The 278354-nt window shown below is 44.3% G+C and overlaps 23 protein-coding genes and 2 long non-coding RNA genes across 37 annotated transcripts in view; 16 read left to right on the top strand and 9 right to left on the bottom strand.

Moving 5' to 3' along the window:
• The first annotated feature begins 3721 nt into the window (after positions 1 to 3721).
• LOC148318824 (neurogenic locus notch homolog protein 1-like) lies at positions 3722 to 26100 on the top strand. The gene is made up of 34 exons (XM_088281001.1): positions 3722 to 3993; positions 4770 to 4851; positions 10692 to 10954; positions 11090 to 11428; positions 11801 to 11923; positions 12388 to 12621; positions 12759 to 12914; positions 12985 to 13170; positions 13243 to 13356; positions 13765 to 13878; positions 13966 to 14199; positions 14271 to 14381; positions 15378 to 15570; positions 15658 to 15803; positions 15886 to 15999; positions 16464 to 16583; positions 16665 to 16817; positions 16930 to 17158; positions 17235 to 17436; positions 17514 to 17667; positions 17873 to 18057; positions 18126 to 18258; positions 18344 to 18601; positions 18683 to 18795; positions 19215 to 19786; positions 20236 to 20676; positions 21337 to 21482; positions 21571 to 21784; positions 21879 to 21963; positions 22022 to 22184; positions 22562 to 22860; positions 23446 to 23593; positions 23664 to 23761; positions 23974 to 26100. The coding sequence occupies exons 1-34, from the start codon at positions 3933 to 3935 to the stop codon at positions 25090 to 25092; spliced, it is 7302 nt and encodes a 2433-aa protein (XP_088137127.1). The 5' UTR covers positions 3722 to 3932; the 3' UTR covers positions 25093 to 26100.
• A 250-nt stretch (positions 26101 to 26350) lies between these two features.
• On the bottom strand, positions 26351 to 27876 carry timm10b (translocase of inner mitochondrial membrane 10 homolog B (yeast)). The gene is given in 4 exon segments (XM_088281002.1): positions 26351 to 26696; positions 26698 to 26916; positions 27425 to 27520; positions 27635 to 27876. Coding segments are annotated over 4 exon segments (372 nt in total). The 5' UTR covers positions 27662 to 27876; the 3' UTR covers positions 26351 to 26666.
• A 239-nt stretch (positions 27877 to 28115) lies between these two features.
• Positions 28116 to 33498, bottom strand: psmd5 (proteasome 26S subunit, non-ATPase 5). Of its 2 annotated transcripts, XM_088281409.1 has the most exons (11): positions 33045 to 33497; positions 31647 to 31927; positions 31117 to 31261; positions 30494 to 30607; positions 30290 to 30418; positions 29979 to 30088; positions 29748 to 29890; positions 29479 to 29670; positions 29002 to 29111; positions 28783 to 28923; positions 28116 to 28687 (listed from the first exon to the last, which is right to left on the bottom strand). In XM_088281409.1, the coding sequence occupies exons 2-11, from the start codon at positions 31817 to 31819 to the stop codon at positions 28430 to 28432; spliced, it is 1515 nt and encodes a 504-aa protein (XP_088137535.1). In that variant the 5' UTR covers positions 31820 to 31927; positions 33045 to 33497; the 3' UTR covers positions 28116 to 28429. The 2 variants fall into 2 exon arrangements, with proteins under 2 accessions (XP_088137535.1, XP_088137536.1); XM_088281410.1 differs by lacking the exon at positions 31647 to 31927 and having other exon boundaries at positions 33045 to 33498.
• On the top strand, positions 32548 to 37907 carry LOC148318827 (surfeit locus protein 4). Of its 2 annotated transcripts, none has more exons than XM_088281412.1 (6): positions 32548 to 32873; positions 34493 to 34679; positions 35608 to 35684; positions 35761 to 35804; positions 35904 to 36090; positions 36565 to 37907. In XM_088281412.1, the coding sequence occupies exons 1-6, from the start codon at positions 32826 to 32828 to the stop codon at positions 36829 to 36831; spliced, it is 810 nt and encodes a 269-aa protein (XP_088137538.1). In that variant the 5' UTR covers positions 32548 to 32825; the 3' UTR covers positions 36832 to 37907. The 2 variants fall into 2 exon arrangements, with proteins under 2 accessions (XP_088137538.1, XP_088137537.1); XM_088281411.1 differs by lacking the exon at positions 32548 to 32873 and adding an exon at positions 33029 to 33188.
• Positions 37908 to 39177: 1270 nt separating this feature from the next.
• ass1 (argininosuccinate synthase 1) lies at positions 39178 to 61895 on the top strand. The gene is made up of 15 exons (XM_088280751.1): positions 39178 to 39288; positions 40246 to 40372; positions 41153 to 41221; positions 42710 to 42898; positions 43240 to 43296; positions 43367 to 43441; positions 44004 to 44074; positions 44156 to 44186; positions 50015 to 50105; positions 53687 to 53771; positions 54009 to 54073; positions 56275 to 56406; positions 57668 to 57824; positions 61319 to 61384; positions 61706 to 61895. Exons 2-15 carry the CDS (start codon positions 40271 to 40273, stop codon positions 61767 to 61769), a joined length of 1254 nt encoding a protein of 417 aa, XP_088136877.1. The 5' UTR covers positions 39178 to 39288; positions 40246 to 40270; the 3' UTR covers positions 61770 to 61895.
• Positions 61896 to 69523: 7628 nt separating this feature from the next.
• fubp3 (far upstream element (FUSE) binding protein 3) lies at positions 69524 to 84602 on the top strand. Its single transcript, XM_088280752.1, has 19 exons — positions 69524 to 69677; positions 72087 to 72198; positions 74027 to 74060; positions 74141 to 74190; positions 74304 to 74375; positions 75394 to 75451; positions 75668 to 75830; positions 75922 to 76020; positions 76498 to 76602; positions 76796 to 76898; positions 77023 to 77123; positions 77729 to 77861; positions 80469 to 80629; positions 80857 to 80930; positions 81028 to 81104; positions 81542 to 81598; positions 81937 to 81990; positions 82074 to 82201; positions 83011 to 84602. The coding sequence occupies exons 1-19, from the start codon at positions 69585 to 69587 to the stop codon at positions 83017 to 83019; spliced, it is 1683 nt and encodes a 560-aa protein (XP_088136878.1). The 5' UTR covers positions 69524 to 69584; the 3' UTR covers positions 83020 to 84602.
• Positions 84603 to 90313: 5711 nt separating this feature from the next.
• Positions 90314 to 96014, top strand: LOC148318830 (PR domain zinc finger protein 12-like). Its single transcript, XM_088281613.1, has 5 exons — positions 90314 to 90646; positions 92740 to 92930; positions 93008 to 93163; positions 94490 to 94616; positions 94804 to 96014. Exons 1-5 carry the CDS (start codon positions 90418 to 90420, stop codon positions 95295 to 95297), a joined length of 1197 nt encoding a protein of 398 aa, XP_088137739.1. The 5' UTR covers positions 90314 to 90417; the 3' UTR covers positions 95298 to 96014.
• A 257-nt stretch (positions 96015 to 96271) lies between these two features.
• LOC148318831 (uncharacterized) lies at positions 96272 to 97585 on the bottom strand. The gene is made up of 3 exons (XR_015839776.1): positions 96733 to 97585; positions 96571 to 96660; positions 96272 to 96496 (listed from the first exon to the last, which is right to left on the bottom strand). It is a non-coding gene; the product is annotated as an uncharacterized LOC148318831 (long non-coding RNA).
• fbxw5 (F-box and WD repeat domain containing 5) lies at positions 97265 to 106821 on the top strand. Its single transcript, XM_088281612.1, has 10 exons — positions 97265 to 97392; positions 98709 to 98904; positions 98985 to 99142; positions 100029 to 100212; positions 100334 to 100482; positions 101162 to 101515; positions 102105 to 102288; positions 102363 to 102510; positions 102926 to 103138; positions 105451 to 106821. Exons 2-10 carry the CDS (start codon positions 98718 to 98720, stop codon positions 105725 to 105727), a joined length of 1854 nt encoding a protein of 617 aa, XP_088137738.1. The 5' UTR covers positions 97265 to 97392; positions 98709 to 98717; the 3' UTR covers positions 105728 to 106821.
• A 962-nt stretch (positions 106822 to 107783) lies between these two features.
• traf2b (Tnf receptor-associated factor 2b) lies at positions 107784 to 119008 on the bottom strand. 4 transcript variants are annotated; one of them, XM_088282027.1, is made up of 11 exons: positions 118850 to 119008; positions 114823 to 115035; positions 114255 to 114333; positions 114051 to 114149; positions 111541 to 111702; positions 111399 to 111473; positions 111227 to 111301; positions 110477 to 110692; positions 109966 to 110269; positions 109141 to 109289; positions 107784 to 108555 (listed from the first exon to the last, which is right to left on the bottom strand). In XM_088282027.1, the coding sequence occupies exons 2-11, from the start codon at positions 114996 to 114998 to the stop codon at positions 108337 to 108339; spliced, it is 1554 nt and encodes a 517-aa protein (XP_088138153.1). In that variant the 5' UTR covers positions 114999 to 115035; positions 118850 to 119008; the 3' UTR covers positions 107784 to 108336. The 4 variants fall into 4 exon arrangements, with proteins under 4 accessions (XP_088138153.1, XP_088138155.1, XP_088138152.1 ...); XM_088282029.1 differs by lacking the exon at positions 118850 to 119008 and adding an exon at positions 117849 to 118237; XM_088282026.1 differs by lacking the exon at positions 118850 to 119008 and adding an exon at positions 117655 to 117820.
• On the top strand, positions 111997 to 116300 carry LOC148318834 (uncharacterized). Its single transcript, XR_015839813.1, has 3 exons — positions 111997 to 112558; positions 112860 to 114159; positions 114248 to 116300. It is a non-coding gene; the product is annotated as an uncharacterized LOC148318834 (long non-coding RNA).
• Positions 118110 to 125556, top strand: coq4 (coenzyme Q4 homolog (S. cerevisiae)). 2 transcript variants are annotated; one of them, XR_015839812.1, is made up of 10 exons: positions 118110 to 118246; positions 118822 to 118965; positions 120147 to 120243; positions 120328 to 120430; positions 120492 to 120621; positions 120786 to 120879; positions 120995 to 121217; positions 121464 to 121539; positions 121780 to 121829; positions 125176 to 125556. XR_015839812.1 is itself a non-coding variant. In XM_088282032.1 (7 exons), exons 1-7 carry the CDS (start codon positions 118159 to 118161, stop codon positions 121155 to 121157), a joined length of 819 nt encoding a protein of 272 aa, XP_088138158.1. In that variant the 5' UTR covers positions 118110 to 118158; the 3' UTR covers positions 121158 to 121428. The 2 variants fall into 2 exon arrangements, 1 of the variants encoding a protein (XP_088138158.1); XM_088282032.1 differs by lacking the exons at positions 121464 to 121539; positions 121780 to 121829; positions 125176 to 125556 and having other exon boundaries at positions 120995 to 121428.
• bspry (B-box and SPRY domain containing) lies at positions 121817 to 126488 on the bottom strand. Its single transcript, XM_088282031.1, has 6 exons — positions 126036 to 126488; positions 125110 to 125208; positions 124316 to 124546; positions 124205 to 124230; positions 123649 to 123773; positions 121817 to 123355 (listed from the first exon to the last, which is right to left on the bottom strand). The coding sequence occupies exons 1-6, from the start codon at positions 126411 to 126413 to the stop codon at positions 122820 to 122822; spliced, it is 1395 nt and encodes a 464-aa protein (XP_088138157.1). The 5' UTR covers positions 126414 to 126488; the 3' UTR covers positions 121817 to 122819.
• Positions 126489 to 128079: 1591 nt separating this feature from the next.
• zmynd19 (zinc finger, MYND-type containing 19) lies at positions 128080 to 133618 on the top strand. The gene is made up of 6 exons (XM_088282033.1): positions 128080 to 128364; positions 130049 to 130108; positions 130181 to 130287; positions 130457 to 130597; positions 131044 to 131224; positions 131318 to 133618. Exons 1-6 carry the CDS (start codon positions 128314 to 128316, stop codon positions 131459 to 131461), a joined length of 684 nt encoding a protein of 227 aa, XP_088138159.1. The 5' UTR covers positions 128080 to 128313; the 3' UTR covers positions 131462 to 133618.
• A 337-nt stretch (positions 133619 to 133955) lies between these two features.
• Positions 133956 to 135824, top strand: tmem141 (transmembrane protein 141). Its single transcript, XM_088281775.1, has 5 exons — positions 133956 to 134121; positions 134258 to 134324; positions 134663 to 134746; positions 134828 to 134938; positions 135090 to 135824. The coding sequence occupies exons 1-5, from the start codon at positions 134059 to 134061 to the stop codon at positions 135149 to 135151; spliced, it is 387 nt and encodes a 128-aa protein (XP_088137901.1). The 5' UTR covers positions 133956 to 134058; the 3' UTR covers positions 135152 to 135824.
• Positions 135825 to 138315: 2491 nt separating this feature from the next.
• sapcd2 (suppressor APC domain containing 2) lies at positions 138316 to 145121 on the top strand. Its single transcript, XM_088282230.1, has 6 exons — positions 138316 to 139246; positions 141168 to 141301; positions 143116 to 143262; positions 143354 to 143455; positions 143577 to 143696; positions 143801 to 145121. The coding sequence occupies exons 1-6, from the start codon at positions 138517 to 138519 to the stop codon at positions 143927 to 143929; spliced, it is 1362 nt and encodes a 453-aa protein (XP_088138356.1). The 5' UTR covers positions 138316 to 138516; the 3' UTR covers positions 143930 to 145121.
• Positions 145122 to 145955: 834 nt separating this feature from the next.
• hcar2 (hydroxycarboxylic acid receptor 2-) lies at positions 145956 to 149438 on the top strand. 2 transcript variants are annotated; one of them, XM_088281737.1, is made up of 3 exons: positions 145956 to 146780; positions 147921 to 148456; positions 148693 to 149438. In XM_088281737.1, the coding sequence occupies exons 2-3, from the start codon at positions 147923 to 147925 to the stop codon at positions 149044 to 149046; spliced, it is 888 nt and encodes a 295-aa protein (XP_088137863.1). In that variant the 5' UTR covers positions 145956 to 146780; positions 147921 to 147922; the 3' UTR covers positions 149047 to 149438. The 2 variants fall into 2 exon arrangements, with proteins under 2 accessions (XP_088137863.1, XP_088137864.1); XM_088281738.1 differs by having other exon boundaries at positions 147951 to 148456.
• A 285-nt stretch (positions 149439 to 149723) lies between these two features.
• Positions 149724 to 159283, top strand: LOC148318841 (PH and SEC7 domain-containing protein 4). The gene is made up of 18 exons (XM_088281828.1): positions 149724 to 149979; positions 150920 to 151109; positions 151196 to 151253; positions 153508 to 153883; positions 154701 to 154785; positions 154896 to 155103; positions 155226 to 155729; positions 155913 to 155993; positions 156072 to 156184; positions 156268 to 156326; positions 156401 to 156490; positions 156562 to 156605; positions 156681 to 156841; positions 156913 to 156983; positions 157233 to 157378; positions 157448 to 157592; positions 158203 to 158349; positions 158429 to 159283. Exons 4-18 carry the CDS (start codon positions 153563 to 153565, stop codon positions 158720 to 158722), a joined length of 2469 nt encoding a protein of 822 aa, XP_088137954.1. The 5' UTR covers positions 149724 to 149979; positions 150920 to 151109; positions 151196 to 151253; positions 153508 to 153562; the 3' UTR covers positions 158723 to 159283.
• A 7901-nt stretch (positions 159284 to 167184) lies between these two features.
• On the bottom strand, positions 167185 to 177093 carry pax8 (paired box 8). Of its 3 annotated transcripts, none has more exons than XM_088281161.1 (12): positions 176988 to 177093; positions 174829 to 174995; positions 171760 to 171901; positions 171446 to 171643; positions 171118 to 171194; positions 170908 to 171033; positions 170240 to 170415; positions 170007 to 170145; positions 169649 to 169888; positions 169387 to 169488; positions 168421 to 168507; positions 167185 to 167830 (listed from the first exon to the last, which is right to left on the bottom strand). In XM_088281161.1, exons 2-12 carry the CDS (start codon positions 174974 to 174976, stop codon positions 167760 to 167762), a joined length of 1506 nt encoding a protein of 501 aa, XP_088137287.1. In that variant the 5' UTR covers positions 174977 to 174995; positions 176988 to 177093; the 3' UTR covers positions 167185 to 167759. The 3 variants fall into 3 exon arrangements, with proteins under 3 accessions (XP_088137287.1, XP_088137286.1, XP_088137285.1); XM_088281160.1 differs by having other exon boundaries at positions 170007 to 170127; positions 171760 to 171925; XM_088281159.1 differs by having other exon boundaries at positions 171760 to 171925.
• Positions 177094 to 190503: 13410 nt separating this feature from the next.
• On the bottom strand, positions 190504 to 193336 carry LOC148318843 (ADP-ribosylation factor-like protein 3). 2 transcript variants are annotated; one of them, XM_088280978.1, is made up of 6 exons: positions 193240 to 193336; positions 192194 to 192337; positions 192010 to 192126; positions 191877 to 191927; positions 191151 to 191336; positions 190504 to 190869 (listed from the first exon to the last, which is right to left on the bottom strand). In XM_088280978.1, exons 1-6 carry the CDS (start codon positions 193240 to 193242, stop codon positions 190822 to 190824), a joined length of 549 nt encoding a protein of 182 aa, XP_088137104.1. In that variant the 5' UTR covers positions 193243 to 193336; the 3' UTR covers positions 190504 to 190821. The 2 variants fall into 2 exon arrangements, with proteins under 2 accessions (XP_088137104.1, XP_088137103.1); XM_088280977.1 differs by lacking the exon at positions 190504 to 190869 and having other exon boundaries at positions 190878 to 191336.
• Positions 193337 to 193787: 451 nt separating this feature from the next.
• wbp1 (WW domain binding protein 1) lies at positions 193788 to 201130 on the top strand. The gene is made up of 4 exons (XM_088280972.1): positions 193788 to 194034; positions 195202 to 195304; positions 195430 to 195597; positions 196680 to 201130. The coding sequence occupies exons 1-4, from the start codon at positions 193972 to 193974 to the stop codon at positions 197171 to 197173; spliced, it is 828 nt and encodes a 275-aa protein (XP_088137098.1). The 5' UTR covers positions 193788 to 193971; the 3' UTR covers positions 197174 to 201130.
• Positions 201131 to 201181: 51 nt separating this feature from the next.
• Positions 201182 to 205609, bottom strand: lman2la (lectin, mannose-binding 2-like a). 2 transcript variants are annotated; one of them, XM_088280970.1, is made up of 9 exons: positions 205360 to 205609; positions 205020 to 205138; positions 204577 to 204694; positions 204421 to 204503; positions 203813 to 203845; positions 203499 to 203660; positions 203268 to 203382; positions 202906 to 203028; positions 201182 to 202838 (listed from the first exon to the last, which is right to left on the bottom strand). In XM_088280970.1, the coding sequence occupies exons 1-9, from the start codon at positions 205559 to 205561 to the stop codon at positions 202696 to 202698; spliced, it is 1098 nt and encodes a 365-aa protein (XP_088137096.1). In that variant the 5' UTR covers positions 205562 to 205609; the 3' UTR covers positions 201182 to 202695. The 2 variants fall into 2 exon arrangements, with proteins under 2 accessions (XP_088137096.1, XP_088137097.1); XM_088280971.1 differs by lacking the exon at positions 203813 to 203845.
• Positions 205610 to 206067: 458 nt separating this feature from the next.
• mtfp1 (mitochondrial fission process 1) lies at positions 206068 to 210926 on the top strand. The gene is made up of 7 exons (XM_088280979.1): positions 206068 to 206266; positions 207016 to 207143; positions 207500 to 207732; positions 208011 to 209327; positions 209622 to 209762; positions 210460 to 210669; positions 210744 to 210926. Exons 1-4 carry the CDS (start codon positions 206197 to 206199, stop codon positions 208075 to 208077), a joined length of 498 nt encoding a protein of 165 aa, XP_088137105.1. The 5' UTR covers positions 206068 to 206196; the 3' UTR covers positions 208078 to 209327; positions 209622 to 209762; positions 210460 to 210669; positions 210744 to 210926.
• Positions 210927 to 218916: 7990 nt separating this feature from the next.
• On the top strand, positions 218917 to 277938 carry LOC148318847 (mediator of RNA polymerase II transcription subunit 13-like). Of its 2 annotated transcripts, none has more exons than XM_088280966.1 (31): positions 218917 to 219996; positions 238565 to 238802; positions 255346 to 255430; positions 256953 to 257036; positions 262894 to 263039; positions 263876 to 264073; positions 264390 to 264557; positions 264902 to 265058; positions 265137 to 265241; positions 265330 to 265977; positions 266113 to 266326; positions 266407 to 266485; positions 266556 to 266677; positions 267185 to 267281; positions 267363 to 267580; positions 268028 to 268206; positions 268370 to 269298; positions 269511 to 269690; positions 269768 to 269997; positions 270061 to 270259; positions 270548 to 270827; positions 271039 to 271291; positions 271400 to 271588; positions 271686 to 271909; positions 272003 to 272145; positions 272367 to 272525; positions 273178 to 273342; positions 274051 to 274214; positions 275463 to 275627; positions 276171 to 276280; positions 276752 to 277938. In XM_088280966.1, the coding sequence occupies exons 1-31, from the start codon at positions 219925 to 219927 to the stop codon at positions 276882 to 276884; spliced, it is 6333 nt and encodes a 2110-aa protein (XP_088137092.1). In that variant the 5' UTR covers positions 218917 to 219924; the 3' UTR covers positions 276885 to 277938. The 2 variants fall into 2 exon arrangements, with proteins under 2 accessions (XP_088137092.1, XP_088137093.1); XM_088280967.1 differs by having other exon boundaries at positions 267366 to 267580.
• The window catches only part of LOC148318848 (uncharacterized), a 163996-nt gene continuing 159494 nt past the window's right edge, over positions 273853 to 278354 (bottom strand). The window contains exons 5-7 of the mRNA XM_088280975.1: positions 274875 to 274944; positions 274663 to 274775; positions 273853 to 274246 (exon numbers count right to left, since the gene is read on the bottom strand). Coding sequence (XP_088137101.1) covers positions 274711 to 274775; positions 274875 to 274944 — 135 coding nt within the window. The 3' untranslated portion in view covers positions 273853 to 274246; positions 274663 to 274710. The remainder of the gene's footprint in view (positions 274247 to 274662; positions 274776 to 274874; positions 274945 to 278354) is intronic.

Below are 278354 nucleotides of genomic sequence, written 5' to 3' on the forward strand. Positions count from 1 at the left end.
ATTTTGATACATCTTAAAGGACATTATGGAAATCAGTCCTTGTCATACATCTAAATCTCAGATGCTAATGTGACTGGAAAGCCCCAGCCAACGTTGCCCTTTTAACCGGGTCTCAGCAAAGTTTATATCAGCGCTCATATTTTTCATTGATCGCGCAATAAAAAGGAACATCAAAGCAGTAACATTTTGTGTTTGGCAACTTTCCAACATGATTACGCCATGCTACGAATTTAGCAGCTTTCTCTAAAATCAGCTCGGATACTGTGCATGTTCTACATACATGCCGTGTTTATATAGCTTTCGTCAGGGATCCGGTGAAGTGAAACTTACTATATTTAAGTACATTGAAGTTTTTCAAGTAGCTTGAACGTAGCAGACTGCACCTTTAAAAAAATAATCAGTATTTTCAAACTTAAGCAATGTAAAAAATAAAATATAATTTGGTCTCGGTATCGCAAGATTTTCACCTATCACGGGTGGGTCGACAACGTCTGCGATGAACGGGGATGGCTGTATGTCGCCTCCGTTGTGGGGAGATGCTCAGGGGACTCTTGCATTCTCAGCTTGTGTTTCTCCAGTTGTCCTTTCTGTGCCACTTGTCACAGGCTTGTGAATAACAACCCATTTCCTGCACTTTCTCACTGTGGCCTTTAAAGAGTGTGTGCGCGTGTGCATGCGTGTGCGGGGACAGCACGGAGCCAGGCCTTCCTGTGCTTCATTGTCTGCCAGCACTCCTTTACGGACGCATACAAATGCAAACAGGCTGCGGCCATTTTGTTGTTGGCAAGTGTTTGCGGGATTCAACAGGCATGTGCTTGTGGAAGTCTGCGGGAGGGACGTGATGCATAGACATGAGTGCTGGGAAGTAAAGTACAAATACTTAGTCATTGTACTTAAGTAGATTTGAGAGCTGTGCTTTATTTTGCTGAAGACTTTTTACTTTTACTTCCGACATTTGAACACAGAAATCGATCAGTGCTTTCAACTCCTTAGTTTGTCAAAACAGGCCTGTTAACCTTTTTTAACGTCCCCAAAGGATGGTAAAAAAAAACACTCTTGAGATCTTGATTGAGAATTTAGGGTTTTAGGAAACAAAAAAAAAAGGAACAGGAGCAGTCGCAACATGGAGCAACACAAACCAATTACTCACATGTTTTTAAACGGGACAGAAACTGGCGAACACGCGTCACATTCTTGCGAATTTGAACTCTTGTAAGAGACCTAAAAATGGCGTTGGTGATGATGAAAACACGTTTTTTAGAAATGCCGTGTAGATTTAGGTAAACAGCATTTGGGAAGGAAATATGCTAGTTAAAAATCTAACTAAGTTTTGACATCTTGGCTTCGTTTACCTTTAAAAGCAGTGGCCCTCAATCCTGTTCCTTGAGTGCCGGTCGGTCTACTGTCTGTTTTTCATCTATCTCTGCTGCTACACACCTGAGCCAAATGATTAGATAATCAGCAAGGTCTGAAGAAGCTAGATAACCATACTGATCATTTGACTCAGGTGTTTTGCAGCAAGAGTTGGAAAACAGGCAGAACACCGGCCCTCTAGGAACAGGATTCAAGCATTGCCAGTTCTCTGCACGCAATAATTTTTGACAAATATGTATATTTTTTATTTAATTTAATTAATTTTTTTAATCTAAACTTACAAGTGTTTTGGTTTGACTTAACCCAAGTTTTTTTTTTTTTTTAACCACATGCTCCAGGCCGACTCCTTCACAGCGTTGTCTGGGCGTATTTTAGGATAAAAAAAAATGTAAACAGCGCAAATGCATTGGGCAATGGAGAAAGGTGATAATTGGGACACCTGAGGGCCTCTGTTCTCTGCTTCGGAGGCGTCTATATGCTCCTGAGACAAAACAAACAGAGGTGGAGGGCTTGATTGGGGGGGGGGGCTGTGCATGGTGTCAACGTTCGTCCGAGCCAAGAGCGCTTTCCCGCTCACTTATCTAGCAACAGGCTGTTTTCCTACAAACATTGTCAGAATCCGGTAAACGCCAACCCATCAAAACTGGCGCAGTGTGAGAAAGTGTCAACTTAAGTCTTAAGTCTTATCTTATCTTTCAAAGTGTGTTGTTTGGGGGTACTCTGTTGATGCAAAATGTAAGGAATGTAAATGAAAAGTAAAATATAAATATTATAAAAGACACATACTTATTTAAATATGTTAATGGCCTTGTTAGTTTACGCTGTATAATATTAGTAGTACATAAATGATCACTTTCGGACCGGTTCCGTGAAATTGCGTCATTTGTCACGACACGACTGATAATTGATCAGAGCACATTTAACTGTGTGTGCTGCGGCACAGTGGTTGGGAATCACTGATCTATCGTACACAAAGTTAGAAGGCTGTATTTGCAGCACTGTTTACACACTTCATAACAATAGTAAAGGACCACAGTGTGCTATTTTGAGACTTTATTGTCAGCGCTTGTGAATGGCAGACATCGAGGTCAAATGACATCACTGTATCGCCGCACCTTTTCCAGTGAACTGCCATCAAAGCTCCATTTCTACTTAGAATAAAAGCATTTAAAATGATGATGATGAGTAACCTCTAGGTTTGGGATTTCTATGATGTTGTTTCCTAAAGATTTATGAGCTTCCCCTTCCATTACAGAGCACATTCTCAGGGTCTTAAATTGTAAGTTGACAGTTGTCAAAATTCAGATATATTACTTTAGCTGTATGAGTGAAGAGGAGAAAGTGATTCCCACCATAAAGCCTCAATGAGCTCTGTCAGCTAGCTGGTTAGCCTACAATCAACTAGCTAGTTAACAAGTAATCGGGCTTCACAACCGCCACAACTAACTGACTAACATACTAACTACACGTACACAAACGCAGACCATGTAAATACAACACATCAGCTAACGGGTGAATGGGTGTATGACATCGCCGGACAAATTTCATATTGCCAACTCCTGCCACAATTTCTCTTATGCAACACATTTTTGCAGGGCGAGTACACACTCCCTTCCGAGTTCTTCTAATCCTTCCCGTCTTTCCCACGTTGCTCAGGCCTCTCCCCGAATTGTCATCTCGCCCAAAGAAGACAATTTGATACACATCCTTTTAAAGCGCTTCCGTCCTTGCATTTCCCGCGCAAAATAAATAAATAAATAAATTAATTAATAAAATTCACCAAGCGTCCATGCCTGAGGAGATGCTAACGGCAGAGCTTTCATAATTCATAAACATCGTTTAAAGCTCATTAGCTGGCTAATTTCCTATTCACATCAATTTTGCGTAATTTCCGGACGACAAAACACCTACTTAAAAGCCAAAATAGTTCAATTTAGCCATAAAACAGATTTGCCCTTACATTAGCCAACTTTGGACGAACAGAACGCTCGCGCGCGTGTGCGTGTACTCACGATATTAATGGTGGAAAATGTTTTGGAACAAAATCTCGGTCTCATTTATTTCGTACTACAAAATCCTGCCTGTTGAACGAACAAGTATCGACAGTTCGGTTGTTTTTAGCTAGCTAGTATATAAATCTCAGAATGCAAGTCTCACATTTTGCAGTTAAACAGTGCATTACCGTCAAGCGTGCTACCCCCCCCCCCCCCCGCGCACCCCTGGCCCCCTCCCTCCACACTCCACCAGCTGCGAAGGAAGGGAAGTTGGGGGGGGGGCAAAGTAGGAGGACCTGAGTGCAGCTTCAACACCTCATTAAGAGCTCTGCAAGCACAAAGTTAACATCGATGAGCTGACTCTGTGCTTCTTCTGCGAGGACTTACTGGGGGAAAAAGTTTTTTGTTGTTGTTTTTTTTTTTTTGCGTGTGCCTGCGTGGTATTTGACGTTTTTTCCATTTTTCCCACGCCGAACACCTGGAGTACACCCCCCCCCCCCCACTGTGGATCTATGCTAACCCTACGCGGGACTCAAGCGCTGTTTGTGAAGTAGAAGAGGAGGAATGTATCGTTTCTTTGCGAGACTAACATTTCTCCTTTCGGCCGTTGTTTTCGTCTCACAAGGTAAAAATTGTTATTCTGGACTCTTTTCTGTGTTGGAACGCTTGATATTGAGTGTCGTGTGCGCGTTTTGGGCACATTGGCACAAATGGGGCCTACGACGTGCATATTTGCAGTATGCCAGACACTTAATTAACTGAGCAAAAATGCGTAAACTTTGTATTATATGTCTATTTTACATTTCATTATGCCCCTTGAAAACATTGGCAGTTAAATGTAGTTTATTACGTGTGTTACTTAGTGGAAAAAAGTTTTACTAAATGTGTTGAATTTGGCCTGTTTTGGATAACATCCGCGGTAATCGAAGTTGGTGCGTGTGTTCGGGCCAGGGGGACGCTCAAGGGGATTTTTTTTGGGGGGGGGTTACCTTTTGTCTGCATGTGTGGGAGAGTATGAGTGTGTGTGTTGGGAGGGGGGGTCAGTATGAGTGTGGGGGAGGTAAACAATGCACGAGGCGAATGTTTTATGGCTCGTGCTGGACTATTTTCTTTTGTTCCCTGTTTGAGTCCAGCAGCTGCCGCTCGCTTTTTTGACCCCCACCCCTTCCCCTCCCGGCAAAGTGTGCTTAGCCCCCCTAAGGAAAGCCACGCACCATCAGGACGCATGCCCCTCATCTCCCACCTGTGTCCTTAAACACACCACCACATTTTCAATTCCATAAATCAGCATCATCGCAAATCTATCTACATTTGTATGTGTTGAGTTGCCTGGTGAGGGTTTCTAATGAGAATGATGCATGATATGCAATACAAATGAAGTTTGTTGTGTACATTCAACAGGTCTTAAATGCTCACTACCCACTGAGTCTTGCCTAAATGGAGGAAGGTGTGAAGCCGGCCCCAATGGAAATGGAGATTGCAAGTAAGTAAATCAAAATATTTAGTCGGTTGGGCTGTCTTGGAATCGGAGTGCTTTTGGGAATAGAGAATAAAGAGGGGGCAAGCTACATATTCCCCCGTTCCCATTCCAGCCTTTGAGCAGCCCCTGCGCCCGGCAACCAGAGACCCGGCGACCCTCCAATAGCTCCGGTGTATTTTTTTTTTTAATGTTACCCCGCCACAGGAGCCTACCGTTCCCTAAAAAAAAGGAAAGAATAGGGCTCAACGGGCCTGGAGATGTGCGGAAGGGCCAAAGGGACAAAAGCCCCCCTTCCCCACCGCCCGTTAATGAATGCAAGACCCCCTCAACTGCAAAGTGCGAGTACGCGTCCAGCCCTAAATCTTGTTTTTCTGCTCTTTCACTGGGGCGACAGCTGGGGCTCGCCCGCCGCCCGTCGCCCATTGTTGTGCAGTGGGGGAAAATGCTGTGTGACTAATCGGAGTGGGCCTTCCCATCATGCCACAGACACCCCAAACTCTCACCAAACCTCTGGCATCAACCCCTCCCAACCAGCACCCCTTCCCATCCAAAAGGCTTGTCTCCTGATTACTGAATGGATAAGCCCACCCCCCCCTGACCTCAACCCTTTGCATCACTCGTGTGTGATCTCCATTAGAAGGCCAGATGGCTGTGAAATCTAATTGGTTTGGATGTCAGCAGAGTGAGATTGATTGGACTAAACCGCTGAAATTTGAAGGCAAACAAATGGGAGTCGAGAGGGAGGGGGGCGAAGAAGTAAAGTTGTGGGCTATGTCTGTGGTTTCGATATTAAAGCGAATCATAGATTTTGGTCCTTTTGATCTTCCATGTGTCTGCTGAGCTGATTATAATGGTTACACTCCGGATTGGTTGCCAGACAAATAAGCATGCACACTCACATTTACACTTGTGAGCAATTCTGAATATTCAACGAACCGAGCATGAGTATTACTGGATGTTTGAATATATTTTCTACCACACTGCCCTGTTTGGATCTTAAATGAAGCACATGCAAGACGGAAAGCGGAGTTAAAATGATCTCTTGCTTCTTGTTGACGAGTCCATTGTGGCTCCGGGGTGGCCCCTCATCTTCCCCCTTTGGGGCATGTGGTCGCGGCAGGCGCCTCTTCTGCTCTGTGGGGACAAAAGGGTGAGCATTAAGGATGCGATGCTACTAGCCCGAGGCCATCAATTCACAGTATCTAATCTGCACACTCATCCCCCTTCACCCCAAACACACACTCTGTCCACACGTGTGCATACGCTCGCATCTACACAGGCGTTACTGTGTGGCTCAGTCCCAATTAAACAGGATAGACGCGCTGCCTGCGTTCTTCCTCTTCCTCCTATTAATCATCCTGAACCAAGCAGCTATCAGTCATCGAGAGCGCCGGGAGCTCAGCAATCAGCATTACTGATTTGATTTGCTGCGGCCAACCAAGCAGTGTTCGTGCATTGGGAGAATCCTATCTGCATGCATGGAAGCATATGGTGACACAATTGTAAAGAGTAAAGATCAAAATCCTCTTTGGGTTCCCCCAAAGGCGTGAGAACGGAGTGGAAATTCACTCGTCAGTTTAGAGTGGGCGTAAACTGGTAATCAGATGTCTTTTTTTTTTTGTTTTTTTCCAACGGTTTTACGGGGATTATATCCCTGTACTGAGACAATACTCCTGCCCCCTCCATTTCGGAAATGTGACATTTAGTCACACAAAATCCTTTTACCGACTAGGAACATGCGTCCATCCATTTTCTATTAAAGTTGCGAACGAGCTGGAGCCTATCCGATGATGTGCTAACCATGCTACCCCACCTGAAATATGTCAGACAATTGTAAAGAAAATACAGACTTTATGGTTAGGTCTCAAAGTGTCTCTTGCTCTTCCTCTAGTACAGTAACAACTTGACAAGATAATACGTGCAAACTGAAGTTGCAAAAGCAACAGCTGCTCTGCCGAAAAAAGGCTACTTTTAATTGTCCGGAATAAACCCAGGAAACACCTGCAACTGCTTGAAATCCAACATTTGACCAAAATAGACCGGCGGCCGTCGCCATCAGACTTCTCCGACCTTGCACTGAGCTGTCTGGTGTTGCACAGTAATGGTAAAATGTCTCCCTGGCAAAAGCCCATCTGCGGCGGGCTCCCAAGCACACAACCACAAAGAGATGTCCCTTTCTCCCTCAAGGAATGCCGCACTTCATTTGTCCTCCTAAAGGATTACCAGCATGGCACCGGCTCTGCTCCATGCGGGCCTAAACCCATCAGACGTGTCCAAGTGCGTATCAACTTTATTTAAGCTCTAAAGCCCCCCCCCCCTTTGGCTGCTCCGATGCTTTGCGCTTGCAGCAGTCAATGGGTATGCGGCTGATCCTGTTCAGGATCATGGCATGGGGAGGCAACCCTACTTTGGGAGGGCCGCTGGTCAATTGCCAGTTTCTGGATGAAAGCCAGCTCAGTGAACCAGCAGACGGAGGAGGGCCCCTAACTTATTTTATTATTGTAGCAAACAATAAAAACAAATGATTCCAAATATCAATCTACTGAATACACTTGTTGTAATTTTGGGAGCCTGACGATAAGCAGCTCCTAAACTCGAGCTGGTGTTGAAACCTCACAAGACGCACTTGAGACTGTTAAATGTGGAAGCGCTTGTAGTTGCTCATTGTTGCTCTGCAAGGCCAGAGGGCAAATGGTTCAGCGAATGTGCAAGATGCTCCATCTGTGCTTTAATTACGGAGGAACCTGACAACGCGACGGTGTTGGATTTCCGTTGAAAAAGACACAAATAGATGGCAAGAAAAATTGACAGCTGGTAAGGATGGCGTAGCGTGAAGTTGGAGGATGAAAGATCACCTAACTCAACAGAGAGACGCAGATCAGCACCTGTCAAATGAAAATCTTTCGTATTGCCCTTTTTTTAGAGGGTGAGGCAAGAAATAGCTCATGGCCCCGGTGAAACCCGCAGGAACAATTCACCTCTGACATTTTTTTTTCATTTTTTACTGTCATTTAACACCGCTACAGTGAGGTACATAAATATTGTTCGGCGCTGCAAAATAACAGTCTTCACTCTACTGTACGGCCGAATCGAGTGGGTACATGCGAGGTTATGATCGTAAACGAAAACAAGCCAAGTCATGAATTTGTTAACGAATCAAAATAAACTATAATAACCCTGAGTACATTTTAGCAGATGTGGAAGCCCCGTTTAAGATCCAAGCCAACAAGAATAAAATTGAAGGAATTTTTCCAACCAAATGTCCACTTTGAGATGAAAAGGAAATTTGATGAAGAGGAAAACAGTTCATGTAACCGTTTCATAAACTTTATAAAAGTCAGGTGCTAGGGTGTCAAATTCTAGCGTGCGCGGTTGACACAACATTCTCCACAGCGGTGGCATTTTCCACCGCACAATCAGTCTGGTTTTGTGTCGTCAGTGGAGCACAAAGTCGGCACCGAAAGTGGCAGATGGGAAGCCTGGCCCAGTCGCTCGGGAGGGAGTGTGGGGATGCATTGAGAGGGGAAAAGGCAAAAGACGCTGTCGCTCACACAAAAGTGCTTCGGGTCAGAGGTTGGGGGAGCATCTGCTCCGGGCCTTAGGGGGACATTGCATCGCCAGGAGAGACCTGTTGCCGTGGCGTGTGTGGGTGGATCTTCTTCAGGACAAAGACGATGCATCCAAAAAAAAGCAGTGTTGAAAAAAAACAAAACAACAACAAACCTTGATCTTCTTTGTATTTACAGCATGGGAACCTATAAAGCATTTATTGCATATCCTTATGATCCCGCTTAACATCTATGTACTACTAGCATACTCGCTGTCTTCATTAGCATAACAATTTAGCGCACTTGTAGTACGGCGAGGGTGCAGGAGTAGAATTGTCTCTTACTATAGAACTAGTTGGCTAAAAGTGGCAAAGACAATACTAATAAGACAGTCATACGACTCGTGTGTTGTGAGGACAAAGAACGTACGACGACATGGACCTTAAGCCGGTCAATATGGTTATCTAACAAATGCTCAAACAGCTTTTCATTTTATGTTGAAATGGAATATGGAATCAGGGACACTTCAAAGCCTCCCTGAATGCCTTGGCAGTCTTGTGCCGATTGTAACCGTCTGGACTCCCCGTGGTGCACACGGGCCCGTTAAGAGGTCTCACCTCTCTAAAGTCAACAAGAGAGGTTTCGGCAGCACCGTGTGACGCCGGGGCGGGGGTGCTAGTCGGCTGTAAAAGAGAAAAGTGCCAGAGAGGAACGGGGGAATATTAAAAAGGGAGAGAAGTTAAGACCTAAAGTGTGTTTGGGCTGAGAAAAAGGCCGAAGTTGCAACAGCTGACTTCACATGAGTTCTTCATGTCTCCAGAGGAGATGTTGGCTTGTGGGTAACGCCACCCCCAAGCGGGACAAGAGAGGGTGTGGGGAGAAAGGAGGAGTCTTGTCCAACAGCTGCCTTCATTAACATGCGCACCTGCTCCCTGTGGAGACACAAACAGATGCCCCCACCACCCAACACCCAACACACACACACACACACACACACGCCCGCACAGGGAGGCCCAAATTCAAATCATAGCACTTTTTTTGGGGCTGAGCGAATGGCAGCATTTCAATTTACAAGCGTAAACTCAGGACAAAGATTATTATCACCATTGCGCAATGCCACCTCTTTCTCTGTTTTTCAGACACCCTTAAAACACAAGTTTGATGTATTCAGAACTATGACTAAATCGTCTTCAATTTCGGAATAATGCAACTTTCTGATGTACATTTCCGTCCACACTCATCACACCTCATCCACCACCAACTTGGCCCTTTTGTTGCAACCTTGGCCCCAAAGCACAATTGTTAGACCACCCTCCTCCAAACCATCTGTCCATAGGTGTTTGGGTGAATGGTTGTTTGTCAATATGTGCTCTGCGATTGCCTGGCGACCAGTCATTTGGGACGGGATAATGAGGACAAGCGGTGTAGAAAATGAACGGTCAGTTTCAGCAAGCAGTGTGACTGTAGCAGCGTCTTTGCTTTTGTTTTCTGAATGGGAGCAAAGAATTTTGGCTAGAGGCTTAGAGGCTTCGTGGTGGCCGTCCACGGGGCGGCATGGTCCCCTTGATCTCTGCGCTCATTTGGGATGTGTGGACAATGCGGTGGCTGAAAGGTAGCCAGAATGGGCCAGACTCTCCTATGGGGTCCCTGGCCCCAGCACAAAGTATTTTCAAGGTTCAGAGGGAATCTAATCCGGAAGAACAACACCTCCGCCGGAGCGGGTGGGAAAATATGGCCGCATCCTTTCCGACTCACCCTCACATACAATGTGTTATCTCGTGAAGTGGGTTGGATGGTTGGTTCCTTAGCAGGACAACCAAAACATGTGGTGACCCTGAAAATTTTAAATAAATTGTTACTTCAAGTTAACACAGTTTTAATTGGATTTATTTGCCGACTTTCAGTGCCGGCCCGGCCGATAGTCGACCCAACTCTAAATAAGATTGAAAAGCAGGCGCCTATCACTTTATGGGGTGAAATTATGGATTTATATTCTTTGTGTTGACCATTTCAAAACAACGCTCAAGAATGAAATCCTTCAAGTATGCATGGTGAATTGGAGAGAATCATAATAAGGGTGCTGTGATTATGAACAATGCTTAACTGATTCGATTTAATATGTTTTTGACTGTCTGTCTTCAGATTCATGTTGATTGAAATAAAACAAAATAAAAAGTTGAAACTTGCATACCCAACCTCTGCTGGCTAATATAGCCTTAAGTTGTATTATCACTGTATTTGAAACACAATTTGGCAATTTCCCTCCTGTTAAACGAACCGCTTTCTACTGAACAGGTGTCCCAGTGACTACGTCGGCAACCGATGTCAATTTCCCAGCCCGTGCAGCCCGTCGCCATGCCGAAACGGTGGCGAGTGTCGCGCCGTTTCCCACGGCAACACCTTCGACTTCCGCTGCGTGTGCCGGCTGGGTTTCACCGACCGCCTGTGCCTCACGCCGACCAACCACGCCTGCATGAGCTCGCCCTGTCGCAACGGGGGAACGTGCGACCTCATCACGCTCACGTCCTTCCGCTGCCGCTGCATACCCGGGTGGTCAGGTAGGACTCTCAAATGGAAACCCGGACAGGGTTGTCAATCACTCACCATTTGTAGCAGGGCTCAGTCCTTCTATTCGCCCGGGATTACGATAAGAAATCTGATTGGAATTCATAAAGTTTTCTGTGGCTTTCCAGGCAAAACTTGTCAACACCCCAACCCGTGCGCTTCAAACCCGTGTGCAAATGGCGGCCAGTGCTCGGCCTTTGATTCCAACTTCATATGCACCTGCCCGCCCTCCTTCCATGGTCAAACGTGCAAGCAAGACGTCAACGAGTGCGCCCAGAGCCCGACGCCCTGCGTCAACGGCGGCATCTGCGTCAACGAGGTGGGCTCTTACCACTGCCGCTGCTCTCAGGACTACACCGGGCCACACTGTGAGACGCGCTACATGCCATGCAGCCCCTCGCCGTGCCACAACGGGGGCACCTGCGTCCAGAAGGGGGACAGCATCTACGACTGTAGCTGTCTGCCAGGTAAGGGACATGAGCAAGACTCAGCAGACTCGTTACGTTTGCTTTTCCAGCTGCATGATTTGGCCAAATGAAGGGTTGTGTGTGTTAACGTTGAAGTCACGCTGTGTGACCCTTGCGGGTGTCAGTGCTGGAATGCGGCAAGATAGCGAAGCCCGGCTGGCACCTGCTGAGCTGCAGGTCGATTTGTAATCATACTTGTGTGGCTGTAAAACACCAAAGACGTTTGCCATGAGGAGAGAGCACCTATCTTCACTTTAAGTACTCCGAGATAAGACAAGGAAGCGCAGAAGCAGCCATAATGAACTCCCGCTCAATTGCGGCCGGAGTCATTTTGTCGTTCCTTGCCTAATCGCATCATCACTGTGTTCTCAGGATTCACGGGTCAGAACTGTGAGCACAACATTGATGACTGTCCAGGCCACAGCTGTCAGAATGGCGGCGTATGTGCCGACGGAGTCAACACCTACAATTGTCAATGTCCACCTCATTACACAGGTAACCTACCAGCAAAGGCTTCAGAAGTACTACGACATCAAAGTTTCCTTGTGGCGGTCCCTGTATTTGCGATTTGGGAATTTAGCCCACTAAATCCACCGCGCTCAGGTCGCACTCATACAAAGCGTCAATACAATACAAAACATACATACATATTACAGAATGTAACTGTGCCACACGGATGTCATGTGGAGCAGTTTGGAATAATATGGTCATCCAATAACACGACAAAACGTAAACACCAGAGATGCTGAATAAATATTATTTATGGAGATCGCTACAAATATGTTTTGCTCGTTGAAATTGGCTTGCTCTCACCAACCAATCAGACAAGGGCAAAATTTGCAGACATTCTGGGCCATGATGAATTAGATGCTGGAACTAATCTTCCAGTTTTGTTGCCAATAGAGATCAGGGCCACCGTGGATGTTTTTCCTCTAACTCATCACCTTTTGGTCTTCCAGGCCAATACTGCACCGAGAACGTGGACGAGTGCGAGCTGATGCCCAATGCGTGTCAGAACGGGGGCACCTGTCATGACACTCACGGGAGCTACCACTGCGTTTGCGTCAATGGCTGGACGGGCGACGACTGCAGCGAGAACATTGACGACTGCGCCAGCGCCGCCTGTTACCACGGCGCCACCTGTCATGACCGTGTAGCCTCCTTCTTCTGCGAGTGTCCACATGGGCGCACGGGTATGACATTTCGCACCGCAGGGGGCAAAATAACTCACATTCTGTGCGATACTTGAGTAAATGGAGAGAGTTAAAGTCAAAACTCAGAAAACAATTTGGAGATGTCGCCGTGCAAATGGTGTGTCTGGGGCTCGTAGGTTTGCTGTGCCATCTGGATGACGCATGCATCAGCAATCCGTGTCAGAAAGGCTCCAACTGCGACACGAACCCAGTCAACGGGAAGGCCATCTGCACTTGTCCGCCGGGTTACACCGGCTCAGCCTGCAACTTGGATATCGACGAGTGTTCCCTCGGTACGCCTGCTTTCTTTTTCCGCCGAATTCCGTTCTTACGCAAGCGCCTGACATATTTTGCACCATTTAGGCGCCAACCCTTGCGAGCATGGCGGCCGCTGCCTCAACACCAAAGGCTCGTTCCAGTGTAAGTGTCTGCAGGGCTACGAGGGCCCCCGATGCGAGATGGATGTCAACGAGTGCATGTCCAATCCGTGCCACAATGACGCCACCTGCTTGGATCAGATCGGAGGATTCCACTGCATCTGCATGCCAGGCATGAGCATTTCGGAATTCTTCGAGAAGAAAGGAGCCACAATTGAACTAACGGTGTCTTGACCCTGTTCAGGTTACGAGGGTGTATTCTGCCATATCAACACGGATGAGTGCGCTAGCCAGCCTTGTCTCAACAGCGGCAAATGCATTGACAAGGTCAACTCCTTCCACTGCGAGTGTCCTCAAGGTAAGAAAAGACCAGAGAACATTCCTGAAGATGTTGGCAGTAAGAGTGGATCATTCAGCTTCCTGTTAATGATTATGCTAAACGATCTTGTCTGGCTCATGGGATTGAGGTAAACCAATGGTTTACTACCCTCAGTGAGAGAAACATTTGCATGTTTGGCGGGCATGGACGTTTGCGCTAGAGCTTAGCGCCAAAGATTGGTTTATGGTTGGCCAGGCTGAGCCCATTGTGTTTCCTGAAAGAAACCTTCGGTGCACAGGAAGGCCAGGGGGAGTGGGGGGGGGGTCTGTGAGTAGTTTTGTTGTGGAGTCGTTCATTTGTGTGGTTTCTTCAAGAGTGGAGGGGCGAAATACTTTTTTCCCACTTTTAGCCATGTTCTAAGTGGCTTTTGTGGAATTGCACCTGCAGGATTCTCAGGCAATCTGTGCCAGGTGGATATCGATGAGTGTGCCAGCACTCCTTGTAAAAATGGAGCAAAGTGTACGAATGGTCCCAACATGTACACCTGCGAATGTGCTGAAGGTACGCCGTCCGTTCTTTGCTGTGTCCTTTGTATATTTTCTTGATTTTTGCACTGGCTCTCCTCCTCAATTTGGTCTTTGGTTACAGGTTACACAGGGCAGCATTGCGAGACCAACATCAACGAGTGCTACTCCGACCCCTGTCACTACGGCACCTGCAAGGACGGCCTGGCCTCGTTTACATGCTATTGCCATCCCGGCTACACGGGCCGCCTGTGCGAGACCAACATCAACGAGTGTCTGAGCCAGCCCTGCAAGAACGGCGGCACTTGCCAGGATAGAGAGAACACGTATATCTGTTCCTGCCCCAAAGGCACCGCAGGTGGGGCCTCATCGGGTGAACAATGTGGATTGAACAAATGCAAGTTGCTTAATTTGTTCCCGACGGTCCAGGTTTCAACTGCGAAATCAACCTGGACGACTGCAAGAGCCACCCCTGCGATTACGGCAGGTGCATCGACAAGCTCAATGGTTACGAGTGTGCGTGTGAGCCGGGCTACACAGGTGAGTGCTGGGTGGAGTTTACAGGTGCGAACGGGGAGGTCCCCCGAGCATAAGGAGGGGGCGGACAGGACAGGTGGCTGGCAGGCACGCTCTGGCGGAACAATGGTGTCAGATTGCTCGTGTGTGATGGGGTTTGAAAGAAGCACTCTCCCCAACCCGATCCACCAAAAAGGAAAAACACTTTTGAAAAGAGTTGGCGAGGGAAAAGGAATTTTAATTGAACGTTTGTTGTGCGATTGCATGACATTCTAGTCAGGTGTTCCTCCTCTTCTTGGCCCGACAGAACCGGTTCTGACTGGTAGTGTCTGTGTGATTATGCTAAAAGCGGACAAGCCAGGACCAAGTGTGTGCGCGCAGGCTGCTGTGCGTTCCCCCTCCCCTTCGTCCCTTCTGTCTTTCTGTGCCGACATGGCGAGTGCGGACGGAGACGCGAGGGGACAGAGGACTATTGTAACTGACGATGAGGCAGTTGGACGCCTTTCCTCCTGATTGATGAAGAGTAAGAGAGGCTCGGAAGGAGGGGGTTAATTGTTACTCGGCCGTGTGTGAAATGGGTCGGGCCTTCTGTCCCTGTAAACAAGTCTTGTAAGGTTAGGTGTCCTTGGATTGGGGGGTGGTATGTGTGTGAATAGGGAGAGTAGTTACACCCCCCCCTCACCCCCCACCTCCTTCCTGGAGGCACCTCCCCCCTCCCAGGGCCCAAACGCTCCTTCTGCATATTCAACAGGCTGGCAGGCCTGAAAAGACCCCCCCCCCCAGGGGCCTCCGGGTTCGGCACACACTGAGGCTGCTCCTGCTCTTTTCAATTGAACGCTCAGGGAGTTTTTAGTGTTGGCTGTCTATTGTCCAAAAAGCCACACTGTTCACCTCAATGGGGGGGGCTCAAAGAATAGCGCTGCGTGCAGCTGGGATTTATGTGCAGAAGTTCATGTAGAGGCATTCGCGCCACAAAAATCTCTCGTTATTGCACCCGACGAAATGATTCCATCCTTTCAGGAACAATGTGCAACATCAACATTGACGACTGCGCCATCAATCCGTGTCACAACGGCGGCACGTGCGTGGACGGCATCAACGGCTTCACCTGCCTCTGTCCCGAGGGCTACGACGACACCACCTGCTTGTCCCAGGTGGACGAATGCGGCAGCAATCCCTGCATCCACGGCCGATGCCAAGACCTCATCAATGGGTGAGCGGCAGCCTCACGTCTCGGATCGTCACAAACCTGCAAATGAGTGAAGAAAACGCTGACATTTTTTTTTTTATCTCGCGGAAGCTATAAATGCACATGCGATTCTGGATGGAGCGGCCCAAATTGTGACATCAACAACAACGAGTGCGAGTCTAATCCATGCATGAACGGAGGAACCTGTAAGGACATGACCAGCGGGTACCACTGTACATGCAGAGCAGGCTTCACAGGTCAGCCACGGCGACTTTGCACTCCCATTTTCACAAGTGCGCCTTTTCTGCCACCTAACCAAGTCTAATCCCTCCGCCGCAGGACCCAACTGCCAAACTAACATTAACGAGTGTGCATCCAATCCCTGCCTCAATCAGGGCACCTGCATGGATGACGTAGCGGGATACAAGTGCAACTGCCAGCTCCCCTACACCGGTACGACACGTAGCCGTTTGCTTCATTTGCCGATCACTAACGGGACCTTCCGTCTTTCCATGCTAAAGGTTCATCCTGTGTTGTTTTACCAAACCTCATCCAGTCCTCTCTCTATCAGGGATTCTTGTTTTTGTCTTCAGCGTGTGGAAAGATGTGCCAGTCTGTGTAGGAGAGATAACATAGAATGTGTGTTTTCCTTGGCGCGGGGGGGGTGCGGGTGCGACGGCGGCGGAGGTGGGTGTAGTGTGCCACAGTTGCTAATATAAGCGGGAAAACTCCAACTTGCTCCACACCCCCATTCCCGTTTCCGCCACGTCCTGTTTCCTGTCTGTGGTCGCACAATAACAGGAAACAGGAAAGCCCTTCCGATATGATTAAGTCGTCATGGAAATGGATAAGGAAGAGGGATGGAAAGCGGGGCCCGTGCTCTCGGTGCCGCTCAATGTTTGTGTTTTTGTTCCCAGGTGAAAACTGTGAGACTTTGCTGGCCCCTTGCAACTTGAGACCCTGCAAAAATGGCGGACTCTGTAAAGAGTCTGAAGACTACCAAAGCTTCTCATGCAGCTGTCCTGCGGGGTGGCAAGGTGTCTATTTCTGTCCTTTTCCAAATGGGTTCGCCGCATCTTCCGGATCACGCAATTAACGAGGCTCTCCTTTAAATCAAGGTCAAACTTGCGAGATTGATATCAACGAGTGCGTGAAAAGCCCGTGCCGCAACGGTGCCTTTTGTCAAAACACGATGGGAAGCTACCAGTGCAAGTGCCTGCCTGGCTACGCCGGTCCCAAGTGCGAGACTGACGTCGACGATTGCAAGCCAAGTAAGGAGCGCATTTCAAAGCTCCAATCACCGTTGAAATTAGGCCCATGAGCCATCTCAAATCTCCCAAAGAACTTTTTGCAGCTCCAACATCCGCTTCCTCTGCCTTTCAGATCCCTGCAGCAACGGCGGTCTGTGCCGCGACGGCATCAACGCTTTCACGTGTATCTGCCTGCCCGGCTTTCGCGGCGGCAGATGCGAACAGGACGTTAACGAGTGCGAAAGTAACCCCTGTCGGAACGGTGCCAACTGCACCGACTGCGTCGACAGCTACACGTGCACGTGCCCTCCGGGCTTCGGCGGCATCAACTGTGAAATCAACACAGACGACTGCACCGACAGGTAGCTCACTCCTGCCGGCCACATTGCCAATTCCGGGGGGAATGTTTCCAATACGAATTCTCTTGCGTTTCATTAGCTCTTGCTTTAACGGTGGCACCTGTGCGGATGGCATCAACGCCTTCACCTGCCTGTGCCTGCCCGGATTTACCGGCAGCTACTGTCAATATGACATCAACGAGTGCGACTCAAGGCCATGTCTCAACGGGGGCACGTGTCTGGACAGTTTCGGAACATACAAGTGTACCTGCGCCCCGGGTTACACGGGCGTCAATTGCCAGGTACCGGGAGCGCACCTCGGTGTACGTTTCCACATCGCTTTTATGGAGTTGGAAATGAACATTTCTTTGTTTGACAGAATCTCATACGCTGGTGCGATTCATCCCCCTGTCAAAACGGGGGGACCTGCTGGCAAAAGGGGGCCTCCTACACCTGCCAGTGTCAAACTGGATGGACGGGCCTCTACTGTGACATTCCAAGTGTGTCCTGTGAAGTTGCAGCCAAACAGCAAGGTGGGTGGCGGTGTTGTTTTTACATTTTGGGATGAAAATGATGATTAGTTTTCATCACTTTTGGTCATTTCTATTCATGATAGTTTTAGTTTTTGTGAATTTAGTCGATGAAAACCCGTTCAAAATAGGCATGCGAGGTTTCCACCCAAGAGCAAAGACTTTCTGATCACTAACAGATTCACAAAGCGCTATTCTGTGCTCTCAGGTGTCGAAGTGGCTCACCTGTGCAGGAATTCGGGCCAGTGCCTCGATGCCGGAAGCACGCATTACTGTCGCTGCCAAGCAGGCTACACCGGCAGCTACTGCCAGGAGCAAGTGGACGAGTGTTCTCCTAATCCGTGCCACAACGGAGCCGCGTGCACGGATTATCTCGGAGGCTACAGTTGCGAAGTACGTGCTTGCGTTTAAGTTGAGCGTCGTTTTACGCTTCAAATGCTCACGTTTGTCTCTATCGCCAGTGTCTCCCTGGGTACCACGGTGTCAACTGCTCAAAGGAGATCAATGAATGCCAGTCTCAGCCGTGTCAGAACGGAGGCACTTGCATCGATCTCATTAACACGTACAAGTGCTCCTGTCCCAGAGGAACTCAGGGTACCTCATTGCACTTCGGCGTTCCTCAAATGACAAAGTAAGACGTCAGGATTTGGCCCTCACCCAACACTTCCGCCCCCCTCAGGTGTCCACTGCGAGATTAATCTCGACGACTGCGAGCCGTTCGGCGACCCGCTGACCCACGAGCCCAAATGCTTCAACAACGGTAAATGCGTCGATCGCATCGGGGGCTACCGGTGCGTTTGCCCGGCGGGCTACGTGGGCGAGCGCTGCGAAGGCGACGTCAACGAGTGCTTGTCGGATCCTTGCGATCCTCGGGGCTCTTACAACTGCATCCAGCTCACCAACAGTTATCGCTGCGAATGCCGCACCGGATATACAGGTTAGCCATTTTGACCCGACTCCGCGAGTCGCACGCGCGTCGTTGGTCACGAGCGCAACACAATGTCTTTTGATTTGCCAGGCCAGCGTTGTGACCAAGTTTTTGATGGCTGCAAAGGAAGACCTTGCAGAAATGGCGGCACGTGTGCTGTCGCCAGTAACACTCCTCACGGCTTCATCTGCAAGTGCCCGCCGGTGAGTGCAGTTCTTGAATCGGAAGCCGGTTCGTTTTCGAATTGTTTGTGGAGCTTTGGATCAAGTTGAATTCAAAAGGAGCACTGTAACTGTTCCCACATGTTAGTAGCGGAATTGCTCGATGTTGGGAAACTTGTCCAGTGAAAGAAAATATTCAATACCCGGTCCGGTGCATTGAAAGAGAGCGAATATCCTGAAAGTTAGAAAGTTCTCATTTGACTGTTCTCACTTTTTAACGTTTATTCTTTTATGAGTTTGGTCTCGTGCTCCTTAGGATACATTGCTTTATTTCCTTAGGTTAAAGCAAACAAACCCCTTAGTCATTTCCGAACCCAATCGGAATCGCTGACGTCTTGTGCGTTGTCATCCTTCCATGTCCATACTTGGATTGTGACCCACGTGTGCGTCTGTCCTATTAGGGCTTCACCGGCTCCTCCTGCGAGTACGATTCTCGCTCCTGCGGGAGTTTGAACTGCAGGAATGGAGGCACATGCGTATCAGGCCACCTGGGCCCGCGCTGCTTGTGTCCTCCCGCCTTCACTGGACCCGAGTGCCTGACCCCGACTGACAGCCTCTGCATCTCCAACCCGTGCTACAACGGCGGCACTTGCCAAATCATTCCGGACGCGCCATACTTCCAGTGTAGCTGTCCCAGCAATTTCAACGGCCTGCTGTGCCACATCCTGGACTACTCCTTCGTCGGTGGCTTCGGCCGCGACATTACCCCTCCTCCGGAAGTGGAGGTGAGCTGCGAGAACCCCCGGTGCGACGAGTGGGCCGGCAACCACATTTGCGACTCGTTGTGCAACAACCACGCGTGCGGCTGGGACGGAGGAGACTGCTCCCTCAATTTTGACGATCCCTGGCAAAACTGCTCGGCAGCGCTGCAGTGCTGGCGTTACTTCAACGACGGCAAGTGCGATGGCCAGTGTAACAGCCCCGGATGTCTCTACGATGGCTTTGACTGCCAGGGGCAGGAAAGGCAATGCAAGTAAGGCTGGAAATGGAGTTAGAATTTTGGCATGTGCCTCAATATTTATAGTCAACCCCTGCTACTCGCGTGAGATAGGGACTGGGCCCCCCTGCCCAGCCGTGAAGCCACTAAATCTGGAATTCAAATAATTGATTAATCGGTGAATTAGTTTGTCGATAAATTGATGGATTAAAAACATTTTTAATTTCAAATTGAAAGTGCACAAACATAGATTATGATTCAGTTGCTCTAAAAGCCGCACAAATTCAGCACGTAAAAATGGGGACCCCTGCTGGACAAAAATAATAGCTGCAACTCACTGGCATATCTTGCATTGGTGGTAATGTTTAAGAATGTCAAAATGTCGAATACATAATGGGATGCTCAAGAAATAGTATTTGATAGCTCCTCTGTAGATGTGTGACTGATTTGTGCAAGACTAAGCCAGACTACTTTCTGTCCCCCAGCCCGCTTTACGACCAGTACTGCAAAGACCACTACGCCGACGGCCACTGCGATCAGGGCTGCAATAATGCCGAGTGTGAATGGGACGGCCTGGACTGCGCAAACAACGTGCCCGAAAAGCTCGCAGACGGACATTTGGTTCTGGTGGTCCACATTCCGCCAGAGCAACTTAAAAATCGCTCTTCAGCTTTCCTCAGAGACCTCAGCGGCGTTCTTCACACCAACGTGGTCTTCCGCCGCGATGCTAAAGGCGAACCCATGATCTTCCCTTATTACGGCAACGAGCAGGACCTGGTGAAGCACAACGTGCTGAAGCGCTCCGCAGATGGTTGGCCTGAGTGGGCGACGATGCCGGCAAAGGTTTTGGGTCAAATGAAGGACGGCGTTTCTGCCATGGTCGGCCCTCGCAAACGCAGGGAGTTGGATTCTCTGCAAATCAAAGGGTAGGTACCACCAGGATAGCGTAGTTTTCGGACCTTAAGTCGCTCCGAAATGGAAGTCATTAACACATTATCAAGAATTCAAAAAAAAAAAAGCTCCGGACTAGGAGTCATATTTTTAGGGGGAAATGTATTTGACAAAAGTTGAGACCGAGAACAGTCGATCCTGGACTGGCACCCAAAATCGCCACACCGTCATCATGAGTTCCAGTTTTGTTTTTTAATTTAAAATGGCTTCCCTTGACGAGTATACGGTGTCGCATTGTGGCCCGAGGTCAAATGCTGCTTGCTTCTTCCACCTTTTGATGCTTTGTTGTGCCTGAGGAACGAGCGCGCCTCCTTGGGCTGACGCTACCTCAGTCTGTGGCCGTGAACAAAAGACACACATTAGCTGCCGTGACATCCTGATCTTTATTTTCCTTCTTCTTGATTTTGGGGGGCAAATACTTTTGCTGCATGACCGCCCCGTGGAGTGCGTGCGACAATATTCATCCACGAGCGTCAACACAATGAGGGAACGGGGATTTTGGGTGTGAGTTTCGCCTGCGTGTGCGACACAGGACCAGACAAACGAGGAAAACAAATGTGACTTTGAGTCCCAGAAGATAATCGTGACTTCATCGCCAAAGACTTTGCACGTTGACAATTCTTTCCTTCCTGCAGGTCCATCGTCTACCTGGAAATTGACAACCGCCAGTGTTACCAGCAATCCAGCGAATGCTTCCAAAGTGCCGCGGACGTCGCCGCATTCCTCGGAGCACTGGCCTCCAGCGGCAATCTCAATGTTCCCTACATCGAAGCCGTCACCAGTACGGAACTCTTTTGTTCCCGCGCAGGTTGCCTTCAGTTGTAAGACTTGAGTCACAAATTGCAACGGCGACTCGTTTTCTTTCCCAGGCGTGCGACCCACTCCTTCGAGTTCGCCGCTCTATCCAATGTACGTGGTCTTCCTGGGATTAACGGCTTTGGGTTTCATCTGCCTCGGCGTTTTGGTGTCACGCAAGCGACGACGAGAACACGGCCAGCTTTGGTTCCCAGAAGGATTCAAGGCGTCGGAACCCAGCAAGAAGAAACGCCGAGAACCGGTTGGGGAAGATTCCGTCGGACTGAGGTGAGAATTTATGGGAATGCATCCCCGAATAAGTGGGAGGCGGCGCACTGAATTCGCCCAAATCTTATCGGGTCTCTTCTTTTTCTTCAAACAGGCCGATGAAAATATGTGACATAAATCTCATGGACGACAATCAAAACGAATGGGGTGACGAGGATCCCGACTGCCGGCGTTTCAAGGTAACGCCATTAGACGGCTTTTTTTGTTTGGGCGGCCGATGATCGGCTTGTTGTGCAGTTTGAGGAGCAGTCCATGTTGGATCTGAGGGACCGGACGGACCAGAGGAAATGGACCCAGCAGCATTTGGATGCGGCCGACCTGCGTATGGCGTCCGTGGCGCCGACGCCTCCTCAAGGGGAGATGGAGAATGACTGCATGGACGTCAACGTCAGAGGACCAGGTTTGCTTTAGATTTTTTTCTTTTTGCTTTTCTCAGAGATATCGGACACCATGTCATGAGTAGAGCACGTCGCTGTGGTGTTTTTCTGGTTGCAAACGTGTTTTGCATCCCTGAGAGCCGTCACCGGTGTTTGAGGCCCCGTCGTTGACGGCGTCTCTTTTTGGAGTGTTTTAGTTGCACGCATTTCATTGGTTCTGGAAGATGAGGCAAGGTCTCGTGGGAGTGCGGCTTTTTTTTTTTTTTTTCCGTCACATAATGGAAGAGCATTTTGTTGTTCAGCCTGTCAACTTAGGTTCCTGGCATAGGTTGATGAAGAAAGAGAGAGCCATGAAATTTTGATCGTCAACTCATTGTTTGATCTCCTGCTTGTTTTCCAGATGGTTTCACCCCACTGATGATTGCCTCGTGCAGCGGCGGAGGACTGGAGACAGCGAACAGCGAAGAGGAAGAGGATCCTTCAGCGGAGATTATTACCGACTTCATTTACCAAGGCGCAAACCTCCACAACCAGACGGATCGCACGGGCGAGACGGCCCTCCACTTGGCCGCCCGCTACGCACGCTCTGATGCCGCCAAGCGCCTCCTGGAGTCCAGCGCCGATGCCAACGTCCAGGACAACATGGGCCGCACTCCTCTTCATGCAGCTGTGGCTGCCGATGCTCAGGGAGTGTTCCAGGTGAAAGCCTTAAATGGAGTCTCTGGAAACGTTTGTGAGGCGGCCAATTATTTTTAGAACTCATTTTGACATGGCTGGCAGTGAATGACTTCATTTGGTCACAATAAAGGTCCATCGTGAACACAAATACTGATTTGTGGCCAAAGCAGACGCTTGGAGCAATTCCAGTCGTTCTTTCTAAAATTTCAATTCACTCAACGACAGATTCTTTTGAACAAAGACCTTTCTTTTATATTTGAAAAAAAAAAAAACACAGCACGCTCATTCTGCAATTCCATTGTAGAACACAAACAGATCTCTCTGCGTTCAAGATTTGTTTGAAATAAAAAATATTTATTTATAAACTCGAGCTAAGTTGGATTGGTGGTGCAAAAAGTGTTTAACCAAAACAAATTGTATTCCGCTCAACTTTTTTAAATTATTATTGAGTAATGTGAGAGAGTAACAACACTCGAGTACAATTCTGGACATCCCGCATGAGCATTTGCGACCATTTTACTTTCTGCCTCGAGCCCTTTGCGGCCACATTGCATTTGTTTTTTTGGTTGTCCTAACAGTTAACTTATCAAGCGGTTATTTTTGCAGATTTTAATCCGTAACCGGGCTACCGATCTTGATGCGCACATGCATGACGGGACCACGCCGCTGATCCTGGCTGCCAGGTTGGCGGTTGAGGGCATGGTGGAAGAGCTGATCAACTGCCACGCCGACGCCAACGGCACTGACGATTCTGGTAGCTCAACCTTGGTCTACTTCGACACTCCATTTCAAGATGACTCACCTCTTTTTTCCCCTCTTTGCAGGTAAATCTGCACTTCACTGGGCTTCAGCTGTAAACAATGTGCAGGCTGCTGCGATCCTGCTGAAAAATGGAGCCAACAAAGACATGCAAGACAACAAGGTATGTGTATGTCATTTGTCACCGTAAGATTAAGTCTCGTAATTGGCCCAAAATAATCTCAAAGAATGGCCAAATATACTTTGTCAAGGACGTTCTTCGAATCGGGCAGTTCTATGCTAAAAATGTCCTGTTCTGGCGTGGGATGAGGTTGTATCGGTGCGCCAGTCACAGGCCACTGAATGAGACGCGTTCAATTTGATTTCGTTTTTCAGGAAGAGACGCCGCTCTTCCTCGCGGCCCGTGAGGGAAGCTTTGAGACTGCCCAGGTTCTGCTGGAGCACTTTGCAAACCGCGAGATCACCGATCATCTGGACCAGCTGCCCAAGGATATCGCTCAGGAGCGCATGCATCACGACATTGTGCGCCTGCTGAATGAGTACAACGTGGTCCGCAGCCCCGGCGTTCACGCCGCCCCTCTGAGCACTTCCTCCAGTCTCTCGCCGCCGCTCTGTTCCCCCAACGACTTCCTGAGCAACCTCAAACCCAACCTGTCCATCAAGAAGGTGCGTAAAGGAGGGAAAGACAACAGGGTGAAGAAGAAGAAGTCGCTGGACGGGAAGGGCAATTTACTGGACACGTCGGCCGTGCTCTCCCCGGTGGACTCCCCCCACGGCTACCTGTCGGACGCCGCTTCTCCTCCTATGACGTCACCTCCGGTAGCCCTTAATGCCCTTCAAGGGAAGGGCGACTCGCACATGGGTCCCATGAGCATGTCTTTTGATCCCAACCCTCCCCGCCTCTCCCACATACCGGCGTCCGGCCCTAATAGTCAGGGGAGCGCGTCGAGAGGTGGCGCCAGGGTCGGCCAGTGCGACTGGATGTCCAGGATGCACCCGGGCCAGCAAGGCACCTTCCACCGGGCCTCACCCATGTCTCACAACATGATGGGCGGCGTCAGCACGGCCACCTTGTCGCAGATCATGGGCTACCAGAACCTACAGACCAGCCACCTGGGCACGGCCACTCACATGATGCAGCAGGCCCAATCGCGCCAGCATTCCAACTCGATGACGCGGGGCTTCCCTGCTATGGAGCTGAACGGCGCTGGCGAGATGCAGCAAAACAACGGGCGCTCCCTGGCCATCCACAGCGTGATGCCCCAGGAGACGCAAATCGTCGGCGCTCAGTTCCTCACCCCGCCTTCCCAGCACAGCTATTTGGGAGCCATGGACAACACGCCCAACCACCCGTTTCTGACACCCTCCCCCGGCTCGCCCGACCAGTGGTCCAGCTCGTCCCCGCATTCCATGTCCGACTGGTCGGAGGGCATCTCGAGTCCCCCGACCAGCATCCACTCGCAGATGAATCTGATCCCAGAGCAGTTCAAGTAGACTTTTATGCAATGAAAAAGCAGGAGAGCCAACACTGGCGATCCCAACATGGTCCTGGAAATTTTTGTTTTGTTTCTTTTCGTACCTTTTTATTTATTTATGTGCTCTTTTTGTTTTACCTGAGAATATAAAGAAGATGCTTTTCTATTTATGCTTTTTTTCATTTGTTTTTCTGTAATTATGGGAAGAATGGACAACTTTAAAAAGGAGTGTGACACTCCCTGTTGTGTACACTGGCTATTTATTTTTTATTCACTGGATTGTTTTCTTTGACTTGTTCCCTTTTACAATGTTAAAGTGGGATTATGTAAATAAGACTTTTTTTTTTCCTCCTTTCAATATTTTCAGTATTAACTTTTCTTTTTTCACCAGACACGGATGCCTCGTTAGTAAATCGTATTTCGCCAAGTCTTGTCACTGAGAGTTTGTGTTATATGATCAAATTGATATGAAGGAACAGCGATTTTGCGTTCTGACTGCCATCTTACGGAGATCCTTTTGTTTACGTTTTCTGAGGATTGCGAGATGCAAAATGGGAGAAACCAACCTGAGCCGACTGTTTGATTGATTGAGAATGGTGCTCGATATTTGGTCGCAAATCAATGTTCACGGTTGCCATGTTTGACCTGTCAAGTGTTAACTTGCGGCCCCCCTTTAGTTGAAAATGTTCCAGTTCAAGTTAGTGTCAGTGTGGCATTTAGTTTTTCCCAAGAACAGCAAATGTGTGTTTATGGGATTTCTTGCATAATGTTTTCAAGATTTCGGGACCTTAATGACAACTTGCGTGCGCTTTGTTGTGTCGTGCAGGCTGTCAAAATGTCATGTTTTATAAACTAACTCAGAGGTTCAAAAATGTTTTAAATGGAGGTGTCATTTAAAAAAGGTATCAACCTTGACGCAAAGTTGTAGTTTGCAAATTACTTCCTGATTAAAAATGTTTTGTAAAAATGGAATCGATTCAATAAAAGCTGTTGCTTAAGATTTGGATCCCGGAGTTTTCACAAGGAATCGACTGACTCCTTTTTTCAATTATTTCAACAATAAGTTTCTTTCAATATTTATTTTGAATATTCTCAGTTTTGTTTATTTGGAATTCATGGAATGGAATGTCTAGACATTTCAACCCCTAAGTCTGTAGTTCACGCATTATTTGATATTCCAATCGTTATTTGACTACAACTCAAATGTTTGATATTTATTTGATGTCTGAATTATTCCAGTCTTATAGTTGAATTGATCTCAAATGTTTCATTGGGCATTTAGTTCAAGTGACCTTTATTTTAATTTCAACAATCATTTCGTTTCATGGTTATTGTTGGGTTAATATTTCTTTAAGACTATTTCGTCATTTCTAGAAAGTTAGCTGGGTATTTCAATGTCATACGAAGGTATAGTTAGTTGTTTTTTTTTTATTTGTCCCTCAATAAAAAAATAAATGCTAATAATTAGATTTTTGGATACACCTGTCACCATTTCAAGTGGTTCTGATTAACCCGAAAGATCAGCCGTTCAAGAAGGCATGACTTCCTGATGACAAGGTTCTCTATTCCAGAATTTTCCGTCAGCTGGAGCATTCATGTCTCTGTTGGTGAAATGTGGACGTCATTGGTCGGTCGCTGGCTGCGGCGACTGCAATTCTTGAGGCGCTGCCGTGGCATCATTAGCAGTTTGGGCCGCTTCTGCTGCCTTGGCGTTCTCGGCGGCCCTGCTCTCGATCTCGTCCATCCGACGCTGCATCATGCGGGGCATCAGCTGCACGTAGGTGCCCATCAGGCGGTGGTTGGAGCGGATCAGCTTCCCCGCGCAGTTGTCCATGCAGCGCTCCTGCACAATCACACATTATGTTCATGCATAAGACTTTGGAGTTGGAGTTTGGCTGAATTGAATTCAGAGGAGCAATTAATCAGCAGACAAATTTAACATTTATAATAAATAAGAATTTCTTTTTTCGTCCCGTAATGCTGACTGTAATAAAGAATGGGAATTGCGGGCAAAACATTTGTTGTTTTAAAGGTTTCATTCCATAGTATTGAAATTACAACTAAGAGAAAAATCGGCAAAAATTTGGTGGACTTATTTTCTTTTTTTTTTTGTTCGTTTGTTTTGGGTGAGATGGAATGTTTGTCCAAAATAAATTCTACATCTTCAGTGTAGCACTATGGGATGGAAAAGGGGAGGAAAATTTGGGAAAGATTCCCGTATATTTTAGGATTTTTTTAAAAATACAAACATATACAACGTGTACGTGTGTGTATGTATGTATATAATTGTTGGACCTCTCCACTGTATGCCTGTGACATGAATGGATGGAGAGGCTCTCCCGAGTCCTTGCCTCATCCATGGTGAGGTTCCTGTAGTTGAAGTTACTCGTGCAGCGTTGGAAGCAGATCTCTGTCATGCGGTTGTACACCAGAAGGAAATCACGCAGCTGCAAATCAAGATCAAAGTCACTACTATTACCAGAAAATTACGCTAGCAGGTGTCAAGTATTCCATTGCCAACGACGACCTGACAATTGACCAACCGAGCAAGGATGACTTACGTTTCTCAGTTGCTGCTCGTGATCCATCGCGCTTGTCCCATTCAGTAATCTTGTTCGCTCAAACACCAGCGCGATTATTAACTTGACAAGAACAGAGCAAGCAAAAATTTAATTCATTCAAAAGCCAAAAGTAATCCGAAGAGAGGAAGGCGATGCTCATACAAGGTAAAAGGACGAGGCGACTTTGGTTGCGCAGTGGCATGCTTTGTGGAACAGTTTGGTAGCTTCCGTTTTTTTTTTCTTTTCTTTTGGGTTTAGCGACTGTTTACATCGTGAAGTGGCGCATTACCGCCACCTACAGATCAAGATTGATAGTGTCAGTGGAGTTTTCATTCGATTCTCCCCATGCTAGAATGCTTCGACCCCACCTGTCACATGCCATCTCTCGTTACCTGTCAATCACTTCACGTTGCAAATTGTGGTGGAAGTCTTCTGAAAAAAACTTGGGCAGAAGGCCAAACCAGAGTCAGCAAAATTCCAGTTGGATGTTGAAGATTGTTTTATTTGGAGTTACGCTCACAAGTTGCAGATCTTTTCGATGATCCAAAATAGGACATTTTATGTTGATTATTTTTTTGTGGGCCAATACAAATGAAATTTGAAAGCTTCCAAAGTTTAATAAATCAGACACTAAAATTTTTTTACACAAAAATGCTTTGCGGCGGTTACTTGGCTGAAAAAATATTTCACAGGGGCAAAAATGAGATGGTCGAGGGCAGGACGAGAGGGTCGTTTGAATGTCATTATGAAGCGGGAATGAAGGTTGAACGTAAACATCATCTTGGCTGCTACGCTTCACTCGGCTCCTTCCGTGCTGATTGCGGCTACTGCAGACACGTAGTAAGGTCCTTCTCTTAGGTAGCTCTTGAGTGAAATGTAATTCTGGCTACCCAGAATCGCCGCTGCGCTCGACAAACTCAAGAGCGAGCCCACCAGTTCAAACTTGGCGTCTTTGGCATCCTTGCTTTGACCGGTGGAACGATCCAGGATGAATTCCATGAAACCGGGCGTGTTCACCATCAACCTCTGACCCCACGGTTGAGCGGCGATGACCTGATAGACAAAAGGCCACTGATAAACATGTGACGAGAAATGATTCATTCCATTTGTGTTTTGTGCTCTTTTGATAAAATCCCACGAGCGCTTACAGTGAAGACCCGTAAGGCGGCACAATGCAACTCCGGGAAGGGCTGAGTGCTGATGTCACGAATCATGTCAATGGGCTGCTTGGACAAAAGGCGGAACCAGGACTCTGTCAATGCCAGAAGGTCTTCGGTCTGCTGCTCCGGCTTGAGGGAGGGAAAAAAAAACGTCAAGTCTTTTTTCCCCCCTCCCACATAAAGCTTCTTGAGAGGACACAAACATACCGGCAGAGTAAGGAGATGCGAAATGGCCTCCAAGCAACGCACACGGAGTTCGGTCGCCCCGGCGCTCGCAAGCTGGCTCATCCTTAACATCACCGACTTAAATTTGTCACCTGAAGTCACACCGAGAAGAAATTTGAAGAGTAAATTGTATCATTAGTTGCGAAAAAACTTCATATTCACTCACTGTAAAATATTTACTCCAGTCACTGTCAATCATGACTTCATACAAAACTACTTGAAATTGTCAACGCTTTCATGGCTTGATGGTATACGGCCTCTCAATGGTCACTTTTGGTACTACAAGTAAAAAAAATCTGTCAACGTTTACCCTTGCTATACATGTGCCCACATTTATCACATTTGTAATATTGCAAGAGACAATTAGAGATCTTATCAATCTTTCAAAACACAAGTATCATGCATTTGACCATTAAAAAGAAAACGTCTAGAGCAGATGCGCCCTCAAATCCATCCCACCCGTTTTCTGCAGCACTTGCTTCCCTTCCACAGTCGAGCCCAGCAGTCCCAACGTGTCCAGAGCAACGCCGACCATCACGGGATCCGGGTCTACGGCCATCTCAAACACTTTGTTCCCGAAGATCGGGTAGTCTTCGCACACCCGCTGCGGACCTTGCACAAAGGATAGGACGCCGAAAAATTTCACGAAACCTGCAGAAAGGGTCCAGCAATCAGACATGCAGTCTTGACAGCCAACATGAAACGTTTTAGAGGGAGTATTTTGTTACCCGGCAGATACAATGAGGAGAAAGGATCCGCGTCTGCATCGATCATCATCTTGGCAATCTTGTTCATGACACGCTGACCTAATAAGTACTTTCGGCCATGCTCAGTTTGGGCAATCGTGGTCACCATCTCAATGGCCGTGGCCCTGAAACGTAAAAATCAACCTCAACTTTTTCATCCGCAAGGCAACTCTGAGTGACTTTTTGGGTTGTTTTAATGTCCGTTCTGATTACCTGATTAAAACATCGTCTCCTGTCAATTCTCCAATGAGCTGATCAATGATTTCGGGGCAGGCATAGAAACCGAGGGAACACGAGGATTCCGACAAGATCTCCACAACCAGCTGGGAATAAAAAAATCGAAATAAAACTAAAGTTACAAACAGACAATTATTTCATCCCCTGCTGAATCCTTTTTTGCCCACGTTTAACTCAAGTACAATAAAAGGAAGGAAAAAAAATGTTCCTTTCAATCAGTAAGCTTTTGTCATTTTCGTTGTTTCCAATTCAGCAAGGGATCAAATCATCTTTTTTTCCGCATATACCTCATAGACTCGATATCGGATGATGTCGCTGACGGTCATCACGTCCTTCAGAACATTCACCAAGTCACTGAGGATAAGTTTGTTAACGCCGCTTTGGGTGCGGCCTAGCTTGGACAGGGACTGGATGGCCTGCAGTCGTTTCGTTTACGTTAGGAAGCATCAACATCAATTCATTTGGAGGCAAATTGCAAAGTCGCCGCGTACCTGTTTTGCCACCTTCATGTTCTCCGTTGCAATGGAGCGCATCACAGTTACAATGATGTCACGACTGTTGAGGATTTCCACCGCGGCATCCGGGTGCTCTGCCATCCTACCCACCTGAAAAAAAAATAAAAACAGAGGACAGGTTAGTTACCCATCTGAAGTTGATCATTTGTGCTGCTTTGCAAATTGTTCAGGTCTAATTTGACCCATTCTGTATGTCATGTTTTTTTCCAAAAGTGACAAAATTCACACAAAAAATGAAAACATTTTCAAATATTATTTTTGCACAGGTGCTACAAAACAGGTTCTTGCAGCTCAAATTTGACTTTGTCTCTCCTAAAGCAGCTTTTGAGATCTACCACTGCATTTAAAATCAAGGAAAATAAGAGTAATCTTTAAACTGTGAAACTGCGCATTTCCATAAATGTGTGTATTTTTATCGGTCAGCTGTAACAGGACAGTCCTGACAACTGTCTGTGCTTCCACTGTATTTGTGCTGATGTGTATTTTTATGGGAAAGTCAATCTCAGTTAACTCCGAAGCCCAGATACTTGAAATCAACAAACAGAGTAAAAAAAATAAATAAATAAAACTTCATAGTTCACTGTCGGCAAGCTGGTTACCTGAGTCAAAGTCAGTATCTTGACAGTGTCGTTGGGGTGCGTCAGACCTGCTTGCAGCTCAGCTCTGTAGTTGTGGACCACCTGCAGGGGGCTGCAGGCCATTAAAATGCGTTGGAGGATGTCCACGCACAGTTCAACCTGCTCCCTGTCAATGCAGAAATTGCCAGTGGTCTCATTATGAGTGTCAATTGGAGTATTTCAATGACAACCATTAGGTGGAGGACTGCGAGCTACGTATGGCATTGCAATATCATTTATAGCATTACAATGACCGCAGAGCAATGTCGAAAACAAAAGCAATAGATTTTAGTCTGCACATAGACATTTTCTCAACATTTAAAACTGCTCCAGTGGCAATCTTGTTTTTATGATGACATCACAGAACTGTATAGATTAAAGGCAGCACATTTATTCTTGGCTCATATTTCAATACGTAATCAGAATAATAATGTCGCTGAATGTTAGAAGACTGACAAAGTGAAATACATGCTCATAACAATGACCGCGGAGAAAAATAGTGTCATACAAACCTTTCATTTGTGTTTAACAAAGAGAAGATCACTTCGAAGCGATGCCCGCTAACAAAGTCCCTCAAGTCACTCAAGGGTATGGATAAGAGTGCAGTTTTAAGGCACTGAAGCTCTTCAATCGGCACTTCTGTGTTGGAAATTTCTTCCAGCAAACTCTCGATCGAGGCAGCCATTCTGTCTTCTGTTTACATTTACAGCAGCGACTCTTCTTCTTTATCGTTTTATGGTGGGCGATGCACACGCCAAGTAGCATTCGCGCCGTCTGGTGGCCTAATTTGACGCTGCATTGGTGGTCACAAATGAATTCATCTGGGTGCTCATGTTAGGAATCCAATACATTTAAATAATTCACCAGGCTGCTCACTGAGATATAAAAAAAGGTTTATACACCACAAACATAATATTAATCACAATGCTGAGTTTCGACTTGTGGAGCCCACATAGAACATATTATTATAAAGAAATTTCGGGAGTTGACTTCCTATTAATGGGTTAACTATATCCCGGATTTGGGCAGTGGGAATATCCTCTTGCGTGTGACTTGTAAAAAAAAAGTGCACATTTTTCTGTGATTTGTAACACTGTGTGAAACACACTCGTAAATGGATAAATTTGTCTAAAAAAATAAGTTGTTATATTTATTGCGAGGACCAGTTTTCCAAGTATGCACCTTTGAAAACTAGTTGACCGTCCACCGTTTTAGACGGTCCCCAAAATAGTAGGCTACAGTAATGACGTATTCGTGCCTGACTTCCCACATTTTTAACACAACATTTTTTAAACTCAAGTACCTGTATTTTTATTTAAGTCCACAGTGTGGCTATTTTTGCCACTTTTGGTTATTATTAATAACATGTTAAAAAACACAAATCACGGCGTCAGACTCCCGGCGAGATTGAGTTCGCATACGTGGCACACGACGGTTGCAGAAGCGTGAAGGCTGAGCGGGGAGGAGGACCAGACCGCCAGCTTCTGGCTCGTCAAATCGCGGTGCATTGTGGGGCGGAGGCGGCCTTTCCTCAACACTGCAAAGAGCAGTAGTTCGGCTGCAGGCACATCTTTTTAAGTAAATAACGTCAACGCGGAGGGGAGTCTCGAGCAAGCATTGAAAAAGAGCCTCCAAAGTGTGTCGGATAAAGCCTTTCTAATTGGTATTAAACACCCGTTTGCTCGACAAACATGGGGCAGGAGGATCTCATGAGCACGGCCGAAGACGTGGCAGACCAGGCAAGTTGAATTATTAGCACGCGCCAGCTAGCTCCGTAATGCACGCTGCTGTAACCCTGCACTCGGGCCGAGAACCAAAAAAAAATGACGTCCTGACACTTAAATACTTCAAGACTAGCGTTTAGGTGAACGGCTCGCCGCCTTGTCGTCGATTTAATTAACATGACAAACCTGTTATGTGGCAATCCTATCGTCGTGTCGCCCTCTTCTTCTTCCACTTGCACTTCATTCAAGTGAGAAGTTGTCGCTTGTCGTCCAGTCAAGATGCAGTGCGTGTCGGCAGGGTGTCAGCCAGATGATAGCCGGTATCAAGAGGTACGAATACAAGTTGTTTTTAACAATTTTGCTACTGTTCGCGGATTTCAAGTCACCGGACTTATTGAGCAAGTTGCAGCTCACATTTGCCTAACTGGCAGTGTTGCGTGATTTTTGGCAAAGTTAGCCCCCTTTTCTGTGCCACGTTTTTTTAACGATAAAACTACTCTCAAATAGGCATTTATGTGTGTTTATGAGCACTCATTATCATATTGCATCTTAAGGCGAGAGCTGAAGTGAAAGATTAAAGGATGTTGTCTTAACTCTGTTTATATTGCACTATGTTGTTATTTTTACACTGTCCTCGCATTGCAAAGTTAAACTAAAGAATTTAAGTGTCGAACCGGGACTATTTGATGGAAACGTATTTGGATTGGCTCCCATTTTGTCCATTCATGCCTCACACTGTAGTCATGGAGGGACTTGTTGCAATGTGATTGGTTGGCAGGCACTGGCTGTGCTGACGTGGTTCTTGGATTGGGCGGGGCTAGACACCTGCGTAGACCTGTACTGAGTCCTCCGTCATCTTCTGAGTGTAATTGAGACTTTGTGAATTGAGTAAAATGAGTGTCTAATTTAATAATAGTAATAATAATATTTATAATTATAACTATAATAATACAAACAAATAAACAATAATAATAATAGGAAATAGTAACATAATAAAATATAATAGAATACAACTTTATTTACATTGTGCATTTCACCACAGCTGGAACTGTAACAAAGCACTTTACATATGATGTGATATAAATTAGACATATTAAACATATACAGTAGATACTAGTGATGGGTTGATGATGTGTCATGAAGCGTGTTCACACAATTACACACTGTGTTGATACTGTTTTGCTCTTGTGTCACTGACCCCTGACACCTGCTGGACGTCTGTTTTTTGCATAGAATTGGTGGGTCGAGGGTTTGTTTCTTTTCCCTGTAGTTCATCGGAGGCTCGATTTGATTTTGAAATTGCTTGTTGTTCTTATTCAAATGCTGTCGAGATTTGTTTTTGGGGAATGTTGATTCCCGAGCCTTGTGCGCAATTTGTCCAATTTTGATTGGCCCAAAGTAGGAACAACTTGTTCCGCCGCATGCCGCGTAATGACTAACTGGCAAGCAGATTCCTCTGTGAGCTTTACTAATTGCCGCCGCATAATTTGGCAACGGAGAATTCCTTCAGCCCGGGCAACCTGGCCCTTCCCAAAAGAGCAATTGTTTTGGGGTTCTGTTAAGCACGGCGGCCGTGTAACCTGTTGTTATGACTTGCTTGCTCATCCTCTCTTTTGTCTTTCCTGATTTTATAGTTCCTGCGGGTGACGAAACAGTACCTGCCTCACCTGGCGCGTCTGTGTCTCATTAGCACCTTCCTGGAGGATGGCATCCGCATGTGGTTCCAGTGGAGCGACCAGCGGGACTACATCGACAACACATGGAACTGTGGCTACTTACTGGCGACGTGCTTCGTGCTCATTAATCTATTAGGCCAGCTCGGTGAGTGGATGCTAAGATAATGCAAGATCAGAAACTCCTTGTTAGGCTGCAGAAGGTTGTTCCCAAGTTGCTATTTTAGCACTTTTAAATTGCCACCGAGTACTCCTTTGCTTTTCACGAGGCTGAACCAATAGGGTTTTTGTTATTTATTTTCAGAATAACATTCAGATCGGATAATAATGTACCTGAGTAATAAAATGATGAAGATCAAATCAAATGACTTTTTTTTGTTCCCTCAATGCAATTTTTTGAGGGGGCTGTGAATGAATGTTTGATTGACGCATTTTATATTGTAATATGTAAAAAGTTGAAAGTATTGGTCAATTTTAAGAGTTAATATTGTCTTTTTATTGTTGATCTTCACACGCACAGTTCTCCCAAATATTTGAAGCACGTTTGCGTCATATTTGATTGACCGAGCTGGGCACTTGACCCTTTTTTGCCAGTCAGTCCCCCGTCCTGCGGCCTTGGCCTCCCTGGCCTTATTCAAAAATGCTAAAGTCCTGGTAACTTGTTTTTTATCAAGCTGCTGCGTTGATAAAAGTGTTCAAACAATAGCGACTATTGTGCTAAATAAAGAATGAATTCCATCTTGAGGAATCTCGTGATGTTTACGTCGATCTCCGCGTGTCAGACGGCTGTAACGCGGCTGATCTGATTAACAGGGTGGAGCATGTAAACGGCGGATCGGAAAAGCTCACGTCAGATCTAAACAGGTGACCAGAGATCTTCATTCGGAATGATTTCAATCAGAATGACAAAAAAAAGTCTCCATGTCCTCCTCGTCCTCCTTCTTCTTCGTCTCATTCTTCTTTCTTCTTCTCCACAAACATGCCCAATACAAGTACGCACAGTTGATAGTGGCAAATTTTGTCGTTTTGCCATTTCGCCGGGTAGGTTGAGATGAACTTTTGCTGTCTCCTCACAGGTGGCTGCATCCTCATCCTCAGCCGAAATTTTGTACAGCATGCCTGCTTTGGATTATTTGGCATCATAGCTCTACAGGTGACATCAAATAGTTGTGAATGTGGAACAAAAACATTGTCTCGTATCTGAAATATATTTTTGTATTTGCCACCAGACTATTGCCTACAGCATTTTATGGGATATCAAATTTTTGATGAGGTAAGCCCTCCACATAGTTATCTGTCCAAGTGATTTATTTTTTTTTTTTTTTTGGAGGGTTGAGTGTGTAATTTTGAGTTTTCCTCCTTCCTCTTGAAGAAACCTGGCCTTGGGTGGTGGTCTCCTGTTGTTGCTGGCCGAGTCACGTTCAGAAGGGAAGAGCATGTTTGCCGGCGTGCCGTCCATGGGCGAGAGTTCGCCCAAACAGTACATGCAGCTGGGCGGCCGCATTCTGCTGGTTCTCATGTTCATGTCGCTGGTCCATTTTGACACCAATTTCTTCTCTGTGAGTACTCACACCACTTGTTAATTTCAATTAGAAATCTATGGCGTCCTCATCAAGCTTACTAAATGTATCTTTTTAAGTGCCATGACACAATTTTGTATGCAAAGCTGGTTCGCCACTGACTTCTTTATATGTACAATCCTTTTTTTTTTTCTTTTCTTATGGGTAATTCTGGCTATTACTGTCATTTCTGGACTACGGCACAAACCTTATTAAAAGCCACAACAGCTAAATTTAGCCATAAAAACGAATTTGTACAAATATTGTCTGCTTGCCTTTATTAGGTGCGAGTCTCCATGTTAGAACACAAGACATTTTTAGCCGAGCTATCGTGTTAGCGAAAGAGCGCAAAAAGACACTAAAGCTGAGGGTAGGGTGCATAGAAATGACTCTGATGGTTTGATCCGCTTGGTAAATTGTAAACCCCAACCTCCACGCCCGCCTTCCCCCTTGAACCTTTCCTCTGATCTACAGATCCTGCAAAATCTGGTGGGCACCGCCCTCATCATCCTGGTGGCCATCGGCTTCAAGACCAAGCTGGCGGCGCTGACACTCGTCTTGTGGCTGCTGGCGATGAACGTCTACTTCAACGCCTTCTGGACCATCCCCGTCTACAAGCCCATGCATGACTTCCTCAAGTATGACTTCTTCCAGACCACCTCTGTCATCGGAGGCCTGCTGCTGGTGGTGGCCCTCGGGCCTGGAGGCGTGTCCATGGACGAGAAAAAGAAAGAGTGGTAGGGAGAGAAGAGAGAAAAAAAGAAAGCAAATGCACAGCATCACCGACCGGGACTCAAAGACCCCCACCCCTCCTGCCCACCATCCCTCTCGCTCTCTCTGTTGGTTCACCTGGATACGCAGGGTTTGTTCTATATGTTTTCAATTATTTTTCGGCCAAAACCTTAGAATTTTTTTTATGTTTCTTCATGTCATTCTTCTCATTCGAACACGGTTATATTCTTTCTCAACTAATATACTATTCCCAAGAAGAAGGTGAAATAGGCCCGTATATTTCAAGTTAAAATTCTTCTTTGGTCTGTGAATGGTTGCACACGAACCTGTTTTATTGGCGTCATCATGGATTGGGATTTCCCAAACTTTTTTGACTCGCGAATTGAAATTAGTTTTTTCTCAGGATCCCAACATTGCAAAATTGTTGTTCATAATTAGTGAAAGCGAACACAGATGTGAATTAAAAATCCCTTTTGTTAAGAAAATGTGTGCCTGCTTGATGATCCAGAAAATGACAATCAGGGACCCGTTTAAAAATTGAAGTTTGGGAACTCCTGTTGCATGATGGACCTTCATACTTGGCAAAAGGGAGAAAATGCAGTCGTCGGGGTTGCCAGCATGGATGCTGATCATGTCCAGAATGAGAATCTATTGTGGGGACACTTAATTAACAACGACTTACTTGGACTCTCCGGGTTTCACGTCCCGCCTTCCATGCAGCGTTGTACTCTCAAGCCAAACAACTGACTGACAAGCCATGTTTGTCTCGATGGGGTTGTGCGTTTGTGTACATGATGTACAAAATGGTGGATTGACATGCTCCATTTGGAAATCACATTGCGGTTGTTAGAGCCAGGACTTGTCGTTGGGCGCCTTGCTTCCGTATGTCTCGTGAACTGTGTATGATTATAGAGGGGAGGGGTTTGGAGTTCCAGGTGGGAGGAGGCTCTATCCATGTTTTGTCAAATGCCATATTCTGCGATCCACAAACGCAAAGAGGACTAAGCAGATAATTTTTTTCTCTTTCTGCCTAGTATTTTTTGCCTTAGTTACATGAAAATAAAATATTGTTTTGATTTTCTGAATTTTATATTGTTTATTTTTTCCCTTTCAAATTTGGAATTTCATGTCAGAAAATAATTAAATCAAATACAGAGTGACTACTTAATGACAAGCCCTTCAAATGGTCCCAAAATACTGCAAATATTTTAAGTGGCAGATGGGTATTGAAAATAAAGGGACCCCCAAAACGAGCAATTACTTCCACTTCAATTCCTCTTCAAATACAATTTTCACTAGTCATTAAAAAAAAAGAAGTTTGGAGCTATTCAACTTTTGAGTGAAATTTTAGGATGAACCTAAAATGCACTATAGCCCTGGTAGGTGAACTAAACACTTGAATGCACATAACCAACTAGTTAGTGTTTCTATATTTTATGCACACTTTCTGTTCCCAACCCTATACGGAACTAAAAAGGCAAAATATATTCCAAGTGTCATTAATGGAAATGTTTTTTAATGCAGTGAATAGAAGTAAAATAACTGGCATAAAATAATCGAAAACAAACAGAAAAATCTACACAAGTGTACTTGTTACCACTGAATAAACAAGCATCACGAGGTTAAACACGGACCACATAAACCATATTTTTCGCCAAAAAAAATGTGAATGATGAGAAATTGCCTTATTGCCACAGAAATCACACGTAGTTTTACTGTGTTCAAGAATGCTGCATTCGAGAAAGGTGGAAACACAAAAAAGGTTACTTAAAAAAGGGACCACGAGCGAGTTCAATGTGGTGTTACTCACCGTGAAGGTAAAAAGCGAAGCCACCGGCGGCCATCTTACGTTGCTACTTGCCAATGCTGCATTCATGGAAGGGAGGGAAGTCAGATTAATTCCACTCGATTTTCCTACACATTTTTACGGACTCCAACGAAACGTCTTAATAATTTCCTTAATATACTATATTCCTTAGTTAATATGAATTCAGTAATATAGTATCTTCAAAACATTTCATTCATTACACCAAATAATTTTAAGCAGGGAGATAACTGCAGATCTTCATCCAGTCAGTACAAATCCGGTTGTGTCACATGAAGCTATTTTGATTCAGTAAATTAATGTAATAATGAAAAAAATCTGTGTAGAAATCGCCATTGTCCAGGACGTCACATTGACGCCGGTCGTTGAACTCGGAGTCTTTTTCTTCCGACTTTGCACCTCGGAACTCCCAGTACGTTCTAAAGTGTGTTCTAGTGCACTTTTCATAGTCGAAAGTTGTACATTTTTAATTTCCCACATTCATCGAATGCAACGTGATTCAAGTGACACGAAAGATATGACGTTGCGTGGCGAGGACCAATAATAGAGCAGTATCGGACCCAGCACGTGACTACATTTCATACCCAAGCGATAGGTTGACGTTACAACCTTGTTTGAGAAGGAGAGCATCTATTTTGGGGGTGAGTTTAGCCCGTTATTTTTTCGGTTTTATAATTCCCAATTGTTGCGGTTACCGTTGATTTTCGTTCGTGTTTTGTCGGCTACCAGAGGCGCTGCTTTTGAATTCGAGCGGACTGCATTTTGTAACGAGGGACAACACTGCAAATCTTCGTTTTCTTTTTTTTTCAAACGCAGATTTTTACTCTATTTTTTTGTGTTGTTTCACGCCTCCAGAATCGTGCCACGTGCCTTCTGTTGTTACTAAGACATGCGAGTTTTCGTTTTCTTTTTTTTTTCAAGCAGTTAAGCCCGAAAAGGCTCGATTTTACAAGGAGGCATTTGCTGCTTCTGTTAAATGTGTGCATTTTTTTGTATTTAATCCCATATTTTACAACACATATTTATCAGTGAATAGGTACATTGTCCAGTGGATAAACCGAATCAATTAGTGATGTAGCCAAACCTGCTGATACCTGTTACAGGATGAAAAAAATGTTTGCGCCGTTCATGTGGAACCTTTGACTTGTCACTCGCCACCCATTTATTTATTTATTTATTTATTTATTTAATCAAGCACTCCAAGTGAAAAACAAAATGTATCAATTTGAATAAAGTTGCAACAAGCCAACAAATGTTTGTTGTGATCATTTGTGGAATAAAAACTCATCCAACTCTAAGATGAGTTGCAGTGCACTTTTTTCCATGCTTTGTAAAGTGCAAAAAAGAAAATATCCTCAAACTGGCCTAAATATTCCAGAATGTAAAAAAATGTTTTATATGGTCTTTCTTCCTTCCATTTTCATCTGCACCGCAAAGTTCTAAGAAAATCTAAGGGAAATATGTGGTTGATTTTTGCATGTGTGTGTGTGTGAGTGATAATTCTTTTTCATTCCGGTGGCGATTGTTTGACACTGTGGTGCAATCCCGTTACATATTGACTCTGTTCACTAACTAATGTCCTTTCTCTGCCATCACAGCTTGCTATAGCAACAAGTGGCCATCATGTCTAAAGGTACTGTGGTTTTAGCCTACAGTGGAGGACTGGACACTTCCTGTATTCTTGTGTGGCTCAAGGAGCAGGATTACGATGTCATCGCTTACATGGTAAGATCTGATGCAAGTTTGCCTTTTCGGCCTCTTTCAACCAGCTGATCCAGTTTTGCTTGAGAGGCACAGACGGGCTTAGTTGGTTTGTGCTGCTCGTTTGTTGGGGCTACAATAGAATAAATAATGCCACTGCAACACGAGCAGGATTTTGCCATGTAAAGGCCTTTGGAATCAGCACATTTCTCTTCTTTTCGCACTGGATGTATAAACAACCGCCGCCTCTGTTGCGCTCATTGCTCATTTACAGTAGAGCTGAACACAACTAACTGCTCCTATAGGAAATTGTCAAGTGAGTTGGTTAGCAGAATTATGCAAAAATGACATTTTTTTGAAACATTGTGCTCAGGTGTAAAATAAATGTTAAATACTCATTTATATTCTCCAAAAATCTGGTTGTAAGATTTTATTTTTATCTCAAATTTCGCATATATTACAGCCAAATAGTCTTTATCTCCTATGAAAAATGTCCACTGTGCACTTTAACTGTGTAACAATTTAAAATTGGTTTTAAGTTGTACCGTCAGCAAAGAAAGGTTTGCACTCTCGAGCTTTACTACATCTCACATTCAAATATTAGAAATGCCACAACCAAAACGATGATTATGGAGTATTCTTAAATGAATACGTCTTTGTAAAGCAAGATTTTCTTTTGTATCGGATCTATGAATAACCTTTTATATGGATATGTGAGGTTTTCACATATTTGTTGCCATTCTTGATCGGACAGTGAAAGTTTGAATCACTGAGGTGTGTAATTGTATTTTCCTTCCTGTGTAGGCCAACATTGGACAAGATGAAGACTTTGAAGCTGCTCGCAAAAAAGCAGAAAGCCTTGGTGCCAAAAAGGTATGAGAGAGCATTTATTACATGAAATACACAAACCGAAATAAGACGACTGTGTCAGGAAATGAATTTATATCGAAACTCATAACATGAGGGATGGGCTCCGAAAATCTGTGATTATTGAGACCATAAAAACATTTTTATAACGTATAGTTTCCAGTCTCACAAATTTCCGACAAATTTGAACTCGTTGTTTTGGTCAACACTGAAGAAATTATTTCCTTTTTTTTCCCTTGTGGATCAGCACATTTTTTAAATCTATTTGTTTATTTATTTTTTGAGCCACAGAATATTTTAAAATGTGCCTAATTTGTATGCAATTATTCAACCAGGAGCTATAATTGTCGTTGCACCGTAGCAAAGTGGACACTTCGATGAATCGACTTGTTGGTTCGCTTCCATCCATCATTTCTACTGTCTGGAAAAAGAAAAAAAAAAGTTGAGTGCGCGATGATGCTGCAAGGGTGAAGTAGTTCCGCACGCAAGACAGGCGAGGCGCGTTCCTGTCAGTCATCAGTGAAACGGGCCTCCTGTGGCGTGATTATGTTGATCGCACTTGGAAAAGAAAAAGACTCGACAGTGGCGTTGCAGACAGTTGAGAAATGGGACTCCATTTTAGATTCTTAGTTTTCGTCACATTTAGTCTTTACTATTCGGGATAGTTTTTGTCTGATTTTAGTTGCCGAAAACTCCAAAAGGTTTTAGTCGGTTTTCGTCAGTCCATTCAATGCTCGTTGCTCCAAAATAAGCCGAGAACCAAAACGTTTTATTCTGCATGAGTTCACTTAAAGCAACATAAAATAAAAACCTTTTGACAACATCGACTTGTAGTAGACTTGTTCCAATACAGTAGCACAAGTCCAAACTCTATCAAACATGTCTTCTTTACTTTGAATCGCTTGCTGTTATCAGAACCAAGTAGGCCAGCGAGTGTCTCTGTCGCCGCGCTGCGTCAAAGGAAAGCGTGCGAGCCCAGACGAATGACCGCAGACGTTTGCGAGTTTTGTTGTGCCGGTGTGCGACATGAGCGTGTGGTGGGCGAGCCCAAACGAGGTTCGGTGGCACCCACATTGACATTTTTTGAAAGACAGATGACATGTCGGTCATCGTCTCGTCATCCTCATGGAAAAAAAACAAAATATTTTTGTCTTCGGCATCGTTGACGAAAACAACACTGCTCCGTTGAAGAGGACAATGGTGTTTTTTGTTTTTTTTTTGTATGAGAAGCCAACACAACACACAGATTGCTACTTGATCAGATTTGGGATGATTTCAGGGACAGATGAAAAGCCCCTTCCTTCCTTGCTTAGTCGTTTAAAAAAAAAACCCAAAAACTTCTTGTCCTCGGTCCCCAAAATAGCCCCGGGGCAAAATAATTTCAAAACTCTGTCCAAGCTGCTGAAAATGAGGGAAGCGTGACGAAAAAGGCGACGAACACTGGACTATTGCGCCCACACTTTTTTCTGCCTCCTCACCGCTTCTCCTGTGCAGGTCTTTGTCGAAGACCTTCGCTCCGACTTTGTGGAGGACTTCATCTTGCCCGCAGTCCAGGCCAACGGCGTCTACGAGGACCGATACCTGCTGGGCACCGCACTGGCTCGGCCCTGCATCGCCAGGCGCCAGATTGAGATCGCGCGGCGGGAGGGAGCCCAGTACGTGTCGCATGGCGCCACGGGAAAGGTGAGCTCGTTGTTTGCATTCAGCGCTCTTTTGCTTTTGCTCTGGACCATTTTTGTCATTGTGACCAGTGAAGTGTCCTTTCCAAATGCTGAAGTTAACCGAGCAATTACGTTTTCCACATAGGACCCGATATTTTTTTCCCCCCTATTTCAATCACTAAAATGATTTACAAACTGCCTTTTTTGTATTCATGAGGTCTAAAAATGAGCTTGACGCACCAAGAGAGACAGATTGATAAATACTTTATTCCTTGACCAAGTGAAAATGCATCTTTAGAAGATGTGCGCTTTCCAATCTCGCATGCACACACACGATTGTGGTTTTGTTTTTTTTCCCTTCAGGGTAATGATCAGATCCGTTTTGAGCTTGCTTTCTACGCCCTCTATCCAGGAGTTAAGGTGAGTCCGTTCATGTGCCGTCTGCAGCGAGCTTTGGATCGAGGCCCAAAAGTCATTGTGTGCTTTGCAGATTATTGCTCCGTGGAGGATTCCAGAATTCTACAACCGCTTTCGAGGAAGAACAGACCTGATGGAATACGCACAGGTATGATGGCTTCGCAAAAACCTTTGGCTTTGGCTGATTGTCACACCGAGATTTATGTTGTATTGTCTGGACTCGCACACATAGATTGTCATTCAGCATTTTGTACACTAGAGGGCGGTCATGACGCGCGCCACTATTTGGCTGCCTCGTTGCATACTTCACGTTCAGTCGATTTGTTTTCTGCAACCTTTCTGAGCCATGTTGCATATTTTCTCACGACACACCACGAAACAAGGTCGCAATAATATATCAAATGAAATAATGTTAATGTGGTCTTCGTTTAGTCACTGCGCAACGCTGCTATTATTCTCTTGCGTGAATGGCTTGTGGATAGAAAGGTTGCGCGTACCTTTTGCCGTCTAGTGGAAGAGCATTAATTGTTCTGCTCGTCATGCAAGTTTGCTGGCAAAGATAGATGAACAAAAAACATTATTAAAAAAAAAACGACGCAGATTTCTAGTGAATTAAGTGAAGCTGGATAAGCTTCTTATTTGAGCTAATTGCCTACTCTAAGAGTACACAGTGAATCCTCTGTTTTCATCCATTTTCTGTTGAACTTGAGAAACACGGCATCCCCGTGCCTGTCACCCCACGGGCCCCCTGGAGCATGGACGCCAACCTGATGCATATCAGGTAGGCCGATTTAAGACGCATTATGCATCGCATAGAATATGTTCATCCATTCCTCTCAATATTGTCTTGGTTTCTTGACAGCTACGAGTCTGGCATCCTGGAAAATCCCAAGGTAAGATATGTGATGCACATCATTAAAAAAAAAAAGTTTTTTTGCCAATACTTGGACATCGATGGTCTCCTGAGAAATGAATCAAACGTTCGAGAGCAGGTTGCGCGCTTCCACATTTGCACATTTCTGTAAGTGGTGAACACCAACTGAGCCCACATATGATGGACAAAATAAATTGTCAAGTGAGTGCGTGCTTATTGTCCTAATAGTGTTTAGTGCACTCCAAAATGATTCTCAACACACCTCACTTACGTCATTTTGCGATTGTGGTGAAAATATTTCATTTTAATAAAATAAAAAATGCAAACTCTTTTTGTTTGTATAACGATTCTTAAAGTAGCAACTTGTCCTTTCGGTCATTTCAACATCGAACCGGAAGTTTTTCCTCAATTCTGCCACATTTCAAGTCGTGTAGCCCGCAACGCGCGGCTCGTCATTTGTGTAGTGTCTCAGTCTGAACACTAGGTGGCATTACAGGTACATGAGAGAGGAGACAGAGAACAACATCTGGTGGAAATAAGAAAGGAACCTCTCGGTGTTAACCAGTCTTGTGCTTGATACTGAAAAATAGTTGGCAAGTTCTTAATTCAAAAAGTCACTCAATTACTCTGATTACTTTAACCCAAAAAGTAATGCATTCGTGTTGAAAGTAACTATTTTTAGTTACTTAAAAAAAAAATCTTTAATGCTACAATTTGTGTGCTTACAGCATCATTTCTGTGTTGTATGGAACATAAGTCATCATTGATAAAGCCCGTAGCTCAACTCTGCTTAGTAGCATAATGGTCGACTGGTCATTGAAATGCGTTGTCGCCTTGGTTTGACCCTCAAAGTGGCGCCGTAGGAATATTAGCGCCTGCACAAGTGACTCCAGAGACAAACGCCACTCTTGCTGCTGAGACTTTGTGTGAGTTTTGCCGGCGGTCAGAGGTGACTGCAGGACATCCAGGTTGCCCTCTGCGACCCACCAAGCTCCGATCTCATAGCGGCGGCGATGTCTGTGTGCGTCTCGGCTCACCCGGGGTCCTCGCCGGGCCCTGGGAAGAGACGGGGACACACAGACACTGACTTGTCGTCAGTGACGCTTCGACTAATTCCCGATTTCATGGGAGCTGGGGGAAGGAGGGAGGGAGGGAGGGAAGGGTTAGGGCATCGCGCCCAGCTGGGGCCTCCTGAGTTCCAGCCCCAATTCCTCGGGTGCTCATTGTTCCGGCGGTTTTGCGCCGCCGCAGGCTGCGACGTGGGAGGGAACCATTTCACTGTGACACTGTGACACCAAAATGTCACCGCTAACAGTACAAAGACGGCATGCCCAGACAGATGAGTCTCCCCCGGCGCGCACACACACACACACACACACACCCGATGGACGGGGTGTCACAAGGCGGCGAAGAGTCCCGCACTGCAGGAGTTGCGGCGCACTGTAACGCCGACCTCTGTATCTCCTTCTCTTTCCCACCCCTCCTGGGAGCTCGAGTGGTTGATAAAAGTTTTGAAAGAAATGCGAGGGATGAACTCGGGAGCATTGACGGGATTGTGTTTCATTCATACGAGAGGTTTGTCTTGGGCCTTGTACACGAATGCTGAGTCTGTTAATGATGTTAAATACAATGACATATTTAGGGGGTGGGGCTCCGCCGCTGTAAAAGAATTTGATGACATTTTCCTGGGCTATGATAGAAAGTGAAATATCCCAAATTAAACCCAGTCCTTTTTGAGATGCTGGTCAGCAGCTGGAACATTCCCCATTCCGATCAATCAAATGTGTGCTTTAATTTACGAGTGCCCCAAATTATTTTTGGGAGTCACAAAATGGATGAAAAAGTTCAAGTTAAAATTGATCTTGGGCTCATTTGTCTTTACACTACCGCCCCCCCCATAAATTGTATTGAACAGGGGTGTGTAGACTTTGTCTAATTGATTTATTTGTTTTTACTTTACTAATAAATGTTATTATTCAAAAATGTAGCAACCAATTAATTGCAATAAATATGGTGACATTCATGCAACAAATCTTGCGTTTCGGCCTCACAAGCAAGAACTGAACAAATTCAACTGAAGTTTAAAACAAAAATCACCAAACTTGACAAGCATTGGCTGATTTGACCCTGAAGGTCATCTAAAGTCAATATCTCATCTCTGCATCAGCCCGTCTCTCCTCCGGTTACTGCCCTTAAGGTTGAGCACCAAACTTCGCAACCCCCCACCTGTGGCACAAAATACTCCCACCACCCCACCTCCTCCACTTCCCGTCGCTTGTCACACTTAGACGAGGAAACGTCCCAATGGTCGATCATATGTTCTGCTGTAGATAAGAGCTGAACGGAGTTCGGGTTACTCTGCAATTAAAACGAAGAATCCTTCCTGATAGCATTTAACACAATGGCCCTGCTGACCCCCCCCCCGCACTCGTCTCGTAGCGTTAACTTGTGTGACGACGTGAGCAAGGCTACTCCAGCTTGTCAACCACCTGTCCGAATGTTCGACAAAGGTGAATGCCTTTTCAATGGCTCTTTTTATAAAAAAAAAAAAAAAAAAAAAGGAAAATCCAATTTCATATTCACTGTTGGACGTCTCCTTGCACCCGAGCAGTCGGGAGGGGGGGTGGGGGGGGTTGCTCCTCCACCACCGCCCTCGGGCAGCCTGACGCTCGTCCCGAGTCATTAAAACATCAGCTCACTCTTAATTATAGCCTCTATCAGTGAGCTTCCCCCCTGACCCGTTTTGTTCTTTGTGATGGGAAGTGGATGGACCACCGCTTGCGTTGACCAAAAGTAAGGAAGCGTAACGACGGTGGGTGGCGCGAGGAAGTGCAAACGTGTTTTCGGTCGCATGGCGTGTTGGAAAGATGGATGGAGAGACAGAAGAGCGCCTGTAGGGCAAGGAAGTGGAAGCTTGTTGGAGTAAGTGTGCACGTGAATGTTTGCTTTGAAGCAAAGAGGTCAGCTTTTGGGTCCCTTCAAGCGTGTGCGGCATGACCTGTAATACTTAGACCAGTCATTACCAAACACGTTGCCGTGGCGCTTGAGTGTGGGATCGTCAGGTGTGCTGCGGGAAATGATCCAGTTTCACTTAATGAGTCCAAAAATGTTTATTTACAGCAAATAATCTCTTTGTTCAGTGGCGTTTCGTGACAGGTGGATGAGAGAGAGAGAGAGAGAGAGAGAGACTGACTTTGCATGCTATTACGCAAGTTTCTTGAACACATTTTTTTTTGAAACTCATAGAGAGAAATATTTTTCCTGTCACCACCACGTTTCAGATCGAGAAAGGTTTCCACGTTGAAGTATCCTTGCGTCATGTCAAATTGGCAGTTGATGAGCATCCGTCTGTGACGGCCAAGAGTGAGCAACTACGAAAGTCTCATACTTTAGTCCGGAGTTGGTATCAAACATACTTGACAGTCCCAAAGACGAGTCTTCTGGGAGTGAGCAACCAATATCGACATCTCATTATGTGGATATTTTTTTTGGGGTCTCAGTTTGGCACGTTTGCATTTTAAAGAGAGAGCCGAAACGTGGTGATTTAAGCGTCATTTCCGAGCCATTGCACCAAAGATGTTTTGAGCGCGGCCCTCTCAACTCACCCTTTGGTGCGCTCAACATCCCCCTCCCAACTTCTCCCTGCCGCCGCTGCCTCTTTAGGCCCCGTTGGCTTCGATTGAAAATCAATGAGGCACGTAATATGTGGAAAGATAGAAATTGACTTGCTTTAAGTTCATGCGTCAGCCCTCTCCATGGCACTATGGGCCGCGTTTAGCACAACAATATGGCCAAAGCGACCACTGCCAAAGGAGTTGCTCTGTGCGACATGATGGTGCGCTTCACGCACCATTTGCCACCAATACCCGAGCCCCTCTGCCACCTCCCACCTTCTCCACCATCTCTACCTTTCCCCTCCTCCCCTTTTCTCCCAGGGCCACGGCTTTGGGACAAGTCCACCTGCAGGGGGTTTCATTTGAAATGCATTGATCTTCAAACACCGCAAACAAGCCCATTCTCTCACTTTTCGCTTTTTTTTTTTCCTTTGTATCCAGCCACCCTTAAGCGTGGGCTCCCATTTTATTTTTGCTACATTCACATTTGAATATTTAGGGCTCTCACGTCCCTCTGGGAATTTTGTATCATTTTTCTTTCTTCCGATAAATGAATCGCCTTTCCGTGGCCTCATCTTAGCTGAAAAGTCAGAGACCGTATCTATTTTTAGGGCTCAAAATAATAATACTCCCAGACATACTCTGCGGCATCCCCTGAAAAGTTGGCAAAACATTTTCACCATCACCACTTGTGCCGATGTGGGAGATGCTTGGAAAAGGGGTTCGTCTCAATTCTCTTAATTTCAAGCCTTGTCCTTGACAGTGACACATGAAAGACGGTAAATGACGGCAGTCTTCAAGAGAAAATCCAAATCTTTTTTTATTTATTTATTTTTTTATCCCTTCCCTTTTCATCGATTGCATGCAAACAAATGCAGCCCATCAAGACAACGTATCAAAAGGCTTTTTAGGTTATTCCTTCACCCAACTCCTGCTCACTCATTTGGCATCTTTTAGGCCACTGAGGCATAAAATGCCACAAAGGTGACATGGGCGCCTTCTCCGTCAATTTTGCTGTTTAGTTAAAAGGAAAAAGCCTTTGGGCTACTCGTTTTCACCTGACTGACGAACGCCGATTAGTTATTGTATGATGATTCCGTGTCTGGTAAAGCTTTCCATTTAAATGCACTCAGTAGTTATTTTGCATAGCAGCCCTACAATTTGCCGTCGCTCAGAGGCTGCGTAATTGTTGGCGGGACGCGCAACGCTCTCTTTTACCCGCGTCCCAGGCGAGACGACTTGTGCACGCAAACATTTGACAGCCGAGACAACTTCAGTGCATTTAGTTGCGCGGATGCCCATTTGTCGCGACGAAAGTGAAATAATAGGAGGGACGTGTCAGGCAGAAAATTGTCGACGGAAGATGAAAGTGGTGTCAACACAAGACAAAATGGATGTAGACAAAAACAAGTACGTCATCTAAAATGTTTAATGGTCACGTTCTTCTTCACTAAATCAAAGCATCTAAGCGTGCTTTCGGGACATGCGTCTTTGGGAATTGGGGTGCGGAATAAAGCCCTCCCCAAACTGTTAGATGAGAGAGAGCATTCATTTTTTATTTTGATCAAATAGTTAATGTATATTCATACAGGTGCATGTAAAAAAAAAAAGTACTTGAGCTATGTAACCTAACTGTCTTCACACCAAGCAGCAATTTGCTTTTTTTAGAATTAATACGGTCATTAAAAAAAATAAAAATAAATCATAATAATTTCAATTTCAAACTAAACATAAAACAAATACAATTGCATGTTATGTATTGATAACAACCGCATAACTTTGCTTTAAAATCCGGTGGCATGACACTTCATGGCAAACTCCATAAAAGGTGAGCGAGTGAGTTGTTCAACTCTTCTTCTTGGTGGCATCTGTACGATGCTGCCCCTGGTGGCCGTCGCACACACAACAGAAAGAGCACAACGTTGGCCTATACAAGATAGACGCATGCTTGGGCTTCTCTGTGGTGAAGGGCCACACATACTTTGTACAATTTAAAAAAAAAAAAATGGAATATTGATTTTTTTTTTTTTTTTTTTCTCCCACCCACTCCACTCCTGACATTTTCAAGTAACTACTTTTCACGCCTCATTATCTCTTTTCTTCTGCTAGCCATGTCTCAAGTTCACACAAACGTCTTCTTCTATAATGAGGTCTCAGAAGGTTGTTCATCAGTGGGAGTGAAAGTGTAACTTTTTATTTGAATATGTTTTTTTTTATCATTGTTCTTTTGCAGAGCCACGCTCCAACTGACCTCTATCAAATGACCAAGAACCCCGAAGACTCTCCCTCCTCCCCTGACGTACTGGAGCTGCAGTTCAAAAACGGTTTGTGTGTATTTCAGCTCTTCTGCCATTGCAGATCAAGTCACACGTGTTCCTTTTTATTTTGTTTTAATCTTCCCAAAACATTATTATTATTTACTAATTAATTATTCTACAAAAGATCAACATCTCTTTTATCTATACTTAAGTATTTGCCCTTTGGCCATTATTTGCATAACTAGGCTGCGGCAGGACCCCACAAGTTCCCTTTTTAAAAGTCATTTGTCTCAAGCGTTGATGTCCAGCCTGTCGGCCATTCTTGTTACTTAACATTGGCCACTGTCACCGCAGGGCTGCTGCTCCAACGCTGACCCCTTTCGCCACTTTATCACCGCTGACCACCCAGACTTAATATGCTCAACCTCGCCACATTTGCTGGCTGTGAACCTGCCAAGTTTGGCCCGAGGGCACACACACACGCACAAGCCGGAAGTCCTGCTAATACGTCAGCACCCCAAGGGAGACGCTCATTAGATATGTTGGCCGCGAGGAGTTCGAATAGCGGCAAGTGTCACATGTTTGCGCAAAAAGAAAATGGCAAGAAACATCCCGGCCGCACAGATGTCTTTTCATCTGCGAGTGGATGAAGAGTAACGATTGGGGGGGGGGCAACACACACTCTTGCGAATGTTCTCATTTTCTATTTGAGTTTGATTTATTTTTTTTTGTCCCGTTCAAAAAAGTGAATCAGTGACTGTGGCTTTCCTTGCCAACATGTTGTGGGTGTTGTCGTACATTTTATTTTGGAAAGGCAACAAGTGATTACAAAGTGAATTGTCCCTTCAGTCCGTGGCATAGATCGATGAACACAAGATAAAGATAAAGAATCATTTTTAGACCAATTCTGAGAATTTGAATCATCTCTTACGGCACACCTGATGATCTCTCATGGAATGTACAGCGGTTGGGAATGTCGGACTTCTGCGGGGACCCCCCCCCCCATGTGTTCAAGTCATGTCACCCGATGAAGCAGAGTAGCAAAACTGTGCCTGTTTTGTTTTTTTTCTGTCCTGTGCGCCATTTTCACACATTCTCTTTGGCTTTTATTAAGCGCCTTGTGACAAAAGCTGTTTTAGTTGTCCACACAAAGGCCCCGAGCCTGCTCCTCCCTCTGAGCACAAGATCAGCACAAGAATGTTTTTGCTTCACCCCCCCCCGCCCGCCTTTTTCATCCCTGCTTTTTCTCACCAAAGTTTTCTCACTGATTAAAAAAGAATATTTAACGACAGGAACCTTTTCCATTGCCCCCGTCCGTACTTCTCCCTCTCATTTTTTTTTACATCCCTCCCTCCTTTCTCACCAGAGAAATGGGAGAGGAAAGAGAGACAGAGAGGAAAAATGTAAAGCAGTAATTTTTCCTACAACTGTGTCTGCGCGCCCATTGTCTGCACTGTTAGGCGGCGAAAAAAAAAACCCGAAGAAAAGGATCACGGGGAGAAAGAGCGAGCGCCGTTTCGCTGAATGATGGAGCGAGTGAGCAAAATGCAGGAAAAAGGCCGGCCCCTCCACTCCCACGTTTGGCCACTTAATTTATTTGAACTTTGAATCTAATTATTAGCTATCTGGGAGCGGAGCGGGGGCTGTGGTGTTCAGAACAACCCTCTCCTGCACTTTTGCTTCCATGGGAGCAACGAGATTCCCGCGATATGCCAAAGGCCTGTCAACAAAGCCCTTGTCCAAGAAAATTTGTCAAGTCCTTTACTTGTCAGAGTCCCCCCCCCCCACTCCCATTGCTGTTGTATCAGCACCTTCCCAAATCAAGGAAGGACTCCCTTTTTTTTTTTTTTTTTCTGTGTCCCTCCCCTCAACGTTTAGTCTCTTGTTAAAGAGCACAATTAAGCAGAATGGTGACAGTGATGGATGCCAACGTGCGCGTCTCCTGGTCAACAAAATAAACTATCGATGTGCTTATCTGATAGCGAGATTGGTAAATTGGCCTCGCGCGCACACACTGACAGTGTCAGCAGTGAAGCGAGGGCGAGTGACAAAGCGGTGTGTTTAATTGAATTAGTTTAAGGCCGGCCCACAATTTCACAGCTTTCACATTCGTCGAGCCTTTGAATTTATTAGCTATTCTTTGTCGTCGCCTCCTTTTGTCATGCGTTTTAGTTGAGCATTATTCATTTCAATGACTTGTAATGAATACTTGTCACTCGATATTTATTTGATTTGATTTGTCATACCTAATGATTCCTTTTGCAGGTAAACTTTTACCAAAAGATTTCCCACACAGCTCGTGTTAGAGAATTGATTTGAATGACTCATCATGAAAAGTTGCCATTGAACGTTCTATTTTCATGCCTGGATCAAGTCAGGAGAAAAGCGCTAACTGTATGCATGGCCGGAGTTTTCTTTCTTTCCGTATTTTCATTACAAATAGGTGTTTGCGCTGTTGTGGGTGTGAACACCACCGACTTGATTTCCGGCCATTCCAAGCTGCTGCGCTCATTCCCTTTAAATTCAGCGCAGGTGAGGCGTGCCGTGTGGATTTCACAAGAATGACACACTCTCTCATTGCAGGAGATCGGCACGCGCAAAAGTATGCTTATGAGGAAACTGGAAGAAGTTCTCCACTTGCTGCCTCATTGCTTTCCACCCCTGACCATTTTTCTTTGTGTGACACCCGAACACCAATTTGTCAAGTATAGTCACCAAATTTTCAAGCGTGGCGGGCTCGTGTCGCAATAGAAAACACCCTCGGTCCACCGGCGCCGTCTGCCAAATTCCCAAACACCGTCAACAAGACTTTGGCCGGCAAAATGAAGATTTACCCGTATTTATGCTGCGGGCAAGTTTGTCTGCGAAAAAGTTTGATTTGTCCATCCATCTTGTGTACCGCTTCTCCTCACGCGGGTCGCGGGGGGTGCTGGCGCCTATCCCAGCTATCTTTGGGCAGTAGGCGGGGGACACCCTGAACTGGTTGCCAGCCAATCGCAGGGCACACAAAGACGAACATCCATCCGCACTCACACTCATACCGAGGGGCAATTTCGAGTGTTCCATCGGCCTGCCATGCATGTTTTTGGAATGTGGGAGGAAACCGGAGTACCCGGAGGAAACCCACGCAAGCACGGGGAGAACATGCAAACTCCGCACGGGATGGCCGGAGCCGGGATCGAACCCACGACCGATGCCGTCTCTCACTGTGAGGCCATCGTGCCGCCAGTTTGATTTGTCATCCCTCACAATTATTTTTCAGGGATGTGCTTACCAAAACTTTTGTATCAAAAGTCGATAAAATAATATTTGTTTGTTTTCCTAAAAATATTTGCGACCTGCGCAAACTGATCATTTATTAACTCCTATTTCAACTTCCGTACAATTCCTTGCTTAAAAACAACACTCATAAAGAGGAAATGTGCTTTTCCCCATTTTTCATTGAAGCCGATGAATCGGTTCTTCCTTCAAACTTTCCAATGCACATTTATGAATGCAAATTGTTCTTCCACTTCAGTCTTGCACGTTTGGAAAAAGTAAGCACGACTCAAACAAAAACACGTCCTTTGTAATGATATGCTTGTCTTGGGTTATTTTCTTTTCCTCGTTTGTAAACTGAAATGAAGTGATGTTTGTTTCCTCTCTAGGTGTCCCGGTCAAAGTGGTCAGTGTGAAGCAAGAAATAACCAAAGACACACCTTTGGATATCTTTTTATTCCTAAATGAGATTGGGTAAGCATTTCAGTTTTTTTTCTTTAATTTAGTATTTTATTTCAAGTGTGCTTGATTGTTCTCTCTAATTTTACAAGAAAAAGGCTTGCAAGTTTTTCTTTCATTTCTTCATTTGCTATTCCATGAAAATATATTTTGCGTATACGAAAAGCAGAAAGTGTATAACCGCTGACGAGCCAAATGATTTCAGTGACATTATTGAGTATTCCGCGTTGTTATTTTCTGTGACTCCCTCAGAGGAAAGCACGGAGTGGGTCGCATCGACATTGTGGAGAACCGTTTCATCGGCATGAAGTCCCGAGGTGAAAACAATTACGCTTTCACGTTCCCCCGCCCAACCTTTTCATATTTCCCTCACTCACGTGTGCTCGCCGAAACGCATCTCCGTCGTTGAACCTTTTCTTCCATTCAAGCCTTCCTTTTCACATCGGGTGCTTTTACGCAATTTGCAGTTATTTTACATGAGCGCTTTGAGTCGGTAAAAGCAAAATGCGTCTTCGGCAAGTGTTTGGAATTATAGACTTGCATTCACATTCGTGTGCGTGCCACGGGAGAAAAACAAACATTTGACTGTGCACGAGACTGGCGCGCACCTTGCTCCGCAGGACGCAAAACATCTGTCCGTCACTTGTGCAGTGTGTTGTCACTTCATCTTTGCTTGTGACAAGCATCACAAATGGTAGAAAATAAGTGGGCAAAAGCTCACACACACGCTCGCACACCCACACACACACACGCTCGCACACCCACACACACACACGCTCGCACACCCACACACACACACGCTCGCACACCCACACACCTTTTCACCGCCATTCAGCAGCCACGACACAACATTGGCAGGTAGAAATGGGGGAAGTGGGAAGCCCACTTTTCTCTCCCGTCGGCAGCACAAAAGAAGCAAGCGGCAGAGCATCGGGAAGAGGTGGAGGGCAAGGTGTCAGAGTGCTTGAGTGACTCCCACTGAGTGCTTTCGACGCCATCCTCTCGTAGAAAGATGGTCGGCTGGTGGATGTCAGACTTTTTCTTTTTTTGTCAGGTCATATTTATTTGTGTCAAAGAATGTCGCCACATCACAATAACGCCGTCTGACCTCTGACCTTTTTGTACGCAGCCCAAGATGGTCGGAAATCACTGTTTGGAGACTATTAAAGAAGAGTGACATGTCCCACTCCCCTGAAAACAAGAGCGGGAAAATAGAAAAATCAAAAGAAGGAGAAGCTGTCCTCATCGTATGAACAGTCTTGTATAAAGTTCCCGAAAGTCATCCTGGGCTAAAAGTCCGTTTAAAAGTTGAAACTTAAAAGTACCCTTGTGAGGAAATGCGAGACAGATAATGGATGAAACTTAAACGTGCAAGTAGTAGTGATCAATAATTGGGGGGAAAAAAAGAGAGGCTTCAGCTTTGTCATGCCACTCTCAGTTAAATTTTATTTTCATTATGATGTGGGATTTGATGAGCAAACACAAAGTTATTTGTGCCGGACAGAAACGTGCCTTTGAGGTTTTTTTTTTTTCAAATGCTTTCTGTATGTGTTGCTGCACCATTTGTGTTCAAATCTGTTAGTGCCGCTTTGTCGTATTTCACGGCTCCAAAAGTTCGTCTGTCGTCTTGGTAAATAAGTTTTGCATACCTGCAGTCACCTCATGAGATTAAAACCTGGAAAAGCTCCTTAAGCCTTCACTCAACTTTCAGATCGTTTTCTCCATTGTTCTTCTCCTGCCGTTAAGCCATTTTTAAGCCAAGTTTACTTGGAGGCACTTTTAACTTATTTATCTGATCGAGGCGGGCGGAAATGTCCGTACGCGCCTCGCATTGGATCGCCAAAAGGCCACGAGCCCTTCAAGCTCAGGTGGAAGCTTTGGACAATTAGCGATGAGGCTAAGCTGGGCTTCGGCAGTAAGTGGTGGTGTTTGGCCTAGAACCATCTCGTCCCCCGCTCCTGCTTTTTCTTGTTTTTTTGGCGAGGGGGTTGTAGGCCTGAGCTGACATTTGAGTGACAGCTTCATTTCTGCTGTCAGCCACCTCATTTTTTTCAGCCCCTCCCCGACCAGAGGGGGTAAATTGCAGGGTATAGTCGGAGCAGCGGTCCACGCCGCTGGCTGGCAGGGGCCGCCTACCCTGTCATTTAGCCTGCATGGACACACTCGCCCATATTTAGCAAGGAGCTGTCTGTCACGTGGCAGATGACTAATATTCATGTGTTCAGAGAGAGCTGCGAGCAGCCCCCTCCCCGCCGACCCCACAAAAAAGATCACCCGACGATAGGTCGTCCCGATCAACCCAAATTGCGAAATGCGTTTTGCGATTGACAACATTTGAAGCTTTCCTCAAACCAATTTCATTGGAAATGAAATAAAGAAAGGGACTTTTCTTGGAACATTACTATTATAGCTTTCAGATATTATGACTTTATTCTCACAACTTTTTTTCTTCTCAATATTTTGGCGCAATTAATTCTGATTATCTTAATGATTAATTGTGTTTGTATTTCTTTGTCAGGGATCTATGAAACTCCCGGAGGTACCATTTTGTTGAAGGCCCATCTCGACATTGAGACGTTCACCATGGACAAGGAGGTGCGCAGAATCAAGCAAGGGCTCGGGATCAAGTTTTCCGAACTGGTCTACAACGGTACGTCACTCCAATATGGAATAAAATTGCGTTTAGTGAGGATGTGCGTGGAGCTCGAGTGTCTTAATCCTCCCTTCTGCTCAGTATCCGGTCTCCTTCATCCACATAATAGAGGCGCGACGATTCTACCCTCCGGAGAAAGGCGGCGAACACGCACACGCTCATACTTAAGAGATGTTGCCCTAAAAAGCAGACTAGAGAAAAAAGTTTCATTATCGGTTAGTTTATTTCAAGAAGGAAAAAAAAAGGATGAGTGACTTTAAGACTTCCTATGGCCTGCAGACGACCATGTCTCTTGTCAAATATTTTTGATATATTAGTCGTCTAGTTTTTCCAAGGGAGTTTGTTTGAGGGGACACAAGACTCAGTGGAAACGGACTTAAGTGTGAATGTAAACAAAATCGAAAATAAAGTCGAGATAAAGAGTGAAACAAATCTTTTTTTCCATAAATATACATTCAGATCAATGTGGAGGACATTTTGCAAAAGAATGTTGAGAAAATTATGACATTAAATAATATATTGTTTATTGAATGAATTCTCAATGGATACTGGAAATACATTTCAATTTACTAACAGGACTTCTGATCATGTGAATGCTCGGTGGGCCGGATTAAAGAGCGAGCCGACCCATTGGATTTAAAACATTAATAACACAGCAGATAGAAGTGTGTGTGTGTGTGTGTGTGTGTGTAACAATCCACCTGTCCTGCATCTCTTTTCCATGACCACAAGATTGGGTGTCCTCCAGAGACTTTGTATTCCTCTCCCGGCTGAGAGATGGATTCAAAGTATAAAACAAGTGCAATCTGTAAAATGCACACATGCATTTCATTTTCCAGCACACACGTTTGTTGATGCAAATGGGAAACAAGTCCAATTAAATGACAATAATTAGAGAGATGAAAAAAAAAAGAGCGTGGAAGGCTTTGGTCTTTGCATGAGGACAGACGAAGAGGTGGAGGTCAGGTGCTGATCAGAGGAGGACCCCTGCCAAGTGTTGCGGGACCTCCTCGAACAAATGCAAACGCCAGCCTCCTCCATCTGTCTGCAAAACGCTAAAGGGGAGCTCTAAAATTCAACCACACACACACACACACACACACACCATCCACAGATCTGTTGGTCAACTCCCAATAAAGGAGCAGCAATCCCCTTTTTTTTTTTACAGGTTACGATGCTATTCCATTTCAAACAAAATGGCCCCCTGCAAAATAAACAATCCATCCCAGTAGACTAAAGGTGTTGTTTCCTCTCTCAGGCTTTTGGTACAGTCCGGAGTTTGACTTTGTCCGCCACTGCATCGCCAAGTCGCAGGAGAACATCGAAGGCAAAGTGCAGCTGTCCGTCTTCAAGGGCCAGGTTTACATTCTTGGACGAGAGTCTCCCAAGTCGCTGTATAACGAGGAGCTGGTCAGGTAAGCAAAGACGTTCGAGCAGCGTCCACGGTGTCTTTGTGGATGTTCAAGCAGCCGTCAAACAATATTTTGACAGGCCATGTCGTGCATTCAATTGAATCGAAGTTGAAAAAGATCTCCAAATCGTCCATATTCTGTTTTTATGTCCGATTTGATTTGTACTTTTTTTGTACTTTGAAAAACTCATCCCAGTTTCACAGACCATAAAGGGGGAAATCAACCCCAAAATATTCGTATGCGCTCACCCTCGTCTAAACTCACAATTCTTATTCATGTTGCGTTTGTAGAAAGGCAAAATCCATCCGTTTGTATCCATCTCAGACTGTCGCCATTTCGCCACTCGCTGTGGACTGAAAATGACATCACAGTTGCTCAGGGGACAACCAATCACAGCTCACCTGTCTTCTGGAACTGAGCCATGATTGGCCGTGACTTGAGCCCTGAACCAGGATGTCATTTTCAGTCGACAGAAAGTGACAAAATGGCCGCCCTCTGTTCGGAATATCACGTTTGGACTAATGGGGCTGCATAGAACATATTATTGTAAAAAAAAAAATAATAATAAATTGGGACTTGACTTCCCCTTTAATCAGTACGACGGCTGGTTTTAAGGACAAGCATTCGGGTGCTAGGTGACACGTTGTCAGCCGCGTATGGTCCTTCTCTGGACGGATGTCGGGCGGCACAGGACCGCCGTCCCGCACATTGGCCGGCCCGCCTGTCGTCAAGTTAGCTCGCCCGAGTACGCCCGCGCCCTCCGTCAACACACTATACACATAAAGACATCAGAGAAGCGTCAAGCTCAGTTCCTGAAGGGCCAACCGCCCCCCTGATCCCTCCTCCCCTCTTCAGCACACCCCTGTGACCTCGCAGCCGCGCTAACAGTGGGTTTGTTCAGGAAGGTGACCCCCGATGCCCTGCGGGCAGGCTCAGCACTGACCAAAGTAAAAAAAAAAAAGCCCTCCATATGCCTCTGTGTCCCCACTTGAGTCACACACACTCCGCTTGTCCCCTCGAGTCAGGCAGCTGATCATGTTTTCAGCCAGTGGAGAGAAAGAGAGCTGATGTTGAGCGGCCTTTTAAAAGGAAAGTTGCAAAAGTGTCATGCTTGTTAAGCAGGTCAGGAAAAGCGATGCCTCAAGTGCACGGCCGTTTAGTTTCTCACACTGCTTTGGCAAGCAGAGAAAAGGAGTCGCTGGGGGGGGGGAATTTCAATTTCTTCAATCGCACAATCAGCGAGGTGTCCTCTTGACTTGCTGTGTGTTGTAATGTGCTCACATTTTTTTTCCTGCAGGAAGCATGCAACAGGCACCTCGACATTCTTCAGTTTTAATTTATTTACAGTCACAAACTATAACTATAATTGCAAATACTGTAAAAAAATCATAATGCAAAGGTTAGTCATGTATGTCATATTTAATAACTTTAATTGGTTCACTAGTCCAAAAAAAAGTAAACCAGGGAAATGAAAATAATGAAACCTTGACAATGGACCTTGTGTGCATTTCTTCTGGTTGAAATCTCTGCTATTTTTGGGGGGGCGGGGCTTTGGGGCCTGAGAATAAGCGCCGTTGTTGGCATAAAGTCGCTCGCTACCTTGTTGTGTGGTGTGAGGTGTTGTGTTTCACCATCACTAAGTCCTCAGGCTCTGCTGACAGATGGACCCTGAGGTTCCCCACAAAAGAGCTCACTACAAATGACAAAGGCATCCAGTAAAACGCACAGCCCACTTCACGTGTCACCTGGAAGTGTAATCTATACGTTACTAGAGCGCAATCGAAAAATTTGCGATTATTGAACAAAAATTATTTTATACATAACACATTATAAGACAAAGATAATGTCACTCAAACATCCTCCCCCCACCAAAAAAAAAAAAAGCTAATTTCTGCTGATTTTTCTCTTTGTTTTGAAACTCAAGACTAAAATGAAAACGTATTGTAAAACTGACAAATGTTCTCGCTGTAATTCATATCTTTAAAGACCAAGTGAAGTAAGCTTGACACCCCCCCCGTATTTTGAGTCATCAATCTATTCCAAGAATACGTTTTGTTTTTGTTTCTTTTAAATGCAAACGTCCTACATTGCCACGCCCTAACAACGAAAAGGCTTTTGTTCAGCAAGCTCTGGTATTTTTCGGGAGTGACGTCATTTTCCGAACGACGAGTCGCCGGTCGCTATTGTGATGCATTGCCGGTGAGCGGCTCAACTGCCATTGTTGTGGCGTTATTCGCCGCAATACCTCGGCGGTGTGTGGCGATGCATTGTCCGCATTCTGGGAAGCATCTGTTTGAGTGGCCAAAACAAAAAAAAAGGGCATTTGTTTTATATTATTATAAAACATTTGTGTATTCTGGCTCTTGTATGCTCTCGAATCATATACGTTGAACTGGCAGTCAGACATTTTTCATTGCACAACGGCAAAACACACACACACCCTCCAACCCCCCGTCGGCATCTCGCTGTCTCTCCGTGCGCAATCGTAAACGGCATCATTAGCACAGTGGTGACACGGCCCGTCACTGCACCCATCTGAGAGCAAAATGTCACCCTGCTCGCCTGTCTGCCCGCTCGCCTCTCAATTAGACGGCAGGGTTTCCGCCAGCAACACACACACACACACACGCACACACACGCTGCCATATTCTCCTAAGCCACTCACTCATAATGGCGCTCAGGTGCCAGGCAGGGAGCCTTGAATTGAGAGTTGATGATTTAGTCGTCAGACTTTCTTTTTGATAGTGTTTATCCTATCATTTGTTCGCAATTTCCTCTTTGGCTAAGTGCTCGCAAAGAATGAGCGGCAGGCGAAAACACTGGGCGGCCGAAAGAGGACTCGGGCCAGGCAGTGTATTAAGCACGGCAGGTAGAAAACTGCCGTAATTACCCACGACGGCGGCGCACGCCTTTGTGCGCCGCACACTCGGAGGGATGGCGATACAGAAGGAGACATTGATTTATTTTCGAGGCCTGCGGATGAACCCAAAAAAAAAAAAACCTCCAACTTTCTGGGTTCTAGGACACCTTACAAGGGAGACATTTTTCCAACCAACTCCTCATAAACTTCACGCCAGCTGATTTCCATCCTGATTTTCAAAGCCAGGTCATTGTTTCAAATAGATGAAGAATCCGTTTTTTTTGTCAGCAAACAGGTGAAAATGTTGCTCATTTTTGTGAAAACAGATTGTTGTTTGATTTTATTCCAACAAATATATTTTTAATAATCTGCTCCGAAGACCCCATTTTGAGAACCGCCGCATTAGAAACTCATCTGGTCACCTTGATACGATGGGATTGTTTGATCAAATTGAGCGTCTATCATTTTATTTATTTATTTTTGTCCAATATTGACTCGTTGGTGGCAAAACATGCTAAAGTGGCGCAGCGATGGAGGAATCGATAGGCACGTGATTCCCACCCAACGCTTTATCAATGATCCAGTTATCCCAGCAGTTAACGAGGCTCCAAAAACATTTCCCATTTTGTCTGTCTAGCATGGATGTGCAGGGCGACTACGACCCGTGCGACGCCTCCGGATTCATTAGGATCAACGCCGTCAGGTGAGTGTCCCCGTGCACAACACGACTGCATTCGTGGACGAGGCCAAAAAGTCGTGTTTTTGGCAGGCCTTTTAGTTTTAGTCTTTTGGACAAAAAAAAAAACGTAGTCGTGATATTCATTCGATTTGTGTTTTCGTCGATGAAACTCACAAAAATTGTTTGAATCTAGTTTTCGTAAATGTAGTCGACGAAAACGATGTTCGATATATTTTTTTTTTCATTCCAGTGGTGAGTACGCCTTTTTTGTTCGTAAGCTCAAAGTGTCCCACGTCGGGGCCGTTGTAAATTGTTTGGAATTTACAAGAGATGTTTTCACCGCAGGCTCAAGGAGCATCAGCGTCTGCAAGGTCTCTGCAGCAACAAGCAAAGGAGCGAGATATCTTAGCGAGATCGCGAAATTGCAATTTTCAAATTGCGGCCACTCTAAAATATTCCCGATGGCGACTATTGTGTTGTGATTATTGTTTCCCGTGGGAATAATGTTGAATAAAAAGAAATGCTTCCATGGCCACTGCAATTGTCTTTTGTGCGTTGACACATGTCGTCAGCACCTGCGTGTGACGTGGACCGACTGGGCGTGCCTGAAATACTCACCACAATTCACAGACGGACTAAAGCAATGCGACCAATGCAATATTCCTCCGAATTCGGCGTATCGGCTAACGGAGGCGCATAACGCAGCCTCGCAATCCCAAATTGAATTGGATTATTCCGACCTCATTCACATTCACGCCTCTGAGCAATTTCGAGTCTCGGTGAACTGAGATTTTTTTCAATAAAGTTCCCCGCATCTGCACTTGAGTAAATAAACAGCTCACTATTCCATTCACTATTTGCCGTATTTGCAATTTTTCTTTCCAGGTAAAAGTGGGCTACGATTCCCTAAAATTGAATGTTAATGTGGGGCGCTTCAGTCAGTATATCACCGAAAGGTGTCGGCGGCCATAAGGGGACCCCCCGCCGGGTCTAATGGGCAATGACGTCTCCTCGGACCCTTTGAGTGCTGCCAAAGCCCCCCTTTCCTATCCACCCGTCCACCTCCTCCGAGCTCCCGCTCAATTACACGGCAGGCGTCTCAGTCTTTGCCTGGTCAATTACCGGCCGGCCCCGGCATTTACTGTCACACGCACACAGGTTGCAAGATAATCAGCCCCTGTATTCAGATTAGTCAGTCAAGCTGAAGGCGGGGGGGCTTGTGGGGCCAAGCCATCGGGGACGTCTATCAATCTCAATCGGACTTTGGCACTTGGGGGAGGTGTTAGAAATCATGCCACGAAATTGGAAGTGTCGAGATGTTTTCGAGGGGGTTACATCCTTCGTCTCGTCTGTGGGAGCTGAAATGCATGCTCCGTAGGCTTTAAGTCTGGGGATGGACTTGGAATAACGATGCATGCTGGGATAGTCGCCCATTCATTCATGTGGCGCTTCTCCTATTGCATCTTCTCCCGCTTACCTGCGCTGACGCCTGACCAAGGGGATTCATCATCCTTGACTCGGGACCAATTAGCCATCAATAAGCACTCAAGCGGAACGAGACATGCGTAACAATAGCCCGACATGAAAAGTTGGCCGAGGCCGCCCTATAATGGAGTGGCGTGCTGGTCCCCGTTTCTTCGGGAGTCGGGGTTGACTCACCCTCAAGTCCCTGTCGCGGCGCACAAAGGCCAAATACAAAAGAAGTCGTTGTTCACCTGACCTCGCTGGAGATGAGGCGAAAGGAACACTTGCCCGAGTTGGGAGCGCTCGGCCGTTTGGAAGCAACGTTGTGTTCATTCAGTCACCAAGTGTCTGATTTCAGAAGATGCCAAAAATTGGCCGCTAAATTGCATGTTCGCTTGCGTGGGATGTGGTCGTGCGGCACCGCCGGAAGTCGAACAGATGGTTTTTTTTTTTTTTTAATTGTTGCAAAAGAAATCCACTTTGAGCTATTTTGTACATTTATGAAAGCTGTAAATGTGTCTGGCAAAATTGCAGTAAACCAATCCGCCGGCTTTTGGAACCATTTGTCTGAGGTCACAGCGCCACCGCTCTTTAATTGAACATTTTGTTCCAACAAAAACACCAAATTCCTCATGCTTTCCATTTGTCCTTCTGTGGCATTTTGTACTTCTTGTTCGCATGGACTTTATGGCAACGCTATGTGGCTGTTTTGTTTCATCTTTAGTTTGACAACGTTAATTCCTTTCAAGATGCTTTCCTTGATCAACGCGTGCGTTTACGCTTAAAGTTCTGCTGTCGATGTTTGGTTTGAGTGCACGGAAGATTGAGCTCAAAATAAAGCCTTCACATTGGCTGACCTTTATTCTGGCGCACAATGACCACCAGGGGGGTTAATTACCCACGATTATTGCCGCCCCGCACTTTTTTTTTTTCCAGACGTAACCTAAGCCCAAAAAGCCCCCATTTGCCGAGGGTCCATTATGACATCTGCGGTCCTACCTGCGTGCAGGTATACACACAATGTGCTTCACATCTTTACGGCCGTTTCACTCCACGACCGTACGAGTGTGTGATTGAACTCGGTCGATTATTCTTCTAGCGCTCTTGTATGCAATTGTTGGTGTTGGTGCAGCCGAGTAGGAGAAGGTGTGGAGTTTATGGATAAAGGCCTCTGCATCCTCTCCACGTAATGCCATAATTTGTTCATTGTGTGTGTACAAAACGGTGCCGGCTCAAGCAGACACGTTCCTGTCGCTCTGGAAACTTGATCTTTTCGCGAGAACATCAAGAGACCATCTGTGAGGAAGCAAGGCAGGATACATTTTGCCTTGCAGGCTCTCTCTAACATCCACGGACCCTCTGCGTGTGCGTGTGCGTCGGGGTGTGCGTGTGTGTGCGTGTGTGTGTGTTTTCCATTGATGTCAAAGCCTATTTTCTGGTGTCAAAGGACAGCCATTGCCAACTCCTGTCCTTTAGATCTATAGACAGATGGGGCCATTACGGTCAGAATCCTCCCCCCCCCCCCCTTTGGCATTGTTTGGCCTGAGCCGGTGATGAAATATTGATGGAAAAATAGAAATATTTTGCCTGCTGCTCCATGTTGGAGGTTAATGAGTGTGAATACTTTGCCGTCTCCCGTTACAAGATGTCGCTAAACGACCACCGCCATCATCGACGACGGGAGTCTGCACGAATCAATAAACTTTCAACACTGGATTAGGTTACAGAGCCGTGATTGATGTACCGTATTGATAGAAAGATGGATCGAGTCTAATCTTTTACCGTATAAAAGCGTTACCGTAAGGCTCGAAAAAGCGCATTCCGAGGAATGCCAGCGCTCGCAGTTTACGTGCATCTTCGCCATACTGTAGCTGTCAACGGCAGTGATTGAACGTGACGTTTCAGACCTGTTGAGTGAAAAGTGACAGTGAACAAAAACGGGATTGATTTGCAACATTGACAACTTTGAAAAAGTAATACAAAACCTGTGTTCTTTGAAAATGCTTTGACTGCCCCCATTAGCACCAAGCCCCCCCCCCCCCCCGAGGGCAGCAGTGTGTAATGCAGCATGTGGATCTGCAAATCAATCGATTTATCCCTCTCATTTGCTTGCGCCTCTCCTCTTTGCCTTCGACTGTTGGCGGAGAGCGAGGGAGGGGTTCCACGGATGCCGTTTGTCTGCTGGCACAAGTCCTTTAAGCTGTTCGACCCGCGGCTGTGATGAGGTGTGGGGGGGGGGGGGGCTGTCGGAGGATGCTCTCAGTCGCTCCCTTTGGATGTTGTAAATGTTTAATGTCGCTGGTTATTTGCTGGTTTGGTTGCGCGTGTTGTTGTGATGGATGGGAGCTGTTCTCGCTCGTGGAAACTGCTGGCAACTTTTCAGGCCGTCGGTCCTGCCTCGGTGTTAAGTGCGACACGATCCCAGCATTCCAAGCTTGCATGCATCCACGCTCGTCTATCTTGCCATACCATGCCATCTATCTAGCTAGTTAGCTAGCTAGCTTCCTGCCCATCCATCCATCCTGTCCATCAATTCTTTCATTAACCTTCCTCTCTATCTATCATCCTTCCATTCATCTTTTATCATCTCTCCATTCGTCTATCAAACAATCACTTAAATGACACACCTTTCCATCCATCGATTCAGCTCATTCCTTCATTTATTACACGTCCATCTATCCATCGTCATCCATCCTTCTATCTTCCCATAAGATGACATCCCAGGACTTGCTTTGTGTTTTTGTTCACGATCGTACTCTATCATCGCTTGCTGTTTTTTTGTGAGATGAGTTTGCTCGCGCCGAATGTGAGGTGAAAGCACAAAAGGCCACCAACAATCCGCGACCGCTGCTCTCATCTGCTCACCGATGCGCTTTTCTTTCCACGGCGGTTGATGTTTGGCTTCATTCGTCTGCTCTTGTTTTCGGTGGCCCATTGTGAAGAATTACCTGCAACAACCACACATGGAGGAAGAAAAAAAACACTCGCACGAACTTCTTTTGTCAGGTCTTCGTGGAAAGAGCTCACAAACAACACCATTTAGCTATTATTTCCTCTCAGGCAAACGTGAAAATTTGACGTTGTGCGAAAGAGGAGAATAGCCCTGGTGGAGGCCAGGAGGGGGGTCAGGGTGGGACAAATAGTCAAAAACATCCGTCATTTTCACCGCGGGGACCCACGTAATTGAGTCATTTAAAATACAGATACACAAGTGGATCCAAGCAAAGTGGCTTGAGGAGGATGGAGGAGAGTGCAACGTACAATAGCAAAGGACCGAAAACAAGGAGCGGCCATTACTGGGCAAAACGTCACTGTTTATCTTTGCCAGCCGTCAATCACGTCTCGAATGCGCAGGTGTCAACTTTGAGGCTTTGAGATGAACTTTTATTATAGATGGTGCACAACAAGTACAAGTATCGAAAAAAAAAAAAGTCAATCAAGAATAAAACTGAAATTCATCATACAAATGAAATCTATTATGATTGTTAAAACTGCAATTGTTTTGATTTATATATTTTTGTTGACGGGTAAGAGTGGACTGTAAAACATTAAACTGGTTTTTAATATCTCAAATAATTCCAAACTGCTAGAATATTACAATTCATATCTGGGAAAATATGATGAAAAAAAGACCGTTCAAATATTATGCAAAAACATTACAAACAACATATTATATATGGATTCTCCTATTCACACCTATTTTATATATATATATATATATATATATATATATGTGTATGTGTGTAAATGGACAATCAGGCGGGAGTGCTTGGATGCCTCTGAGGTCTCTGCATGAAACTTGATCCATTTCATGTTTCCTGTCTTTAGAAAAGGATGCCCTTTTCAGAACGGCATCAATTATCAAGCAATTACAGTTTCATGTGGCCTCTTCCTTCCATGTTGAGGAGGGGGGGGGGGGGGGGGAAAGGAGTGCACCAATGTTGATATTTCATTTATTCAGCTGTGTGTGTGTGTGTGTGTGTGTGATACTTGATCCACAGTCACACACACTCTTGTAGTGCACTGATTGACTGCCAGGACTCCAGAAGCCAACATACCTGCTTTAATCGGGGCAGAGTTTGAAATACAATCTCAGGGGACGAAGTCCCAGACCCACCCGCAATCTGTGAAAATTCGCGATACGCAGAGACCATATGAAAAAAAAACTCCCACACGTTTTCAACACATTTAAACTAAAAACGCACTTTAACTACAGTCATCGTAAAAACGTTTATGCCGGGGGTTCCGCTCCAAACCTTCTCCTCTCAAATTGACGAGCTCCGCAAAGTTGCAACCATAGCTTTATTATTTCAATATATTTTCAACATTAGAAGCCATTCGTACAAATTTAAGTTCACATTTTTTTTTTTTTATGAAGTAACAAATGATCCCAAATTTTGAACATTCTCTGTCTTTTACACACTCTTATTGCTACGCGAGTCACACATAGCCTGCCACCGCTAGGTAGAACAAATTGTCATCCCTCCGCAGGTGGTTTCGATAGACGCAGCAGCGGATGCGCTTTCAATCGCTTCATTGCACAAAGAGGAACAAAATAGAGAAAACACAAGCACATCCTGCCGTCAGTCAATCAACGCGCAGAGCGGCTAACGGTTCAGCCAGGTGACAACAAGCCAATTCGACATTTGCTGGCTTCCTTGTCACTCAACAGGCCAGGCCTGCCTTTTAAAGGCACACACACACATTCAACATCACAGATGCTACAGTGTAGAATGTGAGGATGGTTGACCACACATGGACAAAAATAATACGTACGCCTCACGTGCATATACTCTATCATGGTATATATATATGAAGCTTTAAAATACATATAATGCATACATCTGTTATGGTCTGGATCTTAGCTCCCACAATAAACCAGCAATTATTATATACGGGAAAAAAATTGCTAAATAGTTGGGTCGCAAACGATGAACCACGATATCGTGGGGATTCACTGTAAACAAAAGCAAAACAAAAGATGCCAACACTTAATTTTAAAGGTTGTTCCCCAGCCACACGGCATCTTTGCACACATTGCAGAGCACATGGTAGCAATATGTGAGCGGGATCATACTTCAGTCATGCTAATTTTGGGACGGGGTTGGGGGTTTGCTGGTCTGCGAACAGCTGTAGATTCCCATTCTCTTGTGGAGATGATGAATTGGCCAGAGGCTGACGTGGAAGAGAAACTGATATGTGCAACGTGGAAACGTTAGCAATCTTCCTGTGTGGAAAAAAAAAAAAAAGGAACACGGTTTGAGCAGCTCCACATCATGAAAGGGCAAGCACTTATCAGAATGAATATTTTAATTTCATTTTAGCCTCAACAGAATGTATTAAAATGTATATTTTATTGATTAAAATTGCAATATTTTTATTATATTATATGATTATTTTTCATTGTGAATTGTCATTTTTATATGCACTGTATATATATATGTAATTAATTTAAAGCAATGTTCTGATAATTTATCTGAATGTATATTTGAATTTTTTTGTCTTAAATTTATTTGGATTTTGATTTGTTTTGGGGGTCACTGATGGCGTAGTGCCTGATTTAGATTTGTTTAATATGAATATGTCTATTATTTTGAGAATATGTATTTCCTATAAATGTATTTATTACAGCAATGATCTGTATGCAATTGTTCTGAAAGAGAAGACTCCCAGCCAGAACCGAGCTGCAGTATTTGTAGTACTGCATAGTTTCCAGACCACACACTGCTCAATGCTGCTTCTCACTGAGGTTTGGATACAATTTATGAAGCGGGGAACTATTTTGCATAAAGATTTGGGGAAATTTGCTGCAATTTTACTGAGCTTTTTCTTCTGTCTGGCTGCTGGCATTTTCCAGATGTGCAACGACAGATGTTTCCGCATGTGCAGCAAAGGGGAAAAGGCAATCATTTAAGTATTATTTTCACACTTTTTCAAGTGGCTCACAAATATGTCCATGATTTATTATTGTAATGCGGAAAAAGCTGTTGTGAGTTATCTGGGATTCCACCATGAGATAAGTGCATCTGTCCAATGTTTAGCGTTGTTGTTGTTGTTTGTAAATAAGGCTGGCAGGAAGTGCAGATATACTAACCTAAACTGGAAACATAACTTAAACCTGAAATTCATTACTGTACACTACGCCATTTGTCACCCAGGAGGAGGCCTCTAAGGTTAAATGTATGTGAGTATAAATATTTATAATATCAGCAATGTTGTTTTTACAATAGAATTCTGAGTTTTGATTTTGACAAGAAATTATAAATAAAAACTGTTGATTATATAACAAGACAACCAATTGTTCATTAATTAGATTGATGTATTTCATTGTTTAATAAAACATTTGCTTCGGGAACCTGTGATTAACTTGTAAAAAAAAAAAAAAGACTCCACTCAATTATGAAGTTGCTCCTCAAATGAAGTCATTCACTGACAAAACTGCACTGCAAAAAAAATTTACAAACCTTGAAATACACGTTTTTTTTTTTTATAAACGCTGATATACTATCAATGCGTATTTTCCAAGATAAACAGGGGCTGCCCTCGAAAAATAAGTATTTTATTTTATATAAAATATTGAAGAAAAAAATCCATGAATTGAACCATGAGAATGCGAGGGTCCGTTGTAACTCATATAATCTTGTGATGTCAATCATCTCGCGAGATTTCGCTTCTCTCGGAGCTTGGGTTTGGCACATGTGCTCTCCTCCCCCCGCCCCATCCCCTCCTCAAGTGAGCCTCTCAGCTGCCGAGGCGAGTGATGATGATGGCGGAGCTGGTTCAGGGACAGGCCTCGGTGGCTCAGCCCGGAACGAAAGATGACTTCGCAGACACGATACGCCGAGTGCGACAGGTAAAAAAAATGCACCGGATGGGAAGCCCCTCAAAAGAAAGGCACGCGTGGGAGGATGGCAACAGTTTGGCTTGCGTGGGACCCTCACCTCACCCTTCCACTCCTCTCCCCGTCAACCACAAACCATTCCTCATGCACCCAGCTAGCTCGTTAGCGCTCGGGCTAACAGCCACTAGCCGAGTTAGCATAGCTGAGCCGACAGATTAAGAATTATACAGCCTAGACCCGACTACGCTGCTAACTGCGTCGGACATAGCGAGTTGACGGCGTCCCTCCGGATTGGAGCGACACGTTTTCCCACGCGAGACGCCGACGCCCGGTTGAACGCTGGAAGTTTTAAGTTAGCGTAACTTTTGGCCAAGTTACGTCGACAACCTGTTGTCAAGCCCCCCACACCTGCACCCCCCGCACACACGGACTCACACACACACACAGAAGTTGCCTGTTAGCATTACTTAGCATGTTAGCTCTCCTCCCTCCCCACGACACCGAGAGCACAGCCGCCCTGGTGGCTGACAGCCTCTTCTGGGGCTCAACTTTAGCCGGAGTGTCTTGACACGCTGTCAAAAAGTTAGCTCGCCATGGGTTTGTTAAAGCCACCGTTGCCCCACTTAGGTCAGAAGCCGAAAACAAGCCACGGTGTGCCCACTATCACTCAAGACTCTTCGAAGCCGTCTCACCCTCAACACGTCGTCGCGATTATTTGTCCGGGTCGCGTCGTACTTTGCTCGTGGTAATAAACTCGAGCGAGCGAGCGAGCTAGCTAGCACCGGAGGCTAACTAGCTTAGCGTGTTTGCGAGTATCTATTGGGAGAGTTAGGCCATGTCATGTAACGTCACCTGCCCTAAATAAGCCGCACACCGCGGATTTTTCCACGACAAATGCCAGTGAAATACTATAACGTCTAGCAACCTACATTTGTGTTTTCCACTTGCATTGGCAAAACGTCAGCGTGTGTCCACGGTAGACTTGAACTTGGTTCACTTCGTAGGTATGTGTACAATAACCAAAATAAATTGATTTACACTAGACCAGCATTATCATACTGGTCAATTAAAGGTTATTCCAGTGATTTAAGTATAATTTTCCCGTGACAACTATGGAGGAACTTATGACTCTTAATTACTGGCACAAATGCCCGAATTTCTGGCCAGCGCCTTAATGCAAAGACCCTTTTTGTTGTTGTTGAAAACTTTACTGCCTTACTTAATCCTTAGCCTATTTTCAGAAGGTCACTATAATCGTAAAGCTTGTTAAACACAGAAACAATAATGCTGAACTGATTAACTGAAAATGATTATAGAAAGTCAACAAAATAATGGTCACGAGCCAAACAGAGTTTGCAGATGGCGGTCAGAGGATGTGATTTATTGTGACGCTGGAACATACCTAGAAGACAACTAATTTAAAATTTGGGAAATTCGGTGTTCCGGTGGTCTCCACGCAGAGAACGACACAAGGCGATGCAGGCATGCCAAATATGAAAGATGTTAAACATTTTTTTTAACCAACAGTAGACATGTCTTACTTAAGCTGACTGAAATTTGGTTAACATGGACCTTCTCATTGTTTTCCCACTAGTTGAATGTCGGAGATCATATTGTCGTTCGCGTACTTGTACTGTTATTTATGCAATAATAAGCCTCTTAAAGGTTTGCAAAGACTCTAGATGTGATTTGATGCTCTTAATGCATTCAAATGTTTCAGAATTGGTTTTGAGTCCTTTTCATTTTACACCAAACTTGGAAAGTTGCTCTCTTTATGCCTTTTTAATCAGACGGAGCCTGAAGTGTCTAGTTATCGATATTATTACTTTGTAATAACAATACCTCCATAATAAATACTGTCACTTGAAGCCCCTTACTTGCGTTGGCAAAACGTCCGAGTAGATCGCTTCTGTTAATGTATTGGAATGTGACGTTGTTCGTCAAAGTTGGTACGGTTGATGCAGAACGTTGATATTTGCCAACCTTTTGCCTTTTTTTTGGGGGGGGGATGTGTTTGCATTTCTGATACATTTTTCCTATTTGACGTAGTAAAGCTTGTTTTAACTTGGTAACCAGGGCCTCCTAATTATAGTAGTCGAACAAGGTATCACTGTCTGAAGTGAGCACAATACAACGCTGTACCTGTTGATAAGTGATACAGCAAATAATAGCTAGCCAGTCAACTAGCTACACTGGAGTTGTCTTGCCTGGATGGGATGTTTTTTTAGACCAACATTTGCACCGCTCACCTTCTCGCATCGAGTCCAATATGTCATGTTCACACGACGGCCGAAGACGTTGCCAAGAGGACACAGAGTTGCCTGGTGGTTGTTTTTTTTTTTTTTTTTCCGTTTGTCACCCGTTAATATGGTAAAGGAAACTCTCAGCACTCGACGTGTTTTTGCTGTGAATTCTCTCCAGATGGCTGCCAAGATGGGAGGAGAGCAGATGCCAAACCTTCACAGTCCCTCACCAGTCATTGACCCCTCCCTCTATGGCTTTGGGGGCCAGAAACGCACGATGGACAATGGAGGCAAGTCTCGTCTTGTGTTCGTACGCAAACTTTTATCACACCATCACACAAGTAATTGTGATTTCCCGCAAATTGTTGAAGCTTTGTCGGCGTAATTCTTTCCCGTTCTTGTTTGACGTCCAATTTGAGTTGCTCGAGTTTTTTGTGCGTCATCATGCCCCATGCATTTTCAATTAAAGGTCCGGACCGGTGGCCGGCCAGTCGAGCACTTGCACTCTTTTCGTATGAAGCCAAGCTGCTGTAACACACGCTGGATGTGGCCCGGCATTGTCTTTCTGAAACTAAGCACGGACGTCCCTGAAAACGAGACATTGCTTGCATGTCATAAGCTGTCCCTTACGGCATTAATTGTGCCTTCACTGGCGTGCAAGTTATCCATTTCGCGGGCAGCCCGACACGACCGCACATGCAGACTTTGCAATTTTGCACTGTTAATAATCCGGCTTCCATTATTTCCAAAAACAATTTGAAATGTGGACTCGTCAGACCACTGCACACTTTTCCATCCCGGGTGAGCTCGAACCCAGAGAAGTCGTCAGCGTTTCTGGGTGTCGTTGATATGGCTTTTGCTTTGCATACACCGTTTTAATTTGCATTAGTAGAAGTAGTGAAGAACTGTGAACTGATGAAGGTTTTCTGAAATGTTCCTGAACCGCCGTGGCAATATCCTTTGTGCAACAATTGCGGCGTTTAATGGAGTGCTACCAAAGGGCTCGAAGGTCAACGGCATTCAATGTTGGTTTTCAGCCTTGCTGTTCATGTGGAGAGATTTTATAAACTATATTTAAAAACGTGCCACGAACTGCAGTTCTTTTATGAAACCGACCTCTCTTTCAACCAGTGTTCCAGCATTGTTGTAAACAAGCCAACATGGTGCCGCCCTTATTCATGGAGCCGCCTGTGACTTGGTGTTTATCTTGCTATGTCATGTCCTATTGCTTTCATACCCCACCATGTCTTTTTTGTTGTTGTTTTTGTGAATAGTGGCATTTTGTGAGTTCATAGAAGCAGTAAAAGTGTGCACTGCCTCACTGCGCTGGGCTACTTGTTGTTTTCTTTAGTGGAGGAGTATGCCTCAACACCTGTTCCATATCTCATGTGCCTTCACACGGCAGCGCTCGAAGTGTCTGAAGCACAGCGTAACCCTGTTTCCCATTTGAAGATGTAATATTTCATGCGTTTTCCACTCGTAGCCATTTGGACTGTTTGTGCCATCCCATCCATTGTGGATAATAAGGGCGTGCCGTCTTCTAGTCTTGCGCTTTTCGCTGCGTATTCATAGACTTGCGCCGTGGTCAATTTGTTTTGCAACTGTTTTGAGAAAAAAAAAAAAAAAACAACACAAAGATAATCAGTTTGATTTTATAGAGGGCTGCAGAAAACTCTGAATATTTTCTTTTGAGAGCCTAGCCCCACACCCACTGTATTGATATTCCTAGCGGTCCCTATGTCAAGCGTGAAGTGCAATGCATTTCCAGAGGATGTGAAACGAGCGCAAACCAGCATAAAAATGGTCCACAGCAGCTACAACGTGGGTGTTCGCGTCCATGACGGCGCATCCTCCGCTGACCCCTGCGCTTCCCTTGCTCAGTGCTACCCTGTCAACATTTCATCTCAGCCCAACTTTGATTGAAATTCTCCCGCCCGCTGCGCGTCCGACGACAACCTATTCGATTGGCGGCAGCGTCCGTTCCCCATCAGCACAAGTGGCTCTTTCTCATTCATAACACTTGATTGGATCTCTGTCCAACTTTAGTTGACCATTATTTTTTTTCCCCCTGAGTCATTTCGTACATGCCTATTGCCGTTCTATGTTGTTTTCTCTCAGTAGGCAACCATCTCGGCGCAATGGTACATCAAAGGTGAGAAGAGCGTCCTGTCATTCTGAAACTCTCTTTTTTTTTTGTATTTCCCCTGTATTGATCTTGTCATAATCTCACAGGGCTCTCACGACAGAAGATTTCAAAGTGCCTGATAAAATGGTGGGATTCAGTAAGTGGGCTTTGAGTTCATGTGTGGCGGGTAATCATCAGTATTGACGTTTTGGTCATTGTGTCTATATTTCAAAAAGAAAACTCATTTTTTCCCCCCTCATTTCCAATCAGTCATTGGAAAAGGAGGAGAGCAGATTTCAAGAATCCAGTTGGAATCTGGCTGCAAAATCCAGATCGCGTCAGGTGAGTTCATGTTTCAAACATGTTTGATCACGCCTTTAAAATTGGATGTCCCATTTTCTTAAAAAGAAAAAAAATGTAAGCAGCAAGGACACTTGAGCGAAACATACATTTTGTAGGGCGCGATAATTAGAATTAGAATTAGAAATCCCTTTATTGGCTGAAATGAGCTTTTTTAGGGGGGTAATTGTTTTTGTTTGTTTTAGACATGAACACATTAAAGACAATGACATTCAAAAAAAGGAGACTTAGGTTAGGTTGGTCCCGTCTCATGCAATTGAGCCACTGCTCACCCCTCCCCCTCAAAAGTATGGCTTTGTTACCATGACGACTAGGTGCCAAGTTCTTTTCTGAGCCACGCGTTGGGGGGGGGGTTAGCACAAACTGCAAAACGCACGAAAGCCTCTATGAAGTATTGATTGTATTTTCTTGCGGAGGCAGCACAAGTTGTCAAATGACACCATTTGTGTGCCGACATGAAAAACGTGTCTCATGCTGCGTTCATGTCGGCAAACAAATTCACAAAGGCTCGCTCACCGACACATTTTCAGTAATAGCTAGCTTGCGTGACTTTTTGTCTTAAATCATGTAAAATGACAACTTTTTTTCCTCAAAATCCATACTTTAATCATCAAAAAATATGGATTTCATCGCTTAAATTGGAAAAAAAACTTGGAATGTGAATTGATGGCTTTCATTGTATAAGATTAGGACTGTTCTCTCATGTTACTTCAAGATTATTCCTGTCTAATGCTTTAATTTCCCCTCATCATTCAAAACAATATGAAATGATTTCAATTTGATTGTCGTTGTTTTCCCCCCCTCGTAAGAAAAAAATGTGTTCAGAGACACATTTTCAGAAAGTGTAAATAAAAGAATTGCTTGTGTCATTTCACACCTGATGGTGGGCACTCCAGAGACCGAGCCGTTTGTATACAAGCAATTACAAAGTCCATTTCCTTTCAAATCAACTTAGCTCGGTGGTGGTGACAATTGACTGTTTTTGCTGCAATTCCTGCAGACAGTGGCGGCATGTTGGACAGGCCCTGCACGCTGACCGGCAGTCCGGAGAACATTGAGTGAGTCCTCCACTTTTTCCTGCTCCATTTCAAAACTGAATGCGTGTCTGTTGTTGAGCTGCAAACAAGTGTCTCTTTTCATGTCCTCACTCTGTCGTTCACTGCACCTTTTTAACACCACTTCCCCCCCCCCCCCCCCCCCTCTTTTGGCCAATAAAAAATGTGACCAAGCAAAAAAAAATAATGTGTGACTAATGCACCACGGCCCCCAAACAGGCAGGCCAAGAGGCTGCTGAGTGAGATTGTGGAGCAGTGTCGCTACGGTCCGGGCTTTCACTGCGAGATGGACGGCAACGGCGCCATCCAGCAGATGCTAATCCCCGCCAACAAAGTGGGCCTGGTGATCGGCAAGGGGGGAGAGACCATCAAACAGCTGCAGGTGCGGATGCATGGCCCCCTAAGTTTGACTATAGCGGCTGTCGTCTTGACGTTTTGTCCGTCCGAATGTGTTTTTCCCGCCCGTCGTGTAGGAGAGAACGGGAGTGCAAATGATTATGATCCAGGATGACCCCATGCCGACTGGTGCAGACAAGCCCCTGAGAATAACTGGAGACCCCCACAAAGTACAGGTTGGTCCAATATTACATCTATAAATTGGGTTCGTCTGATGACGTCAATGCCAACTCGAATATTTTTGGAGGTTATGATTGCTCCGCGACATGAGTATGCGTCGAATGCTCGTACAGATGCCTTACTTAACTTTTTTGCTGAACTTTTTGGAAGTCTTGGCTCAATTCCTCTTGATTTGATTTATACTTTGTTTGCACTGACCTACAGAATTAGATTATAACACCTGAAGTCAAATAAGAAGGTGGCGTTTATGACTATCCCTCCTGAGCCTGTCCTCAAGAAGCGTTTGACCAACGCACTGACGTAAAGACTGTCGCATTTATCCTAAAGAGATAAGAATACATCATCGCATGGCGCAAAAAGGCGTCCTCTGATACTGCCCGTTATCCCGTTTGATTTCTTTCCATTCATGGGCTCGCAAATTGTTTGACTTTCGTTGCTCTTTTTTTTTCTTTTTTTTTTGTTCTTTCTTTCAGCAAGCACGTGAGCTTGTGGTCAAACTCATCAGGGATAAGGACCAGGGAGATTTTAGGGTGGGCAGGGCCGACTTTGGATCCAAAATGGGTGGAAGCAGTCTGGATGTAAGATGTTTATCTGCAAATTATTTCTTTTTAATGGATAGATTTAAAATCACAATTCACCATCTCAAGAAATTGGAATATTGCATTAACAATTACAATTATTAATAAAGTTAGGTAGGAATTATCCTTCAGAATTTTTTCTTTTTCTTTTTTACAATGGATTTAATCAATCCCCCCAACCCGACTTGATAAGGTGGTAGTGCCCAGATTTGCCGTCGGCATCATCATTGGCCGGAACGGAGAGATGATCAAGAAGATTCAGACCGACGCTGGGGTCAGGATCCAGTTCAAACAAGGTAAGACAAGCTAGGACCGATTCTGGTGCTGATGGTGCAGCGACGTGTGATGATTTCACTCTTTTAGCGGGCGCCTCACTGAATCGCCATGACCTCTGACTTTGCGTACCCTTTGACCTCCTAGATGATGGAGTCAGCCCAGACCGTGTTGCCCAGGTGATGGGCCAGCCTGACCACTGCCACCACGCCGTGCACCTCATCAACGAGCTCGTTCAAACGGCCCAGGTACAGAATGTTGGAAAAGTTGATCCGTTCCCGGGAGGAGGGCTATTTCATGAAAAAAAGACTCTGAATACAGAAATGTGATGTTTCAACGTTAAACACGGCGCACCGGTCTACGAGTACATCGTCACACAACAACAAGACTCGCTCAATTAGCGCTGTACTTTTTTCATTATTCGATTTTGTTTTTTTACAGTGGTACTTTGTGCCAAAAATTCTGAAGTAAGGAGGAGTTTTATTTATTTATTCGTTGTGCCAAAACTTGATGGATATCAGGCTTCAAACAGACCACTGACTAATAAAGTAAATGAACAATTTGAGCCACGGTCACCGCAAGTTTGTGTAATGGTGATGCAGCACATGAGACCGCGCTCTCTTTGCCCGTTACCTTTCATTTGCTGTTTTGATATTTATGGTCTAGAAGTGTTTTTTTTTAAATACATATTTGCTGTAATTATGACTTGGCTACTGAGTTAGGTGTTTGACAGACTGCACCATTCAGAGAACATACTTTGTACAAAGTTTCCTTGCGCCGCCACCGTATGAAAGGAACTCCACTTCTTTTTTTCAGCTGATTTATTTATTTTTTTCCGTTTTTTCTTCTACAGGAGCGAGATGGCTTCGGGGGCGTGATGGGACGCCGCAGCCGAAGTGACTGCAACATGGGCGGCGGTCTCGGAGGGCTACAGGAAGTGACGTACGCCGTACCCGCCGACAAGTGCGGCCTGGTGATTGGCAAAGGTAAAAAGACATTTCGTGACTGCAGTGTAGTGCTCTTTCTATGAGCACAGTTCATCTCCGAGTAGCGATTATATCCCCCTCAACAGATTGCCTCCCCCTCCCGCCTACAAAACCTTTGAATAAATGAGCGCCGCTCTGCCCTTTAGTGAAACCGACGAGGGGCGAGTGACCACCCCCCCCACAGGCCTCATGTATATAGCACAAGTGGCATTCATTGGTTTCACTAAGGGCTTAATGATGGGGATAATGCGTGTAATGTGACATTAATTGTTAAAGGTGCATAATAACAGCCCTCAATCATGTGGAAGGCCGCCTGGCATCTAATGAGCCTCTTTCAGCCCGATAGAGTGCAGCGAGGGAATGAATAGAAGGAATTAGCTTATTGGCTATTCATGCCCACTCTATTGCCAGCTATTTAAAAGTCATTGACCATTGCATTGGAAGAAGGCGTGTGTGTGTGTGCACTTGCACGCAAATTTCTCTTGCTGTGTGTGTGCGTGCGTGCCGTGATGGTTGAAAGGTGGGGGTGAGGGGCGGCTCTTTACCAAAAATAAAAACATGGCAATAGAAATGTCAAGTGGCTTTTGTGCATGTAGCGGGCCAAGGGAAACAAATAAATCTGGGCGTTGCGTTCCCCCCTCGCCGCATTAGCATATGAAGTGGGTCAATATGGTCGAGATGGCGGCGGGTCTGGGCGCTGTCAGCCGACCCTTAAAGGGTGCGGTGATTAATATCTTTACGGTGCCATATGTAGCCCGTTGGCCCCTGCTTTTGACCCCCCCACACTCACGCACACACAGTCGCTCAACGCCGCTTGATGGATCTCGAGCCACCCACCGACCTGCTCCCACATTAAAACGGGCTTAAATTCATTGCCCTTTTCCTTCCCAGATACCCAAATTGAACGGTCCCTTCTGTTTTATTCCCCCTAAACAGGCAAGTGTGATCTGTAAAGGTAACAAGTGGTCATGCGAGCTTGGGAAAATTCTCGACAGCAGCTGATTTTGACCTACAATCGTAGGGAAATAACTTTTATTCGGGAATTCAACACTAGCATTGCAAAATGGCACAAGGCTTCTTAGTCCAATCAGTTCTTCATCTAATGTCAATTGGGACAGGTTTTTAGCAATATACACACCCATATAAAATATTGTCAATCAATAAAAAACAGATCACCCACAACTTGTGTACTTTTCAGCCTGCCGTCAACGAGAGACCAGGCTATGCAGAGCTAACCAAGTGCACGTCACGATTGCGCCAGAAAAAAAACACAGATTGAAGCCACTGAAATATATCATTAATGAGGAAGGGGGCTCATGGCGGACCACACGTGTGTCAAATCAAATCGGGAAAACAGTTTAATGCAGTAGTAAGATCATTATCAGTCTCTCAACGTTTTCAGCCAATATCTTCAAACATGTCTCATTTATTTCAAAACAAATCTCTGAATTTCCTTTACACGGTCTTTAAGAACAATTTAGCCGCGGCTCCCCAAAGATGGGCGTGACCCGCGCCCCCCCCCCGACCCCTGCGGCACCAGCCGCTAACCAGACCCTCTGAATGCCGTCACCAGTTGCACTTTTGTGTGCCGCCTTTTCTTGCTGCGCACTAAACCAGTCTCATTAATAAGACCTGTATTATCTGCGCTGACTCCAGGCCAGTCCATGAAATGAATAGTCGGCCTCTTCATCGCTCTCTGCCGTCTGACTGCGAGAGCTCATAATGGCTTCATTAAGGCAGAAGTTTCATTTGCTTGACAATGCCTTAATGGCCCATGTGCAGTCTGTTGCCGTTGCAGAAAAAAGCGGCGGGAGGAGGAGAGCTTTTTGATGAGCGTTTTCACGCGGGGGTCAGCCCGGGTCATCCGAGTGTCAGCCACAAGTGAACAAATGTGTAATTGATGTCGGGACGGCCCCGGTGTCCCCCTCCCACCCCCCGGGAAGCACCCTTGGCCATTTTCCCTGCATTTGATTCATATGTGTAGGGGAGCGCAAAGAGGGCTGGTGGCAGTTGTTTGCCCTACCGCCCCCCTTTCTTCATTCACTCCTTGCTCTCATCACAGAGGACAACACCAAGTCAAGAAAGAAAAGGCCGAAAAGAGACAAACGATATCCCAGGAGGAGGATACGCTTCAATTTTGGCTCCTTTCTCCTGCCGACTATGTTTCATTTCTCCCTGCTGTCGTAATTGCTCTCCCCACACGTCGGGGAGCTGGCATCTGATGCTGGGGGGGGGGCACGAGATGTCCCGCTATTGTTTCCCGATTTGCACGGATATTCCCAGAGAATGGTAGGAGAGTGGTGAGACGCATGGCGGTCGTCGTAAGGTAGCGTCGCGGCTTGCATCGTTCAGTCATGTGACCCAACATGATGCCAGAGACGCCGCGGAACGTTTCTTCTCACGTGGCGTTCCACAAAGGGCCAGTCGGTGCCCAATTCCTACTTTCATGCCCATATCTGTTTTGTTTTGTTTTTTGTCGCTTTCGAGTGACATATTGTGCATCTCGTGGCCGTGTTTCCATTCACAGAAGACAAAATGCTATTTCGATACAATGTGAAAAGGTGCCGTAGACCGCCGTTGTCGTTAAGGTGTCTGTTGCTTTCGCAGGTGGCGAAACCATCAAGAACATCAAAGAGCAGTCTCGCGCTCACGTGGAGCTGCAAAGAAACCCGCCGCCCAGCACTGACCCCAACGTGCGCATCTTCTCCATCCGAGGCACCCCGCAGCAGTTGGACAAGGCTCGCCAGCTGATCGACGAGAGAATTGGGGTAGGTGGTCCGGCTATTGTGCCCCCGCACATGTCGCTACTGTGTGGGAGGGGGGTGGGGGCGGGTGCTTGTTGCGTGGTCACAGAGATGACGCTCGAGGTTACTCGCCAAGAATCCATCAAATGGACTTAATGGAGTGCATCCGTGCCCTTTGACCTTGTCTGTTGGCTTCCTTTTGCGACACAAGTGTGGTCTCTCTCTCTCTCTCTCTCTCGCTGCTGCTGCAGGCTCCCGGGCTGGGAGGAAACGGCAGCTTTGGCTTGAATCCCTACAACCAAGGAGCAGCCACTCCGCCTCAGCAGTAAAGTCAACTTCTTTTTTTTTTTTCTTCTCTCTTCTTCAAAAGCAGCGTTTGCACATAAACGTGCACTCACTTAACTCAGCTCATCTTCTCACAGCGGCCCTCAAACATTCATGACTGGAGGATGGGGGACAACTTTCCAGATCTGGCAGCCTCCAGGCCAACAGGACCATAGTGAGTCGGAGCAGCACTTGGGGTCACAATACCAAAATTCCGTTTCAATGCTAAACCTTCCGATTCTGGCATGTTGATGTCAAAAGGCTAAAACAATCGGTGGCATCAAATATGGCTAAACGGAGAAGTTCCATTCATGTATTTATATTTAAAATATCAGGCAGTGGAGGATTTCCAATTATATAAAAATCAAATCCAAAAAAAAAAGTTGAGTTAGACCACCAGGCTTCGATCACATGGCCACATGGAACAAAATTGTCAGATCTCAAAATGATGGGAAAGGAAAAGAGTCTTTATTACAGTGGAGGTTTGGAGACGTGCCGATTATGATGATGGTGGTGGGGCTAACTACCGCTTTCCTGTGCAGACGCACTTTGAATGAAGCATCCATGAGAATGGCACATGAGGAGCTGACAACGTTATCTGTCTGCTTTCAGGTCACAATGGATCCCAGACGGGCCAGATGGACTGGGAGCAGTATTACAAAAAGCTAGGCGAGTGTGCACACTCTGTACCTAGTCGAAGATAAAACGCCCTCTGAGCCGCAGTCCAAGTTCAAATTGGTTGACTCTCAAAACAAAAAATTCCCTTCAGATCAGTTGTGTTGGGACCGATTCATTTCACAGTCCAATTTATAATAAAACATTTAAATGTTTTAAGTCGCATGATAACATTAGCTGTTATGCAAGTGCGTTTGTCGTTTGTTAACCTCATAACTCGGACATTTCGGGGAAATATGTGAATGTTCCCAAATGGCTTTATTTCCACCACAGGATCTCATTAGAGGCCTCCTTAAACTCTGAGTTGAAAAGATCATTTTTGTCTTTTGCAGGCCAGCAGGGCCAGCAAGCTCAGAGTGCCCCTCCGGAATACAACAAAGCCTGGGGTCAGTTCAACACACACCCTCATCTCCTCTTTGTGTCCTCATCTTTATTTTTATTTTATTGATTTTTTTGTTGTTGTTGTCAGGACAAACTTCGACTCCTGGCTCTCAGCAGGCTTCCAATCCAGACTTTAATACCTGGGTGGACTTCTACAGGCAGCCCATGGCCTACTTCAACCAGGGTGCCCAGCAAACTCAAGCCCCGGGCCTTCAGGTGAGACACACAATGACAAAGAACCAATCGGAGCGCTCCAAAATCCCCCGTTGCAACGCTACACATTCTCCAGCCAATCATGGTTCACGGTGTACTTCCTGCACTCAGTAGTTGAAGACCATTGTGAAAGCCGTGTCAAAAAAATAAAATAAATAAATAAAAGCTTTTAGTTGATGTTCTAACGTAGCAAAAATCGTCTTCTAATCCCACAAAAATATTTTTACCAGTGAAAGGTTACTCTCAGCTCCCTTGTAGTCGATGCGACCGTGTGCAGCACAATGTACCCAACCGGAATTCTTCATCTTTTGCTTCTTTACCGTTGACGCACACGGAATTCGCTGATGACTTTGACCCTCCGAGCTTTGCCTCGTATTAGGGGGGTGACGTATTTCCCTATCCGGATCTGTTGTAATCATTTTGAGCGTAGTGTCATGAGTGGCATCGCGCCATGCTTGATAAAACATTGGAAAGCTGAGATGATTCATATTTTGATTTTGCCAAAACCACTTTTTTTTTTTTTTTTAAATACGGGTCACTGTGACTCACTTTTTTGTTATGCCGACTCAGAAGGAGCTGCTGTCGGCCACAACTCGTTTCCAGATGCTCGTCACTCACTCGGCCACAGTTTGACACTTGTGCCTAAAAGGCACACATCCAACATCATTAACCAGTTTATTTGTGCTATCCTGATTTAAAAAAGAAAAAAAAATTCCTTTTTTTTCCTTCAGTTTAAAAACTTCTGGGAAAAAGTAAGTTTTGATCTGCCGCTGTTTGTAAACCACTGGTTTTGTGCGTGTGTTGTCCCTTAGGATCACTAGAGAAGGAAGGATGAAGACGGCCCTCTTTTTTTTTTCTCTTCCTTTATCAATTTTTTTGTTTGTTTTTTGTTTTTGTTTTTTTTGTTGTTTTTTTTTTTTAGACTCGCAGCGCCTTGACTTTTCTTAGTGGGAAACACTAGCGATAGAATGGTATTATGATAAAATATATTTGTAATCAGCAGAACCTTTATTTGTTACTAAATGCTTGTGTACACTGTTATTTTGATTAGAGCGTGTTATCTGGAATCCGGTTTCTGTTTGATTTTGGCCAAAATGAGAAGCGCGTGTGTAACATTTCAAAGAGGCAATACGTATAAACGATCTGTTTGTTCCGTTTCTTGCGGCTCCAAGTTGATTCCGCTTAGCAGTCTTGAATACCTTTTTTTGTTGTTGTTGTTTTGTCACTAAAGAGCGTCTATCGATGATTGTTATTTTTACATAATTCAGTGAAATGAAACTGTGATGTTTTGTTACAGCAGAATGTTTTTTTTTGTTACATGGTTTAAAGCGAAGAAAGAAAAAGCAATAGTTCTAATTTAATTGTGCGTTGTATGCTGTCTATTCATTCATTGTCATTTTATTGTACTCACTTAATTACACACACACACACACGGGGGAAAAAGGTGCAATATCTTATTTCACATTTGATATACAAAGATGGCTTCTCTAATATTTTGACCGACTTTTAACTTGTAGTTTTATGATGTTTTTCTTTTTCTCTCTCTGGAGGATAATTTATTACATGGATCTGATTATATAAGATTTAGAGGGATGTTTGCCTTTGCTACCTTGTAAAAGTGTGTATATATACGTATATATATATATATATATGCTCATGTATCTGACTGTTAATTTAAAAAAAAAATGTTTCATTTCGAATGAACTTTCCTGCCACCAGTATTGTAGGAATATTGTCCCTCCTTTTTCCTCCCCCTCGGTTCTTATTTTCTGATACTGCTCCAAGATTATGAATGTGATTGAAATTGGATGTTGCATCTTATGAAGAAGAAATATGTTGGGTTGTTTTTTTTCTGGGTGTCTGTTCTGCGTGCGTGTTCAAGACTGCTAAGCCTCTATTTCTTTCTACCTGTGTGATTGATTGGTTTTTGTTGTTTTAAGAAGTGTTTTGATCCAAAAAAAAAAATGCGTTCTCCTCCGGTACCTCCTGCTTCTGTCCGATGCTAATAACTTTTTAATTATTTTTTTATTTCTTTGTTGTGTGATCTAATATAAAAAATATCGACAATGTCATGTCATCATGGAGAACCGATTCTTGTATTAACGTCATTTCTTAATGAAAAGGGATATATAATTTGGAAAACAAATGTCTAATTATGGTGGGTTTACTTTTGGTGTACAGTTAACCATGTATTAAAAAAAAAAGATCCAGACTACCTTCATTGTGTATTGTTATACAAGCTGGTTTTTTTTTTGTTGGGTGTTTTTTGTTTTTGACGCCTGAGAGTTCTATTGTGTAAATACAACCATGATAGGCCGACTGTATGTTTTATTAGCAGAAAATCTATTTTCTATATAGCCTGTTGACAGTTCTCAAAAGTCATAATAAATTTTCCGCAAGCCTCTCTTGTGGTTGACCATTTTAATTGTCGCTCTTGACACGTTCAAAATGTTGTACGTCTGTGAACAAATGATCTTCAAAGTTCTTACGATTTTCATGTCCACTTTAGACGACTTAAAAAAAAAAAATGTGCCTTCCATTATTTGTTTGGGATAGCGGATGATTTTGATTTTGGTCAATTCCTAAAACCTTTTGGAATCTCTCCAAATTGGCTGCTTCAAACTAAAATTCAGTCATGGATGCCTCAGACCTTTTTGTGGCTTGAAATGTTCGTTTCAGGTGAGCTCTCTGTTGGATACTTGCTTTCATTTGCGGCTTATTTTCTTTATTAAAGTACTTCTTCAAACCAAAATGGATGACCATGTTCAATTTAATGCGAGAGTCCTTGATTCTTTGCCCAAGTGTCCCGTCATGAGAGACGTGTCCACCCAAATTCGTGTGAATCCGTTGGAGCGGCTAGATATTTTTTCGTTTTTATTTAAAATGACTGCTTGAAAACAAAATGGTTGACTTTTTGTTCATTATCAGGCCTGGGTTCTTGAAACTTTTTCATGCGAATTCCCGTGTTGTTGGCGTTGGGTCCAATTTTCTGAGTAACCAAAAAGTTTGGGCAAATGTACTTTTTCTCTCCAATCGGAAGAATCTTCTTAAAAAGCGATTGCGAGAGTGCCTTGACACCGCCTTGTCCTTGGGGCTCTAATAATAAGTGACATGTTCCTCCTGTCCGCCCCCTCCCGCTCTACCAGCGAACGTTTGCGCCCGGCAGGGGGGCCCCGTCGTGGCCCCTGCATTGATGCAGTGCAGCTGTTTCCAAATCCGAGCCTTGATTTTGATCCTCTTCCTCTTTTCCCCAAGGACACTAATGAGCCGGTGGTTCATTGTGGCTGGCTAATAACCTTCTTGTTCCAGGCTCATTCCCAGCGCCTCAATGAGTGCAGCCGCTATTGTCGTCGTCATAATTAATTCATTGTTTGCTTGTCCGCTACATCATCTGGGAGCTAATAGGACGATTAGGGCCGAGCTCAAAAGAAAGCAATTGACGAGAAAAGAATCTCATTTTAATCATTGTTACAACATATAACAAATCATCTTTTAATATGTTGACGGAGTGCATGTGTTGAATATATTTTTTAAAAAATGTTTTTGATTATAAAATTTTGTTTGAATATGTAATATTAGAATATTAATTATATTGAATGTCCCATTTACTCTTTTTTTAACTATGATTAGCATTTAACATTTCTGGTTGTCATGCCAATGTCAAGTGACAACTTTATTCTTAAATATTACAACACCGTTGTCAATTCGTCGTTACTGTTTCCTAATATTTGTACTTCACTCTCGTCAGTGCAACTTTTTATTTCTGTGCCGTACGATGAGGGAGGAAGGAGCACTTGAAACGAAGATGAATTACGTATTGGCGTGCTTTTAAACGCATGATTGAAGACTGCAACAAAATGGCCTTCCAGAGCCAACTTTATTTATCTGTTTTCATGAAACATTTGCGTTTTCCTGAAATTCTCGTGACTCGGGGCCGTTTTGCATTCTGTAGGTTTCGACTCTGGTTTGCAGCTTTAGTTGCTTTTCGTTGCGCAAAGTGCAGTTTTCTGACACTGATTACAGCTTTTTCTCCCGTTTCGCTTTGTTGATAATTCTGACCATTTCGTGCGCCCCTTTCCTTGAGTGCCCCCCCCCCCTCCCCCAACGTTGGTATAAAGGCAGGCAGGTGTGGTGTGACAAGGGGAAGAATGGTGGGCCTACAGGGGGGCGCACCTCTGCTCTCACCTTTCGTCAGATTATCTGATCTTGACTGCGGCGGACACACTGAGACACTCACTATGCGGCTTAATCTCATTTTAATGACTCGTCTCTTGTCAAGCGAATGCGTGCGCGTGCCTCTGTGCGTTTTCTCTGTTGCAGGTCTGATTGCTCATCCAAGTGCTTCACTTGAGTGGGTAAGTTTTGTTTTTGTTTTTAAATCTTAACTGCTTGGTACACCCCCGGTAAAATCTCCTGTTTTTTTATTCTTTGTAATCCTAATGTCAAGTTTCATTTTAAGTAGTGTTTGTGGTTATGTTGTGCATTTTGAGTTGACGTTTACCATTTTTTTTTAACTTTAATGTAGAACAACTCAATGTGAATTTAAAGGAGAGACTCCATGTGCTGGGTTCATTCAGTTTGTTTCATTTTTTTAACAAATATTTACGTTTGAATTTATTGCCAATTTTTACTAGATTTATTTTTTTTTTTGTGCCCAAGAGAATACGACATTCATGATTTCCATTTGGACTCGTCAGACCACAGCGCATTTCACTAATTTGCGGTCAAGTGCAAATGAGCTCAGGTCCAGAGAAGTCGCTTCATGTTTCTGTTCGAGTGACTTTAGCTTTGCATGGTCGACGTTCAACTTTCATTGGTAGATGACAGTGATTTTCTGAAGTGCTCCTGTCCACATGACTCAATTTCTTTTACATATTGACGGAGTTTGTGAGTGTCGCAGGGATCAAAGGTCATGGTCTTTCAATGTTGCTTTTTGACCTCACTGAGTACAGGCAGAGATTTCTTCAGAGTCTCTGAATTGTTTTTTTGTATTACGGACCGAAGGGGATGAAATCTCAATTCCATTCAATTGTATGTTGAGAATCGTTGCTCTTAAACTGTGATTTGCGCACACAGTTGTTCAGCCCATCCTTGCTTGTGGCTAACTGAGCCATTTGTCGATCCAATCATGATACGTACACATTTCCAATTAATTTGTTCACCTGTGGAGCGTTCCTTAACTTTGCCAGTCTTTTGTTGAAAGAAAAGATTAGCTATAAATATATGGATATGTGTCTATGGACACACACACGGACATCTCTGAAGTGAATGCTGCATTTACAATATTGACAAATCCATTCATACTATAAAATGACAACAATCCTTCTCCTCAAATTTTGAATCCTAATCCCACTGATTTAAACTCAAATTGCATTTTTGGGTCGAGATGCATACCCCCAACAAACAATACAGGATGCAACAGAAGATTCTGGCATTAGTTTTTTTTTTTTTTTCAAGCTGTTATATTTTTCGTAGAAAAACTGAAAGCTTTTGAATGTTGCTATATTGTGTCTAAATGTGTTGCTCCATCGTTTGTGTTCAAAGAGCCATTGAAGGTTTCTAAAACCACCGCTTCTGGTGCTTCAAAAGCAAGATTTGACCTCATTAGGTGTGTGCTAGCGTGCCCAATGTATACAAATGATTATTCATTGAACATTCTAATGTATTCCAACACGTTTTGTTGAGTTTAAAGGAGAGCAAATCTGCATTTATCCTGCTACCCCCCCTCTTCTTCTTCTCTTTGATAGCTTTCCCAGCAGCTCTTTGAAACGCGACAATTAGCGCGCGTCTTTGTGCAATAATTGTCAATCATCCACACGAAATTGATAGGCTTTAAATGGCCAGGAGAATGGGGCCGCCGGAGCGCGAGGGGCGGGGGGGCTGGATGACATGACCAGCAGCCGAGGTTAATGCATAAATAAGCAAATCAAATCCATGCCTGAGCCCAATTCAGGGCCTTTAATTCCTCTTTAATAAAGAGCCTGCCCCGCCCTGATTTTTTTTTTTCGCCTGATGAATGCCATCAATGTAAATCAATCTAGATGAGAATGGGAATAGATTAGGGAGAAGGGTCTGAATTGGTGTGTGTGTGTGGGGGGACAAATTTCATCTGGGAAAAAAAGGGGAGGCTCATAAAAAAGCAGCTGTTTGCGCAGTAATCTTTTTACGTGCCCTGTCACTCACCTTGCCTCTTTTTGGATCTACTTGCCATCTATACCTCCACATTTAACCCCTCCCTTTCCCGTCTTTTTTTTTCTTAAAAAAATCCCATTTTTCTTCCAATCCTCCTTGTAGCTGCTGCAGTGAAAAGAGGCGTGCATGGATGTCAAATTGCCCTCAAAAGCCCCCATGAAAGATTGATTTGCGACACTTTTCAGAGGCCTTGACATCACTTTGGGGGAAAAAAAGAAGGGGGGGGGGGCTAAAAGCTCGAAGCAGCGAATGGAATAAAGATGTCCTAAATAAAAAGAAGGAAAACTGGCCATTTAGCCGCACTCCGTGAAGCTTGAAAAATAGGGGGCTCGTATATACTCATCGAAACGTTGTCACAATACCGGGGCGGGATTTCGAGCGTTTCATACGCGCACGCACACGCGCACGCACACTAAACAACACCCATGAATATTAAACCGTTTTACCTCAACAAGTGCAGCCGGTCAAAGCTTTGCATGGGAACAATGCTGTAAAACAAGCCCACCCCCCTCCACTACCTTATCATGACCCCCCCAACACACGCACACGCACACACACGCGCACACACACACACACACCTCATCTGCAGTGCAAGATATATTTAAAAAAAAAAAAAAACATGAGCGTGTTTCTATTCTTGTTATTCCCGCGCTTACCCCCTCACACTAAATAACATTACAGGCACATGAATAGCAAATGCACTCATGGGAACAATAGCAGCCACCGCTTTGGAAATGAACAACAAAAACATTCACGTGCGTCACTCTTCTATAGTTTGTTTTTGAGCAAGTTTGGAAACGAAAGAAAAAAGCACGCTAGTTGTGCTGTTACTTTTTACAGCATTTCCCTGCATGTATATTTTTTCTTGATTAAAACGAGACACATTTTTGATTTTTCTTCAGTTAAATTAAGCAAAAACTGCCATTCGTATTTTTGTCACTTCTTGAAACAATTAAACATGAGTGCATATGGCCAGTTCTTCGCATTATTTTTTTAATAATTCACAACAAGACACCCAGTGCTCTATTTTATTTTTAATAGTTCTCTTCTGCGCTCCACAACTCAAAATGTAGTTTTCTTCGTGTGCATTATTTTTAGTGTTTTGGTTTTCAGTATATAAACGAAACAAAAAGTGCATTTTTGAGCAAATTTGTAATTTCTTTGTAAAAATGATAATCTGCATTCATGTGCAAAAACAGTCTACCTCTTTGTCTCTATTTTCCTCACCTGCATCATTTAAAATTTATTTTATTTGTCTTTATAAAATAGTGCACCTACTTTCATGAAAACACCGTCGTCTAACATCTAAAACAATATTTTTTCTAAATGTATTTAAAGTTTTAATAGTTTTTTTCCTTTGGTGAAAAAATATGCATTCGTGACAAAAAGCCATTGACTCATCTATTTTTCCGCCTTCACTTGTTAATTTTTCGCGTATTTTTGCATTTTTCTTCCTTATAAAAAATAACGTGCATGCATTCATGAGGGTAAAAAAAAGTTATCAAAGCATCCACTTTTTTTGTTCATATGCGTTTTTTAAAAGTTTTTATTTGGAAACGAATGCGTTCATCAGATTAACCTATCTTGTTTAAATTATCATAGTTAAGCCATCCACCATTGCTTTTTAAGTGACCCCCCCCCCAGTCCTCTTTAATTGTATATTTTTTCCTTTAAGGGATCCACTTGCGTTTGTATTATTATTATTACTGTGTTTCTTTTTGGAAAATGCTAAAAAGAATTAATGAGTAAAAGTTGTTGGTTTCTTTTTTCTTTCTTTTTTTTTCCTGCGGCGTGGGCAACGCCACACCGCAAGGGGTGTGTCATTAATAAGTAATTAGGGTCCTGGGGGCAGCCCCCCCCCCCCACTAGTATAAAGGGACCCTCAAGAGCCGAGCAGAGCCAGATCTCATTCATACACTCTCAGTAGAGGAGAGCGCCACATCATCATCATCATCTTCTTCTTCTTCTTCTTCCTTGTTCTTGCATTTTTTTTTATAGTTCATTTCTCAGGTCCAGAAAGTGACAAAATGGGCTCCGTGCTGCCCGCCGAAACTTTGGCCCTCAAGTCTGGATTTAAGTGTCCGGCCAGGGCGGCGCTGTCGGACGTGATCACTTCGGACGTTTTGCACAGCTTCCTGTACGGCCGCTGGAGGAACGTCCTGCAGGGGGGCGAACACCTGCAGGCCGACGAGCGCCACGCCGGCTGCACCAGGACCGCCTTCACCGCTGAAGTGCTGGCCCAGTCCTTCGCTGGAGGTACGAATCACCTGTTGGGCCTGACCAAGTTCACGATGCTCTCGTTGACATTTGGTCGGTTGTTTGTTTGGCTCCATTTTCAGACTGTAATTCGTTTTTGTGAGTTGTTTTAATTCCACCACTTTCCTTTTTTAAATCTCAAATGGTCCAATGTTGCTGACAAAATAGTTCAACCTTTGAAATCATTTTGTGCCACATCGGACTGCCAACTTTTTAGCTAGTTAGCAGGTTTTCTTAATTGCGGAAGAACATGGAAAGAAATAGACGAAGAAGAACTCGTAGCAGTAGAAGAAGACGCTTGTTTGTCATTTATTTCACATGAATCCTTAGAACACTGAATATACAAAGACGTTGGCGGAGTCAACATAAGTTATTTCCCCATTTTAGAAGAAGTGGAGTTGTGCAAAATGTTATTTTAGAGCAATCATGGCGACAAAGTGGTGCTTACCTGTGCTGAAAATCTATTTATGGCTAATCAAATAAGCGAAGAAAACTTTGTTGAATTAAATCAACGAATAAGGAATAATAGAAGAGCCCGTGTTTTATGCTTTCATTTGGGTGGAATTTAATTTGAGTTGTTTTTTTCACTGATAGTACTAATTAAGGAGAATTAAAGAAGCAACTGGACAAGTGAGTAGTTGAAGAAAAAAATGCTTCTTCCCTGCCAACTTGTTGCAACACTTTTTTCCCACATTTCCTGCCCAGTCTTTTCTCCTCCCTTTCGAGCCATTTAACGCGTTAAGTAGCCCCTGAAAGAAGCAAGTAAGTGCCGCTGATTCAAGGGTTGATGCCGGGCCTTTAAATTCATTTGGTTAACTTTGCGCGTTGACCTGGGAAAGTGTCCACTTAAAAAAAAAAAAAAGAAAGAAAGAAGGTCTCTCTTTTCTTTGGAGCAACTTTGTCCCGGCATTCATCAATCTGCGGACAGTCTCTTTTCGTGCGCTTGGCAGCTACGTGGGGCTCCCTCCGTCTCCTCTGGCTCGATCCAGTCCACGTCTCGCTTTCTTTTCAAGCATTTGCTGTTGGTCGCATAATGCGGCGTGAAGGCTAAATCTAATGCTATTCATTGCATGTCAGCCATCTAATCGCCTTTCCATTTTTTTTGTCGCGCGGATTCCAGAGTCCCTTTTAACAAGACGCCGCTCCATTCACCGCAAATTTATTGCTACAAACTTCTTAAAAGGATAATGAATTTGGAATTAGCCGTCTCTCCTTTTCTCTCCTTTCTTTTCTTTTGCGCCGAGCCATTAATGAATATCACATCTGAAGCGTGACCAATTGCTGGAGCCCGCGCAATGGAGGACCATTTAACCCCCGTTGGACAAAGCTTTTATTATCATTTTTTGTGTTGTTGTTGCAGCTTTAAAATACAAAAAGAAGAAGAAAAAAAAAACTTTGATTTTGACATTAAAGAAGCGTTTTTCCCTTCGTTTTCCCCCTCTCCCCTTTGCCTATTTAGGTGAGGATAAAACTGCTTACCGGGCGTCACAAAAACGTCCAATTCAAGCAGATAATCGAATTAAACGGAGGATAAAGTGTCGCTTAATATTTGAAGTCGGTCTGTTTTGGGGACGTGGGGAACCTGCCGCCGGTGGGCTGCATGACTGTCAGGCATGCACTTCGAAATACAAAAAGTGCCTTAACATTTAAAAGAAAAATATGAAAATCCTTTTCATATATATTTTTTAAATGAATAAATACATTACTATGTTTCGTTGTGAATTAATTAATCGTTAACAATAAATCGAATTGTGCCACATCGGACGAGAATTAATAACAAATATTAAAAAAAACATTTTTGAAATTGATCATAATTATATGAATTAATCAAAAATAAATTCGATTAAAAACATGTTTTTTATATAGATTTTAACTGATCATAAGATATTGGCCCAATTGGGTGCCATCATTTTTGGAAGAATATTATTCTGTGAATACAATAATGACAATTGGTAACCAATTTTGGCGCCATAATTGCAAAGAAGGAATACGCTTAAAAAAATGGCATCAAAACTAATCAAAGTTTAAAAAAAAAAATAAATAAAATTAAAATCCCATTGTTGACATTAATTTTTTTTTTTCCCTTTTTTCAGAGGTGCAGAAATTGTCCAGCCTGGTGCTCCCCAGCGAAGTGATCATCGCACAGAGCTCCATCCCGGGAGAAGGTCTGGGAATTTTCTCCAAGACATGGATCAAGGCCGGCACAGAGATGGGCCCTTTCACGGGCAAGGTTCTGTCCCCTGAACACGTGGACCTGCTCAAAAACAACAACCTGATGTGGGAGGTGAGTCTTGTGACTCCGTCCGTTTCCACATGTGTCATCCCTCAAGATCATCAGCCTATTTTTCTTTTCTTCTGAAGGTCTTTAACGAGGATGGCACTGTGAGGTACTTCATTGATGCCAGCCAGGAGGACCAACGCAGCTGGATGACTTACATCAAGTGCGCCCGCAACGAACAGGAGCAGAACCTAGAAGTGGTCCAGATTGGCAGCAATATCTATTACAAAGCCGTTGAGGTAGAAGAACCATTTTTGTCCTGTGTGTCAGTGCAGACTTCCCTAATCTTTCAAGTTTGGTGGCTCCCACAGGCCGGAAAAAAAGCATAATCTGCATAATGCATAATAATTAGTGCAGTCAGGTGATTATTTTTTTTAACAAATTGATCACAAAAAATCCACGATTAATTGCGGTCCTATTTTTTCAACGACTGTTTCTTCCGACGCTTGTAACAGATATTTACTTGAATAATATCTTGGAATTGATGCAAAATCACCAAATATGAAGTCCATTTAATTCAAACTTCTTTCTTTGATTCTTAAATATGCTCCAAATGGAGACATCTTCACAGGCATTTTTCTTTGAAGCATTTCTCAAAACTCCAGCAGTGTTGTTTTGCAAGACCCAGTGGTAACTTGATCACCATGTTTTGTTCTGAGATGTTCAGTTAATATGGCACAATATTGGCAAAGTACGCAAATTATTTTTGAAGTAAATCAAACTGAGTTAACTGAGTTAAAAAAAAAAATTGCATTCATCACCTAAATTAACGCTTTAATTTTGACAGCCCTAATAATAATCTAGGTTTTATTCTTAAAGATATTTAATAAGCCATTGTGCGAGCACTTTGCACAATTTGAACATAAGAAAATAAAATGTATGCAATTATTGATTAATGTAGTGTATTGAACCTAAATCAAAAATATACCAACGCCAATGTCCAAAAGCAGTTCTTAAGAATTAGATGCGTATTGTACAAAAAATTATAAATAATTCACTGCAACATTGCACGCATATTGGGCATTGAAAATTTTTATTTTATTGCATATCAAAGTTCAATAAAAATTGTATCTATGTAAATGTTTAAAGAGATAGATTTAATGAAAACATTGTACTTGAAACTTTCAACAGAACTGTTCTTTGAAAATGAACTGTATTAGTTGTAGTAAAAAAAGGACATCTAAAGTTTAAAAAATGAATTAATAAATAAGATGCTGTAGTATTACGCAAAGTTGCAACACTGAATTTACATTTTGAGAAATATATTAAAATATATTGCACTAAAGGTAGATAAATAACAATTGTGCCTTAAATAAAAGTAAAAAAAATACAAATAATTAAAAACTACATGATGATGTAATTTAATGAAAGGTGGGCCACCCTGGTAAGGATGAGCATTTTGGATAATGGATGGATGGGAAAAGCCACTGGTTTGTCCACTAGAGCGAGCCCACAAATCCCGCTTTGAGAATCACTGTTGCAGAACACTGCAGATGAGATTTAAAAAAAACAAAAAAAAAAACCATAATAATTCTGACTAAAATCCCATTCGATGTTTCTCCTAGACTATCCCACCGGATCAGGAGCTTCTGGTGTGGTATGGAAACACTCACAACACCTTCCTTGGCATCCCCGGAGTGCCAGGAACTGACGAAGAACTGCAGCAGCAACAGCAAAAGAAGGGCAGAAACGGTGAGAAATCTTTTAAAGATGACTTGCAATCAAATAGAATGAGCTCTTTATTGCCATTGTGCAATTTCTTCTCTGCGGTTTCAAGCGGTGGTACCTCAAATCATCTGTTCCCAATGAAATGAATGTAAATTGTTCTAATCTGTTCCAGCCATCTAAACACGGTCTTATCCACACGTTTTTTTTCCAGATGACTCCCAGTCTTGCGAGTCGTCGTGCTCGCCTTCTTCCTCCTCGTCTTTGTCGTCCTCGTCCACCGCCGGCCTGCACACTTCGGGGCGCATGCGCTGTGTCATCTGCCACCGAGGCTTCAACTCGCGGAGCAACCTGCGCTCGCACATGCGCATCCACACGCTGGACAAGCCGTTCGTGTGCCGTTTCTGCAACCGCCGCTTCAGCCAGTCGTCCACGCTGCGCAACCACGTGCGCCTGCACACTGGCGAGCGGCCCTACAAGTGTCACGTGTGCCAGAGCGCCTACTCGCAGCTGGCGGGGCTGCGCGCACACCAGAAGAGCGCACGTCACAAGCCCGCTGCCGCAGCTGCCGAGGGTACCCCGCAGGCGTCGCCGCCGCTTCCGCCTCCTCCTCCTCCTCCTCATGCCACCAACCAGCAGATGGCGCCCGTGGTCCGCCACCATCATCACGTGCCGCTGGTGCACCACATTCCTGCCTTGGTGCTCTGACAAGACATTGACAATAACAGCAAAGATGCACTTTGACGAGGAGCTTGAGTGGACAGACGAATACATTTGTAAAAAATAAATAAACTTTCTGGGAGCATTCATCAGGCACGTGACCGGTGAAGCGTGAGCTCCCATGTCACATGATCAAAATATCCAGAAACACTTGTGATCACATCACGACATGGCTTACCAAACGTTCTGAAACTTAGAGCAAAGCTACTTCTATGGTACCGATTCATTTGTAAGTCACATGATCTAAGCAGAGTTCAGACGAGACGTATTGAAAAAAATTCAAATAAGCGCATGTGATTAAAAAATCCTGCCGATTTGTGTTAAGCAAATCCATTTTATTTATATAGCACTTTTAACAAAAAGTGTTGAGGTAAAACACAGCCTAAAACATGCCTGGCACGTGACCAAAGAATTGGACGAGAACGACGTCACGTGTTTAAGACGCGACATCAACTGCGAGAACGCATCCGTCACGTGATCACAAAATCCCGCCATGGCCCCCGTCACGTGACGCCAACAGCAAGTTTTGGAAGAAAGAATGTAGTTGTAGCTCTCACACTTTTCAAATGACATTGTCACTTTAAACTTGTACAGAACGAATAATTGTGTCATATTAAAAAAAAAAAAATGTATGATATGATTATGTCTATGTGAGTGTAAATAAACGTGTGCTTCTTGTATTCTAAATAAATCATGTGCATTGTTTGTGTGCTTGCTCATTTTAAAGATCCGCTCAACGCCGTAATGGAGAAGCACACGTGTGTTACTTGCAATTGATGCTCCAGCACCCTTGTGAAAAACAAAGTGCCACACACACTTCAGTGTTGTTATATTACGGCTACACACCAAAATACATTTGAACAAAAAAATATAATAGGATACGCAAAATTTTTAAATACATTTTTTTGGGTTCCGTTATATTTTGAAACACTCAAAAAATAACATCTCGCAAGGTCACACACTGAAGTGACTACAAGAGTTTATTTGGAGTCAGTCCAGATCATCATGACTGGAAGAATGGGAAGCTGTCGTGCTTGTAAGCTGTCAGACGAGATCCGACTTCTCCACGGGAAGTTTCTGGAAAAGTCATCATTGGAACAAACATGACATCACCCAAGAAGAAAAGAGTCAGAATACTCGTGGACTGCATGTTGTTTTGTCCTGTGGGACGGTCCACACTTGTTGTCCTGCATTGTGATAGATTGATTGATGAATATAAAAAATATACTTTCCTTCTATTGCAATTTCCCCGCAAAATCACCTTTACAGCGGTTGAGTCATCCAGCTGCTGTCATCTTCTGCTGCTTTGTACAGCAACAAGAAGTGATCCAATCAGCCATGTAGCTCAATGCTGCAAGAAAAGTGATTATCAGGCTTTAAACTTGACACATGAACTTCATGTATAGAAAAATAGAGCCCTTACCTGAGAAAATTAGTCACAGCATGGTGCCTCTACCGTTTTCTCACCTCTTCCCAAGTTAGAATAAAATGAATGAATACAATTCTGTCTGTTGCCATGCAGATGCACTCAATCTAATGACACGGTACCATTTGGGACTCACTGTGTGTGTAGTGATGTCAGTAACTTGAGAACTACAACACAGTATCACTGTCATGAGGGCGCTCAACTTTTCCATTGCGTGTAAACATGAGTTTGCCAAGCCAACAGTTACAACTATGCATTATCTGTCCGTCACTTTTCTCCTGCTTATGGATATAATATTTGCTGCACCACTTCATAAAGACAACTTAGTTGTTTGACAAGAAAACCCATGTACCATGATAAGGTGCTGGCTTAGGGAGGCAAACTTTGCATACCCACCATAAATTAATTAAGCTTCAGTTACTGGCTTGATTCCTATCTATCTATCTATGTATCTATCTATTTATCTATCTATCTAGTTATCTATCTATCCATCCATCCATCCATCTCCAATACATTAGTCGGGCCTTACGATCTTAGTGCAACGATATGTACGATGTTCGACTAGTAGGGCCTTGGTTCTCCTCTGTTATCTGTTGATATTTCCAAGCGGCTAACAGCGTGCCGCCTGCCCACCGAAAGCATACTTTGATCCAGCAGGTGAGTTTGTTCACGGGTATTGTCGCCGACTGTGTTAGCTCCACAAGTCACCGAACGTAAGTGGTGTTTAATGAACGCGGCGCACGGTTGTCTCAGGGAAAATTCCCGCACCTCAGAGTTGACGACGAAACGTTAGCTCGCGGCTAACTAGCTAGGCGGCTAGCAGAGTTAGCAACAAGTTCGCTAGCGTAACGTCGGCGTTAACCGAGTTGCAACCAAATGCTTTTAATTCTACACGTTCACGGAGGCAAATTTGGGCGTAACATTTAGCTCGGGTGTTATTGCACAGCGGTTTCAAGGTCGAGGGGTCTAATTTGAGGGAAAGGGTGACTTGTCACGAGTTTTTGAGCCTCAGTCGTGAACATTTACCATGTTAGGTCATCCTTAATGGATGGCCTGGTTTAGCGAGGAAGAGCACTCTCGTTTTACTCACTTCGTAGGCATTTGCTGCATAATTCTGTTCTCACAAGGAACCGTTTTACAAGCCATTACGACATGTAGAAAAATGCAGTGTTTAGACAAACGTGTAATTGTAATGGGTGGGTCAAAAGTATGTGAAGACTTTTTTAATGACGGATAGAAAGAAGTGATTTTCGGAAGGGCGTATTGAAAGATACAGAGAGGAAGGGAAATAGATGCTTGAAAGGAATGTTTGATAGATCACATGTCGGAAGTAAGAAGGTGAGAAGAGAGGTAGAAGGAAGAAAATCAGGGTGTCAAGTAACGAACGATGCCTTGATGGAAGAAAGGAAACAAAGATTTGTGACAGGAAGGTAAGATTTATGGAAGAAAGGAAACAAAAGTCGGTAGGGTGGAAGGCAGCGAGGAAAGAAAAGGCCACGTTCAGGTCTCCATCAGGGCAGGTCGCATACAAACCTCTTGAAACCTTGTTTATAACTCGAAACAAGACTGGGAACACCAATTCTGTCATGAAACTGCATTTCCCTTTGACATTTTCCGAGTACATTCATGAGGTCATGGCGCGTTTGACTCAATTCACAGCCAGCCATTTTCAATGAAGTTCCCCAGCTTGCCAGGTGTTCTTGCACATTTTTGACTGTCTTAAGAAAAATCTATTATAACAAAAAAAGGACTGTTGTCTTTCACCTTGCGTTTTCTGTATTTTTAGTAATCATTTTTTATTCTGTTGGTCAGTTTGTATGTATATGTGCTGTTATTATTATTATTATTGATATCTACTTTTAAAAAAAAAAAAGCAAATTATTTACCAATTACAACTAATTATTAAATGAGAGAGCGTTGACTCAAAAGTGGAATGCAACTCAAGTGAACTCAGTGTGCTGCAATCAATCTAGGATGTTAGGATGGAGGGTGGCCCATTACTGCCAGACATTCTGGTGTTGGAGATCTTCATGCGTCTGCCCCACGACGCCGTGTTGAGAGCGGGCCTCACCTGCCGCCAGTGGCTGGCCGTATCCAGAGACGAGTTCTTATGGAGGGAGCTCTTTTACTCCTACTTTCGCATCCCCCGCGCCGTACCCCAACACCCAGGTGGGGATCACACAGAGTCCCACGACTGCTTTTCTTCTTCCCATTTGTAGTGACTCAACAGCGTGTGTGCGTGCGTGCAGCGGCCGTGTCGTGGTATTGGGAGTTCAAGCGCCTCTTTGACTGTATCCCGTGTGTGGAGGTTCAAACACTGAGGGAGCACAGCGACCAGGTGCTCCATTTGGCCTTCTCTCACAGAGGCCACCGCTTCTCCTCGTGCTCCAAAGACTGCACTGTCAAGGTAATCTGCGGCACAGAACTCTCGGAGCCCCGCTCATCATAATTTTAGTTGAGTAAAAATAATAATAAAGCACTTTTGATTATTCTGGCTCAGAGATTTTGAGAAAAAATCTCAAGTTGGTTTGATATGTGATTGTTTTCGAGCCACGGCGACTTTATTTATCCTGCACATTTCATACAAGAGGCAACTCAATGTGCTTCACACAAGCAAAGACATTACCTAAAAATCTTTACCAACACAACAGCTAACAACATTCAGAAGCAAAGTAGAGAAAATAAAAGTAGTTTACCAAAATCAATTGACGACATTTAAACACATTCATGTAATACTTCCAAAATGAAAAAAAATCCAGTGTAAAGAAATAAAACTAGTTTTATAAGGTTGCTAAAAGAAATTTTGTTTAAAATACATATTTTTTTCACATGGATTTTAAAACATTTACACTCTGGGCTGACTTCACTTCTGTTGGCATCTTATTCCATTTGCTTGCAGCATAACAGCTAAATGCTGCTTCATCAGGTTTGCCTTGAACTCTGTGCTCTACTGAGCGATCCGTCTGCGGACCTCAGAGCTCAACTGGGTCAATCGGCATTTCTTTCATGCATTCAGGACACAAACTAGTCAGTGATTTATAGACCTGTAGCAGATTTTTAGAAAATATTTTGCAGCTGACTCAAAGCAACTGGAAAGCCGTTCAAGGTTCTCTTTCTCATGCGTTTTTATTTCGGTCCTTCTTTAAGAATGTCGAATGTGCATGCACAGTGAGTCTCCACACATGGCAACCGTACCTAAAAAAAAGTTAACAAATAATGCTATTAAATTTTTTTTGATGAATGTTCTTCATCATTGGACTGCAGTGTGTGTAATCATCTGTGTTTCCCTCAAGATTTGGGACACAGAGCGGCACGATGGCAACATCGCCCTGGTGCACAGCTCGAGCATGCGGCAGTTCAACTGGGACTACACGCAGTTCTCGCAGTTCAACGCCGACGACAGCCTGCTGCTGGTGTCCGGCGTCCACCTGGGCCCACACCACTCCTCGTCGGGAGAGATCGCCGTCCTCAGTCTTGGTATGCGCAGTGGCGCGCGTGCACAATCAGCCATGACGGCCGAGCTTTGAATTGGGTTGAATGCCTGTCCGACCCGGTCCAAGAGCTGCGCTAACGTGCTTTCCCTGACGCGACTCCGCAGAAAACTACTCTCTGTTGTCGCGAGTGAGAAACAAGCCGTATGACGTGTTTGGCTGTTGGCTCAATGAGACCCACCTGATCTCAGGAAACCTGCACTGGATCGGGAACATGACCTCCTGCTCCGTTCTCTGGCTCAATAAAGCCTTCCAGGTGAGCTATTGATACTAAAATATTGAAACATCAAATGTGGTTCTGGTTTCAAATGAATAAAAAAAAAAAAAGAAAAGATTTTAACGCTTTTAGCTCTGAACGGATTTTTGTGCAACAATGTAGGAGTTGCCAAACATGAAATGTTACCGGTGTGGTGTAGGATTGTTTTGGAAAGTACAATCAACAATCAATTTGAAACTGACGAGAGTTGATCACCTCACCTGACGACCTGGTGAGGCAACTTTGTTGGTGGCTTTCCAGCCGCAGCAGCGATGCAAGTTTCCTCGTAGAAAATCATCGTTAAATATATTTATCCTTCATTTTTACTGAGGGTTCTCAAATAATAAACCTTTTGTTGCGAGCAGGTGGTCAATATTCCACCCACGAGAACTCTAACAATACAATTACGATAATCTTTGTAATTTTCTGTTGTCAAGTCATGCAGAGAATTTTAACGTAGATGACAAAATCTTTCTTTGACTGCAAACGCTACTTTTTATTCTAAGGACATAACGTTGGAATTTAACAATATTTAAATGAGATTAAAGTTAGAATTGAAGGAATAGATTGATATCCCAGGATTTTCCCCCAAGCCATTAAGTCATATTTGCAATTGTTGAACCATTTTGAGGCTCCGCCGTACTTTACGGACAATTCCACCATCCCTCATTTTGGACAGGATATCGAGTCCGAAAACGTCAACGTGGTGAAGCGCCTTTTCAAGATCCAAAACGTCAACGCCAGCACCATCCGCACCGTCATGGTGGCCCACTGCCGGCGCCACGACAACCCCGACCTGCTGCTGGACTACGACGCTCAGCGTCAGGCCCGTAGACAGAAACGTCCACAAGAGCAGCGGCAGCAGGCGCCACTGCTCTTTGACTTGGGAACGTCCAGCAGCGAGGAGGAAGACGACGACGACGATGACGAGGACGAGGACGAGGCGAGCCCGAGAGATGGCAGATGTCACGGCAAGGCCGCCGCCCGCTCGCCGGCTCAAGCCGCCGTTTCGAGCCTGAAGCGCTTGAAGCAGGTGTGGACTTTTGCTTTTTGTACACTTTTGCTTGCTCTTGTCAAACGACACATATTTACCCTTCAATAGATGAAAGTTCTAGCACTTGGCAAATAATGCCAGATACAATTGATTAAAACTGAGCTGCAAGGTGACCTAACGCTTGTTAAAAAGGATTCCTTCCAAGGTCACGTCATGCAACTGATGCCCCTCGGTGGCAGACATCTTGCTTCACACTTTGCCTTACTGTCTTTGTGTTCACAACAATTTAACAAATTCTACCAAACAAGAGTGGCATACACATCAATCGGTAAATCATAACTCGGATTATATCAATCGTGCAAACAAATCTGTGTCTTTAGCTCTTTGCAAATGAAATGTGCTGTACATAACCTTAAAAATTAACTGACTGAAATGAACCCCCCCCCCCCCAATTCTTCTTGTTAAATTATGCAGACTTGAATTTGATGAACTGTTCCGCCTTTGTGAAATTCATTCGTTTTAAGTTATATTTCAGTCTTTATTGTATTACTTTTCCGTAAAAGGTGTGGAATCGGTCGTCCGGAGACTCTCAACAGATTGGCTCTCATGTTTGTGGTCTCCACGCTAGAGTTGTAAGAACCTGAACCCCAGCCAGGTGGCCCTCGAGAGGCAGGTGGCTCAGATGATGGGGCGCGTCCACACCAAAGCCCCCGACTCCAACCTAATGGACACCTCGGAGTCCGGTGAAGGAGAGGATAAGACGTACTTATTGTTTACCACCGGCAGCCTTACGTACTCGCCTCACCAGATAGGTGAGTGTGTCCAGTACACCGCCGTCCGCCGCATTGCTGTCGGGCGGCCGTCCTAGCGCTTGCGTTGGGCGCAGGCATCAAGAGGATCAAGCCGGACCAGATGACCACCTGCGGGCCCGTGCTCGGAGAAGAACGCAGCTCCTACGAGTTCTTTGACTCGCTGGACCACGTCATCGATATCCACGGGCATATCATCGGGATGGGTCTCTCTCCAGACAACCGGTCAGTAAATCGTCTTTGACCTCATCCGTCGCCAGACATAATAAGCCCAGCCCAACATTGTCGGGACAGGAACCGTGCACTGACCGTGCATTTACGGTCGCTCAAAAGGGTTTGGAGTTGCGTGAATGCAGAAAGCGCTCACGTTATTCCGTTCATTATTTTTGACATGCTTTTTCTACAGGAAGTGCAAAAGTCTGGTTATAGATGTTGCAAAATGGCGGCAAATCACTTTTTTTTAGTAGCTTTTTTCCCCCTCAGTTCATCATAGGCACTTGGAACAAATATGGTACCAAAGCAATATTTCGTCTGAGATGTGTATTTGGCCTGACTATATCCACCAATCATGTGCCTGTACTGGAACATGCCAGCTGCGTGTTGTACATGAACCCGTCTGTATTGCGTGCGGCCCCAACAGGTACCTGTACGTGAACAGCCGGGCGTGGCCAGCGGGCTGCATCATCTCCGACCCCATGTGCCCGCCCCCCATCGCCGAGGAGATCGACCTTCACGTGATCGACCTGAAGAGTCTGAGGGAGGAGCGGCGCAGTCTACGCGCCCATCGAGCCTTCACGCCCAACGACGAATGCTTCTTCATCTTTCTGGATGTCAGCAGAGACTTTGTCGCCAGGTAGGCCTCCCTCGCTACATTAGCCACACCCACACACGGCTACAATGAATAATAAAAAAACCTAAACAATTCCATTGCAAGGAAAAAGTCGAAGCAAAAGTTGTCCGGAAGCCTGTGACTCAAAACACTTTTATTCAGTGACACCCACGTCACTCACCAGGACATGTGCTACCTTTTGAAGACACACACACTCAAAGTCACAGATATTAATGTGAAGGGTGAGAATGGCGAGCTCAAGTGGACAACAATAATCACCTCATCTGCACATTTTGTTGGTTGTTCATGCCAAATATTTTTTTGCCAATTCATGATGTAGAGTAATCAGACAAAAAATGACAGCGTCAGCAATACAAACGTATTCTCATCAGTCTCAAATTGAAAATGAGAATCATGCTTGGTCATCGTTTTATGTTCTGTTATTTTGATTCTTCTGGTCCAATATCTGGCTTCTCCGAAGAGAGAAGCACGACCCCATTAATATTGTTTAGACTGCAGGTGTGCGCAAACTACGGCCCGAGGCCCACATGCGGCGTTTTAATCCGGCCCGTCGATCTTGAAAAAAAATGAAATGAATAAACCTTGTTAATGTTTTATTTTCTAAATACTGTGGTTCTTCAAAGACACATATATATTCTCCGATGAGGTGAGGTGACCAAAACACGCCTTCCATCTGGCCCCTCTGTCAAATTTTAGAACTCATTGTGGCCCGCCAAGTTAGAGTTTGGATGGGGTGCCGCTGACTTGAGAACATTTTGCATACTTCGAAGACCTCCTCATATCCGCCGACACGCCTCCCATTGAGGAAGCAGAGCCTGAAGACACCGACCGGGGTGGACTGAACGATCTCCAGGGTTGAAGTAACCGAGGGTTACAAGCTCCTCGGTACCTAGATGAGACCGCTCGGAGTTCCTAAAGGCTCTGGATGTTGTGGGGCTGTCCTGCCTGACACGCCTCTTCAACATTGCGTGGACATCGGAGACAGTGCCTCTGAATTGGCAGACCGGGGTGGTGGTCCCCCTTTTTAGGAGGAAGGAGGAGCACTTTGGTTTTCGTCCCGGCCGTGGAACAGTGGACCAGCTCGACCCTCTCAGCAGGGATCTCGAGGATGCATGGGAGTTCGCTCATCCAGTCTACATGTGTTTTGTGGTCTCGGAGAAGGCGTTCGACCGTGTCCCTCGGAGGGTTCTGCGGGTTGTGCTTCAGGAGTACAAGGTACCGACCCCACAAATACGGTCCCTGTCCCGCCAATGTCAGAATTTGGTCCACATTGCTGGCAGTAAGACGTATTCGTTTCTAGCGTGGGTTGGACTCTGCCAACGTTGCCCTTTGTCACTGATTCTGTTTAATAACTTTTATGAATGGAATTGCCGGGTTCAGCCGAGGCAGTGAGAGTGTCCGGTTTGGTGGCCTCGGCATTGCTTCTCTGCTTTTTGCAGACGTTGTGGCACTGTTGGCTTCTTTAAGCCGTGATCTCCAACTTGCACTCGAGCGGTTCGCAGCCGTGTGTCAAGCGGTTGGGATGAAGACCCGCACCTCCAGATCTGAGTCCATGCTTCTCAATGGGAAAAGAGTGGAGTGCCCTCTTGAGCTCGGTGAAGAGATCCTGCCCCAAGTGGAGGAGTTCAAGTATTTTGGGGTCTTGTTCACGAGTGAGGGGAGGTTAAAGCTCAAGATGGACAGGCCGATCGGTGCGGCTCTGCTGCGACGCCGACTCTGTCGTGGCGAAAAGGGAGCTGAGCCGGAGGGCGAAGCTCTCGAGTTGCCGGTCCATTTGATTTCCTACCCTCACCTATGGCCACGACTTGCGGGTCGTGACCGAAAGAACAAGATCTCGGATACAAGCGGCCGAAACGAGTTTCCTCCGCAGGGTGTCGGGGCTCTCCTTTAAAGAAGCTCGGTCGTCCGAGAGGAACTGAGAGTCGAGCCGCTGCTTCTCCACGTTGAGAGGAGCCAGATGAGATGGCTCGGGCATCTGATTAGGATGCTTCCTGGACGCCTCCCTGGTGAGGTGTTCCGGACACGTCCCACCGGCAGGAGGCCCCGAGGACGACCCAGGACGCGCTGGACGCACTTGGTTTCCGGGCTGGCCTGGGAACGTCTCGGGAAACGCTGGAAGACATGGCTGCGGAGAGGGAAGTCTGGGCTTCGCTGCTGAGGCTGCTGCCCCCGCGAGCCGACCCCAGATAAGCGACAGATAATGGATGGATAGGAGAAAAAAAATCTCCCTGCACCTAAAAATGTTGAAAGCCCCTTAGTGTAAAAAGTCCGGTTTAAATGACGCCAAGCTAAAACGAGTTCCCAACTCTCGGCAGCGGCGCAGAGGACAAGCACGGCTACATCTGGGACCGCCACTACAACATCTGCCTGGCGCGGCTGGCCCACGACGACGTGGTCAACTCGGTGGCCTTCAGCCCCGCTGACCAGCAGCTGCTATTGTCTGCCAGCGACGACGCCACCATCAAGGTGTGGCGCTCCCCCCGAGCTGTGCGCCTGGCGCGGGAGGCTGCCCGCCGGCCCCGCCGGACGCACCACCGCACCAGCCTCCTGACCTCTTGGCTCAACCGCAGGAGCCTCAACTGCAAGCCGTGAAGGACGCCAACTCTTCACCAGGTGGCGCTGCTTTTGTCGCATTTTTAACAGGGGAAAAGAAAGATGTGTCTTTTTGTTTTTAAATAACATTGCATCCTGACAGAGCCCCACACATGACATGGGAGAAAAAAAAAACACTTTTGCCCGCAATCGATAAAATATGTAGACAAAATGGTAATAAGTAACTTGTGGACAAATTGATTGGAAAAACATTACAAGACACTAAATTAGAAAATAATTAGCTATTATGTGCATAGCAACACTAATTTGTGGACGAAAATGGTCTAACCTGACCACAAAATATTAATTTGTGATTGCCCAAAATAGAACACTTTAAAAATAAAGTACTAAATTGTCATCCTGAAATGAATATTGCAAGAATTGCACAGAATTGATCAAAAATCCCGTCATGTCTGGTTCTGTCTATTTTTTTTTGTTGTTTGTTTTTTTTGAACATCACTTTCCATCTTTTTGTGGACTTTTATTAAAAAAAAAAACAGGCATGACTGTGAGCAAAGTAATCATTCGGCCTGTGTAGAAAAATGATGCAGATCCCGCTAACACCATGAACCTTAGAGAAATCCTTTTGGAGTTGTCTAATATGCGTGCGCACACACACACACTCCATATATAATGAACCCTCTTTTTTTTTTTTTTTTGTAATTTAGCATGTGCCCTCGGAGGATGTTACGAAATGGACCTTTGATGTATTTTTATCAACAGACATGCTTATATAGAAATAAAGGTGCACAGTGACTTTCACTGTCGAAACACTCGCAGGAGAAACCATGAGGAACTCCTGCACCTTTTGTGCTCCTCGCCAAAATATTAGTAACACAACAAGACATTGTTCAAGTGTGACAGTGCCATTCGACAATGCTGCTTAAATTGTGCAGGTGTACCTAATCATTTGTTCGGTGGATTGATTTTGCTGACACAATCCTTTTCATTTGGTTGAAAGATTCTCATTTTTTTCCAGCCCTTGATTTAATGTGTATTTTCTTCCTTTGAAAATCCTTGTAGGACCATGAGGATTTTTTTTTTCCACTCATATTGACATATCCAAAAATAAATATTGTATGTATTGAACGGCACACTGCATTCTTGTACTGACTTTAAGTTTTTTGTTCACATTTACATCGTTTTCATTGAAAAAGGCAAATAAAAAGGTATTACCTTTTGAAAACATTTAAAATAATAAATTAGATTTCTTTTTGTGATCTTATTTGTATTTAGATTGAAAATTAACTCGAGTGGTGCCTTGAGATGCATGTTGAAATCACTCATTCACCCCCAATTTTGTTTAAATCAGAATAATAGTACTGTAATTTCCTTTATAAAACACACTGAAGAATATAGAGAATTAAAAATGTTTAGCTACGTTCTATTGTTTTTATTTATATTTTTCTTACCTCAGCTCAATGGAGAAGTGTTGCTGGTGCTTCTGGTGTTGCCACTCGGTGGCCACCAGGGGGCAGTATATAGCGGAAAAACGACCTTTCGCAACGGATTTGCCCTAATTGTGATTTTTGCAAATTATGACAAATATATGCCTGTTAGTTTCCCGATATTGTGTATTTGTGTGTTACCAGTGTATACAATTTTCAAATACGTATTTTTGATTCAGAAAATCTTTCACAATTGCATTAAAATCGTATGAGCTGACATACATGCCAGTTTTCCATCTGTCCCTGATTCGAAAGATAAGATAATCAATCAGGTCTGCAGAAGCTAGATAACGATCCTGATCATTTGAATCAGGTATGATACATTCAGGAGAGATGGAAAACCGGCTCGATGAACATGATTGAACACCACTGGTCTAATGTGTCAATATTGTCGGATGGGAATGAAGTGAACTTTTGTGTAGGGAAATGAAGGAATTCCCCTCTCATAATATGATCATTTAAATGTCAAATTTTGCGCTTGTTCCGCCCCAGGTCTCGTGTTTACACACACGCACACACACACATATTTAGAATTTTGACTAAATACAGAATATTACTTTATAGAAGTAATAAAGTTTACAAGTAGGTAATAAGAGCCAATACAACTGTTTCACGTAATAATGATCATATGTGCGGGATTTTTATATCCATACATGTATGATCATAGAATATGCTTTAATGTTTCACATACAAATGAACATTTTAGATATTTTGTTTACATAATTCAAAACATTTATGTATTTTAATTATTTGTAATATATAGAACTGTATAAATACAGCATATATAATCTCTATACATTGAATTATGTAAAAAAAAAAGAAAAATTTAGACTTTAAAAAAATTGAAGATTTGTTAATACCTGTGAGGACATATGACTCGCCTTAGATAAGTTAAAAATATGCTATAAATATGTAATAAATGTTAGCCAAGCAGCATTGAACAGATGCAAATACTATGTGGCCTGTCATCATGAATTATATTAGATACAATACAATACAATACAACTATATTTGTATCACGCAACTGCAGATGCATGTATTGTTACTGTACTATGATAATCATCGTATAACAGCTTCTTCAGTCAGCTGTGTGTATACTAGTCAATACGTTGGTGTGAATGTCGGATTTTATTTTTATCGGTAACTTCCACAGTCTTCACCTCACAAGCCTGTCAGGTCCACAATGGCCTTGATGAAGATGGTGTCGTCGCGCAGGTACGGACTCTTTCCGGCCAGCTTCCCCAGCGGGCAGAAGAGCGGACAGCCGCTGGCTATGTTCATCTCGCCCGCGGGCCGCTGGAACGACGTGGACGAGACGTCCGGACGGAAGGCGTCGATGATATGCTCGCGGTTGTTCTGGTCCAGCAGCATCAGCGTCACCTGAACGACACCAGCGCTCAGGTCGTTTAGCTTGCTTTTCCCGTTCTTCCGTGACATTCGGGACTAAGGAGGAAGTTAGGCTCTTGTCCTCACCTTTGAGTTTCAAGCAAGTTACTGTGGCAAAAATCCAAATGCTAATTCTGTTAGCTTGCAAAAGGTGTTTTGCATTATGTGTTAGCATTAAGCTAGTAGACGTTCGGAAGGCCATGTGCATTGGTTAAATGCAACGCGGGGCTTTTGTGTCCCCAGAAAGTTTAACGTATGCTAAAATCGACTGTCAAACAGTCCAATTTTCTTGAACACTGGGAAATGGCAATTTAATTTGGATTCAGATTTGTTGCTGGATTTAAACAACAAATTGAAGTTGATATTAGTTATCAAATGTCACCCATTTGGTGGTATGGCCCAGCGGGCAATTGCCTAGCTTTATGTTTTCTTGTTCTTTTTTTTTGGTCAACTTCAAAAACACTTGAATCGAACACTTGGTCTCCCTCAAAACATTTCTCCTGCAGCTTATACAACTTGACTTGCCTGAAACCTAAAGGTCAAAACTTGAGACGTACTTCACGGCTTCCTCGGTCCTACCTTCTGGCTAAAGGGCCACTTGAGCAGTGCGTCGCAGCGCCCCCGCATGACCACGAAGAAGAGCGACAGGTGCGTCCCCCGCCCCGTGCCGTCGCCGTTCAGGTACAAGCGCAGGCACATTTTGTAGCCGTACTTGCTGGAGTAGAATGCTGACGACACACAAGAAAGGATAACGTGAAATTTGATATCTAACCGTCAACGGACTCTCTTGAACGCTCCCAGGAGGGCGGGGGGGGGCTGCAGGAAATTCCCCGCGTCCGCTGGCCAACGCATACAAGCAACGCTTGAGACGTCGACGTGGCAACCGTCAAAAGTGGGAAACAACTTTGAGGTTTGGACAGATGACAATAGCAAAACACGTCTTGTTCACTTGTAAATCCAAAAGGAAGGCAGTAAGCCCCTCGAAGTCGCGCTTCACTAGTCACAAAAACAAATTGAAAAATTAACACATTACAACATAAGACCCCCCCAAAAAATGTCAGATTTATGCAAAAAAAAAAAAAATTCTATGGTTAGTGTTTCCAACGACTGGACTCCAAACATTTTTTTTCTTTAATGAGCACGGTGGCCCCCTAACCTGAAATTTTAGGGATGCAAGAGGAACATTTAGGGCCACACAACCTGTAAATTGACTCACAAAGCAAGTAATTGCGCTTTTATGATATTATTGTTGTACTGAAATATTGGGGCAAAATGGCCGCATTCGGGGCAGTCGGCAAGATTTACAGTTCTGATAAATTAATGGAGAGACGGAATTCCGAGCATGATGGCCCACGCGACAAGGCGACACGCCAAAGTTTCATACGTGTGAACGCGTCCGCTCACCTGGCGAGAACATGGCAGGCGTGCGACCGGCCACGGCGTCGACCCTGCGGCGAGCAAAGTCTGAGATCTTCCAGACAAAGACGCCGTCGTAGGTGCAGAACTGCAGCTCTCGCACCAGCTGCTCCGTCTCGGACAGCTGGAAGTCGCGCATGGCCAACGCCCGCTCCAGCTGCTGCACCTTGTTGTTCAGGTTCTCCAGCTTGTCCTGGTCCAGGCGGTGCTGGTGCGAGAAGGCCTCCAGTGTCACCGAGCTGCGCTCCAACTCGCGGTTCAGAACGCACACGATGTTCTCCAAAGCGTTCACCTGGACGCAAGCGGAGCACGACTTGACGCGACGAATTTTCTCCTACACTAAGCATTCGTTTTAGATGATGAGAAAACAACTAGCATGTGAAAACGGTGATTAGCGCTCATTGAAACAAATGAGACGCAGAGGCGCTGTTGATTCCCTCTCATCTCATTTGCTGCCTGAAAAAGGCACCAAGTTGCCGAGCGACATCGGTGGGCTCACCTTCTTGTCCAGGTCCGCAGGCGGCGAGGCGGGCGAGGCGGGCGGGGCTCCCTCCTCAGGAGCCCTGTACAGGCCCAGACCCGAATCTTCCTGCCACCCGTTGGGGGGCGCGGCCTCTGCACGGGGCCGGGCCACCGACAGAACCACGGGCAGTAGCAAGCGCAGGTGCTCCACGACACTACTGTGCTCGTGGTCGCTCAGCTTGCCGTTGTCCAGCTGAAAGTTCAGCGGAATGTGCCAAGGTAAATTTAGGAAGCAATAGGACGCTAAGCTAAGAGTAGCTTCTTCCTCCCCGTAACACCCTCGAAAGCACGGGTGTCAAACTCAAGGCCCGGGGGCCAGATCCGGCCCGCAACCTCATTTTATGTGGCCCGCAAAGGGCAAATCATCTGCATATTTTCTTCACACTGAGATATTGCCATTTATTTGTTACCAATCCTCCCCTTTTAAAATAAATTGAAAAATTGTTGAACAATTACTTACTAGCTTCTGATTTCAAAACTGGCTTTCCAATCAATTTATATGGTTTCCTCTGAGGGAAACCACAACTACAATGTGGCCCGTCCACAAAAATGAGTTTGACACCCCTGCTCTGAAGGAAGAAATGGAGAAAGGGCACACCTTTGCAACAAAGTGGCATACTTGGCGAAATCAAGGTTCAGTTCCAATTTTGACATGTAGGGGGCAGTGCAACACCAAGTGAGCGAACCACATCAACGCCATATTGTTTGTGGCCTGTGAGGAACTCACCACAAATTTGCAGCCCACTTCGCTAAAGGGACAGGCACTCTTGGATTTGGCGCAGAATCGAACGTGATCACTGAACTGGAAGTGGAACAAAGTTTATGGTTTGAGCTGGCGGCCACAGATGCTCATATTTGAAGTATTAGCACTTTTCTTTCATTTTCAACAAGCTGTTCACCTTTTCTCGCGCAATCTTCTTTTTGCCGCAGTCTTTGCACTGCAAGGGGAACTTGAGGCACACTTCATCGTGAGCCTAGAAAACAAGAAAGTCACAATGTACGTTTCCCGCCCAGCGCGCGCGGGAACCAACCGAGGCTCACCTTGATGTCTTTAAAGCTGCACGACACTTTGCAGTATTTGCAGTTGAGTATCCGGGCCTCGCACTCCCTCTCGCGGTGTCGCTCCAGCTCCGAGCGCAACAGGAAGGCCTGGCAGGCCTCACACTGCACGCGCTCCAGGTCGCAAGAGCCTTCATGCTGCGTCTGGAACACCGGAACAAACTTTTGTCAGTGAAATACAAATCTATGCAATTAGGTGTGTACTCTTATCCCTTTGTTGAAAGTGCGGCAAAGCCAATTTTGACGTAAGCAAATAGTTTGTTGCATTGAAATTTTGACCTCACACACGTGTTTTTTTTAAGTGCATGTAAAGTTCGGCGCGTGGGAAATTTCCACCTTTTACGGCACAGCTAGTCACTTTTTAATCCACGAATGAATGGAAGTGAAACCACAAATGTGACATCTAGGACAGGGCTGGTCTTTTTTCAGTAAATCTTAAGGAAGTTGGCGCTTGTGAAATGAAGGAGAATCTTGGCAGGATTATCCTCAAATGCACAAAGAGGCAAAGATGATTCTGTGATTTGTTAGTGAGCACAACACAAGGTGCACTTTTCCAAAAAGAAATAGAGCAAAGCTCACGGCCGCTCCTCAACGGAACCGCGTTTGACGTTTGAGTCTCAATTCACTTGCCATTGTTTGATTTAGCTCATGGCGCTCTTTGTTTGCTTTGCCACGCGTGTTCATATTCCAGGTGCTCTTTAACTTAACTTAACTTAACCAACAAGCTTTTGCATGTTGTCATTCCCCATGACTGCAAAATCAAAACAATTCGTCCCATTTCGAGCACCACTTTGTACTTTCATGACAATACCCCAAAAATAACAGCTTGGGTATCTTTGGAATGGCACGCTATCAAATGAATGTCTGTCGCTCTTGCACGCTTTCACTTTGTAATACGAGTTTACTCGATCTCCTCTTTGGTTGCTCGACAGGATTTCGGTTCTGTCATGTCAGTGGGGCACCGATGAGAGCTCGTCATTGCACGCTCAAGGACTATCAAGTAATGATGAATTCTTCTTCACTTGAATCTGGTTTGAATTTGTTGCAAATGTTTTGTTCATGTCAGAAAGTTGTGCATCCGATCCATACTTAAAATGAAATGTTTTCAGTCATCATTGCTTATGCTCCGGTATCTTGTCGCATCATGAAAAAGATTGCAATTAATTATAGAACTACAACACTGTCTAAAATCTGTATCGATAAAAACCATGATGAATATTTAACGTTAATGAAACAGCGACAACAATAGAATATTCCCTCCTACTAAATGTTTGCAGTCGATCCGATTTTTTTTTTTACAGCTCGTATCCTGAGGCAAGTCACAGGAAAATCACCACCAAGGGGCGGGGCCAAGATGGCAGGCGTGGCTTATCTGAAAGGATCACTCACAAATGACCTCCGCCACACAAGTCATCGTCACGTCGCTATTTCTCACTTTTGAGGAAAATGGAAGTGAATGTGTGGGGAAAATAAATGAGGTCCGACCTCATGACACTTACACAATTTTTAGGCTGTAGGATTAAAAAAAGAAGAAGAACAGCACAAATCCCATGATAAGGAAATTTAGGCTGTTCCAAAAACTCGATGCGCAAATGAACAAGCGCAAGCTGTGTGCAAACAAACTAAATTTAGTGGTAAACATTTGCATTTGATGCTCGTTCATGTTCTACTTTTTTCACGGGTAATTTCGCTAGCAATGAAAAGGCATCTTGTGTGTTCAAGAAACAGGAACCAAGTGAAACAAGAGTTTGCATATTTGAGGAAATTCACTTCAAATATATTAACTGCAACGCAGATTCGGGAAGAACCCTCAAGAGGAAGTCAAAGAGGAAAATGTTTGTCACAGTACACAGAACATTTGTGAAGCGTTGAGAAAAATCCATATCGTTTGAATAAGAGGCGGGAATTTGGATGATGAAATCTTTGATTTTATTTTGTTGGATCACGGCATCGCAGTTAGTCAAACTACTATTCCAAATTTCATGTTTTTTTTCTTTTTGTTTTTCCCCAAAGACTCTGTCGTGATATCAGAATCATCAACATTTTTTTGAAATGCCAAAGTGTGGTTGAAACCCGCATTTGCAAAAAGTGCAAACTGCAACGGTTTCCCGCTATCACTCATCTTGCCCCACAGCCGTGCACGCAACGTCCTGCCGCAAAGTTCAAATGCAACAATCTGCACTACACAAAAAACAAAGTCAAGCCCGCATCCGTTGAACGATATCATCGGATTTCATTGAAAAGAAAAACTAAAGATGAGAAGTACGGTGATCTTCTATCGGCACGTCATTTTTTTCCCTCCCTCTCAATGCTGGTACTTTCCCAGTAAGTTGTTGTGCCAGTTTAAAGTGGGACTTTCCAAGCAAGCATGTCAAGTTTCACTTCCTCTTCTCAGCCAGGAATGCTTTCAAGCATGAGCAGCTCAAAACACAACAAATTTCAACTCAAATACAATGAAAACTTTTTTTTTTTTTTAAACAATCAATCCTCACCTCGTATTCTTTGATGGATCCTTTCCAGCTGCAACCTGCGTTCAAACAGCGCGCGGGCAGGCTCGCTATTTCTCGACCGGCCGCATTGTCCGGAAAGGCCTGGCAGAAGGTGAGCAAACAAACTGAAAACATCTCCTCATTCCAACATAATGACGGACGCGTCCCGCCGGACTGAAATCCTTTTCCGCATTCTACAGTGCTTACCTCGCCAATGTTGAGGATGGACGTGGGCTCCTCGTAGATCTTCTCCTGACGGCAGGCCTCGCATGGCTTTGGACCAGAACTGACGTACAAAGAGGTTTGCCGTTTTAACAGTTGAAAACAACAAGAGTTATTGACGAAAGACGATCAACAAGGAACAGCAATTGCTTCAGAAATGACATGAACACACAAAAAAATAGGAAAATAAAATACGTCATCAACAACAATCTGGGCAAGCAAGTCCTGGTTAGTTAAAAACAAGCAAGTCACATCAAGTCTGCCGTCAATTTCAAGTCAAGTGATTGCTTGGCGTGAGCAAGTCATCGATCGGGTCCTAAAATATTGCTTTGAATAATAATAATAATCTGTCAGACATTTGCATTCAGCATCCACGTTCATGGAGAGTCAGCGTGATGTCCTTGTGAGTGCCTGACGCCACAATAGACCTGTCATGCGACAGATGAGTGTGCATATGATGATTAGTCTTGGGTGGAACGAGAAAATAAAACAAAGGGCCAAGGAGGAAGGCGGGAGCATTTAGTTTGAAGGGGCTAAAGGACGTGCCGTCTACCTGGTGAGCTGCTTGAAGCAATGTACGCAGAAGCGGTGGCCGCACTGAGCCTGGACAGGCCTCCTGAGGACCTGGAGACACTGCTGACATTTGTATTTATTTTCCATGGGCACCGACAGCACACTGTGGGGAATCCCTGGTAAAGAGTTGACGCTCTCCAAACACACTCGGGCCATTCTTCTCCATGAAACTGCCGCTGGTCAACGACAGTCGCTGTTCACAACAACAAAAAGTAGAAAAACTAAATGAAGTTACAGTGAGCTTTTGCTTTCTTAAAAGCATTTCCGTTGCTATTTTCTTTTGTGAACAAAAATCTTAGTTTTAGTTATTTCATTAGTTTTCGTTAACGCCTTGATTGGCGTTTACGTGCGCGCATATTCGGGTTGAAAAAGGAGGAACAGATTTGATATTTAGAATTCTAAAAATGCGAGTAAGGACGTAGTTGGGTTATTGCGCGCGTTAACGTGGCTTTTAAACGCGTGAATAGTGCCATTACAATGACAATAAAGGGATTTCTAATTTCTAATTCTATTCTGGCTTTAAAAGCTTTATTGAGTGTGAACATTGTCATCGGTGGGTCTGCTCGACTTTACACTTGGAGTGAAACGTTAGCCGTTCTTGAATTCTAATCTGAGGCGGGCGGAAAAAGCGGAGTTCTCACTCTTGAGGGGCGTGAAGGATGCTCATATCTCGCTTGATAGTCATCAAGAGAACATATTTGTGGCCAAGAGTCACGACCTAGCGTTGCTCTCGTCAGCATGCGCTAAAATGAACATTCTTCCCCAACTCGTATTGCGTCCGGGCCGAAGAACGTAGCGGCAGCATCAAAAATGGCCTTGCACATTTCCAAGGAAGAATATCCAAACGGCAAAAATAATGTCGTCTCAGCACCCGCCTTGCTGGGAAGTCAAAGTGCATCGCAATTGTGGTTCGCAGCTAAAATGCAGAAGTTGCGCATTAATGGTAACTCGTTGAAATGTTGCTTGTGAGTGCCACCTTGAGGACCGCAAAAGACTTTCAGTTTTATGTGTGGGCCGATTGGAAAGAGATTTTTGAAGGTGTCAATTTTCCATCTGGTGTTTTGATATCTTCAGAAAGCAACGGCTACAAATTCATTTGAGATTGTATATCGCTAGGCGTGATTATTGATAGGGAAGTTCAATACCACTTTTTTCAGACCAATAACAGTATGAATATTCCCTCGTTGTACGGAGTACAGATACTTTGAGGACTTTGATTTAACACAACGACAAACCAATTTTCTTTCTGACGGAGAACTTAGTTGCTTTTTTTCTCTTAATTATGCAGGATCTCATCCAGTGGAGCTGCTCAGTGTGGTACTATATTGAAGGTACGCAATCTAAACTCGTGCCTGAATACCATAAAAGAAAACTCTGCTTAAAACCACACGACACGCCGTGCACCATAACCTTTCCGCGTCCCGCAATGGGGAAATTCAGAGCAGTCATGAACATTGTTTTGACAGCGACGGTGGGGTCATTTGTTTGGAAATGACTTGAAAGTCAACCAACATCATGGAACACACCGTGTGTTGCATTCTGGGGATTTTTCACACAAATGTTTCGAATTGCAATTGTGTATGAGTGTTCTTTCCAATAAACCAACGGAAGTCGTCATGCGTGATGTCACACACGGTAATATCTATAAAAAAAAAAAAGTACTATTTGAGCAAACGTGTTGCACAAAAAAAGGTGTGACATAAACGCCAGGTTCAACAACGATTCAATTTTGACGATAATTATAATTAAGTCACACAATAGTCCAAGAACAGGGTACGGCCTTTCTGGTTCTCTGCCATCGTTAGAACAATGTCATTTCATCATAGTGAAAATATCCAGAGGGGTTTTGGTGTTGTTTTAAAGGAAGGGCAACTGAGTGAGAAGAGGATGTTAAAGCAATGAAACAATAAAATTTATTGAGATCACAAATGTCAAACAGGATATATAAATATACAGTAGATCCTACTTGTCAACGTCAAACTTCCCCAATAAAAATATCTTGTGATCAAGAGGCACTGTTACGTGTCAAAGGTCTGAAGATTCATTTTAAGATTCAATAACAGCTTTGATTGAATTTCTTTCCAACATAAAACTTACAAAAGAAGGATGATCAAAATTTCTCAGTAAAAAAAAAATATTTTCAGGCAACATTATTGGATTTTTAAAAACTGCTTTTGTGCATGTGTTCCACAAAAATGTGACTATTGTGCCTGCATCGCTACATTGATTAACCTTTTTTTTCTTCTGTGTAAGATCACAATTACAGTCGAAATGTTCTTCTTCCTCCAAGGACCCAGACTTCAAACCCATCATGTATTTCCATAATCTTGATTTACGCTGTCCATAAATTTCATGACAACGGACACACTACTAGGAAAATATGTTTTGAACAACAACAATGATCTGGAGAAGGCCCTCACCTTTTGCGTCCTTTTATGCCTCAGTAAATATTAACATGAAAAAAGGCTGAAGGGCAATTTCACAACACGATGATGGCCAGATAAAAGAGCGAACAACTGCCTCAGCTCCACGACGGCAGCCACATTGGCCCAAAGCGTGGTGTCTTTTCACCCGAGCAAACTCTTCTCTAACCCGACAAGACTGTCTTGCATCACAGAGCAAAGATCTTCTTAAAAAAAAAAAAAAACAACAACAACAACAACTGGATAGGCTTGCCAACAGTGCAAGTCGACAGTCAGTCTGTCTCTGTCCGCGCTCTCTCTCTGTGTGCATATTTCTACCATGCTGCTGCTGCTCCTCCTGTCGCCTTGTGTTGCTTTAAAAAATGAAACTAAAAATGGAGTTTACTCACCGAATTGTCGGGTAGCTCACTTTTAACAGACACACACAGCCGGGGAACGCGCAGCACTAGTTAACTTAGTTTTAAAGTCCACCCACCCACACGCACGCACGTCACTAGCACACCCGAAACGGTTTACCCCAAACCGCTTCAGTCAGTCTTTTCCAATCGTCATCAGGGCTTGGAAACTAAGGCTGTATACTCACCGTGTGTTGTTTAGGGTCGCTAATTAATCATGGTTATTATTATTTTTGCTAATGTACTGCAAGCATAGAAACGTCGCCGTTGACAGAAACTGAACTGGACTATCTGTGACGTCACATATTAACTTTCGTTGCACTTCGCCAATAAATCAGCGTGAAAATACTTTTCAGCGTTTTTTTTTATTGATTATCGGCATTTTGACAAGTACATGTGATGTTAAAGTTGTGGATGTCATCGTATCAAGCCGCAATAAGGTAAGACGAAAGTGCGGCCGCCGGGAATGCCATCGTATCTAAAAGCAGCGCATCGCGCATGCGCGTTAGCGTCAACGTAATGTTTCCGCGAGTGGCTCGACGGTTTCCACGGCTGAGAAACCGACACTCCTCGGTGATCAAGAACGGTATGAATTTTAACTGGTAACGTGATTAAGTGTTATGGGTTGGGTTTTGGTATTCAACGTTTAAGACCTGAACGGGTTTAACTGCTCGGGTGTAAATGACACTGTGAAGGTCGAATACTTGCTAACAGTGAGAGAGCGCGATGTGTGGCTGGTGGAGATAATCAAAATAAGATGCTTTTACGTAGACAGATTAGATCTTTATTAATTAATTTGCTACTAGTGCTCAAAGAAGCTCGTTGGTTTTGGATGAAATCGTAACTGGAGAAATGTTAGTTGATTTACTTTGCACAACTCATGTCTGCTTGTTTGTACTGGACCATGTAACCAACTTTTTACGAATAGTTTTACCCATCCCACACGCTTCAAACACGTTTCAAGTTAAGACACTTTTAAAACATAAAGCTTGAAATGTATAGCAAACAATGGTAATATAATGTCCGTATGTTGGATATGTCTTTAAGAGGCGGAGCCTACATGGTCACCTAGCAAAGGCATTAACATTTTTCTTCTTACAGTAAGACCTTTAAGTGTTACTTATGTTGAATTTGGTCATCCTGCCCTTCTTGTGTGTGCAGCGTGTGTAAATCGCAGGAGCAAGTTTACCGATATTCGTGACCATGAAGAACTCTATCCCGGTCACATCCCCACCTCTCTGATTCAGAAGGCCTTGCTCGCCGTGGGCTCCGGGGTCGCCGCACTGCAGGACCCCTACAGGCACGGTAAGAAGAACCAATACCAGGGTTGTCTGTTTTCCGTTTACTTTAGAGATAAAGAGAAACTGCGTAGGCGAGGCACGTATATCAGTCAACCGTGAAAGATTCATCACGGAAAGGTTTTGGTTTTAGGTGGCAGATGTTTGATCGCGTGTGCTTCTTCAGTTTCATTTCATCTTCAGGGACTTTGACGCAAAGTGTGGGCGAACATCTGTGATTATTCCAGACCTCATCAGCTTTCATTTCATCGCATTTAGTTTTGTTTGTCAGTTCGACTTTCATTTTCACTAAACAGGTTCTGCTCTGGGCAGTACAATGACATTGTGGACCTTACTGTTCCGAGTTATACGGGGTTTGAATCTTGGCTTTGGTCGTTTAGTGTTTGAACGTGATTCACAGGCCCATCCCCAGTTACAAGATAGAGTGCACACGTACTACCACATTATCGCTGCCATTTTTCCTTCTTCCTCTGTCCAAAAGACTTCTTTTTTTCATTGACATGTAAACGTTTCATATGGTGTAGAAGGTTTAGAAATGATCTTGGTCATGTGACCAGTCCAGGGCGTACTCTCGCCCCAAATCAGCTGGAATTGTCACCAGCTAACGACGACAAGCGGTATAGAAGGTGGTAAAGATTAACGGAAATGTACTCTGGAGGTGTGGACCAAACGCATTAGGAGAAGCTGTCATAAATATCTTGGCTCGATTACTATAAAGCACTTCATTTTGGAGTCAGCCAGTCCTCCCTCACGTGCCTCCAACTGGCCCAAAATGATGCTAGTTTATATTGCACCATATGTAATTCTCGGTTACAACTCCAACTGTTGGGAAGTGCGCTATATAAATGAAGTTGTGTTGAATTGCAGCTATTTATTCAGATTTCACATTTATTAGGTTTCTTTCTTTAACTGTAAAGTGAATTAAGAGTTTATCAGTGAGTCATTTGAAGTCTCATCTTGGCCTGATGAACTGCTTGGGACTGCTAAGGTTATTATTAGGTTATTATTATTTTGAGCACATCAAGGAGTAAAAATCACTCTTAACACACCCCATAGTCATCCAGGTTAAGATTTTACAGACATCAAAATTCGAGCCAACTTCTGATTTTATTTGCCGGGTGTTACTCAGATTCAAAATGGACGCAATTATCAGTCTGTGCGTAAGACTCTAAAAAGGGTCCTTTCCAGACATGGTCGCAGTACTCGGAGAGACGACGGGCCACCTGCCTTTGCTAAAGCTCAGGGACCGCATGAGAAACGACCCTGAAGGATACGGAATTCTCTCGTGAGTCGGCACATCGGCGACACCATCCGAATCAGCATCTGATACAAGAAAAGAGTTTTTGTTTTTGTCATTTCTAAACTCCAGGGAGAGGCCCAGAATCCGCCTATCCACGCTCAATTTGCAAAAGATGGCCTCCTTACCCGAGGGATCATTTGGCCGGGAATACATCCGGTTCCTGGAAGACAATGTGAGTGAATTGTCTGTTTAATTGATAGATGGTGTTTGATACCTTTTTCTTGGATTCTCAGAATGTGACGCCCGACTCGAGGGCCGACGTGAAGTTCGTGGACAATGAGGAGCTGGCTTACGTCATGCAGAGATATCGAGAGGTCCACGACCTGCTGCACGCCTTACTGGGAATGCCCACTAACATGCTCGGTTAGCAGCGGTCTCCGTTCGGTTTTCTTGCATGGAGTTTATTTAGAATGTTCTGAATGCACTTCTTTTTAACTTGCAACGTTAAATATTCTTAAAAACATGATTTTGATTTTTGATCATCATCTCACGTGGAAAAACAGACCCTAAAAAAAATAAATCTTCAGGTGAAGTGGCCGTGAAATGGTTTGAAGCCGCTCAGACCGGGCTGCCCATGTGTGCCCTTGGAGCTCTCTTGGGACCTTTGCGGCTCAACTCCAGGTCCAGCTTTGTCATTCATTGTCAATTGTTCATTTCTTAACACAACGTCCTCGAGTGTGTCGGGAATCGGACTGATTTGTCACGTCATATTTTTTTTTTTACAACCTCTCCACAGTCGCCTGCAATCGCTGGTCACAACTTTGGGCCCGTGGGCGGTGCGGAATGGCCGGCAGGCTCGTTGCGTTCTCAGCGTCTTCTACGAAAGGCGATGGGAGCAGAGCGTGGACGATCTGAGAAGAGAACTCAACATCCAGCCGCCCCCATCAATGTTCACCTAGGATTCATTAACTTAAAACATTTATAAACACTTGGACTTCATGTGGAGAGATTGTGTGTGTGTGAGTTTCAGAGTTGAAATGTCTATTTTTGTATCAAGGTTATAAAATTAAGTCCTTTTCGCTTGGTTAAGTGTGTGAGCGGCAATAGCGACCCCTTGTGGCAGGTTGCATTCCTGCATTTGCTTCAGAGAAAATGCCTTTTATAGCAAACTGTTTTAAAAGAAACATTATTCTTTATGTATCAAACTAATTTCAAACTGTTTCTCAGTAACACGTGTGTCCATTTTTCTTGTGTCAAATTACCAGCTTTTTGTCTTGCTGAAATTGACTCGTTTGAGAAGGTAGCCCTGACTCACCTGCGCCGTATGCTGCTTCACCAATGGTGAGTATAGCTCATGTTACAGTAATGACTGTCAAGGTCCAGGCCCGCAAGCAGTTTCTCTCGGTGTGTTTAAAAAAAAAAACTTAAAGACAATTAAAGCTTTTTTGTGAAGGTAACGGTTCATATGTGGCACAAATACGCCATCTCCTGCTCTGTGTCAAGAACATTGCCAAACACAAAGCTGTTATTCGTCCCTATTCTGTACTGTAAGCGCCATTTCACTAGTTTCTCTATTTTTAGTCAACAAAATGAAGTGGACCAAGAAAGGGAGGATGACTGCAGACAACACGGTAATCATTTACTCAAAACAAAAGATCAAACAATGACATTTTTGTGTAAACATCCTTGGCACTGGCTAGATTATAAAACAGAATACAAAAAAAGCATAATTAAAACTCAGTCAAATATGCGACAATATGGTAGTTTTCACCTGTTATGAAAGCCAACACTTCAATCTGAAGCTACAATAATGGTAATCCTCCGCATATTCACTAGTCAAGATAAGTAAAAAAAAAAAAAAACAAGATTAAAAGACCACTTAGCCCCCTCAAAAGGTTCATAATTGAATCCAGGTGCCACAAGATAACACCAAAGTACTACTTTTCTATTTGGGCTACAGTGATGCACTTTTTTTTTTTGTATGGTGATGCGAGCAAAATTGCGATAAACGTGTGATTCAGAACCCCACCACTAGATGGTAGCAGATTTCACAGCATCAATTCACATTGGTTTCCTTGCGGCAGAAGGCCAAGATCAGTTGGTGGCAGGAAAGGCCTCTTTATATCCTCGCGCACGTCTGCAACACATGCTGCGCAATGCATAATTAGTTTGGCATCTGCCAAAAGACCCCACAAGGAAGGAGACAATACATAAGTAAGGTTGTGTTTCATGCTCAAATAACAGTGTGTGTTGGTAAAACATCCCCAATGATTTGAAAGCCCAACTTCCACATTTGACTTCAAAGCCGGTGAGGTGGTAGAAGTGTGGCTTTGAACCCGGAGTGAGTGAATGGTACATGAACATCATTGTCACGTTGGTGCCGTGACCCAGATTGGCAATGAGGTTTTCGGAGGTGACAGAACGGAGGCCATCTTGCGCTAGTAAAAGCCTACTTGTCAATCGAGGTTCCCTGCCGCTGTGTTAGCCGCCCAGGCTTTATGCTCAACCGTCAGCCATTCTAAACATTTTGAGGGGGCGTCAAGGAATTATGGTTTGTCACTATTCGAATAGCGGTGGATTACGGGAAGGACATCCCTGATTTCACAAGGAGTTTGGTAGTATCAGTGTAATATGGTTATACTTTGGTCAGTCACAGCAAACGCTGGCAGCAAAGGGGCGCTGAAGTGATGCGTAAGGCAGTGCAAAACAGCGGCAGATTCAGGCTCGTAAAACAGCAACGTCTGACTGGACCAGTCGAGCAGGACCCCCACCTTTTGGGGTCTCGTCGCCACCCGCAGCGGCACCTTCTTGCCCGCGTGCCAGAAAGAGTACTCACCGTCGTAGTGGGACAACACCCACGATTGGTCATTGTGCCCCAGACGGGCCAGGTCGCCAGAACCTTTGCGCTGCACGCCGACGTAGCAGACGCCCACCTTGAAGGCGGCGCTCTGGCCCACGTCCAGAACCCAGCTGTGGGTGCCCGAGGACAAGGACAGGGAGCCAAGGGCGTTGGGCCAGCAGTCGAAGCGCGCCGGGTCGTAAGGTGGAGGCTGGCGGCGTTTCTTGTGGAGGAAGGTGAGAGTGCAGCGGTCGTCGGAGAGCGACAGGATGGGATTCGATGTGCGTTCGTCAAACTTTAAAGAGGACAAACCGTAAGCTGAAAACACAAGAACGGGATATCACAAAAGAGCCAATGTTGTTCTATAATATAAATTGCAAAATTTTGAATTAAACCAAGATTAAATTTGCCAAATCAGGGTTAAATGCTAGGGCTTTGTACACCAAGATGGATTAATTCTTCTTAGTCACCAATTTTGTTTAAGAGCACTGCACTTGCTTCTGGCTCTTTTTTGCCTGATAATCTTTCGACATTCTCGCTTTCTATCGAGCCTCCGGAAGTGTCATACTTGGCACGGTCGTAAACCTGTACGGATTCTGCACTGGACTGACCGTTTGGCCCGTGCAGCATGGCGGTGGCCCACATTCCCCTCAGCAGTCGGCTGTCGCTGCAGCCCGGCTTCATGTTGAGCTGTTCCGTATCGCACGGCTGGCCGACACCCTCGGCCTCCTCCGCTCTGAAATAGACAGCAAGAATGCACTCTGACTTGATGTCACGCATGTTCACCAGTCATCGGGGATGGTAGCTCCGTGACTTATCTGACATCCAACATAATCGCTGTATCAAAGAAAAGATGACTAGAATGCTGACCAAACGATATGCTATACCACTACGGTCCCACAGGTGGCAGTAGTACGCATTACAAATGGGCTACAACAGCCACACACAGCAAACTTTTCTAGTGTCCGAATAGCATCTGCTGGGACGGCTGGGGCATAGTCCGAATTGGCTCTCATGCAGTGGTCCTCAACCTCTGGTCCGTGGGACATTTGGTACCACATATACGTCAAAATGGTGACGATAAGCGAGCACCTTCTGGAGCGATTGCGTTACAACTCATTAGTATTGTGAAGATAAAAACAAAGTCATGTTGCCTGCCTGCCTTACCTTTCAGCAATCTCCTGAATGCTCGTCTGTACGTGGAGACAGAGACACAGCAATTGTTCAATAATTTTTCAAATCGCATTCCCAAGCACAAATGTCGATCATAACGCTCACCACCAGCTGCGCATCGGGAGAGTGTGTTAGCGTGTGCACCAAGCGCGAGCGTGTGTGAGTCAGGCTGGCCACGGCTTGGCCCCAGTGAGCCCTCTGGGTGAGGAGACACTGTTCCACGCGCTCCTCTTCCCGTTGGACCTCCTCCAGGAGGCGCTGCTCTTCCTCCTCCAGGGCCTCGCGTGCGGCACTGACCCGGGCCACCACCTGCTCCCTTGCCATGCGTGCGGCCACCTACATCCGTAGCACGTATGAACAAGCAGGACTGAAGCGGTTATTGTCCAAAAGCGCTCGGAAAATGACCAAGTATGTATGGATTTCGGGTAAAACAATCAAGATGCAACATACTTTCAGATTTATTTTCAGCGGTTTGACGAGGACGACTACCGTATGACATTTACTGTTGAGGAATTGCTGCCGTTTGATCGAATGCACCCACTGTAAATTAGTATTGATTTTTAATTTGAGACAATTAGCAGGTTGTGAACAGAATGGAGCCACGAATATTTCCTCCTCGTTTCGCATTGTCTTATTCATTAGAAATTACTATATACTATAACAACCTAGCAAGTCCTAACTAATCAGCCAGTCGTAAACCTTTGTTTTGGGTTGTTTGCTTTATCTCCTGTCTTGAGTTGGTGAAAATCTACTTGAGAATATCTTTAATTGTCCTGGATAACTCTCACACTACTCCCACTTCGTTTACGTTACGATTTATGCTTAGAATTTTACGCGACAGAATATTTTGGAATAGTTTAGATATTTGTGGAATTTTGTCGCTTTTGCCGCTCCCCCACCTGAAGCTTTTGCTCCTTGGCTGTGAGCGTGCGCTCAATGAACCTTTCCATTCTCTGTGCCTGCAGCTGCATTTTCTCGCACACGTCCACCAGATGATTCTAGTCGGGAGGAGGGATTGAGACAAAAAAAATGAATGAGCTGGAAGTTGGAAATGCAACAAGAAAATCCTGTCTCGTCACAAGAATTAGACAGCGGTGAGAAAAAAAAAATGATAGTCATGTCACACACCTTTACGGGGATTTGTGTGTGGAGTTATTGGGCTGTCAGATGTGTAAACAAATTCCACACAATCCACTGCCGGCCTCTTGGCAGGTTGCTTTGGAATGTGCTCACAGCCAATGTCCACATCTTTCGACATTAAGTGGACAAAAGCGTTGCAACAACAATATATTGCCACACCCCAAACAGAAATGTATTGTAAGTTATAAATAAATACTTTTAGTTCACTTTGAGTGTGCTTCATATACAATTGGAAAGATTTAATATTGCAAATCTTCTAAATAAATCTGGTGGTTTTTTTATCGATTCATAAAAAATATGATTTAACGAACAAACACATTTGAATCATGGGGTCGTTTTGCTAATTGTTCTGCACAACGTCATGACGTCCATGTAATTGAGTATCATATGACGTTATGATATATGACGTGCATTGTAATATCAACATGAGGGTCATGTGCATGCACCCCCCGCCCCTCCGATGGAGTGTTTTTCATCCCAATATTTAATCAATATATGACAAACAATTAATGGACGAGTCGGCGCATAACAGCGTAGTTCAATCCCACCTTTATATGTAATTAGGTACTGCGTTCCGTTACTATACGTCCAAACTCGTCGTAAACAGAGACATATAAAGTTCAAAGAAGTGTTCGATCCTCGAAAGTTGTAGAAAATGGAGGAGGGGCAGACGACGAAGACTCACCCGGACTGCAGTGACTCTGTCGACCAAGGGAGTCACGGAGTGTCCGTGACAGGAGCCCACGATGGCACAGTGGGAGCAAATCAGCTTCAACTCGGTCCCACAGAACCAGTCCAGCTCGCACTCGTGCTCCACGCACGTCTCGCTCTCTCCGGAGAAGATCCCGGACTCGGTATCGGAGGTGGTGGCCATTACGGCGGTCGCAGCAGGTGCCTTCGCCCCACCGCCGGGCTTTTTTCCCGAAACTGCGGAGGCGAAAGTGTCGCCCTCGAGTGCAGCGAAGATGGGCTGCTCCGCTGGGCCCATCTCCACGCTTTTTACCGCCGTGGAAGTGTCCACGCCGGTCTTGGATGCGGTTAAATCGGCCATCTCGTCGGACATCTTGGCAGCAGGTGCGCAGGAGGGACGCAGCTGAGTCTGCGCTGTAACACAGGTGGAACAGGTGAGGTACCCGGAAGTAGTGAGACACATGTCGGCGTTCTTGTGTTTGTACAGCTTATCTTAAAGTCCAAGCTGTAAATAATTAAAAAAAAAATAGTAAGATTCTAATTGGATGTATTCTCTATGATGAGGACCAAAGTAGGGTTGTGCATTTGTGTGTACCCTAGTTAATAGATTTGTATTTATTTGATGGGAAGGGAAAATGACGGATCACCTCAAACGCAACTTGCTCAATAGAGACCCCTGGAAAGTTACCAAAGAATAGCCCCTGACCCCAATTTACTCAATCGACATTCATTTGGGTAGACGTCAAATGCAACAGGACCCACTAAAAAGTCTTGAGACCCCATGTCCCAAATTGAAGAGGAAGTCAGCCATTTCAGTTTGAAGTCGCTGGTTTTTACTTTTGACGACTGTAAAAGAGTTAGATGAATTGACTGTTGAATGGAGGCCCAGCTCCTCACAGAGGATAAAGAATATGTGACTATTATGTTGTGTACCTTAACATTAAGATAGTGGACTAAAGACTAAGATGTGTGTGATTTAAATACAAAACGTGTAATTATCCTATTTTATGTTTAATTTGAGAGTAAAATTCAACTTGGATTGGGGTCAAACATCTTGAATCCTATTTTCTGAAGACTTTCTCACAAAAAGCACACCACTGGATTCTCTTTATTTTGGATTTGACAGCTTCAACATGCCAAACATTATAACAGTAATGTAGGCCTGTATGTTTGACAGTAACTGAAAATGTGTCCTGCGTTACATGTAATAGTAAGCAACTTCTATAAGTATGTATGTTCAGGAAGAAGTAGTAAACGTACACCTCAGCAACCCCTTGTTTAGCGACATTGTGCGTCACTTCAGTGGAGAAAGACATTCATTCTTAAGCTTTAATGACAACCTTTCCATACATATCATTTGTCACTCCCAAAAGACCTTTTGTGTAAATTGGGCACTTTTTGGTGAGTCCCCTTTCAGACGTATCCTTGTGTAACTGGATATGATTGTTTGACAGGCTAGTATTGTCTTGACTTGTGGGGTAGAATTTCAAAATATTTCACTGTGTGACATTGTTATACCAACAATGGTAACTGTTTTACAATGTAGTCTGATCATCATGATGTAAGGGGTTTTTGATCGGGTCACTTTTAAAACACAGGGTGCATCAAAAGTAGTTTTTACATTTTTTTTGTTTGGAGGTGTTCTGTGTGATTTTTCTAAAGTACAACATGTGCCTTGACTCAGTAGATGTTGGCAAATACCGCAGTCCAGCTCTCTTGCTTATAGCCTCTGGAGTGGACATGAAGGCAGGACTGTTTGTGCACCACCAAAACCCAGCTTCGATGCTGTTTCTGAAGCAAAACGTCATGCATCGTGACGTCAACCGCTGATTTGTAGCGTTAACGTGTCCAAAAAAATAAAGACGTGTAGCGACTGACAAATCCCTCCCAGTTTATCACCCATTCCCCGCGAAAATAGATGGAATCGGTCACGAGAGTGATGACGCAGTACAAGAAATGGGCGGGCCGGAGCCATGAGTCGGTGCCATTGGATATGAATCCGGAAGTGAATGTTTTGAGAAAACATAACGGACGTTTTGTTTGGCCAGGCGGACAAGCGTCTGCTATTGTCACGCCCCCCGTTTGGAGCTCACCCTCCTTCCCTGCGCCAACGGCGGTGTTACCGAGGCCGGGCTGCCGCCGGAGAGAGCCGGAGTCCCGCCTGACGTCGAGACACTTAACCCGAACGGCATTGCAACGGGGCTTTAGGGGGCTGCCTCCCCCCGCCGACGACGTTTAACACCGGTTTGGATCCCACGCCTCGCTCTTTCCCGATGTCGGACTTCAAGCTGGGGATCGTACGGCTCGGCCGTGTGGCCGGGAAGGTGAGCGACCATCCTGGGGTTGCCATGTGCGGCCAATGGAGGGCCCGCGGGAGCGCCAAGCGAGTCGAAATGTAGCCGTTAGGAGGTTATAATCGAGGTTTGGGGGAATTCCCCCGATTGGTGCTCTTTCAATGTAAACAATTTTGCCTTTAAACACATTTAGAGGAAGCGGCGGTGGGTCGTCTTTACTCGTACCGCCACCACCACGCAGTCTCGGGGTAAGATGCTAACTAGCTTTAGCAGGGGTTGTCGGCATTTTGGCTATTGTTTAATTATTGCCTCTGAAATGGCTTTTTTTTGGCTCGTGGCGATTTTGCCACGCTGCAGTTGCGCAGGCAAACGTTTTTCTTTCCCCGGCGCGAGTCATATTACTGACACGACGACAAGTAGCTGAGCGAGCATGGCCACGCTAGCACCGACATTTGGATTACTAGACGAGGAAGCCATTGCCCAGACGCGGACTCAAATCTTGGCTTGCACAGGACATGAAGCCGGCTTAATGAGCAAATGAACCCCCAGCCCATACATTTTGCCCAAATTATAAATGAGTTCAAGGCGATAGATGCGTGCTAGTCATGGGACACGTTTGGGGTGGAACGTTGTTGCGTTAAAGAGCCGGCGTGCGGGCATCATGATGCACTCTTGGGCTGTCACGTCGCGTGTTTCCACCCGTGTGTCATGCGGATGACGCCGCGCTTTCGACACTCAGCATGCCTCGGGTGGGTGGGGGTCTCTCGGGTGCATATGACATGGAAGCCACCCCGCTTAGGAGATGGAACGTGACGAGCAGTCTGTGGACGTGGACATTGTTGTTTTCCTCCATTTGGTAAAAAGTAACTGCCAAAATGTTTTGATTCGGCACTGTGAGATAATTGTTTTAACTAAATTTGTATAACTGTGAATGCTCTTCAAAACAAATAAGTGGGGCAATAAAAAGGCATGGATGGGGACTATAATGCTCTACTTAACTTTATTTATAGAGCACTTGAAAATCCATCTTAGCTCTTAACAAAGCAAATAAACCTGAACAGAAAACACAAATAATAATAACAATTATAAAAAGCGATCCGCCGGGCCATATGTAAAAAATGCACAATATCCACTTCAGTGTTAAAAAAAAAAAGACAATCAGAGATCAATTTAATTTTAGGTAGATCTTTTTTTAGTTCCATTAGCAGATTTGCTGCTGACGCTGGGAAGTCATTTTCTGCAACTTTTTCTTTTGTATGAAATTAAAACAAAGTTAACTGAAATTTTAACATTCTAGTTTTTGAAATTTTGGAATCCTTTTTCCACTGTAGTAAACTAGGGAGTTAGTTTCTTGTTCAAGTTTTCATTTAACTTTTATAAAAACGCTGATGACCCTGGGAGCTCCCTGAACTTTTTGACTTCTAAAACCAAAATGTCTACCGTCTTAAGACTAAAAATAACCTTCAACATTTTAAATTGTAAAAAGTTGTTAGTCAAATCAACAATAGTGGAGTCTGGAATCAAAATTCCATTCTTCAGCTGATGAAATGCATTCTCTGTTCGGTTTAAGTCTGGAGATGAATTCTTAGATGGATTAGCAATTGTCCGTCTGTGTCTGTCTTGTTCAAAAACATTCTGTGCCGAACGAATTGTGCAATGTGCTATTTTTGGTCATCTGAAATGCAATCTCACTTCTATATTATTGCTCTCTCAGACAAAATACACACTGATTGATGAGCAAGACATCCCTCTTGTGGAAAACTACGCCTTTGAGGTAAGGACGGACAACGTAGCTCCCCCACATCAATCATGTTCACCCGTTGTTAAAGTCGGTCTGTCTGACCAGGCACGCATGGAGGTCGACGCAGACGGGAACGGTGCAAAGATCTTCGCCTACGCTTTCGATATTGGCAAAGGTCGCTGGGCGGGAAGGCCGCTGCACGAGCTGCTCTGGTGAGTCGTTCGGTCTTCTGGGAATCACCCGTTGATTAAGATGGAAACAGATGCCGGCTTTGTCTCGACAATTAAGTTATTAACCACCTTTTGGAAGACACGCCTGATTGTGCAATCAGTCTTTTTTGTTTGTTTTTTAACCGTGTCACTCCTTGTCTGGTTTCATCAGGGAGAAGCACAGAGGAGGCATCGCCCCAAGTTTTCAAGTCATCCACATCAACTCTGTGACGGTTGACAACAGGCTAGACAACCTGCGGCTGGTCCCCGTCGGCTGGAGTCCCAAACCAGAGGAGATTTCCAGCAAGCAAAGGCAAGGCTGGGAAGTTCCGATTGGGGCAGCTGAGGTGTTATGTCATCATTGCTGTCATCAGTTAATCTAAAAGGACTTTTGGTGAGCGAACTGGGATACACCCTGGATTGGTCACCAGCCATTTTTAAGGCAACCAATCACTCACGTTCTTCCACTATTGAAAATATCTTCAATTAAAGTGTGGTGCCTTTTAGCGAGCGAAGCTTATGTGCCACCGTGAACCGGTTCTTGGTGTTGGACCACTGCTCTAAAACACAAATCTGTGTCAGAACCACAACCTGCCTCTTGTAGCTCCTTGAGTTTGTGTCTTAAAATCAAACTTGATATTTTATAAAAACGGCAAAAAGGATCTTGAATTTTTTTTCGGCAAGCATCCTCCAACTGCGTCGTCATGTGTAATTTTTGACATTGTGTTTTTGTAAGACATTTTCTTCTTCCCCCCGTAGGGAGCAGTCACTGTACTGGTTGGCCATCCAGCAGGTTCCGGCCGATCCGGTGGAGGAGCAGTATCTGGAGCTGAGCCGCACACGCTACTACAATGCCAACGGCGAGCTGGTGGAGGAAGAGGAGTGCTCGTGCACGTACTACGAGTGCCACTACCCACCTTGTTCGCTCATTGAGAGGCGGGTGAGTTTTGAAAAATGGTTCATTTTCCTATTCAATGCAATTTTCTTTAAGTGTGTTTTAAATCCTTTTGTAACGGTTGCTTGTCTTCCACAGCTCCGCGAGTTCAACATCTGCGGCCGCTGCCAGGTGGCGCGCTACTGTGGCTCGCAGTGCCAGCAGAGGGACTGGCCCGCCCACAAGAAGCAGTGTCGGGAGCGCAAGCGTGCGCTGGCGCTGGAGTCTGAACCGGAGCGGTGATCGGAAAAAGGGAAGAGGGGGCGGGAGGCGTTTTGATATTCGGGTCGAGGGCACGGGGAAGGCGACAGACTAAAACCGCAGAGACAACGGCGCTCGCCTCACTTGGTGGATTTGGAAGTAGGTGATAAACGGACATCGGCGCACACTTCCACAACCGTACAATTCCCCTTCCTACTCACGTGGACAACAGGGAAAGTTTTTTTTTTTTTTTTTTTTCCCTCCCCCTGTATTTGGGGTTTGGTGACGCCCTCCGAGCTTGACCTGCTGCTGCTAATCGTTTCGCACGCGAGAGGTAACGAGTTGTCTTGCCGACCAACTGGACCACGCTCGGATACGGACGCCATCTTCTGTTCGGATTGGATCACACTAACAGTATTTTGTGCGTGTGCATTGTCTGCTCTGCCAAGGACTCCATGGGTATGTGTGTTTGTGTGCGTGTGTGTGTGCGTGCGTATCTTCCAAGAGGGGCCATACTCCAATTTAATTTTATATTGAATCCAATTAGACATTTTCACTGTTTTGTATTAAAGTAGCTGCCAAATTGTGGCTTTTTTTTTCTTTTTTTTTCCAATCTTCATTTGTTTTGCAGTCAACGGTACAAATTTCAGTAATTTATCTCACCATTGTGCATCTCTCCACTTTTTATCAACATCTCTGGTTAATATTTTTAAGAATATGTTGGTAAAGCAGGGTGTTCCCAAATATTTGACATCTTTGCTCAATTGATGAGGGTAATTGTATAATTGCATAAGTCTTTTTTTCAGTGTTTTCAGAAAACAGCCCCCCCCCCACCTCCCAAAAAAACATTTAATCTCTTCAAGGCATTTTTTTAGTAAGCACATTGGTATTTTTTTGATTTTGTGACAATAAGGTAAAAATGACTTGGACAAATATTTCATTTGGCCAATAATTTTAAAATTGGAATAACTCATCCATAAATATCAGTATTTTATCAATATACGGTCTTCAAACTATGAACTTTCGAACTGATGTTCATTATGAGCACGACCTCTGATATGACACGTCTTCCATTTTGCCTTCCACTTTTTTTTTTTGAATTTGTTGGTCTGAATCTGCTTTCCAGTGGGTGTATTTTTACTTGGCCGTAAAATGCTCACCGCACATTTGGACTCCCAAATGCCTTTTCAATGCTAGCGAATGTCATCCAATTCAAACATTTGAACATCTCGTTGAATTTTCACGTACAATTGACTGTTAATTAGACCGCAAAATGATGTCCGATTTTGTTTTGGGGGGACACCCTCTTTTTGTCACGATCCAATTAAAATGATTTTTTTTCTTTTTATCTGAAACTACCAGTGGAGATTGATGCTTTAAATTGGGAAGAGAACATTTGGTACTTTTGGCATCTCTAACGACAAGAAACGATACTTGTTCAGATTGATGATGGACGCTTATTTTCATGATTTAGTCCTTCAGTCGGTATTGTCGCGTGTGTCTGAGGGGGGGGGGGTTCTTTTTTGGGGGGAAGAATTTCTATCAATGGAGCTCTATTTATTTAAAATATTTGTGAAAACCTTTTTTGTGGTGGTGATATTTGAAGGCAAACTGAAGTGGGCAGACAGTACAAGACGTTATTCATCTTTTTTTTTTCATTTTGGAATCGTTTTGGGTGTTAGGGTGGGGTACTACTTGATTGTGGTTTTTTTTTTTCCACCCCCCTTTCAGGTTTTCGCCAGAAAAGCACTGTTCACTGAAATCTTCCACGTATAAAAACTTGAATCCCCTGCACCTTCTGTTTGATTTTGGAGACTTTACGAAGTGAACCACCTCCTTGTTTGTTGTGTCAACTTTTTGCCTTCCTCCTTCACCCACAATGCACCTGCTTAGTGTGTCTTCGCTGAGGAGTCCAGACACTTGGAGCATGTGTCCCACGTTGACATGCGACTCATTGATTGTGTATTTTGTACGTGTGCGTGAACAGGTTTTCACCACTGCACTAAAACTCTGCTCCCATTGTTAGCGTGTTTGTCCTTAGACCGGGTGGGATTTCGACTGTCACCCGGCACCCTTTTTTTGTTTTGTAAAAAAAAAAAAGAACATGAATCACTTAGAAATTAAGAGCTACAATATGTGACTAGAGTTGGGCGATAACAGTTGCTTGTAAAATGATGGTCAAATAAAAGATGAACCTCTTCCTATTGTACGTTTTATTTGGTATATGTGTATGTTTTATGGAACATTTACTTGATCAAGTGTGGAATTGAGCAACCTAATAAATTTTGAGTTAGCAGCCTAGTTCTGAAACTCTGCTTCACTGTGATGTCACAGTAGGGCTACTTAACATAATCACCCAGGGGCTTGTTTCTACACTAGTTGACTGTGAAAAAAATACATGTCTACTTGAAGTCAGTCCACCCTTTCTCTCTTCATAATATGACTCGTTTAAAAACGATGACTCATCAATTCGATGTGCAACGAAGTGCAGTACCACCGCCGGTCTGTCGGGGTCGCCCTAGTTTTGCTCACCTTCATTCTCTGTTTTGGAAGTGTCCGACGGCATCCGGGCGCTGGGTCGGTCATGTTAACTGATTCTAATGTTACTATCCATGAAAAAACTTTAAATTTCAGATTTAATGCTCAAAATGGTCAATCTTGGGCTCACTCGAGTGGATGATGAGCTCGTAGCAAAGCACCCGGTGAGCGTTTACAATTTACCGTTTCGTATTTGCCTTTTGCTTTATTATACGCTCACGACACTGCGTGATTGGGATGTAAAATATAAATGAAAATATGCAATTTTCGCTATTCGTTGTAAGTAATTTTGTCTTTCAGGGTTTAGAACGTTATGCCGCCTGTCAGTCTCACGCATTCATGAAGGGCAGTGGAATCTTTGTTCTTGGTACGTAGATCCTGTTTTTTTTTGTTTTTTTAAAGTATTTTTTAACTCGTTTTACTAATTTGAATTTTTTTTCATTGCATTTCAGCACTGTTCTTTTGTTGACAAAATCTATCAAATTCGAGAGAAATAATTTCCAAGATAAACCTTTTAGCTACCACACGAGGGCAGAAGATACCTCAGGCATGTGTGGACAAAAATGTTGGGTCACACATTTGCAAACAATGTTCACTTCCACCAGTTAGCATAACTTGTCTTTGTAGCCTATCACTAAACAGTGGAAGCCGCTGCCACGTTTCCATAGATAATTGATGTGATATTGTTTCGATCTTCTCTACCAGGTGCTGTTGGCCTCTTTGCTCTCCAGAAGGTTCTACAAAAAAGACTTGCTTATCCCCTCCAGTGGAACCTGCTCGTTTCCATCTGTGAGGAATCAATGGAAAATTCCAACCAACCCCCTCTTTTCTTTCTAAGAAGTCTCCATCTCCATCTCTTGTCTCTCTCAGTGGGGTCATCGGTGGGCAGCTACGCTGTGACACGGTGGGAAACTCAGAAATGCTCCGACCTCTGGTTACTGCTCGAAACCGGAAAAGTCCCGGATAGATTCCCAACACAAAGTAATTCCCTTGCTGAATGTGCTGTACAATATGTATGACATAAGAGAGTGGTGCTTTGAGATATCTGTGACCGATTTTTATTTATTTATTTATTTATTTATTTTTGCTTTGACTTGCAACCACAAACCTTACGTTTACTTTTGTCTTTTAGAGCAGAAAAATGAAGAACCACCCGGGACTGGGACGACAAAATATGGCGATGTGATGGATTGAAAGCTTTTAAAAAGAACCATGTTATACAGTGGAGCCTGTCTGTTCCGGGGCTCTGGTCTCCCCTCAAGTACTGATTTTCACTTGGGAAATATAAGATATGAATCAATAAGCTGTTCCATAGTCAAATTGCCAATACTCATAAAACCTTTATTAACGGCACTTCAAATGTTTGAAGTCACATTATAACGTTCTTAACTATCATCTAAGCGTATAATGCGTAATCCATCCTGAACCTGTACCATAAAATCCGTTATGATTTCTCATATTTGCATGAAAAATGTGCTTTCAGACTTGACACCATCCTAACACAAGGATAAACAGATACACTGAAAGTCGGGGTTTAGTATTGCTCTATTTTTGTAGGCATCAGATATTAAGCTTATGATCTGGTATTACGTTTTTTGGGATGTGTTTGTTGGCTCTGTGATACATTTTTCACTGCAGTGTCACTCAGCAGTTGCTCAACAATGACAATCTGCTTGGATTAAAAGTCATAATGGGAATGTTATATATATGTACACTTCATTGTTCGTGTGAAGTTACTGTCTTAAATGACCCATGTGACTTCATTTTGTGAGTTACGCTGGGTACATTTGTGATTTTTCTTTTTAGATTTTATTTTATTTATAAAATGTGAAGAAATCCAAGGGAAAATAAAATGTGCGTGAGCATACTGCTGTTATGTTGTCTTGGTACGCTGATGACCGCACACACAAGGATTCGCTCTTGGAAATACGAAACCGATTCAACAATTATGATTGTAGATATTGAGCGTTTCCTGAACAGATGGGTGATGAGAAATTATTCTGAACACCGCCAACACCACAGAATAATCACTCAGGATAAACAATCTCTTGGTTTTGCGTATTGCCACTTGGTCATTGTAAATATTGCACAGGTTAGGCTAATCACTCGATAATCTTTTTGAAAAATCTGAAAATTAGCCATGCTAGTGAGTTGTGGAGGGGAACAAAGCGCCAATCCGGCCTGATTGTCGGTCGTGTTCTCCCACTTCAATCTAAACCAGCACATGTTCTGCCCCTTCCAACAATGCTGCCTTCCATGAGAAGTGATTGCAGCGATCAAAGGTCATGCTTTAACGCCCCAAGAACATGCAAAATGGCTAACTTGCTGAGCTGGCAGTGCGAGCTCACAGCAGTGGCGCGATGAACACGGTTTCCAAATAGAGTTTGGAAAAGAGAATGTTTGTGTTGGGTTGTGTTTTTATTTATTGGCTCCCGAGTGCAGCTCTGCATGAGCTCATCCTCCCGTTGCAGTAACTCAAATCTTCAAGACGGGAGCGTTTTGAACATTCCCTTTCGCACTCTGTCTTTCCGATGCAAGAATTGATGGAGCAAATCTCAAATCTCTTGTCACATGCACACAGAAGGGAGAAACAGGAAGTAATGAGGGAACCCGAGTGTCGTCGACGCCTGCGGAAAGCGGCTGCAGCACACTTGGCAACCTATGGCAGCTCCAAAATGCGGTACACACACATTTGAGCGTTTTACCTTCCTTGTTATCAATGTCAGGTGTCAGATTGTCTCTAAGAGATGACCTCTGGAAGAGTGATTTTTCCTCCCCGATCTACAAGAAAACGATCCGGGCCGACAATCGTAAATGTTGAACCTGTTCAATATTTACAATCGCAAATCAGAAATGTAAACTCATGAAGCTGGCGTGGTCACAAATACTGAATAGACGCAACTGCTTATGTTGAGTTATTCAACCCAATATTGTTGACAAGGAAATAAAATCAGAAAAGCCAACAGTTAGTCGAGCATCTACTTCGTGTTCGACTACGATACTCATTCCTTCTTTGTGTTTTATGGCAGTCTTGATGCAGTATTGGTACCAGAATAGATCTTGTTACGGCTGCGGTGTGCTTTGTTGATCACCTGGAGCATGACAATGCGCGGACTCTTTAAGAAATGTTCAAAATTGGTGTGTGTGTTTGTGTTTGCTCTTTCAATCTTTCCTTCTTAGTGTGGCATAAAACTGGACAACCCACTGTCATTCCACTGACACTGGCTCTAAAGAAATGCTCAAATGCACACGATCCTTTCACCCTATTAGACCGGGAAGACGTGTGCATGGGCATGACAGCAGAAGACGAGAGCACGGACAAGCGTTGGAGTCGAGCCATCTCGCTGTGACCTCTCTTCTTTTGCTGCCACTCACTTTCTTGGTTTATATAACAGCAGCTCACTCTCAGCCAGCCTGCAAAACACTTCAACGTTTTTGCAGTACCACGCTAACACAAGCGGCATGATGTGCAAGTGGTGAGCATGTTTGCCTTCCAGATCTGAGGTTGAGGATTCAAATCTTGACTACAGCCTTCCTGTGTGTGGTTTACAATACACAAAAACAAATTGAGGCTACTTGACCAGTTGCTCTATTTTATCTCCGCTGTATCCACAACCTCCAGCCATGATCGATTTCCACCCTATTTATTTGTTGACTCGAATAACCAGCACACGATTGATTACATGAAGGCAATGGATGATTGACATCCTTGGGGCGTCACATCAGCATTGTAGGACAATTCCAATATTATCGGATTAGATCAGGAAGGCTTTAAATGACGGGGAATACACTGTTGTTCCAACATGAGTCACTCTTGGACGTTTGCAAAACAGATGGAAGCAGAGTGAGCGTTCAAGTTCCGTAGACAGTAAGTAACTCAGGAAGGTGGAGTAGAAATATTTTCAGACAGTTTACTCCTTAAAGGCTTTGTGCTATCCAAACTAGTGGAATGGCATGAAGAGGCGGGGTACACCCTAGACTGGTCGCCAGTCAATCATTAATAAAAATAGACCGAAGATGAATGGTTTTGTAAATGTGAAAAATGCTACTTTAAAAAATACTATAATGTGTGTACGCATTTTGACTGCCACAATAATAAAATAATTTTCACAGAAACTATTTATTTGGCTCGCCTTTTTCTTTCTCTTGAGTATGAGCAGGATTTTTTTCAAATCATAGAGAAATTATAATCCCCCATATGACTAACGTCCCCACTCTGAGCAATGCATGTTTAACACAAAGCAACTCAAAATGCAGCATACCTCTGCTCTCCACCAATCAGCGCTCGGCTGTGGCGCTCCTCGACCAATCGGCGGGCTGGGTGCGCTCGCGCACATACGTTTGAAGGGCGGTGCTGGACTCCGCCGGAGGAGTGAGAGGAGTGTTAAAAAGTGAAGTTTCACGAGCCAACGCGGGATTAAACATGACGCCGAAGTTTTACATCTCTCTAAAAATTACGCGTGATAGTTTAAATTAAGACAAATTGTGTGTTTCGGTTTGTTAGTTTGTAGTTCTCTGACTCGTGGTGGTTTATGCTAACTGGACGACTTTAGTAAGTCATGGCTCTGATAGCCACGGAGCAGGGCAGCAAAAGAAGCGGCACATCGGCAATTTATGGCCGAGTTGGGCCCAGGAAAGACGCCTTTAACGGCAAAAGTCAACTTAAAGAGGGAGAGTATTCCACGGACGGACTGCCCAAAGCGTTTCTTCACAGCCTGCGGACCCTGTTTGACATCCTGGACGACGCTGGTCGCGGTTACGTCCACATATCCGAGATCGAGAGCCGCTGGCAGGGTGCCGACACTCGGGAGTTACCCGGCGGGGTGTTGAGCTGCCTCCGCCGGGTCACCCCTCCGCACGGCTGCCTCACGTTCGAACGTTTCGTGGCGGGGCTGCGCTACTCGATGCTGAACCCGGAGAACCGCTGTCAGATGAAAGCGCAGGCGGCGGTCCCTCCGCAGCCCGCCCCGCGGTCGGCATGCAGCCGGGTGGAGAACAAGGTTCGCCCGCTGGGGCCAAGCAACGTGACCAACATCCACCCGCATCGGGCGTTCTCCTTGATGAGCCGCCCTAGGCCGGAGGAAGGAGCCGGCCATCCCGCGTGCGGATCGGCAAGGTATGGTGCGGGCTATGAGAGACCAGGTCGTAGTCTGGAGCGGATCCCGGCCCCTCAAGAGGGGTCTTATCGGGTGGAGCCGGGTCACCTCTCAAAGCCACCCCAGCAGCAGCAGAGCCGGGTCAGGTCCATCGAGTCGCTGGCCCTGGAGTCACCACAGCTCCAAGCACCAAGTATGTGCAACCCGAACCATCTGTAACGTGTAAAAATGAATGAGCAGGTGAAGGGGGGGGGGTTCTTTGCCACAAATATGGCATTCATCATAAAAATGATATTAAAATGCAGGGGCAATTGATGTTTTTTAAACGCAATACATTTCTTGTATACGCAGGGATGTATATAATCAAATATATACAATAAGCGTTTTCATTTAGGAAAAAAAACCCAAACTGAAATATTGTGGAAAAAAATCTGAAATTGACCACATTTTGACACAAATGGTTTCAAATTGGTTTATTGTTTTAACAAGTGTTCCTCAAGCTTTTTGAGGGACTCCTGTTCAGCTTGTTGTAACTCACTGAGTCATTGGTGTTGTTAAAGCCGGCTTGATCAGACAAGTACCATCCTTTGGTGCCATGACCCTCGTGCTGCGGGACTGCCGATGGTCAATTCTCCCCCTGGTGTGAGGGAAATAACGCTTTAGGAGCCCCACTAGCTCATTAGCTCACTCGTACGTCTCCTCGGGTCACTCTCACGACCACGCTGGCTGGGTGTCACACACGCTCAACCCCCTGATGAGTTGCTTCGGGTTAAGTCTGATCGCCACACAGCCAGCCTGCCTCTAGGGTGGCACTCCCCCTCTCCCTGCTAACTTACTTGACTTGTTTGAAAAGTTTCCCGTGTTTTTTCCACCCGGCAGCGCTCGCTGGTTCAGACTTTTGCTACATTTGACTCTAACACAAACGGATCACCGGACCAGCGCACAATAGCGTCTAGTGTGTTATGCTGTTCAGTCCCATACAGTGTGTTTTATTTTCCCAATTTATCCAACCTGTATCGTGCCACTTTGCAGGAGAGGGTGGGGTGCGCACTTATTACCAAGATGACATTTTGGCGTCAACTTACCAAAAGCGTTTCCAGAAAACTTTTACTTGTGCACTTTGTTGGGACGTTCAGCATCCTCAATTTGCCAAATTTCGGGCATCCTCATACAGAGGACAGAGCAGCACTTGTCCATGCTATAATCTCTTCCATGCCGCCAAACCCAGTAGGATTAGTCCAGATTACAGGACGCAGGTCAGGCCTTGCCAAAAGCATGACAGCTGTGAAATCTCCCACCAAAAACTCCTGCCAGAAGTTCACTTTCTCCTGGAGGTTGGACATGTAACAGAGTGGCAGGCCCAACAAAATAGGCGTACTTGAATACACCTCACTTTACTACTCGATGTATTTTGACTCGTTATAGTCTTAAAAAAAAAAACATCAAGACTCTCAGTCTTGAGGTGTTACTAATTTATCCCCGTCGCCTCCGAAGAGGCGAACACTTCTCAGACAGTTCAAGAGCGTTAGTAGAAAGCAAGCAAATTTTCTGCTGCCTAACGTGAGTGTGATCGTGTTTTGACTAGTATTGGAACATAAAATGTATTCTTCTTTCAAATGCATTTGCCGCACTGTTCTGATGGACTTGTTCTGGGTGCAATGGGTCAAATAGATCTCACATGGGGACTACTCTGACTATTTATTAAGCCTCTTTGTCCCTTGTGTATTTTACAAGAGAATATTAAGGCCACACTGAAAATAAACAAACAATTACACTAAGAGATTAAAGTCATAATCTTATGAGAATACAGACATATTTCCCTTGCACCAAAAGTTTTTTTTCTAGAATAGTGGTATTATTCAAAGAATAAAGTTGGATATTTTCAAAATGAAGGTCCATACTTTGGTGATTAAGTTTTTAAAATGATAAGTTTTTAACATGAATGGGGGGGAAAAATCTTCCACTGTGGCCCAAATCCTTCTTCATGTGTCCATATGGAATGGCGCCCTCGTGTGGTGACCGCTGGTAACATTTGTCCCCTTCCTGGTGTTTGGAGATACCTTACTGTCCGGTGTTGCTCCACAAATAACCCATCATTGCTTCCGCGTGTGCAGGTGTTGCCAAATCCGGTTTGCCCCGATCCCAAAGTGAGTCTGCGACAGGCTTCAGCGGAAGCTCCAAACGCCACAACCGCGGTCGGGAGGAGCAGAGGCGCCACACAATCGCCAACGGAGTGGACTACGAAATGGTCGGTGTGCTAAAATGGCATTTTTACACACAAATATGACCTTCACATTTAAGTCATCAGATGTCTATGAGGAGCTGTTAGTCATTTTTAAAATTCTTTTTAGTGTGTCCCCCTCCCAAAGTCACCGGGAATAGGCCCCAGCTCACCTGCGATGCTGCTCGATAGAAAGTGGGCCGATGGATTGTACTGTACACAAAGCAACTCGTGTCACTCGTGGAGAGAATAGAACAACAAGAGAAAAGTCCCATTCGACTTCCTATTGGCTACCCCGTTCCCCTCCCAGCTCGTCCCTCCCCCATGAGGCGCAACTCCCACCCTCCGTCTCTCTCCCCCCTTGCCTTCCACCATTTTCCCACCTTCCCCCGCAGTCCTGATCTCCTTCTTTCTCCTCGCCGGTATCCCCTTCGCCTCTGCTTCCGAGGTGGCCAACCGACTCCCCGGCTCCCCCTTCTCTTCCTCCTCTCCCCACCCTCCCTGCCCCTCTCCTCCTCCTCCCCCTCCCCAGTGTCCCTCCCACCGAGGCTGACTTTGCTGCCCCAATGGTAGCGAGCCGGGTCGGGCTCAGGGGCCCGGTGGATGTGGAGGAAGCCGGCCCGGCCTGGACGGCGGTGTGGGCCGCGTACACCACCGTCTTCATCCCGCTCAGCAGCAGCCTGTACAGTAGCAAGGCCGTGCACTTTTTTCTGTGGGTGAGTAGGCGGAGGCCAAAGTGGAGTGTCAACTTTTTGTGAGGAGTTTAGTCAGAAAAAGGAGCGGTTTTAACGTGTGGTTTAATGTTCTGACGTGTGGTTTAATGTTCTGACAGTATTCTGTGTGAACGAGTGCAACTTGGGATCACAGGCAAGACTTTCTTGGTTACTCGTACCACTTGCGGTGCACGGGCTCCCTCTGGTGACTCTTTGTACAGTTCGGTTGTATTGAACTTTTTAGTGTACTTCATCTTAGAGGTGCAACGATTAATCAAGTATTCAGTTCATCAGTTATTTTTGAGAATTGACTAATTGTTTCGATACTTTTTGAAAATTATTTTGTCCAAATGCTCCGAATTTCTGTAGGCCGATTTATTCTTTAAAAAACAACGGTCATCATTTTCGCCAATTTTCTGACATATTTGGGACCAAATCAGTAACTGAATCTTATTTATATATATTATACACACACACACACACACATTTAAGACCTTCTTTCATCACCGTTAAATTTGGGCATTGTTTAATGCCTTTGGGCCGCTGTTGCATTGTCGCTCTTTCCTCCATTGTGTCGAGCAGCCTGTGCAACTGTTGTACTATTATTGTGTGTGTGGCGTGTATTTATGTGCCGGCTGGGGTACACACACACAGCACTTTCGACTCTCTGCCGCTCTCTGTTTTTGGCACATTCATTGACACGAGCTCCCTCATCTCACCACTAACGCACTCGCTTGTCTGCCTTATTTAGACACAGACCGACAAATGACTTCTGCTCTGATGTTGTTGTTTAAACGTGGGATGTGGGGATGGAACCATGTCAGGGACACATGGCGGGGAGACGGTGGGGGTGGCTGAATGCCAACGATGAGGCCAGGACTGTGAAGCATGGACAGCCAGGTCAGCACAACTCTCGTAGACACAGAGGGGTGGCCGTAATTGAGGCGCTCCATTCTTGGTTTGTTGCGCGGTTGCCATGACGCTGGACCGATGGCTCCTCTTGACATTGTTCAGGATTCAGTCGGACTCTGCGTCTTTGTCTGCGCCTTCTTCACAAAAGAGTTTCTTCTCAAGTTGTGGAGTTTGTGCTCTTTGCTTCGCCCTCAAAAGCTCATTTGTGTTTTGCAGCTGAAGCAAATGAAGGAGCTGGAGCAGGAGAAGGACTCGCTGCTGGCCGGCCTGGAGGTGGTGGAGCGCGCCAGAGACTGGTACCAGGGTCAGATCCACAATGTCACCGAGAGGCAGCGGCAGGTCGGGCAGAATTCCCAATGCACGGTGAGTGAAGACCTGTCAGAATCCAAAACTTCCATGACACATCGTGCAGCGAGTTTAAGCATTTTTCCAAATGTTTTTATTGATTTTGAAGGACTTTTTCACTGAAGCCAACCAGAGTCGCATCAACATTCTTATTCCCAAATTACAAGAAGTCAACCGGTGCCTCAATGACCTTATTTGCTGCACTGGAATGGTGAGAATCAACCTGACGCGCAAAACACATAAAATTACTGTCCTATATCGGACCGAAAGTATAGTTTGTGGTAAGCTACAGTTTGGCTCACGCTGAACTCTCATTTTTTTTTTTCCCCCAGTCACCCTTCCCTTCTTGCGGCGGTCAAACGGCTGCGCTCTCAACGACCTCCCAGCCTCCGGTTCCTGCTCCACCTCAAGCCATCCTGAGACTGAAGGACCAGAACAGACTCCTCACACAGGTTCCCCCCCAAGTCCATTCCTCCAATCCTGCGTTGTTGTTTTCGTTTTGGGCCACCTGAGTTTTATATCCTTCTTTCCTCCTCCTCGTCCTCCCCCCACGAAGGAGGTGACCGAGAAGAGCGAGCGCATCGCCCAACTGGAGCAGGAGAAGTCGACGCTGATCAAGCAGCTGTTCGAGGCGCGTTCCCGCAGCGTCCAGGACACCAGCACCATGGACTCCACCTTCATCTGACCTTTTCCGCTGCAGGTCGGATTCGTCAGACTGACATCGTTGTTTACCCGACTGAGCCTTTGTGGCAGCCATGCACCTTTTTTCCACACCCCTTCACTGCACCTTGCAACGTCGCCACTCCACAAGCTAACTGTGTATTGCAACAGGCAGAAACACTCCAAGCCACTCACCTCCGACCTCTTAATTGTCTTTACTGTCGTCCCTCCACCGCACCCAATGTATCGTTTAGACTGTAAATAGCACAAACTATGATCCCACCACACTTAAATCGAGTTTAAAACCTACCTTGCATTATTGAGTATGTTCAATAAGATTTGATTTTGTAGAAATGAACTAAAGGTGTGCATGTGCATTCACATGCAGCAAAAACTCCCTGCAACTTCCACTAACAACCCAGGCTAAACTTAGCTTAGATTCCACAGAAAAAAACTCACATTTGTGAATAGTAAACTGCGGTGGGATTAGTGTACTCTCGTAGAAAGCAGCAGAATCTCATTTGAAAAACCGCATAATGTTTGATGCAAATCATCACCTTTGTTTTCAGTTTTAAGTTTGGCCCCTTCATTTCAAACATACATTTTACTCTCCCCTCCCCCTCTTATCACCCAACTTCTACAATGACTCTGGTTGGAGTGTTTTTTTTTCTTTAAAAACAAAAGGTTTTTATATTCAAGTAGCATGTTCAATGTGTTGTTTTTGTGAGATGATGATGGCGATGGAGGAGGGGGGAAGTCAGTCTTCAAGCCAACGTGATGTCGATCCAGAGGCGGAGGAGAGAAATTTGAAAGTTTGCACGCGGAGGAAAGTGGAAGAAGTATTCGGTGGTTTGGGACATTTTTAAAAACACCTTTTGGCTCTTTTCAGAATGCAAAAATCCCGTTTTTGTCGTCTACGTGACTGCATGACCCGCAAAATTTTTCCTCTGAAGAAGTGTAGCCCTCCAATACTTTTACACGGAAACTATTTAGTTTGTTTCTGGCCGTAAAATTATTATAAGCTCTAAGTGTATACAGAAAGCGTATGGTACTTCCGGGACGTCTGCATATAACATAGTTATATAGCATTGAATGTTTAGTTTCTTTTGCTGCTTCAACTACATAATGTGAGTGAAACTCTTCACCCCCCTCTTGCTATCACAAGTAGTTCAACTTAGAATGAAATGTCAAATAATAAATGCGAGCAAACAGGGTGACTATGCGTCCTTGCATTCTTTTTGTTTCTTACACACGTGAGGTGCAGCCACTTGGAAAAAAAGTACTTTCTTTTAATTAGCTACAGTGTATTGTTAATCAGGACACTGAAATTAGTCAACATTTTCTTTTTATCTATTCAGAGAAATTAGGAAATATGTGATGACTTAAAAAAATGCATACTTTAAATGAAGAACATGGCCACGCCCCCCTCTGCTCTCTCCATGGTACTGCAGAGTCGTTAAAGGGAACCATTACAAACTCCTTTGGCAATCCTTCTACTTTCCTTGCTTATGCACGGCATAAAAGCACCAGTTCTGATATTTACAGAGACTGAAGAGAGAATCAGTAGACATGCACATTTATTTAGATGAGGATTTTTTTTCAACTGTAGGCGATGTAACCACAACATGTTTTATTCTTTGGAACGCGGCTGCTCCGAGCTACGTATACGCCGCTCAATGGAGCGTTCCAATGCGGCCATATTGTTGGCTGAACATTGACGCCCCGCAATGCACATCGTTCAAGAAGACCACCTCCAAGGTTCAAATTGACGCCACGACGCTGACAGCTTCATGAATTGGCTGCAAGTGGTGGTGGACGCGAACGTGCATGAGTGGCAACAGCCAGGCATCCTTGGCACCAAGTCACCGGTAAGAAGCTAATTTTGTTGCACGAACCTCGTCCGTTTAGCGACCAAAAGCTAATTGCTGCCCTGAGCAGCGCTGTTACTTTTAACACCGTGTTACCCATGGGGGGGCGGAGGAGGTGTACTCATTCATGCCTGCCTGCCTCCTGACATTTAACAAAAGATTAGCGTAGCTAAATGTCTGAAATATAACTAGTCGGGGTTTGCGTGAGCCCGTGTAAGCGGAAAAGCGATCGGCATGGTATTTTTGATTTTGCCTCCCCGCTATGACGTAGATGCTGAAACGGTGATGCCTTTTCATGTTTAATCCTATTTCTTCTTCATTACTTTCTTGCCCTGAAGCGATGACGTCACAATGAAAAGCACGTGTCATGTTCGACAGAGTTGCATTTGAAACTGAACTGCACATTTTAATTCTCATCATGCACTTTAGGAAGGCTAATTTTCCTTATTAAACAGATCCATTTTTTTTTTAAATTTATTTTTGGGATGCCATCCTTCTGTATATGGCGACCATTAAAAAAACCAAACATGTCAGCCTGGCGTAACACTCACCAAAGTGTTACGGTGAATTGAATCATGAGTGATTTCATGCACGGTTGCATCAGTTGTTTACTGCCGTCAATTTTCCGTCAGGCCCCGCATTGCTTGGTTGCATCATTGCCAATCGGTGTCGAATGGATGACGGCTTGCCACGACATGTCGGCCGCGCTTCACCAAACTCGACCACTCTATTTTGTTCTTTTTATAACGCATTGCTCCCACCGGACGTCCTTTCCCACCTTCACTCAAGTGTCATTGTTCTGAACCATTTTTTTTTTTTTTTTTATGTTTCTTTGCAAGGATGCGTGCGCGAGGGCCCAAAGAGACATGGTGGCGGGCTTCGGACACTCTGATTGGATGACAGAATGGGAGCAGGATCCCTCAAGTGTTGCTGCGTCTTCCAAGAAGGATTTCATTTGTTGAGGCTCAAGCTCACAATACGGAAGGCTCACTTTGATTCATTCAATCGGTAAGTGGATATTGTTTGCATACTTGATGGAATGTTAGTCTTTGAACTGGAATAACAACTCAGACCTGCGTGATGTTTGGACACACTTTGTCGTCTTAGACAAGGAGAACATTTTGGATTGGTGTTTTTTTTTTTCCATGTCATGATTTTACTCTCATAATGTATTTTGTTGTACTTATCTGATTATTCCTCCTCATACCACTCGGTGGAAATTCTGACACTTTTTTTCACAAAAATACTCCGGTTTCGGTGACAATGATGACAAATCGTCAAATAAAATAGATTGAGTTATATTTGATGTCACCTTGAGATGTTGCCTCTGGTTTACTAGCGGATATAAATTGTGCAGAAGACTTGCAAGAAGTTCATAAAGTGCCATGTGGCAACTACTTTTACGACTGCAAGTGCTGCCACACACACACACACACACACACACACACACTTGAGCAAGTGACGCTTTAACGATAAAGTGGAAGTTGAGGAGCGGTCAGTGCCGCAGCGACGGGCGGTCGGGATCACTCGTTGACATGAATTAAAGGTAAGAAGCGGCTTGGATGATGAAAGGATCGCAATGATCATTCTCTTTTTTTATTTACAGTCAGTTTGAACATGTTAATGGATTCATATTCAGGACTAAAAGAGCGCTAAAGGTACTCTGTGTCACAAATAACGTCCGTCCAGTTACATTTTTGGCATAGCATTAGAGGGAGGAAGTACTACTACTACTACAGCTAATCATTATTTAATATCACACATTGTGAAAATAATCTGATTAGGTAAATAAAAAAATATCAAATTAAATAATGAGGAGTATTATAAATAAAAACTGTACTTTGGTTTGAAGTATTTATCGTAAAGCATTTGAGCAGCTATCTATCCAACCATCCATGCATCACATACCATCATCATCATCATCATCATGATCATGCTGCTCTCAACTGGAACGCATAAAAGATTACAATTATTGAAATATCTTATTTTTACTTTGTTACAAATGCATTTTACGGTTTCTTTCTTTCAAGTTGAGTTTTGCTAGTTGAATAATAATCGCGCTTATTAAACGTGCTTTCACTCTCAATCAATTTTTCCCCAAAATAGCTTATAATTCCAAACGGATTATTTTTCTCCAAAATTGCTCAGCCATGGGTTTCCTCTCGCTCAACTCGTCAGCGCTGCTCATCTCTCAGCGGCCCTTCAACGCCACGCCGTGGGAACAGACGGTGTACGAGGGCTGCCGCGACATGCCAGCCGTGCTCATCTGGTACCTGGGCCTGCAGTTCATCAACATGTTCCTGGGCATCCTGGCCAACATCATGGTCCTGTGGCTCATCCGCAAGAACAAGGGCGATTCGTCCACATCGGACATCTTCATCCTGCACCTGGCCGTCCTGGACGTGCTCTTCTGTCTCATCCCGCCGCTGGAGCTGGCCAACATCGTGTTCCTCACCACCAGCAGCACCTGGTACGTGTTGCGCTTCTTCTACGGCATGAAGGACTCGTCGCCGCTCTTCCTCTCCTGCATTTGCCTGGACCGCTACGTGGCCGTGGTGCACCCCATCACCTTCACCGAGCTCAAGGACCGCCAACACCGGGCCGGCCTCGCCATGCTGGTGTGGCTCGTCACGCTTGCCTACGCCGCCGCCAAGTGTGTGGGCCACATCGTCAACTTTGAGAAGGTCTCACATCATATTCTATAAGTAGATACAGCATATAGAAGTGTGTGTGTGTGTGTGTGAAGTGTTTCCCAACCTTTTCTGAGTCGAGGTATGAAAGATTCCACCCCCAAAAATCATTGAACATATCATACAGAATATGAGCGATTAAATATCCTTTCTTGATCCCCAAGGGGGAAATTTCCTGAATTAATTATGTTTTTGATATTTACCTGTGCCACGTGGTTAACCTGGAGAAGGTTTTCACCGCCATGATCCTGGCCGCCTTCGCTTTCATGGTATTCTGCAACATCGCCATCCTGTGGGTGCTGCGCCAGTCCGGGCCTGGCCGGGACGAGATGCACCCGGTGAAGAAGCGAGCCTTCAAGATGGTGCTCATCATCCTCGCCATCATCGTCTTTAACTACTTCCCGCCGGTGGCGCTCTTCCCCTTCCAGCACTACTTCTCACCTAGCGTCTTCCGCTGTTACGTCCATTACGTGGCCTTCGGTCTGATGGACTTCAGCAGTAGCATCCAGCCCATGCTCTACTTGTCTAAGGAGAAGTTGGAATGTCCCGGCTGCTGCCGGGCCAACGTCACACACCTCCAGTAGTTTTCACATTGTGAACGTAGTTGGGAGACTTAGGTGCACTCCACTGACATCTGATACAAGAGCCTTGGTCTTTGATTTTGCCGTAAAACTGAAGTCACACCACAATAATCGTGCTGATTTTGAGCAAACTGACCAATTTTATGTTCTATTAATCTACAGCTCTTGTGCTGGATGGCATTAGATGATGCGCCTAATGTTGTGGTCAGTGACAATATAGATTGTGCATAGTTTGATGTATTGAATGCATGTATATAAAAAAAGTGAGTACGTTTTTGTGAATTTTCTGCATATTCAATTTGGTTTATTATGACATACCTTGTGCGATAATTACAATAAAGCAGACTGAAAAGTTTTTCCCCAATCTCACCGAAAACTAATAAACTACTCATTTAGTACCGTTTCATATAAATAAAGTTGTATTGTATTGTATTGTATTCCAGTATTTGGAAATACATGTTCAAATACAAATCATTTCATCTCAAACGGCACTGTTCAATAAATGTTGATTTATTTTTTTGGTGTGTGTTTGTATGTAAAAATAACTACATCACTATATTTGGGCATTAAACGACAAAAACATTCCAACTCTGCTTGGTGAAATCTATGGACGAACATAACAAGTCTCAGTCGCGCCAAAGTGACGTCACGCTGACGACGTCTGTTCTGTTTTCAGCTGCCCATCCAGTGCGAAGCTCCAGCGCGCCCTCTGCAGGCTTCGACGGCGAACGACCCAACTGTAGCCACGTCGGAGACGCTAACAATTTATGGTGCCACACACCATTATTAGGAAGCACGCTGAAAACGTTGTTCCAATAGCAAATTTGTGCTCCACGTTGTCCCTTTTTGACGTCGCCGTTCCCGACATTTTAATGTAGCCTCGGAAGCCGACGGCGAAGGTCACTCCAACCGCAATGATGCCGACATAAATGCTAGGTAATGCTACATTTTTTAATCTCGATGCTAATCATGCTAATGATTCTGATGCTAAGTGATGGAGTAAAGTCACTTTTGGAATGTGCCTATTTTGTCACCTGTCTGTCCACCGGTAGAGAAATTGTATGAATTGCATAATGCCCCTAAATGTTACGTTAATGACGTCCGAATGAAGTGGAATGTCGACGGCGAGGACGTGTAACCGTAAACGAAATATTGAACGTGCTCATCGTTGATGTAAATTTAAAAGTGTGTTTGAAATGAAAGCGGCACTAACAACACAGTTTATGTAGCACTTTATAAAAGGTAGTTAAATGCTGTTTGTGTATTGCTAGACGCGCGATATTTGCGCACGTTGAATAAAAAGAAACAGCTAAATGCGATTGTAGAGTTTGAAGCATTGCAGTATTTTATAATTATTACGAATTATATGTGCATATTGCTACCAGACTGTCCGTCCATCCAGCTATCTAGCCATTCATCTTGCAATCTTCCAGGAAGATGTTGTAACGTGATGAAAACAAATTCACAATTTTTGCACGTTATTATGTTTAATAATGCAAATTCAGTTTTTCATCCGTTAAACCGCTGAGGTAATTGGTAAAATAATCTAGAAATATTCAGCACCTGCAGAGCTTAACACATGAGTCCCCAGACTCCAGTTTGAGAACCACTGATTTGAGGCTATTTTCATTGTCACTTTGAACCTGGACCGACACCTTCTGGTTTTGCCACATCATGATTACTACGAGTGTTGTTTGAAGGAATGAAGTTGAGCCACTCCCCTCACCTGACTTGTGCGTGTTCGTTTTCATAAATAGTGTGCGTGCGTGCGTGTGCCTTCAGGCCCCATGGGTGTAGGCTGAACCTCTCAGGTGTCTTTTCGCCTGAATCATTGGCCAATCATAACCAGCCCTTTCTTCCTCTTTGCAACTTACAGCCTCCTCCTAGCTCTTCTCTTTCCTCCCCCCTCCCGACTTTTGGCAGCCATATCTGTTGCGACAAAACGAGAGCTCTCATCTATCTGTGGAGGAAACCCCTAAACGAGGCCCACGTGCAAGCGACAACACCCTCTGACATGCTGCTCGGCGCAGAGAGCGGCCGTGCAGCTAGTTCGTGGCAACCAGCAGGTAAAAATTGTGATTTTTTTTTTGCGTTCTTCCTCTGTGAAAGCATGTAAGAAGCCATGTCTGTTTTCTCTTCCTCCACCCACTAGATGAAAAGCCCAAAAGCCGGGTGATCATATGATGCTGTTTTTACGAACCCGCGGGGTGGTAAGTCACACTTTATCTCCTCTAAAAAAAAAAAAAAATCCTCCGAATGAGCTGTTTCCTGGCTCTTGTTACATGAGCAATAATAGTTAAGTGTGCAATAGAAATTAGACGCTACACACCGCTGTTGCCCCTCTTCCTCTTTTGCTTTCCAACATGCTGTCGGTTTGTTAAAATATTTTGACTTCTCCTTGAATATGTGTCAACTGAAATCTCAGGTCTCTATTGTGCTCTAGAAACTTCCAGACCAGGCCAAACTTGCTCTTATTAGAGTGTTTTGCGGGAAATGACATTGAGCGAGTTTATTATTTGCTGTAGAGGCCTTTCTAATGTTTTGTACCACAAGTGAGGCTAAATTAGGTGAACGGAACATTAAAACAACTCCCAGTCCGACACGGCACCGCCCTACACCACTGTAACAACTACAAAAAAAAAACAAATAAACACATCATTTGATTAAAACGTCTCTGAAAGTGAATATTATCTTTGATATTCTTTTGTTACTTTACATGATGCATTTGTCACATGTCCAAGTTATATTATCTTCTAAAACACTAACTTGTGAGTAGGGATAAACGATGAATCAAATTGAAATCGACATTGCAAGATAGTAGAATGCAATTTTCAAATCGCTAAGGCTACAATTTGAGAGACTGTGGCTGCTTGGAACAAATTAATGGCATTTTTCAATGGAGAAAATCGCTTCAATTAATCAGATTTTTTTTGTTAAATTCAATCTTTTGATGGGCTCGCTCACGCTTCTAATCGTGATGTGACATGCATGCATACAAAGCTTGAAATCAAGTGAAAACAAACTCAGGTGGCGCAGTGTTTTACAGAAGAGGTGTCATCACGTCATCGTCGTGTTTAACAAATGAACCTCAAATGTCCACTTGATTTTTTTTTTTTTATGCTTCAGGTGGGATTCATTTAAAGTCAACTAAAAAAGTAACGTGTTCCTCTAAACAACTTTGCAGATTCACTGACGATTTTGAGGAGTCTTCCAAGCGTTCTTCCCCACCTACGCACAATTTTCTTCCAGTAATTCATATCTTTATTGTTGTGTTTAGGAACCCCCAAAAAATGTGGGCCCTACTCATTAAAAAAGTTACCACCATATTTAAGAGAATGCATGAGTGGTGTGGTGTAGGAATTGTAATTTATTTTTTTATTCGACTCCAGTCAACCTTAAGACGGGCGAACATGAGCTAGAACGACATTTGAAATACGGCCACTTCTCTTTTTTCCCGACTCAGCCATTACAGAACAACAAAAGCACTTCGTGCACCCAGCAGGAAGTGAGAAGTGAGCGCACGCAGGAAACGCGGTGAAGGTTTCACCCGGATGTCGGTTGCGTGACGCTCGCTGGGGTGTAATAAGGAGAAGCTGCAGGATAAGAGATGTTTAACGCTGGCTGCCAGTTGCTTTGTGTTGACAACCTTGGCGACAGATGCACTTGCTTCTGCGTGGACAGCGCGCGTGGCAGCGGCCGTACGAGCGCATGCCGTGGCGATAAGACGTTTAAAAACACGCGCGATGCAGACGGCTCCTCTGCCGATCTGCGACGCTTTGACTTTATCTCCCTTGCTCGCTCTGAGGTCAGATAGGGATTTGAAATCCAGCCAGATTATGAAAAACAAACTGATTTAAAACCTGACACGAGACAGTCGAGTGACCGCGTTCATAATTTTGAAAAAGTCAGTACGGCACGGCTTACCTTGCGCGAGGCCACCACTTGTGTATGTGAAAACGCTGTTATTGAACATCATCGCCGTTAAAACCGCAAATGTCTTTCCAGTTTGACTTGGACATGATGGTGCTTTGGCAGTCGTTTGAAGGTTGTTCTCAAATTTAATCTCTAACGAGACGGAGCATGCTTTTCGCAAGTGACGTACTCGTTTTCCTAACTTGCTACAATGAAAAGAAACGACTTTTAAGGCCTTGAAAGTGGCCTTCAAGTCAATCACATCTTCATTGTTGTATTCTGCGGTGGTGAATTATTGCAAACTCAAATTCTAAATCGTTGTGGCGTGGACAATTTGCTTCCCTCACTTACGCAAGTCCTCTGCCAGTCACATGAATCGCAACGATACAGACCCACTGTTTATTTCCTCATCAGACTTTTTTTGTCCGTCCTGTATGCACTCCTTCCCTCTGGGAGATTCTCACCACTATTTTTATCGCGATGAACCTTTTTAAGCGAATCTTTGTTTTTATGCAACCTCCAGCAAGTGTCACATGTTCTCCTCGATGGCAGATAAGTGAGAGGCACGCTACTGCCTAAGAAGAAGCAACTTTGGTGGGAGACGCCGATGGAGGAGGACCGTCTGGGCTTGGATTCGACTGATTCGGACCCGCGGCGGCCTCGTGATCATCAGCACTTAAACGGAGAGGCGAAGGCTGAAATAAAGGAGACAATATGGCTCATGCGACCGGTGAGCTGCAGCGCTGTCGCCGCCGCGCTTTCCTTCGCTACTGCGCCGTGGGAGATTCCTGACGGCGTGGCAGAGAGGCCGTCTTTCCGAATCGACTGCGACTCTGGGGCCGGTATTTCTTCATCGCTGCACGAACCGTTTCACGGTGATGAAGTGGAGCACAGAGAGCAACAATACTTGACGGGAAATGACTTCAAGGTTGGTTCGTCATGCTCTTTTTTTGCCATCAAATTGGGCAAATACTTTGCAATATTTGGCACAACCAAATTCCAGTAACGTCAACGAGCAGATTTTAAGGGGGAATGTTTGAATGTCTTTGTCTTATGTTGTATTGTGTCAGTGTGGGGGGAAAAAAGAAACGCCGATTAATTGTTCGGCACCTGCTGCGCTGTGTAATGCCATCTCATGTCGGCTGCCAGGATGGCCGAGTGGTCTAAGGCGCCGCGTTCAGGACCCAGTCTCCCCAGGAGGCCTGGGTTCGAATCTCGAATTTCCCCATTGTGGGACTAATAAAGGGCAAATTATTATTATTATTATTATTAAACGAGAGCCACGCTCACCGATATATTTTCCGCCTTATTTTGGCTCGGGAATGGAGCACACAGTCGGACACGAATGGGAACACTTGCAAGTTGCGACTCTGACTCCACCTCATGACAACATTCACTCGTTGACACACTCCAACCGTTAGTTTTGGCTCATCGTCTTCCTGAAACACATTTTCAGTGTTCTTGATTTGACAGCGCATGTAGTTTTAATGGCAACGGACACATTGAGACACATTTCAGTATGATGCCGTGTAAACTCCAAATAGCATATGTAGGTGAGCAGTGAAGTCGATGTCAGCGTGATGATTTGCATGGCCACCTCAGTTGTTCCCCATTCATGATGCCCACGTTAAAAGTACTTTAGTGGGTGGAATGAATGTAGCGGAAAGAGCCCCGTTTGCCGCCTCTCATATTGCATCCGCAGTCACATGTTGTGCATGATCGATGACCCGCGTTGCAATTTTTAGCCATGTGATGCCGCAGCGGGACAGGAGCTGACGACACAACAAAGGGAACATTCAGCGCATCAGTTCTTAGACGACAGTCAAAACGGTACGCATCGCGCAAAGGTTCATTTACTTGCAAGAAAATAGAGCGCACGGTTTGTTGCTATTACCTGTTGGGCGAGACATGAAAGTGATTTGCATCCCTTTTTGACACAGCGGTTGTCTTGAAGTGTGACTCAGAGGAAGAGGAGGACGGCGTCACATTCGATGCGGTTAGTAGCACTGTGGATTTACGCACAAAAGAACCACGGGAGGAGGAGACGAATGTGGCGATGACGGGACGCGCCGACTCAGCGGGAGACCAAAATTCATTTCAAGGTCCCAAGATGGCGGATGGAAGCAATCAATGCGTCTCCAACACTGCGTGAGTATTTGATTGCATTTTTAGTCTGGCTGGGTGAGATAAATAATATAAGACAATAGGCTCAAAATAAAATAGATTGTTTTTTTTTATCATTATAATTCAATGTGATTTGTACTTTTTAGGGAGGCATCTGCACAGCCAAAGCAAACTGACAATACTGGTCCAACCTTAAAGGTACTTGCTGCAGGAAGCCAAAGTCAAAAGGTTCCAGTAGCCGATGATGCGGAGAGAGAACCACACAAGTCCTCACAGGAAAACGGACTGCCTCCGAAACACCGTGAAGACTCGGTGATGCAATTGGGGCAGCTTCAACTTGAAGAAGAACCACAATCTTCCATCCGCCTTTCGGAATCTGCTGTCAAAGAGAGCAGACAATCCGCCTCTTTGATACTCAAGGTTTCAAATCGGACCCGAATGGCACACGAGGCCCAGGACGTCGCAAGCGCCCTGAACGGATCTGGGCCGGTACTGGTGGCGAACGGAGAGCCGAGCAGAAGCGCCGAATCTGAGACGCCTCGCATGAATGGAGGCGATATGGACCGGGAGAAGGCGTTTGGACTCGCTGAACGTCTCTTTAAACTGGATGGGATCCAGCGCGTGGATGTGGTCAAGCACTTGGACAAAGAGTAAGAACAAATACAGAATATTTCCGCACTCTAGTCAACTCAGAATAATGTCATACACTGACCCTGTGTTTATTGGCCCTCATGAAAATTGTCAGTATTTTTTTGTACCACGAGAGGCAGCCCGCCTACCACACTTTGAACTCATATGATATTCATGAAGTTGTTCCTCGTGTATCTCGATAGCAACTCTTTCAGTCGTGCTGTTGGCGAGGCGTACCTCAGGTTCTTTGACTTTACTGGACAAACTCTGGATCAAGCCCTGAGGTGAGCGTGACGAAGCCAGAGCGAGATGTCCTCAAGTCGTGGTGAATATGTTTGTCATTCCCTTTTTGCATGTTTCAGGTCTTTTCTTCAAGTGGTCATCTTGCTGGGAGAGACGCAGGAGCGCGAGCGGGTGCTCCAGCATTTCGCCGGCCGCTTCCATCAGTGCAACCCGGATGCCTTCTCCTCACCGGGTGGGAATCGATCTCACTTCCTTCCCGACTTCACCTGACAGACCCAACGCACGCTCAAATGTCACACCTTTCATCTTCCTCAGGGGCTGTGCTCGCCATCACGTGCGCTCTGATGCTCCTCAACACGGACCTGCACGGACAGGTGGGCAGCACTCTTGAGCTGAACGGACCCTGAGCGGCGGCTCTGATAATCAACCTTCACTCGTGTTTTCTCAGAACATAGGGAAAGCCATGTCCTCGTCCAGGTTCGTGTCCAACCTGGAGGGCATGAACGACGGTGAAAACTTTAGCAAGGATCTGCTCAAAGTAAGAACTTGCAGTCGAATTGTTTTGAGATCTGGAAAATGATTGTTCCTGTTTTTTAATGCGCCTTACAGAGTCTTTACAACTCCATCAAGAGTGAGCCGCTGCAGTGGGCCGTGTGAGTACTAGTTTATGAAAACTCTGCCGAAAATGATTGGTGAGCGAAATGAATCTTCAAGCGGCGTCTCTCCAGTGACGAGCAGGAGCTGACCTCGGCCTTGATGGAGGAGGTGGACGCGCCGCTGCGCTCCAAGAGCAACCCCTTTCAGGACGTCCCCCACGACAAGGCGGCCCCCGTTGTAAAGCAGGGCTTCATCCAGAGGAAGCTCCACGCCGATATTGACGGCAAGCGCAGTACGTGATATACAAAGTTGACCACCTTACCAACTTGGAGCCACACTGAAGCGTTGCGTTTGTGTTGTCAGCTCCTTGGGGGAAGAGGCGCTGGAAAACCTTTTTTGGCGTGCTGAAGGGAATGGTCTTGTACTTACAGAAGGTCAGTAACGTTAATCTCTAAATGCCATTTCGGATGGTGCAATTATGGAAGTTGTGGGGCTGAAACGATTAATCGAATAACTCGAATAATTTGATGGACAAAATGTCAAAGTAAAATGTCTGCTGCAACGCTTCACCTCGGTGATTTTTCCACATGAACTGCAGTCTTCTGCACACCTCAAGTGCTTATTTTGTTGCTTAATAATGCTTTACGCTATTACTCATTCAAATCATCATTTGTGTGTGTCAGGATCACAGCAGGGGCGAGCAGCAGAGCAGCGAGGAGGTGGTTAGCGTCCATCACTCGCTGGCTGAGCCGGCGGCCGACTACACCAAGAAGCCGCACGTTTTCCGTTTGCAGACTGCCGACTGGAGAATTTTCCTATTTCAAGCGTCGTAAGTCTGGCAGGAATTTAATGTTCACGGTGTTGCATGACCATCACTCGGCGTCATTCCTTTTCTCAGATCCAAAATGGAGATGACCTCGTGGATCAGCCGCATTAACTTGGTGTCGGCACTTCACTCCGCCCCTCCGTTTCCCGCTGCCGTCGGCTCCCAGCGGAGGTTCTGTCGACCCATCCTGCCTGCCTCGCAGTCCGCACACACTCTAGTACGTTTCTTACTGTCATCAATCAAAGTGTCTTAATGTACCAACTGGGTGATTAATTGTCAATATCGATCTGTGTTTTCATGACAATAGCGGCCACCTAAAAGTGCCAAATTTTCTCCAAAACGAACGAGGCGCCCTATAATGCAATGCGGAGCAGCAAATTCCATAGAGCTGTACTTGTCTGACTTTCTTGAGCACTCCGCCTGACCAGCTTGGGGCATTTTACGCTGCGTGTGAGCACCCTCTGTTGGTCAAGTTTGAGACTGCAACACACTGCAGAATTGACCGAGATAAATACATCGTGTGAGCACTCTGTTTGAGACAGTCCCTTGACTACGGACCATCATGTACGTGCGGGAAAAAGACGGGTAATGGGGCCGCTGTCCTCGATGTCGTAGTATGTATTATCATTTGCGTTATTGCAAGCAAAAAACATCACAGGAAAAAAAACTCATGACATCTTTCTAATGACATTGTTTTCTGTAATAGAGGTGAATTTATTGCTTACTTGGGAAGCAGACCTTTTAAAAAATAATTGCATATTGAATAGCAATCACAATATTGAGGGGGAAAAATGTCACCATTAGTTTATTTCCTGCTTCCTGTGCAGGAACGCCAGCTACAGTCTCACGCTGGAATGCTGGAGTCCTTCAAGACAGACCTGTCGTACCTTCAGCAGAACCCACCGGAGGGCAAAAAGGCTCGAGGCAAGGAGATGGAGGAGCACCGCACCAGGGCCGAGTACCTGCAGCACGAGGTAGCGACGCCCGGCGGCCGTGTCGGAGAAGCAAATGGCGTTTCGGAATCACGAGCGACATTTTGCATGTCGCCCGCAGATATGTCGCTACGAGAACTACACACGCGTGCTGGAGGCTTGGAAGGGTGTCGAGAAGACGGGTGACGGCGCCCTCATTGCTGCCGTCCTCAGCTTGTTCGACAAAGCAATGTGCGCGTCACCGGTGGCCGAGGAGGGAGAAGAAGAAGCGGACGAAGGCCGCTTGACAAAGTCGCACTCCAGCCCCTCCCTCGACATGGAAATGGCGCCGCAGAGTGCCATCAAAATCAAACGCAACGTCTCCGAAAGATGGACTTACCGGAGAGTCGCGCCTCGGTTGAATAAGGACGCCTGACCGCAAGATGCCAATTGTTTATTCCTGGTACAAACTGAAACTCGACCACTCGAATCCTTTCGTTTTTTTCACCTCGTGCACTTTGACCAAAATTTACCTCAGGGATTCCCAAGCGCAAAGAACCTGATTCATTTGTTTAGCGACCAAAAATGTGTGGACCTGATTGATTGATTTATCGTATGCTGTTTCGAAATAGTTGAAATGGGCCTACCTGGTTCGTGACCACTAGGTGGTGCTGTGTGTTCAAGTCGGAGCTTGTAACGATTGCACTTCATTTTGTGTGAACTCATTGTGTCAATTTTATTTTTGTTTTGTCCATATGATGGGTCCACTTTCAGATGTTTTCAATTTGTCACGTGCTGGAGATGTATTGTTTTTTTTTCAATATGTTGAAATACTCATTTTGGTACCAAACAAATATTTTTTGGCATCTTATGTCATAATATCTGCTTAAAAGACTCTCATTTAATGTGTCAAAGAATTACAATGAAGGACTGATTCTTTTTTTTCCCCCACCAAAAATTTTTCACCTGAATTAAAAAGTTTGTGTCATATCTTCAAGACATGCCCCCTTTTGTGCCGTTTGTATTTCTGTTCGGTCATACGAGACTAAACACTTTAGAACCCCGCAATTGAAGATGTAGGAGAATTTGGCAACATTTGGAACTGCGCAGATGAACTCAATCGTTGCCCGGTGAGTATATTTCTACTGAATTTAAGCGATACAAACAACGGTGTAACTCTTGTTTCTGTTTTTTTTTTCAGGAAGATGATGAGCGTCCACCTTGCGTCCCATCGCCCACGTTGACGGCTCACTCCATGTTGGCCCGCATGTTTTGCCTGCTATCGAAGATGTGAGTCTCAAAGTTTGTTCCGTCAAAATACAGAATGAAATACAATCAAACATTAGAAGAAAGATTGTAGATTTGTATGAAGCTTATTGAAACTTGGCTTTCCAGTACAGTATTTACAAAAAAAAAAATTAAATTTGATTATACTTTTCTCTTTTTTTTGTGTGTATTTCTCTGATGTTGTATTTAATATAAAAAGTTTGCGATCGGCGTCATGACCAAAATGCAGGATTCTTAGACGGACATTGCATTTAATCTTGAACTTTTATTTAGGTACATGTTTTGTTAACTTTCATGTATGATGCATATTATTTAAGGAGAGCTTGTTTTTGATTTTCCGACACTGTATTTAAGTCTATGGCGAGCTACATATTTTACAAAGTGGCATTTGATGCAAAAGATTTGCAAACCACTGCATTAGAATGTGCATTTGTACCTACCGTAGTGTCCAGTAATATCAATGTTGCCTGATTGTGACGGAAAAGATGACTTTTATATTTTCCCAAGTACAATAAGATGTCAGGTACAACTCTGAAAATGTGTTCCATGATTTATTTTGGAAGGGTAAAACTTTTCTCTTCATGAAGCAGTCCTTGCGCTGCCTGTGTGGATACACAGGCCCGTTTTGTTCCCTTTCAAGCCGACACGTCGGGTTGCAGCCGACCTCAAGCGCTTAACAATAAGAACAGGATGTCTCGGATAAAAGCCCCTAGCACTCCCCCTTTTCCAAACTTCTAACACGCAGACATTCCTCCCACTGGAATGGAATGCGACAATAGGAAACGCAATGAAGAGCAAAGACAATCGTCTTGTCCGGAGGTCCGAATGGGATCAAGGCACCGGACTCTGTATAAGCTTTTTAGCGAGACGATTTTGGGTGGTGGCCGTGACTGGACGGGCCGCGGGGGCTTCGTTAACGTAATAATGCTGGACTTTCCTGTGCGCTGAATGGAGGCCGTCTCCATTCATTGACTGTCATAACAACAGCTCATTAAGATAAAGTCAGATGGGGCAGATGAAGGTGACTGATGGGCCACCTGAGTGACGGGGGCCTCGGGCTGCATCGAAAGGTGACGCCAACCCCGCACGGCAAAACATTCCACGCTGAGGAAGGCGGCCATTAGTGTCTTGTTTGGATGTTTGCTAACGCGCGCTCAGGGTGCTCGTCTCCAGTGGACCCGGCGGGTGCCGCCAAGTCGTGAGTGACTGGAGCAGCAGGGGCGTCCTGAGCTGCTGCTGGGTTCACGGAGCAGCTTTCCCAAGGAATTGTCCCCCTCTTGTCGTTGTACGTACCACGTGCGCTTGTCCGTCCGAGCTATGCGAGCCTCAGTCAGGCCTGGTTGGGTAATTAAAAAGGCAAGAGCTCAAGTTGGGATCATTAAGGGCTCGTCTGGGATGCTTTTTGCAACACAAAGAAAACTCAACACTTAGTCGAGCGCAAAGCTCTGCTCGGGTTGAGCTGTCAGCAAAAGTGAGGAAGAACTGTTTTGTTTTGCTTGTGTGCACGTTAGCGGGCCACTTCCTGGTTCACGTTGCATGACGTAAGATGAGAATTCTTGTCCATTTTGGGCTGCATTTGATTACATTGTGACTGAAAATAGCAAAGACAAAAATGATGAATTGGCAAAAGCTGAGTTGACCATTTCCATTTTTCTTTTTTTTTAAAGCTAATAATAGCAGGCAGCGTCTATTTGACATGACAAAAGATGCATCGCGTTTTTGTTTTTGTTTTTCTTGGGGGGGGGGGGGTGATAATCGGTCCTTTGTGACTCAAAATGGGATACTGAATTTTTGTAATAACAAAATAATTGTGTAAAAATTTGTGATTTTGTGTATCCATATCCGAGTCGACAATATCCTGACGGATACGATAGCAATTGTGTTGGAGTTTGTTTTTTAGGGTCATGGAAGACAGTTCCATCACAAAGCAATATTTGTTCCCCCTTTCTGTTAGTAGGCGACTTTCTGGTATGGAATATGACAAAAAACAGGACGTGACATTTTTGAACAGCTCAGTGTGACAAAAAAGATACAACTACAATTCCATATCATTTTTTTTTTGGTTTATTCATCTATTTATTACACACAATGACAAAAAATGTCAACTCATGATGAACAAAAGAATATTCATCGCCTTTGCAGAGTCCACAACACTTTTTTCCACCTGCACCGCGAACACTGGCCAACATCCACGACCGCAATCAACTTCTTGTGGGCTCAACGACGCTCCGGATGCTCGTTGTCCATCTGCTGCTGACGCCTTGCACGCTCCACTTGTTACTCCATGTCTCCCACTCTCCCACTTGAAAAACTCTTTGCTGTGCCTGCTCCTCTCCACCGCCGCCCCCTCGCTCTTGACCGCTGTGGCGTCAGACCCGTCTCACCATGCAGGGCCCTCCAATGCTCTCTCAGACACTTGAGCCACTAAGAGTCGACTGAGATTTTAACGCTCATGACGTGGTGTCATTTCGGGATGGGCGATTATTAGGAGGGTGCGTGTTGAGGGGATAATGCCGATTGTAAAATGGAATTTGAATGAATTGGGCCGACCTTGTCAGTTCAAATATTAGATAATGGTTATTGGTCCCATACCGGCCTTGTTTGGGGTACTCATGATGGCTGCAAATACCAGCCACTGATAGTTGACAGCCAAAAATGTGACGTGGAGCAAGTCCTCCTCACCAGTAGTTGACTCTACTCCCGACAGTTTTGACAAATCGGCGAATTATCGAGTGTGTCCTTTTCTCTTAATTGCAAGTTTCCACGAGTGAATGTTCGAAACTGCGAGGCAGATGTGCAAACCCCTTTTTTCCATCGCGCTATCCGAACTGACCAGAAATAGTGAGTAGCAGGAAAGAACCCCCCCCCCCCCCCACCTTCCTTAACAAGCTGAACGCAAACAGCTTTTGTAGCGAAAGCAGCAGTTGTTGGAATGAACGCAAGTGCCTGTCTTGAGGGCATCTCACCTCAAACATCCACTCCTTAAGCGCAAACTGTTCTCCGGCCTTTGCACGCGGCATAAATAGAATGTTTGCGAACTTGTCGGCTCCGTTTTGATCTGCTTTGCATCTCTTCACGTGGGCCTTCCAGCCAGCAGCCGTTGCACCTGCTTCCTCCTAGCTAATCGTTAACCCGAGCAGCGCCGTGCGGCGGCGCTGAATGACTTGTTTTGTGACTCACCGCCCTCCATAGTATTAGCGCCCCCACTCCTCCTCCTCCCCGAGGTCACCCCATTTGCTCCCTCGGGGCGGTACCTGATACCTGGGCTGATTTTATCCATCCTGGCTATGCGATGGCGTTCAAAGTGTGTGCTTTGAAAGGTGTGTTTTTCTTGATGTCTCGCAGTCAAACAGTAGCTTCCTGCCTGCAGGGCCCGCGTGCTGCTTAATAGGCTCGCTGCAACACTAGATCGGAGCCCCCCCCGCCCCCTCCCCTCGTCCTGTCTTCCTGAAACTCTTTCTGTTTGCTCCCCTTGACTGGCACGTTTGTTCCAATGGTGGCCATGAGATGAGATGAGAGAGCTTCTTGAAATTGGAGGACAGGGATGTCATTTCAGGTGTTTTTCGACGCGTCGTCGTCTTTGGCTGCAGGTCGATTTCCACTTCAATTTTCATTTCCTGGGACACGTTTGCGTTTGGAAAAGGACATGGGCCAAAGTATTGTTTTATAATAAGGGTAATGTTGCTCTTTTTAATCAATTTAATTATAATTTTACAACCAAGTCCCCGAGGAAGCATACTGATTATCTTTTGTGTTTAATCAAAATAAGACATTTGCGAGTATCTGACTTTGCTTTTGAAAACTGAAACGGTAACTGAATCCGTTTCAAAAGGTTGGTGTGAATAACAATCCCTGTCTTGTTTTTTATTTGCTTTTTTATCACAAAACATACAACAATAATTGGTTCATGAACAGCAATCGGTTAAGAATGATTTCAATAATCCCATAATTTAATGTTGTTGTCACATTTGGAAGAGGTTTGACTACAATCTTAAGATACGGCTTTCCATGCGACCTTTTTGCTGCACACAATTGGCCACCCGGGAGCAAAAAAAACAAAAAAACAAATGGAAATTGTGCCACTTGAACCTGCATCAAGTGGATAAAAATGTAAATCCATCCTCGTTGGCATCGACTGGATGAGTTAGAGAGATCTCTTCATTTGAAGGCCTCCCTCCAAACCGTGAGGCCCTGCACTGCTTTACATCCAAATTCCCAGACGTGAGGAGGTCAAATACCTGCAAAATTGAAGTCAACCTCACCAAGACTTCAAAGCTTTTACTCGGCGTCCTGGCAGGTTTCTGTACGTTGTACGGGGCTTAACTCCTTTTTTTGTTTCACACAACTGCGGCACAAACCAGCATGCAATCCTCATCCGTTGTCATTCCATTTAACACCCGAGTATTTCATGTTTAACACCCATTTGTGTTCAAATAGCCATTGCTGATAGTAAAAGCACAAGTGTCAATGCTAACGGTTAGCATCCCAATGGGATTGTGTATTAGCATGAAACTAGCAGGCACCGTTTTTAAACAACGTTAAAAATATATATAAGTTTGTTCAATTTATTATGAAAAATAAAATGCCTGTTAAAGTGTATCTTTTTTCATGAGCCAGAAAAAAAAAAACAAGAAGAATGTCATTTTGTAGAATTTGGTTCTTCATGACTAAAGTCTGCATAAAAGAGTGTTTTTCAATTATTTTCTGTTACGCTCCTGAAGAACACATTTTGCGGCGACAACCCCCCGCAAATTTTTTTAGCAGTACACCTTTGCCTTATCAACAGGAAAGAATACAAAGAGGAAATATAGACCAACTTACAAAAAACATTTTTCACACGTTTTTTAGTCTGTAAATTAGAATAAAAAAATAAGAGTCGCTGCCACCTACTGTTGTGGATGTGCAACTACTCTTTATTCTTGTACGCCCACATTTAACTATGGAATAGTTTTTATAACATATCCAATCAACTGTTATCGCTCCTTCACTTCACTAAGTCTTATTAAACCATTCCACCCTTTGAGAATGTATTTTTTTCATGAACCAGTTTCTCTAAATATGCATCAAATAGCCCTCATGCCAGAGATTTCCAACCCGAGTTCACATTATACCATACCAAGTCAAACGCCACCCATAAGAGGACAAGCGCAATAGAAAATGGCTTGATATTAACAGCGGTTATGCAGGTGAGAGTTAAAAAAAAAAAAAAAAAAAAAACCTTCAACGTAACGTCTCCCTTCGATTCATTTGCTGTGCAATTGTTTTCAAGTGGAACAAATCAGTAGTGGAATTGTGTCCAACAATCAGTCACGCTTGGTCTGCATAAACAAATACTTGAAAATGAAAGCCTTCTCATGCGCAATCTGGGTCGGCACCACCTCTGCCCGACAAATTGCACGGGCTTGCAGAATACTTATTTGCTGGGCTGAATTGCTCGCTCCGGTGTCTCTGTCTCGGAGATAAGTGGCGGACTTTCCAGATGACTGGCGCGGGACAGCCGGACCCCCCCCCCCCCCCGTCATCCCACTGATTGCCACACACTCCTGGCTGCTTTTTTGCCAGCTCGTTCCGCGGGGCCCCTCGTTGTGTCTTTTGAGTTCTTGGCCCGTTATGGTGATGGACACATGCCTTCTGCTTCACACACACGCGGAGACGCAGTGTAAGCAAGGCTGTGTGCTAGTGACGCACAATTCAGCCTGTCCTTCCAGCTTTGTCTGCCCTCAGCTGTTCCGGCCCGGTGCCTATATTGTACCGGCGGGCTCATTACCGCAAACATTGTGGCCTGAAGCCTCCTCACTAATAGGCCCACAGAGGGTGGAAGACTTGCGCTTGTGTGGCTTATGTGCCGCAACTGTAACTTTGTCTTTTCACTCTTTTGGAAGTACGACTTTTATAAAAAGTCAGACTCTCGATGTTTTTAGGCGCGTGAAGCCACCTGGAATGGAGTTTACGCAGAAAAAACAAATGCTGGGTTGTTTTCCGAATCTGCTTGGTGACTTTAACCCAAGATTGGGTTTACAATTTTGACCCAGCAGATTGGGTTCAAGATTGCATTTAAGCAAGCAGAAGAGACTGAAGTCGGTTTTGGAAATTTTTGGAAAGCTCTTTGTAAACCGAAGTTGAAGTCAATCGAATGCAAGTTTCTTTGTGGGTTAGTGGCGACTTTGGAGTTCAAATCCCGCTCAGGGCTGACGGCTCACCTGCAACAAATGGGTAGCTTGCATCCGAAGGGGCATCCGGTGTAAAAACTGTGCCAAACTCACCGTGAGTGACTGATTGATTTTGTTTTTTTGTGTCGCCACCTGACAGGGGAAAGTTGTTTCTTCTTGCTCATAAAACGGGTTTTATTTTTAACCGGTGCTATACTCATAACCAGGTAACACATTTATTTGATAGATTTAACTCATCAATACAGGTCATTTCTACTCCTTATTGGATCAAAATCTTGACCTAACGACGTACTGGGTCACACCGTCAACCCGATGCTCCCGGTACGAATAGCACCACATCGTCTCCTTCCCTTTTGGGTTACCTCATTCGACTGCCAAACAAATATCCGATATTCATGTTTTCGCTTCTTTAAGTTCAAGTGTCTTCCATTTGGGTGACTTAAAAAAAGTAAAAAAACTCTCTGTCTCAACCACCGAAGGACTCATGTACACGCACAAGGCCAGAAATGAGGCAAAGCTGGACAATGTTGTGAGAACAGCACCAAAGGTCTACTTTTACAAAGACGTATTCACATCTCGGCCGTCAGTGGGCACCAGGTGGGCCGGCCCCACCGAACCGTGGCTAGCTCGTTAGCGCACTGCGGTAATGAGGCTGCAAAAAAAAAAAAAAAGAAGAAGAGGGACGCAGACCCCAAGCATAAAAGCAGTCGATGCAGAAAATAAGAAGACGCCATTAGACAGACGCGAGCTTGCAGGGTCGCTGCGTTCGTCCTTTAAAATTGCTGAAAGAAATGGCTGTTATGAGGCTATTATCACCAAGGTAATGATAATAACAAGAAGAGTAATCCCCCCCCCCCCCCCCGGAGGAGTTAAAATACAACCCCTGGAAATGACGTCCAAAAATCGTTAATGTAAAGCTGAATGGCAGACTTTGTCTTCCTTCTTGTTGTTTGTGAGAGTTTGACAAGTGCACATAATTTTGCGTTGTATTCTCCACATTGCTTGACTGTCAAACTGATTTGTGAAATTGCTGTCGTTTTGGGGGATGCGACATGCTACAAAAATAACCCATCAAAAATGAGTTTTAAAAACAAATCTATACTTGTGGATTGATAATAGACAAGATGATTTGACTAGATCCACCACTCATACTTAAATTAATAATAATAATAATTATTATTTTATTTTCAAATAACACAAATTATAAAACTATTATTAAAAATATGCCAGATGTGCAAATAATAATATACAATACAGTGGGCCCCTGCAATGAACAAGCATTTTTTTATGAAACGTGAGAAGAAAAAAAAATGTGTGGCGGTCCACTGTAATGACTTTTGAAAACCACTTTCTTCCTCTTTTTTTTTTTTATTAAACACACAACAGGAAGCTCACCGTTGCCATGCTTTAATTAAAAATAATTCTTTAGAAACTCCCTATTTACATAACATGTGCAATAATATTAATAACCGTATATATGAATAAAAAATAGTCACAATTCTTACCAACATGGCAACAAACTAAACATGTATGGAAGCCTCTTGTTGCTTTCTGTCGTCAAATCAACGTCCACTTGGCCCGAAAGGCCGGCCATCATTTACATTATGTACATCATGTTGACAAATAGATTTTGTTTTCCCCAACTCATTCGCAAGCAAACAAATCAAGAATGAAAAGATTCTCCATTGTTAAAAAGAAACCATTGTAAACCAACAACAAATGAAAAAAAAATAAATCACGCATAGTTCATTCTAAAGAAGTTGCATATCCTTCATCCGGTGTCCGAAAAAAAACAAGTCTTTGGCCGAAAAACTGCGATCAATACAGAAAAAGTTGACACGTAAGGCTGCAGATGTGTAAACGTGCTCGCGTCCGAGTTACCCTGGGTCGGCGGGAATGGCAAATAAATAATTGACATGTCAAAAATCAAAATTGAGTTGCCGGTTCATCTGCAGAGTTGTCCGAAAGTCCGTCCGGGTTGCAGTCTGGCATGTGAAGGTTCCGTCAGGCGTGGGACTAGAGGTGGTCGTAGGCGGCCGCCGAGGGGGCGGCGCTGCGTGAAGCTGTGCTGTAATAGTAGGGTGAACCTGAGGGGGGCGTGGCACATACAAAAAGGGGGGTCATTATTCATTTCTTTTGCCATATCAGCAATTTTGTAGTGTCGCCATGTCGTCTTCATGCGTTTCCTTGAAGGCGTCCTCATTCCAATTTAGTACCGGATCTTACCATCGTCCTGAGAGAGTTTTATTTTTAATAATGACGAATGATATACTCCATCCAAGCGCCTGGACCGCTTTGAACTAACTGTATTGTTCCTGCGCACGGAGCGTGCAGCAAGCCCCATGATAACCTTTTGACGTGAGAAGCGTGGTCACACCCCGGACTGGTCGCCAATTAATCACGGCAGCATTTAGACAAACGCGTATTCACATCGGCATTTCCCTACGATGGACATTGAACCGAAGTCCGAACACGACTGAACTGTTGCCTTGGCCACCGGGGTAACGTATAAGAAAATAAAACATTATCAAGGTTCATTCATTTCATTTTTTTTCAAGTTCGGCGGGCCGGATCAAAACGTTCGATGGGCTGCAGGTGGCCCCCGGGCCGTAGTTTGTCCACGCCTGCTCTCAACTGATCACCGGTCAATCGCAAAGCCGTCACCGGCCACACTCACCTAGTATGCCGGAGTTGGTGAACCTCCAGGCTTCGCCGTACGAGGCGTAGGGTGAGTGGCTGTACGACTGAGCGGCGTAGTCGGCACCTTTCAGGTTAAAACAACAACAACAACACGTTTTAGGTGACGCGGTTTTGTTTTTTGTAAAGCGACAAGACCGTCCATATCTGTGAGATGTTTCTCGACCGCTTAGCTCATCATTCACCGGCAGTTTAGCTGAGGCTGTAAACCATTAATCTCCGGTGCAGGCGCGGGCCCAAATCCCTGCAAGCCAGTGATGCGTGCCCGTCGCCCTCCCGCCTGCTCTTCTTGCACTTCCTGCTTGAGACGCCCTCTTTCCTTTCCTTCTCACTCTATTTGTTTCATTTTTTTATTTTCACATTCCAATATCTAATCGGTAATTATGTCGACTGGAATGAATCCTCATGCATCCCCACCTCCAGCTCGTACGGTCCGAAACCCGCCATCGCCATCCCCCCTCTGCGAGGTAATTGTGTATCAACGCTCTCTCACTGCCAGCCCACCAGAAAAATAATAAATCAGACCCTCTCATTTCGCGCTTCGAAGGGCAGACTTCAAATAAAAACAAAAAAAACGACACACACACGCACACAGTGGCATCTTGACACACACACACACACACACCCTCACACTACAAAGACCACCCTCCTGGGCCCCCCGGTTCCCATGGCGATGTGTGGTCAGAGGTGTTTGGCTGTGTGGGGGTAGTGGGCAGCAGGGTGGAACCCCCAAGCCTGTTTCTTGTACCCCCTGGGCCCGTGTACACACACACACACACACACACACACTGTTCAAGTCAACTCATTAACTCCAGTCAAGCCTCCGTCGCAAACCGCTGCTTTTGCGTAAGCCTCCGCCCGCCCCCAATGACAGTCTCTCCTTTTATGTGTGTGTGGTTTTTGTTTTTTTGGGGTGTGTGTGTGCAATAAAACAAGCGACTCGTACCCGCGACCACGCCGGCGATGGCCGATGAGGAATATCCCGACTGGGCCGGCGACGGGATGTGAGGCGGGTAACCCGGCAGGGTGGAGCTCACCATGTCCCGCCCTGAAAAACATCATTTAAGATTATTCGTGATATTTTTGGATTATTATTCCCGTTAGATCTGATTGCTGAATTTGAGCAACTGTGTATGTTTGTCAGCACACGGCCGTCAAAAGCAAATGATTATGAGATGAATGGCTAACTTAGGGGACATGGACGCTACCTGAGACGATTGACTGGCTGCCAAATTGGCCGTACACTGGTGCATGATGGGAAAATGAGTTGAAGGAGTTGGGGAAATGGTTGCTCGCTCCCCCGCCGCCGCCGCCAGCGCAGCTGCTGCTGTTCATAGAAACGGGTTTCTGCAGCTCCACAAATGCCAGGTTGGGCGAGGCGGGGCTCGTGCTGGTGACCTCCGGGGACATTTCCTGCTTCAGGCAAAGCGGCAGCGACTGGAGGGGCTCTGGACAAGGATGCGGTGAGGCGGGAAAATGGAGTATGTTCAAACAATGGCAAACCAAAACCAGGAGCGATGGTGGCTAAAAGTGGTTTTGGCGCCGGGGCGAGAGGCGTCGTCTCACCAGGCACCATGGCGTAGCTCTGATGCGCCGTCAAGTTGCGCCCAATTGCGGAGCTGGAGGATGACAGGCCACCTTTGGCCTCGTCCAGGCTGCCGCTGATGAGTGACAGCGGGTACAAAGTCTGAAGGCCAAGGATTAGCTATTAGCCGGCGGCCCACAAAAAAAAAAAAAAAACAGACTCGCTGATCTCTTGAAGTTTCTAACAACACGTCACGTGACGCTCCTGTCCTCACCTGCTCCGTCTTGCTCCCGGAGGCGGAGCTGGAGAAGGAGTCTGGAGGGTAGTGGGGACGCTCGAAGCCGCAGTCCACGTGCTGCGAGAAGTGGTCCGCTCGCATGCTTTTCCTGGGAATTCCGCCGCCGCCGCTGCCTTGAGAGTCCACGCTGTGCCGACAGCTGTCCTGGTCGCCTGAAGGAAGAACCAGACGGAAAAGAAGAAGAAGATGAGCGTTTTGATGATGATCCGGACAGGACCGGACGTCATCATCATCATAAGGAACTGAAAAATTGACAAAAACTTCTTTGGCATTCTGTTTGTTTCAATTAGTTTTTCGAGTAGGCTTGTTCTAAACTACTAAACTAAACGGTCTGCTTGTGACGTCGCCCTTTTCAAAGCGACGTGCTGACAACCAAAACTGAATCTTTCTCACGAGTGGATAAAATGTTTGTTTGCGTTGTCTTGAGTCATCTAGCGAAACATAACGGCTAGCCCGCTGGCTAACGTCATTTCGATGTCAAAAGAAGAGTAAAGCCAAGCTGGAGCGTTCTTGTTCATCGAAGACTCGAAATCGTCCGTGATTGTTCTTTTTCTGTACTCGCTAAAACGGCGGCGTTGTCGATTTTGAGCAGATTTGTTGACGTTGACCCGACGTTGGGTTCATTATTTGGAGAGTATTCTTACTGTCGTCATGGCTCCTCTTGCCCTCGCCGCTTGGTTGGGGGATTCCCAAGAGGCCGCTAATGGAGTAGGTGGAGCCCAAAGAGTCGGAGTGCGGAGACTCGGGCGGGGTGACGGCTGAACTGGGAACTTGGGGAAGGGAAACGTGCTTATAAAAGAGAATTGGGGGGGGGGGGGCAACATTAATGGAAGGTGGGAGTCTTGGAGGCTTACTCAAGGTTTGTCCAGGACTTAGGCCTTTTCCGTCCAAGGGGAGATTGAACGGCTGCTGGACTTTGGTTCGAATGATCCTGAAAAAGAAGAAAGGCTGCATGATTTTCTATGCATCAAATTTATAAGAACCAAATGCGAGGGCAGCGTATGTAATGTTGACGTAGGACATGGGCAAGAGACAAGAAATGGAACGGCCTCTCGCTCTTGTCAGACGAGTCTCGTCTGTCATCAAGTACGGCCCAGTTCAGCTTCTGGCCATCAAACGTCAAAATGTTAAAAAAAACAAAACGATGACAATCGTGAGCGTGGTGGTGACGCGGCGGCTGACCTGTTGATGGAGCTGACGCTGGGCACGGTGTCGCCGTCGCACACCGCCTCGGCCAGCAGCCTGTCCCTGATCTCCCAGGCGAACATGGTGGGGTTCTGCCGCTTATACTCTGCGATCTTGTCCACCACCTTGGGCGTGGCCACTTTGGGCTTGGAACCGCCAATCACGCCGGGCTTGATGCTTCCCGTCTCGTAATACCTGCGTACGGAAAGCCGTTTCACTGGGATGGAACCTCCCATGTCCCAATTTGTTCATTTTTAAAAATTTCCACCAATCAGTACTAATACTCAGTAGTTGTTTGAGTTTTAACCGACCGTCCCAGAATCTTGCTGACGCAGCCGTGGCTGACACGGAGCTGGCGGGAGATGTCGCACGGCCGGACCCCCTGGTGGGCCATGTCCACGATGCGTTGCCGGATCACCTCCGGAAGTGGACGGCCATTAACAAACATTCCGCCTAGTTGGTTAAGACCCCCATGTCCTGGGGGAGGAGGGGGGATGAACACTTATAAATGTCAGGGAACTAAAAAGGACAATTTTCACCTAAGAAAATGCTTGTACTTTTTTTTTTTTTTTACACACAGAGTAGCACCAAAATGATTGATTTATTAATTAATTAATTTAGCAGCACCTCAGGTATCTCTGTTACATCATAAATACAGTAGGAAGTAAGTGTTCATTACAAGAAAAACGAGACAGGCTTTATTCCTAAAAAGTTTGATAAATTGAATTAAATAAAAATCCTGAACAAAATAAAATAAAATAAAATTCTATAAGATGGAATCTTAACATATAGTACTTTAATATAACTGAACTGAAATGTGAGGTCAACCTCACATAGATTGAATTGAATTTCCGAAATAAATGACTTTCCCCACTATTTATTGAGATGCACCTCCATATAAATCTTTTCTCATTATCGTTCATAATGTTTAAAAATTGTCATCATTATTTTCTGTTAGTTATGAGTCACGTGTGCTTGCATTTTAAATAAATATTTTTTTATGTATGTTAGAATAATTCCACTTTACGTGACATGACACAGACTGTTCATTCAGAAGAATAACCAAATGACGTTGCGGCCACGCGCACGCGCGCGCACAGGAGGTCTCCTGCGTGCACACTATCGCTTTTCTTTTAACCCATTCAGTCGCGCCTCTTTCTTGCAGCCTTTTGCCAGCTTTCATTTCCACATCAAACGCACTTCTTTTGGGGGTGAGGGGGCAGTTTTTTTTTTAAGGTGGAGGGGGATGGAGAGGGGGGGGGTCTCTCTATTAACGCTGCCAGCCGAGTGTGGAGAAAAAAAATCTCCCCGCCAAGCTTCATCAACCTGCAGGATATTAAAGTCGAGCGCACAACCCACTCCCCCTCTCGCGGGTGGGTGGGAGTGAAACATGGTGGGCGGGGTGGGGAAAAGTGTGGGGGGGGGGGTTCTACTGGCGCATGCGCGCTGGAGTGGCGTGCGCGCCAAAACAAATTATGCGTTCGTCACCAAATTAGATTACATGCATGAATGCATCGATTAAAATCCAAAAACACAATGCAAAAATAATCATGCTTAGTAATTGTTATTGCAGCCCTATAACTATACATATATGTCATAATGAATAATAACTTACCCTTACCGATTGTTTACACTGTTAATAAATATCAGTCATAAAACAGAATGGCGTGTTATCAATAAATAGATCTAAATAATAGCAAAAGTATGATTTTCTCTGATTGGAGAACAAAATAATTACAAATACATTTGTGTTCATTCTTGACAATGTGAGAACATTTAAAAAATTATGTTTGTTGTTCTCGTCTTAAATCCTGAACATCAGTATTGGTGATGAAGTATTAATTTTTGATCATATAATCGACAACATTTTCAATTTGCAAAATTTGTGATCAACGTAATGATATACTCGATATACTACTCGACAAATGTAAAGGATGAAAAAAAACTTGACTCTTGTTTGACTATTGCTAATGAAATGAATAATACAATTAATTAGCTACTCTAATTTATTGTTTATACCAATAACACATATATGTGATAAGGAACAACGAGATTATGAAAATAAATCATTTTAGTTGATCTTGTATTATCTGACAAGTGAGAGCGTTCAATTTGCTATTGTTGAACATTTACTGGATTGTGAGCTTTCGTCTCTTGCAATTCTGCTGATTCATGTATTCAATTGGCTGTCTTATCTTATCTTATCTCATCTCATCTTGCCTCGTCTTGTGATTGAGCTGACAAAGGGAACGTTCGAGATGTTGGCATGTCAATCCAACGTGTCACAAATGGCGTAAAAGTTGCGCAATGGAATGAATGAGGAACAGGATGATACGTTGGTTTTGTAACGTGAGGAAATGCAGGTGTTGCATGCAGATGTTTGGAAAGCAGCAGCAGGAGCAGGCACACATTCTGTCTTCAATGGAGTGCAATTGTCTTCAAACTACACTTAAATACACTATCGAGAAATAACAATTAAAAAACAACTTTTGTAATGATTGATGATTTTGCATTTACATTTCACGTTATTGTGGACCACTGTTACTGAATTTTATGCAGCGTTTGCATCCTGATCTTAACAAAACTATCGCATGTTAAATGAAAATTTTACTTAAATCTTTTTTGGAACCAAAATAAACAATGAAAATATAATATTTTAAGAAATAAATAAAGATTTAAAATGTTATCTATTGGAGTAAAAAACAAGTAACATAACTACTTTTAAAATGACTGTACTTGAAATGTGTAAACTGCACAGTAAAGAGTTAAAAGAAAAAGTTAAATACAACTGAACTGTACTTTAAAAGTATACTGTACTGGGGGGGGGGGATGACATACTGCTTTAGAAAAAAACAGTTGATTACAACAGAGCTGCATGGAAAAACAAAATGCATTGAATTTGAGTGGTTAAAAGAGTAGGCTACTCTACTTGATTCAAAATCGATTTTACTTAGAAAGTAACAATTGTACTGAACTGAATGAAAAGTGATCCGTCTGAACTGTACTTTGAAATATACTGCAATGGGTAAAAGAAAAGTGAATTACACTGCACTATACTTGTAAAAATAAGATAAGAAAGTACTGTTATTGATATAAAACAAAAACAGACTGTAAAAGATTTTTTATTTTATTTTATTTTTAAAGTTAATACAGCTGAACTGTACTTCAAATGTCCTGGATTCACAGGAAAAAACGTAATAGTCTTTATAATCATCTCCGCTACAAGATTTGTACACGTTTGATTGCGTTGCCTTTTTTGAAAATCGTAAACTGTATTTGCGTTGAATTCAGTGATTCTGTCACATACCACTAGAGGGAGCCCGTGTGCCACTAGTGGTCCTCGCCGCGCACCTTTTGAGTCTCGGCTGTAGTGTAGTTACCTCTTGCACTGCCAGTGGACATAGCCCTGAGATGTTGCTCCCTGCACGCCCACCAGCCAAACGTCAGCACACTCTCGTCCTCCACCCTGTCCCTCTTTTTCACTTCTTCTTCTTCTTCTTCTTCTACTCGGCCTGCCTCGACGGGCATGAGGATGGCCCGTCCGATTCTGCAGCAACACAACACTTGCCGTCATCTATCATGTATCGTTTGCATCAGAGTAGAACTGCCTAAATCATTTTTCACTTCCTGCCACAACTCCGTAAAAAAAAAAAAAAAAAAAGCAATTTGCGTGCTCATTTTTTTTATTTTTTTTGTTTTTTAATCAAGGCAACAGGGCTCTTCTTGTTTTGGGAATTTGTTGTTGTTCCCCAAAAGAATCACTGAATGAAATTTCCTTTTGCGCAAAATATTACAAATGTTTTTTTTCCACTTAATACTTTTACTAAATATACAAAAAAAAATAAGTACAGTTCAGTTGTATTTAACTTTCGGTGTGTTTACTTTTTGGAGTCATTTTTGTATCTAACTTCTGTGAATTTGTTCATCCACCTCCATTAAAAAAGATGACTGAGATGCTAATATGCTATTAAGCTAACGACATTGACGTGGATTTTGTGTGTTTGAGAAGCAGAACAAACACTCTGATGTTGTTCATTTAGAGTTTTGGAATGATTCGATTTTCAAATAACAAAGAGCATTTTAAAATAAACAAAAAGGGCAATTCATTTTGGACAAAATATCATGCAATATGAAACGAGATGTTAGCTAACCGCTAAATGCTATCATAAAGATAAAGATAAAGATGTCCTTTATAAGTCCCACCATGGGGAAATTTGAGGTGTTACAGCAGCAAAGATTTAGATCATGACATTCAGCAAACTCTCTTCATCCCTTCAGAACTCTTTGAATGAGATTAAATGTGGAAGAAATGACGATTATTGTCCGTAGTCAATGAGAGAAACGTCCAAATAATCATTGGTGTTTCGATTCGTTTGATTTATGTCACGACAGCAGTGAATTTATTGTTTCATGCATTCCTTCACGATTCGAGTTGTGACTTTCATTACAGTGTCAAAAATCTCCAATCAAATCTAGCCACATGAGGTGATCAGGTCAAATTGGGATGTTCAAAAAAAGTCTGTCTTCAGATTTCCCACACGTAAGATGTCACGAAAAACAATTTTGTATTTTTCAATATAGATGCATAGATTTTTAAGGAAAAAAAAAACGTGATCCGTTCCATTTGAAAAGTCTTGATCATTTTTGGATCGTCGAGTAATTTTAATGTAATGTTTTAAACTTCATGAGCTAATTTTTGAAGTTGTAATTATTACATTATTTTCGTGGAAAGTGGAAAAAAGATGTTCAATTTTTTCCCCTTTTTCTATCCTTCACGCTTCCAGTTTCTGAACCGTTTATCCTCACTCGTGTCTTCAAAACTTATAAATAACTAGTAATGGTAAGTTACTATAAGTGACACCACGTAAAGTAATACAATCATGACGACGCATGAATTGTTCACTAAAAAAAGGAAGTCACTTACACTATTTTTTAAATAAAAGCAATTGTAACGTTAGTCAGAAAGCGTGAAAAGGAATCTTCTAGTTAACATTTTTAACTTGACTAAATTCACTCCACTTTTGTTTCCTCGGAAAAGTAGTCATTCAATTTCACATAATTTACCTTTTCTGTTGTGTTAAGGCATGTGAGTAATTTCATTGCTCGTGTTTTTTTTACTGCACATGACAATACCCGTCTTAAATTATGGAAACAGTTCTAAATGTTTTTGACGTTGATATTTTACAAGTAACTACAAATACTAACAGCAAGTAGAAATAAAGTTGATCAAAATACACGCTTCCTAGTATGTACACAGAGTTTTATTCATTTTTAATTTAATGGAGCGCAAAAAAAAGGCCCAATTTTCACATAATTTCTTCCCTATACCATAACGGCCGTATTCGTTTTCTATTAAAGCAGAATACAAAAGTGTTTTTCAGCTTCATTATTTATCGCCGTTAACATCTCAAAGAGCAAATAAACCAACATTTAAATCAATGCTCCCTCCGAACAAGACACACGCCACTTACGTCATACTGCGCCTCCAAAATAAACTACAAGACACATTTTGCGCACACCTGACGAGCAACATTCTTACCTTTTTCCGCCCACGAGAGAAAAACGGAGTTTCCTTGCGTGCTAATATCCAAAATGTTGCGTTCACGCTCCGGGTGCAGGCTTGTGTGTGTGTGTGCGCGTCACACGCGTGTTTGCGCGCAGCTTGCGCACAACCGCGCGTTTTATCCTAACGGGAACGCGCACTGGAGGACGCCCCGCAACTATTGGACGAAGGCTGGAAAGGGGGATGAGACACACACACACACACACACACACACACACGCTCACCCCAACACGCACAGCAGACACGCAGGCGCGCGCACGCCGGCGTCCCCAAGCGCGCCTTCACACGCAATTTAGTGCGTGATTTGCGTCGATCCGTCAGCGTTTCGCCGCTGACAGCTCGAGCACACCTCAGGACGCCAGAGACATTTATGATTTATTATTATGAAATAATTCAAGTAGTTTATTAAACCCCTCCACCAGAGAAAGAGAGATTTTATAACTTGAAACAACTTTCTTCGTAACACTTTTGGCGCAAATTGCGCCACTTCGTTTAAGTCTTTCGTTTTGCGTATGAAATGGCATTTTTGGATGATTAGTATATGAGTGAATGTTATGCAATAGTCAGACCTGAATATTGTCTTAATGAGTGCACGATATTGAACTATCTGCAATTCATAAAAGATGTAACTTTCGTTTATAAAAAATTGAAACGCCAGAGCGTTTCGGATAACGATGTATCAAAGTACTTTTTGAAATACATATTTTCCTGATATTTTTCCTTGCTTGAAAATAAAATGGAAGTAAATAACAATTGTATTACACTCCAACAATCGTTGTTTTAATGTAGCGTTTTTATAATAAATTGTCTCTTTATGATTCTGTTTCTAAAACAATGTATTTGTTCCTTAATTTGTTGCGTTTTATATACTTTCATTTATTGACTTCGTATTTTTAAAGTACAGGAGTGTGTGTCTTTCTCTATATTTTTGCAGAGATTCACAAATAATTTTAATCATTTCAATAGTTGTTTGACAACTCAATTTAAATGTTCCATAATGACTATATATTATTAGTTAGTTTAATTGGGTTGTATTCTTAAATTTTTAATTACTTGAATAAATTCATTTGTATTTGTAAAGCAGAATTGTGTATATATATATATATATATATATATATATATATATATATATATATCTCAGAATTATAATGCAAATAATTTACCATATTACCATATATGTAAAAAGTTGTTTAGAATTTATTGTTATTCATTTTTAAATAGTGTTGAAATGTGAAATAGTTTTCTGTCTTTTTTATTCTCCAGAGTGTAAACGGCATTGAAAATGGATTTCGATGTCTTTTTATATCTCTTTTATGACGTCAATGTATTGTGAACCGATGCTACGAGTGTCTTGTCTGCAGAACTTTTGTGCGCTTTTTACAACGTAATAATATTTTTTCTCAGTCCAGATTACGTTTTTTCCTTTATGTGGAGAAGGTGAGGAGCTGTAAAAAAATAAATAAATAAAAAAAAGTTAGTAAATCTACAGGCCTCGCGTCAGGTGTCAGCTGGGTGCCAACACTTGCAAAGGTTGTGAGCTTGTTCTCAGCAGCCTGTTAAACAAACACAACACCTCTAATGACAGCAATACAACACCCCCCGCGGTGCGCCTGCTTGTTTCATATTCACCCAGATGGACTTTCCTGCTCTTATTTGGATCTTTTCTTCATTTTTCTTAAAGCAAAAAAAACAACAACAAAAAAAACAAGTGCACTTCTTCCCCGGTGACTGACTGAAATCTTTTCTTCCTCTAATGCAAGACAATGAATGGGGATGAGTGTTATTGCTACAAATACACGTGCGCGCACACACACACGCGCAAGATGACGCCTGCAGGGACAAGTTGACAACACAGAGGAGAGAGGTTAGCCGGAGTTTAACAAGGGATTAGAAAAACAACAACTATAGATTGCTATCAACCGTCATGATACCGTGTGGATTATTGCGGTTAATGATAGGGCTCCTCTTTTGCCGTGGGACACACACACACACACACACACACACACACCCGTTTCCACGCAAACAGTTTATAATATTACATATAGGATGCATATAATTTCAAAGTGGTTCGAGAAATAGCTCAACTCCCCCCCCAAAAAAAAGCAAAGTATTTTTTAACAACAATGAAATAATAGTGAACACAACTCAGTTTTATTTATAAAGCGCTTAAAACGACCCATGCATACATTGAGTCATACATTAGTCATATAGTCATATTAATTAGTCATACAACAACAATGACAATTAAACAATCAATTAATAACCTATAAAGAGAAAACACCACAAAAAACTAAAGAAATACTTGCAGTCACAATTTATATTGTTTAATTAATCGAATTTGATGACACACACACACACACACACACACACCCGTTTCCACGCAAACAGTTGATAATATTATATATAGGATGCATATAATTTCAAAGTGGTTCGAGAAATAGCTCAACTCCCCCCCCAAAAAAAAGCAAAGTATTTTTTAACAACAATGAAATAATAGTGAACACAACTCAGTTTTATTTATAAAGCGCTTAAAACGACCCATGCATACATTGAGTCATACATTAGTCATATAGTCATATTAATTAGTCATACAACAACAATGACAATTAAACAATCAATTAATAACCTATAAAGAGAAAACACCACAAAAAACTAAAGAAATACTTGCAGTCACAATTTATATTGTTTAATTAATCGAATTTGATGACACACACACACACACACACACACGCACACACCCCCCCCCCCACACACACATAATTGCAAAATATGACTGCCAATTTCTTTTAAAATACAATTGAGAGAAATACATGTGTTGTGGAAGACAACAAAAACAAATTTAGTTCATACTCTCCAGTGATATTGGGCAGAGCAATATTTTTTTTAAAACCCCCCTTACTCCGATAAGATAACGTTCAATTCTGACGTCATCTAAGACAATGTCGATATATGTGCATAGCTTTGGATATTTTGTTCCTCTCATCGTCAAAATATTCGCAACACCTCCCACTTTTTCTTTATAAAGCACTTGCATTTTAACCTGAATTCTATTCATTTGTAATGTGTGATAATCAACCAAACTTCGCCATGAGCAGGTGGAAAAAAAGTGGGCGGGGTCCTCTGTCCGGATTTGCAGGCAAAAAAAAAAATAGCCTCGTGACCTGTGGGGACAGGTGTCAATCTGAGGTGAAAGGTCACACCAACACTTCCGAAGTGACGCACTGTACAACGTTTAACAAGCTTCATTGACTGATTGGCAACCGGCTCATTTCTTGATTCCTTCAAATAATTCATAAATCAATCTGATATTTCCATCGGACTAAAAGTGACTGAGCACAAATCCCGCCATAAAATCTGAAGCAATTTAAAACGAAGAGATCAAGCTGAAGCTGCTTCTGCAGCGCGCACTCGTGTCTCTGCCGGTGCGTGCGCGTTCACGCAGCGCGCACCCCCAAAGCCCCTTTAAGATAAATGCTTCCTGGATAAAAGCCCACTTAATGACAATTTTATAAGTGGGCGCATGTGTGTTTGTGGTCAGTGAGTCGAGATGAGGCAGATAATGAGGTCATAATAGCCTCGCTATTGATGAGCCCATTAGGCCTGCGCATTCCTCCCAAGTGCTGAAAACACACATTTCACATTTCCTCTTAGTGGAAATCTACTCAACTCACTTCACAATAAGCAGCAGTTTGGCAAATAGTGAACATTTCATCATCATTAAAAAAAAAAAAATGCCACTCCAAGTTTACTGTCAAACTCAACATAAAACAAAAAGGATTGCACTCAGCTTAGCTTTGTGTTAGCTTCAATTTTTATTATTATTCTTATTTCTCCTAAGCACATTGAGATGGGGATTTGACCCAGCATGTTGGGTCAAGATTTGTGTCGAACAAGGACTAATAACTACTCGTACTGATCAACTAAAGCTGCCAAAATTGGGCCACCAAAAGGAGACAAAAGATAATTGCTAATAAGCAGTAATCTAAGTTGGAAAACCTCGAAAATATACATAATTGACATTTATGGAATGTTAGCGCAACAAAGCAAGCTAATTGTTGTTACTTATATCTTAAGTTGGGGTTAAATAACATGGACAACTGTTCTGTGAACTCTTATTTTTTGTTGTGAAATGCACGAAAGCCAATTTTCACAACAGCAGAAGATTAAATATTTATCAAAGTTTGTTAGCTTGAAATTTGGAGGTGACCCAACATGTTTTTCTTTTTTTTTTGTGAACATGCTTATATTTTCATCAAATGAAGAAGACACATCTGTCGAGATGTCTATCTAAAATAAAAATAAAAAATCAAAATTGAATTTATAAAGACACAATTGTTTACACATTGTGTGACAAAACACATGCTTTAGGAATATTCCCAGGCATATATTCTTTATCCTCTGTGGAAAAAACAATATATATATTACTACGGTTTACAGAGGAGCTTTGACCAGTTTATGCTGCGCCCCCTGGTGGCCAACTAACGCAAATAACACAAATAAAATATTGGTTTGTACTGAGCAGGAAGTGCCAGACATTGCCATGGTGACCATGCCTCCCCGACTTTAGTAGTGTGACAATTCTGGACAACTCGGGTTGTGTTTCAAGTCCCCACTTCTGGTCCTTTTCCCATCTCCATGGAAACGACGCGTGACGCCCAGGCAGCAGGACAAGCTCGGTCAGTCGCTCAGATGTCGTAATTACCAGAGTGTGTCCATCAGATGCATGTGGAGTATTTGTTTCCCACCTCTCATGTGCTCGACTCAGCTGAAATACTCATTCGCTCCACCTTAAGTAAAAGTATGAATACCGGTAGAAGATACTGATTCAATTACTTAAGTACAAAAGGACATACTATAATGTGCTCAAATTAAAATGTTTTGTTTTTGTTGTCAATTATATCCAAAAGCTGTTTATATAACATAAAAACATTTTCTGTACACAAATTAGTTTGACCTCTCCTGTGAAATTACTTTTATGTCAGTCAATTTTCAGTTACAGTCCACCCCGCATGCCTCAAAACAATCCAGCAAAACTTTTTGAAAGCATATTTTTTTAAAAGGGAAAAAACATCGAATAATGGTATAATTCAATTACAATACAAGCTTTTTACATTTTTCTTTTTACACTTTTCTGCATCGCAGATTTTCCTGCTCATTCTGTTCTGCACACCTTTTGCCACCTGGGGACAGTATTAGACAGACGTAGGGATATACTGTACTGTCGCCTCAGCTCCTCTCTGGTCTACTCAGTATGTGAATATTATTAGTTTTTTTTATCCAGAGATGATAAGAACAGGCAAAATACACAGACGTCTTAAGTAAGGCCACGCAAAAATACATCTGATGTTAGATGGAGACTCATGGAAATATCTGTTTTCAAATGTGGGGAATAAGAGTGAGAAGTCATCGGGAAAATAAAACCTCAGGTACGGTCCCGGTTTTTAAGTATTTGGACTTGGTTACGTCCCTCTACTGATGCGGAGGTGTTGGCTCCACGGACCCACGCGGTCTGGACATCAGTCGCGGGGCCGAGCATCCCTGTCACTAACAGTCACACAAAGGCCGCCATGCTGGGATTTTGTGTGCCGTTTGCTGGCAACAGTTATTAGCCCCCCAAAAAGACTGCCGACCAGGGTTGGGGGGCATTTAAGGGAAGAACAAGAAGATTTGGGGTTCTGATGGGAGTAGAAAGGGACGGGATGAAGAGAGGAGGGGAGGGTTGGGCGGCGGGGTTAGAGGGCAAACCCAAAGCGGAAATGGAGGGGGGGGGGCAATGGTGTGGACAAAGGTGGACGGCTGAGATGAAGAGAAAGAGATGAGGGAGCAAAACAGATGGTGGTGGGGGGGGGGGGGGGGGTCAAAACATGACAACGTGGAGGACGAGCATCAACAACCCCAAACATGGCCGTCCTCCATATGGCGACATGCTGTCATTACAATCTCAGCTGTAGGAGTCATTAAAAAAATAAAATAAAATAATAAATTAAAAAATCATAAACTATCAAATTTATATATAAAATTTTACACTTAATCTTTTCCAAGGAACAGAATTTAGTTGGATTAAAGTTCATCTTGAGTGATAATACGTGTTGCATAGTTTGCTTTTTTTTTTAAACACTTTTAGTGGCCATTCAGACAAAAAAAAATTTTTTTCATTGAAACTGTCCTTGGGGCAGAAATACGCTAATTATCTCCGAAATACACGCAACACAATCAGACTTTTTTTTTTCCTGTCTGTGCGCAATTTTTTCTAACTGAAAAGTTTTTTTTTAACTCCATAAATGGACTCCTTCTGACATTCATTCCACCGACGAGCTGGCTGCTGACGTTGGCTGTTCCGCTAATGTCAGCGAACAATAAAGTGGAGAGAAATGTTAACACAGTAATGCTAAGAGGCATTAAGATGGTGGCGGAGGCGGTGAGATTTATTTTTGGGGCGCCGCGTCGTGTTGGGACGATTATGGATGGCCCAGGGTAACGGCCGCCTAATTAGGCCTTTACTGTGGTGTAATTCTCCGCCAAACACATTGTCAATATCTTGCTTGATGAGCTTGAAAGTGAGAATGGAATGTGGTGACCCCCGGTCAGCCATTGTCGTAATGGCAGCGACGCACGCACACACACGCACACCCCCACACACACACTTGTAATGCAGTGTTGATGTTGTGATATTTGCTTTTGTGCCGGTGTTGATCTAAGCTGACATTCTGCTCGGATGGCTGTGTGGCTCGCTGTTACATTTGTCATCTTGCAGGAGGGCAAACGGGGGCTCAGAGGGATGACAAGGAGGGAGGGGTGGTGGGGTTGGAGGTAGGTGTGAGGAGTGTGTGTGTGTGTGTGTGTGTGAGTGCGTCACTAGCATATCTGCTGGTGCGGAAGCGGATCTTTTCCCTCAGTGACTCTATTAATTTACCTCATTTATCTTCAAGCACCTCCCCTCCTCCTTCTTCTTCCCCCCAATAAATACTGGAGACCTCAAGTCCTTATGAGTGTGTGTAGGCGTTTGTGTGTACAAACATTCATCTCCATGTGATGGAATAAAATACACACACCCCCACACACACGCAGCAGCTCCCCTTTTTCTATTCCCAGAGGACAAATCCGAAGCGGAAAAACTCATTTTCCTGCAAATAGTTTGTCAGCCAAGCTAGGAGAAGTGATAAATTATCACAGACGTCAGGTGAAGAAGGACACACACATTCCCGCGCACCCCCCCCCCCCCCACACACACACACGCACTTTATGTTCTTTGAAATTCACAGTGATCTCTCAAAACACACAATCCACGAGCAGATCAACTTGTAGACATACAAACACACACACACGTGCCCGTCGCCCCTTTCAACTCAACTGTGACTCCGCCATTCCAAATGATAAATTGATGGCCAGAGAAATGGATTTGTTTTCAAGCACTCGCCCGTCAGAGAAATTATACGAATAATTTTGTGTGTGTGTGGGCGGTGGGGATGATGAATGAGGCCGGACAGAACGCATCACAGTCGGACTGACTGAATGACTGAGCGAAAGAGAGAGAAAATCAACACACACACACACACACACACACCAGCAAAATATATTAAAAAAAAAATGATGTCCGACAACGAGAATGTGTTTTGTGTTGTGCGTCCTAACAAGTTCTTACTTCTCAGCCATTGAGCAACCGAAACGCACTTCAAAGTTGACAATACCTTAGTTCTGATTGTCCCGCTTGATTAAGAAAAATGTTGTTTGCGTGTTGGAAGAGATTGCTTTGCTGTTTACGTTGACGACTTGAAACTGTAACGCATTACAGGGCTCAGTTTCCTTTTGGAATTTTGGCCCAAAGTTCAAATTATATCGGAAAACGTGATCGCTTCATTGCAAACACGGCCACGTTCCAGTTGTCACGGGGTGTGCACACTTGTGCAACCCAAATGACTTCTGTTTTGTTCTTTGTGTTCACTTCCACTCTTGAGAAGAGTAACTGAAAAAAAAAAGTTTGGATATAATTGTTCTTGTTCACATTTCTTTTATATCCTGGCCTTTGAACAGGGGTGTGTAGACTTTTCATATCCACTCTTGTGCATGTGTACCTGATGAACTCCACAATGAATTGAAATTGTTTTTGGAGCAAACGACTTGCTTGCGTCGTTGTACAAACACTGTTGTCGTTGTTGTTTTTTTTTTGTTTTTTTTCCAGTGTACAACCAACTGATGTATTTTCATCCCGCTTATTGTTCTTTAACCGTATGTTTTTTTGTACTCCTCTTCTTTATACCGCTACCCCCTCTCGCCTGCCCCCCCCCACACCCCACAGTGATGGATGGAGTAAGGCAACAGAGCACAGAGCAACGTGTGGCCAACAGTCCACGACAGGAATGGAAAGAAGAGAGAGGCTGCCGAGGTGAGGAGGAGGAGGAGGAGGAGGGTGTGGATTAAAGGAGGTAAAACAGGAGGAAGCAGGAAGGGTGTGTGTGTGTGTGTGTGTGCGTGTAGTATGGGAGCTCAGCTGAAAGCCACAGACTTAATTCTATGCATCATTAAGCAGTCTCACTCAATGCAACATCCCCTATACATCATCCACGCTCGGTAAACACAACGATGACATTACATTAGCAACTGCAAATGAATTTTCTTTTTAGAAGGAAATTGAGAACGCTCTCCACCTCTTTTCTATTCCCTCTCTTCGCTGGCTCGCTCACGCGCACGTACACATGCAAACGTGCACGCACATACACACACAAGCAAGCCATAAAAGGCTGCAGCAATGTACAAACAAAATAAAAGCCCCTTGAAAAACATTTCCCGCCTCTTACGCTGTCTTTAAATCGAAGTTCAGTTAAATTTCTAAAATTCAACGTCAACCTCAGAAAGACTTTACATCTCACGTGCAGGCAATGTTTTGGCCATTTTAACGGCCTTGTATTTATATTCAAATTTTTTTATTTTAGTTATATTTTCTCATTTTTTTAATATTTTAATTTCATTTTATGTGAATGTTTTTATTATTTGTATGCAACTCGATACTTTCCATCAATATATCGAAATGAATGCTTTCAATGGGAATTTAACGTTACAAAGATAAAGGTCTGACACTAAAAAAAACAAAACGGTCATATCTTGTAGTAGGACCGCATTACTTTTTGTCGAACTTTTTTGCTCACAAAAGTATGCAATTTGTCCTGCAAAAAAAAAGAAAAAATTTTTTTTTTGCCCTATTTTCGTTTGTTTGTCTGACTGCGCGCTTGGAGTTTTCTTTCTTTTGGTATTTTGCTAGACTTGCGAGACGCCGCTAGAATTGGGTGCAAATTGTGGGATGATAGTAGTCTTTTCCCGTCCAATCCGAGCGGCGTGCTTCATTTGCATCCAAATCAGAGCGGTCAGAGGCGCAGTACGGAAACAGAAATCGACTTGCTCGCGTCCATGCATGACATCGGCAAGATCTTCGATTGCGGATGAAGAAGTCGGTCGGCTGTGCCCACCTTGCGCCTCGATCAACATCATCAAAATAACATTTGGCCGCGAGTTAGACTCGCTTTTCCTGAGTCCAAAATCGAGTCTACATTTTGTAGCCAAATTTGCAAATGCGCTGCCGGGAAATGGTCTTGGGGAAAAAAATCTCAATATTGAATTGCAATATTGAGGGAGTGGCTCACATTTCTACTTTTAAAATCCTTCAGCGACAGTGGGGCTAATTTTTGTATTTGTTGATCTTCAGAATAATGTTGTCAGCATCCTTCCATTCCTGATCATTTGAGGATTGAAACATTGAAAACATTCTTGCCTCGCTTCACCAGAACACGAAAATCCCCAAATCAAACGATTTATTGTGTTTTGTTTTTTTTCCGAAAGATCCGAGCGAAATCGATGACTGCTATTCCGAAGGCACGTGGGTGTGTGTCATGCGCGCCCGCCGCCCGGTCGGCTCATTTGCCGAATATCGAATCGGTTACAGCGAAGTAATTCCGCCGATTGAGTCAAATGTAAAAATCCACGCACGTGCGAGCAGCTGTCAGCGTGCGGCCTCGGTGACAGATGGCGCCGCGTTCCTCTCTCAGCGCGAGGTGATAAAAAGTCAAATTATGAGCGCCAGGCAGGGACAAGACTGGTGAGCGCGTGTAGGCGGCCAAGTGGAGGTTGCCGTGCACAGACAGCGAAAGAGAAGCCGAGCGAATCCGTCAAATGATAAGGGCAATCCGTCAATCCGGGAAACGTTTTGGACGACGGAAAGTGTTATTTCCTGCCGGTGTGCTGGGGAGTCAAAGGTCGGCGAGGGGTCAAGAGTGTGAACTCTGACCTTTGCGCGAACGGCAGTCGTAGAGTGATCGGCCGCCGGCACGTTTTACGCTCGTTATGATTTTCCCGCTGGCGGGGATGTGAGCAGCGACGTGTGTGTAACAGGATGACGGCGCTCATCACGTCAATCCACATTATGTCGTCCTCTCAAATACAGACAACGTTAGCGTTAGCATGCCGCTGTGACACTTTCATTAACTCCCAAGTGGTTTTCCACACGTTGTTACGCTTCAAATGTTGACAACAAAACGGATGGCATTTGGGTTGCAGTCGTTGCCACGGTGATGGACGTGACAGTTCTTTGAAGTGAACTCAATCAAAAGAAGCCGTTCAACAAAAAGAATCGTTCGAAAGATTCGTTGACCGAATCGTTGGTGAACGGGAAGTGATCTCACCTGAACGCCAAAAGCGTGGCAGTATGTTCAGTAAAATTCCGCCTCCTATCTGAGCCTGCATGCTGATTGGTCGTTTGCAAAGATTGGCGACATGGGCGTGGCTGAGCTCAAATCAACTGAGAAGAAGTGATCTATCCTTTCACGTTTACTGAAAAGATTTGTTCTTTCTGAACCAATCATTTTGGCGAACGATCCATGATCGGACCTTTTTTTTTTGAACATTTTAACGGATTTTTGTCATCTGAAACCTCAAGCAGTTAGGGCGGGAAAAATAACGCTGAACACATCCAACATGATGTAAAGCAGGCATTGTCCAACAGGCGGGTTGGGACCCACAAGTGGATCGCTGAGCTATTTTCGGGGGCACGCGGATAAGGAGCAAAAAAATAAATAAAAAATGGAGAGCATAATAGTGTGTCTTTTTCCATATGGAATATAATAGTAAATATTTATTTTGAGATTTAGGAAGTATCATCGTGGCAACGGAATTGTTTTCTCACGCGAGGACCCCCTGTACACGCGCATCAAAGGAGCGACCGGAGGAATGTGGACATTTGCTTTTAGTTTTATCATCCACGAGGAGCACTTATCTGCCCCGTCATAAAGGAGTGTCCCGGGAATGAGCCAGGAGGGCCTCGGTGGGCCAAACAAACAAACCAACAGCTTGTAATTGCTGCCGGGGCTGATTTTCTTTTAGTAATTGCTGCCCACTAACTTTTAATCAAAGACAACTCTCTCATTTTGCACTTTTTTTCTATTGGCATGAATTACAGCTCGTTCTGTGAGTGTCTGATAAGCTTTATTCAAATGCTGTGGTTTTTTTTTTCATCCTTAATCAGTAGAGGCACTCTCCATCAACCTGCTCACTGTCAAAAGACGTCCGATCGGCAAATCGAATGCAGTTGTTGTTAAAAGTAATCTTGACGGAAGGCAATTCATGTGGAAAAATGCACTCGTATTGTTTTGTGATCGAAAGAATTTTCAAATCATATTTAAAAAAAAAACCATTTTGTTTCGTTATTAAAGATCAGTTTTAATATATAATGAAGTCATGTCAATTTCATCAATGTTGATCATAGAAATAGAGTCAAAGGTCCGTCTCTTAAAATGAGATTCCAAGATAAGTTCCCTTTTTTTTTTTTTTCCTTTAACGGTCTAACGCTGACTTGATGTGCCAAATGAGAGGCTGTCTCCGCTGTAATGAAGTCACAGGATACTCTCACCTTTCTCCGCCCTCGGAGGCCTCAGGAGTCGATCAGACTGCGACTCGGCCGTCTCCTGTGCGGGAGGTCGACTCGCCGGGCCGAGTGGCTGGGAAAGTCCCGTGATTTATGACCCTCGGCAGGCCTGACTGCCTCTCATTTTGCTGAGATTGAGCCACAACAGTTAAGCACAACTCCGACGCGCCAATCCGCTCTATTTGGCATAAAAAAAAAAAGAAATCCACTTTGGTTCTTGGGGGAAGGCAGGGGCGCTTGACGCTTTGGTGCTATTGTTTGATATGAAATTGGAAAGACCTCGGTCTGTAATTGGGTATATATTTTTATAAGCTTGGCTGATGATCACATGGATTTGATGTTAATGATTAAGCGACCCGGTGGGAGTGAGGAAGGTGTGGCGGGTCGTTCGTTTTATCCTCAGTCTCACATGGCGGACTTTCATTTCCTTATTCATGACTTTCTCCTCCTTTGGAGACCTTCCGGAAGAGTGTTGGTGTCATTTGCATGAGCTGGCTCGTCCAGCGGTGGAGGGGTTACCGCGACTGCACAGTTAGTCGGTTCACTGTTTGAATAGCGCTTATTTTGTCATGACAAAAAAGTCCAAATTTCACCAGACTAAAATAGAAAATAAAAAATAACTAGTTGGGTCAAACGGGCACAAAACAACCCAAAATTGGATTAAATTGATCAGTCTTTCCTTTTTTTTTGGGGGACGACTGGTTAGCACGATGGCCTCACAGTGCAGAGGTCGTGGGATCGATTCCAGGAACTGCCTGTACGGAATGTGCATGTTGCATTTGGGTTAAAAGAAAAAAAAAAAGACACAGTATTGACTACATATGAAACATGTGACCCCTCAGATCGGTAAAGGGCAAGCATGTTCTCGCTTTTTGAAAACATGACGCTGATTCTGGATGACTGTACAAGTCCATTTTGGGGGATTTCTACTCTCATTAAAAGCAGCCAAGCTTACACGGGTGGCAGTCGGCCAGTAACTCAAGGCCAAAGCAGGTTTATTTTATCATGGGCAAAGGCACCAAATCATGTCGCTATGAAGGGACCTATATAAATGCAAATTGTAGTCGTGGAAAAGGCTTTTTATGTAAATGTCCTGTCGGACCACAGCGGAGCACTTGGTCACTTTGGATTAATGCCGCAAATGTTCCGCTAAAGACAAAGTGAAAACAAATACTAATTGCAAATGTGTTCACTAGGATATGGAAGTTTGCTGGTTTCTGATGATTTTTTTGCATTTCAAAACAATTGGCAGAGGGATCTTCCAAACCACACCAGAAAAAAAAAATCACTAAACATTCACAAATGGACACCTTGGAAACTGTTTTTACACCAAAAAGAACTCATCAATAATAGTTTCCCAAGGGTCCTTATTCCAACCGTTTTCTCAGGTTTGTGTTTGCAAAATCGTATTTCAAACCGTCACTGTCATGGGCCTTTTTCCAGTCAACGGGGTCTAAAAGTCTCCAAACCTGACTTCAACGTGACAGATTTGTTTTGGAAGTGGTCGCTTCTCTAACATCACTTTTACTACAAAAACAAATCAAATGTAGAAAGTCAAACTCTTACAAACTATTGCACCAGAGGTATATTTGGAACGGGGAGAGGTCTCCCTCTAGTGTTTATTTTTAATCATTCACATCATACATAAGACTTTTTTTTTTCCTTTCTTTTTTTCATTGACAAACGTTATTATTAGTTTTGCTTTTTCGCATTGCTTACACAGTTAACAGTTGAACGAGGCTCATATATTTACATTATATACAATACATTTTGATTTACAAGGGGATGTAAATCAACAAGAAATGTATTCAAATGAAGTGATTGACAAACATAACATATTATACAAAATGTTTCATCTGACATGCAAAATCCAATTTCAATATAGAGAGCCAAATCCGATCTTCATTTCTTCCGAAACCTTATATTCCTGCACACCCAGCTCATGCCATCCTGGTTCGGAATAAGAATGAAAAATAAATGAATCAATAAGGAATTCCTGTTTGTATCATACTACAAATATTTTAAAATTAATGGTGGGGGTAAAAAAATAAATGAATAAATAATCACAGTATTTGGTTATTTTATTGTTTGATTCAAAAGTTTTGTTGTTGGGTTAGTAAAAAAAAGAAAACTAAATGAAATATGTAAAGCACATAGTAATTCGAATTAAAAACGTAATTCTAAATATTTTTAGTGGCTAACGCTCCTCTGTTGGCATGTCGCATGTGTACCTGCAGTCCCTCGGCGGTAATGGCCGAGCAGGCCTGGACTTGCCACATGCGATCTCTGACGGTGTGCAAGTTGAGACCCTCGGCCAGCTCGGAGGCCGACATGGCAGCGCTCAAGTCCTGCTTGTTGGCAAAGACCAGCAGTGGCACGCCGGCCAGGTCGTCCTCCTCCAGCAACTCGGCCAGCTCCTGAGCAAAAATTAAATCCGTCTGTCTGTCTTCTACGGGCTCCAGGTGGCCAAAGCGCGTTGATGTCATTAAACAAACTTGAATTATTATTAATTCAATTTCATGATGTCATTACTGTACACCTGACCCATGACCCTTGTGAGGAAAAACGGGTTGAAAAAGAGAGTAGAGTAAATGTTTAAACAATATTTATTTTAATTGTGGAAAACTGGAAGGACTTTATGGCATTTCCATTCGATTGGAAAGGAAAAGATCGTTTACGATACGAGCGCATTGAGTTCCAAGTTGTTGGTTGGACTGTTTGAGAAAGGCACATCGTCTGAGCAGAGATTGAAACATGGACAAAAATAACATTCGCCATAAATTTGATTAATCATGAAATCACAAATAATAAATAGGATTATTCATGAATTTTGGACATAAAGTAGTTTCACACTAATCTCCAATCGAGACGTCAATAAACGTCTTAAAGCAAACTCCGGGCGGAGCCAATTTCCAATTCAAATGACAAAGCAGATGTCATTTAAAACATCAACTCACCAGACTTGTCTCTTCAAAGCGCTTTTTGTCTGAGCAGTCAATCACATAGATCTGCAACCACACATAACAACAATCCTCATTCATAGACATCACGTCATCTATTTATGAGAAGACGGCCACTGCAATGCCATACCAACACATGTGTGTTTTCAAAGTAATTCTTCCAGTAGGGACGAATCTTCCGCTGTCCTCCGATGTCCCACACGTTCAACTTGAAGCCGGACGACTGGACGCTTTTGATGTTGAAGCCCTGCTCGCACGCGACAGCGGTGACGTAACGTCCGGGATACGAACGAGTATGTTGTTTATTTTGTTACCTGTGTGGGCGTGATATGGCTGATGTCCTCGGCCGCCAGCTGTTTGAGCAGCGTGGTCTTACCGGCGTTGTCCAAGCCCAGCAGGAGCAGGCGCACCTCCTGGTCCTGAGGCTGCTTCAATCTGCGCAGGATGGACAGCAAGCCCTTCACAAAAGGAAACGGTACACTTTCTTATCGGAACTGGCGCTGTGGTTATGTTCACACTTCAACAATCACATTTGTGAAGTCAATAAAACGAAAGCAACCGAGTTAACATTTTTAATTATGTGAATTTAAAAAAAATGTAATCTTGAGTCAACGCTTTAATTTAGCCAGCCCAGGTTTAAAATCGATGTATTTCTTCTGGAGCAAAGTCTCGGAAGACAAGGTAGAACAACCTTTTAAGGGTTATAAAGATGTCCCGATGGTGTCAGTACAGTACTGTTGACAGCAGAACAGATTAGGTTTGACCTGAAAGGCTCTGTTTCATTGCTCCTATTATTACCGCTGCTGTGGTGTGCATTGTGATGGGGAAATCTCCTGCTGGGCGAGATTAGGAATGCGCACCGTGAATGGACGGTGTCCAAAAAAAGAGTTCAGGAAGGCTTTGGCTCAAGCTATTTACTTGCCACGTAGCTAAGAATAAAACACTGTCACTAGTACACTCTGCAACAAGTCAAATGTGGACAAATTGGAATCAAGCGATTACGGGTCATCAAAGTTTGAGGAACTAGCCAATGTTTAAGGAGAGAAAAAAATGGCAGTATTGATTGGATGATTTGACACATGCTTTCTTGCAGCTCTCTCCTTTTTTTCTCCTGTTAAAACATTTGTGCTAAATTGGAAGAACTTTAAAAAGACAGCATGCACTAAGGTACTCAAAACTTAAAGTTTAGTCCGAATAAGTAGAGGACGACATATGCAGTGAAACTACAGCAATCATGAATTACAATAATTGCACCCAATATTTCTTTTGACAGAATTCATTATCAATTCCCATTCTGAGAATTGTAAAAAGAATCCTTCACTAATTACTAAGCATACAGGCATGCGGATAGATAACTTACCATGATGTTGTCCGGTGAATTAGTGGCTGCTGCTCAGGCTGACTGGATTAACATCTCTTTGACCATGTGGAAGATCAGCTGTCACCACCTCCACATGCTGCGTGACGTCAAGTACCGGTAAGTAACAACAACAACATTTGGTCAATGTGACAAGTGAAGGGAAAAAAATGACAATGTCCCACTTAAGTTGAAACTGAACGCAGACTTTGTGGCTCTCTTTTGTCTAAAATGAAGATTAAAAAAGCAATGCACATGAAAAAACTATGTGTAATAATAATTACACTTTAATTAAATTATTTAATGGTGCAGTTATTTATTGATCTGATTTATTAAATTATATATTTAATGACTGAATGAAACAATTAATGAATGGAAATTTTAATTAAAGAGTTCATGGTGTATTTATTTCTATAATTTGGGCACTTTCAGTCCTCCTTGGTCAAAAGGTTGGATAGGAAGGAAATAGCCTTGAACTGTAAATATGACGTCATCTCCCACTCTATTTAGTCAAAATAACGTCCACAGCGCCCCCTGCAGATCACCGAGCACCCCTACAGTTTCTCATATTACTCCATCTCAGTCAAGAAACAACATAAACATGTCGGAAGGTGACTGGCGGAACCGTTAAATAGAGCGCCTCGGCCTCCCGAAGTCACCTGGACACGTCTTCTAAATTTGATCGACTTGTGCTTGTATGCTTCCCGGCGTGTCGACGGCTGATAACCCAGAAAGATGCCGCAGAAAACGCTGGGACCCATTGTAGGGCTCCTATGTACCGGGGTCTGTCTGGTGCAGGTAAGCCGACGCGAGCGCTTGCGAGGTCGGTCGACATTTTTAGTCGACCCCGAGGCTTGTGGGCTTGGCCAAGGCCTCACCTCCATCCTTTTTTTTTTGTCTGCCCCACAAAAGAAACTGACTCAGGCTCAGCTTGTGTTCGCTGCGGATGACGTCAGTTATTCAAAGTTTTTCGACATTTGGTCGATGGTCCCTTGGAAGGAGACTTGGACGAAGCGCAAACAATTGCCGTGCTCGCCATTTGAATGTCTCCATTTTGGAGTTTGATGAAGGCGGTCGAGTTGAGCTATTGCTAACGGAGAAGCAACCGGCGATTTGACGGTTTTATTCGCGGTTGCGCATATTAGCTTCCCAGGCCGAGGGGCTAGCCTTTTGCTAGAAAGGGATGGAGTCTCTCTTAGTAGGTTTTTTCCCCTCTCTAACATTTGAAAACAAATCGGCATGTTTCGTAAACTTTATATTGATCGTGACATATTTGTATCGAGTGAAGCTGCTACAAACATACATTGACTTAATGCTAACGAATAGGACTGAAATTGGATTACTTTTTAAGTTGAGACCTGATGAATTCACAGGGTTGTTTTATGTTTTAAACGTCGTCCTACTTTGCCACTTCTTCCTAAATGTAGTTTTGAACACTTGTTGTGTCGTATCCTTCTAACCTACCACCACTTGACGTGTGCCATTTTAAAACGTCCATAAGCATCTGAGTACAAAATTCACTGTGGTGACATGATTTACGAGATGGCAGTATAGTGTGAGCTGTTCAAATAATGTCTTGCATGAATGTTAAAGAGTCCAACGGAGGTTCCAACACAATTAAAAGAACCATATGTGCATCTCTCTCTCTCCTTTTTTTGTTCACTTGGAGCTGTTATTTGTCCAGAACACTGGACCATTGTTTTGACGGTTAGAAAAGTAGCGATGTTCTCATTGTGTCCTGGAGTCATCCGACTGTCGAAGCATTCACGAACCGTTTGATCAGAATGCTCACAAACAACAAGGGAGGAATATTTCCACATCTGCTATTATCAGCTGTGCTGCTTTCAGCAATGTTTTGTTTTTGATTCATTCTGACGCAGTTTCTCTTTCACATGTGGTTACATGTTGTCTCACACTGGAAACTGACTGTTTTGTGTGGGTGTTTGCCTTTTGTTCCTAATTAAGGGCAAGGAGTTCTGTTTCGGGGTGAACAATGAGCAATATCGCTGCGAGATGGGATACTGCTGCGGAGAGACCGAATGCTGCACTTACTACTACGAGCTCTGGTGTAAGTTAGCAATTCGTTCGCGTAACATTCGACCAGTTTATTCTGCAAATCTTTGGAGGATTTGCAGTCGATCTCTTAACCCCAATCACCACCACCCCCACTCCATCCTCCTCCCAATTCTTCAGGGTTCTGGTTAGTTTGGACCCTGATCATCATGTTGAGCTGCTGCTGCGCCTATAGACACCGCAGGGTGAAAATGCGGCTGCAGCAGGAGCAACGGCAGCGCGAGATCAGCCTAATGGCCTACCAGGGCGCCTCCAGCTCGTTCATTTCACCTCCACCGCTCAACCTCAGTGAGTAGGAGAATATTGGGGATGGGGGTGCGACTCCTCGGTTTACGATAAGAGATCTGTTCCCACACTTACGTTGTTACCTAGTGCTGGGGTGTTAGAGCCCCGCCAAGACCACTTCTGCTGGCAAAAACACTTGGAACATTTGTTCAATTAAATTGTTTGTTGATTCCAACAGTCTATTCTACGGACCAAATTTCTTTTGGCTGCACTGCTTACTGTATGCATATTTGGATGTTTAGATTTTCTATTTTTATTCATTTATTTATTTTTGTCCAATCAGAGTTCGGCCTCCATATGTTTCTATATAAATATAATCTGTCCGAGGCCTTCACAATCATTAGTTGCAGCTCATGGAACCTCAACTACGACTAGGAAAATACGTCAGAGAGCATTCTGCACTTATTAATACATTATTTTTATATCACTAATTGCTGACAGAGGAGAAACTGACTTTATTTTGGACAGACTTGAAAATCAGTTTTCCAGGCGGTCCTTTCCAGAAAAGGTCACATTTTGAGGTAGTATTTTTGTGTAGTATTCTGTTTCAATCATCAGGACGTCATGGAATTAATTGAATAAATTAAAAAAAAAAATCCTGTGATGTCACGGTCCCCTCTGAAAGTATTAAAACGGCAAGGTCACTGTAATTGTTTTTTGTCATGTTCTCAAGACATTTGAGGTTCAGATCAAAAGATGAATATGCGACAAAAGTGTAGAATTCCATGTTTTATTTCATGCTATTTGCGTCTTGATGTGTTAAACAACTTAGTAGTGAGTGCATTTTGTTTTAAGCCAGCCACTTTTCAAGTCGGCAGAATTATTGGAATGGACATTATTAAATGGAATGGAATAATTAAATTAACTTAACGTTAATAACATTTAATATTTGGCGGGAACAACGGACTTCATCCGGGGGAAAACATGGAAGGTCGTCGATCGGACAACAGAAACCAAGGAACTGACCTCGACGTTTCAATACTTTTGGAGGGGAATTTATGTTGAATTGCGGTGAGGATATCTGATGGGGTCCTTGACAATTTGTCTGAAGCCCCAAATTTAGAAGCTGCTCTTCTGTTTTTCAGGATTCTGGAATGACTGCAAGCTTCCCGACTACGAGGAGGTGGTGGGTCATCCACCCACCCCGCCGCCTCCTTATTCAGAAAACCCGCCCGTGGCTGCTGCAGCTCTCCCTGCTCAAGTTGGTCAGCCTGATGGCGCTGCCGCCGCGGCGCCAGAACCCTCGCAAGCTGCCCAGCCAGGGCCGCCCACCGATGCCTTACTCCCCGACCAGGACGCCACCTCCTCGCCGCGGGAAAATGCCGAGGATCCGCCGGAGGGAGAGGATGAGCTCATCACTCGGCGCCGGCACGTAACCGGCGACTCAGGAATCGAGGTGTGCGTGTGCCAGCTGGACGACGGCTCGGGGCTGGAGGAGGAGAGCGATGAGGAGCGGCGCATGTGCGGGGCCGCCGGCGGGGAATGCTGCTCCCGCCACCAACGGCACGCCTTCAGACACAAGGAGCACACCTGCGACATGCCCAGCCAAGCCACCAGCGCCGGAGACAGCATGGTGTGAGTCGGCGCGTCTTCCACCAGCCCAGCTAACCCGGTGCGACACTCGACTTTAGCATTGTCACGTTTTCATCCTCCCGGCTAATGCGCCACGCTAAGATGACGACGTGATGCGCTTATTTGTCCGTTTAGCTCTCACTTTCTTTAGTTTTGCGTTGAGTGAATTGAAAGGGGTCGATCAAGCCACGGGTTCTCAAACTTTTGGGGTCCAAGGTTTTTGTCAGAGGACTTCTTCATTATTGTACCACCAGTTCAACTTGACCTCATCAGTTTTTTTTGGGGGGTGGGGTGAACAATTCAACTTAAATATTCGTGACCGGTTTGATGGAAAAGTTAACCTAATTGACCGAACTGAGCCTGTTGAAGTCATTTCGATATTTATCCGTCGTTGCTAGCTGAAGAGTGCTTCCACAAATTCCAAATTTAGATGGATGTAAAAATTGCTTATTTTTGAGGAAAGAAAATCATATTGGTCAATTGAATTAGTATTTTCATGGAGAAAAAAATGTCACCTTTACAAGAACAAAGACATTTTAGTCGTGTTCGTGTATCAGAATACTCACAATTTGATCATAATACGTTTCACAAGAGAAAAAAAGTAATATTTCAACAAGCGAATTTCAAAAGTACACCACTGCATTCTTGTAATGTATATTTAAAAGGAAAATGCCTTTTGTTCATCAGATCGTTTAATTGGCCCAAAGCGAAGGGCGGGAGTATGAATTGAATTATGTTATGAACATAATAAATCACTGTCAATGATTTTGTGGACCCCCAAGCGACAGCTGGCGGACCCCAGTTTGAGAACCCCGAACGAGACGACCACCGCCACTTTTGGCTCGTCTGCAGCATTTCCGCCCGCTCCTTCAGTTTGACACGCAACCGTCCGCTCGGGATGTTGACCGTCAGGACGCATATCAGCAGGGTCAACCGCATTTCTCTCCTGTCCCCGCAAAGCTGAGCACTTGAGTTGAACAGAAAATCTTGTTGTGACTGGCTGACGGAATGAACGAGTTCCACCAAATGTAGGGCTCAGCTCAGACCGGAAGATGAGACGCTCCTTAAAATGTTTGTTCTTTGTTGCGCTTTTTTAGTCTCCTTCACTCGCCTCAAGGGGTGGCTAGTGTTTGGACGTGTTAGTTTGGAGGAAAGGCACGCTAGTTTGCATGATTAGACCTTAGCTTTTCTTTTTTTTTTTTTTTGCTGCAAAATTAGGCCTCTGATAGTTGTGAAAATGTTGCTGTGATGTTCTCGTCCCGCACACAGCGTCGGGCTTCTCTGTAGCCCGAGATCTTGGCACCCGGGAGTGATTTGTTGTGGTATTTTCCACTGGCAGCGGAGAGAGGGAGGGTTAGAGTTGGAGGGGGGGGGACAGTTTGAAGTGGATGCTGGCAAACTCCAATTGTGATCAACTGCGTGCTTCTCTCGCCGTTGCGCGTCTCCACAATGATGTTGTGGGTACTGCGGTTTCAACATGTTCAAGGCAAAGCTGCCGTAAACGACAACAGCTTAGAAGAACCAATCTGGAAATTGTACTTTGAAATATACGTAGTAAATGCCCACTATAGCCCCCAAAAATATTGATGACCCCCTACATAATTAAAATAGCCTCTAGTTATATCTTAAACCATAAACCTCATCTTACATTGTCCTTAAGATTAGTATAAAGTTCTGCTAAATTCCCACTTGACCTTAACAAGGGGGGGGGGGTCTTGCTCATGTTTTTAAAATTAATTAATGTACTATTCAGGTGTACCTTCGCATCTGTCGCAGCACTGCATCAATGTTAACATTTCCATAAGTCATCTATTTTTAATTCTGTAATTCAAATGAGCAGCGCGGGTTTATTTTCAGCCGCGATTAAACGCCGACACGGACATTCACGAGATGCGACGCCAGCTTTTACTCACGGTGGTCCAGTTTTCAGCCGGCTGGCCGCACTCTTCAAACAAGGACGTGCGATTTGTTGAAATGTCGGGAAGACCACGCAAAAGCTGTATTGCAAGCCGACGCTTAATCAAATACAAAACGTTTGAGCTTTCCGTGAGCAGGTGTCGAGACGTGAAGTCATGCTAACGCAAGCGTGACCTTTGCGTGACGGGGCCGTGAGACACGAACAGCACGGCTACAAGCTCGGGGGTGATACATCTCGACAGACGGGAAAAAAACTGCCTCAGTGGGCGCTGCACAGCGGTCTTGCCCAAATTATATTGAGCCACGGCACATATTTGCCCTTAGAAGAATCTCACGGCATGTCACCAACCAAAAAGTTGGGGACATTTGGCTTTGGAGTGTCATTTGCATCAATGATTCCCCCCCAAAGTGTTTTTTTTTCCTCTCACACGTTCACGCGGGATAGAAGGAAGAAAATTTGGGGCGGAAATCTTGTGATGAACCGAAAATGAAGACAATTAATAGTGCAAAAATAATTCTGGCGTTACAAGAGTAAGGACCATGTTACTGCAAAAAAGTAAGAAGATTCAGATTGGGGGGGTCACAATGGTCAAAGAAGAAAATATTCTGACAGTAGTAATGCTGATAGAATGAATTTCCCAGTGTGAAATTCTGATTAAAACATAATTCCCATCCATACAGGATCCACGCCGCTTATCTTCCCATAAAATAATCTTTTATTGTGAACTTGAGACAATTTCTCATTCATATTTTTTTCAAGATCTGCCCCCCTCCCACAATGCCTCAAATACTTCAATACTTACTTTGTTTATGTTACATCGAGGAATAAAGGCTGAGGATCAATAAGAAGATGCATTTTTTGTGCGTGTGCACAGAATTTAAGATGGGATGTCCAAAAGTTGCTCGTCATGGCCTTCCTTAGATTTCATGTTTACTGAGATTAAGGGCTATCTACTGTATAATCGGTCACGATCGTCCAGCCATCGTTCATGTCTGTTTTGCTTTTTTCAGTTGAACATGACCTGATTGTATGACAGTGAGTGTATTGTGCTTTTACAGGCCTAAAAAGTTTGCCTTTTCTTTTCGTTTGCTTTGCTTTGCTTTGCTCAACATCAAAATTGAACATTTTTCCATTTTTCTTCCTGCCCATTAAGCCAAAGCATTAGTTTCCTTTCATTCTCATATCCGAATATTAGTTTTTTTTTTTTTTTTACATCTGCAGTGTCGTGTATACGTCACTTAACCAGGCTATGCAAAAAAGAAAAAGTAGATGAATAAAAAAAACAAAAAACAAAAAGGTAACTGTTCTATGCTGCCCCCACTTCCTGTCACGTGGGCACCAGTACTAGCAATATAACTCTCTCAGTACTGTGGCACGGCACCGTACTGTAATCTTTTTCTGTCTCTCTCTGTGGTCTATTTGTTAAAAAAATAAATAATGTAATGCTACAGCAACAATGTATGTACTCGGAGGGGTTTAAAAAAGGCCATTTTTTTTGTATATATACTTTTATTGCCCTCATTTGGAGAAAGTAACAGCTTATCTTCCTTCTCAACCACTAATATTCACAATTCGGTTGCTAAGGAAGTAGAAAATTGTGCTTGTTCTTGGATTGATTGTTATTTTGGTGGGTTTGTCTTTGTTCCGTCCATCCCCTTTTGGTGCGTTATTGTGTTAAAAGAGCGGCTTTCTTTTACCATATTCAAACATTCACCGAAAGAATTTTTAACTGCTGCCTTTCATACTTGGAGACATACAATTTTGTCTATTGCATAATGGAAGAACTCAGTGTGGAAGTGGACTTGATGGAAGCGCTGTGGTTGGATTGTTTTTTTTTCTCTTTCCAAATAAGATTTAGTTTTTTCTGTATTGCACCAAAAAGTGAAAAGAGAAGGGGGAAGCGCTGACTGATGGATAATATTGCTATATCTATATATTCTATTCTTTTTTTTTTTTTTTTGGTTTAATACGTCTGCTGTGTGATGTTTGGGTCATCATTTGTATTTTATTTTTTTAATAAAATTAAACGTCTACACATGACCTATACAGCCGTGTTCTGAATCTAATTCCCAAAACATGATGACACAGGCAATGCGATCACTGCTCAAATGTTTGGTCTTTAATCAGGTAAAGTACTTCATATTTCTTTGATTTATGAAAGGGGGTCACTGATTGGACATATATTGTGAGGGAAAACCTAACAAATGAGGAATCATATAAATAACAAACAAAAAGTGTCGTCGTCATAATTGACACGGTATTTCAAGATGGTCGTCTGCAATTCAGCTCCTCCTCGGTCACAACAGCAAAGCTTGTGGCGTTAACAGCATTATACGTAACACAAGTAGAAGTCAATAAAACAACAATTTTACCTTGGTTTCAGTGCAGTTAAGATGGAAACGCAACAACTAATGAATGCTCATCATACAAAAGTTTTATTCCCATGACTTTTGTATGATGAACATTGCATAGCTTCCAATGTCTTCAACTAAAACATCACAAAAATAGCTCATTGCTTATTCGAACGCAGCAGAACCTCCAAAGTGGACCCCAATCTGCTTTCATTCAAACTATGTAACATGAATTCATCTGTTAGACTCAAAGTGTTTACATTTAAACTGTCGTACAAGTGTGAAGAGAAGGTGTTCACTTCCAATCAAATCAACTTAATCATCCTTTTCAAAACATGATGACGAAGGAGCAGGAAATTATCTGGCAGGGTGATACTTTCGCCTAGTGGCATTTTACAAGTACTGCAGGAATTAAAAAAACTGTTCAAACGTATACATTGCTCATAGTGTACTCAGCACCATTTCTGCTTGCCTGGTTTTTTCTTTCACTGAAATTTGCTGACTTATTGCAGGACATCACACGTGATGTTAGTTTCAACTCCCAAATTTCTTGGGACTTTTCACATTTTACTGGCACATTGGACCGCTTCCAATGTCTTCCACTTTGGAGGTTCTTGAACTGTATAATATTGGACCGAGTTTTTGTATTGGATCTCACATGGAATGAAAATCGGGCCGAGTTTGCGCCTTTCCGATCAACGTTAGTAAAGGACCAAATGTCGGATGTCTCTGAAGGTTTTTCTTTCCCGATCTGCTAAGAAAGCCACTTTCTTGCTTCCTAATATGGTCTCTCTTACATTTTATAAATCAGGCTACATGTACCCCACCACCTAACATTGTGTCTAATTTTGAATGGATACACTTTTCAGGAACACCAAGACATTGTCAACCTTAAGCAGCAGCAGGTTTCATTTCAGAACAAAAGGAGTATTTCTTTCCCCCACCCCAAAAAAACAAACAAAAAATACTTTTGATCCACTGGCAATCAGAAGTACACTTGATAGTTATGTTCAATAGTTGTTACGATTATGAGGTGGTTCGTGGAAAAAAATTCTCCCCTGACCTAAAAGGGTTTGAGGACCCCCAGTCAACAGTAAAAGACTTAAAAAGTTAAAGGCAGCTGCTCAGAAGAGATCGAGCACAAAGTGATGCGTCTGGATCTTGCTCCACGAAGCGTCTTTGTCAAAACCGACCAACATCTGTCAGCCGCAGTGCAGTTAAGTTTCCTCCCCACCACCCAAAGTCCACGCAAAACTCGCCTCAATAGAAGCGCTTGCGCCGGTTCTCATTCCAGTGGCCGTAGAGCAGCAAGCCGACGACTACCAAGAAAATGCAGCCCAGCATGGAGAAGAGCACCGTGAAGAAAATGGCCAATCCGCTCATTCCTTCCTCAGTGCGACCCACTGGAAGACGGAAGAGAAGGTCAGAGGGACGCAAAGAATTTTGACCGTGTGTGTGTGTGTGTGTTACATCTGAGCAGCTCCATGTTATCCACGCTTGGTATCGTGATTTCCTCCTCCTGGTCTTTCTCTTCCTGTTTGCTCCGCAGCACCGTCAGTTCGTAGAGTTTCAACGAGATGATGTCATGGTTGTCTATTGATTCAAGTTGGAGAAAAGTTCATCAGAAACCAAGTGAAAGGGCTGAATCAGGAAACTAAGGTTCAAAATGTTTGGTACGATGCCGTTATCTGTTGAGGGAAAGTGTAAACTACTAAACAAATTACACAGTCGACCCTTAAAAAAAAAATAGTTGTTGGTATTTGCGAACTAGTACCGCGTCGCGTGTTCATATGTCTGATTGAATCTGGTGATGGCAAGGTGAGGTGTTCTACCTGAAAGGTCTCCTGTAATGGCTGTGGCACCAAAATAAAAGCCCTTGGGCAGCCGCACGCCAGGCAGATCCAGGCAGTCCCTCCACTCATGTTGTCCGTCAATGTCAATCATCACCTGAAGAACACCGAGCGATCGTAAGGTACATTCGAATAATTGTCTGCAAAGCACCACGTCAGCTCCTTTGCTAACACCGTCCAAGTGCGAGGACAATAACGACGGATACGCCTCACCGTCAGCCTGCGCCGGACGTATCGGATGAAGAGGAAGGTGTCCTGCTTCAGGTTGCGCACCATGGCGTTGCATCCCCCCAACTCAGTGGGCCGGCCGTCCCGCTCGTGGTCGTAGCTGATGGTGCCGTTTCCAACCATGGCGAGAACGAAGGGGAAGATCCTCTTGTGGTTGGTAAGAAGGAAAGAGAGAAGAACGTCAGAAGACTTCAGGTATTATTATTATTTGCACTGTTATTACGTTTATTATCACGCTTACTGGAGACAGCAACACCAAACACAGCACGTTAAACACGCATATTCCAAAGATGGTTTACCTGTGTGCTTGGAGTGTATCTCTTCTTTTGTGCCTGTTCCCAAGTGAGTGCGCAAAAGAACAAAAAAGACAGCCCCTTTACACAACACTGTACTAGTACAACAGTAATCCATCCCTGCCCTAAAATTTATTAATTGTTCTCCCAAAGTTCAGCAATGCTGAACCGACCAGACCAGTACAAATTTCATTATTAATTGCTGGCTTCCTTATTAATTTCTATCCACTTAAATTGATTAACAATCCTTGTTCTTTTTTGGTCTTTCACACTACAAGAAAACAACCCCAAAAAATATAACATGCAAAAAAAAGTAACGACACGGAAGTAATATTACCTTAAAGTCTTAAATAATTCCGCGTAAAATTGCTAAATAGGCCGCCACCCACAAAGCCTCAACATCAACCTTAGGTGTACCAATGTGTTTCCTTGGCACCAAAGTTTGTACTTTCCTCTTGGAGAGGGCTTTAGTGCCATCTTGTGGCATCTTAGAGCATTACAGAGAAAAATGTAAGCAAATAATGGATGGGTTGGAAAGAAATAGCAAATACTCATTGGGATTACTGTATTGTGAGACCCAGTGTGACCATGGACCACAAAATATGTGGGTGTACCTCTAACTGTTTCTCCTCATTGGGATACGTGTCCACAAAAACTCCCAAACCAGTGAAGTTGTCCTTATTCCCAAACACAGGACCTGTGTGTGATGATTACATTTTTTTTTTACAAAGAGTGCAATGGCAGAAAACAGCAATTCCGATAATGTTTACCTTTCTGCATGCGTTCCTTAGTGTACCAAATAGCCAAGCCATCTCCGTTGAGATTCTTCTTTCCTTTCCCGTGAATCTTGAAGTGCACCTGCATCTCCCAGTCGTTCAGATGACAAGGCTTGAGGGACAAACGCGAGAAAACAAATAGGAATGTTTGGGTACTAGTGAGCAAAATTATAATTATCATTATTTTGAATACAAATGCTATTACGGAGAACAATCTCCAAGTCGGAGCTTCAACATGATGATGCTCCTCATCTCAAATTTTTGTTGTACTTTCTTCTCTCGACATGATTCACTTTCATCAGGCCACCAAGTGACTTTAGGCTTCCGCTGCAGGGTGCGCTGACTTATAACTTTTAGGCAGCTTTTATTTGAGGCAAGGCTTGGTCCCAATCGCCCATAAAGAGTAAATGTAGAATACCTGTATTGTAAATACTCACGAGTCGGCTCCAGACCGCCCCCTGTCTGCTCTGCATGTCAGGTGTGAGTCGCACCTGTTCCGTGGTTACCATGGCATCGCCCATCAGTTCCCAGTGGGAGGAGCTTAAAGGCCCCACAGCTAAACACACGCACACACACACACACACACGGCACTTTTTTCCTCCAAATTGTACGGTCACATGTCAACAGAAGCACCCTCGTGACGGTCATACATAACTGTTTTCATCTATGGAATCGCCAGATATGAACAATTGTTTTTTAGGTGTTAAATAGGTAAAGTTAAACGACATTAAGTGTTAATCTTCTAGCATATTCTACTCAATGCATCGAAGGGGATACCTTGATAGGGCTTGGTAAGGGAATACTCCCGTTTCAAGAACTCCTCCATTTCGTGGTCGTCGTCAGCGAAACATTGGCCAACAGTAAAAATTAAAATAATAAAAGAGCACAATAGCTTGAAAGGCGACATCTTTTGCAGAGAAAATAAACTGTATATCGATTTGGAGTCCCGCCTGTACCTTCTGCAGCTGACGGCGGCCATAGCAGGTCAAACCTCACCTCCCCATACAAAGCCAACGTCTTTCCTATTGGTCCTGTGGCTATCAGGGCTCATTTATATTGGCCGGTTTTGCCGTCAATCACAATACTTGCGTTCTATTGGTTTAGATTTAGAAAAAGGTGTGGTCGTAAAGAAACGTTACGAAATGTGCACCGAGGTACATTTTTATGATATACTGTATATTAACGTAAAACGGTAGATATTGATGTTTTAAATAGATGCCACCATATAATAATATTTTAACATTGTTGCCAGTGGACTATCTGAATGAAAAAAGTGCATGTTTAGAGTTAAATGTGCAACATTTAGAACAGAAATGTGCAATATTTAAGTTCTGCAATTATCTAAAGCCATATTTCGATTACTCTAGCAGATATTTTTTTACACAAACTTAACATATTTTTATCCTCATGAAAACTGGAGTTGTTTTCCCACCTCACTTAATTTACTGCAACAATTCTTGTTGTTGTTCGGTGCGATTACCCAACTGTACTGTCGTAAGTCGGGACAGCCGCACTGGATGCGGTAAGGAAGGCCACGCCCCCTCGAGGGACCCTAGTGACTGTCGGCTTTGACTCGCTGGTGAAGCGATGGAGTAAATCACGCCGAAGGGAAGTATGGAGCCCACGGAAGAAAAATCGAGCAACGTTGTCGACATCTATCGGGACACATGGGTCCGCTTTCTTGGTTTGTAACGTTTTTTCCCTCCCTTTCTCTTCCAGAGGAGTTGACTTGAAACAAACGCGGGAATGAGTCGAAGGATCAGGGTGACCCTGGCGCTGCTAGCTAGCTAGTTAGCTAACTCGCTGCCTTAAAAATGGTTATTTTCAGACTACGTCAAGAGCACTTTGTTGCACAATTTAGGGACAAACAAACGTGTTTGCATTGCCGCGTTATCCGAGCCGTTGTAGTTTATGGTAACGCTAACGAGTTGTCGGTGTTAGTAACTCAGTCAGACCAAAGTAGTTGAGCAAGTTGTGGCAGTGACTCATAAGCACTTGGAGGAATCAACTTATACTTAGGTGCATGCTTGCGTGCGTCATCATGCTCCATCAAAAAAAAAAAAAAAGCCAGTGTTCAATCAAACCTGTCCTTTAGGTTTTTGGTGCACCTGGATGCACAAAAAATTGAGGGTCTGCATAATTGTCACCTATTTTGAGCTTACTTATGCGTGGTGCATGGTCCTGTCAACAGGATCTTCCTTGAAAAAAATTTGAGGCGATACAAATAGTTAGTTGCACTGCTCAGAGTTTCGAGCTTTTGTTCCCTCTGGAGCCACGAGAAATTTAGGCTCTTCCGAAACCTCTTTGAGCTGCCAGGAACTTTCAGAAGCAAAATTGTTGCCAGGAACAAAGATACAGTCACATATCCACCCCCTCCACCCCGACCCAAAAAAAACCCACAGTAATCGGTACAGGCTAGGCCTCTTTTCTCAGGCTACGCCAACGAGGTGGGGGAGGCCTTCCGCCCGCTGGTGCCTGTGAGTTTGGTTTGGGGCAGCTATGCCGTGGCCACCGCTTACGTCACTGCTGATGCTGTGGACAAAGGCAAAAAAGCAGCAGCGGTGAGTATTAGTGGGCGTTACACTTGATGACCAATTATGGCTCGGTTTACCAACATCACATAAGAAAATGCAGAGAACATGTGAGCCATGATTTTTATTTTACCTGAGACTTGAGCATCTGTGATGTCATTTTCAGCGGACAATGAGTGTCGAATTGGCTGGAAAAACTGACGGATTTTGCTGCTTAATTTATATTCCACGAACACGATATTAATCTAAATGACGTTTTTTTTTTTTTTTACTTGACTTGAGTTTTTCCATTAAGGTCCAAATTCGCTGATGTCAACTTTTCCTTCTTTCAAACTATTTTGAATCCATGTGTGCCCTCCACTGCGATTCTGGTTGGGTTCGTTCAGGCGCATGGGGAGGAGCCGGGCCAGACGACACGGGTGGCGACGGCGGTGGTGGACACGTTCGTGTGGCAGGCCCTGGCCTCCATCGTCATCCCGGGATTCACCATTAACCGCGTGTGCGCCGCCACGCTACATCTGCTGGGCCGCAACACCAAATTGCCCATGCCCGTGCGTAAGTGGACCACCACGGCCGTCGGCCTGTCAATCATCCCTTTCATCATCAACCCTATCGACAGGTAGGACGTATTCCACATGTACATTTTTTTTGAGGGGGGGGTCACTTAGAAATGTCCTTTTTTAATGTTATTTCTTAAAAAAAACTGAAGCGCTCGTCTTTTTACAATTTTAATCTGGAAAAGCTCTTTTTAAAACCACACAATTCATCATATAATGCATCTTTATTCCTATAGCACCTTGACACCCATCCTTAAAAAAAAAAAAGTTTAGATGACAAAAAGTCAGCGCAACGTTTTTTAACGGTTGTTTACATAAGCGTCAAAATGCTGCCTTGCAGGTCTGTGGACTACCTTCTGGATTCGAGCCTGCGGAAGGTCTACGGTCACAGCGAGAATCAGGAATAAGGAGGGGCTAGACACTAAAAGGATTGCATGGAGCCGTAAAAAAAAAAGGGATTTTATAGTCGATCCTCACGTTGTACTGTATGGAACACTTTGCAAGCGTGTTGCTGTCAAGGTTCTTTTCATGTCACACGGCAGGGATGCACTTTGCTGTCAGCGTTCATAAAGCGGGGTACACACACACAGAGATTCGGGTAATTTGCTCATTTTTCCTGTCAGAAAAAGGCAGATTTTCAAATATCTGAAGATTATCTTGAATGACTGCTGTAAACTTTGGAATTTAGGTCAAGTCATAGCGACCATCAGGCCAAATTTGAGCCCTTTTCATGTCAAAGATGATCCTCAGCCATTTCCTTATTTTTTTTTCTTTGTCATGTGTCTTATTTTAAAAATCGGCTGATGTATACCTCGCCTTAAACCATACATTGTGGTTCTGCTTTGAACTCGTCTGTCATAATATTTCACGCTGTTATTCTTCACAAATGATATTGTCTGGGACTTTACAACTTTGATGCAACCAAACTGTTAGACATGGGTGGCATTGAGCTTTGCACCGGGAAGACAATTTTCTATGATTTTGCGATTATGGTACTGTGAATGTGTGAACTTCACACGTATTCATCGCTGCTATGTCATTTGTTACATCTCCAAGTACTTGTTTGCAGTGTAGAAATACTCGTGTTGAGTGGCGGGACTACAGGTGCACAAACTTGGAGCTATGCAAGGGAATTAGCAACCGGTTTTAGGACATATTTATTGGGGGGTGTTTGGATTTATTTATATGCCATGTTAGCAATAACTGTCAATGCTGTTTTACATTTATTTTGCGGTTTTGGTGGTGGTGGGGTGAAAAGCTGTGAGGAAAGGGATGCTGTCGCTAATGAGAGTCTCTATTTTTATTCTGTGTTAACATTTCAGTTTACTTGTGATCGTTGTGTGGCTGCATCTTACGGATGCAAAGAAATACTGTTCAGGTATTTTGTTGTTGTCGTACTTTGGTTGAGTGTTGGGATTTGGGGACTTACATCCTACAATCTTTTCATTGAACTGAACATTAAAGCAACGTGAGTCAAAGTGGTCACTACCCTGCTGTTTTAAACACTGGAGAGAAATAAAAAGTTCTGTGTGACTGTTGTGAAATAAATACTACAATGGTGTGCAGATTGTTTTTATTTGCTCTACTTTAGGCATTTTCATACTTTACAGGCCCAGGGACCAGAGGTGGTTTCTGAAATAGCTACAGCTGTACTTTGGTAAGAGTTATACAGTTATACTCCTTATGCAAAAGAATCACTGATTTTGAATTAAATGTTGACATTTCTAAATGTTACGGGGCTAAATTTATTTTTATTTTTTTTTAAATCATGAACAGTACAGCTGTGCAGGTTAGCTGTGATAAGTGTGCTACATTTTCCTTGAACCTTTTTAAACACTTGTCAAACATTTAAGTTCAAACAAACTGTACTAAATATTATTATTTAAATTATTATCATTATGATACTGCTGATGACCACTTTTTTTTTTTGGGTCACCTGCCCCGATTCTAGGGACAGCTGATGCCAATTTTCCTAATGAAGGGAATACATTTGAGGCGAAAGAACGCCGTGTTCCGACTTCCACTTCCGTCATGTTGCTTCTTCTTCATTTGGTGTTTTTGGCACTTTTGACGCCGTCAAGAAGTCATCGAGGTAAGAGGACACTGTTCTCTCTGCATGGCTTTATTGTGTACGCTTTTTCAGTTGAGCTCAACTAAAAGTGCTCACGTTTAATGGACACGGGAACTACAAAACAACATTGCGTAACGATTTGATTTCATTTTAGCATCGGTTATTGAAAAGGACATTATCTAAAAGCAATTCTTCTCCTGCACCATTTGTTACTTTTTACCCTGTCCAATACAATATGTATTTTTTTTAAATCCTAAAAACAAAGTAAAACGCTAGATGAGTGGTTGTACAAGTACCATCTTGAAAAATGGTGTACCACTATCATGGCATCATTAAAATACATTTGCACAGTCAGACGTTCATTTTTATTGTACCGTTATTAACATTTTAACATTAACTCTGTACGAGTTCTTCTCAGTTGTTTTTGTCACGACCCGTCGCGGTTAAAACGTATATTTTGTCAACAACGTGAATACACTTCAGCAGAGGAGCTAATACATATCGTGCACTCTGACAACGAGAGCGCTACCGCCACCTAGAGTTGTGGGTGTGCACTTACACTGTATTCTAGTATGGTTTAAAAAAAAAAAAAAAATGCTTCCCGAGCCCTGCATTGAAAGCTTGAAGTTGCTTTTTGATGAATTGTTCACTATTTGCCCAACTGCTGCTTATTGCGAACAACGTTGAGTTCCATAATAGCTACTTTTGCACCCTCCAGGTCTTCCTCCACACATTCTGGGCCACTGGACCTTCCCTGAGCACAACTTCCAGGATGAAGAACTCGATGCCATTTTTAGAAAGTCCTCCGAAGACTACGTGATCCTGATGATCCCCGAGAGCACCGTGGTGGCCGACGCTGTCACTCCACAATCTCGCTCTGAGAACCTGATGAGGACTACAAGAGAACCGATGCTTCTCAAGGCGCAAGGTAATGTCATGGCTGGTTTCCCCCATGTGCGCTTATAACGCGTTTCTTTTTTGTTGTGGTTTTGGATGCACCAGATGAGAAAAAAGCAGGCGCCACCGCGTGGAAGGTGGCTGTGGTTGTGGCCATCCTGCTGGTGTGCATCGCGGGATGTGTGAGCACGGTCTACTACCTGTGTGTCTGGAGAGGTGGCCGCATTCATTATCAACCTCACAAAGTAGAGGCTTGAGTCAATAAAAATGGGCTGTGACATCACCTGATATGACCGTATGACGTACTTTATTTTTTTCGAGTGAAGCGCGTTACAATACTGAAAAATGGCAGCATAGTTCATAGTGGAATTTATGGTCGAGTCCCTGCAATTGAAAATCTGTGATTATAGAGAGAATGAGTATGTATTCATCAAAAATATTTTGATACTTATTTTTAGATTGTTCTGATTAATTTGCTTGTCTTAAACATAAATATGGCCCTTGGTCACTCGTTTGCCCGTCATCGTTGGAAATCATTGTGTGAATGCTGAAGTAATTTAATTTTTTTTTTAGCTATAGCTTTTTTAAATCCCTTTCAGTTTTTTCATGAGTCGTCTTTCTCACCCAGTTGACATCATTGGAATTTCAGATATTGCATTTCAAAAGTTTGTCGTAATTAATGCCGCCAATTATTATTCCATATAATTTCATATCTTTCACAAACATTGCACATTTTTCCAAAATACTATTCCACTTTGATTTCAGTCCATATTATTCTACATTTTCATCATTTCTTATCTTTCAGTGTCATATCACATCACTCCATAGCGTCCAGTGTTCTGTTTTGCATCAACTGTATCTTTCACAATCTTTCCATGTCATTTAATAATGCATCCTTACATTTTTTTCCCATTCCGAATTTCAGCATTCAAATCATTTCTGTTCAAATTGCGCTTTCTAGCTTTTCATAACCTCCCTAATTGTGCAAACTGTCATTTCCCATAATGACCAGCAGAGGGCCTTACTGCTCTTGTTTTTGCATGGAACGCAACATCTCAGGAGTGCAATTTAACTTGGAAATTAACAATAGTGGGCAATCCAGTATTTTCTTTTTCTTTACAGTCGGTCTAATATAAATCTGTATTTATGTATAACTTGGCGACACTCCTCATAGTCGTCAAACTCCCCCCCCATATTTTTTTTTTATATTGAACTTGAATTCTTTGAGATGAATCCACAAGTTATCAATCAGATTCCCATCAACTCGGCCGCTGTACTCGAGGACTCCCCCATTTGACCAATATCAGGTGGCATCGTTGGGTGCTGGTGAATTGAATTATACCCCCCCCCCTCTTGTGATAGATGGGCCTGTTCACAGGGGGCTGCAAAATGGAGCCATTGTTCATGTGTCACTCCGATTGTCACATCCCTCGATGATTGGTGCCTGCCTGCTGAAGGCCACAAGTGGAAGAAAGACCTCCCTCCCTTTCCCAATGCTTAATTCCATCACCTCCACCCCCCACAATTGTTTTCCGCGAAGCCAAATACACAGAAATAGGCCTCGATTTGTGACAAACGCGTGAATGTCATTTATTTGCTCCACTCTAGAGACGCTGATGTCAACGTGGACCTCTCCAGGGCGATTATCATTCATAAATGCTCCGTGTTTGGTGCCTGCTGGGTTACAAGTGTTTACAAAAAGGTTCTCCTCGGGCTGCGCTGACTAAATTAGGTCAGAAGTTTCTCAGTTGCCCCATTAAAAACAATGGCGGGTGTGAGCCAAAAAGCTAGTGAGAGGACTTCTGAATTTGAATGTCATAGAAATTGTTTTGGCCCATGCAATTGTTTTTTTTCCAGTTATGACAGCAGACTTATTACGTTGCGTCGACTACTTCAATGTAAGTATTTCAAATGACCTATTTTAGTGTAACTTAAAAAATACTTTATTGTGAAATATTTGTATTCATAAATCAACATTTTCAATTATGACAATGTGCTGCTATAATGTGTCACACTTTAATTTGAATTTTTATTTTTTGCCAAATGTCAATTTAGCAATAATATAACAATCGACCCGCTGGAAAAATTTCAAATAGTGTGCATTTATGAAAAAATATCAAATTGCACATCGGCGTCTCAGCCCAAAATTGACAATGGATGGAAAAACCAAATGCACATTTTTAATTTTTTCTTTTCTACACTCCCGCTATAGCAAAGCAACAAGTGGTCCTCTCAGGTTGACCGTTAGGGTAGCCCACTTCTAGCCAATCAGAATCCAGAAGGAAGTCATTATTCAGAAAAGGCATAATGACGCCGAAATTTTGATTTGATTTCAAGTTTATAAACGATATTCAAATGGTTAAAAAACAAACGACTGCAAACCAACTTATTCAAAGACATCCGGCTTATTTCGCTTAGTATTTTGGAAAATGTCCCCGAAATATCAATGTATTGCAGCAAATGATGCAGAATATTGTTTTCATGTCACAAAGAAGTGATGGTAAAAATGTCAGCTTCTTTAAAATAAATGATCAGACACAATCGTTCGTTAGGGTCAATTTCTAGTCATCGTATTAATGCCACAATTGCGCTTTCCACATTGCTCTCCTCAGATGGCTACAAACAAGGAGACCCCGCCCACCTCCCCGCCCCCCACGCTTTGAGTGAAGGACCGTGTTTGTAGAAAGGCCGCTTTAAGGGCACTAACCGAAATGTTTAACGCTTGTCTGTGGATTTATGGAGGTCAGCACAAGGCGAGGTTTTGAGAAGGAGGAGACGAGGCTTTACCTTAGGATTGATTTCCAAGAATGACTTCACACTCACAAGAGGAGGGGGAGAGAAACGCCATCATGCCATATTTAAACGCAAGAAGAAACGGCGGCCAAATGGCGTCACTGAGAAATAAGTCGGTGAAAGACAAAGAGCGAGCAGACGCGTGCAGGGTTGGGCTTTTATGATCGACTTCACTGCAAATTGCCTCTTTGAAAATGAGGATTGTAAAGCAATACGCGGCGTCCCCCACAATTTGACGTACTGTCCGGTCGTGCCTCGTGACACAAGTAATTGAATCAAGATGTAATCCGTTTTTTCATGTAGAGGATAAAGAATATATGCCCATTAGGGTTTTGTTTGGGTTTTAAATGTCCGTAGCTTCTACAATGGAAAAAAAAATACAAACAAAAAAAAACTTTGAATGCGTTCCATTAATAGACGCGAACACAACTTCGGATTGATGTGCATAGATTCCAGGAAGTTACTGGCCGCTTCACGTGCTTTTTTTTTTGGGTAAGAAATCCGAGCAGATGATGACAAATATTGACAAAATTTAATTAGAGTATACAAAAACGTACTTTAATCAACCGTGCTGATTTACAAATTAGACAGGTCTATTTATGTATTTTGGCCTCAAGAACCGTTAAAAGTTCATTTGAAACGTATGCGGCATTCCTAAACTTGAGGGAGGGGCGGGTGGGAAAAATGACTCCATACGTCTGTTTAAGAGGTGTGTGGTCCTATGTGACCCCCCCCCCCCCAGCAGCACTGACAAAAAAATCGTGGTCTGTCCCTCTTTATCGTTTAAGTTGTCCATCCCTGATATATGAATATGAATGATATAACGATGTAAAGGATCAGAGGCTTGGAGAATACATGACTCCTACCACCAATGTTATTAAATTAATTTTGCCAATCACGGCGCCACAATCTGGGAAGTGAGCGATGCCTTGAAAACAGCAACATGACAGTTCTTTATCATGATTTGATGCTTGATGGTTGTCATACGGCTCCGTGTGCTCGCTCGCTCTCTCTCTTTGTGCGATGAATTAGAGGCAACATGAAAACGGAGCAGACCTTCAGCAATCCATAATGTATGAGCAGCTCCAAGGCTCCTGCTGAATTCTGTTCAGGTGGCATCAGAGGGTGCAGCCAAGCGCAAACGCTGGCCGCTCACTTAGTGCGTGGTAATCTCTCCACACGGAAGCTCGGACCACGTCAGTCCGCTTGCGCCGTGAAAATGTGCCGTCCGAGCTGGCCGAGCTCCAACCTTCAGGCTGCCGCTGCGCACGTTTTGGAAAAGGCCAGTGGCAATGTGAATTCAATCTAGATTTTTGTTTGACGCTGGATTTAAAATAGTTTATATTCATGGTTATAACATCCAGTGGTGTGCAAAGAGGGCGGGGCCAACGGGGCAGTTCCGATCACGATCCCGATTTGGATCCCTATCTTAATCTTGATCCCGATCCCGATTTTGATCCCGATCACGGTTTTAATTCCGATATCAATTTTAATCCCGATCCCGATTTTGATCATGATCTCAATCCCGATCCCGATCCCTACATACGCGCACATATTTGCTCACCTCTGTAGTTTTCCAACTCATTGCATGATGACAATTTATTTTGGACTAAGTATTGCCCAAAAAAAAAAAAAGCACCGAATTAACTGCGGACTTGAGTGTAGCGCTTTCTCGCTGATGTATTGGCATGCTCATCCCCTTGCCCCAAATGCAGAGTCGTTATTGTATGAGGTTCAGGATAGAAAAACCTGACAGGAATTACAACAAGGAAGCCGTCTGACCAAAAGCAAGGCGAAGAGTACCCGGGAAAACAACAACAACAATGAACTTGGGCTGTTGTAAATAAATAAATAAAGCGACGACAACAACAAAGTTTCGACCTGGAGACGTTGCTGTGATTTAAAGTCTCTCTCTCACTCTGCCACGACTCTAAGTTTGCCGGGTGCCATGATGGATGAGGTGGTGTCAGCCCATGTTCATTATAATGCACACCATCTATTCTCCTCAGCCACACTCTGCCGCGCTCCAGGAAATGCCAGCGAGGTAGTCGCGCACTTGCACAAAAGACGAACAAAACCTTCATCTGATATCATGGCCAGACTTTGCTGCTTTGCTTTGCTGCGTGTTAACTTAGCGGCCAGCGAGCCATCAATCACTGATGAAGATACCCACTTGGATAACTGCGATTTGTGTGTGTGTGGGGGGGGCACAGTATGACCGATGAACACCCTTCAGTGTCCACGCCAGCATATTCCCTTGAAATATGCTCGTCCTGAATCATTAATGAGCACTCCCGCAGTTAACGGTGTGCAAAAACATGAGAAACACGGAGTGGGAGTGCTTCTCGTGCTTCTCGTGCTTCTCGTGCTTCTCGCTTTAACGTGATGGTTTCATTTGGCTACAAGTTGCAACCAACACCAAAACGACACCGCTTTTGGATTTTTCAGATTACGATTGAATGATTTTGAAGGGAAATTGTGAATCCACCCCCCCTCCTCCACCACCCAATATTGCAATTGAATTAAATTAAAATTAAATTAAAGCAAAGTTGCAGCCTTAACTTTCACTCCAACATCACAAAATTCAACCAAACGGTGATATTTGCGAATGTGGATTGTGCTTCCTAACAACTTAACTTACACGATATGAATAAATAATTCTATACAGTTTATAATATGCATTCCATCTCATTGCAATGTCAAGATGTACTGTTCTCAACTCATCCACATTCTTTATCCTCTGCGACGAACCGCTTCTATTATTGCAGTTTAGCAACTGACGTGTCGGGCTTCTACTAGGGCGCACCCCAGTAGGAGCCGCTTATTTTTCATCAAAGCAAATTCTTCTAAAGATTCTTTACCATCTATTTCAATGCGTCATGACTGCCCATTTTGGGATATGGAAACAGATGTATTCAAACGGAGCTGAAGCTCATCTATCAGCGGCAGGCCAAGTGCACCAAGCAGCGTGCGCCACTTCTTCTTCTTTCTTTTTTTTTTGTTGTTATAAAGCCTTTAAGGATCTATCGGACAAAAAAGGTTATCCGAATGACTTGTGGATCATTCCTGGAGCCGAGGGATCAATAACCGCCAGGCTAAGTCCCCCGCTCATCCATCTGATGCTTATCTTTCGCCAGCAGCTCGAGGAGGAATCGCCGGACTTTAAGGCTCCCCTTTCCTCCCTCTGTGGCAGCGTTCAACAACATGTCCGCTCAAGCGTGAAGTGCCGTTCAATGATTCATGTCCGAACCGCACCGGTATCATCGGACACGTTGGCTATATCGCTGGGGGAAGCCAGTCGGTTTCTCCCCGTAAGTCGCGTGGCGCCAACGTACGGAATGGCCTATAAATAGCATAAAGCTAACATCTCGCTTCAGCACAAAGGACGGAGCGTGGCGCTTCGGAGGAAGCTATTAATTATAAAGCAGAAATCAAACGGCCGCCATGTGTGGTGTGCGACTGCTCGCGAGGCTTTCGCTGAGGCTGGACTGCTTGTCAAAAGTGTCTGAAAAAGAATGTCAATATCCCAACGCGTCTTCTTAGGAAATGAGATTTGCGACAATGCCGGCGCTTTTAAATAATTGTCACTTGAAATCGGATTTGAATATCTCCTGTCGTCGAGTAAAGCCCGTCTCGCTTGTCACTCTCTCGGTCGAATTCAAAGGCTCGACATGCAGATCGAAAAACAATCGCGGGCATCGCCGCCTTTCCGTTTCCGCATATTATGCAGGAAGAAAAAAAACGGATGCGACATTCAAACGCGGCCCAGGTTTTAATAATCACGCTCTTAATTTGGCGCCTCGGACGCGATTGCAAACCGTTCTGTTGATCGTCGGAAACATCGGGAACCTTCTCGTTACGTGAGAATTCAAACACGCCGGCAGTAGAGCAGGACGATAAGTGCTCCTAATAAATCGTGAATCGTGATGACTTGCGTCGCTAAACGGCTTGTTTCACGTGGGAAGCTGGTTAGATGCCGTTGGCGCTGGATTGCGTTGACCTGCAACGTGACGCGATGCTTCGTTTTCAATCCTGGACTCAAGATTCACTCACTGTTGACACTTTAAATTGAAACGGTGGAAATGTGACATGCAACATCCGTGCTGGATTTTTCAGGACGCAATAACCACTTGTTTCCCGAACCCAATCATTGGGTCACAGTCGATTTTGAGCAAATTGGGTCACTTCCACCCAAAGTTGGGTTCATTATTTGAACCCCGCAGATTGGATTTTGGTGGGCTGAAGATGGTTTTGTTGTCAAGTGAAGTCGGAGAACATTTCATAAAATATTGGCGGCGGCTGGAAATCTCATTGGCTAACACCGCTGACTTTGGGCACATTTGTGAAAAATAAGTGCGCTGTATCTGTTTCAGCATTGGCGCCTTCAGCAGTTGAGCTCGTCCACGCAATTTGCGTTACTTTTGACCCAACAGTTTTAAGAGTGTAGCTGTATATTTTTGAGATAGTCAAACTGTTACAAAAATCATCTTGTGTGTTTTGGAGAAAAAAAAAAATAAATAAGAAACAAAAAAACGTGGCTTTTGCTGCTTCATTGATATGCCATGAACGAAATGTCGTGTGTAAAAAAAGTCTAGATTAAATAAACTTTTATGTAGTTAAAATGTAGTTTAACAGTTTTTTTTTAAGAAAAAGTTTCACATTTTCTGAACCTGTATTATAACATTGTCGTAAAATACATTTAATATCTTGTATAAAAATGTGTATAATTTAGAAAGTGTCATTTTTAAAATGGATTGCGGTAGTACTACAATAGTAATATATTTTCAATGTATTTTCAAGTTTAAGTGATTAATATTAGAAAGTGCCTTTTTATTTGTGTAGCTAAGCCGTTTATTTTCGAGAGACGGCTTTACTGTTCAGAAAAAATGTTTTACATTTTCGAGATGCGAACGTCTTCAGTAAAAAAACAAATACATTTTCCAAGTTACAAATTTCTCATTTGTAAACAAGTGCTGTCAAGTAATATTACCAGAATTATTTGTTGATTTATTTATATATAAATTACTGTGCCACTGTCTCATTCTCCCTGCTGTACACCACCTCCATTATGTAAGCATGCATTTAAGAGCACCAGCCCAAATATGTATTTTGTCTCATATTACTATGAATACTAATAATCGAGAAGGTGACGCACACAGTTTGCAGCTGTGCAAGATGTAATCCCACACTTGGATCGCGTGGGTCGAGTGTGTGTTTGTGCGCGTATGTATTTGTGTGGAAAGGGGGGTGGGGGGGTAGAGATGTGTTGGGGGGGGTCAAATGGGAAAGGCGAGTCTCTTGTTGTGAGACGACCGCCATTACATTGCCGCGCGTAAAGGGGGGCGTGCGTGTGTGAGGGGAGGGAGGGGATTGTCTTTGGATGTTCCGTTGCACGCGCGTGCGCGCGCATACCCCACGGTCGCCCCCCTCCCATCCTCACTCCACACCAGCACTTCTTATTTACCAACCTCAATGACATGATCACACATAGCGAGGACGCCAAATCGGCGCGAGAGCGAGCATTTTTACGCACGCGCACACACAATAAAGCGTGCAAGAAATCGCTGCTTTTTCTTGGCTTGCTCTTCGCATGTGCCCGCGTGCGTGTGCGCGCCCGTGAGTGCAGCCGCGAGCGGACGTGTCGTAATGATATAAAACTGAAAGGAAGGAAGGATTTTTTTTCCACGCACACAGAAGGCTGCTTGTCGCTTTCCTGCCGCTGGAGTAAGAATAGTTTCTCTCTTCTTTCGGACGATCGTGGATTGTGCCCCACTTTTGTCCCCCCAGGAAGGGTCGAGGGGACGCGAGGAAACGCCGTTTTGGGATTGTTTTTTTTTTTTTCATCTGGAAGAGAATCTCCATCGGTTTCCTGAACAGAGAAGCAACAGAGGGATTAAAACATTCCTGGCCGGGTTACATTGTGCGCTGGGCTAAGAAAGGCGGCTATAAATAGCCTCTGCGCGATTCTCGTAAACTATCACAAGTGGTGCATGGGATCGTGAAGAATCACACGCGTGGAAAAATTACACCCGCGTTTGTTTGTTTGTTTGGGTGTTTCCCCCCCGATTCGAGAAGTTTTTTTTGTTTTTTTTGCGTGCGTGCTGTCGTCGGTGCGTTCGCAACCATGGATTATTATTCCGATTATCATTACGATGTTCGTCTCAGGTTGATCTTCTCCAAATGGCGTGGATGTGTCCGCCTGACCTGGATTGGAATCGTGTTTTGATCCCCTCGCGTGGATTATTCTCAATTCGACCATGGGCTCATCGTGCGTTTCTTCTTCGCTGTGAATACGCCCCATTATTTGCTTCTCTTATTTATCTGGACCTCTTGTAAGGTTTTTAGCCTTACCCGCCCCCCCCTCCTCGCTGTGCGTTTGTGTGGAGTGGACCCCACTTCAGGGACGGGACCCCCACTCTGTGTGTCAGCCCCTTGGGGTGTTGATGTAGGATTTCGACATGCCTAAAGCTGAGGAGCCAAAGCTGGGAGCATTATGACGACAACGACGAACTGGGTGGCGAACGGGGCAAGCCTCGAGGACTGCCACTCCAACATCTTCTCCCTGGTAGGACACATCAACCATTGAATGCCTCACTTCACGACGCAAAGTTACACCAGAAATGTCTTTAATCAGAAGGATTGGATTTAGTTTTTAAGCAGAATTCAAAATCATTTGAACCCTCGTGATGTCCTGGAGATGCCCCTTCTTGTTATGGCCCCTGGTGCCCCCCCCCCAAAAAAAATACAGTCAAAGCATTGGAAAACAGTTGTTTTCCTTTAAAAAGATGATTGAGAGTTGAACACAATCAAAAAGCATGATCTGAAATGACTTTCAACTTTGTCGGTGTCTTGGAGGTACGCCTTGTGGACCCCGGTCCCTCCGAAATTGGACATCCCTGGGAAACAGTCAATTTTATCTACAATACAGAACAGCCTTCAAATAAATTTCAACAACCCAGAATGAATCTGACAGTTTAGTGGGGGTGCTTCTAACTATTGATCTCATCCCTCATTTATATAAAATGCAGATCTGAACAAAGCGGATAAGTAATAAATGCCTAGACATCAAAAAATAATTTGACACTTTACGTCTCTCGCCGTTCCCAGCCAATTGGGATTATCAGAATTAATTGATGATTATGATTGATCGAACTGAGGGGTGTTTGTTAAAAATGTGATTACACAAGGGTACGTGCACGGCATCCTGTTGTTCATGCAAAAGGGTTTGTTTCCTTTTTAGATACAATACAGAGCTGAATATATAAATGCGTCAATAAAAAAATATTTGGACAATTTACGTCATGAAATCGTGGGGATGAGCCCCTTCTTTTTATACGGTCCTCAAAAGCGCATGACGCAGACTCGACAGTATTAGGGATCCTGCCCCCTGATCAGAAATGACCCAAAAAGGTGATTTGGGTAACCCGATGCGTTCCGAAAGTTGGACTGACCCAGCCGGGGGTTTTTGGAGACCAGCTGGGCTGGGTTATGGGTGTGACCCTGCGTGTTGAGATGGGATTGTAAACCACAAAATGGCTTAAATGCCATTCGGCAGTTATGTTCATCCAATGTGAGCCCCCAAAATTCGACACCATTGTAAAGCATATGAATAATAATAATAATAAACATGTTGTTCAATTCATAACGCACAGGATTGATATATTGATTATCGTTAACGCTTAGCATGTGAGGCTAAAATCTGTTTGAATGGAGCAAAACACGCACACGTTGTTGTTATTGTTCTATAAACTGCACGAGTAAAGATCATGTGGGGTGTGAAGATCACCCCCCCCGCCCCCCTTTTTGAAATAATCATTTAAGTGTCCAATGCGGAGCGACGGCATCCCCTCAAATATTTCTCCCAGGCATAATGATTTCCTCATCTTCAATATTGTAACGTGTCAAGCTACACAAACGGCTTAGCAGCTCATAAATCAGAGGAGGGTGCCAGCCGAGGTGCAGTCGAAAGCTTTTGGCTCCTCCTCCTCCTCCCATCAACCTTCCAGATAAAAGCTGATCAAATGTTCATGTTGCCCTCACAAAGATTGGCTGAGAGGAATTTTCTGACAGGCGGCGACACGCACGGCCAAGACGGTTTGAGGTGAAATTTGGTGACTTTGTCGGGTGGCGGGTGCCATTTTTGTCACAATATTACAATTTGAATTGTAAGTCTTTCATCTAAAATAAGTTTAATATTTTTTTCCTTTCAAAATATTTAATGCAATATTACGATTCTAATAAAAAAAATCGATGACTCAAATATGCAGGACTTTCACAAAAATATTTGATCATGGAAATGACAGTTGTAGAAAATCTTTGTTTCTAAATTTTATCAATCCGAAAAGATTTTTGAACTTTTTCTTAAAAACGTACAATTTTGACAAATCTAAAAAAGTAGAACGGATGCAAATACATTTAAGATAAGATGCCCTTTATTAGTCCCACAATGGGGAAATTCGAGATTCGAACCCAAGTCTCCTGGGGAGACTGGGTCCTGAACGCGGCGCCTTAGACCACTCGGCCATCCTACACTTGAATCTTAAAAAATCAGCTCATCTATCTCGAAGTCTTATTATATCATTTTTAAAAAATTTTATTTTGGCATTTTTTGGCGATAGTAAGGATGCTCGTCTATTAATGTTGTTTAATGATATGTCGCTGTGGTCGTAATACTTTGCAGAAATGACAATTGCACATCTAAAAATAAATACCGACATTTTTTTGATTCTCTTGAGAGCCGCTTGTCACATTTCAGTTCGCCACCAGTTGGACGCGTTTAACACTCCAAGCGCAAAAGTAAACATGCCAGTTCAAGCGTCAGTCAAAACAGAGCATTGTCACCGTCGATGCGGTTGCAAGATTCAATTGTGCGAGTGATGCAGCGCTTCCCAACAAAGCACGCAGTGACGGCCGTGCAAAAGAGATTGACCAGAAGTCAATCTTTTGCCGGCGCACATGTGATTGAGCCGTGGCCGTTTCTTTTTGCGGTGCAATCCTTTGGACATTTGCTGTTCTTCGACATCTCGCAAAAAAACGTGGTGCTAGAAATTACTTTCTAATCCTTATGCTGTCAAGCTTATTTTAGTCAACCTGTGCGGATGACAAAAAAAATAGTTTAAGTTAACAAAGCAATTGAAATCTGGACTGATCTTGGATCATCTGAGGCCAAAAAAAACAAGAACCGCAGCCACATGAAGGAACGTGAATCAAGCAGATAACATCTGTGACGCAATATGGCCTTTTTTCTTTCTTTTTTTTAAAGAATGATTCATGGTCAATGCGTCATGTCCTGTGCCAGCCCAAATATCAGCAACTTCAAAAATCTTCCATCAAATTGTAAAAAAAATAAAAAAATGTATACAAGAGTGGCATTTTTCCATTTCTCATGAGCTAATCTAGCATTATTTGTTATTTAATTGCCAATGTTAGCACAACCTTGGGAACACTTTGTAAAATTATTATCATTATTGGTGGTATTAAATTAAAAATACGTTGAGGTGGACATGAAGCCATCTCGTATTAATATTCGCCTTCGGGCTGACTGCTACTAGAGTCAACTTTTTCTGGGTTATTTTGTGGATAAAAAAAATGGGTCAAATTGATCCAAGAAGCATGGAATAGTTTTGACCTGATTTTAACTTTTTTTTTTAAACAGAGTGTGAGTACTTTTGTCACCCATCTCCATTCAAATCTAAAAAGTCGTCTAGTCCGCCTGTTTCTCATCTGGGCATTACTTGACCTACGTCGGAACATAAAAAAGGTCTCGGCGAAGCAGTCTGACAACCAGTTTAACTGCATTCCTCCATGCGCTAACCTTGTCGCTCTCACTGATTTATTGCTTGTAACTGCAACTTGCATCATTATAAAATAAAAAAAAAAGTGGGGAGAGAGAAAAGAGGAGGAAGATGTGATGGCCCCTTTACAAGGCGCTCCTGTCATGAGCCGTCCGTCAGTGACGTCACGCACTGGATCACACCCCCCCCCCCCCCCCAATAACGTATAGTTGCAAAACAAGTGTCCTGTGTGGTCGTGATTCTCCATCCGTGACGGGCCGCAAACGAGTCCTGTGTCGGACGTGAGCTGGCGACAGAGGAGGGGAAAGGGCGGAGGACGAGACGAAGGGGGGGGGGGGCGGATTTTTTTTCTCTGACAGAGGAAAAGAGAGAGAGAGACAGAAAGAGCAGGGCTGAGGGACTGCAGTGGAATCTGTTTTCATTTTAGGAAAGTATTATGACTGATGTGCATTTCCTGACTGCTGGCCTCAGCCCCCGTTTGAGGGAGCGAGTCAGACGGGGAGAGAAAATTAAAGAGCGAGGCAGCATAATGAGAGAGGGAGCGAGAACAGTCATCTGGCTGTGGACATGTGCTGCTTATTGTAACAGTGACTCAAGCTAAGCAAAGGCGGAGACTATTGAGAGAAAAATAAAAAAAAGCAACACACAGGAAGCGTCCACTGTGTTCTTTTTACACTCGCCGGTCAGTAAATTAGGTACACCAGCACAATCTAAAACAATCTCCCAACCTTTATTTGCGCCAAGGCACATATGTCATGACTTTCGTATTTGTGTTGGACACGTGCCATCAAGGGGCGTGGCTTAGTGACTGGAGTCGTTATATTACAGTAGACCCGTGAATAGCAAGAATTTGCATATACAGTCAATGATGCCAACTATAAATTTTGTGGCGCGAACCTTAACGAAAAAAATAAAATAAAACAAAAAAAAACTGTTCTTGGCACTGGGGGGGAAATGTTTAAATAGGTCAAATTCTCATGTGCCAAACCGGGTCATACTGCTACACTCATTGTGAGTATAGTAGTATTATCCCCCTACTTGTGTTTCTCCACCATTTGTGTTCCGATATCTGTTGCTTCTAAATCTGCTACTGTAAATGCGAGCAATTGGTATGTCGATGGCGTTTTGTTTTGTTTGTTAGCATTAAGCTAACTGGACTCTCTGGAGGGAAAGTTTTGCATGAGGTATAATTCTGTTTTCTGTTACTGTGACATTAATCTTCAACTAAACAGCTCATCGAACCCTCTTGAATAGGTATAAACTTCCAATAATTACAACAAATAGAAAACAATCATTTAAAAAATATTTGAAAAGAAACTATGAATTATCTTTTTTAGTGACATCATTTGTATTGTACAGGTGGTCATAACATTCGCACCCGGGAGACAACCTTCAATCGCCGTGTAACTCGCACATAAACACGACGGAGATTGAAGGCACTCACATGGCTGCGCAAACATGCAGTATGTATCTCATATTGGAAATGCACTAAATCTGCCGGCCACACTTGCGCATGCACACAGTTTATATGTTTTATGGACTTAAAGGGGGGTTGGTGTGGGGTGTGTGGTGGGGGACTGTGAAAACATCCCCGCCAAGGACGCCGGCTTGTGCAAACACAGGTAGAATGCAGACTCTTTAATTAGAGGACGTCTTGCGCCCCCCCCCCCCCTCAACGGGCGAGGAGTGCACCACTGGTAATTAAAGTGTCCTCGAGTGGAGGTCTAATGTGATCAACTAAGAGGCGCTCATTAGCACAAACTGTATTCCAATAGAGATCCCGCCTTTATAATAATGATGTGATGGTCCGGCCCAGAAATAAAGTGCTAAGCTATGCAGCTGTGGGAGCGCCATTAAGCGCGGCCTCTTGATTTATGGCGGACGAGGTGCGGCGGCTTGTAAGAAGACGCAGGTGATCAGGAGCGGTGTCTTTTTAGCACCGGGGTTGTTTGTGTTTGCTTTTTTATTAATAGGACTCGCACGGATAAGCATGGGAGAGTGCGGACCAGCGAAATTTCAAGTCCGACCGGAGCCAGAGTTTCATAGGAAGTGCTTTGCCGAAAACACTTTATTTTGCCGTCGTTTGAGGAATTTCTGCATGCAGGGTGGGAGTGACTCAGATGACAAATATTCTCGCGACATAAATACTTAAAAATAATGTGACGATTTTTGGAGATTTCTTTTAGCGCACATTTAGAACATAAGACAAAAAAACCCCCAAACTAAATGGGCCGATTTTTGCCGGTTTGCCGAAGTTAAATGACTCTAAAATAGTAACATGTACTGCCTGTCCATAGTTGTAAACGGTAAAAGTTTAAATGTATATATAAAAAATCAATCAGATATTGGAATTTTTCCTTTCATTTATCGCAATCTGCATCGAGGTAGAAAAAAATCTGTTGATCAAGCAAATATGATTTGCGCTATTTTGGGAGAAAAAAAAGCAGGGTCGACGATGCATTGATTGGCAGCCGGTAGACAATCAATGCACAATTTAGTCTTATTAATATTTATATTTTTTTTAATAGTTCTTCAAATGTATGAAAGCAAATAAATAAATAATGATGACGATATACCAGGGCCGTGACAGGCGATAATTGTGGTTGTTGTTGAATTTGCTCATTGTCCAGCCATCATTTGAAAGTCAGTCATCTTTTCAAGCCGACCAAAACCGTGGCGGACAGAACCGGTCCAGCTTTTCTGAGACAAACCACCCCAGTACTTTTTCTGCGGCACCTCCATCTGGTCACTTCCCGCCGAACGCTGGCCCGAGCGCCGCTTTTGAGCGTCGGCTTCACCTTGAGTGCCTGTGGTGGCGCCTCCCACTAATCTTCCTCGTCACTGCTGCCGGAGCCCCTTGTCATCACAGTGGGACTTGACCCCGCCCACTACTGGCTCACCGTGGTGGCAAGTACCAACAATCAAATACTTTGCGACTGTACTTCCAGTCCGTGCATTTCTCAGGGAACGGCTACTTTGCCAGAGTGTTTCTTTCTGAAGACTCGACTTTTACTCCGAACATGAACAAACAGACACGGCGGTGTTTTCAGGAGTGACCATGCCCTTACCCAGTCGATTATTTATTTTTTTTTCCGATTTTAGCTGTCAATCCTCAAAGGCGTATATTCTTTATCCTCTTTTTGCAAAAACTTGTGTCGGCCATAACAGATAAAAGAATTTCCATTTATTTGAATGAGGAAAGGTGATTGGAGATCAAAGTGTTTTGCGTTCCGCTCACAAACTAAACACCGTATGTGTACTTTCGAACTGCTTTTTGGACCGAGACGAACGCAAAGCAGGTAGCTTTCTCATGATGATGATGAGCAGATCTCGAGGAGCAAGATTGCTTCCAGATCCAAAAACGTCACAAGGTGGATCCTCAAATTGGGTCGAGGCGTGACGAGAATGAGGAATGCTGGCACATGATGACAAGGTACAAGCAACTGGCACAGGTGAGCTCAGGACAGAGGAGAGAGACAGCAATTCAAGATATTTTTGGTGGTGATTTGCCACAAAAGCGTTTTTTTTTTTTTGCAAGCTTAAAAGCCACCAGGTAAAGAGCATCATTTACTCATTTCTAAATTTGTTGTCGGAAACGTTAGCATTAGCGATTGTTTGGGAGTATGTTGTTTTGGTAGCATCGACGTCAAGCTAACGCTAGCTAGCTTAATAAGAAGTGAGGTGTTCACGTTTTAGTTTCTGTCTTTTCCGGACCAGCTCTACAAGTCAATAATTTGGTCAACTATGTTGTCCGCCGTCAGTTTGTGTTCTGCGGAGTTCTCAACATGGCTATTGTAGCGACTCTAAAAAGTCATTTTCAGTTTTGGCTTTTGTACTTGACTACATTTCAGTCTCTACTTTTTGAGATTTTGATGAAAAGACCTGCATTACTTCTGACTATTACTCGCGATTAACATTTGGCTTTCTCTTAAGTCTGTTGGTTTGATGTTCTTGCAATTTATTTCATAATTTCTTGCGCTAGCTCGGTGGTTTACAACATCCACCCCACAATTGTGAAGTTGAGAGTTTGTATTCGGGCTCTGCCCTTGCTTGTTCCAGTCCACAAAATAGTTTTGAATAAATTGCTCAGCAAGACTTTTGGAAAAGTGCGATACCAAAAGATTATTCTGACGTCGATTTAAGTCGAGAACGTGAAAGCTTTTGCCGCCTCTGCTGGCTCACCTGCATCACCATGACATCATGCGCGTCTCTCCAGTGCAGAACGTCTGTGCTGCTGTAGCATAATGTGAGCGTGCCATGTGGGTGGGGCGGCTGCAGGGGATCACAAAGAACACACACACATAAAAAAAAAAAAAAAAGGCTGTGCTCACTCACTGACTGTCTCGCGCCTTGTTTTTTACGTCTCCTCTTGCTACCTCCGTCAAGGAGGTCATGCTTTTATTGACGTTTGTTTCTTTGTGTTTGCTGGCCGGATTGCGTCACGAGTTCTTAAGTGATTTTCACAAATTGTGTTGCAATGCTTTGCAGACCATAGGGGGGAGGGGCTTCTTTTCAATTCGATTAAAATTTGGATGCCGATTTTTATGTGTGGTCATCAAGTAAAAAAAAATGCAAAAAAAAAAAAAAACATCCATCGAGAAATATGCATATTGAGAAACGTCACATCTGTGACTTAATTATCCTATTCCGTTAAATTAGGACTGTTCTGCCTTGGTGGAGGTCAGCATTCAGCAGAGTGCTCTTGTCGTTTTGTTGGCCTTGGTGGTGACTGTGTAGAAAAATTTGAAGTGGAAAATGAATGGATTTGAATGAGAAAATGAAAGCGGAGGTGCGCACGTATGACGGTGCTGGTAAATCTTGGGATTGTTGTGCCTTGACTGAAGTCTGGTGAGTTGCCTTGTGTGTGAAATGTGCTCCAAAAATGTTGCCTTGCTTTGTGTAGCGCTGCCATGAGTTATTTTCTTTTATTGCCGTTTGTGTCTGGGCTCAATTAAAATGGAAGTACAAATCCCGAGAATGGATTGGGAACTTTTGCACCTTTTGCTCTTTTTGGAAAATGTCAGCTTTTTTTTTTTTTTTGTGAATAATGAATGCATTTAGCTTGCACATCAACTTGGGATCTGAAAATCAACCCGACACATTTGATAAAAATACTTCAACATTTAAAAAATCGAAATGAATCTTTCAGTCAATAATGCGCGTGGATGGATTTTGCTCGGATTCTTCTGCCTTGGTGGAGTTCAGTGCTCAGCTGAGTGCTCCCGACCGAAGCCGTTGCTATGGTTTCATTGCTTTGCCCAATTAAAATGTCGGTGGAGATTCAGATGAAAATGTAAATCCAGGAATGCCGCTTGGATGTTTTAAGTGCTTCCGTGTCGTCTTTTTGGTGCGAGGAGGTGAAGTCTGATCCGTATTAGGAAGCTTGAAGCCTTTGTGGAGCGCTTCCCACTTTCAGGCGTTGTCTTTGGTCTTCTCGAAGCAGCGAGGCACCGAGGTGAAGATCAGTTCAAAGGCGCCGAAAGAGGAGGTGGGACGCTCGAGGCCGATCGGCAGACAACCACCGCCGGCTTCCCCGACTCGCTAAACGAGACTAGACGGGGGCGCTGTGGCCCGAGTGTGAAATATGTAAGTCCCGCCGTGCCAGCTGTGTTCTATTCTTAGCGCCCGTCGGTGTCGGAGCATGTTTGCCGGGCGACGGGAGGCCGAGCGGCAACGGCGGATTGGCAGCGAGCGACGCTGGAAAGTTAGCTTGGCACGCCAGCAAAAGCCCGGATGCTTGGATGAAACGCATCATTGTCACGCCGCCGCAGCCTCGGCGGCCGCTCTTATTTCTGACGAATTCAGCTGTTATGTTACATCAGGGGGATGTTCTTGTTATCTCGGGCAGAGACGCTCCATCTGGCTCCGACGCATCTTCACGGATTATTCTGCCTTCCGATACGTTTTCTGCTTTATCTGTGGCAAGCGTGTTCTACTTGCATGTGCGTGTGTGGGGGGGGGGGGGGGGTTCCCTCCTGCGCAACTTCCTCTCTGCACTCACCTTTATCTGCAAACGATGTTTCCTTTACATTTTGGGGAGGTGTCACCGTTTTTACTTTTTCAAATGGGAGAAATCTTCTTTTTGGGCCACGAGCTGGAATGTCCAATCAGCTTTGATTTCAATCGGACGTTGAGCATTTAGTACTTGTTCCACTTGATTTGGACCATCCCGTTTGGCATGCTTTTAATCTCAATCTCCTATCAGGTTGTATTTTGTTGTATTTGCTTGAAAACATCAAAAGTCCCAAATTGGAAGATGAAATCCAACAAGCATGCCGGCTTTCATCTGAAAGTGTCACGAGAAAGCTCATTTTAAGCGGTTTCAAGTGACTTGAGAATACGGTGATGTCATGCCGCTTAAAACGGAATCATTATTTTAGTTTTGACGAACTTGCAGTTGCCCAAAGTGTGCGTTCCAAACAAAGGACCCATCCCCAAGTCAACGATGCTTTCATCCTCAGTTTATCACCGATTTGGGATTGTTTCACCGCTGAAAAACGGCGCTTCACTGTGTTGCGTTGACCCGCTTGCAAAGTCAGGAGACGTGAGAGCTTTGCGTTCATCACTTTTCTCAATCTTTGTGAAAACATGGTCAAATGTTCGGACATTTTAGGAAAAGTTTCAATCTTCAGGCTACCAAAGAGTCAAGAGAGACGACCCAAAACGCAAAACAGTTTTGGCATGAGCGAAGCCCAAACGTTCGTCACGGATTTCGCACGTGACGAATGTTCGAGCCTCGGTCGAGGCGTCTTTATCTTGGAGGCGACAAAGAGAATGAACTTTATTTAAGGGATGTATTTGCAAGCTCCAAAGTGGCCACATATTTCCTGCCGGTATGCCGCTTGGCCGCCGTCCAGAGCCCACTTAGGTTAAAAGGGCTCCTTTTAGACGGGGAGAACAAGAGAGGACGAGAGAGACAACATGGTGTTGTCTGCTCGCCGCTGCAAATTCGAATGATCATCATGTGCTCATGTTCCGCCAAGAGATTATCTGTGACCAATCAGAAGGCTACTTGAGGAGAACAAACACGTGTACGGACTGTTGATTCACAGTTCGTCTTGCATCGATTCTCCTTCGCGTACAATCTGGAATTAGTTCCGACGGGACTTGATTTTTGTTTTTTTTCGCTCATGGAAATGTGAGCCGCTCAATGACAGCCCGAGCTTGTCTTGTCGTCCTGAAAGTGGCGATGAGAAGGCGGGGCCTTTGTGTGCAAGCGGTCAGCGTGACGCAAGACCGAGCCGAACGTGTGAAGTCGTCCAACTCGGGGGACTCGCGCTTGTTGTTGTCTTTGATGAAAGAGCAGATTAGCGAGACGACGGCGAGTCTGAACCTGCTCAGGTGCGATGCGGGTTCAATGGCCGTGACTACTTCCTGACGCGCGGCTGCTCTCTGCTCTTGCGCTGTTGGAGAACGAGAAAAAAAAAAAATACAAATCAATGCAGGAGACTGCAAGCAAAATGAGATGCGTTTCATACCACTTATGCTCCATTGAGCCAATTTCCGGAACAATAACACTATTTGCTACTCGTTGGCGCTGACGCCTCCATGCCGGGCTGATCGGCGAGCCTCGGCGGTGAATCGTTTCTTTCTCGTTTGACATCACTTCTCATGGAAGGTAATCACTTTCATCGAACGGCGTCATATTGTGGTTCACGAGCAAATTAGGCTTTTTAAAACAATTTTATAATATAGCAGTGGTGATGATTAGATTTCACTGTGTTGTTCCTTTTAAAGCAATTTCATTCCCACATTTCAAGTGGAGGAGGAACACGTTTGGGAACGTTTAAGATTAAACAGTTTCAAGCAATCATGGGTTTGGACAATATTGGAAAGATATTGCGATATCGATATTGCGATGTACCTAGAGAAATAAATAAAAAAATAGTTCACAGGCTTCGTGTATTCTTAGCTAATTAATATGATTAAATTATTATCATTTTTTAAAAACATTATTTGTTAGTGATTAGGTGTTAGTAATGCCTCTCGATCACAGGTGTCAAAGTCGAGGCCCGGGGGCCAGATTTGGCCTGCAGCGGCATTTTACGCGGTCCGCGAAGGCAAATTATGTTCATGATTGTTGGTCATTTTCTTTACTTTTAATAATATTGAGATATGTTATTGCAACATTAACTACCCAAAAATGAGTTTGACACCCCTGCCCGAGATCCTGTTCACCCGTTGGACGCCAATACGCTTTTAAGTTTGAATCTGAATGGTCAAAGTCAGATAAACCGGAGCAACTTTGAATTACCCTCATTTACGTTACCCGAAATGATCAAATCATTTTCTTTCTCTTGATATCTTTCTTGCAGGTTGAACAAAATGTTTCACTTTATCATTAAGAGGGTGTCGCGTTGCAAGAAGTGTTTTGGCTCTTGTTAGTCATGTCACTGGACCGGTTGTTTGCGCTTTTGTGACACCTCCAATGAAGATGAAACCCTGAAGAGTATTCTGAATATCACCCAGTTGCTAATTAAAATATTCCCCACAGCAGTCTGGTTAGAAAAAAGTTGGCCAAGAAAATGGACTAATGTTCCAACATCCAAATCATCGGCGTGTGGAAAATATCAAACGAAAGAACTGAGCTGCTCGTTTTGGACACAAAAAGCAAGACAAAAATAGATACAAAGAATATTTTGTTCTTGCTTCATCTTTTCCTTTGTTTGCCGGAGAGGAAAAAAAATCCCGCAGCTGTTGTATGTTGCTTAGCAACAGTTTTGGTGCTTCTGTGTCTTCCGTGGCTTTTCCGCCAGTCTTTGTCTTGACTTCATTTCTGCGCGCCTCGTCACACTTAATGAAGTCACAGACACGAGCGAGGCCGACTGGTTTATTTATTTGCGCCTTAATTATTTAGGCTAAAGCAGGATTCACCCTTTTCAGGCCGTCCCGCCACGCTTTGACAGCCGTCGGACGCCGAGGCTTTGTGCGTGCCGAAGTGTCCGACGGGCCTCGTTGGTGTCTTGCGGCCTCCCGCTGCCCGCCTCTTTGTGTCAGGTGAGGACTTGGCGGCTTTGACGAAAGCTGGCCGCCGCGTGATTGGCAGCTCTATCTGTCACTCAGCCCTGGGGACTCTCGCTGCTCTAATTAGGTCACTTGGCTCGCTCACCTCCCAAGGCCGCATGCTGCAGCACAGCGCCGATCGAATGACGCTGCCTTGTGTTGTGGCTTTGGGCGGAGGTGGCGGCACAAAGCGAAGGAAAAGCATCTGTTTAGTGCCTGCAGGCCCGCGGGCCGCTTTCCTTGCACCCCCCCCCCCCTCGGTCCCGCCGCACCTGTTTGCTGCTTTTGGGTCACTTCAACTGCAGTCATGTGCATTGCTCTTCATTCGCGTTGGAAGACGCCCGAGGGGTGTGCCACTCCTCGTGGGTTAATTTGATTTCGGTGGGCTAATTGATGAGTTTTCATTGCCTGCCCCTTTTTTTTTTTCCTACCTGCTAGTTTATCTCCTTTGTCTCCGACTTAACTATAACACGCTTAAGACTCTTGGGTCAAAAATAAGGCAAATTAGGTGAAATAGTTTGCTGGGTCCGAAAAGGACTGAGCCAATAATGGCTTATTTCAAGTAGACGAAGCGCATTGAGTTGAGGATTTTGAGCACGTTAGGACAAGGTTTTGTTCAAAGAAGAGCTAAAAACTAAACTTAATCTTTTTTTCTTTTTTTTTTAATCCATGTTTGTTTTCAACCAGCTTTTAAATAAAAATAAATAAACTTTTTTAAAAATGAAATGTAATCAATATACCACTACTACTAAGCCAACTGTATTATAACATTGGTCATAAAGTATTTTTTCAGGCAGAACTTGCTGTAAAAACTTTGAGAACCACTGAGCTAAGGTCTTATTAATATCAATAAATATATTGATCAAAAGGAACAACGCGGCGGTTGTGTACTGTCGCCATTTATTTCACGGTCATGAAGGGAAAGGGAGAGTCACGGTCGCCAGTGCGCTTTGTCGCAGTTTATTGAACCGGACACAAAGTCAAACTGAAACCACTCGCAAGGGGAACTCTTGCTAAGATGCTCACACAGACGAAACCACCCACTTGACTCCACCTCCTTTGGTCACTTGCTCGGCCACACCCTTTAAATGACGTCGTCTGACACCAAATGAAAGCGAGCACGGTCCACGATGGCCCGATGAAGATGACAAAAGCGCCACGTGAGCGAAGCCCCGATATTGGCAGCTCGTCAAGCGGAAGTTGATGAGAAAGCGCTGCCACTCGGCCAGAACAAGTGTCTCACTTGTGCCCGGCGAGGTAAAACTGCTGATACAAGCCGTCTCGCAATTGCCTAAAGGGCCTCCTTTGTCAGCCCATCAGCTCGCGAGGCTCTACAAAGCGTAGTGTGAGGAGAGCGAAAAAAAAACTCCAAAAAAGTGTCATTGCTCTTCGATGGCATGCTTGCAAGAGTGTGTGTCCGCTTTGATGGAGTTGCCCACTGTGCCACAATTATACAAGAGCGCTAAAAGCTACAAACGCGCTTGTTAAGAGTAATATTCTTTTTTTTTTCTCAGCCTCTTTTAAACACACGCAGTTTGAAGTGGGTAAGAATACATTTCACAAGGTAATTAAGACTTTTAATGCAACAACAATCAAATTAACAGTTTTCTTTTGCTCCCAGGCGACCCATACGAGTTGTAAAGCTTGTTTTATGTCATATTTTGCAATTATTGATATCCATAAGATTGTAAAAACGCAGGGATTCTCAACGTTATTGAGGAGAACGTACCAGGAAGACATTTTCCCAGGACCTACTTTGTAATCTTAACGCTAAATAAAACTGCCATGTGCACCCTAAATGCCACGGGAATAGAGCAGAATATTCAATCTAACTTTTCACGACTTAAAATTGAAAAAAGTACAAGTGCAACATGTAGCCTTAAAAAAAGGAATTACAGAGCTAGCTTGCGTCAGCTAGCATGCGTCAGCTAGCATGCGTCAGCTAGCATGCGCCAGCTAGCATGCGCCAGCTAGCATGCGCCAGCTAGCATGCGCCAGCTAGCATGCGCGAGACTCAGAGAGGCTTGAGCCTTCTCCATTTCTGATCCATCTCTTTGGAATGACCATGTTAAGCGCAGGCTAGCCCCCTCGGTGTCCATTTTTAAAATGATTCTAGACGCAAAGGCATTTTCATTATATGGCCTATAACTCGGCACGGGTCTCGTCGTCGTTTTAGTGTTCTGGCGTTTACTGGTTTTATGTTATTAAATGAGTGTTTCATCTCTCTGTTTTTGTCCGTCGACTTTTTACTCCACGTACGGCTCTTAACATGCAGCCTGCTTGTTCTTAAAGTGCTCTATAAATAAAATTGTGAGTTCACTGGTTTTCTTGTGAGCAAAAGCCGATGTTTCCCTGCTGAGATGACGTGCCCGAGCCCGTGAATGCTTGCCATCTATTTGAAAGCTCCGGTTTCACTTCACATGCGCACATTTCCTTTCAGGACTGCACTAAGATAAACTTCTGCGGTCTCTGTTGTCTATCGTAATGGATGATGATGATGATTATGAGGACATGTCCCGAGCTTGACCTTCTGCCGGAGTAAACATACATGCAGTAATTCCAAGCCTGAGCTCTGGGTCACCTTGTTTTTGTCAGAACGTTACACACTTGTTTATGCTCCGGTTTCATAAATGGTCTTCCCCCGCCATATTGGGCAATCGGAATGTATTTTTACGGTTCTTTCATAACTCTTGAGTCGACTCGACGGGTCAAGCTTTTTGAGAATATTTTAAGCTACAATTGGGTATAAATTTGCATGGACCCAGTTTTAAACTCCAACCTGGATGACCGTATAAAAGTGTGACTCTTTCTCCTTGGACGAGGTCGTACGTGAACATCCATGAGCAAGCAGTTCTCCACTTCCTCGTGTGTCTGCTGCCCTCCCAACCACAGACGTTGCTTTGTCTCACTGTAAAGTGATCATAAAATATCAAAAAGAGGGAAGAAGCGAGACTACTTTCTTATCTGTGCACCGAAACAAAAGGTTGTCTGAGTTTCGGATTCTGTGAGAAATGTATTGGAATGCATTTTGTTGGCTTTTCTGCTTACTTTGAAGTCATCGAGAGATGACCGAAGGAGGGCGTTGGGGGGGGGGGGGGTTCTTGAGACACTCCCAAAAGGCTTTGGGAGAGCAGAGATGGTGAAAGATAATCGAGGTGAGGGGAAGGTCACCGCTTTAGTGGTGGAAGGGAAAGCTCTTGTTTTTCGGGTCCGGCGCCGAGTCCCAAATTGAACCGAGTGACCCGGTTGAACAACAGGCTCAGAAGAGTGAAGCTTTTATTGACAGAGAGACAAAAACAAAAAACAAAACACAATTGCTTTCTCCCTTGTCCTGTTTTGCTTTTTGCTGCTGTTTAAGAAAACACCGGAAATGATGTGATTTCGGAAGCTTTTTCCCTGCTTGGAATTTCTCTTGCCATTTTCGTCATTTCCACAGTTGAGCGGTAAAAATATGAGCGATGGAATATTAAGAGGGGACCCAATTTCAATGAAACTTTTGTGCAAGTCTGGATAATGGAGTGGATCCAGAATTTTTTTCTTGAATATTTATTGCCTTTTAATTCAAAAATGAAAACAGATCCCGCCCACCCAGTCGAAATTTTCAGGTTTATGGTCCTGATATTTCCCGGATTTAAAAATTTTTTTTTCTTCTGCTATACCGTTTCCGACGTCTAATTCTCAGAATCCTCCTTAAACCCTCGGTGTCACTGCGACGGTGCTTTACACTTCCCTGCGTCTCCCTCGCACTATTTATCATCCTCACCATTAAAGCCGTGACGATAAAAGGTTGCTTTTGTTTGCGCGGCAGATTGCGGCGCTGATTTCTCACTAAATGCGCCGATTGAATGGCAGATAATTTAATTTGCAGGGTCGACGGGGGTTTTCCCCCTCCGCTTTCACTCTGGTGTGTAAAGTGTGAATTTACTAAATGCATTACGATAACAGTCTGATATGATCGGTCTCGCGTGATGAGGCATCTCAGACGCCGAATAATAGAAGAGCAAAGGTGTTTCTATGTTGTATGTTGTTATTCGTGCAATAAATAATGTGCACAAAAAAAGTCTTGAAAATGTAATTCTCTGACATTGCGAGTTGAATTTATTGTTCAGCCCTACTAAGAGTGTGTTGAATTGAATGCCCTGTCACCATACAACACTCATCTCAAAAAAAAAAAAATGGGTTCACTTGCACCGCAATACGTTGTTCCCATAAAGTATCCGATTCACTGCAGAAAAAATCTGAAATCAAAGCTTATGCAGGTGTGACAGATCGATCGGCAAGCGAATGCACGTCTGGCTCCTGACACACGTCGGTTTACGTGAGCGTGTCGCGGATGTCGTCATCATCATCATCACGTCTGTTGTGTGTGCGGCTGCAAACATGTCACTGAGCTCTCCTCCTCCTCCACGCGCGCTCGGCGGGATTCGGCGACACGCCGCACAGAAAGGAAGCCTGCACATTTTGCCTTGCGCGCTCGTGGCAGGTTGCATGAGCGGCCTTCTCCAGTCGCAGTCGACAGTAATGTCAAACTGCGGAAGGACTTTTGACACTCGCTGGGAGTGACGAGGCAGCAGTGCAAGCAGATGTCTCTCTCTCTCTCTCTCTCTCTCTCTCTCTCTTTTTTTTTTTTGCTTGGCTTTGGTCGACGCAGCATCCTTGACCTTGTCGTGGCTAATTTTAGGGCCGGGCTTATCGTAGCGCCAATGTTTATACCTCCCATTACACGCACTGTCATTATAGGAGGGACTGGTTTGTAATTATGGCTGAGCTCGGCATGCAGCTGTGCACACGCAAGATGCGGCAGTGCATCGTCGCTCGTGTTTGGACGGACTTTTACTCGCACTGATAATTGGGCCTCATTGAGTCTGAATTCTTTTGAGATCGTCGTGATGATCCTGCGATGTCATGTGAAGAATTTTCTTTCCCGATCTGCTCGAAAACAATCTTGTCATTAACCACAATCAAAATATCGAGCGGATCTGCTAACAGTTAGCTTAGCATCTTCCGCGACTACAATGGCAAAAAAAGGTTGAAATGAAATCTATTTGTGTGGCTATCTCTAACGTACTCCTCGATGGTGAGACGCCCGTGAGCAGAGTGCCAAACATGATCCAGACAGCTGAGTGAACACAAGTGGGGAGGATGGTATGCAATGGCAACCCCCAACAACCCCCCCCCCCCCCCCACTCTCTGTCTGCTCTTCTCCATTGCCTTTTGTGTACTCGTGTGGCAATGCAAGAAGAGCACGGTGATGGTGCGACTGAATGGATGTCAGCTGATGAGTGAACAGCTGCCATTCAGGATCTTGAGAAGAGCAAATCTATAAAATCTTAAAACCTCAGCATACTGCAAATAACATGTTAGCATCCGATGATTGACTCCATGTCCGTGTTGCATTATCTCACAACCGTGATAGTTTTTTTTTACTGCCAACCAAACATTCACCACCAGCTGAGTAAAAAAAAAAAAAAAAAAAAAAAAAAAAGGATCTTTGACGTCTTTAGCCGTCAATGGCATGAATGAGTTAATCGACGTGTTTTTGTTGGGATTGGGCCGTGTAAAAGTCCACAAGGGTTCGGACCCCCCTCAAAGGCCTCCAACGCACAATTTGTTGCTTCAAATGACTGTCATCTTCTTCTGTACTGTTTGACTTGTGTCAAATTCTGAAGAAGCCGTGTGTTGCATCCGCTCCAGTGAGCTCATTGCTTCTTTGTCACTTTACAGCAAGACGTTGCGTGCAACAGGAAGTAGGCAAGCGTAATTGGACGTCCTGCGAGGACTTATTGATCGCATTAGATTTTTACATTTTTTTTTCTTCATGTGAAACAACAAAGCTATTGCACTGTAAAAGCTTCGCCGCGTCGCGTTATTGATTCATGCTTAGTGCTCGCTTTATATCCTCCTGCGTGTAGGAAAATGAACATCACTCCAAGATAAAAGACCTCCAGCAAGTCAACGATTTCACATCGCGGACATCTTGGATCTTCTTGAACTAACTAACCGAGTAACTAACTAACGGCAATAAAAGGAAACCCATTTGAAGGAACTCAATGTGTGCATTTGAGAGGCGTGGCCTCGTGTTTGTGATTGTGACGGGGACCACTGCACTGCATCATTTTGAACCTTGAAATACCTGCCGTCCAAAATGATTTCGTTTTGAGATGTGCAAAAGGCGAAGAATTCAACGGAAGAAAAGCAATAAACAATTACAGGATCGCCTTCACTTTTTTGGGGTGGTGGAACCTTTAAGATCAAATCTTGAAAAAGCAGAATGCCCGCACACGCTAAGTGTTGATGAGAACAAGCATTGAATGTCTTTTTTTTTCTTCCGATCAGGCGGATTTGACGGGCATCAAATGGCGATGCTACAATTTCCGCGGCGGCGGCGAGTACGGTCCGGTGATCTCGGCCCCCGCCCAGGACGACCCGGTCCTGCGCAGCTTCATGCGCTGCGTGCAGGCCAACCTGCTGTGCGTGTGGCGCCGCAAGATCAAGCCCGACGCCAAGGAGCTGTGGATTTTTTGGTGGGGCGACGAGCCCAACCTGTCGGATGTCATCCATCACGAGCTGGAAGGTGAGTGGGAGGAGAACAAAAAGAAAGTTCATCCTCGCTTTCTTGCTGTCGACTATACGCTGCGGTTTCTTATCACGTGATGAGCAAAGTTGTGTGAAAAAAAAAAAATCCGGTTGTGCCTTGAAATAGGAATCAAATCATCTTTCCCCATTTAAATGAGTGGCCACGTCTTGAATCCGTTCCGGCCAACTTTTCTCAATAGTGACCGACGTACACGTCAACGTATCGTTCTCTGACTGACTTGGTGAGCTTGGCCGTGAATGTCAATGGAAAGTGACGTCATGAATGGCTTGAGGCCGCTTTTTTGAAAGAACCAAGTACTGCACATTGTGAATTATGTTTGAGCGGAAAATTGGACAATTATTTTTGTTTTTGTTTGGGGGAAATGGACAACCATGCGCTTGGCCACGCCCCAAAGTGGAGGGACCGCCGTTCTTCAGGTGTCAGATTCCGTTTGCATTGCACTTGATTTGAAAGGAGCCGCCGTGGCGAGTTGTCGTAACACGAGGACGAGTATTTTCTTGTTTTAGTGCGGCTCGACGCGCGCTGACGCGGTTGTTGCGGAACACGCAAAAGGCTTCTCGTGGCGCGAGCTGTCGAGTCCTCGGCGGGCTTTGAGCTGTTTGTTTAAGACGTGTTGGCGCTTTGCACGGAAAAGTCCTTTATTTGCGCCTCCTATAGCGCATATCTCGAATGTGTTTGCTTTGCCGCTCAAGTGTTTATATGCTGCTCGGGTGCTATCGCTCTGATGAAGCCTTGTGCGCACTTGGGACACTGCGACTGTCAGCACTATTGCCCCTATTTATAGAAACATTTGCATTATCTGGCCGCGCACGTGTGTCGAAATCCAACATATCGACTAAGCCGCGGGAAGACAGAGCGCGGGGGAGGCGGGAGAGGGATTATATTATTCTGCTTCTGCTTTCATTAGAATAGGAGAAGAGGGGGGGGGGGATGGATGCAGAGGTTGTCGCGATAGTGAAGAATCGGCCATGAAAAGAGCTTTGAAGGCGCAGCGTGCGAATGCTTGACAGATGTCGGCGAAAGCCCTTTGTTCCGGCATGTGTAATACAGAAAGGTCCTTTGTACGTTGATATTGTTGTTGCAGACATGCGACTGCCAACGCGCACGTCATCTCTCAGCCCGTTGGAAGTGTACAGGATGGAGGAATAAAGTCTGCGTGGGGCTCGTGCGCAAATGAGGCTTCACGGGAGAAATCTACGTACAACTTGCAAAGTGCGACTGGCAGCTCGTGCTGAAAATATGCATTGAGCTCAAAATAACCTTCATCATCGTAATAAAAAAAATAAAAGAAGCAGATTGTGACTGGCGCCGCGTTACTCTCTGTAAAATGTAAATTATCGTGGCTAGTTTGCTGCCGTACTACTAGGAAGGCATCTTTCCCCGGAATAAAAATAAATATGTTGTATTTTTGTTATTAGTCACTGGGTAAAAAAAATCTTATAATTATAAAGAGGGCCTTGTAGAAGTTTCTCTCCTGTCAAAAGGTTTGAGAACCCCTGATTGGACCGATATCTCCCCTCCTCAGTAAGAGTGACGGTCAAATCGATTAAAAAAAAAAGAAAAAGTAAAGACAATCCTGTAATGACGGCGTCCGCCCGTGAACCCGTTGACCGAACGTGTTGGTGTGAAGAAGTGCTGAGTCGGCGCGCAGTTAAATGTTGAGAGCGTCGCTATTGTTTGAAGGCGATAAATCTCTTGACTGGTGCTTAAGTCGAAATAAATGATGCCTTTGAGATCGCGCGCAGCCACGATGGAGTGTCGCCTCCTTTGGCTCGCCCGACCTGCCCGATATTGTCTTTGCGTCAGTGGCAAGTCTTTAAGGAGCCTCTTTTCACACAAACTGCTGTCTTTCAATCGCTCGGAATGAACAAAAAATGTTCAGTCCAATACGAAAAAAGACCATTTTCCCGAAGGGTTCTCATCTTCTTATTTGGCATTTTCTTAATCATTCGACGTTAGCAAAGTTGAGCCAACGCTGGCTAGGTCTTACTTTTAAAAACAATAACAGCAAAAAAAAACAAAAAAACTGTACATGTGACGTTATTTAGTGACCAAAAAGGAAAACAAAAATACAGAATGAAATCGACTCAAGTGCAGGAGTTACATCATGCGGTTCTTGTACTTTTTTTCAATTTTTTTTTTGCTTTCAGCCAGCTGGAGGATAAGCCAGCAGATTTTTGGAGGTTATTTTGCAATGTCATCGCGCACGTGCGTGTAACGAGACGATTCATCATATGGATGAGGATTTCATCCGAACGGGAGCGATATTATCTGTTCCCCGACTCTCGAAAGAACTGCCGTCTCGGAACATGCAAAGAAAAAAAGATGACATACGTTGTCCGTGCTTTGTGCACGTTAGCGGCCAACCATTTCATGGTGAACAAACAAACTAACGCGAGACGATTCTTCAATATCCCGAAAAATGAGAATGACCTTTCTGGTGTCGGAGTACAAATATTGGCATACGAGTCCTAAAGTGGAGCTGTTAATAAAGGTAAAGTTTTTCCGTGGTGAGCGGTTAAAGAGAGGCTGATGACTTTGATCTCGCTGCAGGCGGCGTTCCAGTGCGCTGCCTCAACAGCGTGTGGTCAAGGTGAGTGCAGAACGAAGACTCACAACAGCAGAGAACACCTTTCCTTTTGATCAAATCGAGTGGATGACGAGAGACAAAAGTTGTTTCCCAACACCCGACTGCACACTCGGTGTATCTTGTTAACTCGTCGCAATTGAAATGCGCATTTTATTCAAACACTCCTTTGAAATAGCACCGAGTCGAGAAATGACTAAATAGCCCGTCCCAAATTTGTAATTTTATATTCCTAGAAGCTACAAATGGCTCACTTTCATGATGATCCTGCTCCTTTTGAAAACATTTTAGCGTCATTATGAATGTTTGAGCAGTCACTGCCTTCCCGTGGGAGTGAAAGTGAAACAAAGTCAGAGATGAATTAAAAAACAAACCAAAAAAACTGTCGGGTGCATATTCATTATCAGCTCTGGTGCAATAAAAATATGTGAGCAACAAGTGGATCAGAGCGGCTGCACTTATGAGAAAATAATCACGCGGAATGGAATGAACAGAGGAGGGGAGAGCGGCCAGGACATGATTTTAGGCTTTGGCTTGAAACAGCCAAACACACAGTTTATGAAAATGGGCAAAAGTAGTCAGAAATTATTATTATTTATTTATTTTTTTACCCCTTTGTTGCATCTCGATCGTGGCTTAATCAACTACATTTAGTCAATTGCCATCTCGATAAATTCAAATATTGGATACAAGTTTTCAATTTCAGTTGTTCAATTCAAAAAGCGACATTTACATCGTATAAATCAAGTTCAACATAATTCTTAACTCATTTATTCATTCAAATTTACAATTTTTTATGTTGAGTTATGTTGTCAATGAGAATCATTATTCAAATATTTCATGAATTCTTGAGACTGCAACTTTGTCAAAACATCAAATTCCGCACGCAAACTTCTGGGAACGTTCCTTCATTTTCACTCTTTGCAATTCCCCACAAACGCATTCCAAAATCGACCGGCGGAAGCTGCTGTCGTCGTAAAAACGGGCACCAAATGTTCATCCACGTTGGCTTCCTGTCGGTATAACCGCCAAGCGTCCCGATATTTTTGTCGTGCAAAGACGACGCAGCCGTTCATGATCTCCCAGCGAGACACCAAATCAACACATTTGGCGAAAGTGTTCTTTAATTCGCTGTTGTAGGGCAGATTTGCTGAACAGATGCAGCGTTTATGGCCGTGTCCCCCAACACACACACACACACACACACAATGGCACCTGTCCACCTAATAGCAGTATGGCGCGGTCGGATCGGTGATGCGTGAAGCGTTTTGCTTCAAGTGCCGCGCAGCAGCACTTGTTAAGTGACCAAACGCTTGCGTGCGTTTGAACCTTCTTGCTTAACGGCGGCCCGGACGAATGTTAACGCGTCCAATCTTTATGCACTGCTGAAAGGTCCTGTCAACACACTTTCAGGGCTGCTGGGAAATCTTTTCACATTAGCGATTTGCACAAATTAGCAGACCCGTCACTACACGCATTGATCTTTTGTGAAAAGAAAAAAGAAAAAAGATGAGAATACGAAATACAAATCCCTCTCAGTACATGTGGATTCTAAAGTTAACATTTTTGGTCCAATCAGATTGCAGTCTCTGTGTTGCCGTGTCAATTCTCGTAATCTTCCCAAGGCCTTCATCATTAGTAGCACTGGCCAATACAATTTAAGGTGGATCACCGATGCGACTGTGTCAGATTTTAAATTCGTCCTCCGGGGCCGGAGAGCTTGATGACATCGGGATAGTTCTGTCCTCTGATTGGTTCGTTACTGCGCACTCTGATGAGCAAAGCGCATTCCGAGTGCTCTGCACATGTTCGTGCATTTAATAATCAGCCGCCCGATGAATGTGATCTACTCGGCGCTAAACAGTAAAAGCGCTTATTTTAGAGTGGCCAAAGGCACACCTGTGCAGCAAACCTGCTGTCCAATTAGCATCTGATAGTCTGATTTCATTGTTCCTTTGACAATATCAAAGTTCTATCGGATTTTTGATCGACTCACCTGCGAGGTGGATGGATTATCTCGGCAAAGGAGAAATGCTCACTAACGCAGATTTTGATTTTGGAGATCAGACGGGAGCAAAACAAAAGTGTATTTAGTTAGCAGAGATTTTATTTCCCCGTTGTGCTGCCAGGATGGCCGAGTGGTCTAAGGCGCCGCGTTCAGGACCCAGTCCCCCCAGGAGGCCTGGGTTCGAATCTCGAATTTCCCCATTGTGGGACTAATAAAGGGAATATTATTATTATTATTATTCTCAAAACGATTATTGAATATAATCGTCAAAAATTATTTAAATTTTCTACTTTTTCATTCGGATTTTAGCACAAGAGTTGAATCAATCCTTTTTTTTTTTTCCCTGAAGTGCTGCGAGTGAGTCCTTTTGTCCGCCTCTGGCGTGTTTCTTGACTTGTGAGGTGTGAGCGTCAACTTCCTGCGCCTGCACAGATTTTGTCAGAAAGCATTTAAGGTTACGACTGGCAGTAAATTGGCCAACATGAATTTGTTGCAACGCGTTCGAGATTAAGGGCAAAGGGACCCACAGGTCATTTAAAAATAAAGAAGCCGAATAAAAGGAGAGTCGATGAAAATGAGCTTTTCATACGGTTGTTTTAAAGGAGAGCTCGCTATTATTATTCATTGCGGAGAAACATGCTCCACGTGTGAGGTGGAAAAGGTATTTACTGATAAATAAAAAAAAATTTAATAACGGAGCATTTCCTCGTGAATTGAGCAGGATTTGGGATAAAAAAAAGCAATTGGCAATCATCTCCAAGCAAGTATTTAGAAAATAAAAAAAATAATTTCTTTCAACTTTGGCGAGCCAAATTAAAACGTTTAACGGGCCGCATGTGGCCCCCACCCCGTAGTTTGCTCACCCCCTCTATATAGTGTCTAAAATGTGTCATATCCTGCTAATGAGTTGTAAGAAGAAGAAAGGAAGCCGAAAAAAATGGTCTCTCCCAGATCCGTAACAAGTGATCTGCTTTTCTGTGTTTTCCTTGGCTTGCGTTCTTTCCGGCGACGCCCGCCTCTCGCAGTCTTAGCGCCCTCCGCTCGCCATCCTCTCCCTCCTCTTTTCAGCCTTTCTTCTGCTTGATTTTGCTCTCCTCACTTGTTTTTGGCGCGTCCCTCTGTGACGTTAGCGGGCTTGGCTCCTCGGCAAATAAAAGGCGGGGGTGGGCTTTGTTGTACGAGTGCCAATCAATGCATGCTCCTCTTTGGTCCCTCGGGATTTGTCTTGGGAGCATCTCTCACCGGAACGGACGAGTGAATCGTTTCCCCTTCTATTTATTTTTTCCTTGTAATGAAGTCAAGAAGTCGGTCTTCACCCGCCTCAATACGGATGGAGCAGGCTTCCTCCAAAGGGAGACCCCTTGCAGGTGATAAGACTCTCGCCCGGCCGGTGAGAATGGTGACGTTGGACTGGTATTTTCCCCTGGTTGCTGGCGAAAGAGTGAGTCACGTGTGGAAAAAAGGGAAGTATGGGAACCGAGAAGAAAAAGAGCGGGAGGAGGGGCCGTAAGAGGAGGGCGGGGTGAGATGGAGGCGGAGGAGTGTGCTTCCAAAAAGAAGAAACGGCTTGTTAAGGAAGTGGGAGGCAACATCTGGGATTTGTTTGGAGGCCCATCAGATGGACGGCGCGCCCTTGTCCTTGGCTCCTTTGGGGAAAAATTCACACCCAAAATGTGACCAGTCTGTTCAAACGGACAAATGTGCAGACATGGCGGAAATTGGAAAGTTTTTGTTTTTTTTTCTCCTCTAGCTTGGCTTGCCGTGGTGTTAATGGTGGGTGCTTGAAAAAAAAGAAGAAATGAGGGAAAAAATGAGCTCAGTCGTGTTGACTTGTCTGAAAATTTGTCTGCAAGGACTGAGGATCTTTGATTTCCTTCCCTCCTTTTTTTTTTTTTGGATCCACCCCCTTTTGGGCTGCCAGGGCGTGGCCTGTGACCTCCTGACCCTCGACTGTGTGTGAGTGTGAGGTGTGAGACAAGATGGAAGGGTGAAGTTTCCCAGCTGCACACAGAAAGGCTGAGGGTGGCGGGAAGCGACCATACATTTTCTTCTCCTTCCCCCCTTTTTTTTTTTTTTTGGGAAGAAAAACCACAGCCAGAAAGAATGAGAGCTTTGTGTGTGTGTGTGTATTTAGAAGAAGGGGGACGGAGAGTCTGAAAGGGTGACAGAGAGAATATTAAAAAAGTGAACAGATGGAGGAAAGAGTTTTTGAAGATGATAGAGCGTGAAGGAAATTTCCAAGGTATCGGCGAAGAAGTGCGACTTGAGAGTTGACAGGGACGCAGGAAAAAGTGCGACGTCGGCTGCAAGGATGTGAACAAGAGCTCACCCCCCCCAAGATTAAAGCGCAAAACCAGTCAGGAAAGCGCAGACCTCCGTCAGAGTTCAGCTGCTAAAAAAATAATAATATTTTTTTCGTAACGGTTAGCAAGCCGCTTCCCGGTTCATGGCGGATGATGAAAGAAGATGGGACGGTACCTTTTTTTTTTTTTTCCATTTTTTGTTTTATTCTGGCTTTCATCTTGACTCTTAAAATTAAAATGAGAAAATAAATTCCTCTAGAATCAGAATGAGTGTGAATGAGACTTTTTGCACCGCATTTGTTTACGTACCTAAAGAAACATTCATTTGTGGTTGCGACGCGATAATGCTGTCGTCTGCTTCAACGGTGATGTTTGAGGACGTAAATCAGCGGATTATGTGGCCTTTCAGCCCGCGTCAAGTGACTACTACGGACAAATTGATTTTTTTTTTCCTTTTTTTAATCAGCTTAGAAAAGCGGATTTTGTTGCCGCAGCCGCACAATCGATGCTTCCACTGCAGCGGGCTTCCACCCGAGTTGCATGTTTTAACAAATAGCAAAGATGAATTCACGATGAAACAAAACAGGTTTGTCGTACGTGCGAGTTGAAAAATACATCGACAATATCTTGTTTTTAGCCTTTCCTTTTTGTATTGTTGCTATTTTTTTACGCACACTAGCGCGTTCCTATCAGATGACACAAAGTGCATGAGTCACTTCGACGATGCAGTGACATTTTTCTATTTTTGGGCGATGGGGACGAAGCTATGGCATGAAAAGCAAAGAATTGAAGTGCCTGTTTAGGTTATAAATATAGCACAAACACTTGACAGTGAACCCGTTTGTTGCAGGGAATATGATCCAGAACCACTTGCAAGGTAGGCGAAAATTTGCAATATAGAGAGGCAGTCTAAAAAAAAAAAAAGGCTCAAGCAATCACAGTTTTTTTTTTTATAATCTAATTGTTCATGTGATTAACTCACCAATTTTTTTTTTTTTTTAATTTACGAAAATTTATTTGAACAATACAATACAACTTTATGAATATAATTGTCTGAAAAATGCATCTGCCACAATTGTGAGGGCATTGCAGCAAGTCAATATTCTGTCCCAAAAAGTTAAGAAAGTGTTCTGAACGAAGAACTGTGATCCAGCGGCGTGCTTCTATATGACTTGTGCTGGACGACAACGTGATGCAATTTGGCATTGCGTGTCAATAAAGATGAATTGGCGCGGCACCCGACGACTGTTCTGATCTGAGAACAGTGCTACCAGATCATAAGCGCTGCGAGTGTCTGAGGAAGCCCGGAGCAGATTCACTCGATGCTTGAATGGAGTGCATCTTGGCCCTGCCTGGGAAAATGCCAGGAGGGCTTTCCAGCTCCCTCCCGCTCTTCCTTTTGGGGAGGGGCCATGGCGTGTAGCTGGAGGGAGAGAGAGCGAGAGACGGAGAGCTTGGCTGTCAATCTGCGGCCGCCTTTCCTCGCCAGCCCCCCTTCACGTGCCCCCCCCCCCTCTCTCTCCTCCCACTAGTGGCAGTTAGGGAGCCCTGTGGAGTCCCACTAAGCCTCTCAATGGCCGCCTTGCCTCCCACCTCGAGCCTCATTCACTTCTAATGAGGTGCTCAAGTGTCTGTGGCTTAACATGAGGGTCAACAGCACAGAAATGAGACCTTTTATTTTATTGATTTGATTTTTTTTTTTTTGGAACTAAACAACCATTTACATGTTGCGCTCATAAATACAAACGATGAATGCTATTATGCTCTTTGGCTGCTGGACTGAGAGTCTCTTGACCTCATGGGAGGTTATGCTTACGGGAATTGCCCTTGAGTTGACATTTTTTTTGTCATACAGGCTTTAAAAAGCCCCGAAACTAAAATGTACATTTTTGATACGTAAAATAAAAATGGATATTTAACTGCAACTGCATTTTATGTTTGTATAATTGCTAAAACTAACTTCAAAGTATAATTCTAGTTTTGTCAGTTGATTATACTTGCCCTCCACAAAATCTCCATGTCTAGCAAACTAAAACTAATACTAATACAAATATAAAACTAAACTGGACCAAATCCCCTCTGATTAATTACAAGTAATGCGTGATAAAAATTCCTTGCCTAACCTGTCTCATGTGAGTGGACCATGACATCAAAGGTTGATGATTATTTGGAGGATTTTTGGCAAATAAAAACAACAAAATTAAACCTCCTGCTTGATTCCCATAATTGAAGAGGAAAATCACCTATTTTGACAATCCCGGAAAGTATTTTCTTCAAATCAAACGATATGAACATCCCCATATTTTCTTAAGCGACGGCTCATCGCTGTTGCAAACGCCAACACACTTGCTCCAATTGCAGGCCGAGTGATGATCGTGGCTTTATTTCGGATCCACTCGATGCCCTCAAACTCGTTTTCTAGTCCTTCAGAAACGAAGCCACGTATATTTTCTTTAGATTTCTTTTTTTTTGTTTGTCAGGAACGTCGTGCGATGTGCTGCTTTTTTCTCTTTCTGTGAAGAGAAGTTCTCAGGCTCAAAATCAACAGGCGGAGTTCAGTGTTGACATTCCGCTCGCTCGCTTAAGAGGCGAACAGTCGGGTTGAAAAGGTTGATGTGTGTTTTTCTTTCAGATCCTCTTAATATCGCACTTCTTTTATTATCCTTCTTGACATTTCTCTTCATATTGGCCCCATCTAAAGTTGCATGTTATGAACTGAGACCGTCGACAAGGCCATAACGGGAGAGATGCTTTTGCATTTTTCTCCCTCACATCTTGATGGAATATGTCATCGTAAACTGTCAATAAAAGTTTTCCTGCAAGCAAACCGACACTTTTACACGCGCCGAATTCATGCGGAGAGGAAACGCGGTGTGTTTTGGAGGCGAAGCAACATCATAAAAGAGAGGCATAAAACTGAGACGATGAGGGTGACGCACATTTTTATCATCTTATTGGTTAGGAAGCACGCTCGGCAAATTAGGACAAAAAGAGTCGAGCCGCTCAGAGACATAAACGGCGGCATGCGTAGTTTCAATGCCACCGAGTTGCTTAATGTCTTAATAATAAATAAATAAATAAATAATATATATATATATATATATATAATTTTTTTAAACTAATTAATCACCAAATAATTCCTTGATTAATTGCGATTAATCACATTTTTCAACTACTAATTTTATATATATTTATAGACTTGAAAAATATCTTGGAAAGAATGCAAAATCCTCCAACAAGAAGTATATTTAATTCAAAGTCTGTTCTTTGTTTCTTGAAAACAATCTAAACGGAGTCATTTTTACAGGCATTTTTTATGTGTCGGTGTTATGGAATCGAGAAGGCCAGCTGTGATTTTGTGCAAGCGCAAAAGAGACTGAGAGGAGATTCCAGACGATGTGCGAGAAAACTGTTCAGACACCACGTCCCGTTCATTTATTCATTACCGGCGACTTATGGGAGCGTGTGTGTGTGTGTGTGTGTGTGTGTGTGTGTGAGAATGGGGAAATTCAGTGTTAGTGTTGGTGCGATGGTCCCACATTTGGCGCCATCTTCCCCTGCCGCTCCTCGCCAGTCATTTGAATTGCGCCGCCAAATCTGCATTCATAGAAAAAATAGCCGGTGAATTCTACATTTGCGCTGTCACGCAATCTCGCACGCAACTGTGATGCTTCATCAATTAAACAGTTTATGGCGTGCAATCTGTTTTATCTGCGCATTTTTCTTTTAATCTGTAAAAACATTCAACATCATTTGAGCACGAGACAAAGTGAATATTTGAGCCGTGCTCTTGTTTTTTTTTTTCTTTGTTTGTTTTCAATGATTGATTTTCCCCTTTCAGTTTGCTCCTCCATTACGTAATGAAATAGAGACGAAACATATTTCCAGCTCTTCGTGTCTCTTTGCCTGTTCAGTTTTAATGACGTCATTATGATTCATACGATGAACACGAAGCGGAGCCTGACTTGGTTTTATTGATTTATTTTGGAATGCTTGCAGATTTCTAACTCAATGGGCAAACGGCTAACCCTGAGGTCATATTTTCGTCCTCCCCCCGTGATGAGGAAGTCGTTCCGCTTCTGACGGGTCCACCGCGACTTGGCTCATTAACGTCAGACTTTGTTTCAAATCATTTGACGTCACAAAAGTCCATCATAGTGTCAAGCGCTTTTTCACAACATCTGCTCACATCAGTCCTGCAAGTCTTCAGTTGTTTTTTTTTTTCTTCCCCCAACACCCTGAGTGAAATTCCCCCGCTGTCAAAGCCAAGAGCGGAAAGCAAAGTGCAGAGAAGTAACAAGGGGAAGTTGTTTGAGTGGAAGGAGAGCAGCTCAGCCGCCTGCTTTTAGCCTCCACGATGACCTCCTCGTTGCAGAGGTGGAGCTCGGCTGACTGCAACTTGACTCCGCCGCTTCAATTCCCACTTTCACTTCAAACAAGACAACCGACAACCTTTTGATCCCAACTATTTATTTCTTTCTTTCGTTTTTAACATTGTGTGTGTGTGTGTTTGCACTAGTACACTTGTTCCGCATATACGTATAACACCTCCGGACACAGCCTACACAACCCTGGTGCTTCTTTTTTTTTTTTATGTTGCTTGACTCACGCTCACAACTATGCAAGCAACTCCAGCTCAGTCACATAATTGATTCCAGACTTCCCCCACAAGCCATCACTCTCCATTGGCGTCCTCCTGGACGCTCTGGGTCTCCGTGCCGAGTTCACGTTTCCATTGCATGGTGTCTTGATAACTTGATGAAAACATGCTTGTCCATGTGCAGAATTTTTTTTTCATGACATCTGTATGATCTCCCAGGTAAAAATAAGGCTCTTTAACAAGTTGTTCTGTTTTGGGGAGAACTTGTACGGTAGCTTCGTTCCTTTGGTCATTTTTAACTTACTGCCACGGATAGAACATCGAGAAAGTCCTCTTCACTGGTAGTTGACGCTTCAATGTGGCGGTTCAACACGTTAGAAAGTGTTTTATTCTCAATTTTTTTTAATATTGTGTTAAATCCCACTTTCTACATAAAAAGTAGTCGAGGTATGCGTTCCGTCTATTCATATTCGTATAAGTCTAAAAAAAGGAGGTGTCGGACTTACTTTTCAAACCTTTTCAAGTATTTGCTTACAATAATTTGTATTGTGTGTTTTTGGCCCATGAAAAAAATATGCTATGACTAAAATAATCTGCTTTCAGATGGCCCCTCCCCTTTATTAGTCCGTTCAATCGAGGTTCCACTGCGTTGCTAAGTTGGCAGCGCAGAGGCGCCTCTTGCTTTATTGCCATGCCTTAGCGCTTCCCCCGGTTGCTATGGTAATAAAAAAATGACTCTGTATTTGCACGAGACATAACCCCCAAATTTGACAGCATACACAAATAGCAAATAAAACCTTTTGATTTTCTGATCATTGCTCATGAGGACACGTCGACTCATTGCTTTTCCTTTTTCCTCATCCAGAATGTGAACACTTGAAGTCATTACACCTGTGGTCAGAAAAGTTTCTTTGATAAACAAGTTGCCAACATCTCAAGAGGTCATAAAGTATTTTATTTTTTTTTGCTGATTCATTCTGAGGCTTGGCTGGTGCATTACTGTGCTGAGCAGAAATGAAATCTTTTGCTTTAAGAGGAAGAAAGGCTATGAAAGGTGTATTCTCAAGGAAATATCGTACATACATGTTATTACACGTCTATTAAATTGTTATTACACGCTAGGTTCAGCTCGAGGCCTATCTCTATATCAGACTTTGTGTGTGTGTGTGCATGTAGCTGAGTATAAACACACACAGCCCGCTAAGAATATTTTCGCACCGCTGGATTAATTCAACCTCATTAGAGTGTTGCTACATGCTATTGACCTCACCTGGCCTTGTCATAATCGTCACACTTGATGCTTATGTGCGGAAAATAGGAAAACACCTGGAGTCAAACAAAGGTGGGGGCGCCGACTGCACTCTTGTGAGATTGCAGTAAATCGACGTGGGCTTCTCATGACTGCTGGGACAGGCCCGGTTTGGGGGAACGGACGGGTCTCTCCTTGAGCTGATGTTGCACCTTGGCGTTCAAGAGCAGCTTTGTTTGCTCACGCCCTCATTTGGTAATGTAGCATGGCTCGAATCACTTATGAATTGATAGCGTTTTGAAATTACAAAGTGTCCTTTATCTTTAATTGTGAATTAATTGTGCGTGTGAAATGACAAAATTGTCATGAACTAAACAGTTGCAATTTGCTCACACTTTGGCAAGTGTGTTGCTGACACACTCCTTGTATAATATTTGGAGCTCTGCCATTCACAACTTGCTTGTAAAGCAGAAGCAAATGAAAATATGAAGAATGAGTTTGGTGGTCCACTTTATATCAAAGTAAGGAAGGGGCTCACCCCTAATAAGTCACTTCCTGCCTGCCAAATAGTGAGCACGCAGACATGAGGAAGCTTCTGTCAGCCACAGCTCTCACAGGAACGCTCTCGTAACATCCCACCTAGCCACGCCTCTTAAAGGCACATACATATATTCTGACGTGGCACAGTATTTTCTGTACATTTTTTGGTTGAAAATGGTTTTGTGAGCTTTCATATGTTTCAATATGTTTACAGTGTGTGTGAGGAGTTTTTCTGTGATCTTTCCATATTGCGAAGCTTCACCGAATGATAAACGGCGGTTAACTGCGGCCTTTTAGTCAAGTGGTTCCCGTTTGAAATACTGTGTAAGAAATCCATTTCTTAAAGGACTTTTTCCTTTGCGCAATGTCGCCGTGTTGTTTTCTGTGATAATCAGTAAAAAGCCAAAATGACTTTAATCTAATTGAGAGAGTGTGGCTCATAACATGCGGCCCATTTACATTCTCCGGGGCGTACTGCAGTTGGCTGTAGCCGCGTCTGTGATGAATGACGGATCATGATGCATTAAAGCCCTATTGCACTCAGCTGCACATTTGAGTCTCTGCAGCACGCTTTTCCCTCGGGCCATCTGTTTTCCTCCCCTGATTAACAGGCAGTAAATCTGAAAATGTGGCTCTTAGTGACGAGCTGTTGCTACAGTGACGGTGGCGCCGTGTTTTCCTCCAGCCAACATACACAATTTCTTCGACCGTTTCGGTTGACACCGTCGCTGAGTGTCGATTTGGACTCGTTTTTCTTACGCGACATGATGAGCTGATCGTTGGAATTCGGTGTGTTCAAAAAGGGGCTGGATCGGGCCCTTGAGGACTGGACTTGGGCATTCTTACCGCAAGCGTTGCATCAGCAACGTGTACACAGACAATTTAACAGTAAATGATGTGTCCTCCGCATTGAATGTCTAATATTAGTGCCGTACTGATGAGCCCCGAGAGTAGTTGAGACGTTTTGAATTCCACTTCCGTTCATGGCAGGAAATGCAATATGATTGGCTGCTGCTAAGAGAGTTAGATTTAGTGTATCGCCCCCAAGTGGCCAAAGCAGGCGCACCAGAGGGACGTTGAGTTTATTTCTTTCACTTCTACTGAATTATATTATTCCTGAATTTTTTCATAACGTACAGTATGATAGTGTACCACAACAATTTATTTCTTCAATAATTTTAGTTTTAGTTTGGACAAACTGTGATTAGCATTTCAATTTCAATGGGAAAAGATGATTTGAGACGACACAATTTAAAAAAAATATAAAAATCAAGAAAAACAAGCGGAGTTGAACATTAAACTTATGACAATTTGGCTCACAGCTTTTTCAAATAGTAGAAAAAGAGCAGTTTTTATTCAGATATAAATTGCATTGACTTTTGGTTCACTTTTGTTGCCTGTTGGACGAAACGTGTAGCAAGGTGCAAGAAGACTTGTTTCAATCTAAAAAGAAAAAAAAAAGGCCATCCGTTGGGTCAGGTTTTCTGCAAACTTGGTGCGCAGAGAAAGAAGAGATATCAGGCGAGCGGTGAGAGCTAATGAGCTGGATTTTGCCGGAGACTTGGCATTCTGCTCATCTCGCTGCTGTGTTAGATGGAGCGAGCTGGCTCCAGCGTGCTTCCTGTCTGCGCCCTCAAGCAGGAGTAAATGAGGGCTGGGTGTTGGGGGGGGGGGGGTGAAGAGGGAGGAGGAGGAGGTGGATAGGGTGTTGGGAGCAAAAGAACAGAGGAGGAAGAAGGAGGAGGAGGAGAAGCAGGAGGAGGGCGCGCTGTTGAAATTGAATGCCAGGACGCCATGTTCTCGCGCCTGCGTTTCCATAGCGACAGGGTAATTCTGGCGAGTAAGGAAATTTCATTCACCCCTGTTAAGAGGCAGAGGGGAAAAAAAAAAACACGAGATGAAAATATTAACCGAGCACAAGGATGGGAAGACACATGACATAAATCAGAGCTGGAGAATGAAGCCCCCCCAAAACCCACGTGATCTTTGCATTCTTCTTTTCTGTGATGATGCTGGGGTTTGTTTCCCTCCCGACCCCCCCCCCCCCCCCCCCTCCTCCCTGCACGCAAACACAACACCCACCCGGCACACGCTCACTCCGGCAGCCCTGCAGGTAGATGGCACAGAACAAAGACGAGCTCTGTTAACTGGCCGCTCTGGGTAGACCGTGTGCGTGCTCGTGTGTGTGTGCGCGTGTGCTCGTGTGTGCGTGCTCGTGTGCGTGTATGCTCGTGTGCGTGTGTATGTGTGTGTTTTTTTGCGGAACATGTGCTGCAGTACAGTTCCCCACCCCCCCATCCAACCCCCAACACACACACACACACACACACACACACGCCCATCGAGGGGGGATTTGTTCCTCTTGGTGAAAATGTGCGATTTACAAAGTCCATCCAATTTTTCTCTTCTACATTTCTACATGAAGGTCTCATGGAATGAGTACTTTTTTTTTCAGGCTTGAAGCTTTTTATGTCAAACTAAATGAAAAAAGATATAATTATGTGATATATTTGAAAGACCTACACGGCTAAATTTACCATGAGCAACGACTCGCATCGATGCAGCATCTTTGAACACAAATCTAATTAAACACTACTCTAAGTCATATATTGTATTCTTTATCCTCTGTGAAGAATGACTGAATGAATCAATATGACTGAGTGGAAAGTAAGTGGGAAGGAAAATATTTGGAGGGGCCCTTTTTTTTTTTTTTTTTATTTAGCCCAAATTGGTTTTAGTGTAAGTGCCGTTTTTGTTGTTTTCTTGTTTTTGGGCCCGGTTTTGTAGGGGCGGGGTTGAAGCCAAGAGTGGGCCGGCCTTCAACTGGACATGCATGTGCAAAAACCTGCACACGCGAGTGCCTCTACGAACGCTCGCTTGCTCTTGGGCTAAGTGAGGCTGACAACTGCACTGGCTTTGACTGGCCTGTCGCTGCAGTCAACCTGACACTTGCCCTAACACACACACACACACACACACAGAGGGACATTGCAGCACCCAGTTTCATCCCGGAGCACGATTCCCGATATGATGCGCAGGTTTCCTCATCAGCATGTGGTGACAGAGCACGCCATAAACAAGCGCGTGTTGTTTATAATCCGCAAGCTGGCGCGTGCAGATGCTTCTCTGTCTCTGAAAACATCATTACTGTTGCCACCGAGAGGGATTATAAAGCGGCGGGGGTAATAATGTTGTATATTGAGATTTATAATTTGATGCTTTTTACTTGCAGTGTCTGAGGAGGGGCTGTGGGAGTGCGGACTGTCCTACGAGTGCAGGACCCTGCTGTTTAAGGCCGTCCACAACCTGCTGGAAAGGTAACCGGGAAGTGAACGCCAACATTTGCACGTCTGGGAAGACGTTATGATCAAGTAATTGTCATCGGTCAAGATATTTCAAGTGCGTCCCGAAACAAAAGTGCTCAAAGGAAGCGTCGGACAACTCCGCTTGCCTTCTGGCATCCTCACCTGACTGAAATGAATAATCTGAGCACTGAATCATTTGCTCAAGTACCCAAAGCTCTCCTTTTTGAGCCAGAGCCATCTGTTAAATGAAGCAGCACATATTTGCTCTCTATTAAGTGAAGCATCAGCGATCATCGTAGGGGGGCAGGCGGAATTAACCTTCCCATTACCTTGAAGCTAACTTCTTTTATTGCCGGCGGCTTCGGCGCGAGAACCATCGCCTTCCCCTTCGCCACGTTATAAACTTTGTCGTCGGGCGCTGATTTTCTTTTCGCTCCGCTCGCATGAGTCAATTCCAGTCAAGTGGGTCTTAATCAAACAATCACGAGCAAAGCAATTAGGAACAATTTAATAATGCGCTCAAACTGCAACCGCGCAACGATTAGGACCGTTACAAAAGGCATACTTGTCATTGTTTGGCTGAAGGCAAGGTATACACGTTGCGATTTCGCAAAGGGTCGTGGAAAAAAAAAAAGAGAAGTCAGGACACGAAACATGAAAGCGGAGCCAACAAATGCACGAACCGACGTCCTTTACGTCCAATGGAAGGAAGCGGCGGACGCGGCGCCAAGTGCAGTCCATAAAACATTGGTGAATCAGACGATCCCGTTCGGAATTCCCTGGCGCCGGCACGCAGAGCGCAAGTCAAGACCGTGGAGAAGGTCGCTGACGGGAGGCGTGAAGCAGGAGAGAAAAAGATCGGGAGCATAGGAACGCGACAGTTTGATTGCTTGAAAATTCTGGAAGCCGACTTTGGAAAGTTGCCTTTTCTGTGTGGTTAACGAGACATTTGGAACGAAATACTCAATCTCATGAACCCGTTCTACTCTCGGGCACTCGTTGACTTTTCGAGGGCCTGCTGTTGAGGAAGATTCAACAAGTGTGGGAAAAAAACAAAAAAAAAAATTCTGAGAGAACAAAACGTTGCGTGACCCCGAACAGAAAAGCTCAATGCTGCAAAATATAAGCATGAAAGGTACAAAATAAATACTCAAGTGCATGTAATTGTCTTTATTAATAGTTTGATCGTGGAGCATTTTAACATTTCAAAGTCTTCTTCAATCATTCTCATAAAGAAATTAAAAATGTTGATGTTCTTGCACATAGATCAACCCAGGCTAAATTTAGCCCCTCCTTTCGAGATGCTTCTCCTCGGAACAATGACTGAACTACTTTCCTATTAAGACAAGGCTTTGTCGCCATCTTGTGGCATCTTGGGGTGTTTCAGAAAGAAAAAAAAACAACAACAAGACTATGACTATTGAGGCATCTTTTAGTCTCTTGAAAAGTACAAAACGAGGCCGGTCCTAATTGCAATTATATTGGAATCATAATTTCCGTCTTACGTCCTCTCTTCTCCTCCTCACCGCTGCAGATGTCTAATGGACAAAGGTTTTGTCCGGGTCGGCAAGTGGTTCTTCAAGCCGCACCGACTGCAGGAAAAGGCTGCGGGCAGCAGGTGAGTGGAGTTGACTCAACAGCGTGTCGTACCCGACGGCGCTAACAAGATCTCGTCAAACGGCAACGTCACAGCCGGCGGGAACATCCTTCACGCGCCGTCGTCCTCGGGGCGGTGGGAGGCCATTCCATAGTAGAGGGGTTGGTTCATTTTAGCGAGAGTGGCGTGCGCGCATTTAGCAAGAAGCATGAAGACGATCGTTTTTCCATTCTCATTTCTGGTTCCCAATTCGTCGCTTGTGTCTGTGACGTGCTTTTGTTTTATTGTGCCAAACATCCAGACATTTTGCACTTCAAACACTATTCAGGGAGGCACATCGCAAACACGACAGTGGCATTTTTCTAAATACGACCAAGGTCACATCGTAAGTCTCCCGATAGTTTTGTCTCTTCTGGATTTCCAAAGATACGGTGGGCAAGTGTCAATATCTAACGTACGTATGATGGCGGACTGCAGCGTATGTTTCGGAAGACTTGAAATGCTCCGTGTGGCCGTGTTGTCATGTGGCATGCCCCCCACACCCCAAACAAACACACCCCCTCCCGTCCTCGCCTCACGCTGAGCCACTGTTGCCTCTTTGAATTATTGAGCTTCCCGCAACGAGGGCGAAGGCGGAATATCGCTGCCGCTTTCAGTGTCCAAAACCAAACTGGGTTTTGTGAATGACACTTCTTTTGAAAGCCGTTCTCATGCAGGCGGTCCAAACGCAACCCCCCACATGTACATCAAGCCATCCTTCTTTTCCACAATAGCATTGCAGCAGCCTGAGGAATCCCCCGCCGCCCCCGCCGCCGCCGCCACCAGGGAGCTTTGCTCACTTGATGTCATGTGACCTCCCGCTCCTTTGTCTCCTCTGCACCTCCGCTCCGGCCGTGCCTTTTATCCCCAACAGAGGGCGTCTATAACAACGCGCGCCATCATCATCGCCCAACAACCCCCCCCCTTCCGCCTTTGTCAAGCTTCCCCGGTGTTTATCTCGCGTGTGTCCCTGGGGCCATCGTGGCGGAGGAGAGTGGTGCATCCAGGAGAGAATTCCAAATCCTCCTCCCTCTGCTCTCTTTGTGTCGGAATGAGGAGGAAGCGCTCTGGGTTGGGAGTGAATTGCATCAGACGCTTAAAAGGAGCGGGGGGGGGGGGGGCTGGAGTGATGGCCATAAATTAATCATGACTACAGACGGCTGAATTGATTCATTACAGTCTGTCCCTCTCATTAGTTCAGTCAACGACAATACAATTTCAATTTAAAGAGGCGCTCATTTGAATTCGTGACCATATACCGCCCACCTTATTATATTCATATTTCAAATCATCCGACCATCCCATCATCAAATGATTCTCCGACTGAAAAAGTTGTCTTACGTCTTTACTACTTGATAGGAAACATAGCGCACAGATGCTCCGCTCTCCTCGGGTGACATTGAGCTATTAGCCGTCGTCTTGGCAACAGACACTTGGTGCCCGGCCATATCCCAAGGTCACGGAATATCAAAGCAGAAGGGAAAGCATTTTTTGATGGTATTCTATTTGTTATTCTTTTACAAGCGTGTCCTTTCATACAACAAAGGGGTGTTTGTCAAGTGTGCAGTTTGATGAATTTTCTCCAACATTTTGCCGGCCGTCAGTGTAGTGATTCTCAACGTGGGGTAAGAAGAACTAAACGAAATGTTCAAACTGTGCATAATAGAACTGCTGCTTGATTTTGTTGAATGATTATTTATACTTTGAATCAACCAAATGAAAAAAAAAAAGTTTGTCCGTGTCACATTCCATTTCCGCATTTAAATGGTTAAAAATGCAAATTGAGAGCTGAGATCCAACGGAAAAAAAATACAAATAATCAATCAAACATTTACTGATAAATTATAGAGAGCGAGTGAGATGCCACAAACGACGCATAACCAAAAACTAGCTTTAGCGTGAAGCTGTTAACTTTGTAATCTGTTTTGTGTGCGGATTAATTGACTGCTTGTGAAGACGCGAGAATCCCACCTGACAATGACGATATACGTTCTACTGACAAGTGTCGTTAAGTCGTGAAAGACATGAAAACATGAGGACAATCCTTGCTCATGGTAAAGAGCGAGCAATTCAATGTGCGTTCGCATGCAAATGTGCGTCCATCTTCAGCAGAGATGTCCGCAATTCAAGTTGTCGTCGAGAGCCCATCGTTTGCGTCGCGGCCAATTTATTTTTCAAGCGTTCTCGCTAAATACGCCGCACTACAAACACGTGTACCGGGCCTCCCCGGAGGTGTAGAACACAAACAACACCATATTCCGCAGATGTCGGATATCATTCTCACATGAGCAGGTAAACCCCAGCGAGAGGCGGAAATCAAACTCGGGATCAATGAAGTCGATGGCGACAAATCATTTTCACTTTAATTAGCATGAAGGAGGGAAAAAGTTCAAAACAAGTTGCTTTGCTGTGTTCCCCCAAAGTGGCAACGCAGTCTTGGTGCCGCTTTAGCTTGCCTGGCATCTTATCACAAGTACTTTTTTTTTTTTTTTAGACTTGCCAGCGCAAACTTGAGATGCTGCTGTATGGTGGCAGTCAATTCACACAAAGCAACAATCTTGAACAATTGATGACAAAAGAGGCTTCTGTTTAATGCCCTCTAGTTAAAAAAGAGAAGACAACTTCATGTGTATTTAAAATAAAATCGCTTCGCCTTGTGAGAAAGGCGGCGTCACTTCATGCAAACCATGATGCAACACATCATGCTAACAGTTATCATGGCAAGGAGCAGTTTTCAAAGCACGGCAAATATGAGCACCAAATGGAATATATTCTTTATCTTCGACATAAAATTCATCATATTATTATTATATTATCCGATGACAAGTAAGAGGTAAGAGGACAAAGTCTATTTTTTGTTTGTATCTGCAGTGAAAATTTGGACCAAAAATGTAATTCCGTTGGCACAAGAATACCTCTCATGTAAGTTGCCACAACTATTCGGACATAAGTATCCATCACACTGTTGGCTTTCAGAAACGGTCCCATATACGCAACACGGTTTAAATAATTTTCGGTCGTTTACCGAACCCTAAAATGACGACATTTGGGCATATATAATCACCAGAATAACCACGTATTCTGGAGACAAAAATGCTAATGCTACAATATGATTAAACCTGTCGGAGAGAAATTGATTTATTATTTGTCATATAAGCTGAGCTTGTAAAATAACCATCAGTTTTGCTGATGATGCCGTGTCATTTTCCGCCACAACAACAATGACACATTCTCGCGTGAAAGCATCGTTTCGTTTTGATCGAGATTCTGCTTGTCATAACTTGAATCCTTTTAGCGTAAAGATAGGCGCGCTTGCTAAAACTTCAACTTTATTGATATGTGTGTGGCAATTGCAGTAAAGTGTGCGTGTGTGTGTGTCACTGAATTATTTCACTCGCAGCACTTTCTCTCAGGCTGGCTTTCCTTTCACTCTATATTTCAAACTGTATGGTTCTTTTTTTTTTTTGCCTCCCTCACAGCTTTACGCTTGACATCGTTCATTTACTTAATTTTTCAACCACCAACGATTCTTCTTTCTGTCTCTCTCTCCGTTTTTAAGATATAGAAAATGAACGCCTTCTTTCTGTCGTTCCCCCATCACCCATTCTCCAGCTTTGGCGATCACTCTTCATTCGAGTACCATCCGCACATCATGTTTACTACTGTTGACACACACACACACACACACACCCCCGCACACCCCCACGCACACACACACACACACACACACGCACCCACGCACTAGGTCCCAGAGGATGCAAGAAGGTCTGTGCGTCCACATACTCACACCCGCTTACGGTGCAGGAAAATGCCCTTTACTAAAGGACGTGTACGTATGTGTCCTCACAGGTCGAGCTACGTATGTCGCTCGTGTATATATTGTTGGAATTAGGAAATACCAAAAAAGTAAAATGACATCTTTACACTTAAACAATTTTTGCACAACTTGTTTTGCGAGTCAAGACTCCCAAATATCGATATAGTTTGGGTTTCGGATGCAATCAAAAGTTCTGAATAGCAGCTTTGATATCATGCTAATTGCATGTAAATGTGTTAAACAAGTCAGGACAGTGCACGTTTTAATTGAAGCTGCCCACTTTTTAAGTGAGCAAAAGTATCGAAACATGAATGGAAAGTGACCAAGATTTTCCGTCATCTGTTTCTGAGGGTTTTCCCTCCAGCCTCTGCTTCAAGAGAGAAATTGCATGCTCTATTGGGTTAAGTTCTAAATGATCAGGCTCAATAAATGTGTTCCTGTTTAAGCAAAATGTAAACTTGTTTTTCATGTTGTTCCCTTGCTGTCGCTAAGCATTTATCCGAGCGATTATGCATTTACAGTCCAGTCAGTTGATTCATTGTTGCAACGGTCGCTATGTGGACGGCAATGAAAACAAGTTGGACACCGGCGCTGTAGCTCATGTTGGGTTTAACTGCTCCTTTGTTATTGCCGTGCCAACCGTGGACGAGCGCTAACGTCGTCAATTTACAACGTTACATTTGAGCTGCGGCGATTATCATTATTATGTTTTTTTTTTTTTTTTACACCCAGCGATGACAACATAATCCACGATCCGTGTCAAAAAGACAATCAAGCTTGCGTTTGACAGACATTGTCAGAGGGTTCATTTCAAAATGGATGATGCTCTTTAATGACTAGACGTCACTAGCAGGTGTTCTCGAACAGCATCACGTGTCACTTGAACGTCTGCTGAAAAAAGTCCAAAATCATCAGTTCCATTTGGGATGCGGAATTACAAGTCTCACATGATGATTTCTGCACTTCTCCTCAAAGATTGGCGGTCCCTTGCACAAAATATGAAATGAATGGACGACATTGGCTGGGAAACATCGCTCTGTGCTTTTGTTTCTCTGCCCCAGGAATTCTTTTCCAGTCTGGGTCTCCCTTCTCTCGGAGTGCACTTAGCGCCATCTGGAGGCCATTTTAGGAAGATATTTAACGACTCATCCTTCAGCTCAGCCCATTAAAGGCAGAACTGGCGTTTTTTTTAATTTTTTTTATTGAATTTGATGAGCCATTACTGCTCCAATGGAGGTCCAGTGCCTTGGGGCAAAGGAGATATTGCATGGGCAGCAGGGTAATCACGAGGAGATCGCCCTACCTGCTGACTTTATTGTCATCTTGATGTATATAACCAAGGGTATAAGGAGCTTTATAGATTAAAAATATACATCACAGAAGCCTCGGCGGCGGTTCATGGCGCGCAGGTCGCCCACTGCTATGTAGATTGCAATAAGAGGCAAATTATTACCCGTCTGTGATTAAAAATAAATAAGTGTACATGATGGACGGTCCGAGGCGGTGTAATAAAGAGATAAACATGCGGCGTGAACAATCAGTCATTAAGCAAATGAGGATTTATGTGTGCAATAACAAAGCCGTACGATGATGCATGTGTGTGGCGCACGAGCTCTTACACGCTGTCGCAATTCTGTTGGAAGAGCTAAAACGGCCACGTTGTGGAATCGAACAGAGTCACGATGTTTCCTGGCTTTGTTTTGGAGTTGATTCATGAACTCATTCAATCTATAAAACATACATATACCTTTTCAAAAACAAAGTCCCCGCCTCCCAAAGACGTATTTATACGTCTTAGCCTTTTTTTATTTTTGCGTCATAGCTCCGTGTTTTTATAGTATCAGAACACAATATTCTGTCAAAATCCAGAGAAACGCTTTCCTCTCCTTCAAATACCTGGGATTAAATGTTTTATTCAGGTAGTGAAGTGGTGAATGATCTCTCAATGAGCCAACGAAGAATTAAGAAAGCTTCTTTGTCTGATCTTGGCTCTCGTGATGGGTGCTCTTCTGTGTCCCTCAGTGAGCACCTCTCGTGTTCCTTCTCCTTCTTCCTGCACGGGGAGAGCAACGTGTGCACCAGTGTGGAGATCGCCCAGCACCAGCCTGCATATCACATCAGCGAACAGCACATCCGCCTCGCGCACACCTCCGTCGCGCCGATTCAAGGTAACGCACACAACAACCAGGCAGCGGTTCGGGTTGCTCCGCCTTAAATGCACGATGAACTTCGTTTGGAATGTCCAACTGTTTGCACAACTTGCTGTTCTCTAACATGGATCTGAATGGCAAAATTCACTTCCCACTCTGGCTAATATCGGTGAAAGAAAATAACGTCTTGAAATTTGGCTTTCTTGAACCCAGATAACGTATTTAACGACACATTTAGTACCGAATTGTATTAAAGTACAGCATCAGAAATCAGTGGACACCATTTTTTAATCAATTAATCAATCATAAGTTGAAAAACACACACAAAAGTCTATTTCTTTTGGTAGTCTACTGTCCCAATACTTTTGTCGATATATTCAGCGGATCTGTAAACAATTTGCTAATTTAATTCATTGTTTTAAAAAAAAAAAAAAAAAAGAGAGACTAATCAGAATCAGAATCAGAAATCCCTTTATTGTCATTGTACTCAAGTGTGCAACGAGATTAGAGGGACTAAGAAAGGGACAGTACCATATATCCTTTGAAAATCCTTCTTTATGTATATTTAAAAAGTGCAAATGTCATAAAACGGAAGAATATTGCAATAATGAGCCCATACGGACCCATCCTTACGGGTCGTATGCCATCAACGAGATTGGAATGCTCTTATAAAAGTCTTTAAAGTCTTGCATTCTTCAACCTTATAATGTATCTTTGATTTCATCATTTACGATTAAATTGTAATGAATCATCCTGAATTGGATCCTTTTTACGAATATGTAATTGCAGCCAAGACCGAAAAATCAATTCAATTCACTGTCACTTCATTGGTTTCATCTGCCGTCTTTTTGCAGTCATCCTGAGCCCGTACGGTCTGAGCGGTACTCTGACGGGTCAGGCGTATAAAATGAGCGACCCGGCAGCACGCAAGCTGATGGAGGAGTGGAGCTACTTCTACCCGATGGTACTGCGACGGAAGGCGGGAAGCGGCGAGGAGAGCGACGAGCCGGCCGATGATCGCAACGCTCACGCGGCCGTGGAGGTGGTCGTCGGTATGTTGCAAACTTCCACGCGTCACCGTCGCACATTAATGGGGATAATAATCGTCCCTGAAATCACTTTGGACCACACTGACCTGGTTCTGCTTAAGCAAACATCCACCTCCCTCAATTTCCTTGAAAGTATTTGCCGATGCTCCTTCACAGCTTTTTAGCCTGCTGGAAAATGTGGACAAATGAGATGAGAGGAAGTTCAAGTTGGGACGATGATATCAAAGCTCTCGGGAGTTTTGTCTCATCTGCGTGGTCCCTCGGGGTGGCATCCAAAAAGGCACTTCTAAATGGGGGACGTCTTTTTTGCTCCCTTCAGGCGGCGTAAGGATGACCTACCCGGCTGCTTTTGTGCTGATTGCCCAGGGCCAGCTGCCGGCGGAGCCGCCTCCGCCTGCTCCGACGGCTCAGGGCCTCCTCGCCAGAGAGCAGAATCACTGCAGCGTGCCGCTAACGCCGCCAACATCGCCGGAGCAGCCCTGCTCGGGTAACGACCGAGTCATTTCAAAGTTTTGTATTTGTTCAATTTATATCCTGATTCCAATACTACAAAATTAGTAACGTTACGGGAACACACCGTTTTGAGAGCATCAAAATCAAGGCGCCGCTAGCAAGCTCTTAAATGAAGAAACGGGGAAATGGTGTCCAAATTAGAAATTCTTTTATTTTTGTAATCAAGTGTATTTCAAAATGTGGACTTTTTTTTATTTTTTACTTAAGGACAGGAGTCGAACCGATACTTCCACTTTTATAAGTCGTGTGTTTTTCCACCCCGGAGTTTAGCAAGACACTTTCTGATGAACTGAACAACTGAACTTCTAATCTTTCCAGCGGACAGCGGATTTGTGACCTCTGCCTCAAGTGTCCCAACGCCAGACAGCAGTCTCGGGGTCACCAGCCTTAGCCCAAAGCATTCTGGGAAGAAGCTGACGTGTCAGGTGGTCCATCAGGCCTGGAGGGAGTGCTACCTCAGCCAGCCTCAGCACATGTACGTGACGTCAGCCCACTCTGGTTCCCCGCCGTAGACGAAACAATCTGAATGTGTAAATATGTTTTTTCGCGGCAGGGGAAAGCAGCCGGCGGACGTGACGCCGAAGAAGGAAGTGCCAAACGGAGTCACGACGTGGGACTTCAATGACGTCGGAGCGCGAGCGCCATGCAGCTGCTCCAGGTACGACCGCGTCAAGCTGCTCATTGACGGCGTTGTAATAACATTGTTATTAACTAACTATTATGCAATTGTATTGTTTCTATTTCAGACTGAAGCAGCAGAAGTTGACAACCCCCACAAACGTCTCCAACCCCCAAAATGGTGCCAATCCGTCCTCTGGCTCTTTATTATACGCGTCTTCCATTTCTAAACACAAGGCCAGCGACAAGACGGAAAAGGCTGACAAGCAATCCAAGAGGCCGGCCATGATCCCCTTTCACCACCGTGTATGTGTCACCCAGGAGACCTCTCTGGAACAGGACTCACCTGGGGGGCCCCAGCTCGCTGGTCTGGTAGCGCTGGAGCCACCTATGGAGCCGCTGGCCACTCTGGCAAGCTGCAAGTATCCCAAACCGCTCTCCAACGGCAGGAAAGCACCAGAGTCACTTCTCTTGTCGCCAATGTCTCCGCTCCCTCCCACGCTTAGCCCGCACCCCCGGGTGCAGGACCCGGAGGTACTAGAAGGGCCGCTGGACATGCACGTATGTCAGGAGGCGGCAGTGGGCTTGGGGGTGATGACCAGTGAGACGGCCGTGTACGCAGCCCTGCTGAAGCAGAGGGAGAACGGGGCCGGCTGGTGGAGAGGTTTCCGGACTCCCAGGACTGATATGATGGATTTCAGACCTCCAGAAGTCTCAGTCGATAAACTAGAGGAGGGGAAGACGGAGGTCGTCCCCGAGGGAGCTGCGCTAAAGAGGTAGGAGCGGCGATGTGGGAGATGCTTTTCATCTTAATGGAAACCTTGTGTGCTATTTCAGTTCTTTTGAGATGTTATTTTACGGTCAAAGTCCTACTTTTTGTACAAGTCATAGATTGCAAATGTTTCCGAAAGACTTTACACACAGACGCACAAGAGATTTAAAATCTCAGACGAGAGATTGCGGGACCACGTCCAGACGATGGGCCTTCTGCAGCAGCCGGTTGTGGAGGCGCTGCGCGAGCCGGGGGAAGACCCCTACGACTTCAAGGAAGGCGACATCGAGTACACGTTCTCCACTTCCAAGAGATTAAAGAGTCAAGGGCGGGAATCCAGCAAGAGAGCCAAGGTAGGCAAACACTCAAAGTCATTCTTTAATATCCATTAAAAGGTGAATCGCTTGACTCATTCTTGCAAATCACCCCACAGAGTGACGAAATCACCAGCAATGGCAACCTGCCAGACGGGAAAGACGCTATGTCCATTTTCAACTCTGCTCCCAAATCAGGTGGGACTTGCATTTCTTTGTTGTCATTTGCAAGTCATTAGACCATTTATTTTTTTGTGCTTTTGTTCAGACGAGTCCAGCCAGGACGATGCGGCGGCCAAAGCCAATCCTTCTCTGACCCGAGAAAAAGACTTGGTGGTCAACATTTCTGATCTGGACAACATATTCGATGAAGACGAGGAGGAGCTTGGGGTGAGGCTTCCAAACTCCTCTTTGGGGAAATATGAGCAAGTCGCAAGGATTCTGCCTTCCCAAATCAAACACGGCGTTTTCTCGCATGGTGTCTTCTGCTCTAATAAATTAGACGCGGTGCCTCAATTATTTGAAGGGATAAATGCCTTACCTCAAATAAATGGCCGCTTTTCTCCCCCTTGGGAATAAAACCAAACATCGTGACATTATGGATGGTATTAACGACATTTGACTGGATCAAATTATTTCTTGATTCAATACGTCTATTTGAAATTACGACCATTTGTAATGATTATTTATTTGAATTTGTACAAAAACGTTTGTCACCTCCAAAAAATGCTACTTGGGCTGACTAATGCGACTATTTGAGCAAATACAGCAATCGCAAAGGCAGAAGGTTTCCTGTAAGTGGTCTTTTGCTCTTATTAGGCCTACCTGAGGTTTCATTTCTGTTCTTGATAAACGGCACTGGCCCCATCCTCTAATCTGGTGTGTACTCATTTGTAGACGGTTTACCCCAATCAGCACTCAACCAAAGTCACAGTATCCACCGACGATCGTCCTCTGAACAAAGAAGGCCGAGCGGCTGTACCTTATCCATCAAGTGAGCTCCCATCGATTTTGCGATCGGACAGAACACCCACGAAGCGAGAATCCATAAGAAATGCGCTTTTGTCCACTTCAGCAGTCGCAGACCTGCAACGGATGTTCCCCACGCCGCCTTCTCTGGAGCAGCATCCGGCCTTCTCTCCCATCATGACGTACCGGGACACGCCCAGCCAGGAGCCCCCCGCGCCCAGCGGGGCGCCGGACCACTTTCTGCCCGTCACTTCCAATCAGCTGCCTGAATTCAGGACGGAGCTCGAGGAGGGCATCGCGAGTCCCTGGCAAGACGACTTCAAGGTTCGGACGAGTGACGGACAAATGAATAAATCCAATGAACCCGAGTCACCGTTTCAAAAATGCTCCGCTTTTTCTTTGCGGAGGCTATTCTTTATCCTCTGCGTGGAGAGAGTTGAGACGTCCGTGTGGAGCGTTTTTATGAATTGGACTTGAGTTCAAGGCAGGATGCGCCCCGCTGCACAAGACAGGTCTGCCAAGAATATATAATGGCTCAATAAAGAATTGGCCAAAATTAATCCTTTTTATATTGCGCCCACGTGCTCAAGGCGGGCAGCCCACATTGAATCAATTGATCCGATTTTTTTTTTTTATTATTGAGTGCTATTTTTCATCATTAAAATAAGAAAACCGTTTTTGAAAGATACTTTTCTCAAAAAGAACAATAAGACTTTCATAATTCATTTGAATCCACTTAAAAATGTTTGACTTTCTATCCCCTCGCTCCAGACGCAGGCGGTCTCCTCCATGTTCGCGCCACTTTCCTGCCTCCCGAGTCAGAGTTTAGCACCGCTCAAGATTCCCGAGCAGTGCTACTACCGGCCGTCCTGGGCGCTCCTTCCTAAAATGGAACACATCCCAGCTGCCATGCACGCCCACAACAACAATTTCGTCCGGGATGGATACACGTGAGTGATGCTGTGGCGATTATTTTTCGCATCGTGCTTTTGCGTTCACACGGATTTAAAATTTCTCCCGGAAGGGGCAAAATTGGCCCATCTTATCGATGCGTCTAGTTGAACGACGTTGAACTCTCGGCTTGGAAACAGTGTCCATTTTTCTGCCTTTCAGAAATATCCCGAGTGTCAGCGCTCTGACGGATCAGGACTACAACCAGATGAGCGGCACCACGGCTTCCGTGAGCACCACCGTGGGAATCCTGCCCTCCCCGGCCACGCCTCGTTTCTCCGTGCCCACGCCGCGCACCCCTCGCACGCCACGCGGCATGAACCCCGCCAGCTCCGGCCAAGGCTCCGTGAAGCAGGACGGAACCGAGCTGAGCTCGCCCGCTTCGACACCTTCCACCAGCTTGCCGCTCAGCTCCGTGGAGCCCCTCGCTCGACCCAGACCTTGCCTCCCCGAGAGTCACAGCCTGTACGCCATTCTCCTGCTGTCCGACTCGGTCCTTAACGTCTTCAAGGACCGCAACTTTGACAGCTGCTGCATTTGTGCCTGCAACATGAACGTCAAGGGGGCGGACGTAGGCGTTTATATCCCCGATTCCACCTGTGAGGATCAGTACCGCTGCATGTGTGGCTTCAGCGCCATCGTGAACAGGCAGCTGGCCCACGGAACGGGCCTCTTCCTGGAAGACGAGCTGGATATTTACGGCCGCTCGTCCGAAGTCGGTCGGGCGGCCGAGCGGAGGCTGGCTCTGGGCCGGCGGGAGCCGACCATGGGCGGCCCCGGAGCCAAGCGGCCTCAGGATGCGGTGCCCGCCTCGCCGTCGGTCATGGTCCTCCTTCAGGAGCAGTGCTCGCAGCCCATTTCCTCGCTTGCCTCGCTGCACCTTCCCCACGGCTATTCCAGCTACTCCCGCAAGGGGGCGCTGCTTCAAAGTTGGACGTGGTCAAAGCAGTGGGCGGACGGGAGCGACGCGTGCGTGGAGTGTTCCAATGCCTTGGAGCAGGGGCTGCAGTATGTGGACAACTCCACGGGGGGCAAAGTCGATCCAGCTGTTGTCCGAAGTACAGCTCTGCATCCTTGGCCTCACACCAACGGTAAGACGCAAATTGGCCGGCGAAATAGGGGAAGCTTGTGGGTGAACAACCTCGAAACCTGAAATGTGTGGTTTTTCCAAATTGCTGTCTGCCTTTGCGTCATCTTAACAGTGTATTGATGTGTTTTATGTTTGTTCATTTGTGTATAGGCCGCCGTTAACGTGTGTTGTGTGTGCGTGCGCTTGTTTCTGTCTCTGGGTTCATCCCCGCAGTGGTGGACATGAGCATGTTGTCGTCCCAGGACATGGTGCGCTTGCTGCTGTCCTTGCAGCCCTTCCTGCAAGACGCCATCCAGAAGAAAAGAACCGGGCGGACTTGGGATAACATCCAACACGTTCAAGGGCCGCTCACCTGGCAGCAGTTTCACAAGATGGCGGGCCGAGGCTCGTACGGTAAGGACAGCCGATCGTTTCTAGCCAGCCATCTGATGAGACTCGGGACGAGGCTCATGGTGGAATTGTGACCTCAGGTTCGGAGGAGTCCCCAGAGCCTTTGCCCATCCCCACGGTCCTGCTTGGCTACGACCGAGAACGCGACTTCCTGGCTCTGTCCCCTCTGGCCTTGCCCTTCTGGGAGAAGCTCTTGCTGGAGCCTTACGGGGGCCAACGAGACGTGGCGTACGTGATACTTTGTCCCAATAGTCCTCCCCTGTTGGCTGCAGCACGAGCCTTTTTCCAGGAGCTCGGCGCCGTTTACGAGGTAGGAGATTGTAAAGCGAGTGTCGGAAAGGACGCGTCCTCATGACCATGATGTCATTCTCAGACATGCCGTCTTGGGAAGCACCGTCCTCTGGCCAAGGTGTCCCGGGATGGCATCATCCGCGTGGGGGAGGAGGTGGAGTCAGAAAGGCTTGAGGAGCTGGATGTGGACCAGTGGTTGAGCGGTCCCTGGGCCGGAGAGCAACACACAGACAACCTCAGCAAACTCAAACTTTACGCCTACGCCTGTAAACTGCAGCTCGGTAAGAAACCGTCCCAATACAACCAGTCCAATAAGAGAAGCAGTCCGTCCTGGGGGTGGAGCGGTCCGACCCGACTGGACACCCATTTTTTTTTGGGGGGAGGGTGACAAATTGTAAAAAAGGGTTTGATTTACAAAGGCTGGAGGTTAACGCTTTTGCGCTTTTTTTTTCATGAACGTGTGTGTGGGGGGGGGGGTTTGAATGAAAAAGGCGGGAGGGTCAAGGCCAGAACCGTACCAGGGGGCAAGGGACTGACCGGCAATGACGGATTTCCTCCTGACTCTTCAGGCCCCCAGCTGTCAGTCCTGCCTTTGGACAGCACGCTTTTGTTGCCATCCAAAATCCAAGCAACCACTTCTCCAGTGCAGCCGGCCTCTTCCGGCCCATCTCAAACGTGGACACCCGACGCAGATCCAGCTCCTGGGGTTGCCGCTTCAGCAAACGCCTCCACTCCAACTGCAACGCCCTCGGGCCAGAACGTCGAGTCGACGCCCGGAGGGTCCAGTGAGTCCAAAGGACCCTTAAGTTGCACACCAGCAGCCAACACACCAGCAGACAACCCTGAAGCGTAAGAGTCGAAACGACTAGCTCGCATGCCGTCATCGCGGTGCTTAGCGCTAACCTCTTTCCCCAAGTCAGAAAATGGTCTTTTATCACCACAGCACCACCTGCTGGATCTGGTGGGACACTGCACCACTTGCCCCAAATTCAAATACCACTCTTAGACCCTTGAACCAGTGCACACCTCATGATCCCGCCCCCTTGTTTTTTTTTTCCAGCACCGCCGAGCAGTCCAGAATCGGTATCCCGACTGGCCCCGACTCCACGGATAGCCGCACCAACCCACCCGCCATCGTCGTTTACGTCGTGGACGCTTTCCTGAGCCCGACTGGCACGCAGAGTGAAGGAGGGGAAGAAGAGGAAGGTGATGAAGTCGAGGCCGAGAGCGTGTGGCTGCTCGGGCTTCTTCGCTGCTACACAGAAATGTTGCAGACGCTGCCCGAGACAATTAGACCTGCACTCGTTCTGCAGGTAATCACGGGCGGCAAGACGACTTGCACTCTGTACCTAAGTCGAAGACCGGGTATCCTCTTTCCCTTGAACCAGAACCACAACTTGACACTACTGTTCTTCTGGCAGGTGGTGCCGTGCCAGTACCTCCTGCAGCCTGCCAGCGGGGAGAGCCATCTGTACCTGCAGCACCTGCGCTCTCTGGCCTTCTCGTGCTACTCCCAATGCAGACGCCTGCGGCCGCAGCACACGCACATCAAGTCCCTGACCGGTTTTGGCCCGGTGTCCACTGTCACGTCCGTCCTCAAGAGCCCGGATGTAAGGGATGAAAAAAATAAGGGGGGGGGGTGAGAGAGTTGGTCGGGCAAAAACATTTATATTCCTTTTTTCCACGTCCACGTTTGTCCTCCCCCAGCATCCGAGCTCCGTGCACTTGTACTCGCCCCCCTTCATCCTCGGGCCCACCCGACCCAAGCAGCCAGAACAAGGAGAGATTTGGGCCGAAATTCCTCCCAGATACAACGTGCTCTTTGTGGGCTACTGCCTGTCACATGACCAGCGCTGGATCCTGGTGTCGTGCACGGACCAGCATGGAGAGCTGCTGGAGACGTCCATCATCAACGTGGACGTGCCCAACAGGTTGGGGGCGACTTCCGCAAATTGGATGCTTCACGCTCGTCATATTCAGCTTGGTCACCAATATATATATATTTTTTGGGGTGCCCTCTGCAGGGCACGGCGCCCAAAAGTGTCTGCTCGGAAGATGGGTTTGCAGAAGCTGTGGGAGTGGTGTGTCGGCATCATCCAGATGACCTCACTACCATGGAGGATTGTGATTGGTCGCTTAGGGAGACTGGGCCACGGTGAGCTCAAAGGTGAGTGACATGGTTTCACGTTATGGAAGGAAACAAAATTGACATCCTTATTCACATCGTTCGATATTCAGATCCCACCGGTGACGTGGGATCGCTTTGTAGTATCGGTGCATCATTAAAAATGACTTCATGCGAGTTTGCCACTTGAAGATGATGTCTTTAGTGAACTGCAGGATGAGTCACCTGCTCGCGCCACTTTGTCATTTTTTTCTCTCCGTCAGACTGGAGCTCGCTCCTCGGGGAGCACTCGCTGCACTCGATAGGGCGCCAGCTCAGGGAGGCGTGTCGCATGTGTGGCATCTCGGCGGCGGACACCCCCTCCATCCTCAGTGCCTGCCTGGTAGCCATGGAGCCGCAGGGCTCCCTCGTGGTCATGCCCGGTAAGTCCAGGCAGCACAGCAAAGATGCGAGTTGAGCTCATCAGACCGTTTAGGAGGCTTTTCAAAGTGAGGAACGTCAAACCGCCTCTGTCCTCGTTTGTTCCACATTGCCTTGAACCCGCTGGTAGCAACCATTGTAATTAAAAATACAGAATGTCAAAGTCAACCATTTTCATTGCATGATGAAAAGTTCCACAGCAAAGAAACTTGAACTTTGTTGAACGTTCCAAAAACATTCCGATAAACATTTTACATGTGAATTGAAAATATTGTATGTCAAAGTGAACCTCGTCTATTGAAATAAAAAAAAAAAATAAAAAAAAAACGCACATATGTGGAAATGAACAATTTCTTACTGCCTGCCCAAAAGAACATTTCAAAGTGACCCCCCAAAAAGCTGTAAAAGTTGCATCTATATACATATTTAAAGACGATTTTCTAAAGATTAAATGCAAATGTTTTGCACTTTAAAATGTGTCATTTGTACTTGGCCAGTGATTGTTTTGCATACCACTAGAGGGAGCTCGCCTACAACTTGTGGGACGCATACTGGTCTGTTCCGCGCAGTATAGAACAAAACCTAGCAGTCAAATTAACAACACTTCATGTATTTTTTATTTCTTATTTGTTTTTGTGTCATATTTGCGCTCAGACGCCGTGACGATGGGCTCGGTGTTCGGCCGCAGCACCGCCCTGAACCTGCAGACGTCGCAGCTGAACACGCCTCAGGATGCCTCCTGCACTCACATCCTCGTCTTCCCGACTTCCGCCACCACCCAGCTGGCGCCGAGCTCCTACCCCACTGAGGACAATAACGGTACTCATGAGCTTTTACGGGAGACTGTAGCGCCAAGGTCATGTCTTTAGACGGCCATTTCGCTGCACATGCACAGCCAGTGGGCTGGTGGTGCGACAGCGGAAAGCTTCGTCTACCTTCACGGACTTATTAAGACAGAATTTAGGGCTGTCTCCGGAGATGACATTTAAAAATGTTAACACAGTATTCATTTAGATCTACTCAAGGATCAAAGAAAGCTACGAGAATTAAAATGTACTTCATATTTGGTGATTTTGCATTAATTACAAGATATTATTCAAGTAAATATCTGTTCAGCTTCACAAAAAATAGTAGTTGAAAAATGTGATTAATCGCAATTAATTGTAGAAATTTTTTGTGATTAATTAGTTAAATTAAATGAGTAAAATCACATGACGAGAGAGAGAGAGAGATGATAACAAACCAAATTCAAATGATGTCTAATAATCCTGTTTTAAAGTGTGAGAGTAGCATTAATTTTCTGTAAAAATGTCAAGTTCCAGTGTAAAAATAACAGTACATGATGGGGTTATTTTACAATATTCCACCAACAGGGGGCATGTTTGTTCCATCGCAATAGCAGTATGCCTTGTGCTATTTTTATTTTTAAAACTTCACATCACAATGTGCATTCCAATCATGAAATGAAACACTACATTATTATCCATCTTAAAAAAAACAGCAAACGAATGGCTTTTGTTCCCGTAGACGACATGTTCGACCTGCCCTTTCCTGATGAACTGGAGAACGACATCGACCATGACATGATGCTGATCACGGGTAACCTTCATCCTTCCCCCAACACCTCCCCTGTGCCGTCACCGGGCTCTCCATCCGGAATGGGAATGGGATCCCATTTTCAACACACCAGGGTGAGTGACAAATAATTGCTCCCGTCTCGAAACTGTACAAGACAAAGTAAAGGTTGGTGAGTGCTTTTGAAGATGTTAATTGTGCCGCTGCTGCTGCAGAGAAATGGGAAGAAAAAGATTTTACTCAACATTTTTTGGTAATGGTTGTCAAACACAAAAAAAAATGTGTTAATCATGAAGTCACGGATGAACTTGATGTTGTGGTGTTAAATAAAAAAAAAATATAAAAAAAATTTAAGAAACGAAAATAAAAAAAGAAATTATACATATATATATATATATATATATATATATATATATATATATATATATTTTATTTATATATATATATATATATATATTTGGACCCTGTATATTAAGAAAAATATATTAAAATCTATTTAAAAAAGATATTAGTACAGGTGTACGTCATGAATTGGCGACAGGTATTTGGTATTTGTCAGCATACCTGTTGAAGCTCGGATCCATGCGATTGCATCTTGACTGACACTCGACATCACACGCATGACATGAGCAAACAGCATGTGAGAGTGAAGCGCTGCCAAGCGTGGAGGAATTTGGCTGCGAGGCAAAGAGAAACGCGATGACAGTTTCTTAACGGCTCAATCGCAAAGTGGAGAGCAGCGTGACTCCCAACACATTGCTGGTGTCATCGCTCACCTGAGGGAAGAGATAAAAGTCCACTTGAGGGCTGCTCTGATTTGTAGAGCAAAGCCAGCGCGTATTGGACCTGGAAAACGACAAGAAGACACGTTTTATGGAGGAAAACATTGCCCACGTGATTTCCTTTTGAGATAGCTTTTTCTTTCGCTGAAGTCAAATGTCCCTTTCTTTGAAACACAAAAAGAAACCCGAACTCTACTTTCACACCTTACCCGTAGTCATTTCAAACCAACGACTGGAAAACCTGAAAATGTTTCATGCAATGCCGAAGCCTCCCTGAAGCTCTAATTTGAAATCTTAACTGGAGTTTGAAAGCGAAGCCCGCTTTGAAGTAGGTTCCAATTCATTTTTGAAATAAAATCTACTTTGAAAGCGGAGGTCACACATTCTGATTATTTGCCACAGAGTTCCAAAATCAAACTTTTACCCAACTTTTTGAATACTCGGATGGTTCCACTGACCTCATCGTGACATGTTTGGTGACCATTTCTGAAAAATGAATCAAAACGGTTCTTTACGTTCAGTGCCTGCACGTAAACAACAGTTTTTTTTTTTGGCTAAAAATGGAATTTCCTGTTTACACAGAGCCAAGGGGAGCGCCTGCTCTCCAGAGACAATCCCCCGGAAGAGCTGAAGCAGCAACCGCTGGCTCTGGGCTACTACGTCTCCACGGCGCAGGCCGGCGGACTCCCGCATTGGTTCTGGGCGCCGTACCCTCAAGCGGAGAACCAATGTCCTCTGTTCCTCAAGGTACTCAAAACACAACACTTGAGGTCATTTATTGAACAGTCAAACATAAAAATAAGAAGAAAAAGAGCTGCTGTCGACCACAACTCACAATTCAACAAAGTTGCTCGTCGCAAGCGGAACTCCGGAAGGCCACACCCAACACACTTTGCAAAGTAACACGTTCCAAAATATCATTTGATTTCTTTACATTCTGTCATGATGTTTTCTTTATTAAAAACAAAGAAGGTTTTTCTTTCGGGGAAGTAATGGATGGAAACGGCTTTTTTTTTTTTAAATAACTTTTTAGGCGACACTACCAGTTTGAGTTGGAATGAGCAATCAAAATTGATGACAGAAATAGCCCCCAAATCAAGTTTTGCTTGAAGGCGTGGGCCAGTCCTGCATGATCATGCACGCGTGTGAGGGAATTCCAGTCAATGTTGAAATCAGCCCGAAGGAGCTCTGGGGAGAAAAAAAAAAAAAAAGACGACAACGACGACTGGGGGTTGCCGGGATGGCCCAAGTTCCGTGACGCCGTTTCTGCCGCTCATTGCTTCTCCGCAGGCCTCGCTCCACCACCACATCTCCATGGTCCAGTCGGACGAGCTGCTGGCAGACAAGACAAAGAGGACCCCTCACCCGCTGGACTCCAAGACCACCTCAGACGTACTCCGGTAAATATCCAACACATGTGGGCTTTCCTGGCTGCGGGTGTCCAATGTGGAAAAAAAAAAAGCCACTCCAGAAGCTCGGCGGCTCCGAAGCCGCAATGTGTCGCAACTTTTGCGGATGACGCATGAAAAATGCTTGCTCCTTTTTATTTCTTTTAACTCCATGGCACACAAGTATTTTCTCACGTGACCGTCCTTACATGAGGCCTTTGAGCGATTGTTTGATGAGGAGCACATTTTTAAACGGTTATTGTCGTAGGAAAAATAAATTTGCACTGCCAAGGTTTCAACTTTTCCAAAATGCTACAAATTAAATCAGCGCATATTGGATCGACGTATTATTATTTTAAAAAAAAAAAATGCAAACCTGTGGCTCCTCAACAAATGATCAGCACTTTTGAGCACAAATCTCCTGAATGCATGAAAAAAAAAAACTTCCAATGCTGAATGAGAGAGATTTTTCTTGTCCTGCAGATTTGTGTTGGAGCAGTACAATGCACTCTCCTGGCTGACCTGCACGCCAGCGAGCCAGGACCGCCAGTCTTGCCTGCCCGTCCACTTGGCCGTCCTGGTCCAAATGTACAACGCCATCCTCAACATGCTCTAGCCGTGCGTGCGCACCTCCTCGACTCGCAGAGCGGCAGAGCCTGGAATGTAAATCGGAGTGCCAAGATGCAAAGCCGGTGGAGGAAGAAAACATTTCGAAATGGCAGTCAAGTCACCGTGCTTTCTAATTGAGAGAAACTGCAGCTGTCGTCAGACCCCAGTGGCATTTTCAAACAACTGGTAATATCTGTAATATTGTACAACCAGCAAATTTGCATGTCAACACACACGTGGCATTGTTGCGCCATTTTTATATTTGTTTTTTTTTTTTTTGTACAAAAAAAAAAAGCGCTGTTAAAAGTTCCGACGAGGTTGGGGTTAGGGTTTGCAAGCGGCACTTTTTCTTCACCTTTCAAAGGGTTGTCGATAAGCGATGGCGGTACAAAAAAAAAAAAAAAAAAAAGACGACGCTCGGCAGGGGTGTTCATAATGTAAAATATTTGCAAAGAATTGAAAGTTATTTTGTAATATGTAAAATGGAACAAATGGGGGGGGACACAAGGCCTTTTTATTCCCAAATGTTAAAGCTCTTGGGATCTGAAATTAACGCCAATTTAATGCAATATTTATACAAATTATATCATCATAGAATTTGATATCTATACGTGTGTACTTAATAAATATATATTACCTCTTCCAAACAGGCACTTACCGAAAAGAAAGGGTGATGGACACAAAACGAAAAAAAAAAAAAAAATCCAAAACATTTCTTTGTTTTTTATTTAATGCCTTTCAATTAAAAATATGCAGGAAATATTTATAAGTCCAATGAATCTTTGAACAAGGCAATCAAAGAACTATTTAAGACTGATTTCAAGATGATGTCAAGCAAACCACGAGAAAGGCCCGTCCGCTTCACTTTGCAGTTTGTTACAATCTCAGCATGTTTGTATTATACACCATTCGGCCGTCTTTTTCTGGAATTTTCTAAAGCTGTACATTTCAAGCTGTTCTTTTTCTTTTGTTCATTTTTGTGCTGTGAGCTTTTATACACATATATATATATATATATATATATATATATATATATATATATATATATATATATATATATATATATATATATATATATATATATATATATATATATGTATATAAATATATACAGTATACAGTGCAAACGTCATTTACTTCCAGCCAAAAAAATGTGGAAATTGCCAAGTGAGTGTTCACAAATTGTACAGACAAATGCAAGTTTGCAAGACTTTGTTACGTCGGTCGTCAATTTGAATATGAAACAGATCCACACGAGTGGGAGATATCTGTTACTTTTACACTATTTTTTAAAGTAAATTATTAAAAGCCTTCCAAGTGCGGACGTGTTCGCTGTGCTCTTTTACGTATCTCGCCGACACTCGCTGGACACTTCATCAGGCACACAGCGATAAATCACATCTTAGCCACTAACCGCTCGGTTAGCACGCCTTGAAGTTTTTTCTACACGTCTGATGGTGACCAGCGTTGTTAGTTT

Source organism: Idiotropiscis lumnitzeri, chromosome 18 (assembly GCF_059441095.1).
Source record: "Idiotropiscis lumnitzeri isolate Australia: NSW breed Sydney's pygmy pipehorse chromosome 18, RoL_Ilum_1.0, whole genome shotgun sequence".
NCBI lineage: Eukaryota > Metazoa > Chordata > Actinopteri > Syngnathiformes > Syngnathidae > Idiotropiscis > Idiotropiscis lumnitzeri.

Bases quoted from the DNA above. Each gene is read 5' to 3' on its own strand.
- LOC148318824 (XM_088281001.1), top strand. From the start codon at position 3,933: ATGTATCGTTTCTTTGCGAGACTAACATTTCTCCTTTCGGCCGTTGTT. The intron at 14,382-15,377 runs GTGAGTGCTGGG...CCATCCTTTCAG, and splicing joins GTGTGAGCCGGGCTACACAG to GAACAATGTGCAACATCAAC. The intron at 20,677-21,336 runs GTAGGTACCACC...TCCTTCCTGCAG, and splicing joins GATTCTCTGCAAATCAAAGG to GTCCATCGTCTACCTGGAAA.
- psmd5 (XM_088281409.1), bottom strand. From the start codon at position 31,819: ATGGCTGCCTCGATCGAGAGTTTGCTGGAAGAAATTTCCAACACAGAA. The intron at 30,089-30,289 runs GTATATGCGGAA...TTTTATTCCCAG, and splicing joins TCCGATATCGAGTCTATGAG to CTGGTTGTGGAGATCTTGTC. The intron at 29,671-29,747 runs GTAACAAAATAC...CCCTTTCTGCAG, and splicing joins CTCCTCATTGTATCTGCCGG to GTTTCGTGAAATTTTTCGGC.
- LOC148318827 (XM_088281411.1), top strand. From the start codon at position 33,138: ATGCAGTGCGTGTCGGCAGGGTGTCAGCCAGATGATAGCCGGTATCAA. The intron at 35,685-35,760 runs GTGACATCAAAT...ATTTGCCACCAG, and splicing joins TTGGCATCATAGCTCTACAG to ACTATTGCCTACAGCATTTT. The intron at 35,805-35,903 runs GTAAGCCCTCCA...TTCCTCTTGAAG, and splicing joins GATATCAAATTTTTGATGAG to AAACCTGGCCTTGGGTGGTG.
- ass1 (XM_088280751.1), top strand. From the start codon at position 40,271: ATGTCTAAAGGTACTGTGGTTTTAGCCTACAGTGGAGGACTGGACACT. The intron at 43,297-43,366 runs GTGAGTCCGTTC...TGTGCTTTGCAG, and splicing joins CCCTCTATCCAGGAGTTAAG to ATTATTGCTCCGTGGAGGAT. The intron at 44,075-44,155 runs GTAGGCCGATTT...GTTTCTTGACAG, and splicing joins GCCAACCTGATGCATATCAG to CTACGAGTCTGGCATCCTGG.
- fubp3 (XM_088280752.1), top strand. From the start codon at position 69,585: ATGATGATGGCGGAGCTGGTTCAGGGACAGGCCTCGGTGGCTCAGCCC. The intron at 74,061-74,140 runs GTGAGAAGAGCG...ATAATCTCACAG, and splicing joins GGCGCAATGGTACATCAAAG to GGCTCTCACGACAGAAGATT. The intron at 76,021-76,497 runs GTTGGTCCAATA...TCTTTCTTTCAG, and splicing joins GAGACCCCCACAAAGTACAG to CAAGCACGTGAGCTTGTGGT.
- LOC148318830 (XM_088281613.1), top strand. From the start codon at position 90,418: ATGGGCTCCGTGCTGCCCGCCGAAACTTTGGCCCTCAAGTCTGGATTT. The intron at 93,164-94,489 runs GTAGAAGAACCA...TGTTTCTCCTAG, and splicing joins TCTATTACAAAGCCGTTGAG to ACTATCCCACCGGATCAGGA. The intron at 94,617-94,803 runs GTGAGAAATCTT...TTTTTTTTCCAG, and splicing joins GCAAAAGAAGGGCAGAAACG to ATGACTCCCAGTCTTGCGAG.
- fbxw5 (XM_088281612.1), top strand. From the start codon at position 98,718: ATGGAGGGTGGCCCATTACTGCCAGACATTCTGGTGTTGGAGATCTTC. The intron at 102,289-102,362 runs GTGAGTGTGTCC...CGTTGGGCGCAG, and splicing joins GTACTCGCCTCACCAGATAG to GCATCAAGAGGATCAAGCCG. The intron at 103,139-105,450 runs GTAGGCCTCCCT...AACTCTCGGCAG, and splicing joins AGCAGAGACTTTGTCGCCAG to CGGCGCAGAGGACAAGCACG.
- traf2b (XM_088282027.1), bottom strand. From the start codon at position 114,998: ATGGCCCGAGTGTGTTTGGAGAGCGTCAACTCTTTACCAGGGATTCCC. The intron at 114,150-114,254 runs GTAAGCACTGTA...ACCTTCTGCCAG, and splicing joins CCATCCTCAACATTGGCGAG to GCCTTTCCGGACAATGCGGC. The intron at 109,290-109,965 runs GTGAGCGGACGC...GTGTGTCGTCAG, and splicing joins GCCTGCCATGTTCTCGCCAG to CATTCTACTCCAGCAAGTAC.
- coq4 (XM_088282032.1), top strand. From the start codon at position 118,159: ATGCGCGTTAGCGTCAACGTAATGTTTCCGCGAGTGGCTCGACGGTTT. The intron at 120,431-120,491 runs GTGAGTGAATTG...TTGGATTCTCAG, and splicing joins TCCGGTTCCTGGAAGACAAT to AATGTGACGCCCGACTCGAG. The intron at 120,622-120,785 runs GTTAGCAGCGGT...ATAAATCTTCAG, and splicing joins AATGCCCACTAACATGCTCG to GTGAAGTGGCCGTGAAATGG.
- bspry (XM_088282031.1), bottom strand. From the start codon at position 126,413: ATGTCCGACGAGATGGCCGATTTAACCGCATCCAAGACCGGCGTGGAC. The intron at 124,547-125,109 runs GTGGGGGAGCGG...CTACGGATGTAG, and splicing joins CCAAGGAGCAAAAGCTTCAG to GTGGCCGCACGCATGGCAAG. The intron at 124,231-124,315 runs GTGAGCGTTATG...CTCCACGTACAG, and splicing joins CTCCCGATGCGCAGCTGGTG to ACGAGCATTCAGGAGATTGC.
- zmynd19 (XM_088282033.1), top strand. From the start codon at position 128,314: ATGTCGGACTTCAAGCTGGGGATCGTACGGCTCGGCCGTGTGGCCGGG. The intron at 128,365-130,048 runs GTGAGCGACCAT...TTGCTCTCTCAG, and splicing joins TCGGCCGTGTGGCCGGGAAG to ACAAAATACACACTGATTGA. The intron at 130,598-131,043 runs GCAAGGCTGGGA...TTCCCCCCGTAG, and splicing joins GAGATTTCCAGCAAGCAAAG to GGAGCAGTCACTGTACTGGT.
- tmem141 (XM_088281775.1), top strand. From the start codon at position 134,059: ATGCTCAAAATGGTCAATCTTGGGCTCACTCGAGTGGATGATGAGCTC. The intron at 134,122-134,257 runs GTGAGCGTTTAC...TTTGTCTTTCAG, and splicing joins AGCTCGTAGCAAAGCACCCG to GGTTTAGAACGTTATGCCGC. The intron at 134,939-135,089 runs GTAATTCCCTTG...TTTGTCTTTTAG, and splicing joins GGATAGATTCCCAACACAAA to AGCAGAAAAATGAAGAACCA.
- sapcd2 (XM_088282230.1), top strand. From the start codon at position 138,517: ATGGCTCTGATAGCCACGGAGCAGGGCAGCAAAAGAAGCGGCACATCG. The intron at 141,302-143,115 runs GTCGGTGTGCTA...TGTGTTTTGCAG, and splicing joins ACGGAGTGGACTACGAAATG to CTGAAGCAAATGAAGGAGCT. The intron at 143,456-143,576 runs GTGAGAATCAAC...TTTTTCCCCCAG, and splicing joins TTATTTGCTGCACTGGAATG to TCACCCTTCCCTTCTTGCGG.
- hcar2 (XM_088281737.1), top strand. From the start codon at position 147,923: ATGGGTTTCCTCTCGCTCAACTCGTCAGCGCTGCTCATCTCTCAGCGG. The intron at 148,457-148,692 runs GTCTCACATCAT...AACCTGGAGAAG, and splicing joins ACATCGTCAACTTTGAGAAG to GTTTTCACCGCCATGATCCT.
- LOC148318841 (XM_088281828.1), top strand. From the start codon at position 153,563: ATGGAGGAGGACCGTCTGGGCTTGGATTCGACTGATTCGGACCCGCGG. The intron at 155,994-156,071 runs GTGAGCGTGACG...TGCATGTTTCAG, and splicing joins ACTCTGGATCAAGCCCTGAG to GTCTTTTCTTCAAGTGGTCA. The intron at 157,593-158,202 runs GTACGTTTCTTA...CTTCCTGTGCAG, and splicing joins CGCAGTCCGCACACACTCTA to GAACGCCAGCTACAGTCTCA.
- pax8 (XM_088281159.1), bottom strand. From the start codon at position 174,976: ATGCCCGTCGAGGCAGGCCGAGTAGAAGAAGAAGAAGAAGAAGAAGTG. The intron at 171,195-171,445 runs GTCAGCCGCCGC...CTTCTTTTTCAG, and splicing joins AGCGTCAGCTCCATCAACAG to GATCATTCGAACCAAAGTCC. The intron at 169,489-169,648 runs GTAGCGTCCATG...GATGTTTTTCAG, and splicing joins CAGCCAGTCAATCGTCTCAG to GGCGGGACATGGTGAGCTCC.
- LOC148318843 (XM_088280977.1), bottom strand. The intron at 191,928-192,009 runs GTATGGCATTGC...GTGTGGTTGCAG, and splicing joins TTGAAAACACACATGTGTTG to ATCTATGTGATTGACTGCTC. The intron at 191,337-191,876 runs GTGAGTTGATGT...ATTTTTGCTCAG, and splicing joins GCTTTGAAGAGACAAGTCTG to GAGCTGGCCGAGTTGCTGGA.
- wbp1 (XM_088280972.1), top strand. From the start codon at position 193,972: ATGCCGCAGAAAACGCTGGGACCCATTGTAGGGCTCCTATGTACCGGG. The intron at 194,035-195,201 runs GTAAGCCGACGC...TTCCTAATTAAG, and splicing joins CCGGGGTCTGTCTGGTGCAG to GGCAAGGAGTTCTGTTTCGG. The intron at 195,305-195,429 runs GTAAGTTAGCAA...CCAATTCTTCAG, and splicing joins TTACTACTACGAGCTCTGGT to GGTTCTGGTTAGTTTGGACC.
- lman2la (XM_088280970.1), bottom strand. From the start codon at position 205,561: ATGGCCGCCGTCAGCTGCAGAAGGTACAGGCGGGACTCCAAATCGATA. The intron at 203,661-203,812 runs GTAAACCATCTT...ACCAACCACAAG, and splicing joins GATACACTCCAAGCACACAG to AGGATCTTCCCCTTCGTTCT. The intron at 203,029-203,267 runs GTAGAACACCTC...TTGAATCAATAG, and splicing joins CATTACAGGAGACCTTTCAG to ACAACCATGACATCATCTCG.
- mtfp1 (XM_088280979.1), top strand. From the start codon at position 206,197: ATGGAGCCCACGGAAGAAAAATCGAGCAACGTTGTCGACATCTATCGG. The intron at 206,267-207,015 runs GTTTGTAACGTT...CTCTTTTCTCAG, and splicing joins CACATGGGTCCGCTTTCTTG to GCTACGCCAACGAGGTGGGG. The intron at 207,144-207,499 runs GTGAGTATTAGT...GGGTTCGTTCAG, and splicing joins AAGGCAAAAAAGCAGCAGCG to GCGCATGGGGAGGAGCCGGG.
- LOC148318847 (XM_088280966.1), top strand. From the start codon at position 219,925: ATGACGACAACGACGAACTGGGTGGCGAACGGGGCAAGCCTCGAGGAC. The intron at 266,678-267,184 runs GTGAGGCTTCCA...ACTCATTTGTAG, and splicing joins AAGACGAGGAGGAGCTTGGG to ACGGTTTACCCCAATCAGCA. The intron at 269,998-270,060 runs GTAGGAGATTGT...TGTCATTCTCAG, and splicing joins AGCTCGGCGCCGTTTACGAG to ACATGCCGTCTTGGGAAGCA.